Raw genomic sequence first — 222,344 nt, 5'->3', positions numbered from 1 at the left:
CTATCTTAGCAAATCCCTTTTACAATTTAAAGACCTCAATTGTGCACTCAAGTCAGGACAAGCCAGGTTGTCATAGTTTAACCTTTTAATCACTGGTGTCAGTCTGATGAATGTGTGCAATGCGCGGTCCCTTTACTGCCCCCTCCCTACCTCATCCCTCCGGCCCTCCCTTTACTGCCCCCTCCCTACCTCCGTCCGTCCCTCCCTTGCTGAGGTGAGGTGCCCAGAGCTGAGCGCTCTGCCGCAGGTGGGTGTGACCCAGGGCTCCAGGTGGGTGTGACCCAGGGCTCCAGGTGGGTGTGACCCAGGGCTCCAGGTGGGTGTGACCCAGGGTTCCAGGTGGGTGTGACCCAGGGCTCCAGGTGGGTGTGACCCAAGGTGATGGACCTGTACTCCCCAGCACTGTACCCCAGTGTTGTACAGTGACAGACCTCCGACAGTGCGGCACTCCCTTAGACTGCCCCTCCGTCAGTGCGGTGCTCCCTCAGTATTGCCCCTCCGACAGTGCGGCGCTCCCTCAGTAGTGCCCCTCCGACAGTGCGGCGCTCCCTCAGTACTGCCCCTCCAACAGTGCGGCGCTCCCTCAGTATTGCCCCTCCGACAGTGCGGCGCTCCCTCAGTATTGCCCCTCCGACAGTGCGGCACTCCCTCAGTACTGCCCCTCCGACTGTGCGGCACTCCCTCAGTACTGCCCCTCCGACAGTGCGGCGCTCCCTCAGTACTGCCCCTCCGACAGTGTGGCGCTCCCTCAGTACTGCCCCTCCGACAGTGCGGTGCTCCCTCAGTACTGCCCCTCCAACAGTGCGGCGCTCCATCAGTACTGCACTGGGAGTGTCAGCTTAGACTTTGTGCTCAAGTCTCTGGAATGGGACTTGAACCCACAACCTTGGGACTCACAGGCGAGAGTGCTGCCCACTGAGCTATGACTGACACTGGCTGATTTCTGAACATCCATTGCTGGCCTGTGGGCCAAGAGCCAAGTGGAGCCCAAAGACAGCCTCAGGGAAGAGATTGATCAGCCCAGTGTGGCAGGGCGATGGGTGGCTCTATCCCCCACCACCCCCTCACCATTTGGGATGCTCCATAACCCAGGCAACAATTTTTCCATCCAGTGGGCACACGGACCTTCAGTTGCTCCTTCTTGGGGACCTATTACAACATTTCAAGTGCCCATCCAAGCACCTTTTAAATGTGGTGAGAGTTTCTGCATCCAACACCCTTCCAGGCAGCGAGTTCCAGATCCCCACAACCCTCTGCGTAAAGAACCCCCCCTCAAATTCCCTCTAAACCTTCCACCAAACACCTTAAAACTATGTCCCCTCGTAATAGATCCCTCCACCAATAGAAATAGACCCTTACTATCCACTATGTCCAGGCCCCTCAATATTTTGTACACCTCAATGAGGTCTCCTCTCAACCTCCTCTGTTCCAATAAGAACAAACCCAGCCTATCTAATCTGTCCTCATAACTAAGATTCTCCATTCTTGGCAGCATCCTAGTAAATCTCCTCTGCACCCTCTCTAGTGCAATCACGTCCTTCCTTTAATATGGCAACCAGAACTGCCTGCAGTACTCCAGCTGTGGCCTAACCAAAGTATTATACAATGTAAGCATAACCTCCCTGCTCATATATTCTATGCTTTGGCCAATAAAGGCAAGCATTCCGTATGCCTTCTGAACCTACTTATCCACGTGGCCTGCTACTTTCAGGGATCTGTGGACAAGCACTCCAAGGCCCCTTTGTTCATCTACACTATTAAGTGGCCTACCGCTTAATATATATACTCTTTCCTTATTAGCCCTCCTAAAGTGCATCACCTCACACGTCTCTGAATTAAATTCCATTTGCCACTGCTCTGCCCACCTGACCAGTAGATTGATATTCTCCTGCAGCCCATGACTTTCCTCTTCATTATCAACCACACGGCCAATTTTGTCTGCAACCTTCTTAATCATACTCCCTATATTCAAATCTAAATCATTGATATGTACCATAAAAAGCAAGGGACCCAGTACTGAGCCCTGCGGAACCCCACTGGAAACATCCTTCCAGTCACAAAAACATTCATCAATCATTATCCTTTGCTTCCTACCTCCAAGCCAATATTGGATCCAACTTGCCACTTTGCCCTGGATCCCATGGGCTTTAACCTTCATGACCAGTCTACCATGTGGGATCTTATCAAAAGCTTTGCTAAAGTCCATATACACTACATCGTACGCACTACCCTCTTGGTTACCGCCTCAAAAAACTCAATCGGGTTAGTCAAACATGATCTTCCCTTAACAAATCCGTGCTGACTGTCCCTAATTAATCCTTGCCTTTCCAAATGTAGATTTATCCTGTCTTTCAGGATTTTTTCCAATAATTTTCCCATCACTAAGGTTAAGCTGTCAGGCCTGTAATTACTCGGCCTATCCCTTTCTCCCTTCTTAAACAAGGGTACTACATTAGCAGTCCTCCAATCCTCCAGCCTCATGCCCAGATCCAAAGAGGACTGGATGGTCAAGGCCTCTGCTAGTTCCTCTTTTACTTTCCTCAACAGCCTGGGATGCACTTCATCTGGTCCTGGGGATTTATCTACTTTCAAAGCTGCTAAACCCTTTAATACTTCCTCTCTCACTCTGTTTATTTCACCCAGAATATCACACTCCTCCTCGATAGCAGTGTCTGCATTGCCCCTTTCCTTTTGTGAAAACAGATGCAAAGTATTCATTAAGAACCCCACCAACATCCTCCGCCTCTACACAAAGATTCCCCTCATGGTCTCTAATAGGCCCTACCCTTTCTTTAGTTACCCTCTTACTCTTAATATATTTATAGAACATCTTAGGGTTTTCCTTAATTTTACTGGCCAAGAATTTCTCCTCTCTGTTAGCATTCCTAATATCCTTTGTAATTTTGCTCTTAACTTTTTATATTCTTCTAAAGATTCTATAGTATTTTAGCCGTTGGAATATGACATAAGCATCCCTTTTTTTCCTTTATCCTCCCCTGTAAGTCCCTAGACATCCAGGGGGCTCTAGAATTATTATTCCCACCCTTTTTCTTTCAGGGCACATGTTTGGCCTGAGCCCTCCAGATCTCCTCCTTGAATGCCTCCCACTGTTCTGACACTGATTTACCCATATATTTAAGGCGGAGAGACAGATTTTTGAGCAATAAGGGAGTAAAGGGTTATGAGGAGCAGGCAGGGAAGTGGAGTTGAGGCCAAGATCAGATCAGCCATGATCTTATTGAATGGTGGAGCAGGCTCGAGGGGCTGAATGGCCAATTCCTGCTCCTATTTCTTATGTTCTGGCGTTCTGTAAGCGATGTGTCTGACAGGAATACTTTCCTTTTGTGTGCAGGGAGGATGATCCCGCTGACAGAGTTTAAACAATTCACAGCGCAGCAGCCAGCGTTGCGTGTGCTGAAGCCCTGGTGGGATGTGTTCATGGAGTATATCTGTGCAGCCATGCTGATGATCGGTGTGTTTGGCTGCACGTTGCAGGTAGGGAACTGATCCTGACACATCGTTACCGTCACACTCACACACCCTCACACTCACACACCCTCACACTCACACTCACACACCCTCACACTCACACACCCTCACAGTCACACACCCTCACAATCACACACCCTCACACTCACACACAGTCACACTCACACATGGTTACACTCACACACCGTCACATTCACACACCGTCACACTCATACAGAGTCACACTCAAACAGAGTCACACTCAAACAGAGTCACACTCACATATCCTCACACACCGTCACTCTCACACACCGTCACTCTCACACACTGTCACTCTCACACACCGTCACTCTCACACACCGTCACTCTCACACACCGTCACTCTCACACACCGTCACTCTCACACACCGTCACTCTCACACACCGTCACTCTCACACACAGTCACATTCACACACAGTCACATTCACACACCGTCACTCTCACACACCGTCACATGCACACAACATCACACTCACACACCATCACACTCACACACCATCACACCCACACACAGTCACAGTCACATTCACACACAGTCACATTCACACACCGTCACTCTCACACACCGTCACATGCACACAACTTCACACTCACACACCATCACACTCACACACCATCACACTCAACCAGAGTCACACTCACACACAGTCACACACTGTCATGCTCACACACCGTCACACGCACACCCCGTCACATGCACACAACTTCACACTCACACACCATCACACTCAACCAGAGTCACACTCACACACAGTCACACTCACACACAGTCACACACTGTCATGCTCACACACCATCACACGCACACCCCGTCACATGCACACAACTTCACGTTCACACACAGTCACACTCACACACAGTCATACTCACACACTCACACAACGTCACACTCACACAACGTCACACTCACACAACGTCACACTCACACAACGTCACACTCACACGTTCATATTCACACACCGTCACGTTCACACACCATCATGCTCACACACCTTAACATGCACACAACTTCACACTACACACCGTCACACTCACACACCGTCACACTCATGCACTGTCACTCTCTACACCATCACACTCACACACAGTCACACTCAACCAGAGTCACACTCACACACCCTCACACACCATCACACTCACACACCATCACACTCAACCAGAGTCACACTCACACACCCTCACACACCGTCACACACAAACCGTCACACTCAACCAGAGTCACACTCACATACCCTCACACACCGACACACTCAACCAGAGTCACACTCACACACCGGCACACACCATCACACTCACACAACGTAAAACTCACACACCGTCACTCTCACACACCGCCACACTCACACACGGTCACACTCACACACGGTCACACTCACACACGGTCACACTCACACACGGTCACACTCACACACAGTCACATTCACACTCACACACAGACACACACCGTCACACTCACACACCGTCGCACTCACACACCGTCGCACGCACACACCGTCGCACGCACACACAGTCGCACTCACTCACAGTCGCACTCACTCACAGTCGCACTCACTCACAGTCGCACTCACTCACAGTCGCACTCACAACCGTCGCACTCACAACCGTCGCACTCACAACCGTCGCACTCTCAACCGTCGCACTCTCAACCGTCGCACTCTCAACCGTCGCACTCTCAACCGTCGCACTCTCAACCGTCGCACTCTCAACCGTCGCACTCACACACCGTCACACCCACAAACAGTCACACTCACACGCAGTCATCCTCACACTTAAACTCACACAGTCACACTCGCACAGCGTCACACTCGCACAGCGTCACACTCGCACACAGTAAGGCTCACACACCATCACCCTCACACACAGTCACCCTCACACACATTCATACTGACAGATTCACACTCACACACCGTCACACTCACACACCGTCACACTCACTCACTGTCACATTCACACACAGTCACATTCACACACATTGCCCCTCATACACAGTGAGACTCACACACTGTCACACTCACACACAGTCACACTCACACACAGTCACACTCACACACAGTAATCCGACAACCGTCCCCCTCACACACCTTCACACTCACACATCGTCACCCTCACACACCGTCATCCTCAGCCATAGTCACACCCTGCCACAGTCACACTCACACACAGTCACACTCATGCACCATCACAGTCATACACAGTCAAACTCACACACAGTCAAACTCACACACAGTCACGCTCACACACAGTCACGCTCACACACCATCAGACACACACACCGTCACACTCGCACACAATTTCCCTCACACCAAATCACACCCACAGACAGTCACACTCACACGCAGTCATCCTCACACTTAATCTCACACAGTCACACTCACACACCGGCACATTTGCACAGCGGCACACTCGCACAGCGGCACACTCACTCTCACACACAGTCACCCTCGTACACAGTCACACTCACATACTGTCATACTCACACACAGTCGACCTCACACACAGTCACACTCCGTCACACTCACACAGTCGCACTCACACACAGTCGCCGTCATACACATTCACACTTAAACTCACACCGTCACACTCACACACCACCACCCTCACACACCGCCACCCTCACACATTCATATTCACACACTGTCACGCTCACACACCGTCACACTCACACACCGTCACACTCACACACCGTCACACTCACACACCGTCACACTCACACTCACATACAGTCACACACAGTCACACACAGTCACCCTCACACACAGTCACACTCACACACAATTGCCCTCACACACAGTCACACTCACAAACAGTCACACTCACACGCAGTCATCCTCACACTGTCACACTCGCACAGCGGCACACTCGCACAGCGGCACACGCGCACAGTCACACTCACACACAGTCATACTGACAGATTCACACTCACACACCGTCACACTCATACACCGTCACACTCATACACCGTCACATTCATACACCGTCACACTCACTCACCGTCACATTCACACACGGTCTCACCACACACAGTCGCATTCACACACAGTCACATTCACACACAGTCACATTCACACAGTCAGACTCACACAGTCAGACTCGCACACAGTCATCCTACAACCGTCACACTCACACACCGTCACACTCACACACCGTCACACTCACACACCGTCACCCTCAGCCACAGTCACACTCACACACAGTCACACTCACACATAGTCACACTCACACACCATCACAGTCATACACAGTCAAACTCGCACGCCATCACACTCACACACCGTCACACTCACACGCAGTGAGACTCACACACAGTCACACTCTCTCACAGTCACACTCTCTCACAGTCACACTCTCACAGTCACACTCTCTCACAGTCACACTCTCTCACAGTCACAAACTCTTTCAGTCACACTCTCTCTCAGTCACACTCACACACCGTCACACTCACACACAATTGCCCTCATACACAGTGAGACTCACACACAGTCACACTTTCTCACAGTCACACTCTCTCACAGTCACACTCTCTCACAGTCACACTCTCTCTCAGTCACACTCACACACCGTCACACTCACACACAATTGCCCTCACACCAAATCACACCCACAGTCACACTCACATGTAGTCATCCTCACACTTAAACTCACAGTCGCACTCGCACAGCGTCACACTCGCACAGCGTCACACTCGCACACCGCGGCACTCACACACTGCGGCACTCACACACAGCGACACTCTCACACAGTCACCCTCTCACACAGTCACCCTCACACACAGTCACTCTCACACACAGTCATACTGACAGATTCACCCTCACACACAGTCACACTCGTACACCGTCACACTCACTCACCGTCACATTCACACACGGTCTCACCACACACGGTCTCACCACACACAGTCGCATTCACACACAGTCACATTCACACAGTCAGACTCTCACAGTCAGACTACAACCGTCAAACTCGCACACCGTCACACTCACACACCGTCACCCTCAGCCACAGTCACACTCACACACAGTCACACTCACACACAGTCACAGTCATACACAGTCACAATCACACGCCGTCACACTCACACGCCGTCACCCTCATACACAGTGAGACTCACACACTGTCACACTCTCTCACAGTCACACTCTCTCACAGTCACACTCTCTCACAGTCACACTCACACACCGTCACCCTCAGCCACAGTCACACTCAGACACAGTCACACTCTCTCACAGTCACACTCTCTCACAGTCACACTCTCTCACAGTCACACTCTCTCACAGTCACACTCTCTCACAGTCACACTCACACACCGTCACACTCACACACCGTCACACTCGCACACCGTCACACTCGCACACCGTCACACTCGCACACCGTCACACTCACACACCGTCACACTCACACACAATTGCCCTCACACCAAATCACACCCACAGTCACACTCACATGCAGTCATCCTCACACTTAAACTCACACAGTCACACTCGCACAGCGTCACACTCGCACAGCGTCACACTCGCACACAGCATCACACTCACACACCGCGGCACTCACACACTGCGGCACTCACACACAGTCACCCTCACACACCGCGGCACTCACACACAGCGACACTCACACATAGTCACCCTCTCACACAGTCACTTCACACACAGTCACTCTCACACACAGTCATACTGACAGATTCACACTCACACACCGTCACACTCATACACCTTCACACTCACACACCGTCACACTCACTCACTGTCACATTCACACACGGTCTCACCACACAAAGTCACACTCACACACAGTCACATTCATGCACCATCACAGTCATACACAGTCAAACTCACACACAGTTAAACTCACACACAGACACCGTCACACTCACACGCAGTCACACTCACACGCAGTCACACTCACATGCAGTCACACTCACATGCAGTCACACTCACACACAGTCACACTCTCTCACAGTCACACTCTCTCACAGTCACACTCTCTCACAGTCACACTCACACACCGTCACACTCACACACAATTGCCCTCACACCAAATCACACCTACAGTCACACTCACATGCAGTCATCCTCACACTTAAACTCACAGTCACACTCGCACAGCGTCACACTCGCACAGCGTCACACTCACACACAGTCACCCTCACACACCGTCACCCTCACACACCGCGGCACTCACACACCGCGGCACTCACACACCGCGGCACTCACACACCGCGGCACTCACACACAGTCAGACTACAACCGTCACACTCACACACCGTCACACTCACACACCGTCACCCTCAGCCACAGTCACACTCACACACAGTCACACTCACACACAGTCACACTCACACACACACACAGTCACACTCACACGCCGTCACACTCACACGCCGTCACACTCACACACAGTCACCCTCATACACAGTGAGACCCACACACTGTCACACTCTCTCACAGTCACACTCTCTCACAGTCACACTCACACACCGTCACACTCACACACTGTCACACTCACACACAATTGCCCTCACACCAAATCACACCCACAGTCACACTCACATGCAGTCATCCTCACACTTAAACTCACAGTCACACTCGCACAGCGTCACAGTCACACTCGCACAGCGTCACACTCGCACACAGTCACCCTCACACACCGCGGCACTCACACACCGCGGCACTCACAGACAGTCACCCTCACACACAGCGACACTCTCACACAGTCACCCTCTCACACAGTCACCCCCTCACACAGTCACCCTCTCACACAGTCACCCTCACACACAGTCACTCTCACACACAGTCACTCTCACACACAGTCATACTGACAGATTCACACTCTCACGCCGTCACACTCATACACCTTCACACTCATACACCTTCACACTCATACACCTTCACACTCACTCACTGTCACATTCACACACGGTCTCACCACACAAAGTCACATTCACACACAGTCACATTCACACACAGTCACACTCACACACTCTCATACAGTCAGACTCACACACAGTCATCCTACAACCGTCACACTCACACACCGTCACCCTCAGCCATAGTCACACCCTGCCACAGTCACACTCACACACCGTCACACTCACACACAATTGCCCTCATACACAGTGAGACTCACACCCAGTCACACCCTCTCACAGTCACACCCTCTCACAGTCACACTCTCTCACAGTCACACTCTCTCACAGTCACACTCTCTCACAGTCACACTCTCTCACAGTCACACTCTCTCTCAGTCACACTCTCTCTCAGTCACACTCTCTCTCAGTCACACTCACACACCGTCACACTCACACACAATTGCCCTCACACCAAATCACACCCACAGTCACACTCACATGCAGTCATCCTCACACTTAAACTCACAGTCACACTCGCACAGCGTCACCCTCGCACACAGTCACCCTCACACACCGCGGCACTCACACACCGCGGCACTCACACACCGCGGCACTCACACACAGTCACATTCACACAGTCAGACTCACACAGCGTCACACTCGCACAGCGTCACACTCGCACAGCGTCACACTCGCACAGCGTCACACTCGCACACAGCGTCACACTCGCACACCGTCACCCTCACACACCGTCACCCTCACACACCGCGGCACTCACACACCGCGGCACTCACACACAGCGACACTCACACACAGTCACCCTCTCACAGTCACCCTCACACACAGTCACTTTCACACACAGTCATACTGACAGATTCACACTCACACACCGTCACACTCATACACCTTCACACTCACACACAGTCACACTCACACACAGTCACACTCACACACTCTCATACAGTCAGACTCACACACAGTCATCCTACAACCATCACACTCACACACCGTCACCCTCAGCCATAGTCACACCCTGCCACAGTCACACTCACACACAGTCACATTCATGCACCATCACAGTCATACACAGTTAAACTCACACACAGACACCGTCACACTCAGACACCGTCACACGCACACAACTTCACATTCACACACAGTCACACTCACACACAGTCACACTCACACAGTAACATTCACGCACAGTGACCCTCATACACACTGAGACTCACACACAGTCACACTCACACACAGTCATCCTACAACCATCACGCTCACGCACCGTCACGCTTACGCACCGTCACGCTCACGCACCATCACGCTCACGCACCATCACGCTCACGCACCGTCACGCTCAGGCACCGTCACGCTCACACATAGTCACATTCACACACAGTCACCCTCACACACCATCACACTCACACACCGTCACACTCACACACTCTCATACAGTCAGACTCACACACAGTCATCCTACAACCGTCACACTCACACACCGTCACCCTCAGCCATAGTCACACCCTGCCACAGTCACACTCACACACCGTCACACTCACACACAATTGCCCTCATACACAGTGAGACTCGCACCCAGTCACACCCTCTCACAGTCACACCCTCTCACAGTCACACTCTCTCACAGTCACACTCTCTCACAGTCACACTCTCTCTCAGTCACACTCTCTCTCAGTCACACTCACACACCGTCACACTCACACACAATTGCCCTCACACCAAATCACACCCACAGTCACACTCACATGCAGTCATCCTCACACTTAAACTCACAGTCACACTCGCACAGCGTCACCCTCGCAAACAGTCACCCTCACACACCGTCACCCTCACACACCGTCACACTCACACACCGTCACACTCACACACCGCGGCACTCACACACCGCGGCACTCACACACCGCGGCACTCACACACCGCGGCACTCACACACCGCGGCACTCACACACAGTCACATTCACACAGTCAGACTCACACAGCGTCACACTCGCACAGCGTCACACTCGCACACAGCGTCACACTCGCACACAGTCACCCTCACACACCGTCACCCTCACACACCGCGGCCCTCACACACAGCGACACTCACACACAGTCACCCTCACACACAGTCACTTTCACACACAGTCATACTGACAGATTCACACTCACACACCGTCACACTCATACACCTTCACACTCACACACAGTCACACTCACACAGTCACACTCACACACTCTCATACAGTCAGACTCACACATAGTCATCCTACAACCGTCACACTCACACACCGTCACCCTCAGCCATAGTCACACCCTGTCACACTCACACACAGTCACATTCATGCACCATCACAGTCATACACAGTTAAACTCACACACAGACACCGTCACACTCAGACACCGTCACACGCACACAACTTCACATTCACACACAGTCACACTCACACACAGTCACACTCACACAGTAACATTCACGCACAGTGACCCTCATACACACTGAGACTCACACACTGTCACACTCACACACAGTCACACTCACACACAGTCATCCTACAACCGTCACGCTCACACACCGTCACGCTCACGCACCGTCACGCTCACGCACCGCCACGCTCAGGCACCGCCACGCTCAGGCACCATCACGCTCACACACAGTCACATTCACACACAGTCACCCTCACACACCATCACACTCACACACTGTCACCCTCACACATAGTCAGCCTTACAAACAGTCACACTCATACAGTCACCCTCACACACAGTCATCCTCACACACCATCACCCTCACACTCACACACAGTCACACTTACGCACCGTCACATTTACACACACTCACACACCGTCGCACTCACACACCGTCGCACTCACACTCACACACAGTCACACTCACATAGTCACACTTACACACAGTCATACTCAAACACCATCACACTCACACTCGCACCGCCACACTCACACACACCATCACACTCACACACCGTCATCCTCAAACACAGTCACACTCACACACAGTCACCCTCACACACAGTCACCCTCACACACAGTCACCCTCACACACAGTCACCCTCACACACAGTCATCCTCACACTTATGCACCATCACACTCAAACACTCACACACCGTCGCACTCACACTCACACAGTCACACTTACGCACCGCCACACTCACACACTCACAGACCGTTGCACTCACATACAGTCACACTCACACATCGTCACACTCACACTCAGGATCAATATGCTCATCATCATCATACACAGTCCCTCGATTTCGAGGAACACTCTAAACGTGAGTTATCAGGTGACTGAACAGTCCAATACGGGAATTACACTCTCTGTCACAGGTGGGACAGACAGTGGTTGAAGGAAGGGGTGGGTGGGAATGGTTTGCCGCACACTCCTTCCGCTGCCTGCGTTTGGTTTCTGCATGCTCTCGGCGACGAGACTCGAGGTGCTCAGCACCCTCCCGGATGCTCTGGGTTTTTATCTGGTTTTTGCCTCTCCCAGGAGATCATATGGCTCCGGTTGGGATGGAGTGTAGATGTTTTCAGTATAAGGGGTGTGGCAGTTGTGTGAGGTGGACTGGTTGGGCTGCTGACCGAGGGCAGTGCGGCTGTTTGTCGGCCGGCGCGGACACGATGAGTCGAATTGGCCTCCTTCTGCGCTGTACATTTCTATGTTTCTATGCACTTCCTCCACTTAGGACGGTCTTTGGCCAGGGACTCCCAGGTGTCGGTGGGGATGTTGCACTTTATCAAGGAGGCTTTGAGGGTGAATATACACACAGCCACATTCACATACCGGGTCAATATACACATAGTTGCACTCACGTACAGGGTCAATATACACACAGTCGCACTCACGTACAGGGTCTGGGTCACTCATCATCATTAGCAGTCCCTCGGAATCAAGGAAGACTTGCTTCCACTCCTAAAGTGAGTCCTTTGGTGGCTGAACAGTCCAACACGAGAGCCACAGACCCTGTTACAGTCGGGACAGATATTCGTCGGGGGAAGCGGGGTGGGACTGATTTACCACACGCTCCTTCCGCTGCTTGTGCCTGATCTCTTCACTCTTGCAGCGTTGAGATTCGAAGAGCTCAGCGCCCTCCCGGATGCACTTTCTCCACCTCGGGCGGTCTTCAGCCAAGGACTCTCGGGTGTCAGTGGTGATGTCGCACTTTACCACGGAGGCTTTGAGGGTGTCCTTGATGTTTCCGCTGCCCACCTTTGGCTCGTTTGCCATGAAGGAGCTCCGCGTAGAGCAATTGCTTAGGGAGTCTCGTGTCTGGCATGCGGACTATGTGGCCTGCCCAGCGAAGCTAATCGAGTGAGGTCAGTGTTCAATACTGGGGATGTTAGCCTGGTCGGGGACACTGATGTTGGTGCACCTGTCCTCCCAGGGGATTTGCAGGATCTTGCGGAGACATCGTTGGTGATATATCTCCAGCGACTTGAGGTGTCTTCTGTACATCGTCCATGCCTCAGATCCATACAGGAGGGCGGGTATTACTACAGCCCTGTCGACCATGGTAGGTTTGAGGGCCTGGTCTTTGAACACTCTTTTCCTTAGGCAGCCAAAGGCTGCACTGGCGCACTGGAGGCACACTCACATACAAGGTCAATATACACACAGTCACACTTACGTACAGGGTCTGGGTCAGTATACATTGATGTCCACACTCACACACAGGGTCTGGGTCAGTATACACACAGTCACACTCACACACAGGGTCTGGGTCAGTACACACTGATGTCCACACTCTCACACGGGTCTGGTTCAGTATACACACAGTCACACTCACACACAGGGTCTGGGTCAGTATACACACAGTCACACTCACACACAGGGTCTGGGTCAGTACACACTGATGTCCACACTCTCACACGGGTCTGGTTCAGTATACAGACAGTCACACTCACACACAAGGTCTGAGTCAGTATACACTGATGTCCACACTCTCACACAGGGTCTGGGTCAGTATACACACAGTCACACTCACACACAGGGTCTGAGTCAGTATACACACAGTCACACTCACACGGGTCTGGTTCAGTATACACACAGTCACACTCACACACAGGGTCTGAGTCAGTATACACTGATGTCCACACTCTCACACGGGTCTGGGTCAGTATACACTGATGTCCACACTCACACACACGGTCTGGGTCAGTATACACACAGTCACACTCACACACAGGGTCTGGGTCAGTACACACTGACGTCCACACTCTCACACGGGTCTGGGTCAGTATACACACAGTCACACTCACACACAGGGTCTGGGTCAGTATACACACAGTCACACTCACACACAGGGTCTGGGTCAGTATACACACAGTCACACTCACACACAGGGTCTGGGTCAGTATACACTGATGTCCACACTCTCACACGGGTCTGGGTCAGTATACAATGATGTCCACACTCACACACAGAGTCTGGGTCAGTGTACACGGATGATATACAGGGACTGTATGAATGCAGATTGACCTGATGCCCATGTGCTTCTCTCTAGGTGACACAAGACAAGATTATCTGCCTCCCCCAGCCGCTGTCTGTGAGCATCAATTGCTCCATGTTGCTGCTGCGCTCAGAGGCATTGAGGACCTCACCGCACCAAGTGAACGGCCTGAGGACCAACCTGGATCTGCAGCAGTACAGCTTTATCAACCAGATGTGCTACGAGAAGGCCCTTCACTGGTACGCCAAGTACTTCCCATACCTGCTGCTCATCCACACCCTGGTCTTCATGATCTGCGGCAGCTTTTGGTTCAAGTTCCCGGGGACCAGCTCCAAAATCGAGCACTTTGTCTCCATCTTGAGCAAGTGCTTTGACTCCCCCTGGACGACTCGGGCACTGAGCGAGGTTTCCAGCGAGAACCAAGGTAAGGAGCAGCAGAGTCAGCTGCCGAACCCTCTCTCCAGCTCCAGCTCCAAGCCTGAGGCCCAGTTGCCCGGGGAGGAGAGCAGTTTGGCGGAGTCTGTGTGTGCTCAGCCCAGTGCCGATAAGGTGGTCGCGGACAAGGGGAGCCTGCGTGCGCTGGATAAGAAGGAGGGCGAACAGGCCAAGGCTCTGTTCGAGAAGGTCAAGAAGTTCCGGCTCCACGTGGAGGAAGGGGACATCCTCTACGTGATGTACGTGCGGCAAACAATTGTCCGGGTTCTCAAGTTTGTCGTGATCATTCTTTACAATGCTTCCTTGGTTCCGAACATACGTGTCGTTGTCCCCTGCAAGGTCGACATTGAGGACGTTACTGGTTACAACAACTTCTGTTGCAGTCACACAAAGGCCCAACTTTTCTTCAAGCTGGCCGTGTGCTACATCTGCTTTGTGTCCGTGTACGGCTGCATCTGCCTCTACACCCTCTACTGGCTCTTCTACCGCCCTCTCAAGGAATACTCCTTCGAGTGTGTGCGGCAAGAGTCAGGGATGGGCGATATTCCCGATGTGAAGAATGATTTTGCCTTCGTGCTGCACCTGGTGGACCAGTACGATTCCCTGTACTCCAAGAGGTTCGCTGTCTTTCTGTCGGAAGTCAGTGAGAGCAGGTTGGTGCAGATGAACTTGGACCTTGAGTGGACGGTGGACAAGCTGCGGCAGAGACTGCAGAGGAACCGGCAGAACCGCCTCGAGCTCCACCTCTTCATGGTGCCAGGCCTGCCCACGCCCACCTTCCAGGTGACGGAGGTCGAGTCCCTGAAACTCGAGCTGATCACCGATCTCCAGTTGCCAGCAAAGATTGCACAGTTGGTGAACCTCGAGGAGCTGGTCTTGTTGAACTGTCCGCTCAAGCTCCAAGTTGCTGCATTGGGGTTTCTGAGGGAACATCTCAAGGTCCTCCAGATCCGCTTCAGTAACATCCATGAGATTCCTGTCTGGACACACAACATGAGAAATGTCGAAGAACTCCATCTGGCAGGATCTCTGACTCGAGATGGCTCCAAATGCATCTCTCTTGACTCTCTGTGCGAGCTTCGCCGCCTCAAGGTCCTCTCTCTGAACAGCAACTTGAGCAAAATCCCTGCGAACCTGGTGGATGTTTGCGCCCACCTTCACAAGCTGACCATCCACAACAACGGCTGCAAGCTCCTGGCCCTGAGCATCCTGAAGAAGCTCCACCAGCTCCAGGAACTGGAGCTCATCAACTGTGAGCTGGAGCGCATCCCTCACGCAGTCTTCAGCCTCGTCAACTTGGAGCAGCTCAACCTGAAGGAGAACCGTCTCCGATCCATTGAGGAAGTGCTCAGCCTCCAGCATTGCCGCAAACTCACGTGCCTGAAGCTGTGGTACAACTGCATCGTCTACATCCCCGAGCACATCAAAAAGCTCAGCTCTTTGCAATGCCTTTACCTCAGCAACAACCAGATCGAGCTCATCCCCCCACAACTCTTCCTGTGCCACAAGCTGCGCCACCTGGACCTGTCTCACAATCGAATCGCGTCCATCCCCCCCGAAATCGGGGTCCTGCAGAGCCTCCAATATCTCTCCATTTCCAACAACGCCGCCGAGTCGCTGCCCAACGAGCTGTTCTTCTGTAAAAAGCTGAGGACGCTGAAGGTTGGCCACAACGGTCTGACTGCCCTCTCGCCCAGGATCGGGAGCCTACCCCTGTTGGCCAGGTTGGAGCTGACCGGCAACCACCTGGAGACCTTGCCCCCCGAGCTGGGCGAGTGCACCAGCCTGACCCACACAGGCCTGGCTGTGGAGGAAACTCTGTTTCAAACACTCCCATTGGATGTCAGGGAGCGGATGAGAGATGACTGAATCCAGGCAGACGCGACCGAAGGCGGGGATTTCAAAGGATGAGCTGAAGGAGCACCAGTTACCTGGAGATAGATGGTTGGAGTTGATTCAAGACACTCTTGCACAAAGATACCTGGACACTGAGGGAGATGCTGCCCGGTTTTCGACAATCGGTTTGCTGATTTATTTACTGTCGGTGCCTTTCAGTCCAGCTTCGGACAATCTGCATTGGCTCTGTTCGTTGGACTGTCCAATGAGAAGGCTTCATCCTCTCACCCAGCCCACCATTGGTTAAAGGGTTGAACCAGACTGTTCGCAACCTTGGTGTCATACTTGATCCTGAAATGAGCTTTCGACCACATATCTGCAGCATAACTAAGACCGTCTATTTCCCCCTCTGTAACATCGCCTGTCTCCGCCCCTGCCTCAGCTCATTTGCTGCTGAAACCCACATTCGTACCTTTGTTACCTCTACACTTGACTATTCCAACGCACTCCTGGCTGGCCTCCCACATTCTATCCTATGTAAACTAGATCCAAAACTCAGCTGCCCGTGTCCTAACTCGCACCGAGTCCCGCTCACCCATCATCCCCTGTGCTCGCTGATCTACATTGGCTCCCGGTTAAGCAATGCCTCAATTTCAAAATTCTCATCCTTGTTTACAAATCCCTCCATGGCCCTCACCCCCTCCCTATCTCTGTAATCTCCTCCAGCCCCACAACCCCCCGAGATGTCTGCACTCCTCTAATTCTGCCCTCCTGAGCATCCCTGATTATAATCGCTCCACCATCGGTGGCCGTGCCTTCTGTTGCCTGGGCCCCAAGCTCTGGAACTCCCTGCCTAAACCTCTCTGCCTCTCTTTCCTTCTTCAAGATGCTCCTTAAAACCTACCTCGTTGACCAAGCTTTTGGTCACCTGAGCTAATTTCTACTTATGTGGCTCGGTGTTAAATTTTTTATCCATAATACTCCTGTGAAGTGCCTTGGGACGTTTCGCTATGTTAAAGGCGCTATATAAATACAAGTTGTTGTTGCAGGATGTGTGATTTATGAATGGAAAGCAGAGTGGGCGGGGCTGGAGCGATGGAACCAAGGGCGGAGATTCATCATCAAGCTTCCAGACATGTGATATTATTATACAGAATTTGTAACACCTTTTGAAGCTTTTGTCTAATTTTATACAATATTTAATATAATAAAATGTTAGTCCAGACAATCTGTGCCGGGCGTGGGAGATGGTGGGGACGGGTGGAGAGGGCGGGGGCAGAGGGTGGGGGGAGAGGGCAGGGGGCGGGGAGAGAGGACGGGGGGCTGGGGGGAGAGGGCGGGGGCAGAGGGTGGGGGGAGAGGGCAAGGGGCGGGGGGAGAGGGCGGGGGGCTGGGGGGAGAGGGCGGGGAGCGGGGGGAGAGGGTGGGGGAGAGGGCGGGGGGAGAGGGGAGAGGGCGGGTGGAGAGGGGGAGGGGGCGGAGGGCGGGGGAGAGGGTGGTGGGAGGAGAGGGTGGGGGGCGGGGGGAGAGGGCGGGGGGGAAGAGGGTGGCGGGCGGGGGGAGAGGGCAGTGGGCAGGGGGAGAGGGCGGGGGGAGAGGGCGGGGGGGGAGAGGGTGGGGGACAGGGCGGGGGAGGAGGGCGAGGGTGGTGGGGGGAGAGGGTGGGGGGCGGGGGTAAGAGGGCGGGGGGAAGAGGGTGGAGGGCAGGGGGAGAGGGCGGGGGGAGAGGGCGAGGGAGAGGGCGGGGGGAGAGGGCGGGGGGCTGGGGGAGAGGGCGGGGGAAGAGGGCAGGGAGAGAGGGCGGAGGGAGAGAGGGCAGGGGGCAGGGGGAGAGGGCGGGGGGAGAGGGTGGGGGGCGGGGGGAGAGGGCGGAGGAAGAGAAGGCAGGGGGCGGGGGGAGAGGGCAGGGGGAGAGGGCAGGGGGCGGGGGGAGAGGGCAGAGGGCGGGGGGAGAGGGCAGGGAGTGGGGGTGAAGGGGGAGGGGGCGAGGGCGGGGGAGGGGGAGAGGGCGGGGGGGAGCGGGTGGGGCCGGGGATTACCACTGCCACAAATCCTGACGGGAAATGCCTGAGCACCGGTATCCTCGCCGGGCCGGGTCACAAAGCCGGGAGCACCCCCTTATTGACCCTGGAGCTCCTCACTGAAGGCGCAATGGAGGCGGACTTCTCGGCCTAGAACTGAGCACAGTGCAGCAATTTGACTCACAGAGCAGGGAGAGCACAGGTGCAGGGAGTGAGACGCTACGTAGGGCAGTGTAGAGGGAGCTTTACTCTCTATCTAACCCCGTGCTGTACTGATCTGAGCCTGCGTGATAGGCTGGGCCTCCCTGCCCCAGCATGTGACCAGGTGTCGGTGAGGAAGGATTGACTGGGCAGTGTGTCATTAAATATAAACCAGGCTCTCACTGTGCCGCCACACTTACTGCAGCCTGAGGAAAATAGTGTTCGAAAGCCTGGCCCTCAAATCTACCACCAAGCTAATGGTCTAGAGGGCTGTAGTAATACCCGCCCTCAGAGACATGGACCATGTACAGTCGACACCTCAAGTCGCTGGAGAAATACCACCAGCGATGTCTCCGCAAGATCCTACAAATCCCCTGGGAGGACACGCGCACCAACATTAGCGTCCTCGACCAGGCCAACATCCCCAGCATTGAAGCACTGACCACACTTGGTCAGCTCCGCTGGGCAGGCCACATAGTTCGCATGCCAGACACGAGACTCCCAAAGCAAGCGCTCGACTCGAAACTCCTTCACTGCAAACGAGCCCCAGGTGGGCAGCGGAAACGTTACAAGGACACCCTCAAAGCCCCCCTGATAAAGTGCAACATCCCCACTGACACCTGGCCAAAGACCAGCCTAAGTGGAGGAAGTGCATCCGGGAGAGTGCTGAGCACCTCAGTCACGGCCTCTTGCGATAGAGGGCCGCTGTGGAACCAAGTCACTGGGGCCCTGGGCTGGGACACTGCTCCTGTACTGTGGCATCCCCCGATCGGCCAGACCCCGATCGTCCAGACCTCCAATCGGCCCAACCGCCGATTGCCCTCACCCCCCCGAACGGGCATACCCCCGATCGCCCAGACCCCCGATCGCCCAGACCCCCGAGATCTCTGATCGCCCCAATCGGCAAGACCCATAATCACCCTGACCCCCCGATCACCCAGACCCCCAATTGCGCCGAACCCCGATCGCCCCGATCCCCGACTGCCCAGACCCCTGATCGCCCAGACCCCCGAGCGATCACCAAGACCCCCAAGGGATCAGCCAGACTCCCGATCGCCCCGACACCCGATGGCCCAGACCCCCGACACCCGATGGCCCAGACCCCCAATCGCCGAGAACCCCAATTGGCCAGATCCCCCCCGATTGCCCAGACCCCTGATCACTCAGACCCTCGAGACCCCTGATCGCCCCGACTCCCAACACCCAATGGCCCAGAACCCCGATCGGTCGGCCAGTCCCTCGATCGCCCAGATCCCCGATCACCCCGACTGCCCTGACCCCCGATCGCCCCAACCCCCAATCGCCCCGATCACCCAGACCCCCGATTGTCCAGACCCCCGATCGCCCCAATCCCAAATCGCCCCGACCCCCGAGCACCCTGACCCCCGATCGCTCAGACCCCAGATCACCCTGATCTCCCCGATCACCCAGAACCCGATCTCCCCGACCCCTGACCGTCCAGACCCCCGATCTCCCAGACCCCCGATCTCCCAGACCCCTGATCGATCGCCCAGACCCCCGATCTCCCAGACCCCCGATCGATCGTCCAGACCCCTGACCGTCCAGACCCCCGATCGCCCAGAACCCCGATCTCCCCGACCCCCGATCGATCGCCCAACTTCCAATGGCCCAGATCCCCAACCGCCCAGACCCCTGACCCCCAATGGTCCAAAGCCCCCGATGGCCCAGATCCCCAATCGCCTAGACCCCGATCGATCGCCCAGATCCCCGTTCGGCCAGATCCCCGATCACCCAGACCCCCGATCGCCCACAACCCCGATCGCCCCGACCCCCGATCACCCAGACCTCCGAGACCACCAATCGCCCAGACCCCCGATCGCCCCAACACCCGATTGCCCCGACACCCGATCTCCCAGCTCCCCGATCGCCCCAACCCCAGATCGCCCACACCCCGATCGCCCCGAACCCCGATCGCCCAGACCTCCGATCGCCCCGACCCCCGATCGCCCACACCCCGATCGCCCCGATCCCAGATCGCCCCGACCGCCCCGAACCCCGATCGCCCAGACCCCCGATCGCCCCGACCCCCGATCGCCCACACCCCGATCGCCCACACCCCCGATCGCCCCGACCCCCGATCGCCCCGACCCCCGATCGCCCACACCCCGATCGCCCCGACCCCCGACCCCCGATCGCCCCGACCCCCAATCACCCAGACACCCGATCGCCCAGACCCCCGACCGCCCCGACCCCCGATCGCCCCGAGCACCCTGACCCCCGATCGCCCAGACCCCAGATCACCCTGATATCCCCGATCACCCACCCTGATCTTCCCGACCCCCGATCTCCCCGACCCCCGATCGCCCAGACCCCCGATCGCCCAGACCCCCGATCTCCCCGAGCCCTGACCGTGCAGACCCCCGATCATCCAGACCTCCGATCGCCCAGACCCCCGATCTCACCGAGCCCTGACAGTCCAGACCCCCGATCGCTCAGACCACCGATCGATCGACCAGACCCCCCGATCGCCCTGATCCCTGATCGATCACCCAGACCCCCGATCGCCCAGACCCCCGATCGATCACCCAGACCTTCAATGGCCCAGATCCCCGATGGCCCAGACCCCTGACCCCCAATTGCCCAGAACCCTCGATGGCCCAGATCCCCAATCGCCCAGACCCCGATTGATCGCCCAGATTCCCGTTCGGCCAGATCCCCGATCTCCCAGCTCCCCGATCGCCCGGACCCCCGATCGCCCGGACCCCCGATCGCCCAGACCCCCCGACCCCCGATCGCCCACAACCCCGATCGCCCAGACCTCCGATCTCCCCGACCCCTGATCGCCCCGACACCCGATCTCCCAGCTCCCCGATCGCCCAGACCCCCGATCGCCCAGACCTCCGATCTCCCCGACCCCTGATCGCCCCGACACCCGATCTCCCAGCTCCCCGATTGCCCTGACCCCCGATCGCCCCAACCTCCAATCGCCCCGATCACCCAGACCCCCGAGCACCCTGACCCCCGATAGCTCAGACCCCAGATCACCCTGATCTCCCCGATCACCCAGACCCCGATCTCCCCGACCTCTGACCGTCCAGACCCCCGATCGATCGTCCAGACCCCCGATCGCCCAGACCCCCGATCGATCGCCCAGACCCCTGACCCCCAATGGCCCAGAGCCCCTGATGGCCCAGATCCCCGATCACCCAGACTCCCGATCGCCCACAGCCCCAACTGCCCCGACCCTCTGATCGTCCCGACCTCTAATCGCCCCGACCCCTGATCGCCCAGACCTCCGAGACTACCAATCGCCCAGACCCCCGATCGCCCTGACCCCTGATCGTCCCAACACCCGATTGCCGCGACACCCGATTGCCCCGACACCTGATCGCCCAGATCCCCGATCAGCCCAACACCAGATCTCCCAGCTCCCCGATCGCCCCGACCCCCGATCGCCCCGATCCCTGATCGCCCCGACCCCCAATCGCCCCGATCACCCAGACCCCCCGATTGTCCAGACTCCAGATCGCCCAGACCCCCGACCCCCGACCCCCGATCGCCGCAATCCCAAATCGCCCCGACTCCCGATCACCCCGAGCACCCTGACCCCCGATCAACCAGACCCCAGATCACCTTGATCTCCCAAATCCCCGATCTTCCTGACCCCCGATGTCCCCGACCCCCAATGGCCCAGAGCCCCTGATGGCCCAGATCCCCAATCGCCCAGACCCCGATCGATCGCCCAGATCCCCGTTCGGCCAGATCCCCGATCACCCAGACCCCCGATCGCCCCGATCACCCACAACCCCGATCGCCCCAACCCTCTGATCATCCCGACCTCCGATCGCCCCGACCCCTGATCGCCCAGACCTCCGAGACCACCAATCGCCCAGACCCCCGATCGCCCCGACCCCTGATCGTCGCAACACCCGATTGCCCCGACACCTGATCGCCCAGATCCCCGATCAGCCCGACACCAGATCTCCCAGCTCCCCGATCGCCCCGACCCCCGATCGCCCCGATCCCCGATCGCCCCGACCCCTGATCGTCGCAACACCCGATTGCCCCGACACCCGATTGCCCCGACACCTGATCGCCCAGATCCCCGATCAGCCCGACACCAGATCTCCCAACTCCCCGATCGCCCCGACCCCCGATCGCCCCGACCCCCAATCGCCCCAAACACCCAGACCCCCGATTGTCCAGACTCCAGATCGCCCAGACCCCTGATCGCCGCAATCCCAAATCGCCCCGACTCCCGATCGCCCCGAGCACCCTGACCCCCGATCACCCAGACCCTGATCTTCCCGACCCCCAATCTCCCCAACCCCCGATCGCCCAGACCCCCGATCTCCCCAACCCCCGATCGCCCAGACCGTCCAGACCCCCGATCGCCCAGACCCCTGATAGATCGTCCAGACCCTCGATCACCCAGACCCCCGATCGCCCAGACCCCCGATCGATCGACCAGACCCCCGATCGCCCTGATCCCCGATCGATCACCCAGAACCCCGATCGCCCAGACCCCGATCGATCGCCCCGCCCCCAATCGCCCAGACCCCTGACCCACAATGGCCCAGAGCCCCCGATGGCCCAGATCCCCAATCGCCCAGACCCCGATCGATCGCCCAGATCCCCGTTCGGCCAGATCCCCGATTACCCCGACACCCGATCTCCCAGCTCCCCGATCGCCCCGACCCCCGATCGCCCAGACCCCCGATTGCCCAGAACCCCGATCGCCCAGACCCCCATTCGCCCCGACCCCCCCGATCGCCCAGACCCCCGATCGCCCAGACCTCCATTCGCCCCGACGCCCCCCGATCGCCCACAACCCCGATCGGCCCGACCACCGATCGCCCCGACCCCTGATCGCCCCGACACCCGATCGCCCAGATCCCCGATCAGCTCGACACCCGATCTCCAAGCTCCCCGATCGCCCAGACACCCGATCCCCGATCGCCCACACCCCGATTGATCACCCAGACCCCCGATCGCCCAGATCCCCGATGGCCCAGACCCCTGACCCCCAATGGCCCAAAGCCCCCGATGGCCGAGATCCCCAATCGCCCAGACCCCGATCGATCGCCCAGATCCCCGTTCGGCCAGATCCCCGATCGCCCCGACACCCGATCTCCCAGCTCCCCGATCGCCCCGACCCCCAATCACCCCGACACCCGATCGGCCAGACCCCCGATCGCCCAGATCCCCGATCATCCCGACACCCGATCGCCCAGACCCCCGATCGCCCAGACCCCCGATCGATCATCCAGACCCCGATCAATCGTCCAGACCCCTGATCGCCCAGACCCCGATCGATCACCCAGACCCCCAATCGATCGTCCAGACCCCCGATCGCCCAGACCCCCGATCGATCGCCCAGACCCCCGATCGCCCAGACCCCGATCGATCACCCAGACCCCCGATAGCCCATAGAAACATAGAAATATAGAAAATAGGTGCAGGAGTAGGCCATTTGGCCCTTCTAGCCTGCACTGCCATTCAATGAGTTCATGGCTGAACATGTAACTTCAGTACCCCATTCCTGCTTTCTTGCCATACCCCTTGATCCCCCTAGTAGTAAGGACTACATCTAACTCCTTTTTGAATATATTTACTGAATTGGCCTCAACAACTTTCTGTGGTAGCGAATTCCACAGGTTTACCACTCTCTGGGTGAAGAAGTTTCTCCTCATCTCGGTCCTAAATGGCTTACCCCTTATCCTTAGACTGTGACCCCTGGTTCTGGACTTCCCCAACATTGGGAACATTCTTCCTGCATCTAACCTGTCTAAACCCATCAGAATTTTAAATGTTTCTATGAGGTCCTTTCTCATTCTTCTGAACTCCAGTGAATACAAGCCCAGTTGATTTAGTCTTTCTTGATAGGTCAGTCCCGCCATCCCGGGAATCAGTCTGGTGAACCTTCGCTGCATTCCCTCAATAACAAGAATGTCCTTCCTCAGGTTAGGAGATCAAAACTGTACACAATACTTCAGGTGTGGCCTCACCAAGGCCCTGTACAACTGTAGCAACACCTCTTTGCTCCTGTACTTAAATCCCCTCGCTATGAAGGCCAACATGCCATTTGTTTTCTTAACCGCCTGCTGTACCTGCATGCCAACCTTCAATGACTGATGTACCATGACACCCAGGTCTCGTTGCACCTCCCCTTTTCCTAATCTGTTATTATTCAGATAATAGTCTGTCTCTCTGTTTTTACCACCAAAGTGGACAACCTCACATTTATCCACATTATACTTCATCTGCCATGCATTTGCCCACTCACCTAACCTATCCAAGTCGCTCTGCAGCCTCATAGCATCCTCCTCGCAGCTCACACTGCCACCTAACTTAGTGTCATCCGCAAATCTGGAGATACTACATTTAATCCCCTCGTCTAAATCATTAATGTACAGTGTAAACAGCTGGGGCCCCAGCATAGAACCTTGCGGTACCCCACTAGTCACCGCCTGCCATTCTGAAAAGTCCCCATTTACTCCTACTCTTTGCTTCCTGTCTGACAACCATTTCTCAATCCATGTCAGCACACTACCCCCAATCCCATGTGCTTTAACTTTGCACATTAATCTCTTGTGTGGGACCTTGTCGAAAGCCTTCTGAAATTCCAAATATACCACATCAAATGGTTCTCCCTTGTCCACTCTACTGGAAACATCCTCAAAAAATTCCAGATTTGTCAAGCATGATTTCCCTTTCACAAATCCATGCTGACTTGGACCTATCATGTCACCTCTTTCCAAATGCGCTGCTATGACATCCTTAATAATTGATTCCATCATCTTACCCACTACCGATGTCAGGCTGACCGGTCTATAATTCCCTGTTTTCTCTCTCCCTCCTTTTTTTTTTAAAAGTGGGGTTACATTGGCTACCCTCCACTCGATAGGAACTGATCCAGAGTCAATGGAATGTTGGAAAATGATTGTCAATGCATCCGCTATTTCCAAGGCCACCTCCTTAAGTACTCTGGGATGCAGTCCATCAGGCCCTGGAGATTTATCGGCCTTCAATCCCATCAATTTCCCCAAAACAATTTCCCAACTAATAAGGATTTCCCTCAGTTCTTCCTCCTTACTAGACCCTCTGACCCTTCTTGTATCCGGAAGGTTGTTTGTGTCCTCCTTAGTGAATACCGAACCAAAGTACTTGTTCAATTGGTCCGCCATTTCTTTGTTCCCCTTTATGACTTCCCCTGATTCTGACTGCAAGAGACCTACATTTGTCTTTACTAACCTTTTTCTCTTTACATATCTATAGAAACTTTTGCAAACCGTCTTAATGTTCCCTGCAAGCTTCTTCTCGTACTCCATTTTCCCTGCCCTAATCAAACCCTTTGTCCTCCTCTGCTGAGTTCTAAATTTCTCCCAGTCCCCGGGTTCTCTGCTATTTCTGGCCAATTTGTATGCCACTTCCTTGGCTTTAATGCTATCCCTGATTTCCCTTGATAGCCACGGTTGACCCACCTTCGCTTTTTTATTTTTATGCCAGACAGGAATGTACAATTGTTGTAGTTCATCCATGCGGTCTCTAAATGTCTGCCATTGCCCATCCACAGTCAACCCCTTAAGTATCATTCGCCAATCTATCCTAGCCAATTCACGTCTCATACCTTCAAAGTTACCCTTCTTTAAGTTCTGGACCATGGTCTCTGAATTAACTGTTTCATTCTCCATCCTAATGCAGAATTCCACCATATTATGGTCACTCTTCCCCAAGGGGCCTCGCACAATGAGATTGCTAATTAATCTTCTCTCATTACACAACACACAGTCTAAGATGGCCTCTCCCCTAGTTGGTTCCTCGACATATTGGTCTAGAAAACCATCCCTTATGCACTCCAGGAAATTCTCCTCCACCGTATTGCTTCCAGTTTGGTGAGCCCAATCTATATGCATATTCAAGTCACCCATTATAACTGTTGCATCCTTATTGCATGCACCCATAATTTCTTGTTTGATGCCCTCCCCAACATCACTACTACTGTTTGGAGGTCTGTACACAACTCCCACTAATGTTTTTTGCCCTTTGGTGTTCTGCAGCTCTACCCATATAGATTCCACATCATTCAAGCTAATGTCATTCCTAACTATTGTATTAATCTCCTCTTTAACCAGCAGTGCTACCCCACCTCCTTTTCCTTTTATTCTATCCTTCCTGAATGTTGAATACCCCTGGATGTTGAGTTCCCAGCCCTGATCATTCTGGAGCCACGTCTCTGTAATCCCAATCACATCATATTTGTTAACATCTATTTGCACAGTTAATTCATCCACCTTATTACGGATACTCCTTGCATTAAGACACAAAGCCTTCAGGCTTGTTTTTTTAACACCCTTTGTCCTTTTAGAATTTTGTTGTACAGTGGCCCTTTTTGTTCTTTGTCTTGCGTTTCTCTGCCCTCCACCTTTTCTCATCTCCTTTCTGTTTTTTGATTTTGTCTCCTTTTTGTTTCCCTCTGTTTCCCTCCATTGGTTCCCATCGTCCTGCCATATTAGTTTAATTCCTCCCCAATAGCACTAGCAAACACTCCCCCTAGGACATTGGTTCCGGTCCTGCCCAGGTGCAGACCGTCCGGTTTGTACTGGTCCCACCTCCCCCAGAACCGGTTCCAATGCCCCAGGAATTTGAATCCCTTCCTGCTGCACCACTGCTCAAGCCACGTATTCATCTGCGCTATCCTGCGATTCCTACTCTGACTAGCACGTGGCACTGGTAGCAATCCCGAGATTACTACTTTTGAGGTCCTACTTTTTAATTTAGCTCCTAGCTCCTTAAATTCGTTTCGTGGGACCTCATCCCTTTTTTTAACCTATGTCGTTGGTACCAAGATGGTGCCCAGACCCCCGATCGCCCAGACCCCCGATCGATCACTCAGACCCCCAATCGCCCAGATCCCCGATCGATCACCCAGACCCCTGATGGCCCAGATCCCCGATGGCCTAGACCCCTGATGGCCCAGATCCCCAATCGCCCAGACCCCGATCGATCGCCCAGATCCCCGTTCGGCCAGATCCCTGATCACCCAGACCCCCGATCGCCCCGACCCCCCCGATCGCCCACAACCCCGATCGCCTCGACCCCTGATCGCCCCGACCCCCGATCGCCCAGACCTCTGAGACCACCAATCGCCCAGACCCCCGATCTCCCCGACCGCCGATCGCCCCGACCCCTGATCGCCCCGATCGCCGATCGCCCCGACCCCTGATCGCCCAGACCCCCGATCGCCCAGACCCCCGATCGCCCAGATCCCCGATCACCTCGACACCCGATCGTCCCGACCCCTGATCGCCCAGACCCCCGATCGCCCAGACCCCCGATCGCCCAGACCCCCGATCTCCCCGACCGCCCCGTTCTTCCCGACCGCCCTGACCCTTGATTGCCCCGACCCCCGATCGCCCAGACCCCCGATCGCCCAGACCCCCGATCGCCCAGATCCCCGATCACCTCGACACCCGATCTCCCAGACCCCCGATCGGCCACACCCCGATCGCCCCGACCCCCGATCGCTCACACCCCGATCGATCACCCAGACCCCGATGGCCCAGACCCCTGACCCCCAATCGCCCAGAGCCCCCGATGGCCCAGATCCCTAATCGTCCTGCCCCCAATCGCCCAGAACCCCGTTCGGCCAGATCCCCGATTACCCCAACCCACGATTGCCCAGACACCCGATTGCCCCGACACCCGATCACTCAGACCCCCGATCTCCCAGACCCCCGATCGCCCAGACCCCCGATCTCCCAGACCCCCGATCTCCCAGACCCCCGATCTCCCCGACCACCGATCGCCCTGATCCCCGATCAATCGCCCAGACCTCCGATGGCCCAAATCCCCAATCGCCCAGACCCCGATCGATTGCCCAGATCCCCGTTCGGCCAGATCCCCGATCACCCAGACCCCCGATCGCCCCAACCCCCTGATCGCCCCAACCCCCTGATCGCCCACAATCCCCCGATCGCCCACGACCCTCTGATCGTCCCGACCTCCGATCTCCCCGACCGCTGATCGCCCCGACCCCTGATCGTCCCGACACCCGATTGCCCGGACCCCCGATCCCCGATCGGCCAGATACCTGATCGCCCCGACCCCTGATCGTCCCGACACCCGATTGCCCCGACCCCCGATCCCCGATCGGCCAGATACCCGATCGCCCCGACCCCTGATCGCCTCGACACCCGATTGCTCCGACACCCGATCGCCCAGACCCCCGATCCCCGATCGCCCACACCCCGATCGCCCAGACCCCCGATCGCCCAGACCCCCGATCGCCCAGATCCCCGATCGCCCAGATCCCCGATCACCTCGACACCCGATCTCCCAGACTCCCGATCAGCCACACCCCGATCGCCCCGACCCCCGATCGCCCACACCCCGATCGATCACCCAGACCCCGATGGCCCAGACCCCCGATCTCCCAGACCCCCGATCTCCCAGACCCCCGATCACCCCGACCCCCGATCTCCCAGACCCCCGATCTCCCAGACCCCCGATCTCCCAGACCCCCGATCACCCCGACCCCCGATCTCCCAGACCCCCGATCTCCCAGACCCCTGATCGCCCCAACCCCCGATCTCCCAGACCCCTGATCGCCCCGACCCTGATGGCCCAGATCCACGATGGCCCAGACCCCTGACCCCCAATGGCCCAGAGCCCCTGATGGCCCAGATCCGCAATCACCCAGACCCCGATCGATCGCCCAGATCCCTGTTCGGCCAGATCCCCGATCGCCCCGACCCCACTATCGCCCACAACCCCGATCGCCCCGACCCCCGAGACCGCCAATCGCCCAGACCCCCGATCGTCCAGACCCCCGATCTCCCCGACCCCCCGACCTCGATCTCTCCGACCCCCGATCGCCAAGACCCCCGATCTCCTCGACCCCCGATCACCCAGACGCCCGATCTCCCCAGACCCCCGATCGCCCAGACCCCCGCTCTCCCCGATCCCCGATCGCCCCGACCCCCGATCAATCGCCCAGCCTCCGATCACCCAGACCCCCGATCACCCCAACCCCCCAATCGCCCACGACCCCCCGATCGTCCCGACCTCCGTTCGCCCCGACCGCTGATCGCCCCGACCCCTGATCGTCCCGACACCCGATTGCCCCGTCCCCGATCCCCGATCCCCGATCGGCCAGATACCCGATCTCCCACACCCCGATCGCCCAGACCCCCGATCGCCCAGACCCCTGATCGATCGCCCAGACCCCCAATCGCCCAGATTCCCAATGGCCCAGATCCCCAATGGCCCAGACCCCGATGGCCCAGATCCACGATGGCCCAGACCCCTAATGGCCCAGAGCCCCCGATGGCCCAGATCCCCAATCGCCCAGACACCCGATCTCCCCAGACCCACGATTGCCCCGACACCCGATCACCCCGACCCCCGATCGCCCCGACCTCCCATCGCCCTGACCCCCGATCGTCCCGACCCCCCAGACCCCCGATCGCCCTGACCCCCGATCGTCCCGACCCCCGATCGCCCCGACACCAGATCGCCCAAACCCCCGATCGCCCCGACACCCAATCGCCCCGACACCCAATCGTCCAGCTCCCCGATCGCCCAGACCCCCGATCGCCCAGACCCCCGATCGCCCAGACCCCCGATCGCCCAGAGCCCCGATCACCCAATCGCCCAGCTAACCCAAACCCCCCCCTATCGCCCAGACCCCCGATCACCCAGAGCCCCGATCACCCAATCTCCCAGCTCCCCGATCGCCCCGACCCCCAATTGCCCCGATCGCCCCGACCCTCAATCGCCCAGACCCCCAGTCGCCCAGATCCCCAATCGCCCAGACCCTGATGACCCAGATCCACGATGGCCCAGACCCCTGACCCTCAATGGCCCAGAGCCCCAGATGGCCCAGATCCCCAATCGCCCAGACCCCGATCGATCGCCCAGATCCCCGTTCGGCCAGGTCCCCGATCGCCCCAACCCCCCGATCGGCCACAACCCCGATCGCCCTGACCCCCTAGACCACCAATCGCCCAGACCCCTGATCTCCCCAACCCCCGATCGCCCCGACCGCCAATTGCCCCTACCCCCGATCTCCCCAAGCCCCGATCGCCCAGACCCCCGATCGCCCCGACCCCCGATCGCCCAGACCCCCGATCACACAGACTCCCGATCTCCCCGACCCCCCGATCACCCAGACCCCCGATCCCTGAGACCCCCGATCACCCAGACCCCCGATCGCTGAGACCCCCGATCACCCAGACTCCCGATCTGCCCGGCCCCTGATCGCCCAGACCCCGATTGCTGAGACCCCCGATTGCCCCGACACCCAATCGGGTTAGATAAATCTCCCTCTACACTGCCCATGTAGCGTCTCACTCCCTGCATCTGTGCTCTCCCTGCTCTGTCACCTCTGTAAGTCAAAGTTCGGGCACCAATCGGGAGCTCACCAATCAGGGGCTCACCAATCGGGGTCACCAATCAGGGGCTCACCAATCGGGGTCACCAATCAGGGGCTCACCAATCGGGGGTCACCAACCGGGGTCACCAATCAGGGGCTCACCAATCGGGGTCACCAATCAGGGGCTCACCAATCAGGGTCACCAATCGGGGGTCACCAATCGGGGGTCACCAATTGGGGTCACCAATCAGGGGCTCACCAATCGGGGTCACCAATCAGGGGATCACCAATTGGGGGGTCACCAATCGGGAGGTCACCAATCGGGGGGTCACCAATCGGGAGGTCACCAATCGGGGGGTCACCAATCGGGAGGTCACCAATCGGGGGGTCACCAATTGGGGGGTCACCAAACAGGGATCACCAATCAGGGATCACCAATCGGGAGGTCACCAATCGGGGGGTCACCAATCGGGAGGTCACCAATCGGGGGGGTCTCGGCAATTGAAGTCATGTGAGCAAATGTCAGATATTCAAGCATCACATGGTCAAAATGTCATGTGATTAAAACTCCAGGAATGCCTCCAACCTGAGTTGGAAAACTATACAGTCCACAGCCAGTATCGGCTCCCCAGGGCCCAGTACCAGGCTCAGATCATTGCCGCATGGGTTAGATACAGAGTAAAGCTCCCTCTACACTGTCCCATCAAACACTCCCAGGGCAGGTACAGCACAGGTTAGATACAGAGTAACGCTCCCTCTACACTGCACCATCAAACCCTCCCAGTATTATGCCTGTGATGTACCTATGAATGACTCCACGAGGCAATGTGTTGTACTCAAACTGTAGTGACCCCCTTGGTCCTTTATTCGTAACTCCAGAGTGAGGCACAAGCATGGTGGCTGCCCTTTTATACAGCCCCTGCCACAAGGGCAAGAAACCCTGGACTCCACCAGTTGCACCCTCTAGTGGTGCCAGCATGTTTAGACACAGTGTAAATGTTATTGAAAGTACATCAGGTAAACAAGTCTCCATCTTGTGCAACTATACAGTGACTACACAGAGAGTATATCTATAGTCTGCATATATAACACCCAGGGCAGGTACAGCACGGGGTTAGATAGAGAGTAAAGCTCCCTCTACATTGTCCCATCAAACACTATCGTATCACGCATATCATACTGAATGGTGTGTAATACCCCATCCTGACCGTCTCATCCTCACTCCCCTGCCCTCATGTCGTCTCATATTGTATCTGTAAAGTATACAAGAACTCCACGAGGCTGAGTACTGTGACCTTCGTCTTCTTTATTACAACTCCAGAGTGCCTAAACAACATGGCAGCCAAGCTTTTATACTGGCCCTGCACGTGTGTGCTGGTGACCATTAGGACTCGAACAGTCGCGCCCTCTGGTGGCAAGCATTACATAATTACAAACATAACAGTATCGTGACGTTCCATACCATATTCTGTCAGGTTCGATCATATCATATGACATATAATCCCCACCCTTCCCCTCCCCTCCCTCCACTCCCCTCGTTCCACCCCCCTGTCCCTCTCCCTCCCGCCCCCTCCTCTCCCTCTCACCTCCCCCTGCTCTACCCTCCCCCCACTCCTCTCCCTCTCCCTCCCCCTCTCCCCTCCTCCCCTGCTCTACCCTCCTCTCCCCAATCCTCTCTCTCCCCCCTACCCTCCCCTCCCCCAGCGATGTCCTGATATCCACAGCAACAGATTACAGTGAGAAATAAATTCTGTTTTGTTGAGTTTTGTTGAACTGTGGCTCAAGGCAAACTAGAGTCGCTATAGCAACTCGCCACAAAAAACCTGGAGTCACGTGAGTGTTTAAGAGCACAAAGCATGAGGAAGCCTGACTGACAGCTCAAGCCCAGAAATGAAGTTCCACAGCTAACTTCGGAGAGGGAGCGAGAGAGGGAGTGACGGAGAGAGGGAGCGACAGAGAGGGAGAGGGAGGGGGGGAGACAGAGAGAGAGAGGGAGGGAGGGAGAGAGACAGACAGAGAGAGGGAAAGAGAAAGAGAAAGAGAGAGAGAGAAGGAGCAAGGGGGGGAAGGGACAGAGGGAGAGACAGTGAAAGAGAGAGAAACACAGAGGGGGAACGGAAAGAAAGAGTGATAGAAAAAGAGAGAGGGAGAGAGAGCAGGAGGGAAAGAGAAAGAGAGAGGGAGGAGGGACAGGGAGAGAGAGAGAGGGAGGAGGGACAGGGAGAGAGAGAGAGGGGGAGGAGGGACAGGGAGAGAGAGAGAGGGAGGAAGGACAGGGAGAGAGAGAGAGGGGGAGGAGGGACAGGGAGAGTGAGCGAGGGAGGAGGCACAGGGAGAGAGAGAGGGAGGGAGGGAGAGAGGGAAAGAGGGAGGGAGAGAGAGCGAGGGAGCGGAGAGCAAAGAGCAGAGAGGCGGGCCCGGGGTATGTTGTGACGAATCGAGCTGCCTGTGACCTGGCCTTCCTGCTCCTGACACCACTCTGCTCACAGTGAGTACGGCTTTCATGTCTGTGACGGAGGAAGTGAAGCTCAATTGGCAGCTCCCGACATCCCAGGTGCCCCACTCCGTCAGTCCCTGCACTGAGCAAACCGTCCTCCCCGGCAGCAAAGTACTGTGGGCCCTGCTGCTCAATCACCCCCTCCCTGCCTGAGCCCGGGGGTGGAGGGGGCACGGACTGCCTGACCCCGGGGGGGGGGGGGGCACGGACTGCCTGACCCCGGGGGGGGGGGGGCACGGACTGCCTGACCCCGGGGGGGGGGGCACGAACTGCCTGACCCCGGGGGGGGGGGCACGGACTCCCTGACCCCAGGGGGGGGGCATGGACACCCTGACCCCGGGGGGGGGGGGGGGGGCACGGACTCCCTGACCCCAGGGGGGGGCAGGGACCCCCTCGCTCCCTGACCCTGGGGTGGGGGGGCACGGACACCCTGACCCCGGGGGGGGGGGCACGAACTGCCTGACCCCGGGGGTGGAGGGGGCACGGACTGCCTGACCCTGGGGGGGGGGGGGGCACGGACTGCCTGACCCCGGGGGGGGGCAGGGACCCCCTCACTCCCTGACCCCGGGGGGGGCATGGACACCCTAACCCCAGGGGGGGGCATGGACACCCTGACCCCGGGGGGGGGGGGTATGGACTCCCTGACCCCGGGGGGGAGGGCACGGACTCCCTGACCCCGGGGGGGGCATGGACACCCTGACCCCGGGGGGGGCATGGACACCCTGACCCCGGGGGGGGGCACGGACTCCATGACCCCGGGGGGGGAGGGCACGGACTCCCTGACCCCCTCACTCCCTGACCTCTGGGGGGGGGGGGGGCACGGACTCCCTGACCCCGGGAGGCGGGGGGGGGGGAAGGAACCACTCGCTCCCTGACCCCGGGGGGGGGGCACGGACCTCCTGACCCCGGGAGGCAGTGCTCCAGGACCCGCTCTGGCCCACTTGCACCACGTCCATTTTACTCAGTCGCTCCACAAACCGCGGGTCCCGAGGGTCTCGCCTCCCTGCTCCAGTCACTGATCTCCTGGAGGAGATGTATTCCGGGCGAGTGAAGCCGCTGCCTGGTCACCGCCCCCCCCCCCCATCTCCTGCAGTGTGCGGCCACACACACACACACAGGCCCGAACCCTCCCCCACACACAGTCTCTCACAATCAGTCATCCATACTGTATTTGTTCTCAGCCTGTACCGGTAACTAGGCAACAGCCGGCAGCCGCTGGGCTGGCAGTCCGTTCCCCCCTCCCCCAGGGGAGGCCTGTTGCCTGGTTACGGGGCTAGGCCCAGCCCCAGGCCCAAGCCCACAACCACCACCTGCTCACTCAGTCACGGGTTAAACCACTCGGCCCCACAGCAGCCCCACACCGGCCCAGCGTATCAGCACACACTCCCCCGGCCTATTCCCATATTCTAAACCGTTCTAATGAAAAGCTTCTGGTGACAGGCCGGGGCTGGAGAAGGGAAAACATCCCGGCTGTAAAGGGTGCAGGAGATGATGTGACGGAGGAGGGGGAGAGACTGGGAGCAGTTGCTCACAGTCCTGGGTCACCACAGACTGCCCCACTCACACACCCCATCCCACCCCCCACTCACTGACACCACACATACCCCACATATAACCCCCACACATACCCCCCACACATACCCCACACACACACATACCCCCCCACACACATACCCCCCACACACACATACCCACCCACACACATACCCCCCATACATACTCCACACACACACATACCCCCCACACATACCCCTCACACATACTCCACACACACACATACCCCCCACACACACATACCCCACACACATACACCCCACACACACATACCCACCCACACACATACCCCCCATACATACCCCTCACACATACCCCCCACATACCCCTCACACCTACTCCACACACACACATACCCCCCCACACACACATACCCCACACACATACCCCCCACACACACACCCCCCACACATACCCCCCACACATACCCCACACACACACATACCCCACACACACATACACCACACACATACACCCCACACACACATACACCACACACACACATACCCCCCCATACACCTACCCCACACACACACCTACCACACCCCCCGCTCACTGACACCACACTGCCCCCACACCTACTACCCCACACACACATACCCCCCCACACACAGACTCCCCCCACACATACCCCACACACATTCTCCCCCACATACCCCACACTCACACACCTACCCCCCACACACACCTACACCCCCCACACATCAATACCCCAGCCCCCCATGCCCAGATAACCCCCACGCTTAGATACTCCCCACACCCAGATACCCCACACATCACGACACTCCCCACACACAGCTTATTTTGGTGTAGTTATCTGCACCATAACTAAGACCACTTACTTCCAGCTCTGTAACATCACCCGTCTCCGCCCCTGGCTCAGCTCATCCGTTGCTGAAGCCCTCACCCATACCTTTGTTACCTCTATACTTGACTATACCAGCGCACTCCTGGCCGACCTCCCATTTTCCACCCTCCATAAAATTACGGTCAGCCAAGGTCGGCAGCCTGTGTCCTAACTCGCACCAAGTTCCGCTCACCCATCACCCCTCTGCTCGCTGACCTACATTGGCTCCCGATTAAGCAACGCCTCAATTTTAAAATTCTCATCCTCGTTTCCAAATCCCTCCATGGCCCTCGCCCCTCCCTATCTCTGTAGTCTCCTCCAGCCCCACAACTCCCTCGAGATGTCTGCGCTCCTCTAATTCTGCCTTCGGAGCATCACTGATTATAATCGCTCTGCCATCGGTGGCCGTGCCTTCTGTTGCCTGGGCCCCAAGCTCTGGAGCCCTCTGCCTAAACCCCTCTGCCTCTCTCTCCTCTTTTAAGACGTGTCTTAAAACCGACCTCTTTGACCCAGCTGTTGGTCACCTGCCCTAACATCTCCTCATGTGTCTCGGCGACAAATGTTGTTTGTAGTGCCTTGGGACATTAAAGATGCGACATCAATACAAACTGTGATAAATGACAAGGAATGTCATTTGTCAACAAATCACACGTAAAGCTTTGTTTGTTTCACTAAAAGCCAGATTTATTTCCATCCAAGAGATGAAGAATAAAAAACAACCAAGGCAGTTAGAATACAGGGGAGGGAGCCCTGTGTCCCTGTGGGGTGGGGTGGTTTGGATTCCTGTCACAAGCTCCCAAGACCAACATCACAGTTCCTGGGCCTTTCTGATAGAGAGCCTGTTTGTCAGGAGGTGGCTAAAGCACAGTCCCGGCCTGCAAGACCATCAGCAGACTGGGGCCATTGGAGGGAGCAGCGTGTGGTCTGCAGGAGGGTGTCGGCTGCGAAGCCAGGTTGCTGATTGGAGCGAGGGCAGGTACAGCAGGAGCGGCGAGGTCGGGGCGAAGGAGCGGCGAGAGACGATAGAGGAATGTGATCGGGGCCTAGGAGAGGCGTGAGTTCGGGGCCAGAAGAGGCGAGGGCCCAGGGCAGCAAGGGCCAGCCCACACTGCGATATGTGTGCTACACTAGGCCCGTGCAGCAGAGCTGGTCTCCAGTCATCTGATTAACCCTTGCCACTGGACCAAGACCTAGCTCTGTCAAGCCTGTGTGGTGGTTGGTGTGCAACGGCCACCACACGTTAAAAAATCAACACACAGGCATCTTCCACCCTTCAGTAAATGTAGTATCTCCAAATTTGTAGATGACACTAAGTTGGGTGGCAGTGTGAGCTGCGAGGAGGATGCTATGAGGCTGCAGAGTGACTTGGATAGGTTAGGTGAGTGGGCAAATGCATGGCAGATGAAGTATAATGTGGATAAATGTGAGGTTATCCACTTTGGTGGTAAAAACAGAGAGACAGACTATTATCTGAATGGTGACAGATTAGGAAAAGGGGAGGTGCAACGAGACCTGGGTGTCATGGTACATCAGTCATTGAAGGTTGGCATGCAGGTACAGCAGGCGGTTAAGAAAGCAAATGGCATGTTGGCCTTCATAGCGAGGGGATTTAAGTACAGGGGCATGGAGGTGTTATTACAGATGTACAGGGCCTTGGTGAGGCCACACTTGGAGTATTGTGTACAGTTTTGGTCTCCTAACTTGAGGAAGGACATTCTTGTTATTGAGGGAGTGCAGCGAAGGTTCACCAGACTGATTCCCGGGATGGCGGGACTGACATATCAAGAAAGACTGGATCAACTGGGCTTGTATTCACTGGAGTTCAGAAGAATGAGAGGGGATCTCATAGACGTTTAAAATTCTGACAGGTTTAGACAGGTTAGATGCAGGAAGAATGTTCCCAATGTTGGGGAAGTCCAGAACCAGGGGTCACAGTCTAAGGATAAGGGGTAAGCCATTTAAGACCGAGATGAGGAGAAACTTCTTCACCCAGAGAGTGGTGAACCTGTGGAATTCTCTACCACAGAAAGTTGTTGAGGCCAATTCACTAAATATATTCAAAAAGGAGTTAGATGAAGTCCTCACTACTCGGGGGATCAAGGGGTATGGTGAGAAAGCAGGAATGGGGTACTGAAGTTGCATGTTCAGCCATGAACTCATTGAATAGTGGTGCAGGCTCGAAGGGCCGAATGGCCTACTCCTGCACCTATTTTCTATGTTTCTATGTTCAGGATGTAGTTCCTGGAATGTCAGGTCCTTCATTGAAACACCTGTGAACTCATCCCTTTTCAGCGTGGAAGCAAGTCATCCTCACATCGAGGGACTGCCTATAATAATAATTGTACATGAGCCTGTCAAACGACACCAGCCTCCATCACAAGGCTCACACACCAGGCTCCATCACAGGGCTCACACACCAGGCTCCATCACAGGGCTCGCACACCAGGCTCCATCACAGGGCTCACACACCAGGCTCCATCACAGGGCTCACACACCAGGCTCCATCACAGGGCTCACACACCAGGCTCCATCACAGGGCTCGCACACCAGGCTCCATCACAGGGCTCACACACCAGGCTCCATCACAGGGCTCACACACCAGGCTCCATCACAGAGCTCATACACCAGGCTCCATCGCAGAGCTCACACACCAGCCTCCTTCACAGGGCTCACACACCAAGCTCCATCACAGGACTAAACACCAAGCTCCATCACAGGGCTCACACACCAAGCTCCACCACAGGGCTCAAATACCAGCCTCCATCACAGGGCCCACACACCAGGCTCCATCAAAGGACTCACATACCAGCCTCCATCACAGGGCTCACACACCAGGCTCCATCACAGGGCCCACACACCAGGCTCCATCAAAGGACTCACATACCAGCCTCCATCACAGGGCTCACACACCAGCCTCCATCACAGGGCTCACACACCAGGCTCCAAGACAGGGCTCACACACCAGGCTTCATCACAGGGCTCACATACCAGCCTCCATCACAGGGCCTACACACCAGGCTCCATCAAAGGGCTCACACACCAGCCTCCATCACAGGGCTCACACACCAGGCTCCATCACAGGGCCTACACACCAGGCTCCAACAAAGGGCTCACATACCAGCCTCCATCACAGGGCTCACACACCAGGCTCCATCACAGGGCCCACACAGCAGGCTCCATCAAAGGGCTCACACACCAGGCTCCATCACAGGGCTCACACAACACAACAGGAGGCCCCATTACAGAGCTCACAGACTCATTCATTTGGAGCAAGCTGGCTGCCCGTGTTCCACACAAACTTTCTTTTCTCAATGTCATCAGCCTGTTTGCCTGCCCCTCCCCCAGCCCAGCTTGGGTTACTGCTCCAGGAACCTGCCCCTCCCCCGTAACCACTCCCATTTTCTGCACTGGGCATGTGCAAGATTCATTATAAAAACATGGCACGAAGAGGCTGTCTTCCTTTACTCTGAGCAACAGGCCTCAATGTGGCCTGCTCCCTAAGCCCAGGCCTAAGCCCTCAGCACAAGGCAGTGGACAAGACAACTGCAGGTATCGAAGGGGCTGGTGTTGTGGGTAGAGTGAAGGAATAGTCAGTGAGGAGCGACGGTTTTGGGTCTGAGTGTCAGGGGTGTGTCAATGCCCAAAGGTCTCTGGGTTAGACCAATTGCAGTGCCCCAGTCACAGGGTGTGGGAATGACACCAATTGGTTGCACTTCCTGCAAACAGGCATTTAATCCACAGCCCCAGGAATTCACCATCCAGCTCTGGGAGGACACACGCCTCCAACAGTATCAGATGTGGCTCAGTGATGGCACCCTCCCAACCCAGTCCCACTCCTGGGACTTGAGCACATAATCCAGGCTGACACTCCAGTGCAGTACTGAGGGAGCGCCGCGCTGTCAGAGGGGCTGTCGTTCTGATGAGGCGTTAAACCCTAGGCCCCATCTGCTCTCTCAGGTGGATGTAAACCACCGGGGGAGTTCTCCCCGGTGTCCTGGGCCAGGGAGGCCCACGAGCTGGTCCGACTGGAGTGTCGGAGATGGGACAGGTCTGGAGAATGTGCAAGGCAGGAAGTGAGTGGCTCTGGGACTCTGCCGGGTCCTGTTGCACTGCTCGGGAGGGGCTGGTCCTTGCAGGGTTCAGGGGTACGGTTTGGGCGGAGCTCTTGGCCCAGAACTGTTCCCTTTAACATGCTGTCTGTCTGCTCCTGTCCAGTTGCCCCTAATCGGACAGTGGGTGCTGGTGTCACGAGGGGTGACAGACTGGAGACCGGGATGCAACCCCATGTGACCGGAGCAGGCGGTTACTAACCTGACACTCCCAGAGTAGCACACTGTCCTCGAACATCGGAACAGAAGGACATTCAGCCCCTCGAGTCTGTTCTACCACTCAGCTCATGGCTGATCTGTGAGTGAGCTCTCCCATTACCCCCCCCCCACTCTGTGAGTGAGCTCTCCCATTACCCCCCCACCCCCCTGCTCTGTGAAAAAGCTCTCCCATTACCCAACCCCCCCCGTTCTGTGAGTGAGCTCTCCCATTACCCCCCATTCTGTGAGTGAGTTCTCCCATTACCCCCCCCTGTTATGTGAGTGAGTTCTCCCATTACACCCCACCCTGTTCTGTGAGTGAGCTCTCCCATTACCCCCCATTCTGTGAGTGAGTTCTCCCATTACCCCCCCGTTCTGTGAGTGAGTTCTCCCATTACACCCCCCTCCCCTGTTCTGTGAGTGAGCTCTCCCATTACCCCCCCCCACCACCCCCCTGCTCTGTGAAAGAGCTCTCCAATTAGTCCCCTCCCCCGTTCTGTCCCCACAGACCAGGAAATATTTCCTTTCCAAGGATTTATCCAATTCCCTTTTGAATCTGCTTCCACCACCCTTTCAGTCAGTGCTTTCCACTCGTTGTGTAAAAACATTTCCCCTAATTTCTCCCCTGAATCTGTGCCGTCTGGTTACTGACCCTTCAGCCAGTGGAAACAGTTTCTCGGTATTGACTCTATTCATGATTCTAAACACCTCGATCAAATCTACTCTTGGCCTTCTCTGCTCCAAGGAGAACAATCCCAGCTTCTCCAGTCTCTCCTCATCCCTGGAACCATTCGAGTAAATCTCCTCTGTGCCCTCTCCAAAGCCTTCACAGCCTTCCCACAGTGTGGTGGCCAGAATTGGACACAGTCCTCCAGCTGGGGCCGAACTCGTGTTTTAGATCGGTTTAGCATAACTTCCTGGGGTTTGTACTCTCTGCCTCGATGAATAAAGCCCTGGATCCCATATTAACTGCTTTGTTAACCTGTCCTGCCACCTTCAAAGATTTGTGCAGAAACACCCCCAGGTTCTTGCACCCCCTGTAAAATCGCACCGTTTGGCTTGTATTCTCTCTCCTCATTCTTCCTACCAAAATGCATCCCCTCACACTTCTCTGCGTTGAATTTCATCTGCCGTGTGTCTGTCCTGTCCACATCCCCTTCAGCTCTGTTATTGCATTCCTCACTGTTCACTACACTTCCAGGTTTTGTGTCGTCTGTAACTTCGGAAATTGTGCCCTGTACCCCCAAGTCCAAGTCATGAATGTGTATCAAAAACCGCAGTGGCCCTGAACCCCAGGGAGTATCACTGTATACCTCCCTCCAGTCTCAGAAACAGCCATTCGCCACAACTCGCTGTTTTCTGTCCTTTAGCCAGTTTTGTACCCATGCTGCACCTGCCCCTTTTATCCAATGGGCTTCAATTTTGCTGACAAACCCAGCATGTGGCGCTTTATCAAACACCTGTTGTAAGTCCATATACACAACATTAACTGCGTTGCCCTCACCCACTCTCTGGGAGGATTCAGGAACTATCAAAGGCTTTCCTGTGTGTGTGTTACTTTTGCAATGGGCTGCATTTCCTTCAGTCGATGCCGCATTGCAAAGTGCCATTTGCATACAGCTGCTTAGGCCTGATCAATACAACCACCGTCACCATTACAGATTGTCACACCGCTCGTGTCCCTGTGAAATACCCGATAGGTTGCAGGGAACTCCAACCTTCCAGGGCCTTGGCACAGGATGTGTTCATGTCAAAGGGTAAATAACTTGCTGGGGCCGTCAGTTCCAATGGGAAAGTTGTTGAACACAATCAACTGAATATAACTAGAAATCAGTGGCAGTCCCATTCGATTAACCCTTCGCCAACACCTTTGAACTCTGTGTCTCGATTTGTAAAGCCCAGAATCCCATATGCTTTTTAACGGGCTTCTCAGCTTCAAACATTGGTGGATGTGAATCCCCGGGTCTCTCTGTTCCTGCGCCTCTTTAACATTGTCCCATTTACTTTCTATTGCCTCTCATTCTTCCTGTCAAAATGTATCACTTTACGTTTCTCTGCGTTAAGTTGCATCTGCCTATTTCACCAGCCTGTGGATGTCCTCCTGATGCCTCTTGCTCTCCTCCGCACTGTTCACTGCATTTCCCAGTTTTGGGTCATCTGCAAACTTTGAAATCATGCTCTGTACACCCACGTGCATGTCATTAACATGTATCAAAAAGAGCAGAGGTTCCAACAACGACCCATTGTACGATTCCCTCCCGTCTGAAACACACCCGTTCACCTCTGCTTCCTGGTCTGCCCCTGAGACTGCTTCAGATCCACGCAGGCACTGGCCCACAATCCCATGGGCTTCAGTTTCACCAACAGGTCTGTCACATAGTACTTTATCAAACACCTTCTGTAGCATCGTTGCAATTGAAGCACCACTGCCTCCCCTCTATCCCAGCCCCCTGCGATCAAGGCCAAGGTTCCAGTCATTCTTTAGATTACTTTCTGCACCTTGACCAGTCCCCTGTACAAAGAACTCTCTCCCACACTCCCTCCTTCATCGTTGACAATCCCTCATCACTGACTCCCCAACCACAGGAAATGGCCTTTCCCCATTCATTCTCTCAAAACCCGAACATCGCTCGTTTGATTCAGTGAGGCAACGAATGGGATTATACCAAGAGTGGATCTCCCGGAACCCAGTGCTGGGGGACCTCGGTGACCCCCCCGGGACCCAGTGCTCAGGGACCCCCCCCGGGACCCAGTGCTCGGTGACCCCCCCGGGACCCAGTGCTCGGTGACCCCCCCGGGACCCAGTGCTCAGGGACCCCCCCGGGACCCAGTGCTCAGGGACCCCCCCCGGGACCCAGTGCTCGGTGACCCCCCCGGGACCCAGTGCTCAGGGACCCCCCCGGGACCCAGTGCTCAGGGACCCAGTGCTCGGGGACCCAGTGCTCGGGCACCCCCGGGACCCAGTGCTCGAGGGACCCCCGGGACCCAGTTCTCGGGAGACCCCCGGGACCCAGTGCTCGGTGACCCCCCCCCGGGACCCAGTGCTCGGTGACCCCCTCCGGGACCCAGTGCTCGGTGACCCCCCTCCGGGACCCAGTGCTCGGTGACCCCCCTCCGGGACCCAGTGCTCGGTGACCCCCCTCCGGGAGCCAGTGCTCGGTGCCCCCCCCGGGACCCAGTGCTCGGTGACCCCCCCCCGGGACCCAGTGCTCGGTGACCCCCCCCCGGGACCCAGTGCTCGGTGACCCCCCTCCGGGACCCAGTGCTCGGTGACCCCCCTCCGGGAGCCAGTGCTCGGTGACCCCCCCCGGGACCCAGTGCTCGGTGACCCCCCCCCGGGACCCAGTGCTCGGTGACCCCCCCCCGGGACCCAGTGCTCGGTGACCCCCCTCCGGGACCCAGTGCTCGGTGACCCCCCTCCGGGACCCAGTGCTCGGTGACCCCCTCCGGGACCCAGTGCTCGGTGACCCCCCTCCGGGACCCAGTGCTCGGTGACCCCCTCCGGGAGCCAGTGCTCGGTGACCCCCCCGGGAGCCAGTGCTCGGTGACCCCCCCGGGAGCCAGTGCTCGGTGACCCCCCCGGGAGCCAGTGCTCGGTGACCCCCCCGGGAGCCAGTGCTCGGCGACCCCCCGGGAGCCAGTGCTCGGTGACCCCCCCGGGAGCCAGTGTATTCCCTGGAGTACAGAAGGTTGAGGGTGATCTGATCGAGGTGTTTCAGATTATCAGAAGAGTCTATAGGGTCGATAAACAGAATTCGGCTGAGGAGGAGTGCGGAACAAGGGGGCATAAGCTTAGAATTAGAGCTAGGCCGCTCAGCTTTGGTGAGAAAATAGTGGAAATATGGAACTCTTTCCTCGCCCCTCCCCCACCCCCCCAAAAAAAGTTGTTGAGGCTGGGGGTCAATTGGAAATTTCGGGACTAAGATGGATAGCGTTTTGTTGGGTACAGAACCAAGGCGGAGAGATGGAGATGGAATACAGATGATAATTGGATTGAATGGTGGAGCGGGCTGGAGGGGCTGACTGGCCTCCTCCTGTTCCGATGTCCATGTTCTGGGGGAGCCAGGTTCTGATCACGAGCCATCCTTGGTTGCTTGATCCCAGCTCAGAGACCGTGACCACCAAGGGAGGGCACTTGTCGGGGGGAAGGTTTGGCCCAATACTGCATGGGCCGAGTACAGTCACTGGCCCAATACTTTCCTCCGCCCAGGCCTGCCTCCTGACCCATCCCGGTGTGAGACTGGTCATTGAGTGCCGACGGGCTATTTGACTGCAGGGGCGTCACAGGCAAGCTCGATACAGGACATTAATTCTGGCCCTTGCTTCCGCAGATATGTGCATGTGTACGGGATAGTGACCGGGCACACGGACCTGGGCGGGAGTTACAGCACCCACCGCAGATTTAACCCACAACCTTCCGGCAGCTTGGCGCTCCAGCAGGTAACTCAGCCCGACTGAGTCTCACCGATACTTTGGATTATTGGATGGATTCGGAACAGAATCGAAGTCAAGGAATCTGACTAATTCTGAAAGCTAGTTGCTGAAGTTAAGGGCCAAGTTAACATTTACACTTCTGGGAAAACAGGCACAAAACAAATTCTAGCTTATTTTGTGGCAGGTATTATTCATTATTCATTATACTAATCCCAAGAACCGGTATCCATGGTAACATTAATTAACCAAAGCTTTTGACGATATTAGAATGGGCGGCAGTCTTCGACCACACACCACATGCACTAACCCTCGAAGTGTGGTTAGTACCGGGGGCAGGGCCCAGTCCCATTTGTTTTTCCCCCGGGGCCCTGTGGGACCGGGCCCTTCCCCCGGGGCCCTGTGGGACCGGGCCCTTCCCCCGGGGCCCTGTGGGACCGGGCCCTGTGGGACCGGGCCCTTCCCCCGGGGCCCTGTGGGACCGGGCCCTTCCCCCGGGGCCCTGTGGGACCGGGCCCTTCCCCCGGGGCCCTGTGGGACCGGGCCCTGTGGGACCGGGCCCTTCCCCCGGGGCCCTGTGGGACCGGGCCCTTCCCCCGGGGCCCTGTGGGACCAGGCCCTCCCCCCCCCCCCCCCCCCGGGGCCCTGTGGGACCGGGCCCTTCCCCCCGGGGCCCTGTGGGACCGGGCCCTTCCCCCCGGGGCCCTGTGGGACCGGGCCCTTCCCCCGGGGCCCTGTGGGACCGGGCCCTTCCCCCGGGGCCCTGTGGGACCAGGCCCCCCCCCCCCCCCCCGGGGCCCTGTGGGACCGGGCCCTTCCCCCCCCCCGGGGCCCTGTAGGACCGGGCCTGTTCCCTCACTGTGATGGTGTGTGTCCGGGTTGGGGTGGGCGGGTGATGGGCAGAAGAGTTTTTCATGCTGCTTAATGTTGCCACTGCTTTGTTGCAGATATGATCACCCTGACGGAGCTCGCTACTCTCTCCGATAGTCAGCCCACTCATCGCCTCCTCAAGCCCTGGTGGGACGTTCTGATGGACTACTTGGTGGTTATTATGCTGATGGTATCTCTCCTGTCGGCGACCCTGCTCATCTCTAAAGATAAGGTTGTATGTTTGCCTTGCGACCATGTGCAGGGTCTGAACCGCACGGCCAGGAGCTCCAGCCCTGGAACCGAGGCTCCACCTCACGGGTCGGACTCGCCTACAGCAAGCCCCCAGAGTGTGAAGCACGGAGGCCCCACCTCCTCAGGGACACCGAGAAAGCCCCCAGGCTCGATCGAAACCAGAGCGGCACCTCCGGTCAGGCAGCCCAAAGGAAGAGGCTACAAGACGAACTTGGATTTCCAGCAGTATGTCTACATCAGCCAAGTGTGTTACCAGAAGGCCTTGCCCTGGTATTCCAAGTACTTCCCGTACGTAGCCCTTGTCCACACCATTATCCTGATGGTCAGCGGCAACTTCTGGTTCAAATTCCCGAAGACCTCCTCCAAGGTCGAGCACTTTGTCTCCATCCTGGGCAAGTGCTTCGAGTCTCCCTGGACCACCAAAGCGGTGTCCGAGACGGCCAACGAGGACTCGGAGAACAGCCAGCACCGCACCAAGATGTTCAAGTCGGTGACGCTGGAGCCCAGCGAGAACTCGGACACCTGCTCCTCGCTGACCTCCTGCCCCGAGGTGACCTTCGAACCCCCGGTCACCGGCTCGCCCTCCATGAACATCCTGGGCAAGCAGGACGGCGAGCAGGCCAAGGCCTTGTTTGAGAAGGTCCGCAAGTTCCGGGCCCACACCGAGGACGGGGACCTGATCTACAAGTTCTATGTTGGCCAGACGGTTGTGAAGGCGTTAAAATTCATGATCATTCTCAGCTACACTTTCACCTTCGTCAACTCCATCACGTTCGAACACATCTGCAAGCCCAAGATCAAAAACGTCACCGGCTACTCTGTGTTCTTCTGCACTCACAGTATGGCCTACATGCTGCGCAAACTGCTCATCAGCTACATCATTCTCATCGCGCTCTATGGACTGGTGTGCCTCTACACCTTGTTCTGGCTGTTCCGGGGCTCTTTGAAGGAATACTCCTTCGAGAAGGTGCGCGAGGAGAGCAACTTCAGTGACATCCCCGACGTGAAGAATGACTTTGCCTTCCTGCTACATATGGTGGACCAATACGACCAGCTCTACTCCAAGCGGTTTGCCATCTTCCTGTCGGAAGGCTGTGAGAGCAAGCTGCTGGAGATGAACCTCAACCACGAGTGGACGTACGAGAAGCTGAGGCAGCACGTGTCCAAGAACGTCCAGGGAAAGCTGGAGCTGCAGCTCTTCATGTTGTCGGGCATTCCCAAAGCTGTCTTCGACATGAGCGATCTGGAGGTCCTGAAGCTGGAGCTCATTCCTGACGTCAGGCTGCCAGCCAAGATCTCCCAGATGGTGGCTCTCAAGGAGCTGTACCTCTACCACTGCCCTGCAAAGGTTGATCAAATTGCCTTCAACTTCCTCAGAGACCACCTTCACATCTTGCACGTCAAGTTCACTGACATAGGCGAGATCCCCTTGTGGGTGTACTCGCTGAAAAACCTGGTGGAACTGCATCTTTCTGGCAATCTCAACTCTGAAACCAACAAGGCCATCGGACTAGAGTCCCTGAAGGAGCTGAGGCATCTCAAAATTCTCATCCTGAAAAGCAACCTCTCCAAAATCCCCACAAACGTTATGGAGCTCGCCACACACTTGTCCAAGTTGGTCATTCAGAATGATGGCACCAAGTTGCTGGTTCTCAACAACCTGAAGAAGCTGGCCAACCTGTCTGAGCTTGAGCTGCAGAACTGTGAGCTGGACAGGATCCCACATGCAATATTCAGCCTGGCCAGCCTCCACAAGCTGGACCTGAAATCCAATAACATTCAGAGCATTGAGGAGATCATCAGCTTCCAGCACCTCAAGCGGCTGTCCTGCCTCAAACTCTGGCACAACTCCATCCTCTCCATCCCAACCACCATCAGTCTCATCAAAAACCTCGAGCAGCTTTTCCTCTCCAACAACAAGCTGGAGTCCTTGCCCAATGCGCTCTTCACCCTGAGGAAGCTGAGGTATCTGGACCTCAGCCACAACCTTCTCACTGCTGTCCCACCAGACATTCACCTGCTCCAGAATCTGCAGCAATTCTTCATCACCAAGAACAAAGTGGAGACCCTGTCTGTCCAGCTCTTCCAGTGCCTCAAACTGAAGACATTATACATGGGGCAAAACTGCATCACTTACATTCCACCTGAAATTGGACAGTTGACACAACTCACTTACCTGGAGCTGAAAGGAAATCACTTGGAGAGGATCCCCCCTCAGATTGGCGACTGTGTGCTACTTAAGAAGACAAATCTTATCGTCGAAGACCTTCTGTTTGATCGTCTCCCCATTGACGTCAAAGATAACCTCACGGAACAAGACTTTGCCTCTGTTGTTTAATGTGCCTCCCCAAAGTTAGACAGTAGTGTCTATGGTCGGATCACACACCTCTCTGTGCAACTTCCAGCTAATCACCAGGTTGAGTTAGACCCCGAGTGCTGTAACACGTAGAGGATTTTAAATCCCCCAAAATTCACTAAAGTGGGCATAAACTCCACCAGTCTTTGAAATGAATCAGCACTGACACGGTATGTTCCTCGTAGGCCTTAATGCTAGGACTTGGGAAAGGTCTTTGTGCATTAGTGCAACAAACAGTCCTTACTGTTAAACCATATCCTCAGTACAAGCTCACAAACCTTGTACTGTGTGTCTGACCCGAGACCGCTCATTCCGGAGACGGGATCCTGGCTCACTCACCAGGAGCACACAGGGAATTCTACCGCGCTCTCCAACTTAGTGTTCACACACACTCTGTCCTCCCCTCTCTGTCCCCCCCTCTCTCTCTCTCTCTCTGTCCCTCTCTCTCTCTCTCTCTGTCCTTCCCTCTCTCTCTCTCTGTCCCTCTCTCTCTCTGTCCCTCTCTCTCTCTGTCCCTCTCGCTCTCTCTCTCTCCCTCTCTCTCTCTCCCTCTCTCTCTCTCTCTCTGTCCCTCTGTCCCTCTCTTTCTCTGTCCCTCTCTGTCCCTCTCTCTCTCTCTCTGTCCCTCTCTCTCTCTCTCTGTCCCTCTCTCTCTCTCTCTCTCTCTGTCTCTCTCTCTCTGTCCCTCTCTCTCCCTCCCTGTCCCTCTCTCTCTCTCTCTCTCTCTGTCCCTCTCTCTCTCTCTCTCTGTCCCTCTCTCTCTCTCTCTGTCCCTCTCTCTCTCTCCCTCTCTCTCTCTCTCTCTGTCCCTCTGTCCCTCTCTTTCTCTGTCCCTCTCTCTCTCTCTCTCTCTCTCTCTGTCCCTCTCTCTCTCTCTCTGTCCCTCTCTCTCTCTCTCTCTCTCTCTCTCTGTCCCTCTCTCTCTCTCTCTCTGTCACTCTGTCCCTCTCTTTCTCTGTCCCTCTCTCTCTCTCTGTCCCTCTCTCTCTCTGTCCCTCCCTCTCTCTCTCTGTCCCTCTCTCTCTCTCTCTCTCTCTCTGTCCCCCCCTCTCACTCTATCCCCCCCCCTCTCTCTCTCTCTCTCTGTCCCTCTCTCTCTATCTCTGTCCCTCTCTCTCTCTCTCTCTCTGTCGCCCCCTCTCTCACTCTGCCCCCTCTCTCACTCTATTTCATCATGGGACGTGACCTAAACATACAGAATCACAACATCTAACTGAAATAAATGGAGCAGAAACTGCTGGAAGGACTCTGCCTGTGTGCAGAGAATGGAACGTTAACATTCCCGAGGTAATCCTTGTATCAGACTGGGAGATATGCGTGATGAACAGCGTTTACAAAGGAACAGAACAAGTGTAAAGGAAATAACGCACAGTTTGAACTTGCAGTGTTTCCATTTTCTGTTGATTCTGTGTTCTTGATGTTGGGGGGACATGAGTTAAGGTCAGGTGGGGGCACGGGGGAGCTCAGTGCAAGGGAACGTGCATGATGTCGGTTAAGGCAGGGGGTCGGAGGTCGGGCCATCCTGACCAGTTTTTAAAGGGCCGCTCTCACTGCTTGTCAGCACTGTGATGGAGACATTCCCCTTTATGGTTTAAATCAGGCTGATAATCGGGGTGAGTGGGAGGTGAAGAATTGTACAGAGAATCTTTGAATGATGTGGCTGTGATCGGGAGCCCAGCTATGTGAGTTTTTGTGATAGTTTAATCAGGAGTGAGTAACAATGAGGGATTAATTAAGCAAACAAATTGGCACCGGGGCAAAAGAAACATTGAACACAATGGCCCAGGATAGGAGCAGTTGGTCAAACCATCGACTTGCCTTACTGAGGGGATACAAGTAAAGAGCGAACGGTCAGAACTGAGATCAGTCAGGGAGCAGAGTCCCGATAGTGCCACACTTGGTGTTTAAAGCAGGCAGATTGTAAGAGCAAACAACCCTCGACTCCAGAGACCTGAGTCTTCCATGTGCAACTCCTCCACACTCTGAGGCAGCAAATGATCTCACCCATTGACAGGACCAGCCAAGAGGTGAAGAACCTGTTTAACCAGCTAACTGTTTATAGCCAGGGTACATTTGATTATTGGACTTTGTGTCTTGCTAGTTGTCCCGCATTTTGATTTTATTTAGAAATAAATCTGACATTTGAGTTTAGCCTTTGTCCAATGCTCTCGAAATGTCATTATTTCCTGCTTTTTATACACACTCCGTGTTGGAGGGTGAGTGAGTGTTTATACACACTCCGTGTTGGAGGGTGAGTGAGTGTTTATACACACTCCGTGTTGGAGGGTGAGTGAGTGTTTATACACACTCAGTGTTGGAGGGTGAGTGAGTGTTTATACACACTCCGTGTTGGAGGGTGAGTGTGTGTTTATACACACTCCGTGTTGGAGGGTGAGTGAGTGTTTATACACACTCCGTGTTGGAGGGTGAGTGTTTATACACACTCCGTATTGGAGGGTGAGTGTTTATACACACTCTGTGTTGGAGGGTGAGTGTTTATACACACTCCGTGTTGGAGGGTGAGTGTTTATACACACTCCGTGTTGGAGAGTGAGTGAGTGTTTATACACACTCCGTGTTGGAGAGTGAGTGAGTGTTTATACACACTCCGTGTTGGAGGGTGAGGGAGTGTTTATACACACTCCGTGTTGGAGGGTGAGTGAGTGTTTATACACATTCAGTGTTTCAGTAGCCTATGTCCTGCCCTGTTCCGATATCCCATGTCCTGATCTGTCCCATGTCTTATGCTGTGGTTGTTGGAGGTCAATCATCACAGTCCCAGGACCGAAGAACATAAGAAATAGGAGCAGGAGTAGGCCATACGGCCCCTCGAGCCTGCTCCGCCATTTTATATGATCTTGGCTGATCCTATCATGGACTCAGGCAGCGTATTCCACAGATTTACAACCTTCTGAGAGAAGAAATTTCTCCTCATCTCAGTTTTAAATGGGCGGCCCCTTATTCTAAGATTATACCCCCAGTTCTAGTCTTCCCCATCAGTGGAAACATTCTCTCTGCATCCAACTTGTCAAGCCCCCTCATAATCTTATACGTTTCGATAAGATCACCTCTCAATCTTCTGAATTCCAATGAGTAGAGGCCCAACCTACTCAACCTTTCCTCATAAGTCAACCCCCTCATCCCTGGAATCAACCTAATGAACCTTCTTTGAACTGCTTCCAAAGCAAGTATATCCTTTCGTAAATATGGAAACCAAAACTGCATGCAGTATTCCAGGTGTGACCTCGCCAATACCCTATATAACTGTAGCAAGACTTCCCTGCTTTTATACTCCATCCCTTTTGCAATAAAGGCCAAGATTCAATTGGCCTTCCTGATCACTTGCAGTACCTGCATACTAACCTTTTGTGTTTCATGCACAAGTACCCCCAGGTCCCGCTATACTGCAGCACTTTGCAATCTTTCTCCATTTAAATAATAACTTGCTCTTCGATTTTTTTTTCTGCCATTATACTCCATCTGCCAAATTTTTGCCCACTCACTTAGCCTGTCTCTGTCCTTTTGCAGATTTTGTGTGTTCTCAAACATTGCTTTTCCTCCCATCTTTGTGAGGAAACTTGGCTACATTACACTCAGTCCCTTCTTCCAAGTCGTTAAATTAGATTGTAAGTAGTTAGAGTCCCAGCACTGATCCCTGCAGCACCCCACTAGTTACTGGTTGCCAACCCGAAACTGAACCATTTATCCCGACTCTCTGTTTTCGGTTAGTTAGCCAATCCTCTATCCATGCTAATATATTACCCCCAATCCCGTGAACTTTTACCTTGTGTCGTAACCTTTTATGTGGCACCTTGTCAAATGCCTTCTGGAAGTCCAAATACACCACATCTACTGGGTCCCCTTTATCCACCCTGTTCATTATATCCTCAAAGAATTCCAGCAAATTTGTCAAACATGACTTCCCCTTCATAAATCCATGCTGACTCTGCCTGACCGAATTATGCTTTTCCAAATGTTCTGCTACTGCTTCTTTAATAATGGACTCCAACATTTTCCCAACCACAGATGTTCGGCTAACTGGTCTATAATTTCCTGCTTTTCGTCTGCCTCCTTTTTTAAATAGGGGCGTTACATTTGCAATTTTCCGATCTGCTGGGACCTCCCCAGAATCCAGGGAATTTTGGTAAATTACAACCAATGCATCCACAATCCCTGCCGCTACTTCTCTTAAGACCCTAGGATGCAAGCCATCAGGTCCAGGGGATTTATCTGCCTTTAGTCCCATTATTTTACGGAGTACCACCTCCTTTGTGATTGTGATTGTGTTAAGTTCCTCCCCCCCTATAGCCCCTTGACTATCCACTGTTGGATATTATTAGTGTCCTCTACCGTAAAGACCGATACAAAATATTTGTTCAGAGTTTCTGCCATCTCCATGTTCCCCATTACTAATTCCCCGGTCTTGTCCTCTAAGGGACCAATATCGCTGCAGGATTTCCTCAGGGCAGTGTCCTCGGCCCAACCATCTTCAGCTGCTTCATCAATGACCTTCCCTCCATCATAAGGCCAGAAGTGGGGATGTTCGCTGATGACTGCACAGTGTTCAGTGCCATTCGCAACTCCTCAGATAATGGAGCAGTCCGTGCCCACATGCAGCAAGACCTGGACAACATTCAGGCTTGGGCTGATCAGTGGCAAGTAACACTTGGGCTACACAAGTGCAACAAGCGAGAATAACCACCACCCTTTGATATTCAACAGCATTACCATCACTGAATCCCCCACTATCAACATCCTGGGTGTCACCATTGACCAGAAACTTAACTGGACCAGCCACATAAATACGGGGGAATGGGACTAATTGGAAAGCTGTTTGAAAGTGCCAGCATGGACACGATAGGCCAAATGGCCTCCTTCTGTGCTGTATCATTCTATGATTCCAAGAAGCTCGACACCATCCAGCATAAAGCAGCCCGCTTGATTGGCATCCCATCCACCACCTTTCAACATCCACCACCGACGCACCGTGGCTGCAGTGTGTACCATCTACAAGATGCACTGCGGCAACTCGCCAAGGCTTCTTCAACAGCACCTCTGTGACAACCACTTATAAGGACCAGGGCAGTAGGCACATGGGAACACCACTACCTCCAAGTTCCCCTCCAAATCACACACAGAGAAATGTACAGCGCAGAAGGAGGCCATTTCGGCCCATCGTGTCCGCGCCGGCCGACAAAGAGCCACATGACCCTCGGTCAGCAGCCCTGAAGGTTACATATAATAAACCTGTGAACAATAACGGAAAGGCAAAGAGCACCCAGCCCAATCTGTCCGCCTCACACAACTGCGACACCCCTTACAGTGAAAACATTTTACTCTCCATCTCAACCGGAGCCATGTGATCTCCTGGGAGAGGCAAAAACCAGATAGAAAGCCAGGCCAATCGGGGGAAAAAATCTGGGAAAATTCCTCTCCGACCCATCCAGACAATCGAAACTAGTCCAGGAGATCACCCTGGCCGAATTCAATTCCCTGCATCGTATTTGCGGCGGCCAACAAGAGGTTATCCAGTCTAATCCCAATTACCAGCTCTACAGGTTACGGCACTTCAAGTGCCCATCCAAGCACCTTTTAAATGTGGTGAGGGTTTCTGCATCCACCACCCTTCCAGGCAGTGAGTTCCAGACCCCCACAACCCTCTGTGTGAAGAAGCCTCCCCTCAAATCCCCTCTGAACCTTCCACCAACCACCTTAAAACTATGCCCCCTTGAAATAGACCCCTCCACCAATGGAAATAGACCCTTACTATCCATTATATCCAGGCCCTCAAAAATTCTATATACCTCAATGAGGTCTCCTCTCAGCCTCCTCTGTTCCAATGAGAACAAACCCAGCCTATCCAATCTGCCCTCATAAGTAAGATTCTCCATTCCAGGCAGCATCCTAGTAAATCTCCTCTGCACCCTCTCTAGTGCAATCACGTCCTTTCTATAATACGGTGACCAGAACTGCATGCAGTACTCCAGCTGTGGCCTAACCAGTGTATTATACATTTTAAGCATAACCTCCCTGCTCTTGTATTCTAAGCATTCCGTATGCCTTCTTAACCACTTTATCCACCTGGCCTGCTACTTTCATGAATCTGTGGACAAGCCGCCAGGGTGTCCTTGGAGATGGAGCACACCGCGCGGCCTTCCGCGAGAGGTGGGCACCGGAGGGACTGGAGTGCATCATCACGCCCGGCAACCAAATTTTAATTTGATTTTATGTTTTAAAGTTTAATTTGTTTTAATTGCCGTTGTTTTTAGTGTCCCCCTCCCCTTTTATAGGGGGCACTTGGAGAAGAAAAAAAATGATTTTAGTGCCCAAAAAAACTTTCAAAAAAAACAAAAACACAAAAAAAAGGGCCTTGGAAATGTTTGGTGTGCCCCCCAGATCGGGGGACACGATTTAAGGATTAATGTTTTAGTTTCCTCCCAAAAGAGTTCTGTGGACAAGCACTCCAAAGTCCCTTTATTCATCTACACTATTAAGTGGCCTACTGTTTAATGTGTATATCCTTTCCTTATTAGCCCTCCCAAAGTGCATCACCTCACACTTCTCCAAATGAAATTCCATTTGCCACTGCTCTGCCCACCTGACTAGTGGATTTATATCCTCCTGCAGCCCGTGACTTTCCTCATAGCCAATTTTATTGTCATCTGCAAACTTCTTAATCATACTCCCTATATTCAAATCTAGATCATTGATATATATCACAAAAAACAAGGGATCCAGTACTGAGCCCTGCGGAACCCCACTGGAAACACCCTTCCAGTAACAAAAACATCCATCAACCATTACCCTTTGCTTCCTGCCTCTGAGCCAATTTTGGATCCAACTTGCCACTTTGCCCTGGATCCCATGGGCTTTTACTTTTGTGACCAGTCTGCCATGTGGGACCTTATCAAAAGCCTTGCTAAAATCCATATATACTACATCGTACGCACTACCCTCATCGACCCTCCTGGTTACCTCCTCAAAAAATTCAATCAGGTTAGTCAAACACGATCTTCCCTTAACAAATCCGTGCTGACTGTCCCTAATTAATCCTTGCCTTTCCAAATGCAGATTTATCCTGTCTTTCAGGACTTTTTCCAATAATTTTCCCACCACTGAGGTTAGGCTGACTGGCCTGTAATTACTCAGCCTATCCCTTTGTCCCTTCTTAAACAAGGGTACCACCTGATTTGGAAATATATCGCCGTTCCTTCATCGTCGCTAGGTCAAAATCCTGGAACTCCCTCCCTAACAGCACTGTGGGAGCACCTTCACCACACGGACTGCAGCGGTTCAAGGCAGCGGCTCACCAGCACCTTCTCACGGGAATTTGCAAAAAAATGCCAGCGATACCCAAATCCCAAGAATTAAAAAAAAATCAATTGTACTCCCCTGTCCCATATTCCATGTCCCCCTATTCCCAGATTTTGTCACTGTATTTCCATATCGCCGTTCCCTCCTACGTTCTACCAACCTCTCCTCCCCTCCTCCAAGCGCACAACCCATGGTCTCCTCAGTTACTCTCATGCTTGTCAACCGCTATTGGCTGCCCCTCCCCAGACCGCTATTGGCTGCTCCTCCCCAAACTGCTATTGGCTGCTCCTCCCCAGACCGCTATTGGCTGCCCCTCCCCAGGCTGCTATTGGCTGCCCTTCCCCAGGCTGCTATTGGCTGCCCCTCCCCAGGCTGCTATTGGCTGCCCCTCCCCAGGCTGCTATTGGCTGTCCCTCCGCAGGCCGCTATTGGCTGCCCTTCCCCAAACCGCTATTGGCTGCCCCTCCCCAGAACGCTATTGGCTGCCCTTCCCCAGGCTGCTATTGGCTGCCCCTCCCCAGACCGCTGTTGGCTGCCCCTCCCCAAACAGCTATTGGCTGCCCCTCCCCAGACCGCTATTGGCTGCCCTTCCCCAGGCTGCTATTGGCTGCCCCTCCCCAAACCGCTATTGGCTGCCCCTCCCCAAACCGCTATTGGCTGCCCCTCCCCAAACCGCTATTGGCTGCCCCTCCCCAAACCGCTATTGGCTGCCCCTCCCCAAACCGCTATTGGCTGCCCCTCCCCAAACCGCTATTGGCTGCCCCTCCTGTAGCACCAGCTTTCTGACCATTTTTATGAACAATACTTTGAATCCTCAAATCGAAAACCCCAAGAAAACTGTACTGTTTGGCGAGCTTGTGGGGGTGGCTTAGGGAATCGGATTGAGTGGCAGGAGTTTGAGCCAGGCTAACCTGACTAAGGTGCATCCATATTCAAATGGATATTTCACACTGACAGATTGGGTGGAAGGGGACCCCATCGCCATCGCCATCGCCATCGCCATCGCCATCGCCATCGCCATCGCCATCGCCATCGCCATCGCCATCGCCATCGCCATCTAAAGTGATCACCGGGAACAATATCCCGAGAGGTAACTCAGAGACACTGTGCCTTCGCATTATTAAAGCACAGCCACGACTCAGTCCCAACCGAAATTGGCGCAAGGCAGGAAATGGCCGGCAAGATCGGTTTGAGATCGAAACCCATTACCTGCTAATGGTTGCCATCAACTCAGGAAACAACAGACATCCGGTAATCAGCACCCATTGTCTCTCCAGGTGCAAGGCCTGGGAGCGGGAAAACTTTTTTTTAAATTTCAAAATATACTTTATTCATATAAAACTTTGTACAGTACATTCAAAAGCAGTTTAGTACATTTAGCTGCGGTCAGCAATCCCATACACTACATTTGGGTGCTGACGGCAGTTCCGTTCGATACATTTCCTTGCTTTTCAGTTCAAGTACAATTCGGTCCAATACGGGATACATTGTCGTACATTCAACAAATTACATTACATGTGTCACTATACAGTACACGGAATGGGTGACGGTACATTTACATTTTTCTTTTCAATGTGCATTACGAAACAGATCTTGCATTGTACATGGCACTACATAGGTGTTTACAGATTTGGTGCTCCATGTACACAAAAAAGAAGTTACAAGTAAAGCCCGAGGGGGGTTTGTCCTGCTTCCATCCCCTGGGTTTACCGTGGCGGAAGGGCTTTAAACTGTGGCCCTTCCCCACCGTGCCTTTGCGGCGACTGCACCAATTTTCAGTGCGTCCCTCAGCACGTAATCCTGGATCTTGGATTGCGCCAGTCTGCAACACGCAGACGTGGACATCTCCTTGCTCTGGAAGACCAGCAAGTTTCGGCAAGACCAAAGAACGTCTTTCATCGAGTTGATGGCCCTCCAGCAGCAGGTGATGTCAGTCTCGGTGTGTGTACCTGGGAACAGCCCGTAGAGCACAGAGTCCTGTGTTACGGAGCTGCTCGGGATGAACCTCGACAGCAACCACTGCATCTCTTTCCAGACCTGCGTCGCAAAGGCGCAATCCTGAAGGAGGTGGGTGACAGTCTCGTCCGCCCCGCAGCCGACTCGGGGGCACCGTGCCGTGTTGCTGAGACGCCGGCTGTGCATGAACGCTCTGACGAGTAGGGCCCTCCTCACCGCCAACCAAGCTACATCTTGGTGCTTGTGTGAAAGCTCTGGCGATGAGACGTTCTGCCAAACGATTTCGACAGTCTGCTCAGGGAACCACCCGACAGGGTCCACCCTCTCCTTCTTTCGTAGGGCGTCCAGGACCTTACGTGCTGACCACTGTTTTATGGCCTTGTGGTCAAAGGGGTTTTTTGTGAAAAACTTTTCCACGAAGGACAGGTGGACAGGCATGGTCCAGCTGGTGGGGGCGTTTCGCGGCAGCGTGGCCAGACCCATCCTTCTCAACACCGGGGACAGGTAGAACCTCAGCACGTAGTGACACTTGGTGTTTGTGTACTGGGGGTCTGTGCACAGCTTAATGCAGCCGCACACAAAGGTGGCCATCAGGATGAGGGCCACGTTCGGAACATCCTTTCCTCCACTGTCCAGAGATTTGTACATTGTGTCTCTCCGGACACGGTACATTTTGGACCTCCAGACAAAGTGTAAGACGGCCCGGGTGACTACCGCGGCACAGGAGCGAGAGATGGGCCAGACCTGTGCCACGTGCAGCAACCCCGAGAGTACCTCACTCCTGATGACCAGGTTCTTTCCTGCCATGGAGAGGAAGCGCAGCTTCCACCATCCCGGTTTTTGCTTCACTTTGGCGATACGCTTTTCCCAGTTTTTGGCACACGCCCCTTCCGCTCCGAACCATATTCCCAACACCTGCAGGTAATCTGGCTTAACGGTGAAGGGAATAAAGGATCGGTCGGCCCAGTTGCCAAAGATCATGGCCTCGCTCTTGCTGCGATTGACCTTTGCTCCCGAGGCCAGTTCAAACTGGTCACAGATTGTGAGCAATCTGCGGATCCGAGTAAAAGATGGCTACGTCGTCCATGTATAGGGAGGTCTTGACCTGAGCGCCTCTGCTGCCTGGGATCGTCACCCCTCTAATGCCCGCATCCTTCCTGATGGACCCGGCAAAGGGCTCGATACAACACACAAACAAGAGAGACGAGGGAGGACAGCCTTGCCTGACTCCAGATCTGATCGGAAAGCTTTGAGTTTCCCACCCGTTGATTAGAACTGCACGACTGATGTCTGTGTAGAGCAGTTGGATCCAATTGCGGATACCCTCCCCAAACCCCATTTTGGAGAGCACGTCCATCAGGTACGTGTGCGATATCCTGTCAAAGGCCTTCTCCTGGTCTAAGCTGATTAAGCAGGTGTCCAGCCCTCTGTCCCGCACGTAGGCGATGGGAGCGGGAAAACAAAATATCATTTTTCACAAAGGTTTCAAAGGCTATGAGCCACTCCAGGCCATGGCAGGTGAGGGATCACCTGAGTCACTCCATCGGTCAGTATTGGCGGGAGGAAAGGTGATGGGTTTCAAGGACATAAGGAGCCGCTTTGCAACAAGCTCCAGCTCAGGAAAAAGTCCAGCGGAAGCTCTGGCGAGTTGAAGTTCAAGCTCAGGTTCGAAGCTCTCTTCTTTTCAACAAAACACCAGCAGAAGCTGAGCTTCAACCCTCACCAACGGACCTCGGCTCAAACTGGAACTTGGATACTGCGTCGGTACGGAACCAGGAGCGAGACAGCGGGCAATCAGGGTGAGCACATCGCCTGCACCTACACATCCACAGGACCACTTAGCTGTGTGAGGGGTGATTGTGCTGGGGGGGGGGGTCATGTGTTAGTTTATTTCACGGGAGGGTTCTTTTATTAAGCTGTGTATTGTTTGTGTTGTTAATCTTGTTAAACACAATACACTTGAGCCCGAAAAACGTGTGTGCGAGTCTGATCTGTCCCTATAATCCCTATCGCCATACCTTGCAGTAGGAGGTGCCTTTTTGGTACGCCCGAGAAAACCACCGACACTCCTCAAACCACTGAATTCAAAATCCTTCTCCTGATCTATATTCCGTCTTCGCCTTCCCGAATAAGCCTCTGACATTCCTGATTTCCCCCCCTCACATTCCCCCGCTTCATTCCCTCCCCCTACATCCCTCCCCCCCGCCCCCTTTCACACTCTCTCCCTCTGCTCCTTCCTGGGTCTGGGACAATCTCCTCTCTGCCTGCAATAGGCCTCCCGTAAACCCCCAAAGCTGCAGCATGGGCCTCCCCTAAATCCCCTAAAGCTCCACCATGGGCCTCCTGTAAATCCCCTAAAGCTGCAGCATGGGCCTCCTGTAAATCCCCTAAAGCTGCACCATGGGCCTCCTGTAAATCCCCTCAAGCTCCGCCTTCAACAGGTCTCCCGTAAATTCCCTAAAACTCCACCATGGACATCCCATAAATACCCTAAAGCTCTACCATGGGCCTCCCATAACATAGAAACATAGAAAATAGGTGCAGGAGTAGGCCATTCAACCCTTCGAGCCTGCACCACCATTCAATATGATCATGGCTGATTATGAAACTTCAGTACCCCATTCCTGCTTTCTCTCCATACCCCCTGATCCTTTTAGCCGTAAGGGCCACATCTAACTCCCTTTTGAATATATCCAACAAACTGGACTCAACAACTTTCTGTGGTAGAGAATTCCACAGGTTCACAATTCTCTGAGTGAAGAAGTTTCTCCTCATCTCGGTCCTAAATGACTTACCCCTTATCCTTAGACTGTGACCCCTGGTTCTGGACTTCCCCAACATCGGGAACATTATTCCTGCATCTAACCTGTCCAGTCCCGTCAGAATTTTATATGTGATACGTCCTTACTACACAGTATAAATACACACGAGACCCATGCTTGAGAGAAGGTCAGTCTGTGACCTGTCCTTTATTCCTTAGCACTCAAGTGATGAAGGTGGGTGGAGCTTCCCCTTTTATACCTGAAGGTCCAGGTTAGGAGTGTCTTCCACCTAGTGGTCATTGTTCTCACAGTGTACAACTTAGGTCAGATTATACATGGGTTACAATGCTGGTTGAATACATGACATCACCACCCCCCCCCAAAAGTCTTATTGGGATCACAGGTTGAGTCTCTCTGGTGGTTTACACTCTCTTGTAGAGCGCCTGAGTTGGGGCCCAGGTTGTTGGGCGCTGGCCTGAGTGTCTGCTGTTTGCGGTGCCTCAGGCCTGTCTGGACTGCCCACAGTGATGGGCTCTCCTCCCTTTGGTTCCTGTGTTCGGTCACCTGTGGAGGAGTGAACTCTACATCGTGTTCTTCCTCTGCTTCTTCTATGGGGTTGCTGAACCTCCTTTTTGTTTGATCCACGTGTTTGCGGTAGATTTGTCCATTGGTAAGTTTAACTACCAGAATCCTATTTCCCTCTTTGGCAATCACAGTGCCTGCGAGCCATTTGGGCCCTGCAGCGTAGTTGAGGACAAAAACAGGGTCATTTACATCAATACATCGCGCCCTCGCATTCCTGTCATTGTAGCCATATTGTGACTGGCGCCTGCTCTCGACAATTTCTTTCATGGTGGGGTGTATAAGGGATAACCGGGTTTTGAGCGTCCTTTTCATTAGCAGCTCTGCGGGTGGAACCCCTGTGAGTGAGTGTCGTCGGGATCTGTAGGCCAACAGGAGGCGTGATAAACGGCTTTGTAGGGAACCCCCATGGATTCTGAGCATCCCCTGTTTGATTATCTGCACTGCTCGTTCTGCCTGGCCGTTTGAGGCCGGCTTGAACGGTGCCGTTCTAACATGGTTAATTCCATTGCCTGCCATGAGTCCTGGAATTCAGTGCTTGTGAAGCACGGGCCATTGTCGCTGACCAAGATGTCCGGTAGAACGTGGGCGGCGAACATTGCCCGTAGACTCTCTACCGTGGCAGAAGATGTGCTTGAATTTAAAATGTCACACTCGATCCATTTGGAGTAGGCGTCTACTACAACCAAAAACATTTTTCCCATGAAAGGACCTGCGTAGTCCACATGGATGCGCGACCAAGGCTTGGCAGGCCATGGCCAGGGGCTAAGGGGGGCTTCTCTGGGCGCATTGCCCAGCTGGGCACACGTGTTGCACCTGCGAACATAAAGTTCCAGATCTGCGTCTATCCCTGGCCACCAAACGTGTGACCTGGCAATTGCCTTCATCGTGACAATGCCCGGGTGCCCATTGTGGAGTTCTCTGATGAACACCTCTCTGCCCATCTGGAGCATGACTACGCGGTTTCCCCACAGTAGGCAATCGGCCTGAATCGAGAGTTGATCCCTGTGCCTGTGAAATGGTTTAGATTTCTCAGGGCATGCCCTGTACGTGGCTGCCCAGTCCCCATTCAGGACACATTTCTTGACTAGAGACAATAGCGGATCTCTATTTGTCCAGACTTTAATCTGATGGGCTGTCACGGGTGAGCCTTCGCTTCCGAAAGCTTCAACAGCCATGACCATCTCAGCGTCATGCTCAGTTGCCCCCTCAGTGGTGGCTAGTGGGAGCCTGCTGAGTGCATCGGCGCAGTTTTCGGTGCCCGGTCTGTGCCGAATTGTGTAGTCATAGGCAGCTAACGTGAGTGCCCACCTCTGTATGCGGGCCGATGCGTTTGCATTTGTTGTCGGCCAAAAGGGACGTTAGGAATTTGTGATCTGTCTCCAGCTCAAATTTCCTGCCAAACAGGTACTGGTGCATTTTCTTTACCGCATATACACATGCGAGCGCCTCCTTTTCTACCATCCCGTAGCCCCTTTCTGCCTGGGACAGACTTCTGGAGGCTGGTTTGCAATGGCGTGAATCGCCGTTCAGCTTGTCATTGTCTCTGTCGAACTCCCCCTCTGGGCTCGACTACATGTTGGGGCATGCCCTTGTCTGCCTGGAGAACTGTGTGCTGCTTTAACAATGTTGCATCTCTGTCCGAACCATTCCTTAACACAGTACCTCTCGTCTGTTCTGCTAGTGACCATGTTCGTGTGGTTTAAATCCCAGTTTCTCGTCGCCATTAATACGTCCTTACAATACAGTATAAATGTAGACGAGGCCCATGCTTGAGAGAAGGTCAGTCTGTGACCTGTCCTTTATTCCTGAGCACTCAAGTGATGGAAGTGGGTGGAGCGTCCCCTTTTATATCTGAAGGTCCAGGTTAGGAGTGTCTACCACCTAGTGGTCAGTGTTCTCACAGTGTACAACTTAGGTCAGATTATGCATGGGTTACAATGCTGGTTGAATACATGACAATATGTTTCTATGAGATCCCCTCTCATTCTTCTAAATTCCAGTGAATATAAGCCTAGTCGATCCAGTCTTTCTTCATATGTCAGTCCTGCCATCCCGGGAATCAGTCTGGTGAACCTTCGCTGCTCTCCCTCAATAGCAAGAATGTCCTTCCTCAGATTAGGAGACCAAAACTGAACACAATATTCAAGGTGTGCCTCACCAAGGCCCTGGACAACTGCAGTAAGACCTCCCTGCTCCTTTACTCAAATCCTCTCGCTATGAAGGCCAACATGCCATTTGCCTTCTTCACCGCCTGCTGTACCTGCATGCCCACTTTCAATGACTGATGTACCATGACACCCAGGTCTCGCTGCACCTCCCCTTTTCCTAATCTGTCACTATTCGGATAATATTCTGTCTTCCTGTTTTTGCCACCAAAGTGGATAACCTCACATTTATCCACATTATACTGCATCTGCCATGCATTTGCCCGCTCACCTAATCTGTCCAAGTCACCCTGCAGCCTCTTAGCATCCTCATTGCAGCTCACACTGCCACACAGCTTAGTGTCATCTGCAAACTTGGAGATATTACATTCAATTCCTTTGTCTAAATCATTAATGTATATTATAAATAGCTGGGGTCCCAGCACTGAACCCTGCGGTACCCCACTAGTTGCTGCCTGCCATTCTGAAAAGGACCCGTTTATTCCTACTCTTTGCTTCCTGTCTGCCAACCAGTTCTCTAACCACGTCAGTCCACGTAAATCCCCTAAAGCTCCACCATGGGCCCCCCGTAAATCCCCTAAAGCTGCACCAAGGGCCTCCCGTAAATCTCCTAAAGCTCCACCATGGGCCTCCCGTAAATCCCCTAAAGCTCTGCCATGGGCCTCCCGTAAATCCCTTAAAGCTCCGCCATGGGCCTCCCGTAAATCCCCTAAAGTGCCATCATGGGCCTCCCGTAAATCAACTAAAACTCCGCCATGGGCCTCCCGTAAATCCCCTAAAGCTCCACCTTCAACAGGTCTCCCGTAAATCCCCTAAAGCTCCACCTTCAACAGGTCTCCCGTAAATCCCCTAAAGCTCTGCCATAGGCCTTCCATAAATCCCCTAAAGCTGCACCAAGGGCCTCCCGTAAATCACCTAAAGCGCCACCATGGGCCTCCCGTAAATCCCCTAAAGCTCTGCCATGGGCCTCCCGTATATCCCCTAAAGCTCCACCGTGGGCCTCCCGTAAATCCCCTAAAGCTCTACCACGGGTCTCCCGTAAATCCCCTAAAGCTCCACCATGGGCCTCCCGTAAATCCCCTAAAGCTCCACTTTCAACAGGCCTCCTGTAAATCCCCTAAAGCTCTGCCATAGGCCTCCCGTAAATCCCCTAAAGTGCCACCATGGGCCTCCCGTAAATCCCCTAAAGCTCTGCCACGAGTTTCCCGTAAATCCCTTAAAGCTCCGCCATGGGCCTCCCGTAAATCCCCTAAAGCGCCATCATGTGCCTCCCGTAAATCCACTAAAACTCCACCATGGGCATCCCATAAATCCCCTAAAGCTCCACCATGGGCCTCCCGTAAATCCCCTAAAGCTCCACCTTCAACAGGCCTCCCGTAAATCCCCTAAAGCTCTGCCATGGGCCTCCCGTATATCCCCTAAAGCTCCACCGTGGGCCTCCCATAAATCCCCTAAAGCTCCACCATGGGCCTCCCGTAAATCCACTAAAACTCTGCCATGGGCCTCCCGTAAATCCCCTAAAACTCCACCTTCAACAAGTCTCCCGTAAATCCCCTAAAGCTCTACCACGGGCCTCCCATAAATCCCCTAAAGCTGCACCAAGAACCTCCCGTAAATCCCCTAAAGCGCCACCATGGGTCTCCCGTAAATCCCCTAAAGCTCCACCATGGGCCTCCCGCAAATCCCCTAAAGCTCCACTTTCAACAGGCCTCCTGTAAATCCCCTAAAGCTCTGCCATAGGCCTCCCGTAAATCCCCTAATGCGCCACCATGGGCCTCCCGTAAATCCCCTAAAGCTCTGCCATGAGTTTCCCGTAAATCCCTTAAAGCTCCGCCATGGGCCTCCCGTAAATCACCTAAAGCGCCATCATGTGCCTCCCGTAAATCCACTAAAACTCCACCATGGGCATCCCATAAATCCCCTAAAGCTCCACCATGGGCCTCCCGTAAATCCCCTAAAGCTCCACCTTCAACAGGCCTCCCGTAAATCCCCTAAAGCTCTGCCATGGGCTTCCTGTAAATCCCCTAAAGCTCTGCCATGGGCCTCCCATAAATCCCCATAAATCCCCTAAAACTCCACCATGGGCCTCCCGTAAATCTCCTAAAGCGCCACCATGGGCCTCCCGTAAATCTCCTAAAGCTCTGCTATGGGCCTCCCGTAAATCCCCTAAAGCTCCACCATGGGCCTCCCATAAGTCCCGTAAAGCTCCACCTTCAACAGGCCTTCCGTAAATCCCCTAAAGCTCTATCCAGGTCCCTCTGGTTGGGTTGGATTGGCTTCAATTGCCCAAGTCCCTCTGGTTGGGTTAGGTTGGGTTGTCCAGGTCCCTCTTTTTCGATTGGGTTGGATTGGGTTGTCCAGATCCCTCTGGTTGGGTTGGGTTGGGTAGGGTTGAATTGTCCAGGTCCCTCTGGTTGCATTGGGTTAGGTTGGGTTGTCCAGGTCCCTCTGGTTGGGTTGGGTTAGGTTGGGTTGTCCAGGTCCCTTGGGTTGGGTTGAATTGTCCAGGTCCCTCTGGTTGGGTTGGGTTGGGTTAGGTTGGGTTGTCCAGGTCCCTCTGGTTGGGTTGGGTTGGGTTGAATTGTCAAGGTCCCTCTGGTTGGGTTGGTTTGAGTTGTCCAGGTCCCTCTGGTTGGGTTGGGTTGAATTGTCCAGGTCCCTCTGGTTGGGTTGGGTTACATAGAAACATAGAAAATAGGTGCAGGAGTAGGCCATTCAGCCCTTCTAGCCTGCACCGCCATTCAATGAGTTCATGGCTGAACATGCAACTTCAGTACCCCCTTCCTGCTTTCTCGCCATACCCCTTGATCCCCCGAGTAGTAAGGACTTCATCTAACTCCCTTTTGAATATATTTAGTGAATTGGCCTCAACTACTTTCTGTGGTAGAGAATTCCACAGGTTCACCACTCTCTGGGTGAAGAAGTTTCTCCTCATCTCAGTCCTAAATGGCTTACCCCTTATCCTTGGTTCTGGACTTCCCCAACATTGGGAACATTCTTCCTGCATCTAACCTGCATTCTAAACCCGTCAGAATTTTAAACGTTTCTATGAGGTCCCCTCTCATTCTTCTGAACTCCAGTGAATACAAGCCCAGTTGATCCAGTCTTTCTTGATAGGTCAGTCCCACCATCCCGGGAATCAGTCTGGTGAATCTTCGCTGCACTCCCTCAATAGCAAGAATGTCCTTCCTCAAGTTAGGAGACCAAAACTGTACACAATACTCCAGGTGTGGCCTCACCAAGGCCCTGTACAACTGTAGCAACACCTCCCTGCCCCTGTACTCAAATCCCCTCGCTATGAAGGCCAACATGCCATTTGCTTTCTTAACCGCCTGCTGTACCTGCATGCCAACCTTCAATGACTGATGTACCATGACACCCAGGTCTCGTTGCACCTCCCCTTTTCCTAATCTGTCACCATTCAGATAATAGTCTGTCTCTCTGTTTTTACCACCAAAGTGGATAACCTCACATTTATCCACATTATACTTCATCTGCCATGCATTTGCCCACTCACCTAACCTATCCAAGTCACTCTGCAGCCTCATAGCATCCTCCTCGCAGCTCACACTGCCACCCAACTTAGTGTCATTGGAGATACTACATTTAATCCCCTCGTCTAAATCATTAATGTACAATGTAAACAGCTGGGGCCCCAGCACAGAACCTTGTGGTAGCGCACTAGTCACTGCCTGCCATTCTGAAAAGTACCCATTTACTCCTACTCTTTGCTTCCTGTCTGACAACCAGTTCTCAATCCACGTCAGCACACTACCCCCAATCCCATGTGCTTTAACTTTGCACATTAATCTCTTGTGTGGGACCTTGTCGAAAGCCTTCTGAAAGTCCAAATATACCACATCAACTGGTTCTCCTTTGTCCACTTTACTGGAAACATCCTCAAAAAATTCCAGAAGATTTGTCAAGCATGATTTCCTTTTCACAAATCCATGCTGACTTGGACCTATCATGTCACCACTTTCCAAATGTGCTGCTATGACATCCTTAATAATTGATTCCATCATTTTACCCACTACTGAGGTCAGGCTGACCGGTCTATAATTCCCTGTTTTCTCTCTCCCTCCTTTTTTAAAAAGTGGGGTTACATTGGCTACCCTCCACTCGATAGGAACTGATCCAGAGTCAATGGAATGTTGGAAAATGACTGTCAATGCATCTGCTATTTCCAAGGCCACCTCCTTAAGTACTCTGGGATGCAGTCCATCAGGCCCTGGAGATTTATCGGCCTTCAATCCCATCAATTTCCCCAACACAATTTCCCGACTAATAAAGATTTCCCTCAGTTCCTCCTCCTTACTAGACCAAGTTCTTCTGGTTAGGTTGGGTTGTCCAAGTTCTCCTGGTTGGGTTGGGTTGAGTTGGGTTGTCCAGGTCCCTCTGGTTAGGTTGGATTGAGTTGGGTTGTCCAGGCCCTCTGGTTGGGTTGTTCACGTCTCTGGTTGTTTTGGGTTTGGGCTGGGTTGTGTTGTGTTGGGGTTTCATAGAATCATAGAACTTTACAGCACAGCAGGAGGCCATTTTGGCCCATCGTGTCCGTGCCGGCCAACAAGTGGCTAACCAGCCTAATCCCACTTCCCAGCTCTAGGTCCGTAACCCTGCTGGTTACAGCACTTCAGGTGCACATCCAAGTACTTTTTAAATGTGATGAGGGTTTCTGCCTCTACCAGCCTTTCAGGCAGTGAGTTCCAGTCCCCCATGACCCTCTGGGTGAAGAAATGTTCCCCCAAATCCCCTCTAAACCTCCTACCAATTACTTTAAATTTAGGCCCTCTGCTTGTTGACCCTTCTGCTAAGGGAAATAGGCCCTTTCTATCCACTATATCTAGGCCCCTCATAATTTTATACACCTCAATTAGGTCTCCCCTCAGCCTCCTCTGTTCCAAGGAAAACAAACCCAGCCTATCCAATCTGTCCTCATAGCTAAGATTCTCCACTCCCGGCAACATCCTCGTAAATCTCCTCTGTACCCTCTCCAGTGCAATCACATCCTTCCTGTAATGCGGTGACCAGAACTGCATGAGAGTAGTGCGTTTGATATACTCCATGATCTTATTAATAAGAACATAAGAAATAGTTGCAGGAATAGGCTATACGGCCTCTCGAGCCTGCTCCGCCATTTAATAAGATCGTGGCTGATCTGATCATGGACTCAGCTCCACTTCCCCGCCCACTCCCCATAACCCCTTATCCTCTTATCGTTTAAGAAACAGTCTATTTCTGTCTTAAATTTACTCAATATTCCAGCTTCCACAGCTCTCTGAGGCAGCGAATTCCACAGATTTACAACCCTCTCAGAGAAGAAATTTCTCCTCATCTCTGTTTTAAATGGGCGACCCCTTATTCTAAGATCATGCCCTCTAGTTCTAGTCTTCCCATTAGTGGAAACATTCTCTCTGCATCCACCTTGTCAAGCCCCCTCATAATCTTATATGTTTCAATAAGATCACCTTGAATTGCAGAGCAGGCTTGAGGGGCCGTATGGCCCACTCCTGCTCCTATTTCTTATTTTCTTACTCTAGCTGCGGTCTGACCCGTGTTTTACACTGTTCAAGCATAACCTCCCTGCTCTTGAATTCTATGCCTCGGCTAATAAAGGCAAGTATTCCATATGCCTTCTTAACCACCTTCTCCACGTGGCCTGCCACCTTCAGGGATCTGTAGACATGCACTCCAAGGTCTCTTTGTTCCTCCACACTTTTCAGTGTCCTACCATTTAATGTGTATTCCCTTTCCTTGTTAGCTCTCCCCAAATGCATTACCTCTGGATTTAATTCCATTTGCTACTGTTCTGGGAGTTCCAGGTGCGTGGAGGGCTTGGGAGGTGCGTTGCTGAGACGAGCCGGTGCAGCTACAGGGAGAAGGCAAAAAAGAAGCAGAAAGAAATAAAAGGGTGATGTCACAGCTAAGGGGTAAGTGATTGGCTGGTGATTGGTAAGTAGTTTTTCTTTTTCTTTCTTTATCAGTAAGCAACCTTTTAACATTGTTGTTGCCCAATTAAGTTAATCCAAGGGTTAAATCATGGCAGGATAGCTCGGACACGTGTTATGTTCCTCCTGTAATATGTAGGAACTCAGGGATGCTTCCGGTGTCCCTGACGACTCCGTGTGCGGGAAGTGCATCCAGCTGCAGATCCTGACAGACTGCATTGCGGCACTGGAGCTGCGGGTGGATTCACTCTGGAGCATCCACGATGCTGAGAATGACGTGAATAGCACATTTAGTGAGTTGGTCACACCACAGGTAAAGGATACACAGCCAGACAGGGAACGGGTGACCAACAGAAAGAGCAGTGCAAGGAAGGTAGTGCAGGGTTCCCCTGCGGTCATCCCCCTGCAAAACAGATACACTTCTTTGGGTACTGTTGAGGGGGATGACTCATCAGGGGAAGGCAGCAGCAGCCAAGTTCATGGCACCGTAGGTGGCTCTGCTGCACAGGAGAGCAGGAAAAAGAGTGGGAGAGCGATACTGATATGGGATTCAATTGTAAGGGGAATAGATAGGCGTTTCTGCAGCCACAACCGAGACTCCAGGATGGTATGTTGCCTCCCTGGTGCAAGAGTCAAGGATGTTTCGGAGCGTGTGCAGGACATTCTGAAAAGGGTGGCTGAACAGCCAGTTATCGTGGCCATATAGGTAAAAAATGGGATGAGGTCCTACGAGATGAATTTAGGGAGCTAGGAGTTAAATTAAAAAGTAGGACCTCAAAAGTAGTAATCTCAGGATTGCTACCAGGATTGCTATCTGCACCTGGGCAGGACCGGAATCAATGTCCTATGGGGAGTGTTTGCTAGTGCTGTTGGGGAGGAGTTAAACTAATATGGCAGAGGGATGGGAATCTATGCAGGGAGGCAGAGGGAAATAAAAGGGAGACAGAGGCAAAAGATTGAAAGGAGAATAGTAAAAGTGGAGGGCAGAGAAACCCAGGGCAAAAAACAAAAAGGGCCACATTACAGCAAAATTCTAAAGGGGCAAAGTGTGTTAAAAAGACAAGCCTGAAGGCTCTATGCCTCAATGTGAGGAGTATTCGGAATAAGGTGGACGAATTAACTGCGCAGATAGCAGTTAATGGATATGATGTAATTGGCATCACAGAGACATGGTTCCAGGGTGACCAAGGCTGGGAACTCAACATTCAGGGGTATTCAACATTTTGGAAGGATAGACAGAAAGGAAAAGGTGGCTGGGTGGCGTTGCTGGTTAAAGAAGGAATTAATGCAATAATAAGGAAGGACATTGGTTTGGATGATGTGGAATCAGTATGGGTGGAGCTACGGAATACCAAAGGGCAGAAAACGCTGGTGGGAGTTGTGTACAGACCACCAAACAGTAGTAGTGAGGATGGGGTCAGCATTAAACAAGAAATAAGGGATGTGTGCAATAAAGGTACAGCAGTTATCATGGGCGACTTTAATTTAGATTGGGCTAACCAAACTGGTAGCAATATGGTGGAGGAGGATTCCCTGGAGTGTATTAGGGATGGTTTTCTTGACCAATATGTCGAGGTACCGACTAGAGAGCTGGCCATCCTAGACTGGATGATGTGTAATGAGAAGGGACTAATTAGCAATCTTGTTGTGCGAGGCCCCTTGGGGAAGAGTGACCATAATATGGTAGAATTCTTCATTAAGATGGAGTGACACAGTTAATTCAGAGACTAGGGTCCTGAACTTAAGAAAAGCTAACTTCAACGGCATGAGGCGTGAATTGGCTAGAATAGACTGGCAAATGATACTTAAAGGGTTGACGGTGGATAGGCAATGGCAAACATTTATAGATCACATAGATGAACTTCAACAATTGTACATCCCTGTCTGGAGTAAAAATAAAACAGGGAAGGTGGCTCAACCATGGCTGACAAGGGAAATTAAGGATAGTGTTAGATCCAAGGAAGAGGCATATAAATTGGCCAGAAAAAGCAGCAAACCAGAGGACTGGGAGAAATTTAGAATTCAGCAGAGGAGGACAAAGGGTTTAATTAGGAGGGCGAAAATAGAGTACGAGAGGAAGCTTGCCGGGAACATAAAAACTGACTGCAAAAACTCTCTAGATATGTGAAGAGAAAAAGATTAGTGAAGACAAACGTAGGTCCCTTGCAGTCGGACTCAGGTGAATTTATAATGGGGAACAAAGAAATGGCAGATCAATTGAACAAATACTTTGGTTCTGTCTTCACGAAGGAAGACACAAATGACCTTCCAGATGTACTAGGTGACCGAGGGTCTAGTGAGAAGGAGGAATTGAAGGATATCCTAATTAGGCGGGAAATTGTGTTGGGGAAATTGATGGGATTGAAGGCCGATAAATCCCCGGGTCCTGATTGTCTGCATCCCAGAGTACTTAAGGAAGTGGCCCTAGAAATAATGGATGCATTGGTGATCATTTTCCAACGGTCTATCGACTCTGGATCAGTTCCTATGGACTGGAGGGTAGCTAATGTAACACCACTTTTTAAAAAAGGGGGAAGAGAGAAAACGGGTAATTATAGACCGGTTAGCCTGACATCAGTAGTGGGGAAAATGTTGGAATCAATTATTAAGGCTGAAATAGCAGCGCATTTGGAAAGCAGTGACAGGATCTGTCTAAGTCAGCATGGATTTATGAAAAGGAAATCATGCTTGACAAATCTTCTGGAATTTTTTGAGGATGTAACTCGTAGAGTGGACAAGGGAGAACCAGTGGATGTGGTGTATTTGGACTTTCAAAAGGCCTTTGACAACGTCCCATATAAGAGATTGGTGTGCAAAATCAAAGCGCATGGTATTGGGGGTAACGTACTGGCGTGGATAGAGAACTGGTTGGCAGACAGGAAGCAAAGAAGCAGGAAGCAGGGATAAACGGGTCCTTTTTGGAATGGGAGGCAGTAACTAGTGGAGTGCCGCAGGGCTCAGTGCTGGGACCCCAGCTCTTTACAATATACATCAATGATTTGGATGAAGGAATTGAGTGTAATATCTCCAAGTTTGCAGATGACACTAAACTGGGTGGCGGTGTGAGCTGTGAGGAGGATGCTAAGAGGCTGCAGGCTGACTTGGACAGGTTAGGTGAATGGGAAAATGCATGGCAGATACAGTATAATGTGGATAAATGTGAGGTTATCCACTTTGGTGACAAAAACACAAAGGCAGAATATTATCTGAATGGCGGCAGATTAGGAAAAGGGGAGGTGCAACGAGACCTGGGCGTCATGGTTCATCAGTCATTGAAAGTTGGCATGCAGGTACAGCAGGCGGTGAAGAAGGTAAATGGTATGTTGGCCTTCATAGCTAGGGGATTTAAGTATAGGAGCAGGGAGGTCTTACTGCAATTGTACAGGGCCTTGGTGAGGCCTCACCTGGAATATTGTGTTCAATTTTGGTCTCCCAATCTGAGGAAGGACATTCTTGCTCTTGAAGGAGTGCAGCGAAGGTTCACCAGACTGATTCCCGGGATGGCTGGACTGACATATGAGGAGAGACTGGATAAACTGGGCCTTTATACACTGAAGTTTAGAAGGATGAGAGGGGATTTCATAGAAACGTATAAGATTCTGACGGGATGGGACAGGTTAGATGCGGGAAGAATGTTCCCGATGTTGGGGAAGTCCAGAACCTGGGGACACAGTCTTAGGATAAGGGGTAGGCCATTTAGGACTGAGATGCGGAGAAACTTCTTCACTCAGAGAGTTGTTAACCTGTGGAATTCCCTGCCGCAGAGAGTAGTTGAGGCCAGTTCATTGGATGTATTCAAGAGGGAGTTAGATATGGCCCTTACGGCTAAAGGGATCAAAGGGTATGGAGAGAAAGCGGGAAAGGGATACTGTGATGAATGATCAGCCATGATCTTATTGAATGGTGGTGCAGGCTCGAAGGGCTGAATGGTCTATTCCTGCACCTATTTTCTATGTTTCTATGCCCACCTGACCTGTTCATTGATATCTTCCTGCAGTCTACAGCTTTCTTCTTCATTAACACAGCCGAATTTAGTATCATCTGCAAACTTCTTAATCATACTCTCTATATTCAAATCGAGATCATTGATGTGTACCACAAAAAGCAAGGGACCCAGTACTGAGCCCTGCGGAACCCCACTTTTCCCTGGATCCCATGGGCTTTTATTTTCGTGACCAGTCTGTCATGTGGGACCTTATCAAAAGCCTTGCTAAAATCCATGTACACGACATCAAGTGCATTACCCTCATTGGCCCTCATTGTTACCTCCTCAAAAAATTCATTCCAGTTCGTCAGACACGACCTTACCTTAACAAATCTGGAAACATCCTTCCAGTCACAAAAACACCCATCAACCATTACCCTCTTTTTCCTGTCTTTGAGCCAATTTTGGCTGCAACTTGCCACTTTTCCCTGGATCCCATGGGCTTTTATTTTTGTGACCAGTCTGTCATGTGGGACCTTATCAAAAGCCTTGCTAAAATCCATATACACTACATCAAATGCATTACCTTCATTGGCCCTCCTTGTTATCTCCTCAATAAATTCATTCCAGTTCGTCAGACACGACCTTACCTTAACAAATCTGTGCTGACTGTCCTTGATTAATCTGTGTCTTTCTAAATGAAGATTTATCCTGTCCTTCAGAATTTTTTCCAATAATTTTCCCACCACTGAGGTTAGACTGACTGACCTATAATTACTCGGTCTATCCATTTTTCCCTTCTTAAACACAGGTACTACATTAGCAGTCCTCCAGTCATCTGGCACCACACCTGAAGCCAGAGAGAATCGGAAAATGATGGTCAAAGCCTCTGCTATTTCCTCTTTTGCTTTGCTTAACAGCCTGGGATACATTTCATCCGGGCCTGGGGACTTAAACACTTTCAAAGCTGCTAAACTCCTTAATACCTCCTGTCTCTGTGTTGTGTTCGGTTTGTGTTCTGTTGGGTTTGTTTTGTGTTGGGGTTGTGTTGTATTGGGTTTGTGTTGTGTTGGTTTGTGTTGTGTTGGGTTTGTGTTGTGTTTGGGTTGTTTTGTGTTGGGGTTGTGTTGTGTTGGGTTTGCATTGTGTTGGGTTTGTGTTGTGTTGGTTTGTGTTGTATTGGTTTGTGTTGGGTTTGTGTTGTGTTGGTTTATGTTGGTTTGTGTTGGGTTTGTGTTGTGTTGGGTTTGTGTTGCATTGTGTTGGGTTTGTGTTGTGTTGGGTTTGTGTTGGGGTTGGTATTGAGTTGTGTTGAGTTGTATTGGGATGGGTTGGTGAGTCATTTGTTGGGCTCTCGCTGGGCTGCTGTGCAGCTGGCCTTGCTGGGCTGCTGCGGGTAATGGGTTCTGCTTCGTGGTCAACCGCTTGTCGGTTGCCACTGGTGTGTGTGTTGGGGAGTCAAAAAAGGTAGCATCACATGTGGGTTGCTCAGGATAGTCCGTGAATCTGAGTTTGGTTTGGTCCAAGTGTTTCCTGTAGATGAGTCTATTTGAAAGTTTGAACTGAAACACCCTGCTCCCCTCTTTGGCCACGACAGTGCTGGTAAGCCACTTGGGACCTTGTCCATAGTTCAACACAAATACAGGATCATTAATCTCAATCTCGCGTGACACATTGGCGCTATCATGATATGTACTTTGTTGAAGCTGCCTGCTCTCTACCTGTTCATGTAGATCAGGGTGAACTAACGAGAGCCTTGTCTTAAGTGCTCTTTTCATGAGCAGTTCAGCGGGTGGAATCCCAGTGAGCGAGTGGGGTCTTGTGCGTTAGCTAAGCAGGACTCGGGATAAGCGAGTCTGCAGTGAACCTCCAGTTACCCTCTTCAAGCTCTGCTTGATTGTTTGCACTGCTCTCTCTGCCTGACCATTGGATGCTGGTTTGAACGGGGCAGATATGACATGTTTGATCCCATTGCGGGTCATGAACTCCTTGAACTCGGCACTGGTGAAACACGGCCCGTTGTCACTCACAAGGACATCAGGCAGACCTTGCGTGACAAACATGGCCCACAGGCTTTCAGTGGTGGCAGCGGACGTGCTTGCCGACATTATCTCACATTCAATCCATTTGGAATACGCATCTACAACCACTAGGAACATTTTTCCCAAGAATGGGCCTGCATAGTCGACATGGACTCTAGACCACAGTTTGGAGAGCCAAGACCATAAACTTAGTGGCGCCTCCCTGGGTACATTGCTTAACTGTGAACATGTGTTACATTTGTGCACGCAGGACTCCAAGTCTGTGTCTATATCGGGCCACCAAATGTGGGATCTGGCTATCGCTTTCATTATTACAATGCCTGGGTGGGTACTGTGGAGGTCACTAATGAAAGTGTGCCTGCCTTTTTTGGTACCACTACCCGATTACCCCTCAGAAGGCTGTCTGCCTGTATAGACATTTCATCTTTGCACCGGTGATACAGCTTTATTTCTTCCTGCATTTCTAATGGGACACTGGACCACCTCCCATGAAGCACACAGTTTTTTTTACGAAGGACAGTAAGGGGTCCTGACTTGTCCAGGTTCTAATCTGTCGGGTGGTAACAGGTGATTGCTTTCTCAAATGCTTCCATTACCATGAGTAAATCTGTAGGCTGCGCCATTTCCATCCCCGTGGTAGGCAATGGCAGCCTACTGAGAGCATCGGCACAGTTTTCTGTGCCTGACCTGTGGCGGATGGCATAGTTGTATGCAGACAACGTGAGCGCCCATCTCTGGATGTGGGCTGATGCATTCGTATTTATCCCCTTACTTTCAGAAAAGAGGGATATCAGTGGCTTATGGTCAGTTTCCAATTCAAATTTGAGCCCAAACAGATATTGATGCATTTTCTTTACCCCATAAACACACGCTAACGCTTCTGTTTCGATCATACTGCAGGCCCTCTCAGCCTTAGAAAGACATCTCAATGCATAAGCAACCGGTTGCAATTTCCCAGATTCATTAGCTTGTTGCAATACACACCCGACCCCGTATGACGACACATCACATGCTAGTACCAAATGCTTACATGGATCATACAACACAAGCAATTTGTTTGAGCATAACAGTTTTCTAGCTTTTATAAAGGCATTTTCTTGGCTTTTACCCCATACCCATTCATCTCCTTTAAGCAGTAAAGCATGCAGTGGTTCTAACAGTATGCTGTGACCCGATAAGAAGTTACCAAAGTAGTTCAGGAGTCCTAGAAACAACCACAGCTCTGTCCCGTTCTGTGGCCTCGGTGTGTTCTCGATTGCCTCCGTCTTCGAATCGGTGGGCCTGATGCCGTCCGCTGCGATTCTTCTTCCCAGGAACTCCACTTCAGGCAACAGGAAAACGCACTTCAAGCATTTTAAACTGAGCCCCACACGATTAAGCCGACTAAGAACTTCCTCCAGATTCCGCAGATGCTCGACTGTGACCTGACCTGTAACCAAGATATCGTCCTGGAAGACCACTGTGTGCGGGACCGACTTCAGTAAGCTTTGCATGTTTCTCTGGAATATCGCCGCGGCTGATCAAATCTCAAATGGGCACCTGTTGTAAATGAAGAGACCTTTGTGCATGTTGATGCAAGTGAGGCCCTTCAATGATTCCTCCAGCTCCTGCGTCATGAAGGCCGAGGTCAAGTCCAGCTTTGTGAATGTCTTTCCTCTCGCCAGCGTTGCAAAAAGGTCATCTGCCTTTGGTAGTGGGTATTGATCCTGCAGGGAGAAATGATTGATAGTTACTTTGTAATAACCACCGATTCTGACGGTGCCGTCTCCCTTGAGGACTGGGACAATCGGACTGAACCACTCATTGAATTTGATCGGCGAAATGATGCCCTCTCATTGCAGCCGGTCTAGCTTGATCTCCACCCTCTCTCTCATCATATATGGTACTGCTCTTGTCTTGTGATGAATGGGTCGCGCCCCCGGAATTAGGTGGATCTGCACTTTTGCTCCTTGGAACTTCCTGATGCCTGGTTCGAACAGCGAGGGGAACTTGTTTAGGACCGGGGAACTTGTTTAGGACCTGGGCACACGAAGTGTCGTCAATGGGCGAGAGCGCTCGGATGTCGTCCCAGTTCCAGTGTATCTTCCCCAGCCAGCTCCTACCGAGCAGCGTGGGGCCATCGCCCGGTACCACCCAGAGTGGTAACTTGTGCACCACTCCATCGTAGGAGACCTTTACAGTAGCACTGCCGATTACGGGAATCAGTTCCTTTGTGTATGTTCTCAGTTTAGTGCGAATGAGAGTCAGGACTGGCCTTGAGGTCTTGCTGTACCACAATTTATTGAAAATCTTTTTGCTCATAATGGACTGGCTCGCGCTCGTGTCCAGCTCCATTGACACCGGGAGTCCATTTAATTCAACCTTCAGCATTATCGGGGGACACTTTGTGGTAAATGTGTGCATCCCATATACCTCTGCCTCCTCGGTCTGAGGCTCTGGTTCATCGTGATCTGCCGTGGATCTGTCCTCCTCTGCAACATGGTGGTTTGCAGGATTAGCAGGGTTTGCAGCTCGCCTACACATACGTTGGGAATGTCCTATTGTACCACAGCCCTTGCAAATGTATCCTTTGAATCGGCATGAATGGAAATGATGATCACCCCTGCAGCGCCAACAAGGTGTTAATGGCCTTGCATTCATCACCCTTGATGGTGGACTCTGAGACATCTGCAGACGTGCAGCTGCAGGCATGCGAGGCCTGCCTTGTACCTTACGATTCGAAAACAACATTACTTTGTTCACAGTACTTGTAGCAGCACTTGTGTGCTGAGAAATTTGCTTGGTGTTGTCACTGGTGGCAATGAACGCCTGAGCTATTGCTATGGCTTTACTCAAGGTTGGGGTCTCTACAGTCAAAAGTTTGCAAAATATAACTTCATGGCTAATGCCAAGTACAAAGAAATCCCTGAGCATGTGCTCCAAATGTCCTTCAAATTTGCAGTGTCCCGCAAGGCGTCTTAGCTCGGTGACATAGTTCGCCACTTCCTGGCTTCAGTCCTCTTGTATGTGTAGAACTGGTACCTCGCCATAGAACGCTTTCCTTCGGGTTAAGATGCTCCCAGACCAATGTGCACAAATCATCATACAATTTCTCTGTGAGTTTCACTGGAGCAAGCAGATTTTTTATGAGGCCATACGTTGGTGCCCCACAAATGGTGAGGAGAATCGCCCTTCGTTTGGCAGCGTTCGCTTCTCCTTCCAGCTCGTTGGCCACGAAGTATTGATCGAGTCACTCCACGAAGGTATCCCAATCACCTCCCTCTGAAAATTTCTCCAGGATGCCCACTGTTCTCTGCATCGTTGCTGTGGGGTTCGTCATCTGTATCGCATCGGCAGTTGTACTGTATGAATAAAGAGTCTGACCCGATACTGTGAGCTCAAAGTCTTTTATTGCAGGTCTCCAGAGTGCCTCTCCAGCCTGTGAGACCTCCTTAAGTACAGGTGCTCCCAAGGGATTGTGGAATCCCTTGGGATGCCAGGGGATGAGCCCTCTAGTGGTTAAGCAAGGTATTTACAGGTTTACATATGAGCAAGAAGATAACTAAAGAAAGAGTAGGCCCTATTAGGGTCCTTAAACGTAATCTGTGTGTGGGGGCGGAAGACATGGGTATGGTTCTTTATGAATACTTTGCGTCTGTTTTCACAACCGAGAGGGACGATGCAGACATTGCAATCAGGAAGGAGGAGTGTGAAATATTAGATGAAATGAACATAGTAAGAGAGTAAGTATTAAGAGGTTTAGCAGCTTTGAAAGTGCATAAATCCCCAGGCTTGGATGAAATGTATCCCAAGCTGTTTAGAGAAGCAAAACAGGAAATAGTAGAGGCTCTGACCATCATTTTCCAATCCATTTTGCCAGAGGACTGGAGGACTGCTAATGTTGTACCTGTGTTTAAGAAGGGAGAAAGGGATAGACCGAGTAATTACAGGCCAGTCAGCCTAACCTCAGTGATGGGAAAATTATAGGAGAAAATTCTGAAGGACAGGATAAATCTTCATTTATAAAGATATGGATTAATCAAGGACAGTCAGCACGGATTTGTTATGGGAAGGTCATGTTTGACTAATTTGATTGAATTTTTTGAGGAGGGTAGTGCATTTGATGTACTGTATATGGATTTTAGCAAAGCTTTTGATTCGGTCCCACATGGCAGACTGGTCACCAAAGTAAAAGCCCATGGGATCCAGGGCAAAGTGGCAAGTAGGATCCAAAATTGGCTCAGAGGCAGGGAGCAAAGGGTAATGGTTGATGGGTGTTTTTGTGACTAGAAGGATGTTTCCAGTGGGGTTCCGCAGGGCTCAGTACTGGGTCCCTTGCTTTTTGTGGTATATATCAATGACTTGTTGGGGGTATGATTAAGAAGTTTGCAGATAATACAAAAATTGGCTGTGTGGTCGATAATGAAGACGACAGCTGCGGACTGCAGGAAGATATCAATCAACTGGTTGGGTGGGCAGAACATTGACAAATGGAATTCAATCCTGCGAAGTGTGAGGTAATGCATTTGGGGCGGGCTAACAAGGCAAGGGAATACACATTAAATGGTAGGACACTGAGAAGTGTAGAGGAACAAAGGGACCTTGGAGTGCAGGTCCACAGATTCCTGAAGGTGGCAGGCCAGGTAGATAAGGTGGTTAAGAAGGCATATGGAATACTTGCCTTTATTAGCTGAGGCACAGAATACAAGAGAAGGGAGGTTATGCTTGAACTGTATAAAACACTAGTTAGGCCTCAGCTAGAGTACTGTGTGCCGTTCTAGTCACTACATAACAGGGCAGATGTGATTGCGCTGGAGAGGGTACAGAGGAGATTTGCGAGGATGTTGCCTGGACTGGAAAATCTTAGCTATGAGGAAAGATTGGAGATGCTGGGTCCTAGACGACAGCAAGCGGGAGAGTCTGGACCACCCATTAACTCTGGACGAGCTGACAATGGCCATCCGGTCCTTCGAGACGAATAAAACCCCCGGAAGCGACGACTTACTGGTGGAGTTGTACTCGGCTCTGTGGGACTGGATAGGCCCAGACCTGCTGGAAGTGTACGGGGGTATGCTTCTGGCCGGCAGCATGTCAGAATCAATGAGGAAAGGCATCATCACCCTCATCTACAAGCAGAAGGGGGAGAGGGAGGAAATCAAAAACTGGCGGCCCATTTCGCTGCTCAATGTGGACTACAAGATCCTGTCAAAGGTCATCGTCAACAGGGTCAAGTCTGCTCTTGAGCTGGTGATTCACCCGGACCAGACCTGCGCTGTCCCTGGCAGGAAGATCTCTGATAGCCGGGCGCTACTCAGGGATACGATCGCCTACGTGCGGGACAGGAGGGTGGACACCTGCTTAATCAGCTTAGACCAGGAGAAAGCCTTTGACAGGATATCGCACACGTACCTGATGGACGTGCTCTCCAAAATGGTGTTTGGGGAGGGTATCCGCAATTGGATCAAACTGCTCTACACAGACATCAGTAGTGCAGTTCTAATCAACGGGTGGGAAACTGAAAGCTTTCCAATCAGATCTGGAGTCAGGCAAGGCTGTCCTCTCTCGTCTCTCTTGTTTGTGTGTTGTATCGAGCCCTTTGCCGGGTCCATCAGGAAGGATGCGGGCATTAGAGGGGTGAGGATCCCAGGCAGCAGAGGCGCAAGGTCAAGACCTCCCTATACATGGACGACGTAGCCATCTTTTGCTCGGATCCGCAGTCGGTCCGCAGATTGCTCACAATCTGCGACCAGTTTGAACTGGCCTCAGGAGCAAAGGTCAATCGCAGCAAGAGCGAGGCCATGCTCTTTGGCCACTGGACCGACCGATCCTTTATTCCCTTCACCGTTAAGCCAGATTACCTGAAGGTGTTGGGAATATGGTTCGGAGCAGACGGGGCGTGCGCCAAAAACTGGGAAGAGCGAATCGCCAAAGTGAAGCAAAAACTGGGATGGTGGAAGCTGTGCTCCCTCTCCATGGCAGGAAAGAACCTGGTCATCAGGAGTGAGGTGCTGTCGGGGTTGCTGCACGTGGCACAGGTCTGGCCCATCTCTCGCTCCTGTGCCGCGGCAGTCACCCGGGCCGTCTTCCACTTTGTCTGGAGGTCCAAAATGGACCGTGTCCGCAGAGACACAATGTATAAATCTCTGGACAGTGGAGGAAAGGACGTTCCGAACGTGGCCCTCATCCTGATGGCCACCTTTGTGTGCGACTGCATCAAGCTGTGCACAGACCCCCGGTACGCAAACACCAAGTGTCACTACGTGCTGAGGTTCTACCTGTCCCCGGTGTTGCGAAGGATGGGTCTGGCCACGCTGCCGCGAAACGCCCCCACCAGCTGGACCATGCCTGGCCACCTGTCCTTCGTGGAAAAGTTTTTCACAAAAAACCCATTTAACCACAAAGCCATAAAACAGTGGTCAGCACGTAAGATCCTGGACACTCTACGAAAGGAGAGGGTGGACCCTGTCGGGTGGTTCCCTGAGCAGACTGTCGAACTCATTTGGCAGAACGTCAGAACTTTCACACAAGGGACGCACTGAAAATTGGTGCAGCCGCCGCAAAGGCACGGTGGGGAAGAGCCACAGTTTAAAGCCCTTCCGCCACGGTAAACCCAGGGGATGGAATCTGTATAAAACTCCCCTCGGGCTGCAATGGTAAACCTTTTGTATACATAGAGCACCATGATCTGCAAACACCTGTGTAGTGCCATGTATAATGCAAGTTCTGTTGCGTAATGCATGTTGGAAACAAATGTAACTGTACCCTCACTGTGCACCGTACGGTGACACATGTAATGTAACTTGATGAACGTACCACAATGTATCCTGGATTGTATGAATTGTACCTTGAAATGTAAAGTAAAGAAATGTATTGAACGGAACTGCAGTCAGCATCCAAATGTACTGAACTGCTTTCGAATGTATTGTGCAAATTTTTATATGAATAAATTATATTTTGAAATTTAAAAAAATAAAACACTAGTTAGGCCACAGCTAGAGTACTGCATGCAGTTCTGGTCACCACATTACAGGAAAGATGTGATTGCACTAGAGAGGGTACAGAGGAGATTTACGAGGATGTTGCCAGGACTGGAGAATGTTAGTTATGAGGAAAGATTGGATAGGCTGGGGTTGTTTTCTTTGGAACAGAGGGGGCTGAGGGGAGACCTGATTGAGGTGTATAAAATTATGAGGGGCCTGGATAGAGTGGGTAGGAAGGACCTGTTTTCCTTGGCAGAGAGTCAACACCCAGGGAGCAAAGATTTAAAGAAATGGCGCGGGGGTGGGGGAGAATTTAGAGAGGATTTGAGGGAAATGTTTTCACCCAGAGGGTGGTGGGGGTCTGGAACTCACGGCCTGAAATGGTGGTAGAGGCAGAAACCCTCACCACTTTTAAAAAGTACTTGGATATGCACTTAAAGTGCTGTAACCTGCAGGGCTACGGACCAAGAGCTGGAAAGTGGGATTAGGCTGGATAGCTCTTTGTCTTTTTTTTCCCAAAAATATATTTTATTCATATAAAATTTTCACAATACTTTGGAAAATAATTCAGTACTTTGCGGTCAACAATTCCATACAATTCGTTTGGATGCTGACAGCATTCCATACAATGCACTAGCGTGCATTTCATTTCAAGGTACAGTTTAGTACAATCCGTAAATCACGTTACATGTAGTACTGTGCAAATAAGGGTATTACATGGAGCAGATGGGAACAGGTTTATATTACATTCCAGGATACATTTCAATACCGATCACCAATCACGTTACATGTAGCACTATGCAGATGAAAGCAGTACACCGAACGGATGAGAATACATTTACATTTCTTTACAAGTTACTAAACAGTGCAGAGACTTTCATTATACATGGTACAACACAGGTGTTTTTCAGTACATGGTGCTCTATGTATACAAGCAGATTAACCAGTACAGCCCGAGGGGGGTCTGATTCCACCCCCTGGGTTTACCGTGGTGGAAGGGCCTTAAACTGTGGCTCTTCCCCACCGTGCCTTTGCGGCGACTGCACCAATCTTTAGTGCGTTCCTCAGCACGTAATCCTGGATCTTGGATTGCGCCAGTCTGCAACACTCGGCCGTGGACATATCCTTGCTCTGGAAGACCAGCAAGTTTCGGGAAGACCAAAGTGCATCTTTCACCGAGTTGATGGCCCTCCAGCAGCAGGTGATGTCTGTCTCGGTGTGTGTCCCTGGGATCAGCCTGTAGAGCACAGAGTCCTGTGTTACAGAGCTGTTTGGAATGAACCTCGACAGCAACCACTGCATCTCCATCCAGACCTGCCTTGCAAAGGGGCAATCCCGAAGGAGATGGATGACAGTCTCGTCCGCACCACAGCCAACTCGGGGACAGAGTGCCATGTCTCTGAAATCCCGGCTGTGCATGAACGCTCTGACAGGTAAGGCCCTCCTCACCGCCAACCAAGCTACGTCTTGGTGCTTGTGTGAAAGCTCTGGCGATGAGACATTCTGCTAAACGAGTTTGACAGTCTGCTCGGGGAACTGTCCGACAAGATCCATCATCTCCTTCTTCCATAGGGCATCCAGGACCTTGCCTGCCGACCACTGCTTTATGGCCTTGTAGTCAAAGGTGTTTTTCTCGAAAAACTTTTCCACGAAGGACAGGTGGACAGGCATGGTCCAGCTGGTGGGGGCGTTTCACGGCAGCCTGGCCAGACCCATCCTTCGCAACACCGGGGACAGGTAGAACCTCAGCACGTAGTGACACTTGTTATTTGTGTACCGGGGGTCTGTGCACAGCTTGATGCAGCCGCACATAAAGATGGCCATCAGGATGAGGGCCACGTTCGGAACGTCCTTACCCCCCTTGTCCAGAGATTTGTACATTGTGTCTCTGCGGACACGGTCCATTTTGGACCTCCAGACAAAGTGGAAGACGGCCCGGGTGACTGCCGCGGCACAGGAGCGAGAGATGGGCCAGACCTGTGCCACGTGCAGCAACCCCGAGAGTACCTCACTCCTGATGACCAGGTTCTTTCCTGCCATGGAGAGGAAGCGCAGCTTCCACCATCCCAGTTTATGTTTGGCTTTAGCGATACGCTCCTTCCAGCTTTTGGTGCACGCCCCGTCCGCTCCGAACCATATTCCCAAAACCTTCAGGTAATCTGACTTAACGGTGAAGGGAATAAAGGATCGGTCGGCCCAGCTTCCAAAGAACATGGCCTCGCTCTTGCTGCGATTTACCTTCGCTCCCGAGGCCAGTTCAAACTGGTCGCAGATTGTGAGCAATCTGCGGACCGACTGCGGATCCGAGCAAAAGACGATGATGTCGTCCATGTACAGGGAGGTCTTGACCTGAGCACTTCCGCTGCCTGGGATCGTCACCCCCCTAATGCCCGCATCCTTCCTGATGGACTCGGCAAAGGGCTCGATACAACACACAAACAAGACAGTGCAAAGAAAGTGGAAGGCCAGACAACAATCAACCGGGAACTCTTCGTGAAGAAAATCCTGCTTGAAACCTGTGGCATGAAAATCGCGGATGTCTTTGCCTTGCAGGACCTCCCGAAGAGAGGTTACTTTGATGTAACCTTCAGAACCGTCACCCTCTGCCTGAAGTTCCTGAAGGGTTTGAAGGAGGCGAGTGAACCGCTGCGCTCAGTGCTGATTTGGGAGCCACTGTTCACCCACCCGTTGCAGAGAAGACGCACTATCACAGTGCAGATGTACAACCCCCACATCCCAGTCATTGATGTGCTGACTTTCCTCGATGGGGCAGGAAACAGCAGCGACCTGAAAGACGTGCACGGGATATGGACCAGCAAGCGCCAGATCCAGGTCACCGTGAAAGTGGACGCCAGCGGAACCATCCTGCACCCCACCTCCAGCTTTGCCATCGGAGGAAGTCGGGGCTACATGGTGTACGCTGGCCAGCCCAATGTGTGCCACACCTGCGGGAAGGCAGGCCATGTGGTGGCAAGCTGCAAAACTGTCATCTGCTGAAACTGCAAGAAGGAAGGCCACCAGACAAAGAACTGTAAGGAGACCAAGTGCTGCAACCTTTGTGGTCAGGCTGGACAGCGGTACAAGGCCTGCCCCAAGCAGAATTTCAGCTATGGTCAGGCAGCAAAGAACATGGTGACACGTGAGGAGAAAGCTGAGGAGTGCAACACCCAAGAAGAGACCGACACCGCCCTCCTCTCCAAGACACCGTGCGAACAAACCACTGCCCTAGTCGACACTGACCGAGAGGAGGAAGGAAAGTCTGCCACAGCAAGCCACCAGACACTAGCACACAGCAGTGAAATTCCCCCCCGAGACACCGAGCCCATGGAAGAGGAGGGAGCAGAAGCAGAAGAGGAACAGGGATGGCAGCGTGTCACCAGGAAGAAGAAGAAGGCCCCCAAGTCAAAGGAAAAGGGGCCTCCTGCAGAAACGAGAGGCAAAAGACGGCCAGGGTCCACGACGGACAGCAGTGGCTGCAGCTCATCCGATGATGAAGGGCGAGGCAAAAGCCCCCACTACCACCAGCAGAAGAAGAGGCAACACGCCAATGCGACCAGCGCAGTCCAGCTCCGGGACCCCGGGAGCAGGGATGTCACCGATGCACTCCCGCTCCTGATTTCCGGGAGCGACGAAGCCACCGATGCACCCCGCTCCGGATCTCTGGGAGCGACGAAGTGACAGATACACCCCAGCTCCAGAACGCTGTGAGCGACGACACCACAGGGGATGCACGCAAGCAACAACCAACACCAGGCGAGGGCAGCCCAGTTGACATGGAGGACCCCCAGTCCACACTGCTGGCGTCCCCTGGTCGAACCATCCCCAAGGCAGAGGACAACCCATATCTCAGCCAAGGTGCAGTAGAAAAGTTTAAAGCTAACCTATGTATACGGGAACAGGCCACAGGGCCAAAGGACATGCGTGTTCGAAATGTAATGTTTGGATTGTAATCACCAATTTAAAAATGGGTTTAAAGATTGCATCCATTAACGTGCGTAGCATTAAGTCAACTACGCGATGTGTTTCCACCTTGGGGTAGCTCGCCAAGGTCAAAGCGGACCTGCTGTTCTTGCAGGAGTGCGGGCTGCCGCACTTCAGCAGTTACCGGCAGTGGTCACGATGGTGGGCCCATGGACCATCCATATGGTCAGGGGGCAACGACTGCCGGTCTTCCGGCCTGGGCATTCTGCTGTGGGGAGGCCACTTCACCATCACCGAAGTTAAGGAGGTGGTGGGCGGCCGCCTCCTCGTAGCAGACGTAATGTACAAAAACTCCCCTCTCAGGTTAATTAATGTTTACGCCCCAGCTCTCAAGAACGAGCTGCTGGCCCTCTTCCAGCAGCTCCCACTGCTGCTGGCAACGTCCAGGCCGGTCATTCTGGGCGGTGACTTCAACTGCATCATCGATGCGGCTGGACGATCCAGCAGAGCCGACAGCAAACTGGGCACCACGTCCAGACTGCTGATGGACGCGGTAAAAGATGCCAAGCTGTGCGACGTCTTCAGCAACCCTGCAGACGGAGCACCGCTCAGATACACCTGGTCGAGACCAGACGGGTCCGTCCGTTCCAGAATAGACTTCCTGTTTGTGTCCCACACGCTCAAGGTCAGATCCACCGACGTCACGCCGGTGTTCTTCTCTGACCACTGCCTCCTACTGGCCGACTGTCGCCCACAGGAAAACCAGAAAGTTGGCAGTGGGATATGGAAGCTGAACGTGAAAATGTTGACTCCAGGAAAGGTGGAGGAACTCAAGAGGGATTACAAAGGTTGGAGAACCGTAAAACCCCTCTGCGATTCCCCGATGCACTGGTGGGAAACAATCAAGACGAACATCAAGAGGTTCTTCATCCTCAAAGGTGTTCAGGAGGCGAGAGGGAGACAGAGGAAATTGTCCCAACTCCAGAAGAGCATGCAAAACCTGCTCCTGCTGCAGTCGATGGGGGTCGATGTCGCGGAGGAACTCGAAGAGGTGAAGGGCCAGCAAGCCTCGCTCTTTGCCTCAGAGTCCAGTTTTTGATTTCCTCCCTCTCCCCCTTCTGCTTGTAGATGAGGGTGATGATGCCTTTCCTCATTGATTCTGACATACTACCAGCCAGAAGCATACCCCCGTATGATCACCAGCCTAAAGGAAGAAGACGGTTCTGTGACGTCTTCGCAGCCTGACATGCTGAGGATCAGCAAATCCTTCTATGCCAGGCTGTACGACGTCAAGCCCACAGACCGCGCGGCCTCCCAGTCTTTCCTGTCGTCTATTTCGGAGGTCCTAAACGACAGTGAGCAGGAGAGTCTGGACCACCTGCTAACTCTGGACAAGATGACAAAGACCGTCCGGTCCCTTGCGACGATTAAAACTCCCGGAAGCGACGGCTTACCAGTCGAGTTGTATTCGGCTCTGTGGGACTGGATGGGCCCAGACCTGCTGGAAGTGTACGGGGGTATGCTTCTGGCTGGTAGTATGTCAGAATCAATGAGGAAAGGCATCATCACCCTCATCTACAAGCAGAAGGGGGAGAGGGAGGAAATCAAAAACTGGCGGTCCATTTCGCTGCTCAATGTGGACTACAAGATCCTGTCAAAGGTCATCGCCAACAGGGTCAAGTCTGCCCTTGAGCTGGTGATTCACCCGGACCAGACCTGCGCTGTCCCCGGCAGGAAGATCTCTGATAGCCTGGCGCTACTCAGGGATACGATCGCCTACGTGCGGGACAGGAGGGTGGACACCTGTTTAATCAGCTTAGACCAGGAGAAGGCCATTGACAGGATATCGCACACGTACCTGATGGACGTGCTCTCCAAAATGGGGTTTGGGGAGGGTATCCGCAATTGGATCCAACTGCTCTACACAGACATCAGTAGCGCAGTCCTAATCATTGGCTGGGAAACTGAAAGCTTTCCGATCAGGTCTGGAGTCAGGCAAGGCTGTCCTCTCTTCTCTGGATAGCTCTTTGTCGGCCGGCGCAGACACAATGGGCTGAAATGGCCTCCTTCCGTGCTGTAAATTTCTATGATTTGATGAAGGAACAGTGATATACTTCTAAGTCAGGATGGTGTGTGACTTGGAAAGGAACATGGAGGTGATGGTAGGTTCCCATGTGCCTGCTGCCCTTGTCCTTCTAGGTGGTAGAGGTCGCAGGTTCGGGAGGTGCTGCCGAAGAAGCCTTGGCGAGTTGCTGCAGTGCACCCTGTAGATGGCACACACTGCAGCCACGGTGCGCCGGTGGTGGAGGGAGTTAATGTTTAAGGTGGTGGATGGGGTGCCAATCAAGTGGGCTGCTTTGTCCCGGATGGTGTCGAGCTTCTTGAGTGTTGTTGGAGCTGCACTCATCCAGGCAAGTGGAGAGTATTCCATCACACTCCTGACTTGTGCCTTGTAGATAGTGGAAAGGCTTTGGGGACTCAGGAGGTGAGACACTCGCCGCAGAATACCCAGCTTCTGACCTGCTCTTGTGAGGTGAGGTTGGGGATAGGTTGGGATGTTTGAGGGAGTTTGAAGATAGCTTGAGGTGTTTGAGGGAGTTTGGGGATGGGTTGGGGTGTTTGAGGGAGTTTGAAGATAGCTTGAGGTGTTTGAGGGAGTTTGGGGATGGGTTGGGATGTTTGAGGGAGTTTGGGGTGTGTGAGGGTTGGGGTGTGTGGGGTGAGGGTTGGGGTGTGTGGGGGGATGGGTTGGGGTGTGTGTGGTGAGGATTTGGGGGTGGGGGTTGGGGGGTGAGGGTTGGGGGGGGTGAGGGTTGTATTGTGGGGAGCGTTGGGGGAAGGGTTGGGGTGTGTGTGGATGGGTTAAAAACATAGAAACATAGAAAATAAGTGCAGGAGTAGGCCATTTGCCCCTTCGAGCCTGCACCACCATTCAATATGATCATGGCTGATCATGCAATGTCAGTACCCCATTCCTGCGTTCTCTCCATACCCCTTGATCCCTTTAGCTTTAACAGCCACATCTAACTCCCTTTTGAATATATCTAACAAATTGGCCTCAACAACTTTCTGTGGTAGAGAATTCTACAGGTTCACAATTCTCTGAGTGAAGAAGTTTCTCCTCATCTCGGTCCTAAATGGCTTACCCCTTATCCTTAGACTGTGACCCCTGGTTCTGGACTTCCCCAACATCAGGATCATTCTTCCTGCATCTAACCTGTCCAATCCCGTCAGGATTTTATATGTTTCTGTGAGATCCCCTCTCATTCTTCTAAATTCCAGTGAATATAAGCCAAGTCAATCCACTCTTTCTTCATATGTCAGTCCTGCCATCCTGGGAATCAGTCTGGTGAACCTTCACTGCACTCCCTCAATAGCAAGAATGTCCTTCCTCAGATTAGGAGACCAAAACTGTACACAATATTCAAGGTGTGGCCTCACCAAAAGCACTAGCAAACACTCCCCCAAGGACATTGGTTCCAGACCTGCCCAGGTGTAGACCGTCCGGTTTATACTGGTCCCACCTCTCCCAGAATTTGTTCCAATGTCCCAGGAATTTGAATCCCTCCCTCTTGCACCATTCCTTAAGCCACATATTCATCTTAACTATCCTGCTATTTCTACTCTGACTTGCACGTGGTACTGGTAGCAATCCTGAGATTACTACCTTTGAGGTCCTACATTTTAATTTAACTCCTAGCTCCTTAAATTCAGCTTGTAGGACCTCATCCCATTTTTTTACCTACATCGTTGGAACCTATATGTACCACGACAACTGGCTGTTCACTCTCCCCCTCCAGAATGCCCTTCAGTCGCTCCGAGACATCCTTGACCCTTGCACCAGGGTGTTGGGATGAGTGGGGTGAGGGTTGGGTGTGTTGTATTGTGGGGAGGGTTAGGGGAAGGTTTGGTGTGAGGGTTGGGGTGAGCGTTGGGGATGGGTGTGTGGGGTAAGGATTGGGGTGAGGGTTGGGGATGGGTGTGTGGGGTGAGGGTTGGGGTGAAGGTTGGGGATGGGTGTGTGAGATGAGGGTTGGGTGAAGGTTGGGGATGGGTGTGTGGGGTGAGGGTTGGGGTCAAGGTTGGGGATGGGTGTGTGGGGTGAGGGTTGGGGTGAGCGTTGGGGATGGGTGTGTGGGTAAGATTGGGGTGAGGGTTGGGGATGGGTGTGTGGGGTGAGGGTTTGGGTGAAGGTTGGGGATGGGTGTGTGGGGTAAGGATTGGGGTGAGGGTTGGGGATGGATGTGTGGGGTGAGGGTTGGGGGTGAGTGTTGGGGATGGGTGTGTGGGGTAAGGATTGGGGTGAGGGTTGGGGATGGGTGTGTGGGGTGAGGGTTGGGGATGGGTGTATGGGGTGAGGGTTGGGGTGAAGGTTGGGATGGGTGTGTGGGATAAGGATTGGGGTGAGGGTTGGGGATGGGTATGTGGGGTGAGGGTTGGGGTGAAGGTTGGGGATGGGTGTGTGGGTTGGGGGTGAGTGTTGGGGATGGGTGTGTGGGGTAAGGATTGGGGTGAGGGTTGGGGATGGGTGTGTGGGGTGAGGGTTGGGGATGGGTGTATGGGGTGAGGGTTGGGGTGAAGGTTGGGGATGGGTGTGTGGGGTAAGGATTGGGGTGAGGGTTGGGGATGGGTGTGTGGGGTGAGGGTTGGGGTGAAGGTTGGGGATGGGTGTGTGGGGTAAGGATTGGGGTGAGGGTTGGGGATGGGTGTGTGGGGTGAGCGTTGAGGTGAGGGTTGGGGATGGGTGTGTGGGGTGAGGGTTGGGGATGGGTGTATGGGGTGAGGGTTGGGGGGGGTGGGATGAGGTTTGGGGGGGTGAGGGTTGTATTGTGAGGGGTAATTAGGGGTAGGGTTGGGGTGTGTGTGGGGGGTTTGGGGATGGGTGTGGGGTGAGTGGTGAGGGTTGGGGGTGGGGGTTGTATTGTGGAGAGGGTTGGGGGAATGGTTGGGGAGTGTGTGGGGGGTTTGGGGATGGGTGTGGGGGATGGCTTATATTGAAGGTGAGGGTTAGGGGTTGGAGGGTGAGGGTTGGGGGGTGAGGGTTTGGGAATGGGTGTGGATGGGTTATATTGAGGGTGGGGTTTGGGGGTTGGATTGTGTTGGTGAAGGTTGGGGTGTGTGGGGGTGGTATTGTATTGAGGGGAGTGTTGGAGATGGGTGTGGGGGTTATACTGAGGGTAAAATTGTTGTGGTTGTCGGGCCGCGGCGGCGGAGCTGGGTGTTGGGCTGTGGGGGTTATATTGAGGGTGAGGGTGGGCTTGTTGTTGTGTGTGAGGGTTGAGGTTGGGGAAAGGTTGGGCATGTGTGTGTGTGTGTGGGTTATATTGTGTGTGAGGGTGTGTCGGGCCAGACACAACACTCCCTAAGCAATTGCTCTACGCGGAGCTCCTTCATGGCAAATGAGCCAAAGGTGGGCAGCGGAAACATCACAAGGACACACCCAAAGCCTCCCTGGCGAAGTGCGACATCACCACTGACACCTGGGAGACCCTGGCCGAAGGCCGCCCGAGGTGGAGAAAGTACATCCAGGAGGGCGCTGAGCTCTTCGAATCTTAACGCTGCGAGCGTGAAGAGGTCAGGCGCAGGCAGCGGAAGGAGCGTGCGGTAAATCAGCTCCACCCACCATTCCCCGACGAATATCTGTCCCACCTGTGACAGGGTCTGTGTCTGTGGCTCTCGTGTTGGACTGTTCAGCCACGGGATGTGAGGGTTGTATTGTGGGGAGGGTTGGGGAAGGGTTGGGGTGTGTGACGGTTTGGGGAAAGGTTGGGCTGTATGAGGGTTGGGGTGTATGAGGGTTGGGGAAGGGTTGTGGTATATGTGAGGGTTGGGGTGTGTGAGGGTTGGGGAAGGGTTGGGGTGTGTGACAGTTGAGGAAGGATTGTGTTGTATGAGGGTTGGGGACGAGTTAGGGTGAATGAGGGTTGGGGAAGGGTTGGGCTGCATGTGAGGGTTGGGGAAGGGTTGGGGTGTATGTGAGGGTGGGGGAAGGGTTGGGGTATATATGAGGGGTGGGGAAGGGTTGGGGTATATATGAGGGGTGGGGAAGGGTTGGGGTGTATATGAGGGTTAGGGAAGGGTTCGGGTATATGAGGGTTGAGGAAGGGTTGGGGTGTATGTGAGGGTTAGGGAAGGGTGAGGGTGTATGAGGATTGGGGAAGGGTTGGGTATATGAGGTTTGAGGAAGGGTTGGGGTGTATGAGGATTGGGGAAGGGTTGGGGTATATATGAGGGTTGGGGGGCATGTGAGGGTTGGGGAAGGGTTTGGGTGAAGGGAGGATTGGGGAAGGGTTAGGGTGTATGTGACAGTTGGGGTGTATGAGGGTTGGGGAAGGGTTGGGGTGTATGAGGGTAGGGGAAAGATGGGTGTGTATGAGGGTTGTGCAAAATATGGGGTGTATGTGAGGGTTGTGGAAGGGTTGGGGTGTATCTGAGGGCTGGGGAAGGGTTGGGGTGAAGGGGAAGGTTGGGGAAGTATTGGGGTGTATGAGGGTTGGGGAAGGATTGGGGCGGTGTGAGGGCTGGGGAAGGGTATGATGATTGAGGTAGGGTTGAGGTGAGTGAGGAATATAGTGAGGGTGGGATTGTATTGAGGGTTGGGGGGTGGGATTGTTGGGGTGTGTGAGGACTATATTGAGAGCTGGGGATGTGTTGGGTGTATGTGAGGGTTGGGGAGGGTTGTGGGTGTGTGAGGATTATATTGAGGGTGGGTTGGGATTATATTGAGGGTGAGGGTGACATTGTTGAGGTGTGTGAGGATTATATTGAGGGTTGGGGTGTATGAGGATTATATCGAAGGTGTGTGAGGATTATATTGAGGGTGAGGGTGGGATTGTTGGGGGTGAGGTTTATATTGAGGGTTGGGGAATGTATTATATTGAGGGTGAGGGTGGGATTATATTGAGGGTGTGTGAGGATTATATTGAGGTTGAGGGTTGGATTATATTGAGGGTTGGGGTGTGTGAGGATTATATTGAGGGTGTGTGGATTATATTGAGGGTGGGGGTGTGTGAGGATTATATTGAGCGTGTGAGGCTTATATTGAGGGTGAGGATTGTATGGAGAGGTTGAGGACTACATTGAAGTGGTGCGGGTTATACTGAGGGGGTGAGGATTATATTGAAGGGGTGCAGGTTATATTGGGGGTGAGGATTATATTGAGGATGAGGATTATATTGGGGGTGAGAATTATATTGTAGGTCAGGATTATATTCAGGGGTGAGGATTATATTGAGGGGTGAGGATTATATTGGGGAAGTGAGGATTATATTGAGGGGGTGAGGATTATATTGGGGTGAGTATTATATCGGGGGGTGAGTATTATATTGTGGGTGAGGATTATATTGAGGAAGGTGAGGATTATATTAAGGGTGTGAGGATTATATTGGGGTGAGTATTAGATTGGGGGGGTGAGTATTATATTGGGGGGAGTGAGGATTATATTGAGGGGTGAGGATTAAATTGGGGATGAGGATTATACTGAGGGGTGAGGATTATACTGATAGGATGAGGATTATATTGAGGGGGTGAAGATTATATTGGGGGTGAGGATTATACTGAGGGGGTGAGGGTTTTACTGAGGGAGTGAGGATTATATTGAGGGAGTGAGGATTATATTGAAGGGGTGAGGTGTATATTGGGGTGAAGATTATATTGGAGGAGGATTATATTGAGGGTGTGAGGATTATATTGAGTGCGAGGATTAAACTGACGGGATGAGGATTATATTTGGGGCGAGGATTCTATTAAGGTGAAGATTATAATGGGGTGAGGATTATATTGGGGGTGAGAATTATATTGGGGGGTGAGGATTATATTGGGGGGGTGGGGATTATACTGAGGGATGAGGATTATATTGGGGTGAGGTTTATATTGGGGTGAGGATTATTTTGGGGTGAGGTTTATATTGGGGGTGAGGATTATATTGGACGGGTGAGGTTTATATTGGGGGTGAGGTTTATATGGGGATGAGAATTATATTGGGGGTGAAGTTTATATTGGGGGTGAGGATTATATTGGGGCAAGGATTATATTGGGGGTGGGGATTATATTGAGGAGGTGAGGATTATATTGGGGGTGAGGATTATATTGAGGGGTGAGAATTAAATTGGGGTGAGGATTATATTTGGGGGTGGGGATTATATTAAGGGGTGAGGATTATATTGGGGGTGAGGTTTATATTGTGGATGAGGATCATTTTGGGGTGAGGATTATATTGGTGGGTGAGGATTATACTGAGAGTTTGAGGATTATATTGAGTGTGAGGATTATATTGGGGATGAGGATTATGTAGGGGGGTGAGGATTATATTGGGGGGAGGATTATATTGGGGGTGAGGGTTATACTGAGGGGGTGAGGATTGTACTGAGGGGGTGAGTATTATATTGGGCGGGTAAGGATTATATTGAGGGGCTGAGGATTATACTGAGGGGTGAGGATTATAATGGGGTGAGGATTATATTGTGGGGTGAGAATTATATTGAGGGGGTGAGGATTATATTGGGGTGAGGATTATACTGAGGGGTGAGGATTATACTGAGGGTGGCAATTATATTGGGGTGAGGATTATACCGAGGGTTGAGGATTATACTGGGGTGAGGATTATATTGGGGGTGAGGATTATATTGTGGGGGTGAGGTTTATATTGTGGGTGAGGTTTATATTGGGGTGAGGATTATACTGAGGAGGTGAGGATTATATTGAGGGTGTGAGGATTATATTGAAGGTGATGATTAAATTGAGGGGGTGAGGATTATATTGGGGGTGAGGATTATATTGACGGTGAGGATTAAACTGAGGGGGTGAGGATTATATTGGGGGTGAGGATTATATTGGGGTGAGGATTATATTGGGGTGAGGATTATATTGTGGTGTGGATTATACTGAGGGGGTGAGGATTATATTGGGGGTGAGGATTATACTGAGGGGGTGAGGATTATATTGAGGGTGAGAATTATATTGGGGTGAGGATTATATTGGGGTCGAGGATTATATTGAGGGTGGGAGGGTTATATTTGGGTGTGAGGGTCATATTGGGGGGGCGAGGATTATATTGAGGGGGTGAGGATTATATTGGGGGGGTGAGCATTATATTGGGGGGGTATCATATTGGCGGTGAGCATTATATGGGGGGGGTGAGTATTTTATTGGGGGGGTGAAGATTATAATTGGGTGAGGATTATATTGGGGGGTGAAGATTATATTGGGTGGTGAGGATTAAATTGGGGATGAGGAATATAATGTGGGCTGAGGATTATACTGAGAGGGTGAGGATTATATTGAGGGGGTGAGGATTATATTGGTGGTGAGTATTATATTGGGGGTGAGGATTATATTGAGGGGGGTGAGGATTATATTAAGGGGGTGTGGATTATATTGCGGGTGAGTATTAGATTGGGGGGGTGAGTATTATATTGGGGGGAGTGAGGATTATATTGAGGGGTGAGGATTATATTGAGGGTGAGGATTATATTGGGGTGAGGATTATATTAGGGGTCGAGGATTACATTGAGGGCGTGTAGGATTATATTTGGGTGTGAGGGTCATATTGGAGGGGGCGAGGATTATATTGAGGGGGTGAGGATTATATTGGGGGGGTGAGCATTATATTGGGGGGGTGAGTATCATATTGGGGGTGAGCATTATATGGGGGGGTGAGGATTATATTGGGGGTGAGGATTATAATTGGGTGAGGATTATATTGGGGGTGAGGATTATATTGGTGGTGAGGATTATATTGGGGTGAGGATTATATTGGGGGTTGAGTATTATATTGGGGGGTGAGGATTATATTGCGGGGTGAGGATTAAATTGGGGATGAGGATTATAATGTGGGCTGAGGATTATACTGAGGGTTAGGATTATATTGAGGGGGTGAGGATTATATTAAGGGGGTGAGGATTATATTGGGGGTGAGGATTATATTGAGGGGGGTGAGGATTATATTAAGGGGGTGAGGATTATATTGCGGGTGAGTATTAGATTGGGGGGAGTGAGGATTATATTGAGGGGAGTGAGGATTAAAATGGAGATGAAGATTATACTGGGGGGTGAGGATTATACTGAGAGGGTGAGGATTATATTGAGGGGGTGAGGATTATATTGGGGGTGAGGATTATACTGAGGGGGTGAGGGTTATACTGAAGGTGAGGTGTATATTGGGGGTGAAGATTATATTGAGGGTGTGAGGATTATATTGAGTGCGAGGATTAAACTGAGGGGATGAGGATTATATTGAGGGTGATGATTATATTGGGGTGAGGATTATATTGTGGTGTGGATTATACTGAGAGGGTGAGGATTATATTGGGGGTGAGGATTATACTGAGGGGGTGAGGATTATATTGAGGGTGAGAATTATATTGGGGTGAGGATTATATTGGGGTCGAGGATTATATTGAGGGTGGGAGGGTTATATTTGGGTGTGAGGGTCATATTGGGGGGGGCGAGGATTATATTGAGGGGGTGAGGATTATATTGGGGGGGTGAGCATTATATTGGGGGGGTATCATATTGGCGGTGAGCATTATATGGGGGGGGTGAGTATTTTATTGGGGGGGTGAAGATTATAATTGGGTGAGGATTATATTGGGGGGTGAAGATTATATTGGGTGGTGAGGATTAAATTGGGGATGAGGAATATAATGTGGGCTGAGGATTATACTGAGAGGGTGAGGATTATATTGAGGGGGTGAGGATTATATTGGTGGTGAGTATTATATTGGGGGTGAGGATTATATTGAGGGGGTGAGGATTATATTAAGGGGGTGTGGATTATATTGCGGGTGAGTATTAGATTGGGGGGGTGAGTATTATATTGGGGGGAGTGAGGATTATATTGAGGGGTGAGGATTATATTGAGGGTGAGGATTATATTAGGGGTCGAGGATTACATTGAGGGCGTGTAGGATTATATTTGGGTGTGAGGGTCATATTGGAGGGGGCGAGGATTATATTGAGGGGGTGAGGATTATATTGGGGGGGTGAGCATTATATTGGGGGGGTGAGTATCATATTGGGGGTGAGCATTATATGGGGGGGTGAGGATTATATTAGGGGTGAGGATTATAATTGGGTGAGGATTATATTGGGGGTGAGGATTATATTGGGTGGTGAGGATTATATTGGGGTGAGGATTATATTGGGGGTTGAGTATTATATTGGGGGGTGAGGATTATATTGCGGGGTGAGGATTAAATTGGGGATGAGGATTATAATGTGGGCTGAGGATTATACTGAGGGTTAGGATTATATTGAGGGGGTGAGGATTATATTAAGGGGGTGAGGATTATATTGGGGGTGAGGATTATATTGAGGGGGGTGAGGATTATATTAAGGGGGTGAGGATTATATTGCGGGTGAGTATTAGATTGGGGGGAGTGAGGATTATATTGAGGGGAGTGAGGATTAAAATGGAGATGAAGATTATACTGGGGGGTGAGGATTATACTGAAGGTGAGGTGTATATTGGGGGTGAAGATTATATTGAGGGTGTGAGGATTATATTGAGTGCGAGGATTAAACTGAGGGGATGAGGATTATATTGAGGGTGATGATTATATTGGGGTGAGGATTATACTGAGGGGTTGGGGATTATATTGGGGGTGAGGATTATATTGTGGGGGTGAGGATTATATTGGGGTGAGGATTATACCGAGGGGTGAGGATTATACTGAGTGTGTGAGGATTATATAGAGGGATGAGGATAATACTGAGAGGGTGAGGTTTATACTGAGGGGGGGGTGATTATATTGAGGGGGTGAGGATTATATTGGGGTGAGGAGTATATTGGGATGAAGATTATATTGGAGGAGGTTTATATTGAGGGTGTGAGGATTATATTGAGGGGTTGAGGATTATATTGGGGGTTAGGATAATATTAAGGGGGTGAGGATTGTATTGGGTGGGTGAGGATTATATTGGGGGTGTGAGGATTATATTGGAGGATGAGGATCATATTGAGGGGATGAGGATTATATTGAGGAGTTGAGGATTATATTGAGGGGGTGAGGATTATGTTAGGGGGTGAGGATTATATTGGGGATTGAGGATTTTATTGAGGGGGTGAGCATTATATTGGGGGTAAGGATTATACTGAGGGTGTGAGGATTATATTGAGGGGGTGAAGATTATATTGCGGATGAGAACTATGTTCATGTGTTGATATTGGGGAAGTGAGGATTATATTGAGGGGGTGAGGATTATATTGGGGTGAGGATTATATTGGGGGTGTGGTTTATATTGGGAGTGAGGATTATATTGGGCGGGTGAGGATTATATTGGGGGTGACGATTATATTGAGGCGGTGAGAATTATATTGGGGGTGAGGATTAAATTGGGGGTGAGGATTATATTGGGGGGGTGGGGATTATATTGGAGGGGGTGGCGATTATTTTGGGATGGAGCATTATATTGAGGTGGTGAGGATTATTTGGGGGGTGAGGATTTTATTGTAGGGGGTGGGGTTTATGTTAGGAGTGAGGATTATATTGGGGGCAGGATTATACTGAGGGGGGTGAGGATTATACTGAGAGGGTGAGGATTATATTGGGGTGGGGATTATATTGGGGGTGGGGTTTATTTTGGGGGTTGGGGATTATACTGAAGGGGTGAGGATTATATTGGGGGTGGGGTTTATATTGGGTGTGGGGTTTATATTGGGGGGTGGGGATTATACTGGAGGGGTGAGGATTCTTTTGGGGTGGATTTTATATTGGAGGGTGGGGATTGTACTGAAGGGGTGAGGATTATATTGGGGGTGGGGTTTATATTGGTGGGTGGGGATTATATTGGGTGTGGGGTTTATATTGGGGGGTGGGGATTATACTGAAGGGGTGAGGATTATATTGGGGGTGGATTTTATATTGAAGGGTGGGGATTGTACTGAAGGGGTGAGGATTATATTGGGGAGGTGGGGTTTATATTGGGGGTGGGGATTGTACAAGGGGTGAGGATTATATTGGGGAGGTGGGGTTTATATTGGGGGTGGGGATTGTACTGAAGGGGTGAGGATTATATTGGGGTGGATTTTATATTGGGGGGTGGGGATTGTACTGAAGGGGTGAGGATTATATTGGGGGTGGATTTTATATTGGGAGGGTGGGGATTGTACTGAAGGGGTGAGGATTATATTGGGGGTGGATTTTATATTGGGGGGGTGGGGATTGTACTGAAGGGGTGGATTTTATATTGGGGGGGTGGGGATTGTACTGAAGGGGTGAGGATTATATTGGGGGTGGGGGCGGGATTGTTGTTGTCGGGGAGGGCGGCTCCCCGCGCCTGCGCACTGCCCCGGACCTGGCGCTAAGATGGCGGCGTCCTCCCTGGAGCAGAAGCTGTCGCGCCTGGAAGCCAAGCTGAAGCAGGAGAACCGCGAGGCGCGGCGCCGCATCGACCTCTCGCTCGACATGAGCTCACCTTCCAGCCCGAGGAGACCGCGACCGAGTGAGTGAGCGGGCGGGCTGGCTGGCGGGCGGGCGGGCGGGGGTGTGTCGGCCGCTGCCCGCTCCCGGGCCCCTCACTGCCTGACAACGGAAACCGGGGGGCGGGGTTTGGCCTGGTTGGGCCCGCTGACTGACAGCCCGCCTGGCCAATCAGAGCTCGGAGACGTTCTACCACCCCTGCCAATCAGCGGTGGCGGCCAATGGGCTTGCAGATCTGCCCGTCAATCAAAATCGCGCGGCCAATGGGCTGGCGGGCGGGTGATGTTGCCGCCCCCTCGAGCTGACGGGCCTGCGCTCTGTTTATTTATAAACAGCGGCCGGCGGCGGCGGTGTGTCTGGCTGGGGAAATGTGGGGCCTGCACTTAATGAGCACAGGACCCTGCCCCAGTCTCTGGGCTGTGGGTGGGGGCAATGGCAGCATTCAGCCCTCAGTGCCAGCCGGGCCTGCCAACCCATAATCCTGGGGCATCACCCGGGTGGGGTGTCACTGCTCACCAACACATTGCATGTGTCCAACACCTTCCAACACAGACATAAAACATCCCAAGGCACTTCACACAACACTGGGAAACTTCCAGCCCAAGGAAATAGGATGCCCCAACATCGGTGTAGAACTGGGCTTTCAGGGAGAGGGGGTTTTGCGAGGGAACCAAACATAAGTCAACCCCCTGGGCCCACCTCTGAATGCTGCTCGCACGCCTGTGGTTTGTCAAATGGTCATGAACGAACTCTCAACATTGGGGTAAAAGTATCTGTAGGTGTCCATTATTTGAGTTGGTGAGATGCACATGTTGACTGGTGAATCATTGGGAGATGATTGCTGAATCAAATATCCTTCAACAAGTTGTAAAATGTGGATTCACTGAGGTCGATTCCTTGTTCAGCGATGTAAGGTGATACCTTGGTCCTAATGTATTGTCTAACCTAGATAAATCCATTAATGTGTTGTAACTTGAGCTAATCAGTATTGAAAGTGCCTCCATTTGGATTTGTTGCCTATTAATGCCAGTACTGTTGTATTTTATCTTCTGCTATGTCTCTGCCCTGAGGTGGGTATGTGCTTTTGATTATTGATTCTCTGTAGTCAACCGCAGCAACAACTGACCAATTGAAATTTGACCCTGCCACAGATGACCATCTGAAACCAGTCCCATGAGTCAAGTTTCAGAAACTATTAGCCTACATTTTTAACAGTATTAAGCAATGTTTTGCTATTACTAAATACAGCAAGAATCTAGGGGTGGAAGGAATCTGGGTACTGTCTTTTTTCAGTGTGTATTTAACAAGTCAATAATTAAAGTCACAAACCAAGCCTCTTTACATGGGCTGAGCCTATAACAATGTCTTGGAAAATGACAATTAACTCCACAGTGCTAATCATTGGGATTCTTTTTCAAACTGCTTTTGTAGCATCAAAACAACACTGATCCCCTTGTGGACTTGTGTTTGCAAATCCACTTGTACAGTGTCAGCTGTCAGTGTGGTTCAAGCGGATAGCATGCTGAAGTGTGTTACAGGCTTAGTACATACAGGTTCAGCCTGTCTTCAACTTGGAGACAGCCATTCTATTCCCCTTACTTTCATTGTGTGATGATGCAACAATGCTATTGGTTAAGAAGAATAGTAAAACACAGTTTTGCAGTGTAGAAAGTTGGGTTAAAAGTTTGTGAAAGCTGACGGAAGGGACTGACTTTAGGTGTTCATCTGATGTAGGGTCAGGGTTTTGGTGTTCGGTACACATGTAATGGTTTATAAAACAGTACTATAGTTTACAACTTTTAGTATTTAAATTATTTCCCAAAAGGTGCTTTTATTTGTCCAAATTTCAGTGAACCTGCTATTACATTGCTGTTTGTTTGGGTCAGGCTCTGGGCGAACCATCTGCAAGCCAGCTCCTGTGTCCACTCTAGCTCTTGTTCCAGGGACAGAATTGTAGACCGAGGCTTTTGGCTTCTTTATTCTTGAGATGGCAAGAGGTCGGTAGAATATTTAAGAAAGACTTGTATATATGCACATCTTTTCTCAGAAATGTCTCACAGCGCTTCTCATGAATTAATTTGAACTCTTGTGCCTGCAATAAAGAAAGTTAAAAAGTATTTGGAACACATTGCTGGCTGCGTCAATAGTAAGGCAAGGAAAAAAGCCTTGCCTCAGGCAAAATAATTTTCACTTGTGCACTCCGATCATAAGAGGCAACTACACCAGGTACCAGCCAGCAGACTCGGCCCTTGGAGTCCGCGTTTTATCAAAAAAAATTGTCTTTATAAAAATAGTATGTTGAAAAGGTAAATTTAAACTGTACGAGTTGGGTGAGGGGACACCGGTGGAGCAGCAGTGGGGTGTTTCTGGATGGGTGAATTAAGATAGGCTGAGTGGCCTTCCTCGTGCATTGTGGGTCTTAACGTGTTTATATAGTGAGCAGACACAGAAAGGACAGATACACGGGAGGACTATGTGCACTGGTGAAGGTTATCATAGACCATGACCCTGAACATGAACATTTTGCTCACTAACATATTCATCATTCTCTTAAAAATGTGTGTATGAACATTGCCTTTAGCGTCAGTAATAATCCGTCTGGTAATAAAAGTGATGGTGGCATATGATAGCAAACTGCTTTAAATTTAGTTTTGTCTTTTGTTTTTTTTTGGCAGAGTACATAGTCCAAAAAACTCAGCATGCTGCAGTGTGTTTTGGGATCTTGGGTTGATGGTCAAAGATTTGAGCTATTCTCCGTTCTAAGCCTGTTATCTCCCCATCCCCAAACAATGTGCTGTCGGAGTACCCAGGGACTCCTGCCATTCAGACTGCCCACTGGATTTTAGAAGTTGATGTCTAACTGTTCAATGGAAGAAGATTTCCGCCTCACTATTTGTTGTGTAATGTTCTTTAGAAATGCATTTTTAAAATTCATTCCTGGGATGTGGTCATTGCTGGCAAAGCCTCATTTCCTGCCCATCACTCGTCGGTCTGAGAGGTGTTGGTGGGACTTCTGGAGTTGCAGTGGCTTGCTTGGCCACTTCAGAGGCAGGTCAGAGTCCAGCACGTTTGTGTGAGACTGGAGTGACCGATAGGTCCAGACCCCGGGTGGGAAGAACGGCATGTGTTCTTCCCCAAAGGACATTCGTCAACCCGCTGGGTTTATAACAAAATCCGACAGCTTCGGACGCTTTTACTGAATCCAGCATTTTCACCCCAGATTTAAAACCTCAAAACAAATTCTCAAACTAATGTGGTAGGATTTGAACTCGCATTCTCAGGATTACTAATCCAGTGACATAGTATTAGGCGGTACCTCGTGTCGGGGACGACCCACTTCCACACCAAAAAAAATGACTTCACTTGTGTTTCAATGAGGGACCTGACATTCCAGGTCCCGAACTACATGTTGAAGGGTGGAAGATGCCTGTGCGTGGATTTTCTTAACGTGGGGTGGCCGTTGCAAACCAGCCACCACACGGCCTTGACAGAGCTAGGTCTTGGTCCAGTGGCAAGGGTTATCCAATACGACTGGAGACCAGCTCTGCTGCACCCCGACCCCTCCGCTCCTCGACACCCCCTCCCCCCCCCGGCTCCTGGGCCCCGAACTCTCGCCTCTCCTGGGCCCTGACCACGCCGGTTCTCTGCTGCTCGCCTCTCCTCCTGCACATGGGTCCCGACTCCGTAGATGGTCCTGCGCACACTGCAATCGGCAATCTGGATTATGGTGGCGTCAATCCACTCGCCCTCCTCGAAGCTGTCGCACTCCTGGAACGGCTCGTGCTGCTCCCTGCAGTGGCTGGCTCCTCCTTTTATCCGCGACCTTCTGCGATGGTGTTCCCTCACAGGTCAGGGCGCACTGCCTGACATAACCGCTACATTACTGTGCCAAGCAAAATGCATTGATGATTTTGCTACAAATAGCGATGCACAGGACTTCCACCCCCCCCCCCCCCCATTCCAATTTAACAATCTCTACTTCTATACTCTGTTGAAACCTGGCAGTGTTTTATTAAAGTTAAACTGTTAATATGAATTTTATATATTAATGATAAACCTTGTATATTAATATACAATCAAGCAATATGCTTGATATAGCAATAAGCAAGTATTTAATGTGTTAAACGTGCATTCGGAGAGCAGGAAAAGAGTGCAGTACCATACAAAGCTTTTGCCTCTGCTCACCGTTGTCATGTTCACTAAACCGCGCCCCCCCCCCCCAGCTCCCATTGTGCAGCTTTGTGCTTGTCAAGGTGTTAGTAGTAGGGCTGAAACAGTCCTGTTGCAGTCTCCCAGTGTCAGGAGTACACACTCCTGGCTTGGGTCTAGAATGGGTTTGATCTGCACAACTCCTCCATTGAGCTGCCTTTGCTCCATATCTCCAACAAAAATCCACCCATCTCCACCTTGGAAATGTCAGTTGATAGTCTTTAGAGGACCGCGTTCCAGATTTCCATCACCGTTTGTGTAAATGAGCTTTCTGCTTCCACTCCTGAGCGGCCTGGCACTACGTTAAGACTGTGCCTGGTTTTGGACATGCCCACCAGAGGAAATCGTTTCTCTCTATCTACCCTCTTGAATCGCTTTATCATATTAAATGCAGTTGTAGGTGAGACTATAATGGATAATAGAGAAATAGCAGGTTTGTTATACTTGGTATCCATTTTCACAGTGGAAGAAGAGGACAAAATACCTGCGGTACAAGGGAACTGAAAAATAAGTCAAAGAGATTTAATACAAGTAAAACAAATGGTGATACAGGTTATACAGAACCCATTAGCAGTTCCATTTACAGTGGGCAATTTATTTCTCATCTCTTCAAAGTTTGGCTCACTTCAATTTAAAATCTTGGTTTGTGACTTGATTCTCCCTCTCAAACCTGACGTCAAATTCATTTCTATGGTCACCAATATTGCCTTTAATTGTGTAGGGGAGCGTGGCCCCTTTAATGGGCAGTGCAGCCCATTCACATACCTGCGTCTGCGCGGTTATTTCTATTTAAACCGGTGAGCCGGCTGTGTGGGAGCTCCAGACAAGCGGCTGTGCAGCTTGACTGCAACATTGATGGTCATTATTGGCCTGGTGCTCCATATAGTCAGATTGTGAACTGATGGTTTGTTAAACATCGCTACATCCAGTATGGCCTTTGTGCTTGTCGGTTCTGAAAGATATTGATTCGCAAACTGTTCCAAATACTTTGTAAACATCTATTGCCTTTACTACTTGAGCTGTTTTGCTCCTCCCAGTGTGTGTGAACATTAAAATCTCCCCATATAACCACACTTTTTCTGTTACATGATTTCCTGATCTCTGCGTTTATTAATCTCCACCTCTCTGTCAGGAGGTCGGTAGACAACTCCCACCAGAGTCTTGAATTCTTTGCTGTTCCTTAGTTCTACTGCATGCTCATTCTCACTGAAACCTTTCCTTTTCACTGCTGTAATAGTGTCTTTTATCAAGATTGATATACCTTCTCTTTTCCCAATTTCCCTGCCCTTTCTGAAGAACCTATAGCCTGGAATATTTATCTCCTAGTCATGCCCAGCTTGTAGCCAGGTTTCTGTAATGGCTACTACATCATACGCTTTAAGCTGAATTTGTGTTTTGAACTCATTTGTTTTATTCCTTGTGCTACATGCATTAGTGTAGAGAACTCTTATTTGCCTGCATGCCCTGATGGTCGAATGTTGCTGCTCTTCTCAGGCAATTTCATACCTTACTTTTCATCACTTCTGCTTTACTTTTAACAGGAATGTCATTCTTACTTCCTATAACCATTTCTGTTCCCAGAGTATTTATATTATCTTTATCTCCTTTGTACTCTGGCCTTTGTTCTTATCCCCTTTTTTTTATCTTTTCCACCTGCTAGTTTACGTGTCCCATCCCAGTTCAGGTGGAGCCCATCCCAGAGCTACAGCCCCTCCCCGTCCCCGCAGTACGGTCCTTCCCTGTCCCAGTGTCCCCGTGGACCATGTCGGGGTGAAATTGGACACCATTGCGCCTCCCGTTCGAACGGCGGGAGCATTGCGCCCCGATCTTCGCCCGGAGATCATGATGTCATTGTCCTGCGCATCGCCCCGTTAGCGCCCTGGACCCAAAGTTGCTTTCCGCCCCCTGCAGCAGCGCCGGGCAAAAACACTCCGAGCTGCAGGAGGCGAGGATCGGGCGGCCGGGCGCTACAGGAGCGATGCTTAAAGGCCAGGTGGCCGAGGTACCAGTTTTTTTTCACGGGTTCCTGCCCACGATCTGCTTGAGTGCTGGGCTGATCACGTGGGATCACGGCTGTTGTGGTGGTCCATATAGCAGAGCCTGCAGCAATGGCACTTCCCTTTCAGAGAGGGAAGGAGCCTTTGAATGCGGCAGCGCTGCACGGCCCAATGTGCCCGCTGCTGAACTCACAGCCCGCCTGCTGCCCATCGCGCTCCAGGGAGAAAGCGAAACCTTTGATTTAGCTCCACCTCCTTCTGGGGGCGCAAATGGGCAATTTTTTTAAAGTTTGAAATCGTCAGTGCCTGACGCTAACTTCAAGTGCACATCCAAGTACTTTTAAAATATGGTGAGGGTTTCTGCAGTGAGTTCCAGACCCCCACCACCCTCTGGGTGAAAACAAATTCTCCTCAACATCCCTCTAATTCTTCCGAAAATGACTTTAAACCTAAGCTCCCTGGTTGTTGACCCCTCTGCCAAGGGAAATATCTCCTTCCTACTCACTGTATCCAGGCCCCTCAGAATTTTATACACCTCAATCAGGTCTCCCCTCAGCCTCTTCTGTTCCAAAGAAAACAAACCCAGCCTGTTCAGTCCTTCCTCATAGCCAAAATTTTCCAGTCCAGGCAACATCCTCGCAAATCTCCTCTGTACCCTCTCTAGTGCAATCACATCTTTCCTGTAATGTGGTGACCAGAACTGCACACAGTACTCCAGCTGTGGCCTAACCAGTGTTTTATGCAGTTCAAGCATAACCTCCCTACTCTTTTTGTATGCCTCGGCTAATAAAGGAAAGTATTCCTTAACCAGCTTATCCACCTGGCCTGCTACCTTCAGGGATCTGTGGATCTGCACTCCAAGGTCCTTTTGTTCTTCTACACTTCTTGGTGTCCTACCATTTAATGTGTATTCCCTTGCCTTGTTGGCCCTCCCGAAATGCATTACCTCACACTTCTCCAGATTGAGTTCTGCCCACCTGACCAGTCCATTGATATCTTCCTGCAGTCTGCAGCTTTCTTCCTCACTATCAGCCACATAGCTAATTTTTGTATCATCTGTAAACTTCTTAAAAATGCACCCTACAATTAAGTCTAAATCATCGATTATATATACCACGAAAAGCAAGGGACCCAGAACTGAGCCCTGCAGAACCCCACTGGAAACAGCCTTCCAGTCACAAAAACATCCATCAACCAATACCCTTTGCTTCCTGCCACTTTATCCACATCCTGTTAAACTGTGTGGTCGTGCAGCGGTCTGGAGGTCCCGCGCAGGCAGCTCACCGGCTTTTCAATGCGAAGATTTGAATGGGCTGCACAACCACTTAAAGGGACCGCGCCCGAAAAAACATTACAGAGAACATTACTTGGATCCCATGGGCTTTTACTTTCGTGACCAGTCTGCCATGTGGAACCTTATCAAAAGCCTTGCTAAAATCCATATACACTACATCGTGCACACTGCCCTCATCGACCCTCCTTGTTATCTCCTCAAATAATTCATTCAAGTTAGTCAGACACGACCTTCCCTTAACAAATCCATGCTGACTGTCCTTGATTAATCCGTGCCTTTCTAAATGGCGATTAATACTGTCCCTCAGAATTTTTTCCAATAACTTTCCCACCACCGAGGTTAGGCTGACTGGCCTGTAATTACTCAGTCTATTCCTTTCTCCCTCTTTAAACAAAGGTTTAACGTTAGCAGGCCTCCAGCACCATAACTGTAGCTGGAGAGCATTGGAAAATAACAGTCAGAGCCCCTGCTATTTCCTCCCTTCATTTTAACTTTTTTTTCAAGTAATTGATATTTGCATTTTAAGTATTTGTAAATATATCTTGAACCACAATCAATCTGTGTAAAGAGGGCAAGCCTTGAAGTTGTTAGTCCTGGAGATAACTTATGGTTTTGAGTCCTTCTTATCCCATTACACTTGGAATCAGTGTTTCGGACTCTGATCAGTAAGCACTCGCTCCCCAAGTCCCCCGCTCCCCGGAAGAATTAGAGGAGCGCAGACATCTTGGGTGGGGGGGGGGGGGGGGAGGGGTGAGACCATGGAAGGATTTGTAAACCAGGACGAGAATTTTCAAATCGAGGTGTTGCTTAACCGGAAGCCAATGTAGGTCAGTGAGCACAAGGGGTGATGGGTGAGCAGGACTTGGTGCGAGTTAGGACACGGGCAGCCGAGTTTTGGATCATTTCTAGTTTACGTAGGGTAGAACGTGGGAGGCCAGCCAGGAGAACGTTGGAATACTCAAGTGTAGAGGTAACAAAGGCCTGGATGAGGGCTTCAGCAGCGGATGAGCTGAGGCAGGAGCGGGGACGGGCGATGTTACAGAGGGGGAAATAGGTGGTTTTAGTTATGCTGCGGATATGTGGTCGAAAGCTCATTTCAGGGTCCAAGGTTGTGAATAGTCTGGTTCCGCCTCAGACAGAAGTTGGGGAGAGGGATGGAGTCAGTGTCGAGGGAACGGAGTTTGTGGCGGTGACTGAAAACCATGGTTTTGGTCTTCCCAATACTCAGTTTAGTATTTTCTTCACATTCAGCACTTTGTTCTGATTGTAAAATTATCTGGTGTAGTCGAGTTTGGGTTCTTGTTCACCTCAACAAATCGGAACAATTGTGCATTTGCTCTACTTTATGTATAACCAATTTGCAGCCCCTGCTCTGTGGGATTACATCAAAACAAAGGTTCCGAAATCCTACTGCCTGATGTCTGCCACAAGCCAAGGCCCCTGCTCCGAGTGCATTAAGCATCTGTGTGGTGAATCAACACTGCAAATACAAGCAGCTGCTTTCTGTCTGTGTCTAGAAGCACAACTTGATCATCTAGTTTCTGAAATTTCCCAATCTCTCTAACTAAATAACGTGTAACCATCCTCCCCTCCTTCTGGGCTGATGGGTTGTGCAATCACTAAAATGCCATGTTGAGTGGATAGCTCTGCTGCTGCACAGCGACGCAGTGTAAAGGGGCCGTTGTAACATGAGCTGTGTGGACGGGAGAGGTAGCAGCTGCACTGGTGGAGCCGCGTCTGCACTTAGGCAGGACCGGAACCAATGTCCTAGGGGGAGTGTTTGCTAGTGCTGTTGGGGAGGAGTTAAACTAATATGGCAGGGGGATGGGAACCAATACAGGGAGACAGAGGGAAACAAAAACAAAAGACAGAAAAGAGATGAGTAAAAGTGGAGGTCAGAGAAACCAAAGGCAAGAATCAAAAAGGGCCACTGAATATAAAAGGGCTGCAGGAGAGGTCAAAACTAAAAATCATGGTTTAAAAACTAGGATGAAAACACTCTACCTAAATGCACGCAGCATTCGAAATAAAGTAAATGAGTTGACGGCGCAAATCATTACAAATGGGTATGATTTGGTGGCCATTACAGAAACATGGTTGCAGGGTGGCCAAGACTGGGAATTAAACATACAGGGGTATCTGACGATTCAGAAAGATAGGCAAGAAGGGAAAGGAGGTGGGGTAGCTCTGTTAATAAAAGATGATATCAGGGCAGTTGTGAGGGATGATATTGGCTCCAATGAACAAAATGTTGAATCATTGTGGGTGGAGATTAGAGATAGTAAGGGGAAAAAGTCACTGGTCGGCGTAGTTTATAGGCCCCCAAATAATAACTTCACGGTGGGGCGGGTAATAATCAAGGGAATAATGGAGGCATGTGAAAAAGGAACGGCAGTAGTCATGGGGGATTTTAACCTACATATCGATTGGTCAAATCAAATCGTACGGGGTAGTCTGGAGGAGGAATTCATAGAATGCATACGGGATTGTTTCTTAGAACAGTATGTAACAGAACCTACAAGGGAGCAAGCCATCTTAGATCTGGTCCTGTGTAATGAGACAGGAAAAATAAACGATCTCCTCGTAAAAGATCCTCTAGGAATGAGTGATCATAATATGGTTGAATTTGTAATACAGATTGAGGATGAGGAAGTTGTGTCAGAAACGAGCGTACTATGCTTAAACAAAGGGGACTACAGTGGGATGAGGGCAGAGTTGGCTAAAGTAGACTGGAAACAAGGACTAAACGGTGGCAGAATTGAGGAACAGTGGAGGACTTTTAAGGAGCTCTTTCATAGTGCGCAACAAAAATATATTCCAGTGAAAAAGAAGGGCGGCAAGAGAAGTGATAACCAACCGTAGATAACCAAGGAAATAAAGGCCCAATGTGTATAAGGTGGCCAAGGTTAGTGGGAAACTAGAGGATTGGGAATATTTTAAGCAACAGCAAAGAATGACTAAAAAAGCAATAAAGAAAGGGAAGATAGATTCCGAAGGTAAACTTGCGCAAAACATAAAAACAGATAGTAAAAGCTTTTACAGATACATAAAACGGAAAAGAGTGACTAAAGTAAATGTTGGTCCCTTAGAAGATGAAAAGGGGGATTTAATAATGGGAAATGTGGAAATGGCTGAGACCTTAAACAATTATTTTGCTTCCGTCTTCACAGTGGAAGACACAAAAACCATGCCAAAATTTGTAGGCCACAGGAATGTGGGAAGGGAGGACCTTGAGACAATCACTATCACTAGGGGGGTAGTGCTGGACAGGCTAATGGGACTGAAGGTAGACAAGTCCCCTGGTCCTGATGAAATGCATCCCAGGGTATTAAAAGAGATGGCGGAAGTTATAGCAGATGCATTCGTTATAATCTACCAAAATTCTCTGGACTCTGGGGAGGTACCAGCGGATTGGAAAGCAGCTAATGTAACGCCTCTGTTTAAAAAAGGGGGCAGGCAAAAGGCAGGTAACTATAGGCCGGTTAGTTTAACATCTGTAGTGGGGAAAATGCTTGAAACTATCATTAAGGAAGAAATAGCGGGACATCTGGATAGGAATAGTGCAATCAAACAGATGCAGCATGGATTCATGAAGGGGAAATCATGTTTAACTAATTTACTGGAATTCTTTGAGGATATAACGAGCATGGTGGATAGAGGTGTACCGATGGATGTGGTGTATTTAGATTTCCAAAAGGCATTCGATAAGGTGCCACACAAAAGGTTACTGCAGAAGATAGAGGTACGTGGAGTCAGAGGAAATGTATTAGCATGGATAGAGAATTGGCTGGCTAACAGAAAGCAGAGAGTCGGGATAGAGAGGTCCTTTTCCAGTTGGAAATCAGTGGTTAGTGGTGTGCCACAGGGATCGGTGCTGGGACCACAACTGTTTACAATATACATAGATGACCTAGAAGAGGGGACAGAGTATAGTGCAACAACATTTGCAGATGACACTAAGATTAGTGGGAAAGTGGGTTCTCTAGAGGACTCAGAGGCTGCAAGAAGATTTGGATAGGTTAAGCGAATGGGCTAAGGTTTGGCAGATGGAATACAATGTCGGAAAGTGTGAGGTCATCCACCTTGGGGAAAAAAAACAGTAAAAGGGAATATTATTTGAATGGGGAGAAATTACAACATGCTGTGGTGCAGAGGGACCTGGGGGTCCTTGTGCATGAATCCCAAAAGGTTAGTTTGAAGGTGCAGCAGGTAATCAGGAAGGCGAATGGAATGTTGGCCTTCATTGCGAGAGGGATGGAGTACAAAAGCAGGGAGGTCTTGCTGCAACTGTATAAGGTATTGGTAAGGCCGCACCTGGAGTACTGCGTGCAGTTTTGGTCACCTTACTTAAGGAAGGATATACTGGCTTTGGAAGGGGTACAGAGACGATTCACTAGGCTGATTCCAGAAATGAGGGGGTTACCTTATGATGATAGATTGAGTAGACTGGGTCTTTACTCGTTGGAATTCAGAACGGGTGATCTTATAGAAACATTTAAATTCATGAAAGGGATAGACAAGATAGAGGCAGAGAGGTTGTTTCCACTGGTAGGGGAGACTTGAACTCGGGGACACAGCCTCAAAATACGGAGGAGCCAATTTAAAACCGAGTTGAGAAAGAATTTCTTCTCCCAGAGGGTTGTGAATCTGTGGAATTCTCTGCCCAAGGAAGCAGTTGAGGCTGGCTCATTGAATGTTTTCAAGTCAAAGATAGATAGATTTTTAACCAATAAGGGAATTAAGGGTTACGGGGAGAGGGCGGGTAAGTGGAGCTGAGTCCACGGCCAGATCAGCCATGATCTTATTGAATGGCGGAGCAGGCTCGAGGGGCTAGATGGCCTACTCCTGTTCCTAATTCTTATGTTCTTATGTTCTTATGGGCCGTCAGAGTGAGCGTCCTGTGATCTCGGCTCAACTCGCCGTCTCCACAAGCACACGCACAGCTTTTTATGGGGAGCCTCTGTTTACCATCTTTTGCAGCACTCCCATTTCCTGGGATTTCACTGCATCTCACGCTGGCTGAGAGTGAGGGGGGCAATCTGCCGTCAGACCACTGCCAGAGCCATCCTCACGTAGGCACCTGAGGCATCGTGTGGCTGCCCCGGTGGTGCTTTCCCCATCCTTGTGAAGATGATGATCTCCGCTTTCCATCTCCTCACAGCACGACGACGAGGCTCAGGAGGTTTACAGCACTGACTTGGGTCTCGCACAGTGCCGGGCTTCAGTGCTGTCTACTTTTAGAGACCATCTTGCCTGGATCAGCGCAACTCCAACAACGCTCGAGAAGCTCGACACTATCCAGGACAAAGCAGCCCGCTTGATTGGCACCCCATCCACCACTTTTAACCATTCACTCCCTCCTCACTGACACACAGTGGCTGCAGTGTGTACCATCTACAGGGTGCACTGCAGCACCTTCACTGCACCTTCACCACACGGACTGCAGCGGTTCAAGAAGGCAGCTCACCACCACCTTCTCAAGGGCAGTTCGGGATGGGCAATAAATGCCAGCCTTGCCAGTGACGCCCACATCCCAGGAATGAATTAAACAAAACAGCCAGAATCACTTTTGGTTTCTTGTGTCCCACATTAGCATCTCGATAGGGAAAGGATCCGAGTCGGTTTCCAAACTTACTCTGCAGGTTCACTGTGTGCCGTATTATTTTGTAACTTTAAATGTTCGTAGAGTTACTAAAGCATTAAAAACTTCTGTAACTGTTCACATTTTAAGATTAGTTTCATTTACGAAGAGCACCCGATTTTGTGTTTTTTGGACTTTGTTTGAAATTCTCTGAAATATTCATAGATTGAACCCTGAGATGCAGGGATTATCCTATGAGGAGAGATTGTGTAGAATGGGCCTTTATTCTCTGGAGTTTAGAGGAATGAGAGGTGATCTGTGAAACATGTAAGATTCTGAGTGGGATTGACAGGGTAGATGCTGAGAGGATGTTTCCCTGGCTGGAGTGCCTAGAGCTGGGGGGCACAGTCTCAGGATAAGGGGTCGGCCATTTAGGATTCAGATGAGAAATTTCTTCACTCAGAATATTGTGAATCTTTGGCATTCTCTTCCCCAGAGGGCTGTGGCTGCTCAATCGTTGAGTATATTCAAGGCGGAGTTAAATACATTTTTGGGAACTGAGGGAATCATGGGATATGGAGATTGGGCGGAAAGTGGAGTTGAGGTAGAAGATCATCCACAATCTTATTAAATGGTGGAGCAGGCTCGAGGGGCAGTATGGCCAACTCCTGCACCTAATTCTTAAGTTCTGATCATACTGCTCCTTCAGTCCCCTAGGGTGTGTGATATTTGTGACTCTTCATGTTTTCAGCTGAATAGTCAACTCAAAGTGGGAGAGGAGAGCCTGATTCTGAGAAATCCTTGGGGTGGACAAGGGATTGGAGGGTGCTTCTTCCAGTCAGATCAGGATTTCTGTTTCTGCTTGTTGATCTGCTCTGCGGAGGGTCCGGTGTATCCCGGGGGGGGGCAGTGGGAGGGTCCGGTGTATCCCGGGGGGCAGTGGGAGGGTCCGGTATATCGCGGGGGGCAGTGGGAGGGTCCGGTGTATCCCGGGGGGGGCAGTGGGAGGGTCCGGTGTATCCCGGGGGGGGGGGCAGTGAGAGGGTCCGGTGTATCCCGGGGGGGGGGGCAGTGGGAGGGTCCGGTGTATCCCAGGGGGGTGCAGTGGGAGGGTCCGGTATATCCCGGGGGGCAGTGGGAGGGTCCGGCGTATCCAGGGGGACAGTGGGAGAGTCCGGTGTATCCCGGGGGGCAGTGAGAGGGTCCGGTGTAACCCGGGGGGCAGTGGGAGGGTCAGGTGTATCCCGGGGGGGCAGTGGGAGGGCCTGTTGTATCCCGGGGGGGCAGTGGGAGGGTCCGGTGTATCCCGGGGGGGGCAGTGGGAGCATCCCGTGTATCCCGGGGGGGCAGTGGGAGGGTCCGGCGTATCCCAGAGGATACTGCCCCTTGGTTCCTGCTGTCAGAATTAATCCAAAAAGCAGGAAAAGCCCGTGTTTGACAAGCGGCCAAAACCCAGCCCTTGGTCCAGAGCTGGAAGCTCGGGTTTGCAGTCAGCCCTCGAGGGGGCAGGTCAACGAGATTTCGAGGAGCAGAGTGAGATTGAGTTAAGTGAATTTGCTTTGCCGATTACTCTGATTTCAACAAGCAAATAAATCAGCTTAATGATTTGTATCAGTCCTCCTCTCGTCAAGTGTGTCAGTCTCGTGATGAAAAGATTTGAGACGCATAAGTGAGAGGAGGCACACTATCCAGTTAGATCACACGGGCTTGTTGTTCATCCCTGGGTTACGCTGTCACATCATTCAATATTGGGAACACAATATCCTGAACACAAGGAGCGGGGGACTGGGACTAACTGCAAAGAGAGGGCATGAAAAATATTGGCAAGTAAGATCAAGGAAAACTCTCAATGTTCTGAGGATAGGTTGAGTAGGTTGGGCCTATACACATTGGAGTTCAGAAGAATGAGAGGTGATCTTATTGAAACTTATCAGATAATGAGGGGGCTCGACAAGGTGAATGCAGAGAGGATATTTCCACTCAAAGGGGAAACTAAAACTAGTGGCATAGTCTCAGAATAAAGGGCCGCCCATTTAAAACTGAGATGAGGAGGAATTTCTTCTCTGAAGGTTGTAAATCTGTGGGATTCTCTGCCCCAGAGAGCTGTGGAGGCTGGGTCATTGAATATATTTAAGGTGGAGATAGAGAGATTTTTGAATGATAAGGGAGTAAAGGGTTATGGGGAGCGGGCAGGGAAGTGGAGCTGAGTCCATGATCAGATCATCCATGATCTTATTGAATGGTGGCGCAGGCTCGAGGGGCCAAATGATCTACTCCTGCTCCTATTTCTTATGTTTTATGACTACATAAAGAGCAAGAGGATAACTAAGGAAAGAGTAGGGCCTGTGTGGAGGTGGAAAACGTGTGTATGGTTCTTTATGAATACTTTGCGTCAGTTTTCACCGAAGGCAGGAAGGATGCAGACATTGTAGTTGAGGAGGAGTGTGAAATATTAGATAGGATAAACATAGTGAGGGAGGAAATATTGGCCCAGAAATCCTCGTTTCTCTTTCCCGCAGGAGTTCGACTGGATTCTATAAAAAGGATGCCCACCTACCTGAAGCTGCTGCGCCCATGTGAGTTCCCGGTCCTGAGGCCTCCACTGATTGCGCGTTGCAGCGCGTGCACATCAGGACGTGCGCAGGGCTGGAGCTGCAGTCACATGGCTCTGGGCAGCCAATCGGGTATAGTATATTCTCATTCATAATAATGGGTAGTCTGTAAGTTGGAGCTCCCATTATTCTGAATGAGAAACAGCCCCCAAAACACACACAACCAATAATAAAAGATAGAAAAAATGAACATCATATTTTTATTAATTTAAATTACAGTTATTTATGTATTTAAAAAGTATATATATTCCGATTTTTAAAAAGTTTTTTAAATTATGGTTTAAAATAAACTTACCGTAGTGGGGAGGGTTTTTAAATGATAAAATGTGTTTAAAAATGTTTATTTTACAATATTTTGTGTATTTTAAAACTCTTATGCCTGTAACAGTAGGCTATGCGCCGGCTTTCATCAGGTGCAAGAGTTTTCAGGACATTTGCTGGGCAAGATATGGGTAAATCCCGCAATCTTGCCCGTGCAAATGTCCTCGCTCCCGCGATGCGGAGGATCTGTCAAGCTCCAGCTTGACAGATCACAAAAAACAGTTTTCAGCGCATGTGCATTGTGTGCTGAAAACCGGCTTTACCGATGCCTTCCCTGTATGGACCCGGAAAGGCTGGAATTTCAGGGCCATTAAGAGATTTAGCAGCTTTGAAAGTAGATGGGTTCCGCAAGGTTCTGTGCTGGGGCCCCAGCTGTTTACATTGTACATTAATGGTTTAGACGAGGGGATAAAGGTGCAGCAGTTATAATGGGTGACTTTAATATGCACATAGATTGGGCTAGCCAAACTGGAAGCAATAGGGTGGAGGAGGATTTCCTGGAGTGCATAAGGGATGGTTTTCTAGACCAATATGTCGAGGAACCAACTAGGGGGGAGGCCATCTTAGACTGGGTGTTGTGTAATGAGAGAGGATTAATTAGCAATCTCATTGTGCGAGGCCCCTTGGGGAAGAGTGACCATAATATGGTGGAATTCTGCATTAGGATGGAGAATGAAACAGTTAATTCAGAGACCATGGTCCAGAACTTAAAGAAGGCTAACTTTGAAGGTATGAGGCGTGAATTGGCTAGGAGAGATTGGCGAATGATACTTAAGGGGTTGACTGTGGATGGGCAATGGCAGACATTTAGAGACCGCATGGATGAATTACAACAATTGTACATTCCTGTCTGGCGTAAAAATAAAAAAGGGAAGGTGGCTCAACCGTGGCTATCGAGGGAAATCAGGGATAGTATTAAAGCCAAGGAAGTGGCATACAAATTGGCCAGAAATAGCAGCGAACCCGGGGACTGGGAGAAATTTAGAACTCAGCAGAGGAGGACAAAAGGTTTGATTAGGGCAGGGAAAATGGAGTACGAGAAGAAGCTTGCAGGGAACATTAAGGCGGATTGCAAAAGTTTCTATAGGTATGTAAAGAGAAAAAGGTTAGTAAAGACAAACGGAGGTCCCCTGCAGTCAGAATCAGGGGAAGTCATAACGGGGAACAAAGAAATGGCAGACCAATTGAAATGAAGTATAATGTGGATAAATGTGAGGTTATCCACTTTGGTGGTAAAAACAGAGAGACAGACTATTATCTGAATGGTGACAGATTAGGAAAAGGGAAGGTGCAACGAGACCTGGGTGTCATGGTACATCAGTCATTGAAGGTTGGCATGCAGGTACAGCAGGCGATTAAGAAAGCAAATGGCATGTTGGCCTTCATAGCGAGGGGATTTAAGTACAGGGGCAGGGAGGTATTGCTACAGTTGTACAGTTGTGAGGCCCCCCCTAGAGTATTGTGTACACTTTTGGTCTCCTAACTTGAGGAAGGACATTCTTGCTATTGAGGGAGTGCAGCGAAGGTTCACCAGACTGATTCCCGGGATGGCGGGACTGACATATCAAGAAAGACTGGATCAACTGGGGTTGTATTCACTGGAGTTCAGAAGAATGAGAGTGGATCTCATAGAAACGTTTAAAATTCTGACGGGTTTAGACAGGTTAGATGCAGGAAGAATGTTCCCAATGTTGGGGAAGTCCAGAACCAGGGGTCACAGTCTAAGGATAAGGGGTAAGCCATTTAGGACCGAGATGAGGAGAAACTTCTTCACCCAGAGAGTGGTGAACCTGTGGAATTCTCTACCACAGAAAGTTGTTGAGGCCAATTCACTAAATATATTCAAAAAGGAGTTAGATGTAGTCCTTACTACTAGGGGGATCAAGGGGTATGGTGAGAAAGCAGAAATGGGGTACTGAAGTTGCATGTTCAGCCATGAACTCATTGAATGGCGGCGCAGGCTCGAAGGGCCGAATGGCCTACTCCTGCATCTATTTTCTATGTTTCTATGTTTCTCTAAATTGCCAGGCCTGGATGAAATATATCCCAGGCTATTAAGAGAAGCAAGGGAGGAAATAGCAGAGGCTCTGACCATCATTTTCCAGTCCTCTCTGGCTACAGGTGTGCTGCTGGAGGACTGCTATTGTGGTACCTTTGTTTAAAAAGGGAGAAAGGGATAGACTGAGTAATTACAGGCCAGTCAGCATAACCTCGGTGGTGGGAAAATTATTGGAAAAAATCCTGATGAACAGGATATATCGCTATTTGGAAATACACGGATTAATCAAGGACAGTCAGCATGGATTTGTTAAGGGAAGGTCATGTCTGACTAACTTGATTGAATTTTTTGAGGAAGTAACAAGGAGGGTCGATGAGGGTAGTGTGTTTGATGCAATCTACATGGATTTTACCAGAGCTTTTGACAAGCTCCCACATGGCAGGTTGCTCAAAAAATTAAAAGCCCATGGGATCCAGGGAAAAGTGGCAAGTTGGATCCAAAATTGGCTCAGAGGCAGGAAGCAGAGGGTAATGGTTGATGGGTGTTTTTTTGTGACTGGATGGTTGTTTCCAGTAGAGTGGACAAGGGAGAACCAGTTGATGTGGTATATTTGGACTTTCAGAAGGCTTTCGACAAGGCCCCACACAAGAGATTAATGTGCAAAGTTAAAGCACATGGGATTGGGGGTAGTGTGCTGACATGGATTGAGAACTGGTTGTCAGACAGGAAGCCAAGAGTAGGAGTCAATGGGTACTTTTCAGAATGGCAGGCAGTGACTAGTGGGGTACCGCAAGGTTCTGTGCTGGGGCCCCAGCTGTTTACATTGTACATTAATGATTTAGATGAGGGGATTAAATGTAGTATCTCCAAATTTGCAGATGACAGTAAGTTGGGTGGCAGTGTGAGCTGCGAGGAGGATGCTATGAGGCTGCAGAGTGACTTGGATAGGTTAGGTGAGTGGGCAAATGCATGGCAGATGAAGTATAATGTGAATAAATGTGAGGTTATCCACTTTGGTGGTAAAAACAGAGAGACAGACTATTATATGAATGGTGACAGATTAGGAAAAGGGAAGGTGCAACGAGACCTGGATGTCATGGTACATCAGTCATTGAAGGTTGGCATGCAGGTACAGCAGACGGTTAAGAAAGGAAATGGCATGTTGGCCTTCATAGCGAGGGGATTTGAGTACAGGGGCAGGGAGGTGTTACTACAGTTGTACAGGGCCTTGGTGAGGCCACACCTGGAGTATTGTGTACAGTTTTGGTCTCCTAACTTGAGGAAGGACATTCTTGCTATTGAGGGAGTGCAGCGAAGGTTCACCGGACTGATTCCCGGGATGGCGGGACTGACATATCAAGAAAGGCTTGATCAACTGGGGTTGTATTCACTGGAGTTCAGAAGAATGAGAGGGGATCTCCTAGAAACATTTAAAATTCTGACGGGTTTAGACAGGTTAGATGCAGGAAGAATATTCCCAATGTTGGGGAAGTCCAGAACCAGGGGTCACAGTCTAAGGATAAGGGGTAAGCCACTTAGGACTGAGATGAGGAGAAACTTCTTCACCCAGAGAGTGGTAAACCTGTGGAATTCTCTACCACAGAAAGTTGTTGAGGCCAATTCATTAAATATATTCAAAAAGGAGTTAGATGTAGTCCTTACTACTTGGGGGATCAAGGAGTATGGCGAGAAAGCAGGAATGGGGTACTGAAGTTGCATGTTCAGCCATGAACTCATTGAATGGCGGTGCAGGCTCGAAGGGCCGAATGGCCTACTCCTGCACCTATTTCCTATGCTTCTATGTTTCTATGTTTCCATTGGGGTTCCGCAGGACTCAGTACTGGATCCCTTGCTTTTTGTGGAATATATCAATGATTTAGACTTGAATTAGGGGGTACGATTAAGAAGTTTGCAGATGATACTAAAATCGGCTGTGTGGTTGATAATGAAGAAGAAAGCTGTAGACTGCAGGAAGATATCAATCTACTGGTCAGGTGGGCAGAACATTTGTCATGTTTGTAACCTTCACATAACTGTAACCTTTATGTAACAACCTGAGTAATGCACAACTTGACCACAGGGGGTGAACTTGTGGGAGACACTCCTCACCTGGGTCATCCAGGGATATAAAGGTAAGTCCCACGCAGGGTCATCACTTCTTGGTCCTGGCAATAAAGGTTCAGGTCACGTAGTGACCTTGTCGGCAGTACATGCCTCGTGTGATTCTATAGCAAGATATAAGGACACTACATTTGGCGACGAGAAACGGGAATCAACGACCCACGAGGATGGCCACCGGTAGCACAGAGGAACGGTACTGTGTCGGTGAGGACTAGGACGACTTCGTTGAGAGGCTCCAACAGAGCTTTTTCACAAAGGACTGGCTGGGAGAGGAAGCAGCTGGCAAGCAGAGGGCGTATCTACTGACCAGCTGTGGATCCAAGACGTATGTGCTGATGAAAGACCTGCTTGCACCCGAGAAGCCGGCGGACAAGTCCTTTGAAGAGCTCAGCACTCTGATCGGTGAGCACCTCAAACCGACGAGCAGTGTACACATGGCCCGGCACCGGCTCTATACACACCGGCGTCGGGAGGGACAAAGCATATCTGACTTCGTTGCGGACCTTCGGCGTTTGGCCAGCCTCTAAGTTCACAGACGCCTGCAGGGGGGAGATGTTAAGGGATTTCTTCATTGAGGGCATTGGTCATGCCGGGATTTTCAGGAAGCATATTGAGACCAAGGACTTGACTTTGGAAAGGGCAATGTTGATGGCTCAGACCTTCATGGCCGGGGAAGAGGAGACCAAGATAATTTACGCGCGCAGCCCTGGTTCCAACGTGGCGATGGACCAGGGAGTTAACATTGTAAATGAGACTCAGAACCCCGCAGGCAGGTAAGGGCAATTCGACACCGCCCAGGCAGCAACAGGCTCCAGGGTGGGCCAGCAACAGAGACAATGGCAGGGGGATCGGCAATTCACTCCATCACAAGGGACAATGCGTCCCGGGATGGAACCATTGACACTCAGCAACAGAGTGCTCAGGAGTAATCAAAGAGACAATCAGAGAGGATTGCCTGTTAACAGTTCCTTTGTTCACAACAATCTCAGCTCATGCTGGAGCTGCGGGGGCAGACACAATGCGAAAACCTGTAAGTTTCAACAATTTATCTGTAGAAACTGTAACTTCAAGGGACATCTGGCCAGAATGTGCAGAAAGCCCGTAGCGAGGCTAGTTTACGAGGCAGAGGAACCAAACGAGGGGTCTGCAAGGCAGGGTGATGCTTGGGGCCAAGCTATGGATGCTGAAGTTCAGAGAGTTCATGTAGCAGACGTCCACAGCTCGTATACCAAAACGCCATCCATGATGATGAAATTTCTATTAAATGGCATCCCGGTACGCATGGAGCTGGACGCAGAAGCCAGCCAGTCACTTATGAGTGCCCAGCAATTTGAAAAACTATGGCCACACCAAGCTAACAGGCTCAAATTGGAATGCATTGACACGCAGTTACGGACGTACACCAGAGAGTCATCCCAGTACTAGGCAGTGCAAACTTGGTGGTCACACACAATGGATCGGAGAACCGGCTGCCACTCTGGATTGTCCCGGGGGATGGTCCCGTGCTCTTGGGGAGGAGCTGGTTAGCCGAGATGAACTGGAAGTGGGGGGATGTGCACGCCATTTCATCTGTGGAGCGAAGTTCATGCTCACAGGTCCTACAGAAATTCGAGCCACTTTTTCAACCAGATGTCGGGACTTTTAAGGGCACCAAAGTAGTGATACGCATCACCCCGGACGCCAGACCAGTGCACCACAAAGCCAGACCATGCCGTATGTGATGCGTGAGAGAATTGAGTGAGTTGGACAGGCTGCTAAGAGAGGGCATAATTTCGCCTATTGAATTCAGTGACTGGGCAAGCCCCATCGTCCCTGTCCTTAAAGCGGATGGCTCGGTCAGGATTTGTGGCGACTACAAGGCCACCATAAACCGAGTGTCACTACAGGACCAATACCCGCTTCCGAGAGCGGAGGATCTTTTTGCCATGCTGGAAGGTGGCAAGCTGTTCACCAAGTTGGACCTCACCTCAGCCTACATGACTCAGGAACTGGCTGAAGAATCCAAGCTTCTGACCACCATCACGACGCACAAGGGGCTATTTGTTTACAACAGATGTCCATTTGGCATTCATTCAGCGGCCGCTTTCTTCCAGAGGAACATGGAAAGCTTGCTCAAATCCTTCCCTAGAACAATCGTATTCCAAGATGACATCCTAATCACGGGTCAAGACACCGAGGAACACCTCCACAACCTGGAGGAGGTGCTACGCCGACTGGACCGGGTAGGCTTGCGACTAAAGAAGTCCAAGTGCGTGTTTTTGGCCCCAGAGGTCGAGCTTTTGGGCAGGAGGGTTGCCGCAGACGGGATCCGGCCTACCGAATCCAAAATGGAGGCGATCCGTCGCACGCCCAGACCCAGCAACACATCCGAGTTGAGTTCATTTCTGGGACTATTGAACTATTTTGGGAACTTTCAGCCGAACTTGAGTACATTGCTGGAGCCGCTACACGTGCTCCTGTGTAAAGGTTGCGATTGGTTTTGGGGGGACTGTCCGGAACGGGATTTCAATCGGGTACGGAACCTGCTTTGTTCTAATAAGTTATTGACCCTGTACGACCCCTGTAAGAAATTGGTTTTGACATGCAATGCATCATCCTATGGGGTTGGGTGCGTGTTGCAGCAGAGTAATGGTGAGGGCCAACTCCAACCTGTGGCTTATGCCTCCAGGCCGCTCTCCCAAGCAGAAAGGGGGCACGGGATGGTTGAAAAGGAAGCGCACTCATGTGTCTACGGGGTGAATAAGATGCACCAGTACCTTTTCGGCAGAAGGTTCGAGTTAGAAACAGACCACAAACCGTTAACATCCATGTTGTCTGACAGCAAGGCTGTTAATGCCAATGCGTCAGCTCGCATACAGCGATTGGCTCTCACGCTGGCTGCGTATGATTACACCATACGGCACCGGCCAGGCACCGAAAATTTCACTGACGCGCTCAGCAGGCTCCCACTGGCCACCACCGAGGGGGCGTCGGAGCGAAGTGTGGAGATGGTCATGGCCGTTGAGGCTTTCGACACTGCAGGCTCCCCTATCACAGCCCGCCAGATCAAAATCTGGACCAACAGAGATCCCCTCCTATCCCTGATACAGAAATGTGTCCTGACTGGGGATTGGGCGGCCTCACACGGAGGTCAGGCCGTTCCACAGACGGATGGATGAATTCTCCATCCAAGCTGACTGCCTGCTATGGGGCAACCGGGTAGTCATGCCCCAGAAGGGCAGGGAGCCATTCATCAGGGAACTCCACAGCGAGCACCCTGGCATCGTGTTAATGAAGGCCATTGCCCGGTCACATGTATGGTGGCTGGGAATTGACTCGGATCTGGAACACTGGGTTCGCAGGTGCATGACGTGTGCTCAGCAGGAAAATTCCCCCAGGGAGGCCCCACTCAGCCCGTGGCCCTGGCCCACCAGGCCATGGTCACGTATTCACGTAGACTACGTGGGCCCGTTCATGGGAACAATGTTCTTGATTGTTGTCGATGCGTACTCGAAATGGATCGAGTGCATCCTATTGAATTCGTGCACGACATCCACCACCGTGGAGAGTCTGCGTACGGTCTTTGCGACCCACGGCTTGCCGGACATCCTGGTTAGCGATAACAGCCCGTGTTTCACTAGCTATGAATTCCAGTTTATGACGGGTAATGGTATCAAACACATTAGGACAGCACTGTTCAAGCCGGCTTCCAATAGCCAGGCGGAGCGTGCGGTTCAAATCATAAAACAGGGCATGCTCCGGATTCAAGGACCCTCCCTTCAATGCCGCCTATCGCGCCTCCTGCTGGCCTATAGGTCCCGCCCGCATTCGCTCACGGGAGTCCCGCCCGCGGAACTACTCATGAAACGCACGCTTAAAACGCGGCTGTCCCTCATTCATCCAGCCCTTTCAGACATTGTTGAGGGTAAGCGCCAGCCCCAAATCGAGTGTCATGATCGCAACTCAGTGGGGAGACGCATAGAAATCGATGACCCTGTATTCGTTCTCAATCATGCTTTGGGACCCAAATGGCTTGATGGTACTGTAATTGGCAAAGAGGGGAATAGGATCATAATGGTCAGACTTAACAATGGGCACATATGCCGCAAACATCTGGACCAAGTAAAGAAAAGGTTCAGCATGGACACTGAGGAACCTGAGGAAGATCATGAGATGTTACCCACACCACTGCCAGAGAATGAGCAACAAGGACATTCACCAGCATTCACAGTCCCTGTGGCCAGCCCGGACAGCCGGAATCATCTCAGGTGACAGAGGTGCATGCCAAGGCCCAACCACCAGAGCCCCAACTGTGGCGCTCCACGAGAGAGCGTCGACCGCCTGAAAGACTCAGTCTTTGACCCAAAGACGTTGGGGGGAGATGATGTCATGTTTGTAACCTTCACATAACTGTAACCTTTTATGTAACAACACTGTACACTGTATACACCTGAGTAATGCACACCTTGACCACAGGGGGTGAACTTGTGGGAAACACTCCTCACCTGGTCATCCAGGGATATAAAGGGAAGTCCCACGCAGGGTCATCACTTCTTGGTCCTGGGAACAAAGGTTCAGGTCACGTAGTGGGGAAAATGTTGGAATCAATTATTAAGGATGAAATAGCAGCTTATTTGGAAAGCAGTGACAGGATCAGTCCAAGACAGCATGGATTTATGAAAGGGAAATCATGCTTGACAAATCTTCTGGAATTTTTTGAGGATGTAACTAGTAGAGTGGACAAGGGAGAACCAGTGGATGTGGTGTATTTGGACTTTCAAAAGGCTTTTGACAAGGTCCCACGCAAGAGATTGGTGTTCAAAATCAAAGCACATGGTATTGGGGGTAATATGCTGACGTGGATAGAGAACTGGTTGGCAGACAGGAAACAGAGAGTCGGGATAAACGGGTCCTTTTCAGAATGGCAGGCAGTGACTAGTGGAGTGCCGCAGGGCTCAGTGCTGGAACCCCAGCTCTTTACAATATACATTAATGATTTAGATGAAGGAATTGAGTGTAATATCTCCAAGTTTGCAGATGACACTAAACTGGGTGGCGGTGTGAGCTGTGAGGGGGACGCTAAGAGGCTGCAGGGTGACTTGGACAGGTTAGGTGAATGGGCAAGTGCATGGCAGATGCAGTATAATATGGATAAATGTGAGGTTATCCACTTTGGGGGCAAAAACGCGAAGACAGAATATTATCTGAATAGCGGCAGATTAGGAAAAGGGGGAGGTGCAACGAGACCTGGATGTCATAGTTCATCAGTCATTGAAAGTTGCCATACATGTACAGCAGGCGGTGAAGAAGGCAAATGGCATGTTGGCCTTCATAGCTAGGGGATTTGAGTATAGGAGGAGGGAGGTCTTACTGCAGTTGTACAGGGCCTTAGTGAGGCCTCACCTGGAATATTGTGTTCAGTTTTGGTCTCCTAATCTGAGGAAGGACGTTCTTGCTATTGAGGGAGTGCAGCGAAGGTACACCAGACTGATTCCCGGGATGGCAGGACTGACATATGAGGAGAGACTGGATCCAACTGGGCCTTTATACATTGGAGTTTAGAAGGATGAGAGGGGATCTCATAGAAACATATAAGATTCTGACGGGACAGGACAGGTTAGATGCGGGTAGAATGTTCCTGATGTTGGGGAAGTCCAGAACCACGGGACACAGTCTTGGGATAAGGGGTAGGCCATTTAGGAATGAGTTGAGGAGAAACTTCTTCACTCAGAGTTGTTAACCTGTGGAATTCCCTGCCGCAGAGAGTTGTTGATGCCAGTTCATTGGGTATGTTCAAGAGGGAGTTAGATATGGCCCTTACGGCTAAAGGGATCAAGGGGTATGGAGAGAAAGCAGGAAAGGTGTACTGAGGGAATTATCAGCCATGATCTTGTTGAATGGTGGTGCAGACTCGAAGGGCCGAATGGCCTACTCCTGCACCTATTTTCTATGTTTCTACTGAGGGAGCGCCGCACTGTTGGAGGGCAGTACTGAGGGAGCATTTATCTCATTGCTGTTTGTGGGAGTTTGCTGTGCTCAATTTTGGGAGCTGTATTTCTCTACATTACAACAGTTCAAAAGTACGTTTCTGGGTATGAAGTGCCTTGGGTCCTTCATTATTTGTACAGCCACAATGTATTTGTTTCCCAAAATTGTCCTTGAGCAAGAAACTTTAATTTTTTATGTTTGAGAAAGATTATTTGTGCACCTTTCCCCATGTAAACTGTTGGAATTTTGAGCCCTGGAGCCTAGGCCATTTGGTGTTAGAACAGCGAGGTGCTGTAATAAAGTACATTCCTGTACCTTCAGAATGGCAAATCGAAGTCGTAGTCAACCGGGAATTGGCTGGTGGGATATCTCTTTGCCAGTTATATCAACCTCTTGAACTCAAGTTGTGACTCTGCTCGTGTACCGTGGGTTTAAGGGGTGCACATACCTGTAAATATGGACATCTGGACTTCACTTGGGGATGCAGGGTTGTATTTCCAGATCGATCCCATTCTCATTGTGATCGCAAGTTGTCTCCCTACAGCATGTCAGATGATGGAAGGAATCAATCAAAATCTGCTTGATCCTTGCATGTAAACATGTACTCTGTGTGTGTGTGTGTGTGTGTGTGTGTGTGTGTGTGTGTGTGTGTGTGTGTGTGTATAAAGTACATTGTGCAACTGTAGTGCACACACATATATAAAGGTTAGGAGTCTGTGCATGTGTGAGCTAGGTATGCAAATGCACACACGTGTGGAAGGTTATGGAGATGAGTATTTGGCAGAACTGCTCTTCAGCATAAGTGCAGCAATTCCATTAAAATAACCTCTGGAATTGAATGCTGAACCTGGACCGTGTCTTATCGCAAACTCTGTTGTGGTAAGAGCAGGTTGCAGTGAAAAAACATTTGAGAGACCAGGTTTTAGTAATCTGTCTCCTTACCAAATACTGTTGATTATTTAACATTTCAGCAAAGCTTTGATGCGCTGCGTAATTACCGTGACTTTGATTGTTATATGTTGGTTTTGATTACATAATGACATAAGAAGTATGAACAGGAGTAGGCCATTCAATGGCTGATCTTCTACCTTAACTTCATCTTCCTGCACTATCCCTATAGCCTTGATTTCCCCTAGAGTTCAAAAATCTATGTATATACTCAACAACTGACCATCCACAGCCCTCTGGGGTAGAGAATTCCAAAGATTACCTCCCTCTGAGTGAAGACATTTCTCATCCCAGTCCAAAATGTCCGACTCCTTATTCTGCGACTGTGGCTCCTAGTTGCAGATTCTCCAGCCAGGGAAACATCCTCCCTGCATCGACTCTGTCCTGCCCCTAAAGAATGTTATATGTTTCAATGTGATCACCTCTCATTCTTCTAAAATCTAGGGAATATAAGCCTAGTCTCTTCATGGGACGATCCCCCCATCCCAGGAATCAGTCTAATTTGTTGCACTCAATGGCAAGTATATCCTTCCTTGGATAAGGGGACAAAACTGTGCCCAGTTTGGTATATTTTAGTGCAGGTCCCAGATTGTGGTGATGTGTGCGTGTTAGTTAAGGCCGCACTTGGTATTACTGTTGTCCTGTTTGTGCTTTAACTTTGCTCCAAATCACAGGGGCCCAAAGCCACTGAAACGCTGTAACAGGACATACCAAAGGCTTCAAGAAACCAGGAAATAACTTTACTGCCCTAATTTTCTTTCTGTTTCTTGCTTACAATAGAGTAGAATAGAATTCCAGGATGTTTATAGTGCGGATACAAGTCAGTTCCAGCCTCTGGTCTCCATAAATTATTGCATTTTGAACTCTGAGTGGGACCCAGCCCAAAGATAGAGTTGTCCGTTTCTTATTTGAGAGCCTCTGATGCCTGGCTCTATACCTTCCACCAATAATTAAAAAAAACATATTTAACTACATGTATTTCAGTGAAGCTCCCAGTATAAATGGCGCAATTCCGTTCTTTTCCACAGAATGCCGAGAATGTGTTGGACAAGCCGAGTTCTACAGGTTCCCCCTGTTGACTCTTGTTATCTGCCCTTGGATTGCAACCTGTCTTGCTGTTTGCTGTACTGTCCTTCCATCTCACTGGTGACAAACACTTGCAAAGTCTCTCCCAGATGCTTTTCCTCCTTGAGTATCGCGTGCTGGCTGATTCCTGGCTCCCCAATTCATTTCTCAAGGGTGAGTTAGTTGTTACTTGCCCTGGGTGTACACATCTTGCCAGTCACATGCCGTCAGCTTCGGGTGAGAAGAAGGCAGGGGTCAGGAGAGAGGGCTTTAAACTAATTCGTCCAGCTGAGCAAAAATTTAAAAAGTCAAAGAATAAAGCGAAGGCAATAGGGCAGGGTAGCACTGGGGAAAATGAAAACCACAGCCTGACAGGAAGGAACAGAATGTATAAACTTAAGAATGAATCAGAAAGTGAGGTCAAAGCAGGAAAAAATTGTTTTTTTTAAAAAAAAAGCAAATTTAAAAGCTGAATGCACGTAGCATTCGTAACAAAATAGATGAGTTGATGGCATAAATAGATACAATTGGGTATGATCTGATAGCCATTATGGAGACGTGGTTGCAAGGTGACCAAGGCTGGGAACTAAATGCTCAGGAATATTTGACAATTCGGAAGGATAGGCAGAAAGGAAAAGGAGGTGGAGTAGCTCTGTTAATAAAGGATGAGATCAGTGCGTTAGTGAGAAACAATATTGGCTCAGAACATAAGAACATAAGAAATAGGAGCATGAGTAGGCCATACGGCCCCTCGAGCCTGCTCCGCCATTGAATAAGATCATGGTTGATCCGATCATGGACTCAGCTCCACTTCCCTGCTCGCTCCCCCATAATCCTTTACTCCCTTATCGCTCAAAAACCTGTCTATCTCCACCTTAAATATATTCAAAGACTCGGCCTCCACAGCTCTCTGGGGCAGAGATTTCCACAGATTTACAACCCTCAGAGAAGAATTTCAGTTTTAAATGGGCAGCCCCTTATTTTAAGACTATGTCCCCTAGTTTTAGTTTCCCCTATGAGTGGAAATATCCTCTCTGCATCCACCTTGTCGAGCCCCCTCATTATCTTGTATGTTTCGATAAAATCGCCTCTCATTCTTCTGAACTCCAATAGGCTCAACCTATCTTCTTAAGTCAACCCCCTCTTCTCCGGAATCACCTAGTGAACCTTCTCTAAACAGCCTCCATGCAAGTATATCCTTCCTTAAATACGGAGACCAAAACTGTACGCATTACTCCTGGTGTGGCCTCCCCAATACCCTGTCAGTTGTAGCAGGACTTCTCTGGTTTTATACTCCATCCCCCTTGCAATAAAGGCCAACACTCCATTTGCCTTCCTGATCACTTGCTGTACCTGCATAGTAACTTTTTGTGTTTCATGTACAAAGACACCCAGGTCTCTATGTACTGCAGCACTTTGCAATTTTTCTCCATTTAAATTGTAATTTGCTTTTCTATTTTTACCGCCAAAGTGGATAACCTCACATTTTCCCACATTATACTCCATCTGCCAAATGTTTGCCCACTCAAATAGCCTGTCTATATCCCTCTGCAGATTTTTTGTGGGAAAATATGAGGTTATCCACTTTGGCAAATTTGAAAAAATAGAAAAGCAAATTATAATTTAAATGGAGAAAAGTGCTGCAGTACAGCGAGACCTGGGGGTCCTTGTGCATGAAACACAAAAAGTTAGTATGTAGGTACAGCAAGTAATCAGGAAGGCAAATGGAATGTTGGCCTTTATTGCAAGGAGCTTTAAAAGCAGAGAAGTCTTGCTACGACTGTACAGGGTATTGGTGAGGCCACACCTGGAATATTATGTACAGTTTTGGTCTCCGTATTTAAGGAGGCTGTTTAGAGAAGGTTCACTAGGTTGATTCCGGGGATGAAGGGGTTGACTTATGAGGAAAGGTTGAGTAGGTTGGGCCTCTATTCATTGGAATTCAGAAGAATGAGAGGTGATCTTATCAAAACATACAAGATAATGAGGGGGCTTGACAAAGTGGATGCAGAGAGGATGTTTCCACTGATGGGGGAACTAAAACTAGGGGACATAGTTTCAGAATAAGGGGCCGTCCATTTAAAACTGAGATGAGGAAACATTTCTTCTCGGTGGGTTGTAAATCTCCATCGGAATTGCCTACCCCAGAGAGCTGTGGAGGCTTAGTCGTTGAATGTATTCACGACAGAAATCAATAGATTTTTTTGATATTAAGGATATGGGGATAGTGCAGGAAAGTAGAGTTGAGGTAGAAGATCTGCCATGGTCTCATTGAATGGTGGAGCAGGCTCGAGGGGCCGAATGGCTGACTCCTGCTCCTAGTTCTTCTGAAATGGGGTGGAGAGATGTCTGATGCAGAAAGCAATTTGATTGGTGTGAAGCTGGAGACAGTTGGCCATATAAAGGGATGTGAAGTAGGAGGGAGTGAGACTGGGTGAGAGGATAGAAAACACAAACCGAAAAAGGAAGAAATTAAATTGAAGAGCACCGATCCTCGAGGGGCAGAAATTAATGTGAAACTAAAAACACAGCAAGACAGCAGAAGATTAAGGCAGGTTAGCAGACCCTAAGTCGCATTGTGAGTCGCAGTGTATACTGATTTCTAACAATCTGGGTGTCGCTCCTTGTAAGGTGCAGTGTGATTGATGATCAGTAGGTCAAGTTTTGTTTTTATTACGTGATTGTCTGGGATTTATGGATTAAATTCCATGACTGACCAATATTCTATGGAAACTATAAGAGTGATCATACATATATTTACATTTGGATTAATACCCTTGTGTGGTATGCACCTCTTGTCCACAAGTTGTACAATTTTGAGATGTGCTTTTTATGTACAAATCTTTTCACTGAAACTGCCGATGTCAAAATGAAATCATTTATTATAGCAAATCCTTATCTCAATATCTCAACGTTTTGATGCCGAGGTTTATTTTGATGAAACCATTAAAACATTCAAAATAATTTTTGAAAAGAAGAGTTTTTTCACAGCAACTGATACTTACTTCTAATGTTCAAAGAATTAGGAAAGAAGCATACATTAAGTACATGGAAAATACAAAGAGATTAGGAAAGAAGTCAAAAAAACAATTAGGAAGGCAAAGAGGAACTATGAAATTAAATTATCAAGGAACACAAAACAAAATAGTTGGAATAGGGCCATTAAGAGATAGACAGGAAAATACCACAGGTAACAATAGAGAGATGGCAGGAATATTAAATAATTACTTTGCCTCCGTATTTACCAGGGAGATTGAACAGGTGGACATGACATTGGATGATGAGATTAATAATGAGATAATTGCATTTAAAATAAAAAGAGGAGATATATTAAATAAACTAATCAAACTCAAAGAGGGAAAACCCCTGGTCCGGATGGATTACATCAGTGCTTTTTAAAAGATTTTAGGGAAGGGGTAACAGAGGCATTATTACACATACTTAATAATTCATTCGAAAAAGTTGTAGTGCCAGAAGACTGGTGGATAGCTATCGTCATACCCATATTTAAGATGGGAGATAGAACATGTCTGGGGAATTATAGACCAGTCAGCTTAACATCGATGGTAGGAAAAATAATGGAGTCTCTACTAAAGGATAAAATAGAAGAACATCTCGAAACCAAAAATATAATAATGAATATTCAGCATGGATTTCAAAAGGGAAAGTCTTGCTTGACCAACCTCATTGAATTTTTTGAAGAAGTAACAGAGAGAATAAACAAGGGTAATGCAGTAGATGTAATTTATCTAGATTTTCAAAAGGCCGGTGATAAGGTACCCCATAATAGACTGATGAATAAGGCCAGAGAATGCGGAGTCAGGGGACAAGTAGCAGAATGGATAGCTAGCTGGCTGCAAGACAGAAAGCAGAGAGTAGGGGTAAAGGGTTGCTACTCACAGTGGCAGAAGGTGGGTAGTGGGACCACAGTTGTTCACAATTTATGTTAACGATTTAGACTTTGGAATCAAAAACACAATTTCTAATGTTGCGGATGACACCAAATCGACTGGGATAGTCAATACTGAGGAGGACTGCAACAAATTACAGGAGGACATGAATAAACTTGCAGAATGGGCACATAATTGCAAAATGAAGTTCAACACAGATAAATGTGAGGTATTAAATTTTAGTAGGAAGAATAGGGAGGTCACTTATTACTTGGAGGTTGCGAGTCTGGGTGGGGTAGAGGAACAAAGGGATCTCGGAGTACAAATACACAAATCACTAAAAGCAGCGATGCAGATTAGCAAGGCCATAAAACAAACAGCACTAGGGTTTATTTCTAGAGGGCTAGAATTGAAAAATAGGGAAGTTATGCGAAACCTGTATTGAACCTTGGTTAGAGCACAGTTAGAGTACTGCTACAGTTCTGGTCGCCATATTATAAAAAGGATATAGAGGCACTGGAGAGGGTGCAGAGAAGATTTACAAGGATGATACCAGAAATGCGAGAGTGTATATATCAGGAAAGGATAAACAGGCTGGGTCTCTCTTCGCTTGAAAAATGAAGGTTGAGGGGTGACCTAATTGAGGTCTTTAAAATGATGAAAGGTTCTGATAGAGTAGAAAACAAGAGTACGTGTTTCCACTTGTGGGGAAGAGCATAACTAGAGACCATCAATATAAGATAGTCACCAAGAAATCAAATGGGGAATTCTGAAGAAACTTTTTTACCCAGAGAGTGGTGAATATGTGGAACTCGTTACCACAGGGAGTGGTTGAAGCGAATAGTATCGATGCGTTTAAGGGGAGTCTCGACAAGTATATGAGGGAGAAGAGAATTGAGGGTTACGCTGATAGATTTAGATGAGGAAACATGGGAGGAGGCTCGAGTGGAGCATAAGTAAAATAAGTGTTCAACGTGACTTCATTTACTTGTTAATTCTTTAATGTATTTTAAAGTGTTCCTTAAAAGTTTTTACCCAAAGACTTTGGCCTTTTCCAAAATCCTGAGCGGGATTTAAATGGTACCCACCCTTGTTGGCAATATATGCAAGACTTTTTGTGTACGTATGTAATAATGACTTATTTTTACCAATTAGTGGTTTTGATTAAACCAGGTTAGTAGTTCAACTTTGCAGTTATCGATCATCAGTGACAGACTGACTGAGCACTTGGACAAGTACGATCTGGTCAAAGTCAGTGTGTATTTGTGAAGGGTTGATCATGTCGGAGCAATCTAGTTGAATTTTCTGAGGAGGTCATGATGGATAGGGCAGTGTCTATTTGGACTTCCAGAAGCCATTTGCTAAGGTTCCGTACAAGAAATTATTAGCAACAATGAAAGAGCGCGGAGATAACCTTGTTACATGGGTTGGTAATCAGTTGGGAGTTAAGAGACCCAGAGTGTGGGGATAAAGGCTTCATTGTCTGATTGTCAGGATGTGACCAGTGGTGATCCCCTGGGTTCTGTACTTTGGAAAAACCCTCACACTCTGAGTGTTGCTGCCAAGGCCAGTCCTTGTTGCCCCTCAGTTTAATACATGAGTAGCTTGCTAGACCATTTCAGAGGGCATGAGAGAATCAACCATGTTGGTGTGGGATTGAGTCACATATAGACCAGACTGAGTAAGAAAGACAAATCTGAATATTTTCTTAACTAGGAGCAGAGAGATTTGGGTGTCCCGTGCGCACAAGTCACTAAATGTTCATGGACAGGTACAAAAGTAATCACAAAGCCTGATGAAAAGTTGGCATTTATTTCAAGGGGGTTGGAATACATAGGGGAGGGAGTGTGATACTTCAGTGTTCAGAGCCTTGATCAGTCCCCACCAAGAGCACTGCGTTGAGTTCTGGGCCCTGCACCTCAGGAAGGGTATATTGGCCTTGGAGGGGGCGCAGCACAGATTCACCGGAATAATACCGGGGTTGGAAGGATTAAATTCTGAGGACAGGTTGCATAAACTTGGCAATGAAATCCTCATCCTTCCACAGACGGGCAATCCCAGGAGCAGGCCATGAAACCGTCGTCCTTCCACACCATGATGAAGGCACAGGAGAGGGCCATGATTGTCACCCTGTTATCATTCCCAGGTGTTAACTCATCATCATAGGCAGTCCCTCGAAACGAGGATGACCTGCTTCTACGCCAAAAAGGGATGAGTTCACAGGTGTTTCAATGAAGGACCTAATATTCCAGATCCCGAACTACATCCTGAAGGATGGAAGATGCCTGTGCGTGGATTGTTTTAACATGGGGTGACTGTTGCACACCAGGCACCACACGGGCTTGACAGAGCTAGGTCTTGGTCCAGTGGCAAGGATTAACCAAGACTACTGGAGACCTGCTCTGCTGCACGGACCCAGTGCACACATATCGCAGTGTGGGCTGACCTGTGCTGCCCCTGGGCCCCCTCACCTCTTCTGGCCCCAAGCTCTCACCTCACCTAGGCCTCGATCACATCCCTCTACAGTCTCTCGCCACTTCTTCGCCCCGACCTCGCCGCTCCTGCTGTATCTGCCCACGCTCCAATCACCGACCTGGACCTTGATGATGTCACTCTTTGCTGCCGCCGCCCTCCTGCACCAGCTCACACTGCTCCCCGAGGCCTCCACGCCGCTCCCCGAGGCCTCCACGCCGCTCCCCGAGGCCTCCACGCCGCTTCCCGAGGCCCTGCTCCCCGAAGCCTCCACGCCGCTCCCCGAGGCCTCCACGCCGCTCCCCGAGGCCTCCACGCCACTCCCCGAGGCCTCCACGCCGCTCCCCGAGGCCTCCACGCCACTCCCCGAGGCCCTGCTCCCCGAGGCCTCCACGCCGCTCCCCGAGGCCCTGCTCCCCGAGGCCTCCACGCCGCTCCCCGAGGCCCTGCTCCCCGAGGCCTCCACGCCGCTCCCCGAGGCCTCCACGCCGCTCCCCGAGGCCTCCACGCCACTCCCCGAGGCCCTGCTCCCCGAGGCCTCCACGCCGCTTCCCGAGGCCCTGCTCCCCGAGGCCTCCACGCCGCTTCCCGAGGCCCTGCTCCCCGAAGCCTCCACACCGCTCCCCGAGGCCCTGCTCCCCGAGGCCTCCACGCCACTCCCCGAGGCCTCCACACTGCTCCCCGAGGCCTCCACGCCGCTCCCCGAGGCCTCCACGCCGCTTCCCGAGGCCCTGCTCCCCGAGGCCTCCACGCCGCTTCCCGAGGCCCTGCTCCCCGAAGCCTCCACACCGCTCCCCGAGGCCCTGCTCCCCGAGGCCTCCACGCCACTCCCCGAGGCCCTGCTCCCCGAGGCCTCCACGCCGCTTCCCGAGGCCCTGCTCCCCGAAGCCTCCACACTGCTCCCCGAGGCCCTGCTCCCCGAGGCCTCCACGCCGCTCCCCGAGGCCTCCACGCCACTCCCCGAGGCCCTGCTCCCCGAGGCCTCCACACCTCTCCCCGAGGCCCTGCTCCCCGAGGTCTCCACACCGCTCCCCGAGGCCCTGCTCCCCGAGGCCTCCACGCCGCTCCCCGAGGCCTCCACACCGCTCCCCGAGGCCCTGCTCCCCGAGGCCTCCACGCCGCTCCCCGAGGCCCTGCTCCCCGAGGCCTCCACGCCGCTCCCCGAGGCCTCCACACCGCTCCCCGAGGCCCTGCTCCCCGAGGCCTCCACGCCGCTCCCCGAGGCCCTGCTCCCCGAGGCCTCCACGCCGCTCCCCGAGGCCTCCACACCGCTCCCCGAGGCCCTGCTCCCCGAGGCCTCCACGCCGCTCCCCGAGGCCTCCACACCACTCCCCGAGGCCCTGCTCCCCGAGGCCTCCACACCGCTCCCTGAGGCCCTGCTCCCCGAGGCCTCCACACCGCTTCCCGAGGCCCCGCTCCCCGAGGTCTCCACACTGCTCCCCGAGGTCTCCACGCCACTTCCCGAGGCCCTGCTCCCCGAGGTCTCCACGCCACTCCCCGAGGCCCTGCTCCCCGAGGCCTCCAGGCCGCTACCCGAGGTCTCCACACTGCTCCCCGAGGTCTCCACGCCACTCCCCGAGGCCCTGCTCCCCGAGGTCTCCACACTGCTCCCCGAGGACTCCACGCCACTCCCCGAGGCCCTGCTCCCCGAGGTCTCCACACCGCTCCTCGAGGCCTTGCTCCCCGAGGTCCACCAATGCTGCAGTGGTTGTTACAGGTCCAGGCACTCAGTTCCTGGCTTTGGCACAGACCCAGCACCACTGCTCCCTGAGGCCTCCACACCGGTCCTTTTATGTCCCTGACCTGCCGCTGGTGTTCTCACACAGGTTGGGGCCTCCTGGTGTTCACTAACTGTGTATTGCTTTGCATAAACTTGTAAATTATTGCTATTTGTGTGGTAAGGTGCTTTCCAATCTGGGTCTGGGTGGGAGCAGCCTGCTGCGTGGTGCGATAGGAAGGGACCAGGAAATGGGATGACAAGGGATGGCTCCAGTTGAGAACCATGTCCACATTCTTGAGCAGCGTGACCTTCACACTGGGGCTTGCTGGCTGACCACCGTTGCCTTTGAGAACCATTGTTCCCTGATCTCCACTCACAGTGTAGGGCAGATGCCTCAACTCTTTCCTTATTTCTGAATGCTGCAGTGGTTGTTACAGGTCCAGGCACTCAGTTCCTGGCTTTGGCACAGACCCAGCACCACTGGTTACTATTTTTGGGAGAAATTATGCAATCTTTTGAGTTTGTTATTCAGCAGGACTGAAGAGCTAGTTGTGACTGAGTCATGTCAGGGCCAATGAGAGTTCACTGCTGCGTGTTAGTTGTTATCTGCAGTCAATGAAATATCACAAGGCACAAGCACAATCTCTGCACTGTGAGCTGAAGAATGAACATCAGTCTTGGGACATAATGAAACATTGACTGCCTGTTTAAGATTTCAGTGTATGCGCTTTCTCCCCAAGGATTCATAGAAGTGGCCTTGGGTGACATTTCACTGGGCCAAAGTGAGTAAAGAAAGCCAGTCACTTAATGCTGGGTTCTTCTGTCTGAAGCGCTTTCCAATTTGCAAAGTTCCCTCACCAAACAATCATGGGTTGGATTCTCAGCGTTGCTGATTTCTGGGCGGTAATGGCGGCAGGCGGTAAAGTTTGTGCCCGGGAACAGTTTGCGCCTCAGTCAGCAAAATTGGGCAGCCGGGCCCTGAGTGTGGGGCGAAGCGCTAAGGGAGGCGTTGTACACCTCTCTTGGGACGCTAGGCCGGCTTGAGCATGGGAAAATCCCGAGCCAAACAGTCGGCCCGGGAGTGCTCTGAGAGAGGCCTCTGGGGGAAAAAACCCCACCAAAAACATTCCCAATATAAAGCCCACGGCACTACAACATAAATCGCAAAAAACCCCAATCACCCTTACTCTCTGCAGCCGCGACAGGTCGGACCGCCCGTTTCCTCAGGTGGTCCCAGCAGGGCGCACTACGGGTCGGGTGGGACTCAAAAATCACCGGCTCACCTCTTCTGGGTGGTGTGCTCTGTGCCCCGCAAAACCAGCTCCAAAACCGCGGTTGGCCGCCTGTCCAGAAGAGCTCATCGCCGCCATTGTCGCCCCTTGGGGGCAAGAACCGGAAAAATCTAGCCCCGAGAATCTCTGATTGACCTGAAGGTGTGGGGCAGGATTAACTCGGAGTGGGTTACTGACAGTGAGCCAAGGTTGATATTAACCGAGGCCCACTTCCTGCCTGCAGTGGGAGTCGAGGTTGCAGAGCGGCTCCCGACAGGTGGCTGGGAGGGTCTCGTGGGAGGGGACAAGGGTAGGGAAGGCTGAGACTTTCCTTGTGGAGCGTGGAGCAGCTTTGCTGCTGTTCCTGGCCCATCAAAGGCAAGCTTTAGACTAATCGGGAGGCTACAGCTGTCCGAGCTGCAGAGCCACTACTGCTGAGCGGTGAAAATTGTACCTGTCAACTCCTGTTTAAAATGATTTATTGAATCCTAGATGTAGATGGTAAAGATGACTTTTAATGTTGCCAAAAAAAGTAGTACTCCTGAGGATTGGGAGGATTTTAGAATTCAATGAAGGACGACCAAGAAATTCATTAGAGCAAATAGAGTATGAGCTTAACTAGCAAGAAATTGTAAAAGCTTCTATAGGTATGTAAAAACAAAGAGATTAGCTGAAGTAAACATGGGTCTCTTACAGGCAGAGACAAGAGAAATTATAATGGGGAATAAGGAACTGGCCGAGACATTAAACAAATAATTCGTATCTACCTTCAAAGAAGAATGCACAGTAAACATTCTGGAAATAGTGGGGACCAAGGGCCCAGTGAGAATATTAATTTCTTTAAGTTTTTCATTATAAAGAAATAGTACGAGAGAAATTAATGGGACTAAAAGCCGACACATCCCTTTGACTTGATGGCCTACATCCTAGGGTTCTAAAAGAGGTGGCAACAGAGATGGTGGATGCATTGGTTTTAACTTTCCCGAATTCTCTAGATTCTAGAACGGTCCCAGCGGTTTGGAAGGTAGCAAGTTCCCAACCTTGATCACCCTGCAGCCACGTCTCTGTAATGGCTACAAAACCAGCCCATTCGTCTCTGTGACATCTTGTTACAAATGCTTTGTGCATTCAAATATCCCCTTTAATTTTAACGTTTTGCTATTTTTCCCTGGTGTGGCCTTAGTCCCTAATGCCCTATTACCGTTAGTAAACTCCCTGTCCCTTCCTCAGACAACCTGCTTGATGTTATCCAAACCACTGTTCTGCTCTACAGCCTTGACTTTTCTCTTCAGACTAATAGAGGTACCCATATCTCAATCCTCCCTCCCTCCTTATTAGTTTAAAGCCCTATCTACTGCCCGAGTTACTTGATTCGCCAGGACTCTGATGCCAGGCTGTTTTAAGTGGAGCCCATCCCAACGGAACAGCTCCCTCTTTCTCCAGAACCGGTGCCAGTGCCCCGTGGACTTAACGCCTTGCCTCCCACACCACTCTTTCAGCCACACATTTAAACCTCTAGTCTGTTCAGACTTGTCAGGTCAGCACTCCCATCCTTCTTTCCCTGCCGCACGCCAGCTTCCGTATTGTGGTTTGATATTGGAGTCCCCAGGTGTAACTGCCAGGTGTCATCATATACGGTCCCTCAAAACAAGGATGACGTGCTTCCACGCCAAAAAAAAGGGATGAGTTCACAGGTGTTTCAAAAGAAGAACCCAAACTACATCCTCAAGGGTGGAAGATGTCTGTGCATGGCAGGGCCTCGGGGGCAGGGCCCAGTCCCACAGGGCAGGGCCCCGGGGGAGAAGGGCCCGGTCCCACAGGGCAGGGCCCCAGGGGCAGGGCCCGGTCCCACAGGACAGGGCCCCGGGGGAGAAGGGCCCGGTGCCATAGGGCAGGGCCCCGGGGGCAGGGCCCGGTCCCACAGGGCAGGGCCCCGGTCCCACAGGGCAGGGCCCCGGGGGAGAAGGGCTCGGTCCCACAAGGCAGGGCTCCAGGGGCAGGGCCCCGGTCCCACAGGGCAGGGCCCCGGGGGAGAAGGGCTCGGTCCCACAAGGCAGGGCTCCAGGGGCAGGGCCCGGTCCCACAGGGCAGGGCCCCGGTTCCACAGGGCAGGGCCCCGGGGGCAGGGCCCCGGTCCCACAGGGCAGGGCCTTGGGGGCAGGGCCCCGGGGGAAGGGTCCGGTCCCACAGGGCATACTGTGAATTGGTGACTGTGGTGCGCCTCCTGGGTTTGAAAAACTGTCAGCCTGGTCCTGTAGTTGCGGTGGGTGATTGTTTATGGAGCTGTAACCTGAATGATGTGGATGTGTCAGGGAGTGATGGCTGCAGTCTGATGGGGACACTGTCCCAGCCCAGCCCCATGGTGGCTGCCAATGCACAAATAATTCATTGCAGTAAAGTATTGGGGCCAACTCGCTCCCTTCTCTCAAACCCCTTCCCAACAGAATGTGAGAAAGTTATAATTAAATCTCATCCTCTCCAAATCAAACTTGATCTGAGAAATTCACCCTTTAAGGCCTGAAACCTTCACTCCAGTGCTGGTAATTTGTGGAACTTCCCTCCCTGGATTTTCCGGATAAGAAAGTAAGAATTTATTTCTTGTCTGCTGAGTCTGACTCCCTTGCCCCCAGATTCCTGTCTCTCACTCAGTGGCTGCTATGTTTATAGTCTTAGTGGAATGTCTGGAGGCTCACTCACTCACTCACTCCAGCTCCCGGGCAGTGAGCAGCGATCGTGGTGTAAACACAGGGATACAGCACCACTCAGCCTCCACTTCCAACTGGGAGCAGCACTTTTGTAATATCGACAGATACAGTCACTCCAGCTCACACTGACCCTCCAGCTCACACTGGAACTGGGGCACCTAGTCTTTCTCGAATGTTATGGGGAGATTTAATAGAGGCTTTCAAAATCATGAAAAGTTTTGATAAAGCAGATTGGAAGAAACAGTTTTTCCATTGGCAGGAGGGTCGGTAACTGGAGGACACAGATTTAAGGTAATTGACAGAAGAGCCGGAGGTGAGATGAGGAGAATTTGTTTACACAGAGAGGTGTTGCAGGTCTCCAGTCGTCTTGGTTAACCCTTGCCACTGGACCAAGACCTAGCTCTGTCAAGCTCGTGTGGTGGCTGGTGTGCAACGGTCACCCCACGTTAAAAAAAATCCACGCACAGGCATCTTTCACCCTTCAACATGTAGTTCAGGACCTGGAATATTAGGTCCTTCATTGAAACACCTGTGAACGCATCCCTTTTTGGCGTGGAAGCAAGTCATCCTTGCTTCGAGGGATAGCTCTGATGATGATGGAGGCGGAGGCTGGGTGGTGCTCTATCCCTGTGTTTGCACCACGATCGCTGCTCACTGCCCCGGAGCTGGAGTGAGTGAGTGAATGAGTGAGCCTCCGGACAAACACAGTAGCAGCTCATTGAGAGATGAGAGACTGGGTGCAGGGATTGGTTACTACAGGTTAATGACTGCAAAATAAGATGCTTTCTGAAAGGGGCAACAAGGAAATCATTTGGGCCCTAAAGAAAAGGGTATATGTGTGTGTTTGTATGTGCATGTCAATATTAATGTGTTTGTATTGGTGTATATTGTATTGTGTAAAGATTGTGCATTAACGTGTGACTGTGTGTGTATAATTTCTAAATTTGTGGTCGCCGCCAAAGGGGGTGTAATTAAAACGAAGTAACGACACGACAATATTCAAGAAGACATTAATAAACTTGCAGAATGGGCAAATTGGTAAATGAATTTCAATATAGATAAGTGATGCATTTTGGTCTGAAGGTATTAAGAATAAGTGTAGAGGAGCAAGGGGATCTTGGTGTACAGACAAATCAATCATTAACTAGCAACGCAGGTTAACTGAGATTATAACTATCGGGAAAGACTGAATGGGTTGGGGCTCTTTTCTTTTAAAAAGGAATGGTGAGGGTAATATGGTAATGGTGTTTAAGGTAATGAAAGGATTTGAAAGGTTAGATCTGGAGAAAATGTGTACACTTGTAGGGGAACCATAAATATAAGATAGTCACTAATAAATCCAATGGGGAATTCAGGAGAAACTTCTTTACCCAGAGAGTGGTGAGAACGTGGAGTTAAGAAGTAAATGCGTTCAAGCACATGAGGGAGACAGGAATAGACGGAAATGTGGATAGTTAGATGAAGAGGGGTGGGAGGAGGTTTGTGTGGAGCATAGACCCGTTGGGCCGAATGGCCTGTTTCTGTGCTCGACTCGATGGCCCCAAGTTTCGACATGATTTGCTCCTGATTTTTTGGAGCAACTGATGTAGAACGGAGTATCTTAGAAATCGGAATTCTCGCCATTTAGTTTGCTCCAGTTCTAGTCAGTTAGAACAGTCTCACTTTGGAACAGAATTATTTTTTCAAAAGGGGGCGTGTCCGGCCACTTACGCCTGTTTTCAAAGTTTCGTCAGTGAAAACTTACTCCAAACTAACTTAGAATGGAGTAAGTGAAGATTTTTGTACGCTCGAAAAAACCTTGTCTACACTTTAGAAAATCAGGCGTAGGGAATGGGGGGGGGTTTAAAGTGAAGTTTACAAACATTAAACACTTCAGTTTTACAAATAAAGAGCCATGATCAATAATAAATGATAAAAACATCAATAAATCAACCAATAAATCAATCCAAAAAAATTAATAAGAAATAATTTTTTTTTTAAATCAATAAATAAAACATTTTCTACTCTCCGACTGCAGCACCGGGAGCCCTCCAACAGTGTGCTGGGATGCCTCCCCCCCCCCCCCCCCCCCACAGTGTGTCTCTGTCAGTGCCTCTATCTCTCTCTGTATGTCTGTGTGTGTCTCTCATTCTCTGTCTGTCAGTGTCTGTGTTTCTGACAGAGAGGAGGGGGGGAGCAGAGGGGGGAGGAGGAGATGGGGCGGGGGGGGGGAAGGAGATGGGGGGGGAAAGGAGATGGGGGGGGGAAGGAGATGGGGGGGGGGAAGGAGATGGGTGGGGGGGGAAAGGAGATGGGGGGAGGAGGAGATGGGGCGGGGGGGGGGAGAAAGGAGATGGGGCGGGGGGGGGGGCGAGAAGGAGATGGGCGGGGGGGGAGAAGGAGATGGGTGGGGGGGAAAGGAGATGGGGGAGGGAGGCTGAACGGGCCGGGCCGAGACTTCGGCCAGGGCCCAAGAACCCCAGCACCAGATTTACAGGTTGGTGGCGATGGGTCGGGTCGGGGGGAGCGCGGGTCGGAGGGGTGGTGGGAGGGAGGTCGGTTCGGTTCGGGTCAGGGAGAAGGAGGTCTGGTCGGGGGGAGGGAGGTCGGGTCCAGTCCGGGGGCAGGGGAAGCGGGAGTCGGGTCAGTGTCGGGTCCGGTCCGGAGACGGGGGGCGGGGGGGGAAGCAGGAGTCGGGTCGGGTCCGGGGGCGGGGGGTGGGGGGGGAAGCGGGAGTGGGGTCGGGTCGGGTCCAGGGGCGGGGGGGGGGGAAGCGGGAGTCGGGTCGGGGTCGGGGCCAGTCCAGGGGCGGGGGGTGTCGGGAGGAAGCAGGAGCTGGCCGTGGGAGGCAGCCTTATTCACGCAGCCCCAGTGAGGCCATTGGGCCAGGGTTAGGGGCTGCGCGCTTCGGCCCCTCCCACACAGTTTTGGCTGCCTGGAGCTACTGCACATGCGCGCCCACTGTAGCGCGCATGTGCAGAGGTCCCGGCACTGTTTTCAGCGCAGGGTCCTGGCTCCGCCCCCTACAGCTCGTGCTGCGCTGCGCCAAGCTGCAAATGACCTGCAGGGAGCTGGAGAATCTGGAATTTTTATTAGGCGCACTTTGTGGCGCGAAAAACGGGTGTCCAGGTCGGGACTGCGCCATTCTAGGCGCGGCTCGAAACTTGGGCCCGATGTAACTCGATTATAGGTGTGTGTGTTTGTGTTAGTGTGAGTTTTTTGTGTGTGTGTGTGTGTGTGTGTGTGTGTGTGTGTGTGTTAGAGTAAAGATGTAGGTGTGTGTGTTACTGTTCATTTAGTACTTGATAGAAGTTCTAACACCGAATGAGGCCATATCACCCAACCAGTCTGCGTTGGCATTGACCCTTCTCCACACAAGCAAATAGTCCGAATCACATTTACCGGCCTGTTCTAATATCCTTCAACCCCTTTTCCTTCAGCCATCTATCTGATCTAATCTTGATTATTGACACAGTTTCTACCTTAATCACTAATCCTGGAAATGAATTCTGAGCCTCACAGCTTTGTGTGAGTGTGTATGTGAGAGTGCGGGATGGGCCGTGGGCTTGCGGAGGGGTGTTGGGGTGTGGGCGCGGGATGGGGTGTGTGTGTGTGATGATTGGCGCCACGGTATGAGGAGCTGTTTGTTTGACTGCACCTCACCCGATTCACTGCATACCACATCCTTTTAGATTTTAATGGAATTATGCAATCATTTCTTTACTTCTGAATCAAGTTCCAAGTTGTAACCCGCTTCAATAAATAAACATATTTTGTGGAGGAATGTTTAAGTGTTTGCTCTTATGGAACTGAATTGCAAATGACATGTTTTTTAAACGAGCTGTATGTTGAGTTTAAAATGAAGTTGGGGCTGATCTACAATGAAGCAGTAGTTGTGGGAGTGCTGTTCATAATCTGAGTGTTTGGGAGGGTGAGCCGCAGTGTCGCAGTTTAACACTGTGAGGGTGGTGTGCGGAGTGAGCAGCTTGTTCAGTTAGTGGGACCCGATCTATCCCGGGGTCTACACTGCGAGGGTGGTGTGGGGAGTGAGCAGCTTGTTCAGTTAGTGGGACCCGATCTATCCCGGGGTCTACACTGCCAGGGTGGTTTGGGGAGTGAGCAGCTTGTTCAGTTAGTGGGACCCGATCTATCCCGGGGTCTACACTGCCAGGGTGGTGTGCGGAGTGAGCAGCTTGTTCAGTTAGTGGGACCCGATCTATCCCGTGCTCTACACTGCCAGGGTGGTGTGGGGAGTGAGCAGCTTGTTCAGTTAGTGGGACCTGACCTTCCCCCGTGCTCTACACTGCCAGGGTGGTGTGGGGAGTGAGCAGCTTGTTCAGTTAGTGGGACCTGATCTATCCCGGGGTCTACACTGCCAGGGTGGTGTGGGGAGTGAGCAGCTTGTTCAGTTAGTGGGACCTGATCTATCCCGGGGTCTACACTGCGAGGGTGGTGTGGGGAGTGAGCAGCTTGTTCAGTTAGTGGGACCCGATCTATCCCGTGCTCTACATTGCCAGGGTGGTGTGGGGAGTGAGCAGCTTGTTCAGTTTGTGGGACCTGATCTTCCCCCGTGCTCTACACTGCCAGGGTGGTGTGGGGAGTGAGCAGCTTGTTCAGTTAGTGGGACCTGATCTATCCCGGGGTCTACACTGCCAGGGTGGTGTGGGGAGTGAGCAGCTTGTTCAGTTAGTGGGACCTGATCTATCCCGGGGTCTACACTGCCAGGGTGGTGTGGGGAGTGAGCAGCTTGTTCAGTTAGTGGGACCTGATCTATCCCGGGGTCTACACTGCCAGGGTGGTGTGCGGAGTGAGCAGCTTGTTCAGTTAGTGGGACCTGATCTATCCCGTGCTCTACACTGCCAGGGTGGTGTGGGGAGTGAGCAGCTTGTTCAGTTAGTGGGACCTGATCTATCCCGGGGTCTACACTGCCAGGGTGGTGTGCGGAGTGAGCAGCTTGTTCAGTTAGTGGGACCTGATCTATCCCGTGCTCTACACTGCCAGGGTGGTGTGGGGAGTGAGCAGCTTGTTCAGTTAGTGGGACCTGACCTTCCCCCATGCTCTACACTGCGAGGCTCGGAAACGTCAGTGCTGTGAATCCACCCCATTTGCCTTCTGCCTGTCACTCAACTCCTGTGTTTCATTGTTGATTTCACCCCTGAATGGATTTAATTTACCCGTTAATAATTGTTTTGTGTTTATGCCAGAGTTTTGATACATTATGATTTATCGGGTTTTCCTTTTCCTGATCCAGTTATAGTGATCACTCTAAGCCCTGCTCCTGCCCCATCCCAACGAGCAGGTACCAAATCTCTTATTTATCATACGCACCTTCTGAACTTCCTCCCTCTCCTCCCTTTTGCCACTTGCTGGTCGATATTTTCTGTATCCTTGCTGTTATGCTTTCCAGCTCTTGGAATTCTCACCCCTCCCTCCAGTTCCTCCTCCCCATTCTTCTTTCTCATCTTTTTTCCCCCCTCTCCATTTTTGTTGCTCTCATTCTCTCACCCTGTTTTTTATTGTTCCATTCTTTCCCTCCTTTGCCTTGTTTTTGTCTCTCGAGCTCAGATTACACTTTGCCTCCCGATTTACCCCTTCCACCCTCTCTCTACTCATTAACCTGACAGTACCTTGTTTACTCACCACTCGAGCATACACTGGAGAGACCACTCTCTGGCTGACGCATGTTACTGTACTTCTTATTGAAATGGCTGCTCTTGTGCATGACCACGGCATGCAGTCTTGGAATTTGCCCTATAGCATGACCGAGATAGAATGGCACTGTTCTCCTTCTCGCCTCACAATGCAAAGAAATGTACATGTGTGCAAATTTATGAATGAATGTTCTATTTTCTAGATGCAGTACTTGGAGGGGGAAACATCACCCATTCATGGGATGGATCAGTCCCCATGACACTGTTTCGCAACCGTGTTTAGCTTAGTGACTGGTTGCTACTGGCATTTTCATTTTAATTTTCTCCCAAACATTTTATTTAATTGGCCAACAAACTGTTAACTAAAACACATGTATATTATTATTATCCCCCTTCCCCTGCCAAAAACAGTCTAATGAATTTCATGAGTAGGTGGCTCAGTGGGTAGCACTCTGAGTGAGAAGGTTGTGGGTTCAAGTCCCACTCCAGGAACTTGAGCACAAGACTCCAGGTTGACACTCCAGTGCAGTGCTGAGGGAGTGCTGCACTGTCGGAGGGGCAGTACGGAGGAAGTGCTGCACTGATGTTAAACTGAGGCCCCGTCTGCCCTCTTAAATGGACATAAAAGATCCCGTGGCATTATTGGAAGTTCGGGCCAGAATTAATCCCTCAACCAAATCACTACGATAGATAATCTGGTCATTATCACATTGCTGTTTGTGGGAGCTTGCTGTGCACAATTTGGCTGCCATGTTTCCTACATTACAACAGTGACTACAATTTAAAAAAAAATGTAATTGGCTGTAAAGTGCTTTGCAAACATCCTGAGGTTATGAAATGCAAGACCCTCCTTCAGTAATATATCCATGACTGTATTTGCCCGTTAACCTCTTCACCATCTCCTTGGTGAATTGCTGTAACTTTGCACTGTGCAGGATGCTGCCTGTACTGAGAGTCTTGCTCTGGGCTGGCATTAGGTGGTCAGCATCAGTCAGTGGCGTGCCAGTGTTAATACCGCTTCTGGTCATTGAGATATTCACAAGCACTAGAAAATAGGGAAACTAAACATAAATTTGCCCAGTTTTATTCATATTCAGAATTTTCTTTTCAGTGTTTACAAACCGGATGCTGTTGGTGAAGACTTGTCCTGGTTTGTATGTGTTGTATATATTGTGCACCGACTGTGACCCTGCAGATTGTATATTGTGCACCGACTGTGACGCTGCAGATTGTATATTGTGCACCGACTGTGACCCTGCAGATTGTATATTGTGCACCGACTGTGACCCTGCAGATTGTATATTGTGCACCGACTGTGACGCTGCAGATTGTATATAGTGCACCGACTGTGACCGTGTAGATTGTATATTGTGCACCGACTGTGACCCTGCAGATTGTATATTGTGCACCGACTGTGATCCTGCAGATTGTATATTGTGCACCGACTGTGACCGTGTAGATTGTATATTGTGCACCGACTGTGACCCTGCAGATTGTATATTGTGCACCGACTGTGACCCTGCAGATTGTATATTGTGCACCGACTGTGGGCTCAAATTTCCCCAGGACTTGCCCCGCTTTTTTTGGACCAAGTAGTTTTTTTTGGAGTAACTTAAAAATTGCAAATTTCCCCATTTAACTTGTGCCAGTGTAAGTCAGTTAGTTTTTTTTAAAGTTTTTTTTCTCCAAAAGGAGGCGTGGCCAACCACTTATGCCTGTTTTGGCCATAGAAGCAAATTTGGCTAGCTAAAAGTTACTCCAAACTAACTTAGGCCAGTGTATGTGGCCACTTTTGTAGGCACAGAAAAACCTTATCTACATTTAAGAAATCAGCGCAGGTAGCCAGAGATAGGTGTGGGGGGGGGCGGTGAGTTAGAGGATTCCAAAGCTCTAAAGACCTTCACAACATCAGCATGGCATTACAACATCTTCAGCACAATAGCTGCACAACATCACCACAAATAAATGAAAGATAAATCAGCTACAGAAAATAGAGCAGTCCTAGCTTGCCGACTGCAGAACACACCGGCTAACCCTCCCGCCAGGGCGAGGGACGGCAGGCACACATGACTCTAGGTGTGAGGGACTTTTACTTTTTACAGTTGACCCTAAATGTTGCGTGGTCCTAATGGAGGATGATTCAGTTTTGGTGCAAAATATCTTTTATTTTGAATTTTACAGTGCACTTCAACGATTAAAAACAACAGCCACAGCAGGAAAGAAAGTCTGCACCCATCCCTCACCCACATCTCGGGGAAAGTGCACTTCCTTATAGGGTCAGTGATGGTGGTTGGGGGCCTGGCTTGGGTCTGACCGGTGGCTAGTGCGTGGAGTGAAGTGGGAGTGAAATTTGAGTCTCCGGCCTTTGTGCCCTTTTTGCAGAAGCCAGCTCCCTCATGACATCTGCCATCGTCTGCGCACCCTCTGAAATGACTTCGCGTTTTAGTGCAGAGATTTCACCCAATAGTGTGGCGACCTCATCACACACCCCACTGACGGCCGCCACGAGTGATCTCGTGAGGGCATTGGTCTCCTCACCCAATGAAAAAACCTGATTTACTTCTGCTGAGGGCTGCCTCTCAGGAGAGACTGGTCGGCTTCTCCTTCCCCTCGCCGTGGGTCTACCTAGCGGCACCCCTCCAGTGCGAGGCACAGGCTGGGATGGTGGGGCACTGGGTGTCCCAAGATGCATTTCCCGACCTCCAATCGGATCCGCGACCTCGAAAGGTGTGAAGCCATGGAATGTTGCCGAGGAGCTAATGGAGGGTTCTGGCTGTGATGCCCTGTGATATGACCTGATCGATATCGCGGTCAGCATTCTTCTGAGCACACATTTCCATGGACCCTTCCTCCCCCCCACCCGCCTTGGTCTGGAGCGCATGCATCTGGATCCTTAGGATCTTGAATGTCGTTTTCTTCTACAAAAGACAACACAACAGTCAAATGGTTAGCAGCACAGGAGGCGGCAGGATGGGTGGCATGAGTACTCTCACGCGTAGCAGGCCAGTCAGCAGGTTGATTTGAAGGGCCACTGTGCATTTTATTGACTCACCCTCACCCTCGCGTGTAGGTTAAGCTTGTGCAGAGCTTATTCTTTTTCTGCCAGTGCGAGTCAGCAAGGCAGCTACTCTCTGTTCCAGGGGTGTCAGTTGGTGCAGAGTTGGCGGATCTCCTCCTGTTCTAGTTCTCTCTTGTTGTGGGACAATTTCTTCTGCTAAAGATGAAAATATTAATTGTCAGGCATGGCGCGTTTCTGATGGGTGGGACACATGCAGATGCTCACATTTTCCACTGCAATTCAATTTAAAGATGAAGATATTACTTACACTCACTACTTGACCAATGTCCTGCCATTTCTTCTTGCACTGGCTTTCAGATCTTGCATTGATGACCCCAGCGGAGAATTATTCGGCAACGAGGTTCCATCTTTTCTTCATTTTCTTGGGGGAGATCTTTGACGGACCACTCTTGCTGATATCCAGCTCCAGCCATTTCTCCTCAATAACTGTTACTAATTTTTCCACTTCCTCATGGAGGAAATTCTTGCTTCTTCTTGCATGCTCTTGTGCCATTCATGTATCGGACTCAAACGCAGGTAATGTTCAAAGATCACACTTACACCTATCCAGCACTCCTTTCCACTCCCTCAGCCACACATATTCAGACCTCACCTTTATATATGCTCCATTGTCAATGATTCTGAGGACGCTCTCCCTTTAATTGGCCGATTGCCAAGCTTCCTGTTACACTGCGCATGCGCGCAGACTTAACCACCAATCCTGCATGCGCACACACTCAAACGGTCATGCATGCCCCTGCTGGCATTGCACAACACGCTGGGCCCAAGCCACGCCCCCATGCCTCAGCGCGGCTGAAGCTCCCCCCGCAGACTCTGCTGCACGACGCCGATGGATCTGGACGATGGGGGAACGGCCAAATTATGAGGTAGATTTTTGCCGCTTTTTTTCCTCCAGAAAGTCGCTGCACCACATCGAGATACGCCACTCTAAGCGGCTGGGGAAATTTGGGGCCAATGACCCTGCAGATTGTACATTGTGCACTGTGACCCTGCAGATTGTACATTTTGCGGCCCCAGCGGGGACAGCACACAGCGGGCCCTGAGCAGCCCCAGCGGGGACAGCACACAGCGGGCCCTGAGCAACCCCAGTGTGGACAGCACACAGCGGGCCCTGAGCAGCCCCAGCGGGGACAGCACACAGCGGGCCCTGAGCAGCCCCAGCGTGGACAGCACACAGCGGGCCCTGAGCAGCCCCAGCGGGGACAGCACACAGCGGGCCGTGAGCAGCCCCAGCGTGGACAGCACACAGCGGGCCCTGAGCAACCCCAGTGTGGACAGCACACAGCGGGCCCTGAGCAGCCCCAGTGTGGACAGCACACAGCGGGCCCTGAGCAACCCCAGTGTGGACAGCACACAGCGGGCCCTGAGCAGCCCCAGTGTGGACAGCACACAGCGGGCCCTGAGCAGCCCCAGTGTGGACAGCACACAGCGGGCCCTGAGCCTGGACAGCACACAGCGGGGACAGCACACAGCGGGCCCTGAGCAGCCCCAGTGTGGACAGCACACAGCGGGGACAGCAGACAGCGGGCCCTGAGCAGCCCCAGTTGGACAGCACACAGCGGGCCCTGAGCAGCCCCAGCGGGACAGCACACAGCGGGCCCTGAGCAGCCCCAGCGGGGACAGCACACAGCGGGCCCTGAGCAGCCCCAGCGTGGACAGCACACAGCGTGGACAGCACACAGCGGGCCCTGAGCAGCCCCAGCGTGGACAGCACACAGCGGGCCCTGAGCAGCCCCAGCGTGGACAGCACACAGCGGGCCCTGAGCAGCCCCAGCGTGGACAGCACACAGCAGGGACAGCACACAGCGGGCCCTGAGCAGCCCCAGCGTGGACAGCACACAGCGGGCCCTGAGCAGCCCCAGCGTGGACAGCACACAGCAGGCCCTGAGCAACCCCAGCGTGGACAGCACACAGCGGGCCCTGAGCAGCCCCAGCGTGGACAGCACACAGCGGGCCCTGAGCAGCCCCAGCGTGGACAGCACACAGCGGGCCCTGAGCAGCCCCAGCGTGGACAGCACACAGCGGGCCCTGAGCAGCCCCAGCGTGGACAGCACACAGCGGGCCCTGAGCAGCCTCAGCGTGGACAGCACACAGCGGGCCCTGAGCAGCCCCAGCGTGGACAGCACACAGCGGGCCCTGAGCAGCCCCAGTGTGGACTGCACACACCGGGGACAGCACACAGCGGGCCCTGAGCAGCCCCAGTGTGGACAGCACACACCGGGGACAGCACACAGCGGGCCCTGAGCAGACCCAGCGTGGACAGCACACAGTGTGGACAGCACACAGCGGGCCCTGAGCAGCCCCAGCGTGGACAGCACACAGCGGGCCCTGAGCAGCCCCAGCGTGGACAGCACACAGCGTGGACAGCACACAGCGGGCCCTGAGCAGCCCCAGCGTGGACAGCACACAGCGGGCCCTGAGCAGCCCCAGCGTGGACAGCACACAGCGGGCCCTGAGCAGCCCCAGCGTGGACAGCATACTGCGGGCCCTGAGCAGCCCCAGCGTGGACAGCACACAGCGGGCCCTGAGCAGCCCCAGCGTGGACAGCATACAGCGGGCCCTGAGCAGCCCCAGCGTGGACAGCATACAGCGGGCCCTGAGCAGCCCCAGCGTGGACAGCATACAGTGGGCCCTGAGCAGCCCCAGCGTGGACAGCACACAGCGGGGACAGCACACAGCGGGGACAGCACACAGCGGGCCCTGAGCAGCCCCAGCGTGGACAGCACACAGCGGGGACAGCACACAGCGGGCCCTGAGCAGCCCCAGCGTGGACAGCATACAGCGGGCCCTGAGCAGCCCCGGTGTGGACAGCACACAGCGGGCCCTGAGCAGCCCCAGCAGGACAACACACAGCAGGCCTTGAGCGGCCCCAGCGTGGACAACACACAGTGGCTCCAGCGGGACAGCACACAGCGGGCCCTGAGCGGCCCCAGCGGGACAGCACACAGCGGGCCCTGAGCAGCCCCAGCGTGGACAGCACACAGCGGGCCCTGAGCAGCCCCAGCGGGGACAGCACACAGCGGGCTCTGAGTAGCCCCAGTGTGGACAGCACACAGCGGGCCCTGAGCAGCCCCAGCGGGGACAGCACACAGCGGGCTCTGAGTAGCCCCAGTGTGGACAGCACACAGCGGGCCCTGAGCAGCCCCAGTGTGGACAGCACACAGCGGGCCCTGAGCAGCCCCAGCGGGGACAGCACACAGCGGGCCCTGAGCAGCCCCAGCGTAGACAGCACACAGCGTAGACAGCACACAGCGGGGACAGCACACAGCGGGCCCTGAGCAGCCCCAGCGTGGACAGCACACAGCGGGCCCTGAGCAGCCCCAGCGTGGACAGCACACAGCGGGCCCTGAGCAGCCCCAGCGTGGACAGCACACAGCGGGCCCTGAGCAGCCCCAGCGTGGACAGCACACAGCGGGCCCTGAGCAGCCCCAGCGTGGACAGCACACAGCGGGCCCTGAGCAGCCCCAGCGTGGACAGCACACAGCGGGCCCTGAGCATCCCCAGCGTGGACAGCACACAGCGGGCCCTGAGCAGCCCCAGTGTGGACAGCACACAGCGCGCCCTGAGCAGCCCCAGCGGGGACAGCACACAGCGGGCCCTGAGCAGCCCCAGCGTGGACAGCACACAGCGGGACCTGAGCAGCCCCAGCGGGGACAGCACACAGCGGGCCCTGAGCAGCCCCAGCGTGGACAGCACACAGCGGGCTCTGAGCAGCCTCAGCGTGGACAGCACACAGCATGCCCTGAGCAGCCCCAGCGTGGACAGCACACAGCGGGCCCTGAGCAGCCCCAGCGTGGACAGCACACAGCGGGCCCTGAGCAGCCCCAGCGGGGACAGCACACAGCGGGCCCTGAGCAGCCCCGGTGTGGACAGCACACAGCGGGCCCTGAGCAGCCCCAGCAGGACAACACACAGCAGGCCTTGAGCGGCCCCAGCGTGGACAACACACAGTGGCTCCAGCGGGACAGCACACAGCGGGCCCTGAGCGGCCCCAGCGGGACAGCACACAGCGGGCCCTGAGCAGCCCCAGCGTGGACAGCACACAGCGGGCCCTGAGCAGCCCCAGCGGGGACAGCACACAGCGGGCTCTGAGTAGCCCCAGTGTGGATAGCACACAGCGGGCCCTGAGAACCCCAGTGTGGACAGCACACAGCGGGCCCTGAGCAGCCCCAGCGTGGACAGCACACAGCGGGGACAGCACACAGCGGGCCCTGAGCAGCCCCAGCGTGGACAGCACACAGCGGGGACAGCACACAGCGGGCCCTGAGCAGCCCCAGTGTGGACAGCACACAGCGGGCCCTGAGCAGCCCCAGCGGGACAGCACACAGCGGGCCCTGAGCAGCCCCAGCGTGGACAGCACACAGCGGGCCCTGAGCAGCCCCAGCGTGGACAGCACACAGCGGGCCCTGAGCAGCCCCAGCGTGGACAGCACACAGCGGGCCCTGAGCAGCCCCAGCGTGGACAGCACACAGCGGGCCCTGAGTATCTCCAGCGTGGACAGCACACAGCGGGGACAGCACACAGCGGGCCCTGAGCAGCCCCAGTGTGGACAGCACACAGCGCGCCCTGAGCAGCCCCAGCGGGGACAGCACACAGCGGACCCTGAGCAGCCCCAGCGTGGACAGCACACAGCGGGCCCTGAGCAGCCCCAGCGGGGACAGCACACAGCGGGCCCTGAGCAGCCCCAGTGTGGACAGCACACAGCGCGCCCTGAGCAGCCCCAGCGGGGACAGCACACAGCGGGCCCTGAGCAGCCCCAGTGTGGACAGCACACAGCGGGCCCTGAGCAGCCCCAGCGGGGACAGCACACAGCGGGCCCTGAGCAGCCCCAGCGTGGACAGCACACAGCGGGGACAGCACACAGCGGGCCCTGAGCAGCCCCAGCGTGGACAGCACACAGCGGGGACAGCACACAGCGGGCCCTGAGCAGCCCCAGCGTGGACAGCACACAGCGGGCCCTGAGCAGCCCCAGTGTGGACAGCACACAGCGCGCCCTGAGCAGCCCCAGCGTGGATAGCACACAGCGTGGACAGCACACAGCGGGCCCTGAGCAGCCCCAGCGTGGACAGCACACAGCGGGCCCTGAGCAGCCCCAGCGTGGACAGCACACAGCGGGCCCTGAGCAGCCCCAGCGTGGACAGCACACAGCGGGCCCTGAGCAGCCCCAGTGTGGACAGCACACAGCGCGCCCTGAGCAGCCCCAGCGGGGACAGCACACAGCGGGCCCTGAGCAGCCCCAGTGTGGACAGCACACAGCGGGCCCTGAGCAGCCCCAGCGGGGACAGCACACAGCGGGCCCTGAGCAGCCCCAGCGGGGACAGCACACAGCGGGCCCTGAGCAGCCCCAGCGTGGACAGCACACAGCGGGGACAGCACACAGCGGGCCCTGAGCAGCCCCAGCGTGGACAGCACACAGCAGGCCCTGAGCAGCCCCAGTGTGGACAGCACACAGCGTGGACAGCACACAGCGGGCCCTGAGCAGCCCCAGCGTGGACAGCACACAGCGGGCCCTGAGCAGCCCCAGCGTGGACAGCACACAGCGTGGACAGCACACAGCGGGCCCTGAGCAGCCCCAGCGTGGACAGCACACAGCGGGCCCTGAGCAGCCCCAGTGTGGACAGCACACAGCGCGCCCTGAGCAGCCCCAGCGGGGACAGCACACAGCGGGGACAGCACACAGCGGGCCCTGAGCAGCCCCAGCGTGGACAGCACACAGCGTGGACAGCACACAGCGGGCCCTGAGCAGCCCCAGCGTGGACAGCACACAGCGGGCCCTGAGCAGCCCCAGCGGGGACAGCACACAGCGGGCCCTGAGCAGCCCCAGCGTGGACAGCACACAGCGGGGACAGCACACAGTGGGCCCTGAGCAGCCCCAGCGTGGACAGCACACAGCGGGCCCTGAGCAGCCCCAGCGTGGACAGCACACAGCGGGGACAGCACAAGTGGGCCCTGAGCAGCCCCAGCGTGGACAGCACACAGCGGGCCCTGAGCAGCCCCAGCGTGGACAGCACACAGCGGGCCCTGAGCAACCCCCAGCATGGACAGCACACAGTGTGGACAGCACACGGCGGGCCCTGAGCGGCCTCAGCGGGACAGCACACAGCGGGCCCTGAGCGGCCCCAGTGTGGACAAAAATAAACGTTACCTTGCAGTTGTTGAAGGGACCCCGCGCTGGTCACTTCTGTCCTGGGCTGAACAGACCCCGCGCCAGCAGAAAGGACACCACACCGGTCCCGGGCCATCCCGGCTGAAAGGACACCACACCTGCCCACGCCTGTCCCTGTGGTCGCACACCAGGTGTTCATTGTGCTGACAGATTGGGGGAACGTGGAACTGGCCGAAGGGACTCCAGGCCGGCGTTCAACACAACGTCTTAAACTGCTGACCAACTTTTAATTAATTTTTAAACTTTTAATCAACTTTTAAACTTTTTAAACAAGTTGGGATAACTTTTAAAACTCACATTTTAGACTTTTAAATGAAATACTTTCAAACATCTATTATTGACCGACATCCTTGACTTTTTTAACAATTTTTAGAAACTTTTTAAACTGGGGAACCTTTTATAACCTATTACTGATTTACATCTTAAACTTTTCAAAAACTCTTAAAAATTCCCAATTTATTTCAAAAGTTTCGATCAACTTTTAACTTTTAAAATAACTTTGGAAGTCACCTTCCTAAAGCCTGTCCCCCAGCCAAGCCTCGGGCCATCCACCATCAATGGCGCTACTCGGCGCCGAGCTTGCGGCCAACACTTCGCCGGAGGCAATTAGGCTTATAGAGTTGTGCCTGGTCTCCCGTTGTCTTGGACCCCCTTGCCACTGGACCAAGACCTTGCTCAGCTAAGCTCGTGTGGTTGTCAGTGTGCAGCGGCCACCCCACGTTAAAAGTACTCGTGCACAGGCATCTTCCACTCCGTCAGTATGAAGTTCGGGACCTGGAATGTCAGGACCCTCATAGACAATCCCAACAGCAACATGCTGGAAAGCCGCACCGCTGTTGTTGCCCGGTAACTCCGATGTTTTGACATTGACATCGCCGCCCTAAGCGAGACCCGGCGGGCAGGGGAAGGCCAGTTGAAGGAACAGGGTAGAGGGTACACCTTCTGGAAAGGGAAACCAGAGAAAGAACGCCGCCTTCATGGAGTCGGCTTTGCCGTCAAGAATGAGCTGGTCGACCGCCTCAAAGACTCCCCCTGTGGGGTTAACGAACACCTCATGACTCTTCGTATTACCCTATCTCGGAACCAATGTGCCGCAGTCATCAGTGCGTACGCCCCGACACTCGATGCAATGGATGAGTCTAAAGAGGGTTTTTATTCCAACCTCGAGACATCCTTGTCCCTTGTCGCCCATGGGGGACACTTGGTTACTCAACCAGAAAACATCAGGATTGGTTTGATGAAAATGATCAGGAGATCAAAGAACTAATAGATCGCAAGCGCAAAGCATTTCTGAGCCTCAAACAACAACCCAACTTGTTGGCTGCAAAACAACATTACAGACGGCTCAAGGCTCAGGTCCAACAAAAAACCCGGGACCTAAAGAACAGGCGGTGGATGGAGAAAACACAGGAGATACAACAACTGGCCGACAGACACGATATGCAAGGATTCTTTGATGCAGCCAAGGCCATCTACGGTCCAAACTCACAAGGCCCCACCCCACTCCTGGCCAAGAACGGGGAAACACTCATCAAGGACACCGAGGCTGTCGGGGCCCAATGGAAGGAGCACTTTGAAGATCTCCTCAATCGAGACTCTGCCTTTGACTCGAGTGTTGTCGACTCCATCCTGCAGCACGCGACCCGCCACCAACTCCATGAAACTCCAACGTTGCACAAGGTAGGCAAAGCCAAAAAACAGCTCAAGAATAACAAGGCTACGGGTGCGGATGGAATCCCTGCTGAGGCACTAAAATATGGCGGAGAGGCGCTGTTGGCGCAGATACATGACCTCATCTCTCTCATCTGGAGGGAGGAGAGCATGCTGGGAGATCTTAGTGATGCAGTGATTGTGACCATCTTTAAAAAAGGGGGACAAGTCCGACTGCGGCAACTACAGGGGAATCTCCCTGCTATCAGCCACTGGGAAAGTTGTCGCTCGAGTTCTCCTCAACCGTCTTCTCCCTGTCTCAATACAAAGAGCACGAAGAGGCCAAGCACAGGCAGCGGAAGGAGTGTGCGGCAAACCAGCCCCACCGACCCTTTCCCTCGATGAATGTCTGTCCCACCTGTAACAGGGTCTGTGGCTCTCCATATTGGACTGTTCACTCATCAAAGAACTCACTTTGGGAGTGGAAGTAAGTCTTCCTCCATTCTGAGTGACTGCCTACGATGATGATGATATTGTGCACTGACTGTGACCCTGCAGATTGTATATTGTACACTGTGACCCTGCAGATAGTATATTGTGCTCTGTGACCCTGCAGATTGTATATTGTGCACTGTGACCCTGCAGATTGTATATTGTACACTGTGACCCTGCAGATTGTATATTGTGCACTGTGACCCTGCAGATTGTATATTGTGCACTGTGACCCTGCAGATAGAATATTGTGCACTGTGACCCTGCAGATTGTATATTGTGCACTGTGACCCTGCAGATTGTATATTGTGCACTGTGACCCTGCAGATAGTACATTGTACACTGTGCTCCTGCAGATAGTATATTGTGCACTGTGACCCTGCAGATAGTATATTGTGCACTGTGACCCTGCAGATAGTACATTGTACACTGACTGACCCTCAGATAGTACATTATACACTGACTGACCCTGCAGATAGTACATTGTACACTGACTGACCCTGCAGATAGTATATTGTGCACTGACTGACCCTGCAGATAGTACATTGTGCACTGTGACCCTGCAGATAGTACATTGTACACTGACTGACCCTGCAGATAGTACATTGTACACTGACTGACCCTGCAGATAGTACATTGTGCACTGACTGACCCTGCAGATAGTACATTGTGCACTGACTGACCCTGCAGATAGTACATTGTGCACTGACTGATCCTGCAGATTGTGTCGTCTCATTTGCCCCATTTCTACGGTCACCCCCATTCTAGAGTTTTTGTTCATTCCCAGCATTACAACATTTAACAAGTATCTGAATCTGTTCAATAAAATGGATCCCTTCAGCAAAGCTGCTGTCAGCTTGGGGCACTTGGTGACTTACTCTGGGCTGAGGGGCTGGGGAATGAGGCCCCTTGATACACAACCATGTGCTGGTGCTGAAAACCACCTTTCTTGAGTTTGTGGAGTTTAATATGCTTACACATTGTGGATATTAGATATGGGTGCCAGCAAATGCCATGTCTGGGCCACATTATTGAACTATTTCTCACCACGCGGTGCTCTCCCATTGTCTTCCTGGCTCCCCTGGAAGTCCTGAATCTAGGTGAGGAGCTTGTCCGATGGTGGGTGCCAAGGGGCTGTTGTCCATGTGCCGGCCTGGCCGGTTAGGGCTCGGGCCGCATGCAGCATATGGCCACACCTACGTGTTCCCCAGCAGGATTCTGGGTAAAGATCAGGAGCAGCAGCCTGAGAAAATGAGGTTATTGACTAGTGCCAGTGAGAGAGAGAGAGAGGCTGGAGGTAAGGAGGAGAGTGAGATTGGAGGTGGGGCGGGGGAGGAAAGAGAGTGAAGTTGGAGGCGAGAATGGTGGGGGGGTGGGGAAAGAGAGAGAAAGAGTGAGGTTGGGGGGGGAGGAGAAAGAGTGAGGTTGGGGGGGAGGAGAAAGAGTGAGGTTGGGGGGGAGGAGAAAGAGTGAGGTTGGGGGGGAGGAGAAAGAGTGAGGTTGCGGGGGAGGAGAAAGAGTGAGGTTGGGGGGGAGGAGAAAGAGTGAGGTTGGGGGGGAGGAGAAAGAGTGAGGTTGGGGGGGAGGAGAAAGAGTGAGGTTGGGGGGGAGGAGAAAGAGTGAGGTTGGGGGGGAGGAGAAAGAGTGAGGTTGGGGGGGAGGAGAAAGAGTGAGGTTGGGGGGGAGGAGAAAGAGTGAGGTTGGGGGGGAGGAGAAAGAGTGAGGTTGGGGGGGAGGAGAAAGAGTGAGGTTGGGGGGGAGGAGAAAGAGTGAGGTTGGGGGGGAGGAGAAAGAGTGAGGTTGGGGGGGAGGAGAAAGAGTGAGGTTGGGGGGGAGGAGAAAGAGTGAGGTTGGGGGGGAGGAGAAAGAGTGAGGTTGGAGGCGGGGGAGAAAGAGAGTGAGGTTGGAGGCGGGGGGGGGGAAAGAGAGTGAGGTTGGAGGCGGGGGGGGGGAAAGAGAGTGAGGTTGGAGGCGGGGGGGGGGAAAGAGAGTGAGGTTGGAGGCGGGGGGGGGGAAAGAGAGTGAGGTTGGAGGCGGGGGGGGGAAAGAGAGTGAGGTTGGAGGCGGGGGGGGAAAGAGAGTGAGGTTGGAGGCGGGGGGGGGGAAAGAGAGTGAGGTTGGAGGCGGGGGGGGGGAGAGGAGAGAGAGTGAGGTTTAGAAGGGGGGGGGAAAAGAGTGAGGATGGAGGTGGGGAGAACGAGGATGGAGGTGGGGAGGCGGGGACTGTGGGGTGGGGGGTGTGAGGTTGGTGGCGGCGGGGGTGGGGAGAGTGAGGTTGGGGGGGGCGGAGAGAGAGAGTGTGGTTGGGGGCGGGGAGAGTGGGGTAGGGGGAGAGAGTGAGGTTGGGGAGGGGGGAGAAAGTTAGGTTGTGGGGGAGGGCGGGGGAAGAGTGAGGTTGGAGGTGGGGGGGGGCGAAGAGTGAGGTTGGAGTTGGTTGGAGGGGAGGGGGGGGCAAGAGAGTGAGGTTGGGGGGGATGGGGGAGGGGGGAGTGAGGTTGGTGGCGAGGGGGGGGGGGGAAGTGTGAGGTTGGAGGGGAGGGGGGGCAAGAGAGTGAGGTTGGGGGGGATGGGGGAGTGAGGTTGGGGGTGGGGGGGGGGAAGTGTGAGGTTGGGGGGTGGAGGAGTGAGGTTTGGGGGGATGGGGGATGAGGGAGTGAGGTTGGGGGTGGGGGGGGGAAGTGTGAGGTTGGGGGGTGGAGGAGTGAGGTTGGGGGGGATGGGGGATGAGGGAGTGAGGTTGGGGGTGGGGGGGGGGAAGTGTGAGGTTGGGGGGTGGAGGAGTGAGGTTGGGGGGGATGGGGGATGAGGGAGTGAGGTTGGGGGTGGGGGGGGGGGAAGTGTGAGGTTGGGGGGTGGAGGAGTGAGGTTGGGGGGGATGGGGGATGAGGGAGTGAGGTTGGGGGTGGGGGGGGGGAAGTGTGAGGTTGGGGGGGATGGGGGATGAGGGAGTGAGGTTGGGGGTGGGGGGGGGGAAGTGTGAGGTTGGGGGGTGGAGGAGTGAAGTTGGGGGGGATGGGGGATGAGGGAGTGAGGTTGGGGGTGGGGGGGGAAGTGTGAGGTTGGGGGGGTGGAGGAGTGAGGTTGGGGGGGATGGGGGATGAGGGGGTGAGGGGGGGGGGGAAGTGTGAGGTTGGGGGGTGGAGGAGTGAGGTTGGGGGGGATGGGGGATGAGGGGGTGAGGGGGGGGGGAAGTGTGAGGTTGGGGGGTGGAGGAGTGAGGTTGGGGGGGGGGGGGGAAGAGAGTGAGTTTGGAGGTGAGATTGGAGGAGACTATCAGTAAGTATTGTCGGAAACACCGACGAGCCGACCGTGAGTGGAGACAGCCATGAGGTGCTCTGTGGTCACTGAGCTGGCCATACGCACTCGATGGTTACCTGGGCCCTGGAGAATGGAGCACTGCACTAATAGCGGCTGCCGGACACGAGGGGTACGGGATGGAAATACAATCATACAGCCCATTGTGCATGCTGGCTCTTTGAGCTATCCATTAGTCCCACAACCCTGCTCTCTCCCCATAGCCCTGCAAATTTCGCCTTTTCAAGCATTTATCCAATTCCAAATTGGAGGAGAAAGGAATGACTGTAACCGAGTCATCCGAGGCTGTAATCTTCAGCCACGGTTCCTCCAGGTGGGCTTCTCGAATATGTGATGGTGCGTCTCTGCAGTGAACTGCACGGCGGGGCGTGAGTGGCTGAGTGCTCTCCCTCCAGTCTGTTACTTTGTTGTGGGAAGATGCCTCCACCCTGCTCCCTCCATTGGCCTCAATCGTCGGTGTGCCCTATTGCCGGTCGTGGGTCTGTGTCCTGTTGGTTCTGGTCACGTTCTGCTCCTGACTGCTGATCACTGTTTAGAGTTGCTCTTGTGCTAAAACCCAGGAGTGCCTGCAGCCTGGATTTGCCAGGTGAGACCACGGAAGTGATTAAGTGGCCGGGGTTTCACTGTCGGCAGGGTTTGTGGTGGGAAGCTGCTGATGTTCAGTGTAATAGCCGCCTTTCCTTGTTTTCAGCTCTTCAGCTTCCATTAGCAAATGATGCTGGCAGCCGGTCATCTTCATCAGAAACCTCGCCACAACATCACCCGCCCCCCTCACGCCCTCGGCAAATGCTCAGCCTCCCACAGCCTCCGTACCTACTACAGAAGAGCATGGAAAGGTAAGCCAAGACAGTGTCTCACTCTTTCATGTGAAGGAGCAGTCCTTTTTGCCGATTTAAAAGGCAGCTGTGGCACAAATCAAAGGTGGAATCCAATATTACTGTCTCACCCAAGAATACTGCAGAATGTATAATATTTGGCTTATGTGCCACCAGTTGGCCAGCACGGGAGACTGATGGTTGAAGAAAGTTTGATCATTCTTGAGACTCGGCTGTGAGCCGAGAGGCCAAATCTCTGAGAGATTTAGCTATAACAGCATGTCTTCCATGGATTCAGATTACGTAAAGCATCATCATCATCATCATCATAGGCAGTCCCTCGGAATCGAGGAAGACTTGCTTCCACTCTTAACGTGAGTTCTTAGGTGGCTGAACAGTCCAATACGCGAACCACAGACTCTGTCACAGGTGGGACAGATAGTCGTTGAGGGAAGGGGTGGGTGGGACTAGTTTGCCGTAAACTCTTTCCACTGCCTGCGCTTGATTTCTGCATGCTCTCGGCAACGAGACTCGAGGTGCTCAGCGCCCTCCCGGATGCACTTCCTCCACTTAGGGCGGTCTTTGGCCAGGGACTCCCAGGTGTCGGTGGGGATGTTGCACTTTATCAGGGAGGCTTTGAGGATGTCCTTATAACGATTCCTCTGCCCACCTTTGGCTCGTTTGCCGTGCAGGAGTTCCGAGTAGAGCGCTTGCTTTGGGAGTCTCGTGTCTGGCATGCGAACTATGTGGCCTGCCCAGCGGAGCTGATCAAGTGTGGTCAGTGCTTCAATGCTGGGGATGTTGGCCTGGTCGAGGACGCTAACGTTGGTACGTCTGTCCTCCCAGGGGATTTGCAGGATCTTGCGGAGACATCGTTGGTGGTATTTCTCCGACTTGAGGTGTCTACTGTACATGGTCCATGTCTCTGAGCCATACAGGAGGGCAGGTATTACTATAGCCCTGTAAAGCACATGCTCACTGTATCTCTTCCATTTCTCCCCAAAACATGGTACAGTTCTCATCTCCTTCATCCCCTTCTTATTCCCCTCGGTTCCTATCACTGGGATTGTGGTAGCTTTGATCTGACACACTTGCACTTCCTTTCTTTCTTATGCTCCTAGAACAAGAAAGGTCCTTTCAGCCCATCAAGCCCATTGCTTCCCAAGCCCGGGTACGATCTGATCTATCACACTTTCTACTAAAATGTCAGCTATGACTCAGTGGGTAGAGGGTCGATGAGGGCAGTGCGTATGATGTAGTGTATATGGATTTTAGCAAAGCTTTTGATAAGGTCCCACAAGGCAGACTGGTCATAGAAGTAAAAGCCCATGGGATCCAGGGCAAAGTGACAAGTTGGATCCAAAATTGGCTCCGAGGCAGGAAGCAGAGGGTAATGGTCGATTAGTGTTTTTGTGACTGGAAGGCTACATCCAGTGGGGTTCTGCAGGACTTAGTGCTGGATCCCTTGCTTTTTGTGATATACATCAATGATCTAGACTTGAATATAGGGGTATGATTAAGAAGTTTGCAGATGATATTAAACTCGGCTGTGCGGTTGATAAAGAAGAAAGCTGCGGACTGCAGGAAGATATCACACATTCTACTAAAATGTCAGCTATGACTCAGTGGGTAGAACAGTGGCAAATGGAATTTAATCCAGAGAAGTGTGAGGTAATGCATTTGGGGAGGGCTAACAAGGAAAGGGAATACACATTAAATGGTAGGATACTGAGAAGGACAGAGGAACAAATGGACCTTGGAGTGCATGTCCACAGATCCCTGAATGTAGCAGGCCAGGTAGATAAGATGGTTAAAAAGGCATACGGAAAAGGCACAAGGCATACGGAATGCTTGCCTTTATTGGCCGAGACATAGAATACAAGAGCAGGGAAGTTATGCTTAAATTGTATAATAGTCTGGCTAGGTCACAGCTGGAGTACTGCGTGCAGTTCTGGCCAGCGCATTACAGGAAGGACGTGATTGCACTGGAGAGGGTACAGAGGAGATTTACGAGGATGTTGCCGGGAGTGGAGAACCTAAGCGATGAGAACAGATTAGATAGGCTGGGTTTGTTTTCATTGGAACAGAGAAGGCTGAAGGGAGACCTCATTGAGGTGTATAAAATTATGAGGGGCCTGGACATTGTGGACAGAAAGGGCCTATTTACCTTAGCAGACGGGTCAACAACCAGGGATTATAAATTTAAAGTAATTGGTAGAAGGTTTAGAGGGGATTTGAGGGGAAATTTCACCCAGAGGGTGGTGGGGGTCTGGAACTCACTGCCTGAAAGGGTGCCAGAGACAGAACCCTCACCACATTTAACAAGTACTTGGATGTGCACCTGAAGTGCCGTAACCTGCAGGGTTACGGACCTAGAGCTGGAAAGTGGGATTAGGCTGGATAGCCTCTTGTTGGCCAGTGCGGACACGATGGGCTGAAATGGCCGCCTTCCGTGCTGTAAACTCCTATGATTCTATGACTCTCGCCTCTGAGTCAGAAGGCTGTGGGTTCAAGCCCAACTCCAGAGACATGAGCACAAAAGAAATAGGAACAGGAGTAGGCCATTTGACCCATCGAGCCTGCTCCGCCATTTAATAACATCATGCCTGATCTTGGCCTCAATTCCGCTTTCCTGCCCGCTCCCATAACTCTTGATTCCTCTATTGTTCAAAAATCTGTCTATCTCTACCTTAAATATATTCAATGACCCAGCCTCAACAGCTCTCGGGGTAGAGGATTCCAAAGATTCATGACCCTCTGAGAGATTGGTGTGGCCTCACCAATACCCTGTACAGTTGTAGCAAGACTTTCTTGCTTTTATACTCTATCCCCCTTGCAATGAAGGCCAACATTCTGTTTGCCTTCCTAATTACTTGCTGTTTCTGCATTCTAACTTTTTGTGTTTGATGTACAAGGACCCCCTGGTCCCTCTGTACTGTTGCTCTTTGTGGTCCCTCTCTATTTAAATAATAATTTGCTTTTTTATTCTTACTACCAAAGTGGATAACCTCACATTTTCCCACATTATACTCCATCTGCCAAATTTTTGCCCACTCACTTAACCTACCTATATCCCTTTGCAGACTTTTTGTATCCTCCTCATACATTGCTTTCCCACCTATCTTTGTATCATCAGCAAACTTGGCTACATTACACTCGGTCCCTTCATCCAAGTCATTAATATAGATTGTCAATAGTTGAGGACACAGCACCGATCCCTGCGGCACCCCACTAGTCAGTTTGCCAACCTGAAAATGACCCATTTATCCCGACTCTCTGTTTTCTGTTTGTCAGCCAATCCTCTATCCATGTTAATATATTACCTCCAATCCCGTGAAATTTTATCTTGTGCAGTAACCTTTTATGTGGCACCTTATCGAATGCCTTCTGGTAATCCAAATACACCACATCTACTGGTTCCCCTTTATCCACCCTGCTCGTTACATCCTCAAAGAACTCCAGCAAATTTGTCAAACATGATTTCCCTTTCATACAATCAAGCAGAGTCAGCATGGTTTTATTCTTTTCTCAATATCCTGCTCAACTACTTCCTTAATAATGGACTCCAGCATTTTCCCAATGACAGATGTTAGGCTAACTGGTCTATAGTTTCCTACATTCTATCTCCCTTCTTTCTTGAATAGGGATTGAAAACATTTGCGGTTTTCCAATCCGCTGGGACCTCTCCAGGATCCAGGGAATTTTGGTAGATTACAACCAATGCATCCACTATCTCTGCAGATACTTCTTTTAACACCCTAGGATACAGGCCATCAGATCCAGGGGACTTGTTTGCCTTTTGTCCCGTTAGTTTGCAGAGTAGTTTTTCTCTCGTGATTGTTTTAAATTGCCCCCTCCCTATAACCCCTTGATTATCCATTATTATTGAGGTGCTTATAGTGTCTTCTACCGTGAAGACCGATAGAAAATATTTATTCAAAGTCTTTGCCATTTCCCTGTTCCCCATTATTAATTCCCCAGTCTCATCCTCTAAGGGACCAACGTTTACTTCAGCCACTCTTTTCCTTTTTATATACCTGTCAAAGCTCTTACTGTCTGTTTTTCATATTTTTTGCTAGTTTACTCTCTCAATCTAAATAAGAACATAAGAAATAGGAGCAGGTTCCACGGCCCCTTGAACCTGCTCCGCCATTCAATAAGATCATGACTGATCTGATCATGGACTCAGCTCCACTACCCCACCCGCTCCCCATAACCCTTTATCCCCTTATCGTTTAAGAAACTCTCTATTTCAGTCTTAAATTTATTCAGTGTCCCAGCTTCCATAGCTCTCTGAGGCAGCGAATTCCACAGATTTACAACCATCTAAGAGAAGAAATTCCTCCTCATCTCTGTTTTAAATGGGCGGCCCCTTATTCTAAGATTATGCCCTCTAGTTCTAGCCTCCCCCATCAGTGGAAACATCCTTTCTGCATTCACTTTGTCAAGCCCCCTCATAACCTTATACGTTTCGATAAGATCACCTCTCATTCTTCTGAATGCCAATGAATAGTGGCCCACCCGACTCAACCTTTCCTCATAAGTCAACAGCCTCATCCCCGGAATCAATCTAGTGAACCTTCTCTCAACTGCCTCCAAAGCAAGTATATCCTTTCGTAAATATGGAAACCAAAAATACACGCAGTATTCCAGGTGTGGCCTCACCAATACCCTGTATAGCTGTAGCAAGACTTCCCTCCTTTTTATTATCCATCCCCTTTGCAATAAAGGCCAAGATACCATATCTTCTCTCTTTTTTTTCTGAGTCGGCTTTTGCTGGTTTCTAAAAATTTCCCAATCCTCTGGCCTACCACTAATCTTCGCAACATTGAATACCTTTGTTTTCAATTTACTTCCTGAGTTAGCCAAGGATGGTTCATCATAGAAACATAGAAAATTGGTGCAGGAGTAGGCTATTCGGCCCTTCGAGTCTGCATCACCATTCAATAAGATCATGGCTGATCATTCCCTCACTACTCCTTTCCTGCTTTCTTTCCATACCCCTTGATCCCCCTAGCTGTAAGGGCCATATCTAACTCCCTCTTGAATATATCCAATGAGCTGGCATCAACAACTCTCTGCAGCAGGGAATTCCACAGGTTAACAACTCTCTGAGTGAAGAAGTTTCTCCTCATCTCAGTCCTAAATGGCCTATCCCTTACCCTAAGACTGTGTCCCCTGGTTCTGGACTTCCCCAACATCGGGAACATTCTTCCCGCATCTAACTTGTCCAGTCCCGTCAGAATCTTATATGTTTCTATGAGATCCCCTCTCATCTTCAAATGTTTGCCATTGCCTATCCACCATCAATCCTTTAAGTATCATTTGCCAGTCAATTCTAGCCAATTCACACCTCATACCATCGAAGTTACCTTTCCTTAAGTTCAGGAACCTAGTTTCTGAATTAACTGTGTCACTCTCCATCTTAATAAAGAATTCTATCATATTATGGTCACTCTTCCCCAAGGGGCCTCGCACAACAAGATTGCTAATTAGTCCTTTCTCATTTCACATCACCCAGTCTAGGATGGCCAGCTCTTTAGTTGGTTCCTCGATATATTGGTCGAGAAAACCATCCCTAATACACTCCAGGAAATCCTCCTCCACCGCATTGCTACCAGTTTGGTTAGCCCAATCAATATGTAGATTAAAGTCACCCATGACAACTGCTGTACCTTTATTGCACGCATCCCTTATTTCTTGTTTGATGCTGTCCCCAACCTCACTACTACTGTTTGGTGGTCTGTACACAACTCCCACTGGCATTTTCTGCCCTTTGGTATTCCTTGGCTCCAGCCATACCGATTCCACATCATCCAAGCTAATGTCCTTCCTTACTATTGCATTAATTTCCTCTTTAACCAGCAATGCCACCCCGCCTTGGTGGCATTGTTGAGTTCCCAGCCTTGGTCACCCTGGAGCCATGTCTCGGTGATGTCAATTACATCATAACCGTTAACTGCAATCGGCACAGGTAATTCGTCCACCTGATTGCGAATGCGCCTTGCATTGAGGCACAGAGGCTTCAGGCTTGTCTTTCTAACACACTTTGCCCCTTTAGAATTTTGCTGTAATGTGGCCCTTTTTGCTTTTTGCCTTAGGTTTCTCTGCCCTCCACTTTTACTTTTCTTCTTTCTATCTTTTGCTTCTGGTCCCATTCTACTTCCCTCTGTCTCCCTGCATTGGTTCCCATCCCCCTGCCATATTAGATTAACACCTCCCCAACAGCACTAGCAAACACTCCCCCTAGGACATTGGTTCCGGTCCTGCCCAGGTGCAGACCGTCCGGTTTGTACTGGTCCCACCACCCCCAGAACCGGTTCCAATGTCCCAGGAATTTGAATCCCTCCCTTCTGCACCACTCCTCAGGCCACGTATTCATCTGAGCTATCCTGCAATTCCTACTCTGACTGGCACTGGTAGCAATCCTGAGATTACAACTTTTGAGGTCCTACTTTTTAATTTATCTCCTAGTTCCCTAAATTCGTCTTGTAGGACCTCATCCCGTTTTTTTACCTATATCGTTGGTACCTATATGCACCACGACAACTGGCTGTTCACCCACCCTTTTCAGAATGCCCTGCACCCGCTCCGAGACATCCTTGATATTGTGTTCCTAACACAGATGAGGCTGCACACAGGGAGGTTAAACTAACAGTGACCTCAGTCTTTATTAAGGCACTCCAGAGTGAGGAACAGGCCTTGGGGGCCGGCTTATATACAGTGTTCAGTACTTCAGGGGATGAGCTCCCTGATGGCGGAACATGGGAGTGCACGCTTTACAGATACACAACATCGCTCCCTCCCCAAAGTCAAAGTGAAAACTATTTACAAGGTGAGGCGGTCAGGGGCCTTTCTTTCCCTGGTGGACCGCCTCGGTACAAATGTCGGATTGGAAAGCAGCTAATGTAACGCCTCTGTTTAAAAAAGGGGGCAGACAAAAGGCAGGTAACTATAGGCTGGTTAGTTTGACATCTGTAGCTATCATTAAGGAAGAAACAGTGGGACATCTAGATAGGAATAGTACAATCAAGCAGACGCAACATGGATTCATGAAGAGGAAATCATGTGTAACTAATTTACTGAAATTCTTTGAGGATATAACGAGCATGGTGGATAGAGGTGTACCGATGGATGTGGTATATTTAGATTTCCAAAAGGCATTCGATAAGGTGCCACACAAAAGGTTACTGCAGAAGATAAAGGTACGCGGAGTCAGAGGAAATGTATTGGCATGGATCGAGAATTGGCTGGCTAACAGAAAGCAGAGAGTCGGGATAAATGGGTCCTTTTAAGGTTGGAAATCGGTGGTTAGTGGTGTGCCACAGGGATCGGTGCTGGGACCACAACTGTTTACAATATACATAGATGACCTGGAAGAGGGGACAGAGTGTAGTGTAACAAAATTTGCAGATGACACAAAGATTAGTGGGAAAGCGGGTTGTGTAGAGGACACAGAGAGGCTGCAAAGAGATTTAGATAGGTTGAGCGAATGGGCTAAGGTTTGGCAGATGGAATACAATGTCGGAAAATGTGAGGTCATCCACCTTGGGGGAAAAAAAACAGTAAAAGGGAATATTATTTGAATGGGGAGAAATTACAACATGCTGCGGTGCAGAGGGACCTGGAGATCCTTGTGCATGAATCCCAAAAAGTTAGTTTGCAGGTGGAACAGGTAATCAGGAAGGCGAATGGAATGTTGGCCTTCATTACGAGAGGGATGGAGTGCAAAAGCAGGGAGGTCCTGCTGCAACTGTATAGGGTATTGGTGAGGCCGCACCTGGAGTACTGCGTGCAGTTTTGGTCACCTTACTTAAGGAAGGATATACTAGCTTTGGAGGGGGTACAGAGATGATTCACTAGGCTGATTCCGGAGATGAGGGGGTTACCTTATGATGATAGATTGAGTAGACTGGGTCTTTACTCGTTGGAGTTCAGAAGGATGAGGGGGTGATCTTATAGAAACATTTAAAATAATGAAAGGGATAGACAGAATAGAGGCAGAGAGGTTGTTTCCACTGGTCGGGGAGACTAGAACTAGGGGGCACAGCCTCAAAATACGGGGGAGCCAATTTAAAACCGAGTTGAGAAGGAATTTCTTCTCCCCAGAGAGTTGTGAATCTGTGGAATTCTCTGCCCAGGGAAGCAGTTGAGGCTGGCTCATTGAATGTATTCAAATCACAGATCGATAGATTTTTAACCAATAAGGGAATTAAGGGTTACGGGGAGCGGGCGGGTAAGTGGAGCTGAGTCCACGGCCAGATCAGCCATGATCTTGTTGAATGGCGGAGCAGGCTCAAGGGGCTAGATGGCCTACTCCTGTTCCTAATTCTTATGTTCTTATTTTCTTATTAATGTTGGGGAAGTCCAGAACCAGGGGTCACAGTCTAAGGATAAGGGGTAAGCCATTTAGGACCGATATGAGGAGAAACTTCTTCACCCAGAGAGTGGTGAACCTGTGGAATTCTCTACCACAGAAAGTTGTCGAGACCAATTCACGTAATATATTCAGGAAGGAGTTAGATGTAGTCCTTACTACTAGGGGGATCAAGGGGTATGCCGAGAAAGCAGGAATGGGGTACTGAAGTTGCATGTTCAGCCATGAACTCATTGAATGGTGGTGCAGGCTCGAAGGGCCGAATGGCCTACTCCTGCACCTATTTTCTATGTTTCTATGTCTGTTCTGGTGTGTTGGCTGTGCCCTCGCTGAGCTGGCGTGTTGTTGGCCCTGCAGGGCTGCTAGGTGAGCCTGGCCTTGCTGGGCTGTTGGGTGTGATGGGTTCAATTTCCTGGTCCGGTGTGGTGTCATTGATCCTTTGGGTGTGTGTTGTGGGCTCGAAAAAGGTGGTGTCTGCTGTGGGTTGTTCAGGGCAGTCTGTGAACCGCAGCCTCGTTTGGTGCAGGTGCTTTCTGCAAATTTGTCCATTGTCTAGTTTGACTACAAACACCCTACTCCCTTCTTTAGCTATCACCGTGCCCGCGATCTACTTGGGACCATGTCCATAGTTTAGCACATACACAGGGTCATTCAGATCAATTTCTCGTGACACAGTGGCGTGACCATCGTTTACATTTTGTTGCTGCCGTCTGCTCTCTACCTGATCATGCAGGTTGGGGTGAACTAGGGAGAGTCTGGTTTTAAGTGTCCTTTTCATGAGTAGCTCAGCCGGGGGCACCCCTGTGAGCGAGTGGTGTCTCTGCGGTAGCTGAGCAGTACTCGGGTCAGGCGGGTTTGGAGTGAGCCTTCTGTGACTTGTTTAAGGCTCTTTTTGATAGTTTGTACTGCCCGCTGTGCCTGCCCATTGGAGGCTGGTTTCAACGGGGCCGAGGTGACCTGTTTGATCCCATTGCGGGTCATGAATTCTTTAAATTCGGCACTGGTGAAACATGGCCCGTTGTCACTGACCAGTATGTCAGGTAGACCGTGGGTGGCAAACATGGCCCTCAGGCTTTCAATGGTGGCAGTGGCGGTGCTTCCCGACATTATTTCACATTCAATCCATTTTGAAAAAACATTCACCAGGAACATTTTACCGAGAAACGGACCCGCATAGTCGACATGGATCCTCGACCATGAGGACCACAAACTTAGTGGTGCCTCTCTGGGCGCGTTGCTCAACTGAGCACATACGCTGCATTGCCTTACACAGGACTCTAAGTCAGAGTCGATACCGGGCCACCACACGTGGGATCTGGCTATCGCTTTCATCATTACTATACCCGGGTGTATGCTGTGGAGATCCGAGATGAATGTCTCCCTGCCCTTTTTTGGTAGCACTACGCGGTTACCCCACAACAGACAGTCTGCCTGAATGGACAGCTCATCCTTTCGCCGCTGGAACGGCTTGATTAGCTCTTGCATTTCAACGGGGATGCTGGCCCAGCTCCCATGCAGTGCACAGTTTTTTACTTGGGAGAGCAGAGGATCTTGGCTGGTCCAAGTCCTAGTCTGGCGGGCCGTGACAGGTGATTTATCATTTTCAAACGGTTCCATGACCATCACCAATCTGCGGGCTGTGCCACCATCAACAAGTTTGCAGGCTGCGCCATTTCCACCGCCGCGGTGGGCAATAGTAGCCGACTGAGAGCATCCGCATAGTTCTCGGTGCCCGGCCTGTGGCGGATGGTATAGTTATACGCTGATAGCGCGAGCGGCCACCTTTGTATGCGGGCTGAGGCATTAGTATTTATCCCCTTGTTTTCTGCGAACAGGGATGTGAGGGGCTTGTGATCAGTTTCCAGCTCAAATTTGAGGCCAAACAGGTACTGATGCATTTTCTTTACCCCGAACACACACGCTAATGCCGCTTTCTCAATCATGCTGTTGGCCCTCTCGGCCTTAGACAAGCTCCTGGAAGCAAAGGCGACAGGTTGCAATTTCCCCGCAACGTTAGCTTGTTGAAATACACACCCGACTCCGTACGATGATGCGTCACATGCTAGCACAAGTCTTTTACACGGGTTATACAATACAAGCAGCTTGTTGGAGCATAAAATGTTTCTGGCTTTCTCAAAAGCAATTACCTGTTTGTTTTTTTCCCATACCCAATTCTCACCTTTAAGCAGTAACACATGTAGGGGCTCTAAAACGGTGCCTAACCCCTGAAGGAAGTTGCCAAAATAGTTGAGGAGTCCCAGGAACGACCGCAGCTCCATGACGTTCTGTGGCCTGGGCGCGTTCCTGACAGCCTCTGTCTTGGCGTCTGTGGGTCGAATGCTGTCCGCCGCGATCTTTCTCCCCAAAAACTCCGCTTCTGTCATCATGAAGACGCATTTCGACCTGGAGGACCTCCCCCAGGTTTTGTAGGTGCTCGGCTGTGTCCCGACCCGTGACCAGTATGTCGTCCTGAAAGATCACCGTGTGTGGTACCGACTTGAGTAGGCTCTCCATGTTTCTCTGGAAGATCGCTGCAGCCGACCAAATTCCAAACGGGCATCTGTTATAGATGAACAGTCCCTTGAGCATGTTGATGCAGGTGAGGCCCTTCAAAGAGTTCTCTAGCTCCTGCATCATGTAGGCCAAAGTCACGTCGAGCTTGGTGAACGTCTTGCCTCCTGCCAGCGTCGCAAATAGGTCATCTGCCTTAGGTAGTGGGTATTGGTCCTGTAGCGAGAAACGATTAATAGTACTTTATAATCGCCGCAAATCCTGACCGTGCCATCACTTTTGAATACTGGAACAATCGGGCTGGCCCACTCGCTGAATTCCACTGGGGAGATGATACCCTCGGGTTGCAGCTTGTCCAGCTCGATTTCCACCCTCATCATGTGAGGTACCTCTCGCGCCTTGTGGTGAATGGGTCGTGCCTCTGGGACCAAGTGGATCTGTACCTTCGCCCCGGAAAAGTTTCCAATGCCTGGCTCAAAAAGGGAAGGAAATTTGTTAAGAACCTGGGTACACGAGGCCCCATCGACATGTGATAGCGCTCTGATGTCATCCCAGTTCCTGTGGATTTTGCCCAGCCAGCTCCTTCCAAGCAGTGTGGGGCCATCGCCCGGGACAATCCAGAGTGGCAGTTTGTGCACCGTGCCCTCGTAGGTGACCTTGACCATGGCGTTGCCCGGGACAGTGATAAGCTCTTTGGTGTACGTTCTCAGTTTCGTGTGGTTGGGGCTCAGGGCTGGTCTGAATGCCTTGTTGCACCACAGTCTCTCAAGCATCTTTTTACTCATGATGGATTGGCTAGCACCAGTGTCCAGTTCCATGGCTACGGGTAAGCCATTCAATTTTACATTTAGCATTATAGGTGGACATTTCGGCGAAAATGTGTGCACCCCATGTACTTCAGCATCTGCCTCCTCTCTCTGAAGCTCGAAATTGCTTAGATCCACCATGGACCGATCTTCCTCTGCCACGTGGTGGTTAGCAGGTTTTGCAGAGCTTACAGCTCGTTTGCAAGCTTGTTGGAGGTGCCCCATTGTTCCACAGCTCTTGCAAACACATCCTTTGAAGCGGCATGAATAGGCTGAATGGAAGCCTCCACAACGCCAACAAGGTGTGAATTGCCTTGCATTCATCCTTTGTTGTGGACTCTGAGTCATCTGGGTCACCTGAGGCCTGCTGGCAGTTGGAGACTTGTGGTTTCTGCCCTGTACATTTCTGCTCGCAAGCACAGTTCCAGTTAATTTATGAACATTGCTAGCACTTTGTTTGGTGTTATCACTGGTGGACATAAACGCCTGTGCTATCGCAATGGCCTTACTGAGGGTCGGTGTCTCTACAGTCAAAAGTTTTCATAGGATGGTCTCGTGGCCAATGCCCAGGACAAAAAAGTCTCTGAGCATTTGCTCCAGGTAGCCATCAAACTCACATTGTCCTGCAAGACACCTTAGCTCGGCGACGTAGCTCGCCACTTCCTGACCTTCAGATCACTGGCACGTGTAGAACCGATACCTCGCCATCAGCGCGCTCTCCCTCGGGTTAAGATGCTCCCGAACCAGTGTACACAGCTCCTCATACGACTTATCTGTGGGTTTCACCGGAGCCAGAAGCTTCTTCATGAGGCTGTAGGTCGATGCCCTGCAGACTGTGAGGAGGACCGCTCTCCTTTTTGCAGCGCTTCCTTCTCTGTCCAACTCGTTGGCTACAAAGTACTGGTCTAGCAGTTGGACATAGGCTTCCCAGTCCTCACCCTCCGAGAACTTCTCCAGGATGCCCGCAGTTTGCTGCATCTTTGCGTTGGATTCGTATTCTCGTTGCCAGTTATTGTGTTCCTAACACAGTTGAGGCTGCAAACAAGGAGGTTAAAGTAACAGTGACCTCAGTCTTTAATAAGATACTCCAGAGTGAGGAACAGGCCTTAGGGGCTGGCTTGTATACAGTGCTCCCAAAGGGATGCTGGGATCCCTTGGGACTTCAGGGGATGAGCTCCCTGGTGGCAGAACATGGGAGTGCATGCTTTACAGATACACAACACTTGACCCTTGCATCAGGGAGGCAACATACCATTCTGGAGTCTCAGATCTGGCCGCAGAAACGTCTATCTATTCCCCTTACAATAGAATCTCCTACCCCATAGCTCTCCCACTCTTTATCCTGCCCTCCTGTGCAGCAGAGCCATCCACGGTGCCATGAACTTGGCTGCTGCTGCTCTCCCCTGATGAGTCATCCCCCTCAACAGTACCCAAAGCGATGTATCTGTTTTGCAGGGGGATGACCCCTGCACTTCCTTCTCTGAATCTTTCTCACTGGAATATAACTTTGCTGAGAGTTATGAAATATCTCCTTAAATGTCTGCCACTGCTTTTCTACCATCTTACCCTTTAATCTATTTTCCCAGTCCACTTTAGCCAACTCTGTCTTCATACCTTTGTAATTGCCTTTATTTAAGTTTAAGTGTTATTGCCGTATTTTTCTTGCAAGACTCCATTATTTCCTGATTTATACTCCGTCCAACAGTGTATGCCGCCACAAGATCCTACAAATCCCCTGGGAGGACAGACGCACCAACGTTAACGTCCTCGACCAGGTCAACATCTCCAGCATTGAAGCACTGGCCACACTTGATCAGCTCCGCTGGGCAGGCCACATTGTCCACATGCCAGACACGAGACTCCCAAAGCAAGCACTCTACTCGGAACTCCTTCATGGCAAACGAGCCAAAGGTGGACAGAGGAAACGTTACAAGGACACCCTCAAAGCCTCCCTGATAAATTGCAACATCCCCACCGACACCTGGGAGTCCCTAGCCAAAAACCTCTCTAAGTGGAGGAAGTGCATCCGGGAGGGCGCTGAGCACCTCGAGTATCATTGCTGATCTTGCAGAAATCAAGCGCAGGCAGTGTAAAGAACGTGCGGCAAACCTGTCCCACCCACCCTTACCCTCAACGACTATCTGTCCCACCTCTGACTGGGACTGTGGCTCTCGTATTGGACTGTTCAGCCACCTAAGGACTCATTCCAAGAGTGGAAGCAAGTCTTCCTCGATTCTGAGGGACTGCCTATGATGATGATGATACTCTTAGGGCCCCTGTTGACTACTCCCATCAGTGACTTCTTTCCCTTATTATTTCTTATCTCCACCCAAACTGATTCTACATCTTGATCTTCTGAGCCAATATAATTTCTCACTACTGCACTGATCTCATCCTTTATTGATAGAGCTACCCCACCTCCTTTTCCTTTCTGCTTATCCTTCCGAAGTGTCAAATACCCCTGAATATTCAGTTCCCAGCCTTGGTCACCTTGCAACCATGTCTCTGTAATGGCCATCAGATCATACCCATTTATTTCTATTTGTGCCGTCAACTCATCTATCTTGTTACAACTGCTGTGTGCATTCAGGTAAACAGCTTTCGATTTTGTCTTTTTACCATTTTTCCCTGCTTTGACTCTACTTTCTGGTGCACTCTTATGTTTCAGGAGGTGGTCACACCGCAGCGCTTAAAGGCGTGCAGGTAGAGGGGAAGAGTAGTAAATGTGCTAGGCAGGTAGCGCAGGAGTCCCCCCCCCGTTCCCCGTTCCCCGTCCCCCGTTCCCCGTCCCCCCCCCGGTGAGTCCATCTCACTTTCAAAGCGATATTCACTTCTGAGTATCGGTAAGGACGATGGTGCCTCTGGGGAGTGCAGCCAGAGCCAATTCCAAGGCACCAGTGGCTCAGCTACACAGGGGGGAGGATGAAGAATAAAAGAGCCCGAGTGATATGGGATTCTATAGTTGGGGGAACAGACAGGCGTTTCTGCGGCCGTAGACATGACTCCTGAATGGTTTTGTGCCTTCTTGTGTCAAGGATGTCACAGAGCGGGCGCAGGGCATCCTGGGGAGGGGGGACGAGGAGGGTAAACAGCTAGAGGTCATGGTCCATATCGGGACCAGCAGCATAGGTAAAGTGAGGGATGAGGTCCTACAGGAAGAATTCAGGGATCTAGGAAGAAAATTAAAGGGTAGGACCTCAAAGGTAGTAATCTCTGGATTGCTACCAGTGCCACGTGCTGATGAGTACAAGAATAGAAGGATAGAGAGGATGAACACATGGCTGGAACGTTGCTGTAGGAGGGAGGGCTTTAAATTCTTGAGGCACTGGGACCGCATCTGGGGGAGATGGGACCTGTACAAACCGGACGGGTTGCACCTCAGTAGCGCCGGGACCAATATCCTCGCGGGGAGTTTTGTTAGTGCTGTTGGGGAGAGTTTAAACTAGCTTGGCAAGGGGATGGAAACCTGAGAACAAATTCAATAGGGAAGGAAGAAAAGCAGAAGTTGGATAGCAAGAATCCAGAAAGTGAATTTGTAAGGCCGAGGAAACAGGGCTTAGTATGTAGTAAGCAAGGAGGTCTTCCTGTGCTGCATGGTATATACTTTAATGCAAGGAGTATAGCGAAATAAGGCGGATGAGCTAAGAGCACAGGTAGACACTTGGGAGTATGACATTATAGCCATTACAGAAATATGGCTGAAAGAGGGGCAGGTTTGGCAGATCAATATTCCTGGTTACAGGAATTTTTGTTAAGATGGGGGGGGGGTTGCGATATTGATTAAAGAAACTATTACAGCGGTGAGGAGGGATGATATGTTAGAGGGATTGTCAAATGAGGCCATATAGGTCGAATTGAAAAATTAAGAAAGGGGCACTCACACTGCTGGGCGTGTATTATAGACTCCCAAACAGTGGGAGGGAGATTGAGGAGCAAATATGTAGACAAATTGCTGTGCAGTCTAAAAACCATAGGGTAGTAATAGGGGATTTTAACTATCCAAATACTGATTAGGACAAATATAGTGTGAAGGGTATAGAGGGTGCGGAATTCTTGAAATGCATTCAAGAGAACTTTTTTAGTCTGTATGTAGCAAGCCCAACATGAGAGGGGGCGGTCTTGGATTTAGTTTTGGGGAATGAAGCTGGGCAGGTTGAAGGAGTATTAGTGGGGGAGCCAGTGACCATAATTCAATCACATTCAAGTTGGTTATGGATAAGGACAAGGTTAGGCCTGGAATAAAAGTCCCGAATTAGTGAAACGCTAATTTTGCTAAGTGGAGGAGTGATTTGGCCACAGTGGACTGGAAACAGCTACTTGTGGGTAAATCAGTGTCGGAACAGTGGGAGGCATTCAAGGTGGAGATCTGGAGAGCTCAGGCCAAACATGTGCCCTTAAAGAAAAAGGGTGGGCAAAATAATTCTAGAGCCCCCTGGATGTCTAGGGACTTACAGGGGAGGATAAAGAAAAAAAGGAAGCTTATGTCATATACCAACGGATAAATACAGTAGAATCTTTAGAGGAATATAGAAAATTAAGAGGCAAAATTAAAAAGGATACAGTAAACTCTTGTTTACCGGATACGAATGTAATGGAAAACCCGCCGTAACGGAATTTAAAATTTTGCGAGATTCGACAGCTAAACAAAAATGAGCGGATCATTGGCTACATAACAAATACAAGCAGCAGTGAACGTTATTACTTGCTTTAAGCTGTGCAAAACTATACATTGTACTTACCTTCTTACTGAATCATGATTAGCCAGCCAGCACTCCATGGGGCGGATCTTCTGGCCGTTCACGTTCCATTTTCTGTCCCGGAGGAGCAGCAATGACGGTGGTGAGGTCTCCTGGGCGGGCGGTCGGTCTCCAGCGCCCCGCGGGGGTCTCCGGGGCCGGTTTTGCCGCGGCGCTGAGCAGTACCACCCGGAACAGCTGCGCCGGTGTGCAATGCCCCTGGTTGCCACATCAGCCCCCTTTTAAGTCCCGCCTGACCCGTACGCCCTGCAGTGACTGCCTGTAAATACGGGTGGTCCAACCTATACCGACTGAAGAGAGGTAAGTAATGCCGTCCTAAGGTGAATGTGATTGTTTTTTATTTTCTTTTTTTTTTTGCGATTTATGTAAACTTTCCCGATCGGAAAATCTGTTAATACCCGGAGTTGCCGAATCCCCAAATAATCCCGGAAAACGAGAGTTTACTGTATTAGGAATGCTAAGAGAGAGCACGAGAAATTCTTGGCCAGTAAAATTAAGGAAAACCCTAAGATTTTCTACAAATATACTAAGAGTAAGAGGGTAACTAAAGAAAGGGTAGGGCCTATTGGAGACCATGAGGGTAATCTTTGTGTGGAGGTGGAAGATGTTGGTAGGGTTCTTAACGAATACTTGCATCTGTTTTCACAAAGGAAAGGTAATGCAGATACTGCTATCGAGGAGGAGTGTGATATTCTGGATGAAATAAATATAGTGAGAGAGAAAATATTAAGGGGTTTAGCAGCTTTGAAAGTAGATAAGTCCCTAGGCCCGGATGAAATGCATCCAGACCATTGAGCGAAGTAAAGGAGGAAATAGCAGAGGCCTTGACCATCATTTTCCAGTTCTCTTTGGATCTGGACATGGTGCCGGAGGATTGGAGGACTGCTAATGTAGTACCCACGTTTAAGAAGTGGAAAGGGGATAGGCCAAGTAATTACAGGCCTGTCAGCCTAACCTCAGTGGTGAAAGTTATTAGAATAAATCCTGAAAGACAGGATAAATCTGCATTTGGAAATTAGGGACAGTCAGCACTGATTTGTGAAGGGAAGATCATGTTTGACTAACCCGATTGAATTTTTTGAGGGGGTCTGAGGGTAGTCCGTACGATGTAGTGTATATGGACTTTAGCAAGGTCTCTCATGGTAGACTGGTCATGAAGATTAAAGCCCATGGGATACAGGGCAAAGTGGCAAGTTGGAACCAAAATTGGCTTGAAGGTAGGAAGCAAAGGGTAATGATTGATGGATGTTTTTGTGACTGGAAGGATGTTTCCAGTGGGGTTCCGCAGGGCTCAGTACTGGGTCCCTTGCTTTTTATGGTATATATCAATGATTTAGATTTGAACATAGGGAGTATGATTAAGAAGTTTGCAGACAACACTAAAATTGGCTGTGTGGTCGATAATGAAGAGGAAAGTCACGGGCTGCAGGAGGATATCAATCTACTGGTCAGGTGGGCAGAGCAGTGGCAAATGGAATTTAATTCAGAGAATTGTGAGGTGATGCACTTTGGGAGGGCTAATAAGGAAAGTGTATATACATTAAGCGGTAGGCCACTTAATAGTGTAGATGAACAAAAGGACCTTGGAGTGCTTGGCCACAGATCCCTGAAAGTAGCAGGCCACGTGGATAAGGTGGTTAAGAAGGCATACGGAATGCTTGCCTTTATTGGCTGAGGCATAGAATATAAGAGCAGGGAGGTTATGCTTAAATTGAATAATACTAATTGTATAGGCCACAGCTGGAGTACTGCAGGCAGTTCTGGTCGCCGTATTATAGGAAGGATGTGATTGCACGAGAGAGGGTGCAGAGGAGATTTCCTAGGATGCTGCCTGGAATGGAGAATCTTAGTTATGAGGACAGATTAGATAGGCTGGGTTTATTCTCATTGGAATAGAGGAGGTTGAGAGGAGACCTCATCGAGATGTACAAAATATTGAGGGGCCTGGACATAGTGGATAGTAAGGGTCTATTTCCATTAGTGGGGGGGTCTATTACGAGAGGCATAGTTTTAAGGTGGTTGGTGGAAGGTTTAGAGGGGATTTGAGGGGGGGCTTCTTTACGCAGAAGGTTGTGGGGATCTGGAACTTGCTGCCTGGAAGAGTGGTGGATGCAGAAACCCTCACCACTTTTAAAAGATGGTTGGATGGGCACTTAAAGTGCAGTAACCTGCTGGGTTACAGACCTAGAGCTGGTAATTGTGATTAGACTGGATGACCTTTCGTTGTACGGCGCAGTTATAATGGTAAGTACTGCAGGGAATAGAATACGGCCAGGGTGATCTCCTGGGCTAATGTCAATCGCCTGAATGGGTCGGAGAGGAATTTTCCCAGATTTTTTCTCCCTAAGTTGGCCTGGGTTTTTATCTGGTTTTTGCCTCTCCCAGGAGATCACATGGCTCCAGATGGGGTGGAGTGTAGAATGTTACATTATAAGGGGTGTCGCAGTTGTGTGAGGCGGACTGGTTGGGCTGGGTGTTCTTTGCCTTTCCTTCATTGTTCACAGGTTTATATGTAACCTTTAGGGCTGCTGACCTAGGGCTGTGTGGCTGTTTGTTGGCCGGTGCGGACACGATGGGCCAAAATGGCCTCCTTCTGCGCTGTAAATTTTTATGTTTATACGCTCTGTCCCTTCCTGTCACACTCTGGCTATCGCTACCCTGCACTAATGCCTTCTCCTTTCTCTGACTTTTAAAATTTCCCCTCACCAGAAACCTCCCCACTACTATTTAGTGTAAAGTCCTATCTACAGCTTTCCCCAGTACGAGTGCCAGTGCCCCATGAATCGAAACCCATTTCTCCTACACCAGTCTTTGAGCCATGCATTCATCTCTCTGATCTTATTTATCGTATGCCAATCTGCACATGGCTCGGGTAGTAATCCAGAGATTATTAACTTTGTAATTCTGCTTTTTAATTTAGTCCCTAGCTGCTCAGACTCCCTCAGCAGAACTTCTTTCTTTGTCCTACTGATGTCATTAGCATCTAAGTGGACCACGACAACTGGATCTTTCCCCTCCCACTCCACTTTCCTCTCCAGCTCAGAGGAGATGTCCTTAACCCTTGCACTGGGCAGGCAACACAGCCTTCGGAACTCTCACGCTCGGCTGCAGAAAACTGTATCTATCGCCCTAATGATACTGTCCCCTACTACTACATTTCTTTTTACTCCCCCCGATTGAATGGCCGCCTTTACCACGGTGCTGTGGTCAGTTTGCTCATCCTCCCTGCAGTTCCTGCTCTCGTCCACACAGGGAGCTCGAACCTGTTGGACAATTGCTGAGGCTCCTCCAACACTCCATCCTGGATCCCCATACCTGCCTCACTCGTAGTCACATCCTCCTGTCCCTGACCACGGACCAAATTAGAATGATTTAACCCAAGGGGTGTGACTGCCTCCTGGAACACAGCGTCCAGGTAATTCTCCCCATCCCTGATCTATTGCAGTGTCTGCAGCTCGGACTCCAGCTCATCAACTTCGAGCCGATGTTCCTCGAGCTGTAGACACTTACTGCAGGTGTGGTTGCTGTGGATCACACTGGTGTCCACCAGCTCCCACATGCTGCAGCTAGAGCACATCACCTGCCCTGCCATCTCTCTTGTATTTTGTTTTAACAAATTAAATTTTCAAGTTTTAAAATATCAAATTATCTACGTATATTTTTTTTAATCTAAACCAATGCCCAAGTTTAGAAAAAAGAGAGATATTCACCAACTTACCTGCTTTCCTTGTGACGTCGCACTTTGATTTTTTTGCTCTCCACTCACCGGTTCATTGGCACTGCTCCGAGCTAGCTCTTTTATCCCCACTGGTCTCTGACGCTCTGTATCCCTGTTGGTCTCTGACGCTCTGTATCCCTGTTAGTCTCTGACACTCTGTATCCCCGTTAGTCTCTGACACTCTGTATCCCCGTTAGTCTCTGACACTCTGCATTCCCGTTAGTCTCTGACACTCTGTATCCCCGTTAGTCTCTGACACTCTTTATCCCCGTTAGTCTCTGACACTCTGTATCCCCGTTAGTCTCTGACACTCTGTATCCCCGTTAGTCTCTGACACTCTGTATCCCCGTTAGTCTCTGACCCTCTGTATCCCCGTTAGTCTCTGACCCTCTGTATCCCCGTTAGTCTCTGACCCTCTGTATCCCCGTTAGTCTCTGACCCTCTGTATCCCCGTTAGTCTCTGACCCTCTGTATCCCCGTTAGTCTCTGACCCTCTGTATCCCCGTTAGTCTCTGACACTCTGTATCCCCGTTAGTCTCTGACACTCTGTATCCCCGTTAGTCTCTGACACTCTGTATCCCCGTTAGTCTCTGACACTCTGTATCCCCGTTAGTCTCTGACCCTCTGTATCCCCGTTAGTCTCTGACACTCTGTATCCCCGTTAGTCTCTGACACTCTGTATCCCCGTTAGTCTCTGACACTCTGTATCCCCGTTAGTCTCTGACACTCTGTATCCCCGTTAGTCTCTGACCCTCTGTATCCCCGTTAGTCTCTGACCCTCTGTATCCCCGTTAGTCTCTGACACTCTGTATCCCCGTTAGTCTCTGACACTCTGTATCCCCGTTAGTCTCTGACACTCTGTATCCCCGTTAGTCTCTGACATCTGTATACCCGTTAGTCTCTGACACTCTATCCCCGTTAGTCTCTGACCCTCTGTATCCCCGTTAGTCTCTGACACTCTATCCCCGTTAGTCTCTGACCCTCTGTATCCCCGTTAGTCTCTGACACTCTATCCCTGTTAGTCTCTGACCCTCTGTATCCCCGTTAGTCTCTGACACTCTGTATCCCCGTTAGTCTCTGACCCTCTGTATTCCGTTAGTCTCTGACCCTCTGTATCCCCGTTAGTCTCTGACACTCTGTATCCCCGTTAGTCTCTGACACTCTGTATCCCCGTTAGTCTCTGACACTCTGTATCCTCGTTAGTCTCTGACCCTCTGTATCCCCGTTAGTCTCTGACCCTCTGTATCCCCGTTAGTCTCTGACACTCTGTATTCCCGTTAGTCTCTGACCCTCTGTATCCCCGTTAGTCTCTGACCCTCTGTATTCCGTTAGTCTCTGACCCTCTGTATCCCCGTTAGTCTCTGACACTCTGTATCCTCGTTAGTCTCTGACCCTCTATATCCCCGTTAGTCTCTGACACTCTGTATCCCCGTTAGTCTCTGACACTCTGTATCCCCGTTAGTCTCTGACACTCTGTATCCCCGTTAGTCTCTGACACTCTGTATTCCCGTTAGTCTCTGACCCTCTGTATCCCCGTTAGTCTCTGACACTCTGTATCCCCGTTAGTCTCTGACCCTCTGTATCCCCGTTAGTCTCTGACCCTCTGTATCCCGTTAGTCTCTGACACTCTGTATCCCCGTTAGTCTCTGACGCTCTTTATCCCCGTTAGTCTCTGACACTCTTTATCCCCGTTAGTCTCTGACCCTCTGTATTCCCGTTAGTCTCTGACACTCTGTATCCCCGTTAGTCTCTGACGCTCTGTATCCCCGTTAGTCTCTGACGCTCTTTATCTCTGTTAGTGTGAGAGCAGAGTCAACTGGGCTTGAATTCACTGGAGTTCAGAAGAATGAGAGGGGATCTCATAGAAACGTTTAAAATTCTGACGGGTTTAGACAGGTTAGATACAGGAAGAATGTTCCCAATGTTGGGGAAGTCCAGAACCAGGGGTCACAGTCTAAGGATAAGGGGTAAGCCATTTAGGACCGAGATGAGGAGAAACTTCTTCAACCAGAGAGTGGTGAACCTGTGGAATTCTCTACCACAGAAAGTTGTTGAGGCCAATTCACTAAATATATTCAAAAAGGAGTTAGATGTAGTCCTTACTACTAGGGGGATCAAGGGGTATGGCGAGAAAGCAGGAATGGGATACTGAAGTTGCATGTTCAGCCATGAACTCATTGAATGGCGGTGCAGGCTCGAAGGGCCGAATGGCCTACTCCTGCACCTATTTTCTATGTTTCTATGTAATTGCAGGCCACCAATTAACAGCAAGCTGAATGTTGAGCTTTATTGTCAAATGATTGGAGTAGGGCTGAAGCTATCATGCCCTGCTCAGTTTGCTGGATGCTGCATTTAATCCTGGCGTGCAGCCTCCAAGACCTGCATGTGGTGCAGAGGCAGGATATGAGGCTGATCTTCAGACCCCTTGGTTATGAGGATAGGTATGTTGGGTTAATCCTGAACACTACTTCAAGTTAAATCATGGGTACACATGTAAACATTGATCAAAAACAAGTTCAGAACTGATGTCAGGAAGCACTTCTTCACACAGAGTCATCAATAGTCATCAATTCCTGGAATGATCTCCAGATAGGGTAGTGGAGGTTAGAAGTCAGGAAAGTGCTGTGATGGGGAAATTGAGGATTCCCATGGAAGAATGAGATAGATGGGCAGAAAGGCCTCTCTTGTCTGTACTTGGCAAATCCAGTTCCCACTGCTTTCTTACTATTTTATTTTCTCTGACTCTTGCCTTTTAAAGATCTGAGTCATGTCCCATTATTCTTCTTTTCTCCCACAAAAAACTTTCACTCTAGTATCCTTTGTCTGAGACCCCCCGGGCAGGAGACTTCAATGTCTGACCTTGAGGCAGGCTTGTGTCAGTGCCAGGATTCAGTAGAATCACCCACGCTGAGCTGATTGATGACGAGGCCTGTTTCTGATGTGTGGCGATGACTGGAGATCTGTCGAGTCAAACGTTTGGCAGCACATGGGAAGGGTAATGTGCTGTGTGTGTTGGGAGGGAGGGATTGTATCTGCTTTCTGGTCACAAAGGCCACTGTTTGCTATGAATTTTAGTTTGCTGACTTCCTCAGTGTCTGTGACCACCTTTGTGTTTGTGTTTACAGTATAGAGATTGAGCAGAAGCTGCAGGAGATTATGAAACAGACTGGGTATCTGACGATAGGAGGGCAGGTAAGAGACATGCCAGCTACTGCTTGTGCTTCACCTATCTTTTGGGTTCAGATGTGATCAGGCCCTCACTGTGCTCCATCAAACATAACACAGTTAGCTTGTCTACTGTGCTCCATCATACATAACACAGTTAGCTTGTCTACTGTACTCCGTCATACATAACACAGTAAGCTTGTCTACTGTACTCCGTCATACATAACACAGTTAGCTTGTCTACTGTACTCCGTCATACATAACACAGCTTGTCGACTGTGCTCCATCATACATAACACAGTAAGCTTGTCTACTGTACTCCGTCATACATAACACAGTTAGCTTGTCTACTGTGCTCCATCATACATAACACAGCTTGTCGACTGTGCTCCATCATACATAACACAGTTAGCTTGTCTACTGTACTCCGTCATACATAACACAGTTAGCTTGTCAGTACTGTGCTCCGTCATACATAACGCAGTTAGCTTGTCTACTGTACTCCGTCATACATAACACAGTTAGCTTGTCTACTGTACTCCGTCATACATAACACAGTTAGCTTGTCTACTGTACTCCATCATACATAACAGTTAGCTTGTCTACTGTACTCCGTCATACATAACACAGTTAGCTTGTCAGTACTGTACTCCATCATACATAACACAGTTAACTTGTCTACTGTACTCCATCATACATAACAGTTAGCTTGTCTACTGTACTCCATCATACATAACACAGTTAGCTTGTCTACTGTACTCCATCATACATAACAGTTAGCTTGTCTACTGTACTCCATCATACATAACAGTTAGCTTGTCTACTGTGCTCCATCATACATAACAGTTAGCTTGTCTACTGTACTCCATCATACATAACACAGTTAGCTTGTCTACTGTACTCCATCATACATAACACAGTTAACTTGTCTACTGTACTCCATCATACATAACAGTTAGCTTGTCTACTGTACTCCATCATACATAACAGTTAGCTTGTCTACTGTGCTCCATCATACATAACAGTTAGCTTGTCTACTGTGCTCCATCATACATAACAGTTAGCTTGTCTACTGTACTCCATCATACATAACACAGTTAGCTTGTCTACTGTACTCCATCATACATAACACAGTTAACTTGTCTACTGTACTCCATCATACATAACAGTTAGCTTGTCTACTGTACTCCATCATACATAACACAGTTAGCTTGTCTACTGTGCTCCATCATACATAACAGTTAGCTTGTCTACTGTACTCCATCATACATAACACAGTTAGCTTGTCTACTGTGCTCCATCATACATAACAGTTAGCTTGTCTACTGTACTCCATCATACATAACACAGTTAGCTTGTCTACTGTGCTCCATCATACATAAGTTAGCTTGTCTACTGTACTCCATCATACATAACACAGTTAGCTTGTCTACTGTACTCCATCATACATAACACAGTTAACTTGTCTACTGTACTCCATCATACATAACAGTTAGCTTGTCTACTGTACTCCATCATACATAACAGTTAGCTTGTCTACTGTGCTCCATCATACATAACAGTTAGCTTGTCTACTGTACTCCATCATACATAACACAGTTAGCTTGTCAGTACTGTGCTCCATCATACATAACACAGTTAGCTTGTCAGTACTGTACTCCATCATACATAACACAGTTAGCTTGTCTACTGTACTCCATCATACATAACAGTTAGCTTGTCTACTGTGCTCCGTCATACATAACACAGTTAGCTTGTCTACTGTACTCCGTCATACATAACACAGTTAGCTTGTCTACTGTACTCCATCATACATAACACAGTTAGCTTGTCTACTGTACTCCATCATACATAACACAGTTAGCTTGTCAGTACTGTACTCCATCATACATAACAGTTAGCTTGTCTACTGTACTGTGCTCCATCATACATAACACAGTTAGCTTGTCTACTGTACTCCGTCATACATAACACAGTTAGCTTGTCTACTGTACTCCATCATACGTAACAGTTAGCTTGTTTACTGTGCTCCATCATACATAAGTTAGCTTGTCAGTACTGTACTCCATCATACATAACACAGTTAGCTTGTCAGTACTGTACTCCGTCATACATAGCAGTTAGCTTGTCAGTACTGTGCTCCGTCATACATAACACAGTTAGCTTGCCTACTGTACTCCATCATACATAACAGTTAGCTTGTCAGTACTGTACTCCATCATAAATAACAGTTAGCTTGTCTACTGTATTCCATCATACATAACAGTTAGCTTGTCTACTGTGCTCCATCATACATAAGACCGTTAGCTTGTCAGTACTGTACTCCATCATACATAACACAGTTAGCTTGTCAGTACTGTACTCCGTCATACAAAGCAGTTAGCTTGTCAGTACTGTGCTCCGTCATACATAACACAGTTAGCTTGTCTACTGTACTCCATCATACATAACACAGTTAGCTTGTCTACTGTACTCCATCATACATAACACAGTTAGCTTGTCTACTGTGCTCCGTCATACATAACAGTTAGCTTGTCTACTGTACTCCGTCATACATAACACAGTTAGCTTGTCTACTGTACTCCATCATACATAACAGTTTGTCTACTGTACTCCATCATACATAACAGTTAGCTTGTCAATACTGTACTCCGTCATACATAACAGTTAGCTTGTCTACTGTACTCCATCATACATAACACAGTTAGCTTGTCAGTACTGTGCTCCATCATACATAAGTTAGCTTGTCTACTGTACTCCATCATACATAAGTTAGCTTGTCTACTGTACTCCATCATACATAACAGTTAGCTTGTCTACTGTACTCCGTCATACATAACAGTTAGCTTGTCTACTGTACTCCGTCATACATAACACAATTAGCTTGTCTACTGTACTCCATCATACATAACACAGTTAGCTTGTCTACTGTACTCCATCATACATAACACAGTTAGCTTGTCTACTGTACTGTGCTCCATCATACATAACACAGTTAGCTTGTCTACTGTGCTCCATCATACATAAGTTAGCTTGTCAGTGCTGTACTCCGTCATACAAAGCAGTTAGCTTGTCAGTACTGTGCTCCGTCATACATAACACAGTTAGCTTGTCTACTGTACTCCATCATACATAACAGTTAGTTTGTCTACTGTACTCCATCATACATAACAGTTAGCTTGTCAATACTGTACTCCGTCATACATAACAGTTAGCTTGTCTACTGTACTCCATCATACATAACACAGTTAGCTTGTCAGTACTGTGCTCCGTCATACATAAGTTAGCTTGTCTACTGTGCTCCGTCATACATAACAGTTAGCTTGTCTACTGTACTCCGTCATACATAACAGTTAGCTTGTCTACTGTACTCCATCATACATAACAGTTTGTCTACTGTACTCCATCATACATAACAGTTAGCTTGTCAATACTGTACTCCGTCATACATAACAGTTAGCTTGTCTACTGTACTCCATCATACATAACACAGTTAGCTTGTCAGTACTGTGCTCCATCATACATAAGTTAGCTTGTCTACTGTACTCCATCATACATAAGTTAGCTTGTCTACTGTACTCCATCATACATAACAGTTAGCTTGTCTACTGTACTCCGTCATACATAACAGTTAGCTTGTCTACTGTACTCCGTCATACATAACACAATTAGCTTGTCTACTGTACTCCATCATACATAACACAGTTAGCTTGTCTACTGTACTCCATCATACATAACACAGTTAGCTTGTCTACTGTACTGTGCTCCATCATACATAACACAGTTAGCTTGTCTACTGTGCTCCATCATACATAAGTTAGCTTGTCAGTGCTGTACTCCGTCATACAAAGCAGTTAGCTTGTCAGTACTGTGCTCCGTCATACATAACACAGTTAGCTTGTCTACTGTACTCCATCATACATAACAGTTAGTTTGTCTACTGTACTCCATCATACATAACAGTTAGCTTGTCAATACTGTACTCCGTCATACATAACAGTTAGCTTGTCTACTGTACTCCATCATACATAACACAGTTAGCTTGTCAGTACTGTGCTCCGTCATACATAAGTTAGCTTGTCTACTGTACTCCATCATACATAAGTTAGCTTGTCTACTGTACTCCATCATACATAAGTTAGCTTGTCTACTGTACTCCGTCATACATAACAGTTAGCTTGTCTACTGTACTCCGTCATACATAACACAATTAGCTTGTCTACTGTACTCCATCATACATAACACAGTTAGCTTGTCTACTGTACTCCATCATACATAACAGTTAGCTTGTCTACTGTACTGTGCTCCATCATACATAACACAGTTAGCTTGTCTACTGTACTCCGTCATACATAACAGTTAGCTTGTCTACTGTAATCCATCATACATAACAGTTAGCTTGTCTACTGTGCTCCATCATACATAAGTTAGCTTGTCAGTACTGTACTCCGTCATACAAAGCAGTTAGCTTGTCAGTACTGTGCTCCGTCATACATAACACAGTTAGCTTGCCTACTGTACTCCATCATACATAACAGTTAGCTTGTCTACTGTACTCCATCATACATAATACAGTTAGTTTGTCTACTGTACTCCATCATACATAAGTTAGCTTGTCAGTACTGTACTCCGTCATACATAACACAGTTAGCTTGTCTACTGTACTCCATCATACATAACAGTTAGCTTGTCTACTGTACTCCATCATACATAAGTTAGCTTGTCTACTGTGCTCCATCATACATAAGGTATCTAAGGGTTAAGTCATGGCAGGACAGCTCGGTCACGTGATATGCTCCTCCTGTACCATGTGGGAACACGGGGACAACACCAGTGTCCCTGACGACTACATGTGCGGGAAGTGTGTCCATCTCCGGCTACTGACGGTCCGCGTTGCGGAGTTGGAGCTGAAGGTGGATTCACTCTGGAGCATCCACGATGCTGAGAATGACGTGAGTATCACGTGTAGCGAGTTGGTCTTACTGCAGGAGAAGGGTCCACAGCCAGCGAGGGAATGGAAGACCAGCAGGAAGAGTAGTGCAAGGAAGGTAGTGCAGGGGTCCCCTGTGGTCATCCCCCTGCAAAACAGATACACCGCTTTGAGTACTATTGAGGGGGATGACTCATCAGGGGAGGGCAGCAGCAGCCAAGTTCATGGCACCGTGGCTGGCTCTGTTGCACAGGAGGGCAGGAAAAAGAGTGGAAGAGCGATAGTGATAGGGGATTCAATTGTAAGGGGAATAGATAGGCGTTTCTGCGGCCGCAACCGAGACTCCAGGATGGTATGTTGCCTCCCTGGTGCAAGGGTCAAGGATGTCTCGGAGCGGGTGGAGGACATTCTAAAAAGGGAGGGAGAACAGCCAGTTGTCGTGGTGCACGTTGGTACCAATGACATAGGTAAAAAAAGGGATGAGTTCCTACGAAATGAATTTAAGGAGCTAGGAGCTAAATTAAAAAGTAGGACCTCAAAAGTAGTAATCTCGGGATTGCTACCAGTGCCACGTGCTAGTCAGAGTAGGAATCGCAGGATAGCTCAGATGAATACGTGGCTTGAGCAATGGTGCAGCAGGGAGGGATTCAAATTCCTGGGGCATTGGAACCGGTTCTGGGGGAGGTGGGACCAGTACAATCCGGACGGTCTGCACCTGGGCAGAATCGGAACCAATGTCCTCGGGGGAGTGTTTGCTAGTGCTGTTGGGGAGGAGTTAAACTAATATGGCAGGGGGATGGGAACCAATGCAGGGAGATAGAGGGAAACAAAAAGGAGGCAAAAACAAAAGACAGAAAGGAGATGAGGAAAAGTGGAGGGCAGAGAAACCCAAGGCAAAGAACAAAAAGGGCCATTGTACAGCAAAATTCTAAAAGGACAGAGGGTGTTAAAAAAACAAGCCTAAAGGCTTTGTGTCTTAATGCAAGGAGTATCCGCAATAAGGTGGATGAATTAACTGTGCAAATAGATGTTAACAAATATGATGTGATTGGGATTACGGAGACGTGGCTCCAGGATGAGCAGGGCTGGGAACTCAACATCCAGGGGTATTCAACATTCAGGAAGGATAGAATAAAAGGAAAAGGAGGTGGGGTAGCATTGCTGGTTAAGGAGGAGATTAAGGCAATAGTTAGGAAGGACATTAGCTTGGATGATGTGGAATCTATATGGGTAGAGCTGCAGAACACCAAAGGGCAAAAAACGTTAGTGGGAGTTGTGTACAGACCTCCAAACAGTAGTAGTGATGTTGGGGAGGGCATCAAACAGGAAATTAGGGGTGTGTGCAATAAAGGTGCAGCAGTTATAATGGGTGACTTTAATATGCACATAGATTGGGCTAACCAAACTGGAAGCAATACGGTGGAGGAGGATTTTCTGGAGTGCATAAGGGATGGTTTTTTAGACCAATATGTCGAGGAACCAACTAGGGGGGAGGCCATCTTAGACTGGGTGTTATGTAATGAGAAAGGATTAATTAGCAATCTCGTTGTGCGAGGCCCCTTGGGGAAGAGTGACCATAATATGGTGGAATTCTGCATTAGGATGGAGAATGAAACAGTTAATTCAGAGACCATGGTCCAGAACTTAAAGAAGGCTAACTTTGAAGGTATGAGGCGTGAATTGGCTGAGATGGATTGGCGAATGATACTTAAGGGGTTGACTGTGGATGGGCAATGGCAGACATTTAGAGACCGCATGGATGAACTACAACAATTGTACATTCCTGTCTGGCATAGAAATAAAAAAGGGAAGGTGGCTCAACCGTGGCTATCAAGGGAAATCAGGGATAGTATTAAAGCCAAGGAAGTGGCATACAAATTGGCCAGAAATAGCAGCAAACCTGGGGACTGGGAGAAATTTAGAACTCAGCAGAGGAGGACAAAGGGTTTGATTAGGGCAGGGAAAATGGAGTATGAGAAGAAGCTTGCAGGGAACATTAAGACGGATTGCAAAAGTTTCTATAGATATGTAAAGAGAAAAAGGTTAGTAAAGACAAATGTAGGTCCCCTGCAGTCAGAATCAGGGGAAGTCATAACGGGGAACAAAGAAATGGCGGACCAATTGAACAAGTACTTTGGTTCGGTATTCACGAAGGAGGACACTAACAACCTTCCGGTTATAAAAGGGGTCGGGGGGTCTAGTAAGGAGGAGGAACTGAGGGAAATCCTTATTAGCCGGGAAATTGTGTTGGGGAAATTGATGGGATTGAAGGCCGATAAATCCCCAGGGCCTGATGGACTGCATCCCAGAGTACTTAAGGAGGTGGCCTTGGAAATAGTGGATGCGTTGACAGTCATTTTCCAACATTCCATTGACTCTGGATCAGTTCCTATGGAGTGGAGGGTAGCCAATGTAACCCCACTTTTTAAAAAAGGAGGGAGAGAGAAAACAGGGAATTATAGACCGGTCAGCCTGACATCGGTAGTGGGTAAAATGATGGAATCAATTATTAAGGATGTCATAGCAGTGCATTTGGAAAGAGGTGACATGATAGGTCCAAGTCAGCATGGATTTGTGAAAGGGAAATCATGCTTGACAAATCTTCTGGAATTTTTTGAGGATGTTTCCAGTAGAGTGGATAAGGGAGAACCAGTTGATGTGGTATATTTGGACTTTCAGAAGGCGTTCGACAAGGTCCCACACAAGAGATTGATGTGCAAAGTTAGAGCACATGGGATTGGGGGTAGTGTACTGACATGGATTGAGAACTGGTTGTCAGACAGGAAGCAAAGAGTAGGAGTAAATGGGTACTTTTCAGAATGGCAGGCAGTGACTAGTGGGGTACCGCAAGGTTCTGTGCTGGGGCCCCAGCTGTTTACACTGTACATTAATGATTTAGATGAGGGGATTAAATGTAGTATCTCCAAATTTGCGGATGACACTAAGTGGGTGGCAGTGTGAGCTGCGAGGAGGATGCTGTGAGGCTGCAGAGCGACTTGGATAGGTTAGGTGAGTGGGCAAATGCATGGCAGATGAAGTATAATGTGGATAAATGTGAGGTTATCCACTTTGGTGGTAAAAACAGAGAGACAGACTATTATCTGAATGGTGACAGATTAGGAAAAGGGGAGGTGCAAAGAGACCTGGGTGTCATGGTACATCAGTCATTGAAGGTTGGCATGCAGGTGCAGCAGGCGGTTAAGAAAGCAAATGGCATGTTGGCCTTCATAGCAAGGGGATTTGAGTACAGGGGCAGGGAGGTGTTGCTACAGTTGTACAGGGCATTGGTGAGGCCACACCTGGAGTATTGTGTACAGTTTTGGTCTCCTAACCTGAGGAAGGACATTCTTGCTATTGAGGGAGTGCAGCGAAGGTTCACCAGACTGATTCCCGGGATGGCGGGACTGACCTATCAAGAAAGACTGGATCAACTGGGCTTGTATTCACTGGAGTTCAGAAGAATGAGAGGGGACCTCATAGAAACATATAAAATTCTGACGGGGTTAGACAGGTTAGATGCAGGAAGAATGTTCCCAATGTTGGGGAAGTCCAGAACCAGGGGTCACAGTCTAAGGATAAGGGGTAAGCCATTTAGGACCGAGATGCGGAGGAACTTCTTCACCCAGAGAGTGGTGAACCTGTGGAATTCTCTACCACAGAAAGTTGTTGAGGCCAATTCACTAAATATATTCAAAAAGGAGTTAGATGAGGTCCTTACTGCTAGGGGGATCAAGGGGTATGGCGAGAAAGCAGGAATGGGGTACTGAAGTTGAATGTTCAGCCATGAACTCATTGAATGGCGGTGCAGGCTAGAAGGGCCGAATGGCCTACTCCTGCACCTATTTTCTATGTTTCTATGTTTCTATAACAGTTAGCTTGTCAGTACTGTGCTCCGTCATACATGGGACAGTTAGCTTGTCAGTACTGTGCTCCGTCATACATAACACAGTTAGCTTGTCAGTACTGTACTCCATCATACATAACAGTTATCTTGTCAGTACTGTGCTCCGTCATACATAACAGTTAGCTTGTCAGTACTGTACACCCTCATACATAACACAGTTAGCTTGTCAGTACTGTACTCCATCATACATAACACAGTTAGCTTGTCTACTGTACTCCATCATACATAACAGTTAGCTTGTCTACTGTACTCCATCATACATAACACAGTTAGCTTGTCAGTACTGTGCTCCGCCATACATAACACAGCTTGTCAGTACTGTACTCCATCATACATAACACAGTTAGCTTGTCAGTACTGTACTCCATCATACATAACACAGTTAGCTTGTCTACTGTACTCCATCATACATAACACAGTTAGCTTGTCAGTACTGTGCTCCGTCATACATAACACAGTTAGCTTGTCTACTGTACTCCATCATACATAACACAGTTAGCTTGTCAGTACTGTGCTCCATCATACATAACACAGTTAGCTTGTCAGTACTGTGTCCCGTCATACATAACACAGTTAGCTTGTCAGTACTGTGCTCCGTCATACATGGGACAGTTAGCTTGTCAGTACTGTGCTCCGTCATACATAACACAGTTAGCTTGTCAGTACTGTGCTCCATCATACATGGGACAGTTAGCTTGTCAGTACTGTGCTCCGTCATACATAACACAGTTAGCTTGTCAGTACTGTGTCCCGTCATACATAACACAGTTAGCTTGTCAGTACTGTGCTCCGTCATACATGGGACAGTTAGCTTGTCAGTACTGTGCTCCGTCATACATAACACAGTTAGCTTGTCAGTACTGTGCTCCGTCATACATGGGACAGTTAGCTTGTCAGTACTGTGCTCCGTCATACATGGGACAGTTAACTTGTCAGTACTGTGCTCCGTCATACATAACACAGTTAGCTTGTCAGTACTGTGCTCCGTCATACATAACACAGTTAGCTTGTCAGTACTGTACTCCGTCATAATAGTTAGCTTGTCAGTACTGTGCTCCGTCATACATAACAGTTAGATTGTCTACTGTACTCCATCATACATAACACAGTTAGCTTGTTCGTACTCCATTCTAATAAACTGCTACAGCCCCACATTTTCTCTTTTACCACAACTACACTATGTGGAGAGAGCTTCAGGAGCATAGCAGCAGGGGTAGGCTATTCAGCCCCTCAAATATGTTCCACCATTCAGTTAGATCACGGCTGATCTGTACCTGAACTCCATCTACCCGCCTTAGTTCCGTATTCCTTAGCATTCTTGCCGAACAAAAATCTTACCAATCTCAGTCTTGAAATTTTCTGACCCCCAGCCTCAACAGCTTTTTGGAGGGCGAGTTCCAGAGTTCCACAAAGCTTTGTGTGAAGAAGTGTTTATTGACATCACCCTTGAACAGCCCAGCTCTCATTTTAAGATTGTGCCCCCTTATTCTGGATTCCCCCACCAGAGGAAATAGTTTCTCTGTCTACCCTATCAAATCCTTTGATCATCTTAAACACCTAAATTAGATCCCCCGCAATCTTCTATACTCGAGGGAATACAAGCCTGCTCTATCCAACCTGTAAATATAATCTAACCCTTCTAGCCCCGGTATCCTTCCCGTGAATCTGCACTGCTCCCTCCGAGGCCGATATACCCTCCCTGAGGGGCGGGGCCCAGAACTGAACACAATACTCCAGAGCTCTGTACATAATCCAGACTCGCATCCTGTCCCAAATCCCGTGCTCTCCCTGTGCCCAGAACTGAACACAGTGCTCCAGAGCTCTGTAACTTCCACTCTCTGTATTCCACCTTCTTGAGATAAAGGACAACAATCCATTAGCCTGTTTAATTATTTTCTGGACCTTGGATCCCTAAATATCTCTGCTCATCCACAGTTCCTAGCTTATCGCCATTTCCAACGTTCTCTGATCTGTCTTTCTTCGCTCCAAAGTGGATGACCTCACACTTTCCCACATTGAACTCCATCTGCCACAGTTTTGCCCACTCACTTAATCTAGCAATGGGCCTTTGCATCTTTCTGCTGCTAGCTACACTATTTACTGAGCCGCCTAACTTGGTGTCATCGGCAGACTTGGATGTACAGCTCCCCCTATTCCTTCATCATTTCTAAATACAGTGAAAAGCTGAGGCTCCAGAGCAGATCCCTGCAGGACACCACCTGCCAATTTGGATACCTGCCCATTATCCCTAATCTCTGTCTTCCACCTCCGAACCAATTCCCTGACCAAGCCAGTCGGTTGCCTCCTGTTCCATGCGCACTCATTTTTGTTACCAGTCTCTTGTGTGGAACCTTCTCAAATGCCTTTTGAAGATCCATATAAATAACATCCATAGACACTCCATTATCTCCCACGTTAGTTACCTCCTCAAAAAATCCAACTAAGCTGGTTAGACATGACTTGCTCTTTACAAACCCACGCTGGCTCTCTGATCAACTCATTTGTCCAAGTGCTCAGTCGCTCTGTCCCTAGTGACAGATTTCAGTAACTTCCCCACAACACACTAATGGGCCTATAATTTCCTGGTTTATCTTTCCCACCCTTAAGTAATGGAGTGACATTGGCAATTTTACAACCCATGGGACAGTTCCTGAATGGAGAGAGTTTTGGAAGATCCTGACTAACACATCAACACTTTCCTCAGCTATTTCTTTTCATTCCCTGGGGTGGGCCATCTGATCCTGGAGATTTGTCTACCTTCAGTCTCATTACTTTCTACATTACCTTTTTTAATGGAATCTAGGAGCTTCCTTCCGTTGATTTATTTTGAGTTTTTCTCATATCTCTGGTACTTTATCCTCTTCCTGTCCTGTGAAGACCGAAGCAAAGTAGCTACTTAGTAAGTCTGCCATTTCCTGACTTGCAATTCCAATATCACCTGAGCCTGTCACTACACTTAGCCATCTTCTTTCTCTTAATATATTTGTAAAAACCTTTAGCGTCAGTTTCTCCATACACGCTGATGACACCCAGCTCTCCCTCACCACCACTTCTCTCGACGACTCCTTGGTCTCTAAATTGTCAGACAGCTTGTCTGACATCCAGTTCTGGATGAGCAAAAATGTTCTCCAATTAAATACTGGGGTGACTGAAGATCACCACAAACTGCGTTCCCTAACCCTGACTCCATCCCTCTCCCCAACATCTGTCTGAGGCTGAACCATACTGTTCGCAACCTTGGTGACATATTTACCCTGAAATGAGCTTCCGACCATATATGTGCAGCATAACTAAGACCGCCTATTTCTACCTCCATAGGATTGCCTCGATTTCAAAATTCTCATCCTTATTTTCAAATCCCTCCATGACCTCGCCCCCTCCCTATCTCTATTCTCCTCCAGCCCCACAACCCCCCGAGATGTCTGCTCTCCTCTAATTCTGCCCTCCTGAGCATCACTGGTTATAATCACTCAACCATTGGTGGCCGTGCCTTCTGTTGCCTGGGCCCTAAGCTCTGGAACTCCCTCCCTAAACCTCTCTGCCTCTCTACCTCTCTTTCCTTCTTTAAGATGCTTCTTAAAACCGACCTCTTTGACCAAGCACTGCCCTAACTTTTCCTTATGTGGCTCGATGTCAAATTTGTTGTCTTATAATACTCCTGTGAAGCGCCTTGGGACGTTTTTCTACACTAAGGCCGCTATATAATTACAAGTTGTTCTCCTTGATATCTCTCGCAAGCTTTGTCTCATACTCTATGTTTGCTAACTACTTTGTATCCCTTTGCTGTCCTTTCTATCTCTCCCAGTCCGCGGAATCTCTTCTGTTCTTTGTTTAAGCCTTTGCAGCTTTATACTATCTCTCACTGCCCTTGTTCACCAGCATTGTTTAATTGCACACAAAGAGCTCTTGCCCTTTAGAGGTATGTACAGGTCTTGTATTGTACCAAATACTTTGATCACCTCTAAAGTGGTTTCCCTCAGGTGTTTTCGACAATAGTTCTAGACCTGGGAGTGAGTACTGTACCGGCCAGATGAATGAGTCACAGACGAATACCTTGGTCCAAGTACTGGCAATGCTTTTATTAAAGTTAAAACACACCAGTTCACCCAGTAAAAGCACACACACACCCTGGTGTGTAAAACAAACAAATGCAGTGCAATATACAGCCTCTACCGCAAAGTACCCCAACGTCTAAAACACCTCCCCTGTAAACCTCTAAGAATTTGGTTGGGAGAACGCACGATACCCCCTCACACCGTGGCTGTGATCTTAAAAGAAGTGTGCGCAAAAATGCTCACCGATTTCACTGGCTTACTCGCTGCTTCTTCCGATGAAAAGGTGTCTTTTCTGGTTTCTTCTCTCCGTCTCAATATGGAGGGTTGGATTCTTGTCGGGGCGAGGCAAGAGAGAGAGAGAGAGCTGTGTCCACATGGCATGCTTTTATATCCCAAGTTCGTTTGCCTTTTCAGGCCGAGTAGAGTTTGTTTCGAGGCTTCCTGTGGGTGTGTCTTCTGCTTTTACCCAATAAAGTTCCTGTGTTTGAGTCCAGTGATGGGTTTTCGCTTCCAGGCAGTCTGGGCTTAATGGCTTTCTATTGTCCTGGTAACTGATCCAGGTAATCACTGATTGACGAGGTCACCTTGCCTAACAATGGATTCCATTAGCCCACCTCCTGCCTTATGTTGGCCATTGTCATTCCAGACTCCCTGCCCATCATTCTAAGTCCAACATGGAGCCACACCCTCCCACAAACAGCTTCCAGCTTTCTTTCTATGGTGAGAAAAATATTAAATACAATGTCCAATAAATCCTTGGAGTTTCCATGCTTCCAGTCCTTAACACCTTCCACTGTTCATCTGTAATTTTACCCGTTAACAGTCTACTGTCATCAATTCCTGCCTCATCCCTCCAAATTCAGCCTTACCTAAATTTAAGTCCTTGGTTCGTGACTCGTCCGTCTCCCTCTCCAACCTAATGTCGAATTCTATCATGTTATGGTCGCTGGTAGCTGGTCCCCTTCCCAGAAAACTGACTCAAACACTTAAGAAATTCGCTGCCGTTGGGACTCGAGCTGTTCTGGAGGTGAAAATTGAAGTCTCCCATTATAACCACTCTGCGTTTGCAACACGCTTCTCTGGTCTCCGTCTTTATGCATCCCACTACTTTATCGCTGCTCTCGGGATGTCCGTCGACAACTCCCACCGAAGTCTTGCATCCTTTCTATTCCTCGATTCTACCCATAGCGTTCCTACTGCCCGCTCACCCTTACTGATATCGCCCCTTTCTAATGGTGTAATAGTGCCCTGATTAATATTGCTACACCTTTTCCAATTCCCCTGTCCTTTCTATAGACTTTAAACCGGGAATATTTCTCTCTCTGTCATGTCCAGCTTGTAGCCAGGTATCTGATGGTCACGACCTCATACTCCTTAAACTGAACATACACTTTGAATGTTCTTGTGTTATACTCTCGCTCCGTGCAGTAGTGTTCAGAACTCTGAGTGGGGCAACTGCACTACAGCCTTGATATTTTAACACATGTTTTATCTCCTTGTTATTTATCATTTCTGTTGTACTTTGATCAGTTATTTTATTATTTTCTATATATTTTCTGAACCTGAAGTATTTATATACATGTAACACTTTGTATGATCTGGACATCGCTCGCATCCCTTTTTTAATTTTCAGGCTATTCTTATTTTTATTTCTTCCTGCCTTTTATTGGTTTCAAATCCTTTTTACAGCCATATTGATCCTTTCAACTCGTATCCTGGTCCCAGCCCGAATCCAGGGGTCCCAGTGGCACAGCTCCTTCCCGCCCCAGTACTGGTGCCCGTGCCCCTCTTTCCCACACTAGTCCTTCAGCCACTTCCTGATCTGTTTGTGTCTCTATGCCAATTTTCAAGTGGCTCGGGTAATAATCCCGAGATTATTATACTCACCCCAAGATTGTTTGGTCCTGCCTTTTAGCTTGGCTCCTAGCTCCAGCTCGACCTCCTCCCTGTTTTTTCCAAGATGGTTTATCCCGGCATAGACCACCACAACTAGAGCTTCCCCCTCCCTTTCCAAACTCTTACCCAGCAGCATTGAGATATCCCTTACCCTGGCACCAGGTAGGCCTTCAGGACTGTCGATGGTGGCTGCACAGCATGCTCTCTCTCCCCCTAATTATCGAATCCCCTAGAACTACAACCTTTCTTTCTATTGTGCTCCATTAGCAGCTTTCCGTTTAGGAGGGGCACCTTGACAACAGAGCTGTCTCCAGACCTCTGCCTATTCCATGGTGAAACCTAGCTTGATGAGGCAGTGGTGTCTCTGAGTTTCACCTCTTTGCCTCATCTTTAGCACCTCCTCACGACCAGGCTGAGCTCAGGAAGCCTGTGACACGAGAGGTGGTGGTGGGAACTCAATCCCGTTCTGAGTGGCTGTGGAATCTTGGCACAAACGCAGCACGCAGTTGGTAAATCGATGCGGTAACAAAGGATGCCTGATGTAGAAGAAGGACTTGCTCTGATTTAGGGAATGTCATTCTGAGGTTGGGATTGTGAATGCTGTTTAAGTTGAGCAATGGGAGCGATACTGTGCATCAAACCTGTGCTGTACCTAACCTGGAAATGTCGCAGGGGGCCCATGTATCAGTGCAGCATACCAGTGCCGGGATTGGCACTGGGCGTGCTGGGATTGGCCCTGGGATTGGCGCTGGGCGTGCCGGGATTGGCCCTGGGATTGGCGCTGGGCATGCCGGGATTGGCCCTGGGATTGGCGCTGGGCGCGCGGAGCTATGGCTGTGGCTGGGCGCGCGGAGCTGGGGCTGTGGCTGGGCACGCGGAGCTGGGGCTGTGGCTGGGCGCGCGGAGCTGGGGCTGTGGCTGGGCGCGCGGAGCTATGGCTGTGGCTGGGCGCGCGGAGCTGGGGCTGTGGCTGGGCGCGCGGAGCTGGGGCTGTGGCTGGGCGCGCGGAGCTGTGGCTGTGGCTGGGCGCGGTGCTGGAGCTGGGGCTGTGGCTGGGCGCGCGGTGCTGGGGCTGTGGCTGGGCGCGGTGCTGGGGCTGTGGCTGGGCGCGCGGAGCTGGGGCTGTGGCTGGGCGCGCGGAGCTGTGGCTGTGGCTGGGCGCGGTGCTGGAGCTGGGGCTGTGGCTGGGCGCGCGGTGCTGGGGCTGTGGCTGGGCGCGCGGAGCTGGGGCTGTGGCTGGGCGCGGTGCTGGAGCTGGGGCTGTGGCTGGGCGCGTGGAGCTGGGGCTGTGGCTGGGCGCGCGGAGCTGTGGCTGGGCGCGGAGCTGTGGCTGGGCGCGGAGCTGTGGCTGGGCGCGGAGCTGGAGCTGTGGCTGTGGCTGGGCGCGCGGAGCTGTGGCTGGGCGCGCGGAGCTGTGGCTGGGTGCGGAGCTGGGGCTGTGGCTGGGCGCGCGGAGCTGTGGCTGTGGCTGGGCGCGCGGAGCTGTGGCTGGGCGCGGAGCTGTGGCTGGGCGCGGAGCTGTGGCTGGGCGCGTGGAGCTGTGGCTGTGGCTGGGCGCGCGGAGCTGTGGCTGGGTGCGGAGCTGGGGCTGTGGCTGGGCGCGCGGAGCTGGGGCTGTGGCTGGGCGCGTGGAGCTGTGGCTGGGTGCGGAGCTGGGGCTGTGGCTGGGTGCGGAGCTGGGGCTGTGGCTGGGCGCGCGGAGCTGTGGCTGTGGCTGGGCGCGCGGAGCTGGGGCTGTGGCTGGGCGCGGAGCTGGGGCTGTGGCTGGGCGCGCGGAGCTGTGGCTGTGGCTGGGCGCGCGGAGCTGTGGCTGGGTGCGGAGCTGGGGCTGTGGCTGGGCGCGCGGAGCTGTGGCTGTGGCTGGGCGCGCGGAGCTGGGGCTGTGGCTGGGCGCGCGGAGCTGTGGCTGTGGCTGGGCGCGCGGAGCTGTGGCTGTGGCTGGGCGCGCGGAGCTGTGGCTGGGCGCGCGGAGCTGTGGCTGGGTGCGGAGCTGGGGCTGTGGCTGGGTGCGGAGCTGGGGCTGTGGCTGGGCGCGCGGAGCTGGGGCTGTGGCTGGGCGCGCGGAGCTGGGGCTGTGGCTGGGCGCGGGGCTGTGGCTGGGCGCGCGGAGCTGTGGCTGTGGCTGGGCGCGCGGAGCTGTGGCTGTGGCTGGGCGCGCGGAGCTGGGGCTGTGGCTGGGCGCGGGGCTGTGGCTGGGCGCGGAGCTGGGGCTGGGCGTGGAGCTGGGGCTGTGGCTGGGCGCGGAGCTGGGGCTGTGCGTGCCGTGTGCAGACACCAGGAGTGTTTGATTCTAGCACTAGAGGTTCTGGATGGCAATGCTGGGAGGTGAAGATGGAAAGTCTTCCTTGCCCAATACAAATATCCCCAGCTGATGTACTTTGGACAGGTTGTTTTGAGACCTGGTGCATTAACCATCTATCCCCGTGATGAATCCACACTGTGTATTGCTACATCTCGAATTAAGTGGATCAGGGGAATGTAATCATGTGTCACTTTTCTCATATTACGATTGGATGTTGTAGGTGGAGCTTACAATAACCATTCCATGACTGCCTGTGTTTGTGTTGTGCCAGCGATATCAGGCTGAGATCAGTGACCTGGAAAACCTGGGCGAGATTGGCAGTGGCACGTGCGGGCAAGTCTGGAAAATGCGCTTCAAGAAATCAGGACACATCATTGCAGTGAAGGTAAGTAAGGAAGGCCCAGCCAGAGAGATTGGAGGGAGCAGGATCCATTCCTGTGTTTAGTCTGGACTCTTCTTCGTACTGGGATTGGAGAAAACAGTTTTCTGTGACATTTTTCAAAACTACATCATCATTTTGGATGGGAGAATGGTGTTGTTACAAGGCTTGTTGTTTATTGGAGACTGTGAGAATGTTGCCCTATACGCACTCGAACTGTGGGACTCACCAAGTGTCCTTTCCAGCGGGCTTGTGTGGAGAGTATTGTAGACGACTGCAGGGCAGAGGGGTCACTGAGGGGATAAAGTGTTGTTGGCTTAAGTGTAGCTTGTTTCCCCCAGCTCACTGCTCCATGTTCTGGTATCAGAGAATGATACAGCTCAGAAGGAGGCCATTCAGCCCATCTTTGGTAGAGCTATTCAATTCATCCTACTGCCCCGCTCTTTCCCCAGAACCTTATAATTTTTTATCAAGTATTTATCCAATTCTCTTTTGAAAGTTAATATTGAATCTGCTTCCGCTACCCTTTCAGGCAGCGCGTTCCCATCGGAACAACTCGCTGCGAGAAAGTAAAATTACCTGAGTGTCCTTCCCCACTGGGTTGTGTGGCGAGAGTATTGTGGGCTGTATCAGATTGTGCTGGAGGTGCTGGTGGGCACAGGTCTCACTGGGGCTGTCTATGTTAAGTCCCAGTGTAAGCATTGCAGGATGTGAGTTAGCGAAGGGTCAAATACTGTGCTGTTAGGAGCAATATTATCAAACGGTAATGTCCAGTTACAACCAAGGAACTGATCAGAGAGGCATTTCCGTTTACCAAGTGCTGTCTGCTGGCAGTGAAGGAGGCTGGTGATGGCTGTGACAGTGACACTTCAGGCAGACACAATGGCACTGTGTCAGGATTATCAGTGTATTCCTCATCATCAGAGGCAGTCCCTTGGAATCGAGGAAGACTTGCTTCCGCTTTAAAAGTGAGTTCTCGGGTGACTGAACAGTCCAATACGGGAATTACAGTCTCTGTCACAGGTGGGACAGTTGTTGAAGGAAAGGGTGGGTGGGGAGTCTGGTTTGCCGCACGCTCCTTTCGCTGCCTGCCTTCGGTTTCTGCATGCTCTCAACGACGAGACTCGAGATGCTCAGCGCCCTCCAGGATCCTCTTCCTCCACTTGGGGTGGTCTTTGGCCAGGGACTCCCAGGTGTCAGTGGGATGTTGCATTTTATCAAGGAGGCTTTGAGGGTGTCCTTGAAACGTTTCCTCTGCCCACCTGGGGCTCGCTTGCCGTGTAGGAGTTCCAAGTAGAGCACTTGCTTTGAGAGTCTCGTGTCGGGCATGCGGACAATGTGGCCCACCCAGTGGAGCTGGTCGAGTGTGGTCATTGCTTCAATGCTGGGGCTGTTGGCTAGGAAGGTTAATGCAGCACTAACACACTTCTCACAGATACCATGAACTTTCACAAGGATGATCGAGCGGCTTTTTCCTACTATGCTTTAGATAACATGAAGAAAACTGCTTTCGTACGGTCGCAGCAAAGCAAATCAAACATCAATATCTCAGTCGGATATCCAGGCCAAAACTTCCGGTGTAACAGTGTGGATATCCTGTGGGCTGCCTGTGAATTCCTTCTGAGGGCAGTGCTCAATGATGTGATCCAGGGTCTGATTAGGAGCTCCACAGTCACATGATGGGGAGGCTTTAATCCTCCACCTCTGGAGAAGGTGGCAGCATCGACCATGACCGGTTCTGAGGCGGTTGATGGTTGTCCACTGTTTGTGAGGCAGGTTTGATACTTCAGGTTATACTGTGGGGTCCTCTATAAGGAATCCATTCCGCATGTCGCACTTCATCCAAGCATTTTGCCATCAGTCATCGAGGCTGAGGGGAGATCGCTGAAGGGCTTCACCGACAGTCCAAAATGGCCTTCTAGATTTGAGATGGGTTGGTGATAGGTTGTTCTCGTCGGCCTGGATCGGCATGTCTTTGCTGGTGTAGCGGTTGTATTCTCTGGAGATTGTATATTTGCGGTTGGTGTGGTGGTGCGATGTTTGCAAGCACAGGGAGCCAAGGTGTTGATGTCGATTAAAGTGTGCCGGTGATAATTCTCATCGTAGAATTCAGCTGGACATCAACAGATTTTACATGCAGGCTTGATAGCTATGCCGGAGAGCAGTACTCTGTTGTAGGGTACACCAGGGCAGTGGCAGGGCAGTGGCTGGGCTGAGTGCAGGGCAGTGGCTGGGCTGAGTGCGGGGCAGTGGCTGGGCTGGGTGCGGGGCAGTGGCTGGGCTGAGTGCGGGGCAGTGGCTGGGCTGAGTGCGGGGCAGTGGCTGGGCTGAGTGCGGGGCAGTGGCTGGGCTGAGTGCGGGGCAGTGGCTGGGCTGAGTGCGGGGCAGTGGCTGGGCTGAGTGCGGGGCAGTGGCTGGGCTGAGTGCGGGGCAGTGGCTGGGCTGAGTGCGGGGCAGTGGCTGGGCTGAGTGCGGGGCAGTGGCTGGGCTGAGTGCGGGGCAGTGGCTGGGCTGAGTGCGGGGCAGTGGCTGGGCTGGGTGCGGGGCAGTGGCTGGGCTGGGTGCGGGGCAGTGGCTGGGCTGGGTGCGGGGCAGTGGCTGGGCTGGGTGCGGGGCAGTGGCTGGGCTGGGTGCGGGGCAGTGGCTGGGCTGAGTGCGGGGCAGTGGCTGGGCTGAGTGCGGGGCAGTGGCTGGGCTGAGTGCGGGGCAGTGGCTGGGCTGAGTGCGGGGCAGTGGCTGGGCTGAGTGCGGGGCAGTGGCTGGGCTGAGTGCGGGGCAGTGGCTGGGCTGAGTGCGGGGCAGTGGCTGGGCTGAGTGCGGGGCAGTGGCTGGGCTGAGTGCGGGGCAGTGGCTGGGCTGAGTGCGGGGCAGTGGCTGGGCTGGGTGCGGGGCAGTGGCTGGGCTGGGTGCGGGGCAGTGGCTGGGCTGGGTGCGGGGCAGTGGCTGGGCTGGGTGCGGGGCAGTGGCTGGGCTGGGTGCGGGGCAGTGGCTGGGCTGGGTGCGGGGCAGTGGCTGGGCTGGGTGCGGGGCAGTGGCTGGGCTGGGTGCGGGGCAGTGGCTGGGCTGGGTGCGGGGCAGTGGCTGGGCTGGGTGCGGGGCAGTGGCTGGGCTGGGTGCGGGGCAGTGGCTGGGCTGGGTGCGGGGCAGTGGCTGGGCTGGGTGCGGGGCAGTGGCTGGGCTGGGTGCGGGGCAGTGGCTGGGCTGAGTGCTGGGCTGGGTGCGGGGCAGGGTGCGGGGCAGTGGCGTGGCTGGGCTGGGTGCGGGGCAGTGGCGTGGCTGGGCTGGGTGCAGGGCATGGGCTGGGCTGGGTGCAGTGGCTGGGCTGGGCGCAGGGCATGTGGGCTGGGTATTGAACAGTCTCTTTAGGAACACGAGAAGCACATGGTCTTGGTGTTTGATGTTTTGTTTTATTTTTAGCAAATGCGTCGCTCGGGTAACAAGGAAGAGAACAAACGGATCCTCATGGACCTGGATGTGGTGCTGAAAAGCCATGATTGCCCTTACATCGTGCAGTGTTACGGGACCTTCATCACCAACGTAAGCACATTCTCAGCCTGCCTCTTCTCATTGACCCATGGAGGGGCAGCAGCACCTGGGCTGGTGCTTGTAAATCTCCCACACTGCCTTGTTCATCAGTATCCTGCTGTCGTGGCACAAGTCCAACCGATCGGGCGCTTCTGCTCGGGTGGGGGAATTAAAGGGCTTGGGTCTTCCAAGGTCACCCTCACTTTCTTCTGCTTTTGGATGGTAATAGTAAAGCAAATCAAAGGCCCACATCCTCCTGGAGGTGAGCTGTGGAGGCCTGGGGGTAGGCTGCCTGCCCACCCACCCTTCATGCTGGGCATGGCATGTGGTACAGCAGATCTAGAGATGGCAAGTACAGCAGCATAAATACTTTCCAAGCGTCATTAATAGATCAGCTATAGTGCAATCCAATTTTCAACATCAAGATCAGCAGAGATTGAAGGTAGAAACGGTAATTTTATTTTTTAAATGGAATTTTCTAAATGATTGTCTGTCCTGAGAATGTCACATTGAGAACAAGTGTACAAGGTGATCAACATCCATTTTCTGTCCGTGCGCTCTGTTTGATGGATCGAGGAAGACCTGTTGCTGAGCACAAGAGAGAAAAACCTTTGAGAGACTGGTCCTGAAGCTGCTATCACAGCTCTTGTGCAGGGACCTCCACCATCTTCAATTTTACTAGTTCAGCACGCTTCTAAAATGAGAACGCAGAATTGTAGAATGATACAGCACAGACAAAGGCCATTCGGCCCAGCGTGCTTGTGCCGACCCTTTGAAAGAGCTATCCAAGTGGTCCCACACCTCTCCCCTTTCCGCATAGTCCTGAAACTATTTCCACTTCGAGTATTTATCCAATTTTTTTTGAAAGTTATTATTGAATCTGCTTTCACCAACCTTTCAGGTTGTGCATTCCAGATTTTAATAACTTGTTGCATAAAAATAGACTCCTCATGTCATCACTGATTCTTTTGCCAATTACCTTAAATCTGTATCGTAAAAAGATAAGAATTAGGCGCAAGTGAAGGCCATACGGCCTGCTCTGCCATTCAGTAAGATCATGGCTGATCTTCGACTTCAACACCACTTTCTCACCAGATCGCCATATCCCTTAATTCCTCTGGAGCCCAGAAATCTCAGCCTTAAATATACTCAACGATTGAGCATCCACAGCCCTCTGGGGTAGAGGATTCCAAAGATTTACAACCCTCTGAGTGAAGAAGTTTCTCCTAACCTCAGTCCTAAATGGCCGACCCCTTATCATGAGACTATGACCGCTCGTTCTAGACTCCCCAGCCAGGTGAAACAGCCTGTCAGCACCTACTCGCTCAAGCCCTCTCTCAATCTTTTGTTTCAATGAGATCACTTCTCATTCTTGTAAACTCCAGAGAGTATAGGCCCAGTCTATTCAGTCTCTTATTGGACAGCCCTCTCATCCCAAGAATCAATCTAATGAACCTCTGATTACTAAATAAGTTTCTCCTTATTTATTCTATCAAAATCCTTCATGATTTTGACCACCTCGAATAAAGTTCCCCTTAACCTTCTTAGCTCGAAGGAAAACAACCCCAGCTTTTCTAGTCTCTCCACGTAACTGAAATCCCACATCCTTGGGACCATTCTAGTAAATCTCCTCTGCACCCTCTCCAAGGCCTTGACAGCCTTCCTAAAGTGCGGTGCCCAGAATCGGACACACTACTCCAGCTGGGGCCGAGCCAATGATTTATAAAGGTTGAGGATAACTCCTTTGCTTTTGAACATTATGCCTCTATAAAGCCCAGGATCCCATATGCATTTTTAACAGCCTTCTCGACTTGTCTTGCTGTTTTTGAAGATTTGTGTACATACACCCCCAGTACCCTCTGTTCCTGCATCCCTTTTAAAATTATACCATTGAGTTTATATTGCGCCTCCTCATTCTACGTACCAAAATGCATCGTTTCACATTTACCTGCATTAAATTTCATCTGCCGTGTGTCTGCCTATTTCACCATCCTTCCAATGAGATGCATCATCCACACAGCACGACCCAGCAAGGGTATCATTTTCAGCACGGAAATTAATGTCACTTGGTTTGTCTGTTGCGATGTCGGTGACCATGAACAGTGAGGGCTCGAGAGCGATTGTGGAACATGCACACAATTTTACAATTGTACTTCCGATTCACGAGGCCACATTGTTTCTGTAAATAGTGAACACCAGTGGTCTCAGCACCGATCCCTGGTGAACACCAGTGGTCTCGGCACCGATCCCTGGTGAACACCAGTGGTCCCGGCACCGATCCCTGGTGAACACCAGTGGTCCCGGCACCGATCCCTGGTGAACACCAGTGGTCCCGGCACCGATCCCTGGTGAACACCAGTGGTCCCGGCACCGATCCCTGGTGAACACCAGTGGTCCCGGCACCGATCCCTGGTGAACACCAGTGGTCCCGGCACCGATCCCTGGTGAACACCAGTGGTCCCGGCACCGATCCCTGGTGAACACCAGTGGTCCCGGCACCGATCCCTGGTGAACATCACTCCCCACCATTGGCCAGTCTGAGTAGTCCTTTACCCCATCTCTTTGTTCTTCAGCCAGCAAGCTATCCATTGTGCTACTTGTCCCGTGGCTCCACACGCTCTGACCTTAATCACAAGGTGGCACCTTATCGAAGGCCTTTTGAAAATCCAAATATATTACATCTACTACATTACTCTCTCTTACTTCAGAGAATTCAATAAAGCTGGCCAAGCATGACTTTCCCCTTTAGAATGCTGACTACTCTTTATTATATTTTTGGTTTCTAGATGTTTTTCTAATACATCTTTCAGTAAAGGTTCCATTATTTTCTTCCCACCGATGTTAAGCTAACTGGTCTTTAGTTCCCTGGACTTGTTCTGTCTCCCTTTTTAAATACAGGTATAACTTTAGCTGTCTGCCAGTCCTCTGGCTTTATTCCCTTTTCTAATGAATGTTTATATATATGGAATAATGTCACAGGCGTTGAACTATTTAAAAAGTTGGCTGGAGGTTGGGTTGCAATCGGACTGCAGCAGTGTTGTAGGAGCGAGAAGTGCCTCAAAGTAGTTTCATCGTGTCACGGGAGCACTTGCCCTTTCTATAGAGCAATGGTGGATCCCATGAGATGTTATAAACTCCTTTTTGAAAGCAAAACATGTAGGGAGCGGGTGCTTACCATAGGCTTGTCTTCTCCTTTACTGTCGTCCGATCGATCCCCTCCCCTCCCCAACAATAATACATAGGCTGCGATGGCATGTGTTCGAGAATAACCTTTTGATCGAAGCTACAAGCTAACTGTGTAAGGGTGTTGAATATGTGCAGTGACCTGGAGCTGTTTCCTATGTTGTGTAGACTGACGTGTTCATTGCCATGGAACTGATGGGCACTTGTGCTGAGAAGCTGAAGAAACGGATTCAGGGACCGATTCCGGAACGCATTCTCGGCAAAATGACCGTTGCGGTAAGTAAGGGTTGAGAAGGGCTGGTCATTCAGGTGCCTCGCCACAAGTTAAAGGAATATTCTAACGTTGTGAGACGCAGTCTCTGTTATTAAGTTGGGACAAATTAGGTAGCCAATTTGGGCATAGCAAGATCCAGCAAACACTAAATGAGTGAATGACCTGGTCTTTCTGATGATGTTGGATGAGGGAGGAATGTTTGCCAGGTCACCGGGGGAGCTCCCTGCTCCCTCCAAATAGTGCGAAGGTAGACAGGGCCTCGGTTCAACACTCCATCTGTGCGTGCAAGTCCCTCAGTATTGCACTGCAGTGTCCGCCTAGATTATGGGTATGTTTATAATGGGGTTTGACCCCACGAGCGTCTGTCTCCGGGCGAGATAGCCACCTACTGAACCAAGCTGATACATGCGTTTACACACGCAGTGGAACCTTCTCTCGAGTACTTTTGGGAAAAACAGCCAAAGCAACAGGGAGAGAAAGAAAATAACCAAGGTTGGAATCCCAATCTTGTCTCCGTGTGAACCCGTTACCTCTCGAATTGTGGGATGGCCCAGACCATGGGCTTCCCGTTCGAACAAGAACTGTTGTGCTTCCACTGGCACAGGAGGGAAGCAGCTCTTGGCTATTTATGCTGCTATCGAGGGACTAACGCCATCCCGGTTATATTACAGTGCTACTCCCAGACGTGGGGCTGGGCAACAGCCCATTGTCCTTGTTATTCATGTTCAGTTCCTTTTTATTTTTACTGTTGCTTTGAAGAAGAGTGCTTTGCACTCACCATCTTGCCCAGCATTCCCCCAGGGCACAGACACAGACTCCATGTGGAGCTGTGGTCACACCAAGTACCAGAGTCTGTTGAGCCTCCATTTGATAAAGACCACTCCATCTTCAAGCCCATGGGCTGTACCGAGTGCTCCGTTTACTAACCATAGTTTGTGCAAAGGAGTAGAAAGTAATTTGTTAGACTATATTACAAGGATAAACAGAAGTGATAGAAAAATAGAAAATAGGTGCAGGAGTAGGCCATTCGGCCCTTCGAGCCTGGAGCACCATTCAATATGATCATGGCTGATCATGCACACCAGTGCCCCATTCCTGCTTTCTCTTCATACCCCTTGATCCCTTTAGCCATAAGGGCCATATCTAACTCCCTCTTGAATATATACAATGAACTGGCATCAACAAAACTCTGCGGTAGGGAATTCCACAGGTTAACAACTCTCTGAGTGAAGAAGTTTCTCCTCATCTCGATCCTAAATGGCTTACCCCTTATCCTTAGACTGTGTCCCCTGGTTCTGGACTTCCCCAACATCGAGAACATTCTTCCTGCATCTAACCTGTCCAATCCCGTCAGAATTTTATATGTTTCTATGAGATCCCCTCTCATTCTTCTAAATTCCATTGAATATAAGCCTAGTTGATCCAGTCTTTCTTCATATGTCAGTCTTGTCATCCTGGGAATCAGTCTGATGAACCTTCGCTGCACTCCCTCAATAACAAGAATGTCCTTCCTCAGATTAGGAGACCAAAACTGTACACAATATTCAAGGTGTGGCCTCACCAAGGCCCTGTACAACTGTAGTAAGACCTCCCTGCTCCTATACTCAAATCCTCTCGCTATGAAGGCCAATATGCCATTTGCCGCCTTCACCACCTGCTGTACCTGTATGCCAACTTTCAATGACTGATGTACCATGGCACCCAGGTCTCGTTGCACCTCCCATTTACTAATCTGTCACCATTCAGATAATCTGCCTTCCTGTTTTTACCACCAAAGTGGATAACCTCAGATTTACCACATCTGCTATGTATTTGCCCATTCACCTAACCTGTCCATGTCACTCTGCAGCCTCTTAGCATCCTCCTCACAGCTCACATTGCCACCCAGCTTAGTGTCATCTGCAAACTTGGAGATATTACATTCAATTGCTTTATCCAAATCATTAATGTATATTGTAAATAGCTGGGGTCCCAGCACTGAACCTTGCTGCACCCAACTAGTCACTGCCTGCCATTCTGAGTGTGATGCTGTGTGGTAATGTTTCGAACCATGCTGACTTAAAGCTGGACGCAAGGTTAAAAAGTCCCAGATCAGTAAATACGACTGTTACTTTGTTTGAGCAGATTGTCAAAGCTCTCTTCTACCTGAAGGAGAAGCATGGTGTCATTCACAGAGATGTCAAACCCTCTAATATTCTACTGGACGAGCGGGGTCAGATCAAGCTGTGCGATTTCGGGATCAGCGGGAGGTTGGTGGACTCGAAAGCGAAGACGAGGAGCGCTGGATGTGCAGCGTATATGGCGGTGAGTCCCATGGGTGCAGAGACGGGCATGTTGGGGTATCCCGCAGTGTGGAGAGCAGGACATCTTGTAATTCACAGAGGGGAAAGTGGAGTATTTGCTGAAGTATTGATGGTTCCTTGTAACAGGGAGCACCTGACCAGTGCTAGCATTGGTGGGGGGACGTTCTGGTGCAGAGAAATGTTTAAACAGGAAAGGGAGGGGGGACGGGGAGGGGCTCCGGGGAGAGGGGACGGGAAGGTGCTCCGGGGAGAGGATATGGGGAGGGGCTCCGGGGCGAGGGGAGGGGCTCCGCGGGGAAGGGCTCGGGAGGGGGAGGGGCTCTGAGGGGGAGGGGGAGGGGCTCTGAGGGGGAGGAGGAGGGGCTCTGAGGGGGAGGAGGAGGGGCTCTGAGGGGGAGGAGGAGGGGCTCTGAGGGGGAGGAGGAGGGGCTCCGAGGGGGAGGGGTCGGGGCGAAGGGAGGGGGATTGGGGGGTATGACGTGGAAAGGCTTGGGGGGTGGTGGAGATGGGACGGAGAGGGACTCCGGGGGCGAGGGGAGGGGCATGGGCTCCTGTGCGAGAGGAGGGGCTCCTGGGAGAGGGGAGGGGGAGTGACTCCTGGGAGAGGGGAGGGGGAGGGACTCCTGGGAGAGGGGAGGGACCCCTCCTGAGGCATGGGAGAGGGGAGGGGAGACCCCTCCTGGGGCAAGGGGGAGGGGAGACCACTCCTGGGGCGAGGGGGAGGTGGGGGGACCCCTCCTGGGGGAAGGGGGAGGGGAGACCACTCCTGGGGCGAGGGGGGGCTGGGGGACCCCTCCTGGGGCAAGGGGGAGGGGAGACCACTCCTGGGGCGAGGGGGAGGGTGGGGGGACCCCTCCTGGGCCGAGGGGGGGGGAGACGAGGGGAGGAATTCTGGGGCAAGCGGAGGGGCTCTGGAGTGAGGGGAGGGGGCAAGGGGAGGGGCTCTGGGGCAAGGGGAGGGATTCGGACGGGGGGAGGGGCTCCGGAGGGACGGGGAAAGGGGGGACAGGGAGAGGGGAGGGGGGGAACGGGGAGGGGTCGTGGAGAGGGGAAGAGGGGGGCTCTGAGGGGAGAGGGGGGGAGGAGGAGTGGCTCCGAGAGGAGTGGGGAGGGCGGGTCAGGGGGGGGAGGGGTGATGGGGAAGAGGGGACCGGGGGGGGGGGGGGGGAGGATGGGATGGGACCCGGGGAGGTGACGGGACGGGGAGAGGAGGGTGGGGGGGACGCAAGAGGAGAGGACAGGTGGGAGGATGGAGGTGCCCTGGGGCGAGGGGAGGGGCAGGTGCTCCGGGGAGAGGGGAGGAGGAGGCGGCGCTCCGAGGGGACGGGGAGAGGCTCTGGGGCGAGGGGAGGGCCTCTGGGGCGAGGGGACAGGGAGGGGAAAAGGGGGGACAGGTAGAGGAGGGGCGAGGGGAAGGGCTCCTGGGGCGAGGGGAGGGGCCTTGAGGGGGAGGGGAGAGGGCGGGGGGAGGGGCTCCGAGACCGGGAGAGGGGGTATGGGGAGAGGGGATGGTGAGCGGCTCCGGGGCGAGGGGAGGAGGAGGAGGGGCTCCGAGGGGACGGACGGGGAGGGGAGGGGGGGAACGGGCGGAGGGGAGGGAGGGGAGAGTGGGAAGGGGCTCCAGGATGAAGGGAGGGGCTCCGAGGGGAGAGGACGAGGAGGGGCTCCAGGGAGAGTGGGAGGAGCTCCGGGGGAGGGGGCAATTGGGAAATGGGGCCGAGGGAGGGAGGGGACGGGCTCCAGGGTGAGCGGAGGGGCTCCGGGGCAAGCGGGGGGGGTCCGAGGGGACGGGGCGAGGGAAGAGGAGGGGGGGGGGCTCCGAGGGGCAGGGGGGATGTGGAGGGGAGGGAGGGGATGGGGGAGGTGGTGAGGGGGGGTGGGGTGGGGGGAAGGAGGTGGTGAGGGGGTGAGTGGGTGGGGGCTCCCCATCCTCAATAATGGCAGAGCCCAGCACGTAGTGTAAAAGACAAGGCTGAAGCATTTGCCAGCATCTTCAGCCAGAAGTACTGAATGGATGATCCCTATCGGCCTCCTCCTGAGGTTCCCACCATCACAGAAGCCAGTATTCAGCCAATTCGATTTACTCCACGTGGTATCAAGAAACGGCTGAGCGCACTGGATGCAGCAAAGGCTATGGGCCCCGATAACATCCTGGCTGTTGTGCTGAAGACTTGTGCTCCAGAACTAGCTGTGCCTTTAACCAAGCTGTTCCTCTAGCCAAGCTGTTCCAGTCCATCTACAACACTGGCATCTACCCGACAATGTGGAAAACTGCCCAGGTATGTCCTGTCCACAAAATGCAGGACAAATCCAAGTCGGCCAATTACCGCCCCATCAGTCTACTCTCAATCATCAACAAAGTGATGGAAGGTGTCACGGAGAGTGCTATCAAGCAGCACTTGCTCACGAATAACCTGCTCACCGATGCCCAGTTCTGCAAGGACCACTTGGCTCCAGATCTCATTACAGCCTTGGTCCAAACATTGACAAAAGAGCTGAATTCCAGAGGTGAGGTGAGAGTGACTGCCCTTGATATCAAGGCAGCATTTGACCGAGTGTGACATCAAGGTGCCCTAGTAAAACTGAAGTCAATGGGAATCGGGGGGAAAACTCTCCACTGGCTGGAGTCATTCCGAGCACAAAGGAAGATGGTTGTGGTGGTTGGAGATCAATCATCACAGCCCCAGGACATAGAAACGTAGAAAATAGGTGCAGGAGTAGGCCATTCGGCCCTTCGAGCCTGCATCACCATTCAGTAAGATCATGGCTGATCATTCACCTCAGTACCCCTTTCCTGCTTTCTCTCCATACCCTTTGATCCCTTTAGTCGTCAGGGCTATATCTAACTCCCTCTTGAATATATCCAATGAACTGGCATCAACAACTCTCTGCGGCAGGGAATTCCAGAGGTTAACAAGTCTCTGAGTGAAGAAGTTTCTCCTCATCTCAGTCCTAAATGGCTTACCCCTTATCCTTCGACTGTGTCCCCTGGTTCTGGACTTTCCCAACATCGGGAACATTCTTCCTCCATCTAACCTATCCAGTCCCGTCAGAATTTTATATGTTTCTATGAGATCCCCTCTCATCCTTCTAAACTCCAGTGAATAAAGGCCCAGTCGATCCAGTCTCTCCTCATATATGTCAGTCCAGCCATCCCAGGAATCAGTCAGGTGAACCTTCGCTGCACTCCCTCAATAGCAAGAACATCCTTCCTCAGATTAGGAAACCAAAACTGAACACAATATTCCAGGTAAGGCCTCACCAAGGCCCTGTACAACTGCAGTAAGACCTCCCTGCTCCTATACTCAAAACCCCTCGCTATGAAGGCCAACATACCATTTGCCTTCTTCACCGCCTGCTGTACCTATATGCCAACTTTCAATGACTGATGTACCATGACACCCAGGTCTCGTTGCACTCCCCTTTTCTTAATCTGTCACCATTCAGATAATGTCTGCCTTCATGTTTTTGCCCCCACAGTGGATAACCTCACATTTATCCACATTATACTGCATCTGCCATGCATTTGCCCACTCACCTAACCTGTCCAAGTCACTGTGCAGCCTCTTAGCGTCCTCCTCACAGCTCACACCGCCACCCAGCTTAGTGTCATCTGCAAACTTGAGATATTACACTCAATTCCTTCATCCAAATCATTAATGTATATTGTAAATAGCTGGGGTCCCACAACTGAACCCTGCGGCACTCCACTAGTCACTGCTTGCCATTCTGAAAAGGACCCGTTTATCCCGACTCTCTGCTTCCTGTCTGCCAACCAGTTCTCTATCCACGTCAGTACATTACCGCCAATACCATGTGCGTTAATTTTGCACATCAATCTCTTGTGTGGGACCTTGTCAAAAGCCTCTTGAAAGTCCAAATACACCACATCCACTGGTTCTCCCTTGTCCACTCTGCTAGTATATCCTCAAAAAATTCCAGAAGATTTGTCAAGCATGATTTCCCTTTCATAAATCCATGTTGACTTGGACCAATCCTGTCACTGTTTTCCAAATGTGTTATTTCATCTTTAATAATTGATTCCAGTATTTTCCCCACTACTGATGTCAGGCTAACCGGTCTATAATTACCCATTTTCTCTCTCTTTTAAAAAGTGGTGTTACATTAGCTACCCTCCAGTCCATAGGAACTGATCCAGAGTCGATAGACTGTTGGAAAATGATCACCAATGCATCCACTATTTTTAGGGCCACTTCCTTAAGTACTCTGGGATGCAGATTATCGGGCCCTGGGGATTTATCGGCCTTCAATCCTATCAATTTCCCGAACACAATTTCCCGCCTTATAAGGATATCCTTCAGTTCCTCCTTCTCACTAGACCCTCGGTCCCCTCGTACTTCCGGAAGGTTATTTGTGCCTTCCTTCATGAAGACAGAACCAAAGTATTTGTTCAACTGGTCTGCCATTTCTTTGTTCCCCATTATAAATTCACCTGAGTCCAACTGCAAGGGACTAACGTTTGTCTTCACTAATCTTTTTCTCTTCACATATCTATAGAAGCTTTTGCAGTCAGTTTTTATGTTCCCAGCAAGCTTCCTCTCATACTCTATTTTCCCCTTCCCAATTAAACTCTTTGTCCTCCTCTGCTGAATTCTAAATTTCTCCCAGTCCTCAGGTTTGTTGCTTTTTCTGGCCAATTTATATGCCTCTTCCTTGGATTTAACACGATCCATAATTTCCCTTGTTAGCCACGGTTGAGCCACCTTCCCCGTTTTATTTTAACTTCAGACAGGGATGTACAGTTGCTGAAGTTCATCCATGTGATCTTTAAATGTTTGCCATTGCCTATCCACCGTCAACCCTTTATGTATCATTTGCCAGTCTATTCTAGCCAATTCACGTCTCATACCATCGAAGTTACCTTTCCTTAAGTTAACGACCCTAGTTTCTGAATTAACTGTGTCACTCTCCATCTTAATAAAGAATTCCACCATATTATGGTTACTCTTCCCCAAGGGGCCTCGCACAACAAGATTGCTACTTAGTCCTTTCTCATTACACATCACCCAGTCTAGGATGTCTAGCCCTCTAGTTGGTTCCTCGACATATTGATCTAGAAAACCATCTCTAGTACATTCCAGGAAATCCTCCTCCATCGTATTGCTACCAGTTTGGTTAGCGCAATGTATATGTAGATTAAAGTTGCCCATGATAACTGCTGTACCTTTATTGCACGCATCCCTAATTTCTTGATTGATGCTGTCGTCAACCGTACTACTACTGTTTGGTGGTCTGTACACAACTCCCACTAGCGTTTTCTGCCCTTTGATATTCCGCAGCTCCACCCATACCGATTCCACATCATCCAAGCTAATGTCCTTCCTTACTATTGCATTAATTTGCTCTTTAACCAGCAACGCTACCCCACTTCCTTTCCCTTTCTGTCTATATTTCCTGAATGTTGAATACCCCTGGATGTTGAGTTCCCAGCCTTGGTCACCCTGGAGCCATGTCTCTGTGATGCCAATTATATCATATTCATTAATTGCTGCCTGAGCAGTTAATTCGTCCACCTTATTCTGAATACTCCTCGCATTGAGGCACACTTTGCCCTTTTAGAATTCTGCTGCAATGTGGCCCTTTTTATTTTTTGCCTTGGGTTTCTCGCCCTCCACTTTTACTTTTCTTCTTTCTATCTTTTGCTTCTGCCTCTATTTTACTTCCCACTGTCTCCCTGCATAAGTTCCCATCCCCCTGCCATATTAGTTTAACCCCTCCCCAACAGCACTAGCAAACACTCCCCCGAGGGCATTGGTTCAGTCCTGCCCAGGTGCAGACCGTCCGGTTTGTACTGGTCCCACCTCCCCCAGAAGCGGTTGCAATGCCCCAGGAATTTGAATCCCTCCCTTCTGCACCACTCCTCAAGCCACGTATTCATCTGAGCTATCTTGCAATTCCTACTCTGACTAGCACGTGGCACTGGTAGCAATCTTGAGATTACTACCTTTGAAGTCTTACTTTTTAATTTAACTCCTAGCTCCCTAAATTCAGCTTGCAGGACCTTACCCCATTTTTTTACCTATATCGTTGGTACCTATATGCACCACGACAACTGGCTGTTTACCATCCCCCTTCAAAATGTCCTGCACCCACTCCGAGACATCCTTGACCCTTGTACCAGGGAGGCAACATACCATCTTGGAGTCCCGATTGCGGCCGCAGAAACCTCTATCTATTCCCGTTACAATAGAATCCCCTACCACTATAGCTCTCCCACTCTTTTTCCTGCCCTCCTGTGCAGCATAGCCACCTACGGTGCCATGAACTTGGCTGCTTGTTGCTCTCCCCTAATAGGTCATCCCCTCAACAGTACCCGAAGTGGTGTATTTGTTTTGCAGGGGGATGACCACAAGGGGCCAATATACTACCTTCCTTCCACTTCCTGTTGGTCACCCATCCCCTATCTGGCTGTATACCCTTTACCAGTGGTGTGGCCAACTCACTAAACGTACTATTCATGACATTCTCAGCATCGCGGATGCTCCAGAGTAAATCCACCCACAGCTCCAGTGCCGCAATGCGGTCTGTCAGGTGCTGCAGGCTGATACACTTCCCGCTTTCAGTGTTTCCTTGACTTCCCATATAGCACAGGAGGAGCATAACACGTGTCCGAGCTCTCCTGCCATGACTTAACCCTTAGATTAACTTAATTTGGCAACAACAATGATAAAGGTTACGTACTGATAAAGGAAAAGAAAAACTACTCACTAATCACTTACCCCCTTGGCTGTGACGTCACCTTTCGATTTCTTTCTACTTCTTTGTTTAGCTTCTGCCCCTACTGCTGCACCAGCTGGTCTCTCTGACTGCCTCCTCGACGCTGCCGCTGGTCCTTTATAGGCCTCCCCGACGCTGTCCCGGACTCCCGCCTCTGACTAATGATCTGCCTTCCTAGTTTTGCCACCAAAGTGGATAAACCTCACACTTATCCACACTATCCTGCACCTGCCATTCATTTGTCCATTCACCTAACCTGTCCAACTCCCCCTGCAGCCTCCTAGCATCCTCCTCGCAGCTCACATTGCCACCCAGCTTAGTATCATCTGCAAACTTGGAGGTATTACATTCAATTCTTTCGTCTAAATCATTAATGTATATTGTAAATATCTGGGGTCCCAGCACTGAACCCTGTGGCACCCCACTCGTCACTGCCTGCCATTCTGAAAAGGACCCATTTATTCCCACGCTTTGCTTCCTGTCTGCCAACCAGTTCTCCATCCATGTCAATACATTACCCCCAATACCATGTGCCTTAATTTTGCACGCTAATCTTGTTAAATCTGTATACTTGTGTATATACTCTGTACAGCCACCAGAGGGCTCATCCCTGGAGTCCCAAGGGATTCCATAATAGCTTGGGAGCACAGGTATTTAAGAAGGCCTCACAGGTCTGGAGACCTGCAATAAAAGACTACGGTCACACTTTATTTTGATCTCAGTATTCAGTCTGACTCTTTCTCCATACATAACAAATCTCTTGTGTGGGACCTTGCCAAAGGCATATTGAAAGTCCAAATATACCACATCCACTGGTTCACCCTTATCCACTCTACTAGTTACATCCTCAAAAAACTCTAGAAGATTTGTCAAACATGATTTCCCTTTCATAAATCCATGCTGACTTGGACCGATCCTGTCACTGCTTTCCAAATGCGCTGCTATTACATCTTTAATAATTGATTCCAGCATTTTCCCCACCATCGATGTCAGGCTAACCGGTCTATAATTACCCGTTTTCTCTCTTCCCTCCTTTTTTAAAAAAGTGGGGTTGCATTAGCTACCCTCCGGGGTGAGGGGAGATGGGGAGGGGACGAGGGAGGGGATGGGGTGGAGAGGAGATGGGGACGGGGGAGGGAGAGGGGACGGGGGCGGGGACAGGGGGAGGGGAGAGGGGGTGGGGGGAGGGGCTCCGAGAGGATGGGACGGGAAGAGCGGCTCCGGAGACGGGGAGGGGGGGACAGGGAGAGGGGAGCTGGGGCGAGGGGAGGAGGAGGGGCTCTGAGGGGACAGGTCGAGCGGAGGGGGAGGGGCTCTGGGGAGAATGGACGGAGGGAGGGGGAACGGAAGAGGGATGGGGGAGGGGGAACAAGGAAGGGAGGAGGGGGGAGGGGCTCCGGGACGGGGGGAAGGGACATGGCGAGGGGTGGGGAGGGGAGGGGGAGGGGCTCCGAGTGGAGGGGAGCGGCTCCGGGATGGAGAGAGGGGACAGTACGAGGGACTCCGGGGTGGGGAGGGGGTACGGAGAAGGGACGGGGAGGAGAGGGGATGGGGAAAGGGGAAGGGGTACGGGGGGAGGGGAGGGTAGGGGCTCTGGTGCTCTGGGGTGAGGGGGAGAAGCGAGGGTACGTGCTCTGTGGCGAGGGGGCGGGGAGAGTGGAGGGGCTCTGGTGGAAGAGGGGAGGGGAGGGGCTCTGGGGTGAGGGGGAGGGGAGAGGATAGGGGCTTTGCGGCGAGGGAGAGGGGAGGTGCTCCGGGATAGGGGGACGGTAGGGGGAGGGGGGAGGGGCTACGGGGGGTGGGGAGGGGAGGGGCTCCGGGACAGGGTGAGGGGAGGGTGAGAGGGACGGGTGGAGGGGAGACCGGGCGGGAGGGAGCTCCGGGGTGAGTGGAGGGGGTGGGGTTCCGAGGGGAGGGGAGCGGTTGAGCTCCGGGGGGAGGGGGAGGGGGGGGCGAGGGGAGGAGTTCCGAGAGGATGGAGGGGGGACAGGGGGAGGGGATGGGTCGAGTCGAGGAGACTGGGCGAGGGCCTGCTGAGCTATACAGACCCAGGAGGAAGAGCTGGCTGTATGAATGTGAGAGCATGGTCACACTCCGTGTGTTGAGTTAGCTTGTCCCTTTCTGTCCACAGCCGGAGAGGATCGATCCCCCTGATCCCACCAAACCCGATTACGACATCAGAGCTGATGTGTGGAGTCTGGGCATTTCACTGGTAAGGAGCAGTCGGCAATCAAACATCCTTCATTCATCGGGAAACCAGGCCCGTTCCTGTGGGACAGCAAGACTTGGTCACTCACTGCAACCTCAGTGTACTGACACACTCGCTATTCTCACTAACCCCAGTGTACTGACACACTCACTATTCTCACTAACCCCAGTGTACTGACACACTCACTGTTCTCACTAACCCCAGTGTACTGACACACTCACTATTCTCACTAAAAACGCCAGTGTACTGACACACTCACGAACCCCAGTGTACTGACACACTCACGAACCCCAGTGTACTGACACACTCACTATTCTCACTAACCCCAGTGTACTGACACACTCACTGTTCTCACGAACCCCAGTGTACTGACACACTCACGAACCCCACTGTACTGACTCACTGTTCTCACTAACCCCACTGTACTGACTCACTGTTCTCACTAACCCCACTGTACTGACACACTCACTGTTCTCACTAACCCCACTGTACTGACACACTCACTGTTCTCACTAACCCCACTGTACTGCCACACTCACGAACCCCAGCGTACTGACACGCTCACGAACCCCAGCGTACTGACACACTCACGAACCCCAGCGTACTGACACACTCACGAACCCCAGCGTACTGACACGCTCACGAACCCCAGCGTACTGACACACTCACTGTTCTCACTAACCCCACTGTACTGCCACACTCACGAACCCCAGCGTACTGACACGCTCACGAACCCCAGCGTACTGACACGCTCACGAACCCCAGCGTACTGACACGCTCACGAACCCCAGCGTACTGACACGCTCACTAACCCCAGCGTACTGACACACTCACGAACCCCAGCGTACTGACACGCTCACGAACCCCAGCGTACTGACACGCTCACGAACACAGAAAATAGGTGCAGGAGTAGGCCATTCGGCCCTTCGAGCCTGCATCACCATTCGATAAGATCACCCTCAGTACCCCTTTCCTGCTTTCTCTACATACCCCTTGATCCCCATAGCCGTAAGGGCCATATCTAACTCACTCTTGAACATATCCAATGAACTGGCATCAACAACTCTCTGCGGGAGGGAATTCCACATGTTAACAACTCTCTGAGTGAAGAAGTTTCTCTTCATCTCAGTCCTAAATGGCATACCCCTTATCCTAAGACTGTGTCCCCTGGTTCTGGACTTCCCCAACATCGGGAACAATCTACCCGCATCTAACCTGTCCCGTCCCATCAGAATCTTGTATGTTTCTATGAGAGCCCCTCTCATCCTTCTAAACTTCAATGTATAAAGGCCCAGTCGATCCAGTCTCTCCTCATATGTCAGTCCAGCCATCCCGGGAATCAGTCTGGTGAACCTTCGCTGCACTCCCTCAATAGCAAGAACGTCCTTCCTCAGATTAGGAGACCAAAACTGAACACAATATTCCAGGTGAGGCCTCACCAATGCCCTGTACAACTGCAGTAAGACCTCCCTGCTCCTATACTCAAATCCCCTAGTTATGAAGGCCAACATACCATTTGCCTTCTTCACTGCCTGCTGTATCTGTATGTCAACTTTCAATGACTGATGAACCATGACACCCAGGTCTCGTTGCACCTCCTCTTTTCCTAATCTGCCACCATTCAGATAATCTGTCTTTGTGTTTTTGCCCCCAAAGTGGATAACCTCACATTTATCCACATTATACTGCATCTGCCATGCATTTGCCCACTCACCTAACCTGTCCAAGTCACCCTGCAGCCTCTTAGCATCCTCCTCACAGCTCTCACTGCCACCCCGTTTAGTGTCATCTGCAAACTTGGAGATATTTCTTAATTCCTTCATCCAAATCATTGATGTCTATTGTAAAGAGCTGGGGTCCCAGCACTGAGCCCTGCGGCACTCCACTAGTCACTGCCTGCCATTCTGAAAAGGACCCATTTATCCTGACTCTGCTTCATGTCTGCCAACCAGTTCTCTATCCACATCAGTACATTACCCCCAATACCATTTGCTTTGATTTTGCACAACAATCTCTTGTGTGGGACCTTGTCAAAAGCCTTTTGAAAGTCCAAATACACCACATCCACTAGTTCTCTCTTGTCCACTCTACTAGTCCTCAAAAAATTCCAGAAGACTTGTCAAGCATGATTACCCTTTCATAAATCCATGCTGACTTGGACCGATCCTGTCACTGCTTTCCAAATGCGCTGCTATTTCATCATTAATAATTGATTCCAACATTTTCCCCACC

At 51.2% G+C, this 222,344-nt stretch overlaps 3 protein-coding genes across 6 annotated transcripts in view; all 3 read left to right on the top strand.

Moving 5' to 3' along the window:
• Positions 1-17,408, top strand: part of LOC139241191 (volume-regulated anion channel subunit LRRC8C-like) — a 27,303-nt gene extending 9,895 nt beyond the window's left edge. The window contains exons 2-3 of the mRNA XM_070869846.1: positions 3,353-3,495; positions 14,874-17,408. Of these exons, the coding sequence (XP_070725947.1) occupies positions 3,358-3,495; positions 14,874-17,123 (2,388 nt within the window). The 5' untranslated portion in view covers positions 3,353-3,357 and the 3' untranslated portion in view covers positions 17,124-17,408. The remainder of the gene's footprint in view (positions 1-3,352; positions 3,496-14,873) is intronic.
• A 15,950-nt stretch (positions 17,409-33,358) lies between these two features.
• LOC139241192 (volume-regulated anion channel subunit LRRC8D-like) lies at positions 33,359-50,914 on the top strand. Of its 4 annotated transcripts, none has more exons than XM_070869848.1 (3): positions 33,359-33,482; positions 45,186-45,294; positions 46,233-50,914. In XM_070869848.1, the coding sequence occupies exon 3, from the start codon at positions 46,235-46,237 to the stop codon at positions 48,743-48,745; it is 2,511 nt and encodes an 836-aa protein (XP_070725949.1). In that variant the 5' UTR covers positions 33,359-33,482; positions 45,186-45,294; positions 46,233-46,234; the 3' UTR covers positions 48,746-50,914. The 4 variants fall into 4 exon arrangements, with proteins under 4 accessions (XP_070725949.1, XP_070725951.1, XP_070725948.1 ...); XM_070869847.1 differs by lacking the exon at positions 33,359-33,482 and adding an exon at positions 40,014-40,096; XM_070869849.1 differs by lacking the exon at positions 33,359-33,482 and adding an exon at positions 40,014-40,096 and having other exon boundaries at positions 45,186-45,472.
• A 48,729-nt stretch (positions 50,915-99,643) lies between these two features.
• map2k7 (mitogen-activated protein kinase kinase 7) lies at positions 99,644-220,115 on the top strand (the record flags this gene model as incomplete). The annotated part of the gene is made up of 9 exons (XM_070869829.1): positions 99,644-99,783; positions 145,164-145,211; positions 160,957-161,101; positions 184,375-184,441; positions 201,773-201,886; positions 205,298-205,417; positions 208,757-208,864; positions 210,987-211,166; positions 220,035-220,115. Coding segments are annotated over exons 1-9 (999 nt in total), but the record flags the coding sequence as incomplete, so codon positions are not given.
• Between the last annotated feature and the right edge of the window lie 2,229 nt (positions 220,116-222,344).

This window comes from Pristiophorus japonicus, assembly GCF_044704955.1.
Source record: "Pristiophorus japonicus isolate sPriJap1 chromosome 24 unlocalized genomic scaffold, sPriJap1.hap1 SUPER_24_unloc_1, whole genome shotgun sequence".
Classification (NCBI taxonomy): Eukaryota; Metazoa; Chordata; class Chondrichthyes; family Pristiophoridae; genus Pristiophorus; species Pristiophorus japonicus.
This window is presented reverse-complemented; position numbering and strand designations above follow the sequence as displayed.

Bases quoted from the DNA above. Each gene is read 5' to 3' on its own strand.
- LOC139241192 (XM_070869848.1), top strand. From the start codon at position 46,235: ATGATCACCCTGACGGAGCTCGCTACTCTCTCCGATAGTCAGCCCACT.